Source organism: Stegostoma tigrinum, chromosome 16 (genome assembly GCF_030684315.1).
Source record: "Stegostoma tigrinum isolate sSteTig4 chromosome 16, sSteTig4.hap1, whole genome shotgun sequence".
Taxonomy (NCBI): domain Eukaryota; kingdom Metazoa; phylum Chordata; class Chondrichthyes; order Orectolobiformes; family Stegostomatidae; genus Stegostoma; species Stegostoma tigrinum.
In genome coordinates this window covers 53,508,959-53,797,316 of record NC_081369.1, presented here as the reverse complement: position 1 = coordinate 53,797,316, position 288,358 = coordinate 53,508,959, and the positions used below count along the sequence as shown (strand labels likewise).

At 43.1% G+C, this 288,358-nt stretch overlaps 1 protein-coding gene across 2 annotated transcripts; it reads left to right on the top strand.

The window, feature by feature from the left end:
* The first annotated feature begins 87,679 nt into the window (after positions 1–87,679).
* Positions 87,680–231,926, top strand: LOC125459978 (chromodomain Y-like protein 2). 2 transcript variants are annotated; one of them, XM_048546983.2, is made up of 8 exons: positions 87,680–87,965; positions 165,819–166,413; positions 166,729–166,943; positions 178,912–179,084; positions 202,148–202,358; positions 207,192–207,335; positions 224,975–225,019; positions 229,360–231,926. In XM_048546983.2, exons 1-8 carry the CDS (start codon positions 87,942–87,944, stop codon positions 229,516–229,518), a joined length of 1,566 nt encoding a protein of 521 aa, XP_048402940.1. In that variant the 5' UTR covers positions 87,680–87,941; the 3' UTR covers positions 229,519–231,926. The 2 variants fall into 2 exon arrangements, with proteins under 2 accessions (XP_048402940.1, XP_048402942.1); XM_048546985.2 differs by lacking the exon at positions 224,975–225,019 and having other exon boundaries at positions 87,683–87,965.
* The last annotated feature ends 56,432 nt before the right edge of the window (positions 231,927–288,358 follow it).

Sequence of the window (288,358 nt, the reverse complement as noted above, 5' to 3'; positions counted from 1 at the left end):
TAAGGCCAGTAAGTCTAGGAGGGAGAACAGACAGAGAGAGGTTACTGAACACAGCAAGGCTTATCCTAAGACAATGTGCCACATTCCAGATACCCGAGCCAAGGAAAACCACTTCTTAGTATCTAATCTGACAGGCTCCATCATTATCTGGTATGTTTCAATAGGGTTTATATGAACTCCAGAGAGCATTTACTCCAATTTATTCAGCTTCTTATCTAGAGGAACAGGAAATATGGGAGCAGGAAGTTGTAACAGGACAGAAGCAGTTTAAGGGAGTGGAAAAAGCTATGCAAGCAAATGTGAGGCCATCTGATTTGAATCTACAAAAGATCTAATTCTAATGCTAGAGAATTTTTAATTTGTGAGGAAGTAGGAGCAGCAGAGGAGAGGACAATAATGAGTCTAGGTATGTAAATTATTAAAAACCATAAAATGTAATGGAAGATTTTTTTTGTCTCAAAGGAGTAAAAGTAAAGGGGAGGAAATAGCTCTTCATTTATTGACAGCCTTAGTCAGAGGAGTGCAATACCTCAAAAATCTATTGGCCTTTGTGTAAACACAGCACATGTTTGTTAGCATACTACTGGGATTTAAAGGGGTAAAATTATGAGAACAATTTGTATTGGTTTATCCTGTCATCCCTTGAGAAGGAAAGATTGAGGAGAGATCTGATCAAAATGGTTGAAACTTTCCAAGGATTAGTCAGCTTTAATATAGCAAAACTATTTCCTCTGATGGGGAAATCAGGAAGTAACTTCTAAACCAGAGCAAGGCCATTGAGAAGGGAAATTGGGATGTGTGTGTTTTATTTTCCCATAAAAGATAACATAAAAATCTTAAATTCTCTCCTGAAATCTTTGGGAGAGTTAGAGCCTTCCAGGCTTGATCTGGAATGATATCAAGGGATCAGATGTAGGCCAATGTATTTAAAATTCAGAGACCCAAACGTCAGCTTTCCTGCTCCTCTGATGCTGCTTGGCCTGCTGTGTTCATCCAGCTTCACTCCCTATTAAAAATTCAGACCAGCCATGACCCATGACTATGCCGCTTTTAAATATTCCAACGTTAATCAAAGAACAAAGAACAAGGAAAATTACAGCACAGGAACAGACCCTTTGGCCCTCCAAGCCTGCACTGATCGAGATCCTCTGTCTAAACCTGTCATCTATTTTCTGAGGGTCTGTATCCCTTTGCTCACTGCCCATCCATGTACCTGTCCAGATACATCTTAAAAGACACTATCGTGTCTGCATTTACCACCTCAGCTGGCAATGCATTCCAGGCACCCACCACCCTCTGTGTAAAGAACTCTCCACGCATATCTCCAATAAACTTTCCTCCTCTCACTTTGAACTCATGGCCCCTAGTAATTGAGTCCCCCACTCTGGGAAAAAGTTTCTTACTGTCCACCTTGTCTATACCCCTCAAGATTTTGTAGACCTCAATCAACTCACCCTCAATCTCAGTCTTTCTAATGAAAATAATCCTAACCTAATCAACCTCTCTTCTTAGCTAGTGCCCTCCATACCAGGCAACATCCTGATGAACCTCCTCTGCGCCCTCTCCAAAGCATCCACATCCTTTTGGTAATGTGGTGACGAGAACTGTATACAGTACTCTAAATGTGGCTGAACCAAAGTCTTATACAATTGTAACATGACCTGCCAACCCTTGTACTCAATACCTCGTCCGATGAAGGAAAGCAAACCATATGCCCTCTTGACCACCCTATTGACCTGTGTTGCCACCTTCGGGGAACAATGGACCTGAACACCCAGATCTCTCTGTGCATCAATTTTCCACAGGACTTTTCCATTTACTCTATAGTTTGCTCTTGAATTAGATCTTCCAAAATGCATCACCTCGCATTTGCCTGGATTGAACTCCATCTGCCATTTATCTGCCCAACTCTCCAATCTATCTATATTCGGCTGTAATCTCTGACAGGCCCCTTCACTATCTGCTACTCCACCAACCTTAGTGTCATCAGCAAACTTGCTAATCAGACCACCTATACCTTCCTCCAAATCATTTACATATATTACAAACAACAGTGGTCCCAGCACAGAACCCTGGTCACAGGTCTCTGATTTGAGAAACCCCCTTCCACTACTACTCTCTGTCTCCTGTTGCCCAGCCAGTTTTTAATTCATCCAGCTAGCACACCTTGGACCCCATGAGACTTCACTTTCTCCATCAGCCTGCCATGGGGAACCTTATCACACGCCTTACTGAAGTCCATGTATATGACATCTACAGCCTTTCCTTCTTCGATCAACTTTGTCACATCCTTAAAGAATTCTATTAGGTTGGTAACCTTTCCTGCATAAAACCATGTTGTCTATCACTGATACGCCCATTTTCTTCCAAATGGGAAAAGGTCCTATCCCTCAGTATCGTTTCCAGCAGCTTCCCTACCACTGACATCAGGCTCACCAGTCGATAATTACCTGGATTATCCCTGCTATCCTTCTTAAACAAGGGGACAACATTAGCAATTCTCCAGTCCTCCAGGACCTCATCCGTGTCTAAGGATGCTGCAAAGATATCTGTTAAGGCCCTGGCTATTTCCTCTCTCGCGTCCGTCAATAACCTGGGATAGATCCCAACTGGACCTGGGGACTTGTCCTCCCAATGCCTTTTAGAATACCCATCACTTCCTCCCTTGTTATGCCGACTTGACCTGGAATAAGCAAACATCTACCCCTAACCTCACTCTCTGTCATGTCCGTCTCCTTGGTGAATACCGATGCAAAGTAATCATTAAGAATGTCACCTATTTTTTCTGACTCAATGCATAACTTTCCTTCTTTGTCCTTAAGTAGGCCAATCCTTTCTCTAGTTACCCTCTTGCTCTTTATATATGAATAAAAGGCTGTGGGATTTTCCTTAACAATGTTTGTTAAAGATATCTCATGTCCCCTTTTAGCCCTCTTAATTCCTTGTTTCAGATTCGCCCTACATTCCCGATATTCTCCCAAAGCTTCATCTGTCTTCAGTCACCTAGACCCTATGTATGCTTCCTTTTTTCTCTTAGCTAGTCTCACAATTTCACCTGTCATCCATGGCTCCCTAATCTTGCCTTTTCTATTCCTCATTTTCACAGGAACATGTCTCTCCTACACTCTAATCAACCTCTCCTTAAAAGCCTCCCACATATCAAATGTGGATTTACCTTCAAACAGTTTCTCCAAATCTACATTCCCCAGATCCTGCCGAATTTTGGTATAGTCGACCTTCTCCCAGTTTCAAACTCTTCCTTTAGGACAACTCTCATCTTTGTCCGTGAGTATTGTAAAACTTACGGAATTGTAGAACATAGAACATAGAACATAGAACATAGAACAGTACAGCACAGAACAGGCCCTTCAGCCCACAATGTTGTGCCGTTGCTATTTCCAAAGCAGTCCCTTACTGTAATATCAACCACCTGGCCGGGCTCATTCCCCAACACAAGGTCCAGTATGGCCACTTCCCAAGTTGGACTACATACATACTGCTCTAGAAAACCCTCCTGGATGCTCCTTACGAATTCTGCTCCATCTTGACCATTAACACTAAGTGAATTCCAGTCAATGTTGGGAAATTAAAATCTCCCAAAAACACCACTCTGTTGCTCCTACACCTTTCCATAATCTGTTTAATCATAATCATGTCTATCAAGTTAATAACATATAAGTTCCTCTTCATGAAATAATTTTGACTTTCTGATCTACCTAGGCCCTTCAAAGATCATTGTTTAATTCAAATCTTTAATAATTTTTCTTACTATTTGCCTTTCCTATCTTTTCAGCAGGGTTATAACATGTTTTGTCCTCTGGTCATTTTATACTTTCTTATCCATCATAAATTTTTCAAAGCTTATGGTCTTTTTTATTTCCTCCAGACTGAATATCTTTCAGTAGTGCAGACTATGTTGCATTTATTGTGCACATCTATTTCTAGCATCTTGAGCCCCTTTAGAGCCATTTCCTAATTTAAACACACATCTATTTTTACTCTTCTACGTTTGCATTTGTAAGCCTTCAAAGATTTCCTTCACATTCTTTGTAAATAGCAAACAAGTGTTCTTTAAGCAAAGATCATTTCCTTATCCGACATAATAGCCTCGCAGCACAGTTTTTTCAAGGTTTTGATTTATTCCTTTACGTTGCTCTGAGTTTTTTTTTCATATTCTCATCAGTACTCCTTATCTTCTTTTATTACAATGTGCTGATAATGATATTTCTCGTAGTTCTTGTACCATGCATAGTTTCAGCTTTTCTTAAATTCTATCTTTTGACTTTATTATTAAAAGAATCAGATTATCTGTTGAAAATCCACAATCCCAGATGTAGGATCTTTTTCGCTTTGGCTGACTGTTTCCGTGTGGCACCAAATTGCACTTCAATATCTTCCGTTCTTCTTCCATTATTTTGATAACTATTATTTTCTCAAGTTTACTCAGCCTAAGTCCTCTTCTATTTGTACATACTTTGCATCAATAAACATTATTTTTGATAACAATTTGAGAGCATCTGTTTAAATAATAAAGCTAAACACGTTATGATGATTTATTTTGACTTTAATTTACTTTGACATTCTTTCTGTCCACCATCCTAAATTCTACAAAACCCGGGCCAGCTCATTTCTTTTCTGCTCTCGATATATCTGAAAGAATTTTTGCAAGTTCATTTTCCTTCTTTTATTTAAGTTTACATCTCTCCTGATTTTATTTTCATTCCTCTTGACTCCACACACTGTCATGATCATGCAAAATCGCAAATATTAACTTTATACTTCCATCATGCAATTTAATACCTGGAGCAGCCTCTGATGGAAACAGTTTTAGGAAAGGATCAAAACACTGCCTCAAACTGGCCACAGTCATCACTTGAGCACTCAGGTTGGTCAGGTTTCATGAAACCAGCATAAAATAAACAAAAGACAGTCTAAATAGATCTTAATATTTTGTGCAAAAGCAAGGAAACCAGTCATTCCCTGACAGGGAAGTGTGAAAAGATGCTTATCTCCTATTTTTCTTTACACTTTAAAGAGAATGTTGAGAATAAAAACATCACCTGTAATTATCAACCTGGAGACAATGAAACCTAACACAGAAGTGCACCAAAAACTTGTATTTCTGGAAGCTTGCTTTTGACAGAAGCAGAGGATACAGCACTGAACACAACTTAGGAACTTGCCTTCTCTCTCTGTCTCTCAAGAAGGAAAAGTGACCAATGATAATACAGATTAAAAGAACAAAACACTAAGAGGACAAAGGATAGCTGCAGTATTTGCTATAATTGAAAGTCTGAGATACCAACTAAACAACCATAGTCTTAGGTTAACAACTTGTATGTGTGAAACCTTGTGACTGACACCTTACTATCATAGAAATCAGTTTGCTATAGCTTATTTTGAAAGAGTTATAGCTTTGTGCTAAAAAGAATATTCGTTGTGGTTCACTGGGGAAGTTGAAACGAAGTGAACTGATGCATCCTCCGTCACCTGTTTCTTCACTCAGAGAGGGCCTGAAACTAGAACCCATTGCCACATGGAATGACTGAAGCAAATAGCATGGACGTATTCCAGGTGAAGCTCTGTACGTACATGCGGGAGAAAGGAAAAGAAGGACTTATTAGCACCATGAAAGGAATTAAATGGAATGGGTGACGGATCATGCAGAGCACAAACTCTGGCATAGATCAAGCTGCTTGGCTCTGCTCCAATGTTTCTACATTATTCTATTCTATAACTTTGTAACGTCCCTGTTGGGTGGGGGTTGGGGATTGGGGGTAGGGTGTATGATGGGAGAAGCGGTCAGTTAGATGAGATAATAAAATGTGAGGCTGGATGAACACAGCAGGCCAAGCAGCATCTCAGGAGCACAAAAGTTGGCTGGTTTGCAATACATTATAAGTTCAATTCTTGCACCAGCTGAAGTTTCCATGAAGGGCTTTCCATCCCAACCTCTCCTCACCTGAGGTGTGGTGACCCTCAGGTTAAACCCCCACCAGTCAGCTCTCTCATGCGAGAGCAGCTTTATGGTGCAGCTGCACTACGGTGACATCTTTACCTTTTAATGTCCCTTATTAGACGCGTTATTTCCTCATTGCTGATTCCTTTGATTTGGGATTTTCTTTGAAAGAAAAAGCTATTTAGTCTAACTATGCTTCAGTTATATTAAACATTTCATGTTGAATGTCCTGTAATCACCCCATGCCATTGCAGAACCTTTTTAGCTGTTAGGCTGTTTGATTTAGTTATACCTCTAGTTCTCAGTCACCTCACTGGAAATTTAATTTTCTAATGGAGTAATATTTGTAACCCAGTGGAACAAGGTAAGAGATAGGATGATAAATGGGATGCCTGTCCTTCTAAATTATTTAACAAGAAGGAATGAAAACATTGAAGAATCGTATAAAAAGGATTAATTGAGCCAAAACTTCAGACCAGATTGAACTCATGTTGAAAGTTGCATACCATTCTGAGAAATAAGGATACAATTCCAGAAGTAAAGTCAAATATGCCATTTCTATTGCAGCAAACATCAGAAGGGAAGAAGCAGTTTGTTTCAATCATTCACTACTGTACATTATTAGCAATGGAAATATAACCAAGAAAACAAATCTCTTAATCTCCTAACCCTTCCCCCACAACCCCAAGACAGGTTAAAGACCAAGATAACAAGGTGTGGAGCTGGATGAACACACCAGGCCAGGCAGCATCAGAGGAGAAGGAAAGCTAATGTTCTGAGTCTGGACCCTTCTTCAGAAATAGGGGAGTAGAAGGGGGCTCTGAAGTAAAAAGAGTGAGGTGGAGGTGATGATAGAAGGTGTATCGTGGAGCAGATAGGTGGAGAGAAGAAGACAGGTCAATGAAGCTGTGATGAGGCTAGTAGATAGGAAGTGGAGGTGGTGGTTGGTCAGTGAGTTGGGAGGAGCGGATAGGTGGGAGAAAAGATGGACAGGTCAAGGAGGCGGGGGCAAAAGGGAAGGCAGGTCTTGGGATGGGGACGGGGGTGAGGAGAGTTTGAAGCTTTGTGGAGCACCTACGCTCAGTTCGTGACAAATGACAACACATTCTAGTTGTAAACCACTTCAACTCCCCCTCCCACTCCTTGGACGACAGGTCCATCCTGGGCTTCCTTCAGTGCCACAATGATGCCACCCAGCTTCAAAATCTCCCCACCCCCAGCCTCATCCCAAGACCAACCCCCATCTTGTCCCTGCCTCCTTGGCCAGCCTATCTTCCCCCCCACCTACCCGCCCCTCCCTCCTCACTGACCAACCCCCATCCCAACTCCCTACCTACACTCACCTTTACTGGCTTCGTCCCCACCTCCTTGACCTGTGCATCTTCTCTCCACCTAACTGCTCCATGATACACCTTCTATCATCGCCTCCCCCTCTCTCTATTTATTTCAGAGCCCTCTTCCCCTGCCCTATTTCTGAAGAAGGGTTCAGACCCAAAACGTCAACTTTCCTGCTCCTCTGATGCTGCCTGGCCTGCTGTGTTCATCTAGCTCTACACCTTGTTATCTCAGACTCCAGCATCAGCAGTTCCTCCTATCTCCAGGTTAAAGACTAACTCTGACTGCAGTACAACTTCAAAATGTCAGCAACGCCCCTTTACTTCATGTTGCATCCTATTCATGATTTAATGGTGAAATAAAGGCAACAGGCTGATAATCACAGATGAGGGTCACAGGATACTAGAATGTGGATGGCGCAGGAGAGGTGGGGAGCAGAATCAGAAACATGAACAATGGTTAATAATCTACTCGGCCCCCATACCTGTAGCATCTCCTGGTTTATTCAGGCTAATGCTATTTATTGTGGGTTTAACTTCTCATGTTAACTGATGGAGAGTGAAATTCCTGTTTTCCTTTCAGATGAGTTGAATGAAGGGTCACACCCAGATTATTAACTCATTTTTCTCTTTCTGAGCTTAATCCCGTTGCTCTATTTTTGTTTACATTTAAGATATGCAGTATTTGCATTTGTTATTTGAATCTCCTCTGTGTTTAAATTTGGTTTGTTAGCCAAATGTGCTTTGAGTGAAATTGAACATGTCATGTTGCTCTTTCATTGTGTCCAGAATTTGTAAATTAGAATCCCTGCAGTGTAGCTAGAGGCCATTCAGCCCAAGGATTCTGCACTGATCCTCTGAAGAGCATCCGACATAGACCCACACTGCACACAACCCCTCATATGTAATAACTCATCTACCTAGCCTGCACACCCTTGGATACCATGGGCAATTTAGCATGGCCAATCCACCTGACCCACACATCTTTAGATTGTAGGAGGAAACCCACATAGACACAGAGAGAGAGAGACCATGCAAACTCCACACATACAGCCACCTGAGGTTGGAATTGAACCTGGGACCCCAATGCTGTGAGGCAGCAGTGTTAACTACTTTAGCACCAATTCTTTCAATTTCTATTTTAGGGCAGGAGGGGTTGATGAATAGTCCGACAGGACAAACATTTCACTTTTATTAACCATTTTGACAAATTATTATTTCCAACAACTTAGCACATGTCTAAAGTATTTGACCTTTTTTCAGAAAATGCTTTGTACCACCCTCCCAGACACCCCAGGGTCCATTGGTTTGCTCTTTAATTAACTGTGCATTGTGAAGATAATACAGTCATTTATGGGAGGGCCAATAAGGATGCAGCTGCTGCAGACAGGAGTCACTGCATCTGACATAATTGTAATTCTTATTGTTCTCCCTTTAAAACTGCTTTAGCCTGCATTGAAAACACTATTACACTGCTAAATGGCATTGCTGAGCTCTCTCGCTTGTCAGAGTCTTTTGGTTTTAAAGGCGTATGTTCTCCCACGATAAAGCAGCAAAATTCTACTTTGCATTGGATCCTGAATTTGGACTTGTAGGGGATTCTGCTGATCACCTCAACTTGACATTTGGAGGGTGATGGTGGCACAGTGGTGTCACTGGGCTAACAAACTGAACAGCCAGCTGGGGTTATCATGAATGCCTCGCCTTCTTAACCTCAACTCTTACCTGAGATATAAGTGACCTCCAGGATTAGCTCAGCCCCTGTTGTCTCTCACTAGTTAGAGAGCAGCCCTTTGGTCCTCTGCGACTATGGTAACTGTCCTTCCCCTTAATTTGGAAGCCCAGGCTGAAGCTCAGGGAACGTGGTTCAAAACCTATTGCGGCAGCTTGGAGAGCTTAAAATCATGAACAAGAATTTAGAGCTCACCTCATAATAGCGACCGCCTATTAGCCTAAGATCCGACCTGGTCACCAATGTCTACTTAAACGCAGAAAATCGACTACTTCTACCAGATTTGTTGAACATATAGCTCCAAATCCAGAGTGATATGATTGACGCCAAAATACTTCGGTAAAATAATTGCTGATGAGCAACAAACCTGGCCTTGCCAGAGAAGCCCAAGAAAATAAAAATAATTCCCAACATTGCATGGAGATATCTGATTCACTACGCCCCCAAAATAGACCTCTCCCTCTCCTGAATTTCCTCCGATTTCTGGTAATATTTAAGTATTGGAATGAAATGGTTTTATTTTTCTCTGACTATTCCACAAACTGCCAGGGAGTGCCACCTCCAGTTTGATGTATTCATGCAGGTTTAATTAGATGCTTGTACCTTTCAATCAACCTGCCACCACACTCCCAGCATTGGTCACCCACCATGACCACTCTCAGAATTCAGCACTTCATTATCTGATCATTAATGGGGTGGTTTTCCACAACTGAAGTCAGTCCTTTCTCATGCCTCCAATTAAAGGAAGAGTTGTGAAAAAAAAAGCAGAATCTCACAATTGTTATTAATGTTCTACAATTATTTTGTAATTCCAGGGCAGTCCTAGACGAAAAGTAAGCACTAGTAATCGGCAATTATTCTCTGAATGTCTCCCTACAACTGATGTTAAACTGATTGTATGTACCCTTTCTTCATATATTCATGCAATGAGGGCATCACTGGCTAGACCAGTATTTATCGCCTGTCCCTAATTACCCAAAGGGGAGCTAACAGTCAATCACATTACTATGTCGCGTAAATATGGCAGTTTCCTTCCCAAAAGGACATTAGGGAACCAGATGGGTTTTCCTGATAACCAGCGATGGATTCATTGTCATCATTAGATGCATTTTTTTTATTATTGAATTCAAATTCCACCATCTGCCGTGGTGGGATTTGAACTCAGGGCCCAGAATATTACCTAGATCTCTGGATTAGTAGTCCAGCAATAATACCACTATGGCCGTTGCTTCCCTTGTTAGAGCAGGGGGTAATATTTGTAAACTTCCAATCTCCCGGCACTATTTTATACCCAAGGATGATTGGAAAATCACAACCAGAAATTCTACAACCTCCAGTCCTTATTGTCCTTGAGCAACCAAGAATATTTCCCCATCCAGGCCAGATAAATTTTCTGCTTCTATGCACCAATATATTATTATCCTCTGATCATGGTTTGACATCTGAAAACCCATAAATAATTACCATTTGTGTCAGCCAAAAATTGAGTTTTTGTGTCTGATTTGTTTCAATCAAGTGCACAGTGTTGCTCCTTTTGGAAAATAAAAATGTGCTACTGACAAAAAAAGATTGTCACGAGTGTGCTAGGTTTTAAAACTGAAAGAATTTTCTTTATAAACTTCAAATCATGTTAAGATTAAATTGAAGTATTTATTATTATGATATTATTATGAAAGGGGTATGATCATTTTTTTCCAGCCAAGCCATTAGATTTCAGTTGCTGGTCCATCTGTTATTTCATATTGCCAACATTTCTGGACCTGTACTTTCTCTTGTAAACTTAATGCTCATTTTAAGCTGAGTTTTCCATCAAAAACTGACATATAAAAGTTTATATAAGATAACTTTCATGTAATTTGTTCTCAGGCTGACTGCAATATTGACAAGGTCCTGTTTATTGCTCATCACTTATTGCCTTGGGAAACGGGTGGGAGATGTCTTTTCTTAAACCAGGGCGGTGCATGTGGCACTGATGTTCCCACAATGTAGAGAATCCCTGTGGATTGACCCATTGATGGTAAAGTGACAGAGATGCACACCCAAGTCATGAAGATATGTGGTAAGAAGACGAACCAGGAAGAGTAGACAATCCTTGCAAGAATGCTGCTTTTTTCTACTGTCGACTGGTTGAAGTTAGATGCAAATAAGTTTTGAGGTGAGTAAGCTGCGGTGTTTTAGATAGATCATGTATATTGCAGTCAGTACTTGATGGAGAGAATGTATATTGTGTCCAGAGGTGTCAATCAACTGCAAACAAAAACAGAAATTGCATTAAAAAAAAACTCAACAGGTCTGGCAGCATCTGTGGAGAAAAATTGGAGTTAACGTTTTGGGTTGAGTGACCCTTCTGCAGAACAGATGGTAGCTAGGAAAAAGTTGGTTTTATGCCAATATGGTTTTAATGTTTTTTGGTTGTTATAAAGAAATTGCTAGGAAAAATTCATTTTTTATGTCAATTAATTGGTTTGGCCATGTTTGGAATACTGCATTCAATTCTAGTCACCCTGCTATAGGAATGATGCTGTGAAACTTGAAAGGGTGCAGAAAAGAATTACAAAGATGTTCAGAGATAATGGGAACTGCAGATGCTGGAGAATCCAAGATAACAAAGTGTGGGGCTGGATGAACACAGCAGGCCCAGCAGCACCTTAGGAGCACCAAAGCTGATGTTTCGGGCTTGATGAAGGGTCTAGGCCCAAATCGTCAGCTTTGGTGCTCCTAAGGTGCTGCTTGGTCTGCTGTATTCATCCAGCCCCACACTTTGTTATCTTACATTACAAGGATGTTGCCAGTTTGGAGGGTTTGAGCTATAGGGAGAGACTGAATAGTCTGGCGCTATTTTCCCTGGAGTGTCGGGGGCTGAGGGGTGACCTTATAGAAGTTTATAAAATCATTGATAAGGTGAATCGTAAAATCTTTTTCCCAGAGTAGGACAGTCCAAAACCAGAGAGCATAGGTTTAAGGTGAGACAGGAAAGATTTAAAAGGCTCCTAAGATGCAACCTTACCGCACAGAGGGTGGTGCGTGTATGGAATGAGCTGCCAGAGGAAGTGGTGAAACCTTGTACAATAACAACATTTAAAAGTCATCTGGATGAATAAATGTTTAGAGGAAGAGTTTAGAGGGATGTGGGCAAAAGGGACTAGATTAAGTCAGGATATCGAGTCAGCATGAGCGAGTTAGATGAAAGGGTCTGTTTCTGTGCTGTACAAAGCTGAGACTCTATGACTCTAAATGAATTGCTCCATTTTGGATGGTACTGAGCACTGTGTGTGTTGTGCTGTTGTATCCATTCAGGTGAGTAGCGAATGATCCATCACACTCCTGTGTGGAGCATATAGGTGCTGAAGAAGTTCTGAGGATTCAGCAGTAATTGAGTCTTTGCCCTACTTTAGTTGCTGTAGTGGATTGAACTTCTGGTGTGTAGTGGCCACCATGGATACAAGCTATAATTAGTTTGCATGTAAGTCTATCCCTCACCACCCATATTCAGTTTAATTCCTTTAACGTTATAGGCTGTTGTTTACTTTTCACAGGCCCTGTAAAGGCGAGAGCAGTATCATTTACCTGTACTTCTCACTGGAAGAAAATGTCACGCTAACCTTGTTGTTATAATGATGTAAGCACTTGTGATTGGAAATCATCTCATAGCTTCTCGGTCTCACTGTCACTTTGAGATTGCTAAGTACTCCTGATATCCCTCTGTGTTTTATTCACATATTGATTCATGAATAAAACAATTAAGTTCATGTATTGAGCTACTTCACAAAGAATTCCCTTTGGTTACAATTTCACTTCATTATAAATGTTAGTGTTCTTTTTGTGAAATGTTTGGATTGTCTTTGAATCGTTTAATTGTTTGAAAATTTATAATTCAGGCTTTGACAGAATTTGTGTCCATATTAATCAACATCTATGTGAGTTCTGGAGCTACTGTTCAGAACAAAAATCAATGCTTAATAAAAAATATTTGGTCTCTTGCAGTGTGGCGGTAGTGTCCTTACCCTTGGCCTGGGAGGCCTAGGCTCAAGCCCTACCTGCTCCAGAGGTGTGTAATAACATCTCTGAACAGGCCGATTAGAAAAATAGGTAAAATTGTGCAAACCACAGTACAGTTGTACAATGACCATCACTAAGAGGGGTTTGATAGCACCCACCACCTACTGTATAGGCCTGAAGAACATATCTGCCAGACTGGGCTTGCAGCAAGTGGTGAGAAATACAAGGAAAATTTTAAAAACTATTTATCCTCATCCTCATCATTGTCAATCTAGCTGTTGAGTTAGTATTGATTAATAAAAAGACCACTGTGCAGTGTTTGTGAAGATAAAATCCCACTTTTACACTAAAAACATTGAAAAAACATAGGAACGAAGCGCAGGAGTAAGCTGTTTGGCCTACGAACCCACTCTGCCAGTCAACATGATTGTGGCTGATTCTCTATCTCAATGCCATTTTTTTGTCCCATTTTCCTTCATGCTTCAACATCTAAATAAAATCCCTTGCTTGATATATTGAGAGATTTGGACTCCTCAGCCATCTGTGGTAGAGAATTCCACAGGTTCACTTGCCTTTGAGTGACGAAATCTTTTCCTCGTCTCAGTCTCAAATGACTTCCTCACATGTTGTGCCCCAAAGCTAAATGGATGATTGATTCACTAAAGATCTAGCGATTCAAAACTGGGCATTCAGGAGGCTCTGTGAGCCATCAGCAAAATTCTACTCCATCACAGTCTATAGCCTTCGTAGCCTGGCATATTCCTTAGTACACCATTACTACCAAGCAAAGAAAACAACCCTGGCTCATTGAAGGGCCATAGGTGGGCATTCCATGAGTACCTGACAATAAGGTGTAAACCCAGTGAAACTGAACCATTAACACACACAGGTTTATATACAAGATAACAAGGTGTGAAGCTGGATGAACACAACAGGCCAAGCCAGTGATTGGCAATGACAATTAAACATCTAACAGAGAGAAGAGACTCGGTGAAATCCCCATCCTCAAAGACGACAGAATCCAACATATGTAAAAGCAAAGTCAAAGCAGCTGCAGCCATCTTCTGTCAGAATTGTCAAGTGAATTATTTATTTTGGCCTTCCGCTGGGGCCCTCACCATCACAGAAACAAGTCTTCAGCCAATTCGGTGCAATCCATATCATATCAAGAATCAGTCCGATGCAGTAAAGGCTACAGTTCCCAATAGCACCCTAGCTGTTGTGCTGAAGGTTGGAGTTTCAGGATGAGTTGAACTTCAGCCAGTCTGCTTCCAACAGCAACAAAATTGGCATCTACCCAATACTGACATCTACCCAACATGGCAACAACATAACAAAGTGGAAAGTAGTCCAGGAATATTCCATCCATAAAAAAGGGCTAACACAATTAGATTGTAATGAAAAACCCACTAATCTACTCTCAATCAGCAGGGTGATGGTAGGCCAGGACAGAAGAAAAGCTGAATGAGTGATAATGAGAGCTCAGAGAAGGAACAAATGAGTAGACTGTGCTGGAAGCAACCAATGTCACAGCAAGACTGGGTGTGGGGGATTGGTAAAGCCATGGAAGGATAGAATCAGACTGTAAAGTTACTGAACTCAATGTTGAGTCCTAGAGGCTGGAAAATCCCAAGTGGAAAATGAGATACTGCTCTTTGAGCTTGAATTGAGACTCACTGGAAGACTGCAGCAGGTCTGTGACATAAATGATGATGTGGGAACATGGTGGGGTGTTGAACAACTGGAAGCCGAGAATCATTTTCATAGACGGAATGTGGATGCTCTGGAGAAATTTCTGTCTGTTTTGGATCTCCAGCAACTTGTTTGATTAATAAGTTAATGATAGTTGTCATTGTCAGTGCGGTCAAGAGGCATTTATTCGACAATAGCCTCTTCTCCAATGCTTATTGTGGGTTCTGCTATGTGTAATCAGCTTCTGATCTCATTCTAGCCTTGTTCCAAGCAAGAGCAGAAGAATTGAATTCCAGAGGTGAGTTTCAATCAACTGCTATTGACACCAAGACAGCATTTGACAACATGAGCCGGAATAAAATCAATGTGAATTGAAAACTCTTCACTAGCTGGTGTTAGACCTAACACAGATGAATAAGGCTATGGCTGTTGGAAGAGTATCATCTCAGCTGCTGGATACGCTGAAGGAGTTCTTTAGGTCAAGCCTATTGGGTCTAACTTCAGTTGGTCAATTAATAGCATTTTTCCATTGTAAGGTTGAAACTAAGGATTGCATCATCCTATTCACACCTCCTGAGCTAATGAATGTGTCTGTGCTTACATGCATCAAGATCTGAGCAATATCCAGTCTTGGACTGATAACTGACCAGTAACATTGACATCATACGAATACCATCTCCAACAAGAGACTCCTGGGCATTCGCTGACATTTATCAGCATCAGCATCCCCGATCAGTAAGTGGAAAGGGGACAGAGGATGAGGAGGAGGGCTTCCCACTGAGCAGAAACATCACAGCACCAACCAGATAAAGAGAAACATGAGGTGGATAATAAATACTGACCTTGCCAGAAATACCACAACCTGTGAATTTACATTTTTACTGACAAGCCCTGAAATCCTAAGTAACTAAACATTTTAAGCCAGGCTTTCCATCTGGAAAGATGCTGCACATGACACAAGAAGATTATATTATTTACAAGGGTTTGCTCGGTATCCCAAATGTAAAATAATGAAACAATGGCATCTCAAAAAGTCTCAAATTTCAATCAGATAGCCCCCTGTATCTTTGCTTTTGATGATGCACCATCTGATAAGGAAGCTCGTGGCTTTCTCATACACATTAGACATTTGCAAACAGCTTGAGGCCTACCACTAGTTTCTAGGTCAAATCTCAAAATGTTAGCGTTAACAGCAACTGTCTCCAGACTAGGGAGTCAGAGCTGAAACATTTACATGTCTTTTCTATCTTATAAACACAGGCTGCTAAAGCCGCTGTACGTTTCCCACATTTTCTGCTTTTTATTTCAGATTTCCAGCATTTGCTTTCCTCACTCTAACTTTGCTTTATGTGAATGCAGAAGCTTTGACAATGTCAAACAGCCTTTGTGCCTGCAGTACTAATAATGTCAGTGTTGACATGTTACCTTAAGCCCAGGTGTTGGGATATGATAGTGTTAGAGCTGCAAAACGTTTGATTAATAATCTAAACCCTTGGCCTTAAGCTTTGAATGTTTGCATTCAACATCAGTGGAATTTATTTATGATTTGATAATTGCACATGCTAATGAGGGTGGCTGGCTATCATGTTCCATGGATAAATAACCACAGGCTGATGATGTGAACAATCTTACACTTATAGTTAAGCAAACAGAACTACATCCAACCTCAAAGGTAAACACAATTGAGAAGACAGAGCAAATTTCTTTTTAGAGATTTTTTAGTTGAAGATGTTTTCTGTGTTACTTATGGAAATAATTACCTTAATCAGGGTTAGTTTGGGGGAATCTTACATTTCTTTTTGAATAAGAGTCAGTCACATTGAGTTTGTTGGAGTGAAACATGAGACCGAGCGAGTTTTCTAGCCGAATCTTACCAAACCATGCCATAGGAGTTACCACTGCTGTCCCAATGGTGAGTCTCATGCCCTAACTTTGGCACATCTCACCACATGCCATTCCCGGAACAATGTTCCACACATTGGGCTTCCACCATAAGACCAGCATCCCTTGTGGCTCTTGAAGAGCGTACTGTGCACCTGGAAGAATGCTGGCATCTGCCCTGCTTGTGACTGATGACTGGATGGAGATGGTGCCAAGGGCACGTCGGCATCAAGGACCACCTGGAGGGTCCTGGTTAATGGGCTGATGCACTGAAGGGCCGTTCTCTTCCCAGAGAATGCTGCATCACTGCATGATGACAGCCTGGGGGGATCACTTTTTGTACTCCCCCATTCACCTTTAAGGATGGTGCCAACAAGACCACCCCCTGGGTAATGTGATTGGCCAGCCTTGGCTGACCCCTGCACAGACCCTTGAATACTGATGTAGACCAGCAATCCCACTCCTGACATAAACTCTACAGAGATAAAGGATCGACTGTGGCCCATTCCTGAAACACAAAGGTATAGGCCCCGATGCAAATCCATCCCAAACAGATGCCTGCCCATGGCTGACGACCGGTACTGGTTTGGGAAGCTATGCTGGACCCCCGCTAACTGATGACTGCCCCTATTGAGTTACGTGGGGACCAACCCAACAACTTTCAGAGATTCCATCTGCTTGCTGCAGAGCTACTGTGTCAAACACTGCTGCCACATGGTACAGATGGTAGCCTAACATTGCCCACTAACATAGAAGAAGATATAGGTGCCCTCGACTGACCTTTGCTGCACAGCATGGCCAGTTGTCTGGGTGAGTGCCATGTCAAGGCAGGACAAGGTGAGACTTGCATGCTGCTGGCATGCTGATGGGCACCACATGTATCCATGCTGAGAGCAAGGGGCAGCCCTGGTTGTCAACCTGATCCAGCCTGTTCATGCACAGTGACCCCCTCTCTGCTGCTACAGGATCCAGTGCAAGCAGCTACTGCTGGTTTCCAGTGTGCCCTGCTTCCTAAGTGTGGAAATGGTGGGCACACTGCCAGTGGGGAAGTTACACAAGACCATCTCAATGTCACAATATTCATTTCGCTGTAGCCCACTTTGCTCAGTTAAGATTCCACCCAATAGTTGAAAAGTAACATCGCGTGCTGCTACTAAAAATACCAGAGATTTCTAAAAAACCTGTTTCAGTTCACACGATGAAGCGAGGCCTATACTAACATGGGATGCTCACTACTGAAACTTGCCTTGACCTTTGTGTTAAAATAGGTCCAACAATGCTTCAAAATGTAGAATTGATTCGTGTTCATTATAAGGAATTGTTAAATATAATAAACCATCAACTTGACCTCGGGAAAAAGCATCATGGGATAGTTGGCACATGTGAATAATTGTAAAGCTTGCAAAATACTTGTAAGTTGTAATTAGTATGAGAATGGTAGGGTTACAACAAAAATGTCATGGTAAAGTATTAGGACTAAATAGTCTTGGAAGTATTGGAGACAGACACATCAGTTTGGTAACTTTGATTTCCAGAATGTGATGCGACATACTGGTGAAAGTCGGGAGTAGATAGATGAAGTCTCGTGCTATACTATATTATTCTATGACCAAAGTGGATGTGTTCTAGTAAATGCAAGAAATCTATACAAAAATCATGGAAAATGTGATGAACTACCCAGCAATATATTAGATCTTAGACCTCAATAATTATCCTACTTAATACACACACTACCGTCTGCATGAAAAAGCTCCCCCTCAGTTCCCTTTCAAATCTTTCCCCTCTAACATTAAACCTATGCTGTCTGGTTTTGGACTCCCCTACTCTTTCTCAGACAACATTTTTCCTTATGAGATTATTGAAATCTTTCTTCTTGTAATAATCTCCTAGTCTTCAATAAATCCGTGCAGAAAATGTAGCTCTAGTTTTTTTTTGTGAAGAACAGTATTAGTTTTGGTGTAAGCCACTCTCCCACTTTTGATGAGGTCCCCTCATTTTGCCAAAGCCATTTCATAAATCAGTCCTGAGTATTAACCTCATTGATTTCAGATTTAACAAAAACGTGTTGTGGGAATATTAACAATTTACTGATATAATTGTTTTCAACAAAGAACTGTTTGCAAATTCTCAGACTCAATTTGCAAAATCATTACAGATTGAAAAAATCCTTTAAAAAATTTTAATTTCAAAAAAATCATACTGTTTATTGCTTTTAGGAGACAGGTATGTTTTCATTAAATGCCTACCAATTTTGCGCAAACACAATGAAATATTGTTTGCAATTCATGTCAAGTTGGAACCTTGATTTAAAAATTCTGCATTAGGAAAGCTATGCAAATGAAACTTAAATCATAATCTTAAAGAGGCAAAGGAAATTGATGAATATAAAATAGATTACTTCCAAGGGCGTAACTGTCTTTGATGGCACAATGCTTAATGCATTCAGGTAAAATTCCATTATGTAGAATTTTAAATCAGTCGTTAACTTGTTTAAAATGAAATCATAATTGTATTAGTAAAGATGAGGATGAGCAAAGACCATTTGGCCCATTGAAGCCTATCTTTTTAAAATGCTAAATTTCCTGTTATAGCGTTCAACAGCATTTTGAAAATCCAAGTGTTTTCAACGTCACTGCCTCAACACCTTTAAAACAATTTAAGTAAAGAAATTCTTTTCACATGACTTTGACATTTGCTCCCAGCAATGCAAACGTATAGCCTTTGGTTATGATACTTCATCTTAGTGCGAAACAATAATTGGTTTAACTTTACCGTTAAGCAAATTTTATTTGCTTCTGCTTTCATGGAATTATACCATCTGTAAACATACCTTGGTCATTACAAACAGGCCCCCAGGATGTGAGATAATGAAATGTGAGGCTGGATGAACACAGCAGGCCCAGCAGCATCTCAGGAGCACAAAAGCTGACGTTTCGGGCCTAGACCCTTCATCAGAGAGGGGGATGGGGAGAGGGAACTGGAATAAATAGGGAGAGAGGGGGAGGCGGACCGAAGATGGAGAGTAAAGAAGATAGGTGGAGAGAGTATAGGTGGGGAGGTAGGGAGGGGATAGGTCAGTCCAGGGAAGACGGACAGGTCAAGGAGGTGGGATGAGGTTAGTAGGTAGCTGGGGGTGCAGCTTGGGGTGGGAGGAAGGGATGGGTGAGAGGAAGAACAGGTTAGGGAGGCAGAGACAGGCTGGACTGGTTTTGGGATGCAGTGGGTGGAGGGGAAGAGCTGGGCTGGTTGTGTGGTGCAGTGGGGGGAGGGAACGAACTGGGCTGGTTTTGGGATGCGGTGGGGGAAGGGGAGATTTTGAAGCTGGTGAAGTCCACATTGATACCATTGGGCTGCAGGGTTCCCAAGCGGAATATAAGTTGCTGTTCCTGCAACCTTCGGGTGGCATCATTGTGGCACTGCAGGAAGCCCATGATGGACATGTCATCTAGAGAATGGGAGGGGGAGTGGAAATGGTTTGCGACTGGTAGGTGCAGTTGTTTATTGCGAACCGAGCGGAGGTGTTCTGCAAAGCGGTCCCCAAGCCTCCGCTTGGTTTCCCCAATGTAGAGGAAGCCACACCAGGTACAGTGGATGCAGTATACCACAATGGCAGATGTGCAGGTGAACCTCTGCTTAATATGGAAAGTCATCTTGGGGCCTGGGATAGGGGTGAGGGAGGAGGTGTTGGGGTAAGTGTAGCATTTCCTGCGGTTGCAGGGGAAGGTGCCGGGTGTGGTGGGGTTGGTGGGCAGTGTGGGGCGAACAAGGGAGTCACGGAGAGAGTGGTCTCTCCGGAAAGCAGACAGGGGTGGGGATGGAAAAATGTCTTGGGTGGTGGGGTCGGATTGTAGATGGCGGAAGTGTCAGAGGATGATGCGTTGTATCCGGAGGTTGGTGGGGTGGTGTGTGAGAATGAGGGGAGTCCTCTTTGGGTGGTTGTGGCAGGGGCGGGGTGTGAGGGATGTATTGCGGGAAATGCGGGAGACGCGGTCAAGGGCGTTCTCGACCACTGTGGGGGGAAAGTTGCGGTCCTTGAAGAGCTTGGACATCTGCGATGTGCGGGAGTGGAATTCCTCATCGTGGGAGCAGATGCGGCGGAGGCGGAGGAATTGGGAATAGGGAATGGATTCTGAACAGGTTCTGTTCTGGAGTCCATTCATGAGTTGATTTGAACTCAGGTCTTATCACAATGCTAGACAAATGGAAAGCAGTCAACCATAAGCACAGGACACGTTCCTAATTCTCTGTGTTTGGAATATTACACAGTGCCTGAGTGATGTGAGCAAAGGTGAGATTTGTAACAGAATTGGACAAGACTTTAGTAATTTCTCATTTCAGTTATTATGCTGTTGTTGAGTGGAGGTGAGTGTCTTGCTAGGCAGAGGCACGTTGCAAATTAAGGGGAATTATTGCTCCTTAAGTGCCTCAATTTAACTCATTAATATTCAGCTTCCTATTTTACCAAACTTTTCAAACTAGCTGGATGTCAAGGAGTCTCAACATAAAACATAGAACATAGAACATAGAACAATACAGCACAGAACAGGCCCTTCGGCCCTCAATGTTGCGCCGGCCTGTGAACTAATCTAAGCCCCTCCCCCTACACTATCCCAACAAGCAGCTTCAGCTCACTATTTCTTACAAAGTGCCCCAATGTTGTTCAGCACTGAACAGCACTTGAGGCCAGGATCCATGGGCACCAGACACATGCACCCCTTATTCATAGACATTCACGTTTTACATTTGCCATCCCCCTCATGATCCTCAAGGCCACTTTCCAATGGACTGGCAGGTCATTCACAAAATATCTACACTCGAGTACACACTGGCAGCTACCACAGAAAGGTAGCAGAGACACTACATGCATCAGAAACATGCACCCAGTTAACTGACTGGACCAGACTGTATCTGAAAGCCACTCACTTGCTCCCTTCGTGCTCACCCACTCTGTGCTAATCTGTGCAATTACACCATCCATACCTTGCCATGCTCTGCCATGTCTGTTAGCATTTCAGTGAGAGCCAAAGGCTATCAGTACTGACGTGCTCTTTTGCGTGGGCACACGGACAGACAACTCAACACCACTGTCATAAGGATTGGTACAGTACATACGGAGATGTCAATCTGACACCTACAGCATGTGCCAGCTGCCTGCACGGCAAACAAGCTGCACATTTATTCAACCACTTGGCCACGTCGGAAAATGAGTGTGGGCTGGTCCAGTCAACAGAGTGGGGAGGTGGTCATTGTCAATTTGGGTTTTCCGGGACACTCAATTTGGGATAGACCACTTCTGGGCATGGTCACCATCAGTCATGAGTTTGGGATGATAACACCAAGGGATCTACCTGATTATAGTCCAGGGAGTGGGCAACTGTCCATCATTTGGCACCAGCTGTAGCAGCCAGGGAGGGGAATTGCATATCATTAATCAGGGATTGCAAAGACAGTGACCAGGGATACGGGAGGAGAGGTGTTGGGTTTGGTGTGTCACGTCTAGGGGTTGCCTGACGAAGTTGCTCAGAGATCTTGGCCTCGTTGTGGTAGATGTTTGGGACATTTTTCAAGGAAATTCTGAATGTTTGGCTGCTTTCTTTCTTCCTACATCAGCATGTTGCTTGTGATTTTTAAGGAATGCTCATTTGAAGAGGATATATTTTGAAGAGCAGGTAGCAAAAGTGGTTTCACTGGGGAAATTAGTGGTAATGGGAACTGCAGTTGCTGGAGAATCCAAGATAATAAAATGTGAGGCTGGATGAACACAGCAGGCCCAGCAGCATCTCAGGAGCACAAAAGCTGACGTTTCGGGCCTAGACCCTTCATCAGAGAGGAGGATGGGGTGAGGGTTCTGGAATAAATAGGGAGAGAGGGGGAGGCGGACTGAAGATGGAGAGAAAAGAAGATAAGTGGAGAGGAGAGTATAGGTGGGGAGGTAGGGAGGGGATAGGTCAGTCCAGGGAAGACGGACAGGTCAAGGAGGTGGGATGAGGTTAGTAGGTAGGAGATGGAGGTGCGGCTTGAGGTGGGAGGAAGGGATGGGTGAGAGGAAGAACAGGTTAGGGAGGCAGAGACAGGCTGGGCTGGTTTTGGGATGCAGTGGGTGGAGGGGGAGAGCTGGGCTGGTTGTGTGGTGCAGCGGGGGGAGGGGACGAACTGGGTTGGTTTTGGGATGCAGTGGGGTAAGGGGAGATTTTGAAGCTGGTGAAGTCCACATTGATACCATTGGGCTGCAGGGTTCCCAAACGGAATATGAGTTGCTGTTCCTGCAACCTTCGGGTGGCATCATTGTGGCACGGCAGGAGGCCCATGATGGACATGTCATCTAAAGAATGGGAGGGGGAGTGGAAATGGTTTGCAACTGGGAGGGGCAACTCCCTACCTACGTCCGTGACACCACCCACGCCCTCCACCTCCTCCAGAACTTCCAATTCCCTGGCCCCCAACACCTCATTTTCACCGTGGACGTCCAGTCCCTATACACCTGTATTCTGCATGCAGATGGCCTCAAGGCCCTCTGCTTCTTCCTGTCCCGTAGGCCCGACCAGTCCCCCTCCACCAACACCCTCATCTGCCTAGCCGAACTCGTCCGCACCCTCAACAACTTCCCTTTCGATTCCTCCCACTTCCTACAGACTAAGGGGGTGGCCATGGGCACCCACATGGGCCCCAGCTATGCCTGCCTCTTTGTAGGTTACGTGGAACAGTCCCTCTTCAGCACCTACACAGGCCCCAAACCCCACCTCTTCTTCCGTTACATTGATGACTGTATCGGCGCCGCCTCTTGCTCCCCAGAGGAGCTCGAACAGTTCATCCACTTCACCAACACCTTCCACCCCAACCTTCAGTTCACCTGGGCCATTCCTCACCTTCCTGGGCCTCTCAGTCTCCATCTCAGGCAACCAGCTTGTAATTGATGTCCATTTCAAGCCCACCAACTCCCATAGCTACGGAGAATACACCTCGTCCCAACCACCCTCCTGCAAAAATTTCATTCCCTATTCCAAATTCCTCCGCCTCCGCCGCGTCTGCCCCCAGGATGAAGCATTCCACTCCCGCACATCCCAGATGTCCAAGTTCTTCAACAACCGCAACTTTCCCCCCACAGTGATCGAGAACGCCCTTGACCGCGACTCCCGCGTTTCCCACAACACATCCCTCACATCCCAGCCCCGCCACAACCACCCAAAAAGGATCCCCCTCATTCTCACACACCACCCCACCAACCTCCGGATACAACGCATCATCCTCTGACACTTCCGCCATCTACAATCTGACCCCACCACCCAAGACATTTTTCCACCCCCACCCTTGCCTGCTTTCCGGAGAGACCACTCTCTCCGTGACTCCCTTGTTCGCTCCACACTGCCTACCAACCCCACCACACCCGGCACCTTCCCCTGCAACCGCAGGAAATGCTACACTTGCCCCCACACCTCCTCCCTCACCCCTATCCCATGCCCCAAGATGACCTTCCATATTAAGCAGAGGTTCACCTGCCCATCTGCCATTGTGGTATACTGCATCCACTGTACCCGGTGTGGCTTCCTCTACATTGGGGAAACCAAGCGGAGGCTTGGGGACTGCTTTGCAGAACACCTCCGCTCGGTTCGCAATAAACAACTGCACCTCCCAGTCGCAAACCATTTCCACTCCCCCTCCCATTCTTTAGATGACATGTCCATCATGGGCCTCTTGCAGTGCCACAATGATGCCACCCAAAGGTTGCAGGGACAGCAACTCATATTCCGTTTGGGAACCCTGCAGCCCAATGGTATCAATGTGGACTTCACCAGCTTCAAAATCTCCCCTTCCCCCACCGCATCCCAAAACCAGCCCAGATCGTCCCCTCCCCCCACTGCACCACACAACCAGCCCAGCTCTTCCCCTCCACCCTCTGCATCCCAAAACCAGTCCAACCTGTCTCTGCTTCCCTAACCTGTTCTTCCAGCTCCCCATCCCTTCCTCCACCCCAAGCCGCACCTCCATCTCCTACCTACTAACCTCATCCCACCTCCTTGACCTGTCCATCTTCCCTGGACTGACCTATCCCCTCCCTACCTCCCCACCTATACTCTCCTCTCCACCTGTCTTCTTTTCTCTCCATCTTCGGTCCGCCTCCCCCTCCCTCCCTATTTATTCCAGAACCCTCACCGCATCCCCCTCTCTGATGAAGGGTCTAGGCCCGAAACGTCAGCTTTTGTGCTCCTGAGATGCTGCTGGGCCTGCTGTGTTCATCCAGCCACACATTTTATTATCACTGGGGAAATTATCTTGCTCTAAAAGTGCCATAAAGGATTCTTTTATTAATTTAATGAATTTTTTCAGCCATACCTTGTTACTGAATTTTGTATGTTAGGTTAGAGGCATTCACTTTGAAAGAAAAAGGTCTCAATTCATATTCATCAATAACTCATTAAATAACTCAATGTACTGTCTGTATTCATAATAAGACATTATGGTATTAAAGCTCTGTATTCATAATAAGACTTTATTCCATTAAACCGGGGAGAATATCAGCGCCGCACGCCTCAATCTGTGTACTTCAAACCAGCAGTTCTCATATAGAGTACAAGAGAATGCAGAGAAACTGAAAGATACCTAATGGTAAGGAAGTAAATAAGTTTGCACTCATGCAACGCCTTTCACAACCTGTGGATGTTCCAACCAGCTTTACAAATCATGAAGTACTTTGAAAGTATAGTTATCAATGTAAAGTTGTCATAGGCTTGACAAATCATCATTAAAGAGATTTGACTGGTAGTGGTTTAATCTGAGGTCACCACACCTCAGGATGAGTGGAGAGGGATAGTCCTTCACGGTAATCTTAGCTGATGCAGGAATCAAACCCATGCCATTAGGCACCATTCCACATGGTGGACTAACCCACCCAGTCTAGCTGAGCAATCAACCCCAAGCAGCATGCAAGGTTACACAATTACTGATCTACACATGCCGAGCTCTCACCAACAGCAGTGAGATAAAGTCCAGATGTTTTGTTTACTGATTATGATTAGGAGGCAAATATTGGCTGGACCATAAAGGGGAATTTTACCGCTCATATTTAACAGTGAGATCTTTCACATTGCTATGACCTTCATGGAGGCTATAAATATTGAAAGTGAAATTTGAACGCCCAGGTAACTGAAAAAAATTATGTCACAAAATTATTTCACATTTTTCAACAAAACAAACTTTACCATATATAAAAATACAAACAAAGCAAACACTGCTATGTACAATAAGAACTAGTGTATAAATTCACTTCCTCTTCTACTTCCTAATTCCAGCCAAGAGTTTCCTTATGCATTATAAGATCTTGAGTGGTCATTCAAATTATGGAAACATACCATGTATTCCACAGTTCTCCAGACTGAAATGGACAGAAATGGATGGTCTAAAGCACGTTTTGCCTCTGGATATCACACAACAACTGCGTTAGAATCTCAGAATTATATATTCAAGTATTCAACTGGCTCTAAATTCAGACACATAAAAATGTTTGGCATTTCAGGTGTTGATGGCCCATCCAACTGCACTAATTGAAAGTCCATTGAACTAACAGTACAACTTTACCTCCCCATTAGATTTTTTATTGTGAGGTACTATTAACAAAGATGTTGTGAAACTGGAAAGGGTTCTGAAAAGATTTAGAAAGATGTTGTAAGGGTTGGAGTGTTTGAGCTATAGGGAGAGGCTGAATAATCTGGGGTTATTTCCCCTGGAGCATTGGAGGTTTAGGGATGACCTTATAGAATTTAATAAAATCATGAGAGGCATGGATAGGGTGAATAGCCAAGGTCTTTTCCCCCGTTTAGGGGGGAGTCCAAAGCTAGAGGGCATAGGTTCAGTGTGAGAGGGGAAAAATTTAAAAAGGGGCCTAATGGACAACCTTTTCCACACAGTGGCTAATGCGTGTATGGAATGAACTGCCAGAGGAATTGGTGTTTTACAACATTTAAAAGGCATCTGGACAGATGCATAAATAGGAAACATTTAAAGGGACTTGGGCCATATGCTGGCAAATGGGACTAGATTAATTTGGGATACTTGGTCAGCATATACTGGTTGGACCCAAAGGGCCTGAGCTCATCTGAGTCCATTCTGTGAGCTTCAGCTCATATGCTTATGTAATGAAAGGGTTCAGAAACCTCTGGAAATGCAATCTCATGATCATCATTGGCCATTTTGTCTATCGAATGAGACTATTTTTCACACTCAGATATGTGAACAGGAACAAAAGTAGGCCATTCAGCCTTTCATGCCTGCAGTGCTAGTCAATAAGATCATTGCTGATCTGTTTTTAACATCAATGCTACATTCTTGTATATCCCCCCAATAACCTTTCATCCCCTTGGTAATCAAGAATGCATCAGACTTCTGCTTTAGAAATATGCAAAGATTCTCTGCATGCACTGCCTGAAGGAAGCCTGTGGAGAAATCTTTTCCTCCTCTCTGTTTTCGATGAACAACTTCAGATTTTTAAACTATGACTCTTGGTTCTAGGTTCTCCAACAAATGCAAACATCCTTTCCACATCAACCAAGTCAAGCCCCCTCAAAGGCTTAAATGTTTAAATTAAGTCATCTCTGACTTCTAACCTCCAGATATTACAGGTCTAACATGTCTAGCCTTGCCTTATAAGGCAATCCCTCATTGCAGGCATTAGTCTCATACAGGCTCTCTGATCTGCTTCCTAAACATTAACATCCTTCCGCAAGTATGATGACCATAACTGCATACAGTACTCCACTTGCAATCACATCAATAACCTGTATAATCAAAGTATAACCTTAATAATTTTGTATTCAATCCCCTCACAGTAAAGCATAACATTCCATTAGCCTTTTTGATTACACGGTGTATCATATAGTAACCTCTGCGAGTCATCCACTAAGACACCCAGATTCCTCTGTATCCTCTGCAAAATGTCTCACTATTTAGATAATATACTTATTTTTTATTCTTTCTGCCAAAATAGACAATTTCACATTTTCCCACATTATACTCCATTTGCTAGATTTTTGTCCACTCCCTTAAGAGAAACAAAATTTGAACAAAAAAAACAAGAGAATACAGTCCGCTTTGTGTTTTCTCTTCGTGCTCTTTGCCTGTTGTATGTTGTATTTTTATTAAACCTATTTTCTAATTAACTTGCTCAATGATGTTATTACGCGCTTCTTGAATTCAGGACTCCTGGCTCAATGACACCACTGCACCACAAAAGCCTTTTAGCCATCACATTATTTTTTGTTTTTAACCTATTTTCCTAATCAACCTGTTCACAGATGTTACTACACCTCTGGAGCAGGTAGGACTTGAAACTGGGCCTCCTAGTCTGGGGTAGGAAGCTGCCACTGTGCTGAAAGAGGGTCTTGGCCGTGATAAGTTGCACGAATGTTCAAATTGTTTGTAGATGCAACTAGTTTTCCCATTCTATGTGTTAAAGTGTATCATCAATTCAGTTGTATCAACTATTGTCTCTCTTAGCAAGTTTTATAACAAATGTTTCTTAATTACTGGTTAATGAAAATATGTTTCTTCGAAAGCTTTATCATTAAGAACCTTGGCTTTTCAAACGAATACTTTAAATTTCATTCTTATTTTCTTTCCAAGACATTTTCTTTAATTTCTGTGGACTGGCGTTGAAAATATGTCCATAAGTTTCAAAATTTTGCTCCTTGCTAAACAAAAATGTACTAATTTAACGGTAATTTAAAAAGCTCTAAAATGGAGAATCGAGGAAAATTCTATTAATTAATGCCATTTTCACTTGTGAGCAATTGTCATGCCCTTTCTAACAATATGATCTTTGTGCCTTATTGCTTCTCCCCGGTGATTTTTGCCAGGTTTTTGCTTTACAATATGATACGGAGCTGTAATCATGTCTTTAAGAAAAGTTTCAATTCCACAAAAAAACTTAGTTGGACCCTCAAGCACTGATTTTTAATAAGCTTTTCTCCTATGTTCAATGTTCTCACTCCTGTCCATCAAATTATAATTCATCTTTACCAAATTCCTCAATGGATTTCCACTTTACAAAAATGTTCCACAGCTTTTCCTGACAATTTAAAATGATTTTAACAATGTTCATTTACAAAAGATAGCAATTTAAGCTTCTCAGCCTGGAACTTTTCAGTAAATGTAAAGCTATTTTCTGTTCCTCAAAGTAACTTAACTTGCTTCAGATGTCCGACATCAATCACTGCACCACAAATTTATGAGTTGGGCTTTTCCCCTTGCCGCGTTGGTGAGGCTACATGAAATTCAAAAGCTTTTTCACTATTTTCCATTATTTCCTGTTGTTTTAAGGTACTAGATTCATGCTTACTACTACCAACACAACATTTTTCTTCTTTCTTTTCCTTAGGGCTGTGGCTTTTGTGAAGATGAAGATTTCTAAAGAACAGCTGCTAGCATAATATATGATACAGTGGTGCCTGACTGCTTCTACCATGGTATAATATGCAGCTAAATTAAATTGTCATCTACTGCTTCCACTATTGTACATTTACAGGTAACAGCCAGTTACAATGGTGTAGCTGAGAAGCCTCAGGTAAATTGACTGCTACCAATCCTTCTAATTAGCATATATCCAAGTTACTGATACATTTGGGGAAAACAGCCCAAAAGAAGACTTTGTCAGAAATTTGGCTTATCTTTATAAAGAGTGCTGTTTCATTTTATTGTAAATAATTTACAATACACCTGGGATACTGTCAGCCTTATAAGACACTATCAGGTTCATATTATTGTTAATTGTTTTGTTCTTTACATAAGAACATCTGGAACACTCAAACTCACAATAAACTGATTAGACACTGGTTAACATTTCCAGGAATACAGCTCTGTATCCTGATAGTTGGAAATTATCTTGTGATATCAGTTAACCCTTTCTGTTTTATACAACACAACACTCTGAAGACTGATGGAGATTTTAATTCCAATTCTCCCTTTTGACTGTAGAAACAAGCTGAGTAAAGATTGTGAAATGTGAGGCTGGATGAACACAGCAGGCCCAGCAGCATCTCACGAGCATAAAAGCTGACGTTTCAGGTCTAGGCCCTTCATCAAAGAGGGGGATGGGGTGAGGGTTCTGAAATAAATAGGGAGAGAGGGGGAGGCGGACCGAAGATGGAGAGAAAAGAAGATAGGTGGAGAGGAGAGTATAGGTGGGGAGGTAGGGAGGGGATAGGTCAGTCCAGGGAAGATGGACAGGTCAAGGAGGTGGGATGAGGTTGGTAGGTAGGAGATGGAGATGCGGCTTGGGGTGGGAGGAAGGGATGGGTGAGAGGAAGAACAGGTTAGGGAAGCAGAGACAGGTTGGACTGGTTTTGGGATGCGGTGGGTGGAGGGGAGATTTTGAAGCTGGTGAAGTCCACATTGATACCATTGGGCTGCAGGGTTCCCAAGCGGAATATGAGTTGCTGTTCCTGCAACCTTTGGGTGGCATCATTGTGGCACTGCAAGAGGCCCATGATGGACATGTCATCTAAAGAATGGGAGGGGGAGTGGAAATGGTTTGCGACTGGGAGGTGCAGTTGTTTATTGCGAACCGAGCGGAGGTGTTCTGCAAAGCGGTCCCCAAGCCTCCGCTTGGTTTCCCCAATGTTGAGGAAGCCACACTGGGTACAGTGGATGCAGTATACCACATTGGCAGATGTGCAGGTGAACCTCTGCTTAATGTCGAAAGTCATCTTGGGGCATGGGATAGGGGTGAGGGAGGAGGTGTGGGGGCAATTGTAGCATTTCCTGCGGTTGCAGAGGAAGGTGCCGGGTGTGGTGGGGTTGGTGGGCAGTGTGGAGCGAACAAGGGAGTCACGGAGAGAGTGGTCTCTCCGGAAAGCAGACAAGGGTGGGGATGGAAAAATGTCTTGGGTGGTGGGGTCGGATTGTAGATGGCGGAAGTGTCAGAGGATGATGCGTTGTATCCGGAGGTTGGTGGGGTGGTGTGTGAGAATGAGGGGGATGCTCTTTGGGCAGTTGTGGCGGGGGCGGGGTGTGAGGGATGTGTTGCGGGAAATGCGGGAGACGCGGTCAAGGGCGTTCTCGACCACTGTGGGGGCAAAGTTGCAGTCCTTGAAGAACTTGGACATCTGGGATGTGCGGGAGTGGAATTCCTCATCCTGGGAGCAGATGCGGCAGAGGCGGAGGAATTGGGAATAGAGGATGGAATTTTTGCAGGAGGGTGGGTGAGAGGAGGTGTATTATCCATCCCCTATTCCCAATTCCTCCGCTCCATCCCCTATTCCGAATTCCTCCGCCAATACACCTCCTGCCACCCAAGTTCTTCAAGGACCGCAACTTTCCCCCCACAGTGATCGAGCATGCCCTTGACCGCGTCTCCCGCATTTCCCGCAACACATCCCTCACACCCCGCCCCCGCAACAACCGCCCAAAGAGGATCTCCCTCATTCTCACACACCACCCCACCAACCTCCGGATACAACGCATCATCCTCTGACACTTCCGCCATCTACAATCCGACCCCACCACCCAAGACATTTTTCCATCCCCACCCCTGTCTGCTTTATGGAGAGACCACTCTCTCCGTGACTCCCTTGTTCGCTCCACACTGCCCTCCAACCCCACCACACCTGGCACCTTCCCCTGCAACCACAGGAAATGCTACACTTGCCCCCACACCTCCTCCCTCACCCCTATCCCAGGCCCCAAGATGACTTTCCACATTAAGCAGAGGTTCACCTGCACATCTGCCATTGTGGTATACTGCATCCATTGTACCCGGTGTGGCTTCCTCTACATTGGGGAAACCCAGCAGAGCCTTGGGGACTGCTTTGCAGAACACCTCCGCTCGGTTCGCAATAAACAGCTGCACCTCCCAGTCGCAAACCATTTCCACTCCCCCTCCCATTCTTTAGATGACATGTCCATCATGGGCCTCTTGCAGTGCCACAATGATGCCACCCAAAGGTTGCAGGGACAGCAACTCATATTCCGCTTGGGAACCCTGCAGCCCAATGGTATCAATGTGGACTTCACCAGCTTCAAAATCTCCCTTTCCCCCACCGCATCCCAAAACCAGCCCAGTTCGTCCCCTCCCCCCACTGCACCACGCAACCAGCCCAGCTCTTCCCCTCCACCCACCGCATCCCAAAACCAGTCCAACCTGTCTCTGCTTCCCTAACCTGTTCTTCCTCTCACCCATCCCCTCCTCCCACCCCAAACCGCACCTCCATCTCCTACCTACTAACCTCATCCCACCCCCTTGACCTGTCCGTCTTCCCTGGGCTGACCTATCCCCTCCCTACCTCCCCACCTATACTCTCCTCTCCACCTATCTTCTTTTCTCTCCATCTTCGGTCCGCCTCCCCCTCTCTCCCTATTTATTCCAGGACCCTCACCCCATCCCCCTCTCTGATGAAGGGTCTAGGCCCGAAACGTCAGCTTTTGTGCTCCTGAGAAGCTGCTGGGCCTGCTGTGTTCATCCAGCCTCACATTTCATTTCTTGGATTCTCCAGCATCTGCAGTTCCCATTATCACTGAGTAAAGATTGTTTCCATTTTGCAAGTGTGTATAAAATTCCATGCAAATCAGAATCAAAACACAGGTCATATCTTCAAGGATTGCAAATAATGAAATTTAACGTAAATGTACATTGCTGGGTGGACAAACGCCAAAAGAAAACTTTGCAACAGCCAAGGAAACATTGAGGAAAGTAAAGGCTTGCTATTAGGGGAGAAATCATCTCCCATGGCCCCACATTTAAGAAATATTATGCAACGTGTGAAAGCAGGAGAAAAATATTGAACAGATGAATATGGCATGTGTCACAAATGTGTTAAATACCACCACCGAAAAGAAGACAACTCTGGAGCAGCGTAAGGAGAAAGCTATATTGTTGTGAACTTGGAGACAGATTTGCAACTCTTTCAAGGCAGCTGGAGGTGGGCCAATTTCCTGGGAGAACACAGTATCAACTATGTATACCCTTTTCCACTTGAAATACATGTTACAAAAACAGATGTCTGGACCTAAGGTGAAATCTAAAGGCATAGCTTCAAAAGCAAAGGCAAATCTCTCATCCAATTCAATATCTCATTTTGGTCATTTACTTTTGCACCTTCTGAATTTGCCTACATTTCCATTGGGCAACAGGATAGCATAGAATGCTGTGTACACAAAGACAGGATAATATAGTGTTATGTACGCAAAGAGAAAATACACAGGTACGCAGCAGAGAAAGCAAGAATATTTCACTGCAGCAAAAGAAGGTATAAAACTGAAATGAGACATTTTTAATTTTGGCAAGCAGATTTGTTCTTTGGAAGGCAAGAAAATCAACCTAGCAATCACAGAATCCCTACAGTGTGGAAACAGGCCATTCAGCCCAACAAGTCTGAACTGCCCCTCTGAAAACCCAGACCCATTCCCCCAATTTCCCATGCCTAACCCAAACATCCCTGGGTACTATGGGCAATTTAGCATGGCCAATTCACCTAACCTGCACATCTTTGGACTGTGGGAGGAAACCAGAGCACCTGGAGGAAACCCACATCGACACGGGGAGAACATGCAAACCCCACACAGACAGTCACCTGAAGGTGGGAATTGAACCCGTGTCCCTGGTGCTGTGAGATAGCAGTGTTAACCTCTGAGCCAACATGCCACTCCTAGGGACCAACAGATCATAAATAGAAAGCGGGACTTAACACCAGCGCTTCATCAGAGGCTCACTGATGATGTTACCTGGAATGGTGACGAAACGTCTGAAAACTAACCTTCCAGCTCAGCAAGCAAACTCACATCCACAAACAGATCTGTCTGATCATATATATGATTTAATAAAAGTTGCAATTCAAATTGTTAACGCTACAAAAAGCAAGTAAACAAAATATTGGACTTCATATTTAGAGTCTGAGTCAAATTTAGTTAGCACCTTAGTTAGACCACACTTGTAGCATTGTGGTCTATGTACTACTAAATAGACATTCAAGCACTGAAGGAAAGGGGAAAAGACATGAATGAACTTGCTGCCAAACTGGAGGTGATGCAATCATTAAGAGGGATTAAGTAGTCTAAGACTATTGTCTCTGAACAAGAGGAACCTGGGGAAACCAGACAGAGGCTACCAAATGTTTGAAGGGGTTTGAGAAGGTGGAGAAATTGTTACTTCATGTGGCCAATCTCCAAATGCAGTGAAATCAAAGTAATTTAGCCTTGAAAATGCAGATAAAAATTTTAAGGAGAATTTCTAAGTTGAACAGTGAGAAATTGAAACTTTCTGTCACTAATTTAGAGTCACAGAGCCACAGATCTGTGCAGCATGGAAACAGATGCTCTCATCCTACTCGTCCATGCCAATCAGATATCTTTGATGAATCTAGTCCCATTTGCCAGCATCTGGTCCTTATCCTCTAAACCCTTTCTATTCATGTACCCATCTAGATACCTGTCAAATGGTGTAAGCGTACCAACGGCCATCACATCCTCCTCTGGCAGCTCATTCTGTACACGCACCACCCTCTACGTGACAATGTTGCCCCTTCGGTTCCTTTTAAACCTTTCCACTCTCACCTTTGACCTATGTCGTCTAGTTTTGGACTCCCCTGCTTTGGGGAAAAGACCTTGTCTATTCACCACATCCATGTCCCTCATGATTTCATAAATTTCTATAAGGTCACCCCTCAGCCTCGGATGCTCCAGGGTAAATAGCCCTAGTCTATTCTGTCTCTCGCTATAGTTCAAACTTTACTTGGAGTCTTGATACAGATATCAGGAAGGAAACAGCAAGGAAGTAGGAAGAGACCATTAGAGGGGTAGAAGGCTCACAGAATCATAGAATAGTTACAACACAGTGGAAGAGGAGGCCGGAGATAATGGGAACTGCAGATGCTGGAGAATTCCAAGATAAAATGTGAGGCTGGGTGAACACAGCAGGCCAAGCAGCATCTCAGGAGCACAAAAGCTGACGTTTCGGGCCTAGACCCTTCATCAGAGAGAGGAGGCCGTTTGGTTTATCAAGCCCATGTTGGTTCTCTGGAAGAGCAATTCACTTGGTCTCATTCTCCATCCTTTCTTTACAGTCCTGCAACGATCGACCCTTCAAGTGTTTATCTTCCTTCTCAATGCAACTATTAAATCTACCTCAACCACTGTTTCAGTCAATGCCTTCCAAGTTGCTACCCATTATTATTTTAAAAATTTTCTTCTTGTTACCTTTGATTATATTTTGCCAATGATCTCAATCCTGGGTCTTACTCCGGCCGCTGATGGGAATACTTTCTATTTATCTGTTTTTATCTAGAACCCTCATGGTCTGAGCATGATTTGATCTCTGTGAAATCTCCTCCCAGCTCTCTGCTCAAAGGTGAACAGCCAGCTTTTCCACATTCCTGAAATATTTCATGTAGAATTCCCTGGCACATTCACCCTTCACATTCTTCAGAATGCAGAATTACTTATTAATTGTTTATTAATTCCTGGGGCATTGGCACATGGCCCAGCCATAATTGCCTCGGAGAAGGTGGTGGTGAGCCATCTCCTCAGACCATTGAAGCTTTTGGGATGCGGGGACAACCACAGTGCCGTTAGGAAGAGAGCTCCAGCATTTCAACCCAGCGACAGTAAATAAACAGCAAAATATTTCCAAGTCAGGATGGTGAGTGGCTTGGAGGTGATATTGCAGTTGATGGTGTTCCCATGTATCCACTGTCCATGCCCTTACAGATAGCAGAGGCTGGAAATTTAGTGGCATAGTGTAGGGGGATGGGCTTAGATTAGGTCACAGTTCAGTGCAACATTGAGGGCCGAAGAGCCTGTTCTGCGCTGTAATCTTCTATGTTTGGTCAGTGCGAAAGTGAACGCTTGATAAGTGTCATGGGTGCATCTTGTAGCTGGTGCCCATAGTTGTGACTGTGTGGTGGAAAGGGTCCCAATCAAATGGGCAGCTTTGTCCTGGATACTGTCCTGGTATTTTTCGACAACTTTCACAAAACTGTCCTGCTAGTTTCAAATGATTATTGCAAATATACCCAAAATCTCTCTATCCCTACTCCCTACAAGACTGGGTGATTGATTTTATATTGCCACTTCTATTTAAAACCTGCCAAACTGTATCACTTCATGTTTTTCTAAATGATATGTCATCAGCCATGGAACTGTCCAGACCATCAGTGCCTCTCTATAGTCATAGAAACCCTACAGTGTAGAAACAGGCTCTTCGGCCCACAAAGACTACTCTGACCATCAGAATATCCCACCCAGAGCCATCCCCCTGCTGTCCACCTAATCTACACATTCCTGAACACAATGGACAATTTCCTGCGGCCAATTCACCAAACCTGCACATCTTTGGACTGTGGGGAGAAACTCATACAGGCACAGGGAGAATGTGCAAACTCCACACAGACATTCACCTGAGGGTGGAATTGAACCTGGGTCACTGGCGCTATGAGGCAGCAGTGCTAACCACTGAGCCACCGTGCCACCCCACCCTCTGTCACCATCCTCTTCACTTTTCAATATATTTCAATATTTGTATCACCGGCATATATTGAAATTGCGCAATGCTCGCCAAAGTGTTTGCCATTGTCATTTCTGATGCCGAGGTGGATACCAGGTGTTCCATCTGTTTTCATTTTGGACTGGGGCAATTCCAGAAGATAACTCACCACCACATTCACCAAACCAAACGGAGACATGCAATAAATCCTGGCCCAGGCATTAATGCCCATACTCAATGAGTAATTAAAAGAACAGCAAGGTCCAAGTAGTGCTCCCATGACAGACCCCTGAGTACTTCCCAGTTTACCTTTTTAATAAGAGAATCAAAGTTCATGGGAAAAAAGACAGGGGAAGTGGAGCTGAGGATTATCAAATCACTGTGATCTCATTGAATGGTGGAGCAGGCTCAATGGACTGAATGGCCTACTTGTGTTCTGATGTCTTATGATTTTCAGCCTGAAGAATCAACATTCACCATGACCTATCTCCTGTCCTTTAACCAATTAGTTATCAATACTGCCTCCAATCCAGAGGTTTCACCTTTGCCGACAACGTGGTAGTTTATCGAACATCTTTTGGATGTCGAGGTAAATCTCACTAAGATATTGCCCACATCAACCTTCTTTGTTACCTCACCAAAAAATGATAACCAAGTGAGTAAAATATTACTTACCTTCAACAAACTGGTGCTGGTTTCCCTTAAGAAGCCCAATTAACTGTCGCTTAGACTCAAAATGTTAGCTTGCTTTTCCTCCACGGATACTGCCTGACCCACTGTGATCACTGGCATCCTTTTGTTTTCAGTACGGATTCCAGCATCTGCGGTAATCTGCTCCTACGACAGTTAAATTTGTCCTAGTTAATCAATGCTAAAAGCTTTCCCGTCACTGGGATTAAACTGGTTCGGCTTATAGCTGCTAGAGTTATCTTTTGAACAATAGGATAAAACTTGCAATTTCCAGTCATCTGATACAATCCCTGTATCCAAGGAATGCCTGGAAGATTATGGCGAGATTATACCTTTGTAATTTCCACCTAGATTCGCTTCAGCAACCTAGACCACATTCCATCTGGGCCTGGTGGCTTATTAACTGTGAGTATTGCCAACATTCCTCGTCCTTTTTCTGTAACTTTGGCAGTATTTTCTTTGTCAGAAAAGTCAGATGCAAAGTATTAACTTAGCATCTCAGCTATGATGTTTACATTCACACTTGGATTTCCTTTTTAAGTTCCTTGTTACCACAGTTCTTCCTCTTTCATTCTGTTTGCTATTTATATGCTCACGAAAGACTTTCAGATTTTCATTTATGCTATCTGTCAGTGATGTGACCACACTAGGTGCATCCTCAGAATGGTCCATGAACTGTGCATTTGTATTAGCTTGCTTATAAACCCCTTTTAATTCTCAAGTGATTCAATTTCAAAATAGCCAGCTTTATGCTTCAAACAAGATCAAAGGTTCATTTATTACAGAGCAATGCTAAAAATTATTTGAAGGAAAATTGACGTTATTGGCTAAAATACACCATGGTTTAAAGAATGTAAAGATAATAGCTATGTGTGAAGATAGAAAATGAGGTCAATCTTCGCTTTTGTTGCAGGCTTGTTACTTCCTAAAGTTTCACTTTCTGAATTGAAGGGGTTAAAAGCTGAAGATGTATTCCTTAGCTGCGATGGGGTTTGTGATCGAATAGTCACAGTTTACATTTCTTGATGGACTCAGTAAGTCAAGCAGCTTCAATGAATGAGTGGGCTCTGTTCTGGTCTCACTGAAGTCTGCTGTCCACCAATTGGTTGCTTTCATTCTGCATTGTTGCATGTCATTCTCTACCATCATCTTGAAATTTACAATACAATAATCACTATCTCCTAAATGTCCTCTAACTGACACATGCGTTTATAGAAGGCTAGGAGGATAAGCCGGTTTCAGTTCAGTCTGTTTAATTTCAGTGGTGGGGAAGCTCCTAGAGACTTGTTGGTGGAATGAGTGGATAGGTGGCAGATGAGTTTCACTGTAGAGAAGTGTAAAGTGGTGCATTTTGGCAAGAAGAACATTGAAAGACAATGTAAAAAAGGGGGTACAATTCTACAGGCGCAGAAGCAGAAAGACCTGGGTGTAAATGTGCAGAGATTATGGAAAGTGAAAGAACAGGTAGAGTTTTATTCATAGGGTCATAGAGTACAAGAGCAAACAATCAATGTTGAATTTATATAAGGCACTTGTTAGATCTCAGCTGGGGTGTTGTGTACAATTGTGGGCGCCATATTATAGGAAGGATAGGAATGAAGTTGAGAGTGTGGAAGTGGTTTAAAAGAAAAATTCCAGGGATGAGGAACTTCAGTTGTGAGGACAAATTGAAGAAGTTGGGATTGGTCTCCTTGAAGAGAAGAAAGCTGAGAGGTGATTTGATAGAGGTTTTCAAAATATTATGGCCTGGATAGAGTAAACAGGGAGAGATTGTTTGTAAAAGGAGCCAAAAACAAGTGAGTATAGATTAAAAGTGATCTGCAAAAGGAACAGATGTGAAGTGAAGAAAATATTTAGTTAAGGCATAGAACACACTGCCTTTTATAGGGGTGGAGGCAGGTTCAAATGAGGCATTCAAGTAGGCATGAGATGATTATTTGGATAAAAGTTAATGTGTAAGGGTATGGGGAAAGGGCAGGAGATTGGCATTAAATAATGATGCTCATTTAATGAGTCATGCAGACACAATGAACCAAATGGCCTCTTTCTGCATTGTAACAATTCTGTAATTCTGTAACTTTTGTGTCCTTTCTTTACCAGTTCTGCTAGCACAACACATGAAAACTGCTTTGAATCCATTACAGCAGAACAGAGAGGCTTTCAGGTCACCTATTCTCTGGAATAGCTGGTGTCAGAGAGAAAACCCAACCCTGCCGTTCTCAGTTAGTTCAGATGAATCCGGTAACTGGAGCTGTCTGCACATGGTCCCCTGGGATCTCAGTTCACAAAATGGCTTTTTCCAAATATCTGAGAATCTAAGGATAGTAATTTAAAATAATCAACAAAAGAACCAGAGGTATCATGAGGAGAAACTGTTCATGGGTCTTCGACCTTTATCCTCCGTCACGTCAAACTACCCTTTGAATTTATTGCCAGGTTAAACCTCAAATAAGAGACATTGCATATCAGCAAAGTTGTCTCGGGATGGACAATATTTACAGGGACATATTATAGCAGCAACAACTTCTCTAAGCTAAGAGATACCAAGGTGTTTAGCTGTACGAACACAGCGGGCCAAGCAACATCAGAGGAGCAGGAAGGCTGAGATTTCGGGCCTAGACCCTTCTTCAGAAAATGTTAACCAGTATTCAAACACAGATTCTCACCTTAAGAATTCTAGGATATTGTTATCAGTGAATTATTGAGGAACTACAACTTCATAGTAATTGTTTAACAATTTTGATTATAAGAATCAATTCTGTTTTAGGAATGAGTAGTAATTTGGAGCGGCATGGTGGCTCAGTGATTAGCACTGCAGCCTCACAGCACCAGGGACCCGGGTTCAATTCCAGCCTCGGGTGACTGTCTGTGTGGAGTTTGCACATTCTCCCCGTGTCTGCGTGGGTTTCCTCCGGGTGCTCCGGTTTCCTCCTACAGTCCAAATGTGTGCAGCCTAGGTTGATCGGCCATGTTAAATTGCCCATAGTGTTCAGGGGTGTGTGGGTTATAGGGGCTGGTTCTGGGCGGGATACTTCAAGGAGCAGTGTGGATTTGTTGGGCAGAAGGGTCTGTTTCCACACTGTAGGGAATCTAATCTAAAGGTAAAGCGACCATAGCTCTGCTCTCTCATTAAAGAGAGAGACAACTGGTGGGTCTTTAATTTAAGAACCATCACATCTCAGACAAAAGGAGAGGAACAGAAGAAAATTCTTCATGGTAACATCAGCCAGTGCAGGAACTAAGCCCAGGCTGTTGGCATCACTCTGCATGGCAAACCAGCTATTCAGCCAACAGAGCTAATGCAACTACTGAGCCAGCCCAGCTTAGCACATAAACGGATGTTTTCCTAGCTTCCATTGGTTCTGAGGAAAGGTCACTGGACCTGAAATGTTAACTCTGATTTTTTTTCTTCACAGATGCTGCCAGATCTGCTGAGGTTTTCCAGCAACTTTTGGTTTTGTTCCTGATTTGCAACATCCATTGTTCTTTCAGTTTTTATTGAGTTAGCCCAGCACCTGGTGGAATTCAACATATATTAATTAAATGTGGAATTGAAATTTCGCCCCTATGCTACAACAATGACTGTTGAACTAACAACACAAAGTGTTTCACAAATATCCAGCCTAGGTTCATCCATCTTATCTGGGTGTGTCGCAGCTTGGCATGGCAACTGCTCCGCCCAGGAACACAAAAAATTATGGAGAGTTGTGAATGCAGCCCAGTCCATCACAAAAACCAGCCTTTCTCACACTGACTCCGTCTACACTTCCCACTATCTTGGGAAAGCAGCCAACATAATCAAAGGCACCTCTCACCCCGTTTATAGTCTCTTCCATTGGGCAGAAGATACAAACATTTGGGAACACATACCAACAGATTCAAGAACAGCTTCTTCCTCGCTGTTATCAGACTTGTGAATGGGCTTCTGATACATTAAAGTTGATCTTTCTCTGCACCTTCTCTGTATCTGTAAGACTATATTCTGCATCTGTTCTATAACCCTTATGTACTTATTTAAAGGTCTGATTTGACTGGTTAGCATGCAAAACAATACTTTTCGCTATATCCCAGTACATGTGACAATAATAAATCAAATCAAATCAAACACAGAAGGAAATCTGCCATTCTTACCTTGTCAGACCGATATGTAACTCCAGATCCCCAGAAGTTTGGTTGACTGCCCTCTGACATGGTTTGACGTGCAACTCAGCATGAAGACAAGATAACAAAATGTGGAGCTGGATGAACACAGCAGGCCAAGCAGCATGAAGAGTCTAGGCCCGAAACGTCAGCTTTTGTGCCCCTGAGATGCTGCTTGGCCTGCTGTGTTCATCCAGCTTCACACTTTATTATCTGATTCTCCAGCATCTGCAGTTCCCATTATCTCTGTATTTAACTCTTCTGTGTTAACAGCTCTATGACCGTAAACAGCACACACACAGATTTTCAGGGAAATTTGAGAAAAAAAAAGAAATCATGTTCATTGTTCTTACTAAATAACTGATTTTAAAAACTGGCCCAACTTACCCCCAAAAGGCAGCAATTTCTGTTTTTGTTCTGGACACACCTGGAAGACGGTTATACATTAAATCCTTTAAGAAAGCCTAAAAGTGAGTCAGTTTTGTCCAGGGTCCTGTAGGTTGATGTATCAGATGGTTTCCAACTATGTTTGATCAATATTTTTCTGGATAGACCACAGAGAAAAATCAAAGTCTTTTTAGACAATTTCTGTCTTTTCCTCTGAAATTCATAGCTGAAGATGATAAGTACAATAACAGCTCCAGCATCTGCAGTTCCTACAATCTCATGATAACTACAATATTTGGAACAGGCAGGGTATACACATGCCAAACAGCTGGAGAGAGAGTGGGAGAGAGAGAGATCAGGTGAGAGTAAATCTTTTCTTGCGTTAGCAACTCATGGCCTGTCTGGTTTTGTCTCTGGAAGAACAGTTTTAGCACAAAGGGTTGGCTTGCTATCACGTGACCTCCATTCATAAACATGCCAGGTACTAATTATGCTAAAGAGCCCTCATTCCAGGTCTATTATTTACAGTGATTAGATTAAATGGCTCTCTTCTCAGCCAGGCTCCATTGTCCAAAGTAATTGAGTTTAATGACTCGCACCACACCCATTTAGATAAGCAGGATATGTATGCAAGGAGCTGGTGGGGGGGAACAGACCGTTCGCACTTGTTTACACTAATTGTTCTCATGGACCATGGGAAAATCTGGGTTTTGGGCTGCTTTGTAGCACTGCAGGAGGCCCATGATGGACATGATGTCTAAGGAATGGGAGGGGGAGTTAAAATGGTTCGCAACTGGGAGGTGCAGTTGTTTATTGCGAACCGAAACCGGTGTGCAATGCCACAATGATGCCACCCATAGGTTGCAGCAACAGCAACTCATATGCCACTTGGGAACCCTGCAGCCCAATGGTATCAATGTGGACCTCACAAGCTTCAAAATCTCCCCTTCCCCCACCGCATCCCAACACCAGCCCACCTCGTCCCCTCACCCCACTGCATCCCAAAACCAGCCCAGCCTGTCCCCGCATCCCTAACCTGTTCTTCCTCTCACCTATCCCCTCCTCCCACCTCAAGCCGCACCTCCATTTCCTACCTACTTACCTCATCCTGCCTCCTTCACCTGTCCATGCTCCTTGTACTCACATATCCCCTCCCTACCTCCCCACCTATACTCTCCTCTCCACCTATCTCCTTTTCTCTCCATCTTCGGTCCGCCTCCCCCTCTCCTCCTATTTATTTCAGAACCCTCTCCCCAACTCCCTCTCTGATGAAGGGTCTAGGCCCAAAACGTCAGCTTTTGTGCTCCTGAGATGCTGCTTGGCCTGCTGTGTTCATCCAGCTCCACACTTTGTTAGCTTGGATTCTCCAGCATCTGCAGTTCTCATTATCACCATTCCTCTCTCTGTCGTGAGACAACGTCTATTAGAACTATGGAGGTTATACCTTACCCTAGCATGGTACTTTCAGTCAAGCTCCAGAGAGCTTGGTAGTTTGCAAGGAGAAGTTGTGTAAACATGATCAGCAATGTTAAGCATGATATAGACTTGCATCGTAAGGATGATGCAACCTCATTAATTGATCCTCCAGGGATGTATAGCATAACACATTCAGAAGAAATTTTAAGCAGAGCTAAATGAGATGGAGTAAAATAGTATCCACAAACTGGTGAAGCTCCATCACATTCTTAAAGAAAAATGACAACATAATATTGCATCTAGATACAAGGTACCTCAGCAACTCATTCAAAAGGTATCCACACAAAACATTGGTGCTAGAAGAATGAAATCCTAAACTTTTCAGAGCAGGATTCCTTTTAAAGCTAGACACAAATCCTGGACACTTGTTTACTTAACAGAAAAATGTATGACATTTTCGGAGCCATTCAGGATATTGTTTCTACTGGTTGACTTTGCTTTATTAGTTAGCAAAGGCCCGACACCAGTGGCACGTGGATAGGTTGAATGTAGCTGACTGTGTTTGCATAGCAGATGATATTGCTGTAATGAGTAAGACATGGCTGAGGATCACCACAACCTTCACCTACTAATAGCAGCACCACAATGACACGGATTAATATTTAACAGCATGAAGCGCCAGCTCAGTGTCAACCAAATAAATTCTCCTTGGGTCCATTTACTCCCTCTGTGGAGGTCTGTCCTTAATCCGGGAAGAATGGTAAACAAGTGCTGATCCTGCAGGATAAAGAGGATCTGCAGCATTGCCTCAGATTTTTAAGTTTCCTTTCATTGTACATCTCAAACTTTGCAGATAAGGTGTCTCTGCCAAAAGGAAATTCTGAGGAAGTGTCACTAGACCCAAATTCTGATCTCTCTCCGATGATGCGAATGGACCTGCTGAGTTTTTCCAGCAATTTCTGTTTTCATTTCTGCCGAGAGAATATGTATGTCAGGAGTGAAGGGGACAGGCTGTTCACACTTTTTTAACTAATTGCCCCAGAAGGCTATGGCTCAAGAAGATCATACCCTCCATTTGGCAAGTCGACCACCAATTCAAAACTGATTCTCTTGAACAGGTTCTATCGGAAAAATCTTGTCTGTTACAATCCAGGACATGATTCTGAAAGAAGGTACATTCTGAAAAGGCCCAGGGAAATGTCTTTTGCAAGATGAGAAGCCGAGTGCTTTTCATTCAAATTCCCTGTCATCTACCCAACAATCCCAATATGGAATGAAAGACATTACATCTAGCATTCAGTATTCTACAGTTTCTTCAGCAAAAAATTAACTACTGAAACAGATCATTAGTCACTAGAAATGATGTGCTGCAAACTGCTAACTAGTGCAGCACAAGGTTTGAAAAGTGCAAGGATATGACTTTGAAGTGAGTTATAAGCCAGGAACCAGGACGGTTACATTTGGCATGCTGAGCAGATTATCCAACGCACGCAAAGGCAAAGATGTATCTCTTGATCATTGATGCTCTAAACTATGGTATAGAAGACATTCCCAAGGTGATCTGTAACGCCCTGGCCCGAACATTTGTGATTGTCAACTGCCTGAAGATGAGCAACTACAAGAGTTAGGAAAGATCATTATCCTGGGATGGCTGGATGGATTATAAAGAAATGCCTGAGAAGATTTGCTGATTTGGCTGCACAGTAAAGAACTTTGCACATCAGAATAAGTCATTTTCGAAGGCGAACAAGTTCAGTACTACAGGTGTTAGTCCAAAATATCATGTCTATGTTACATCAGGGACTCATGGGTGTTGAATCCACAGCTATGTAATGGCTAGGGATTAATCAGGATATTCAATGATTCATAAATGCAGGTGAGGTATGACAATATATTAACGCAAACAGTGGAGAGAACCTCCACATCCAGACGCTGTTTCAGCCGCAGCTTGAATGATAATAGCAACAGATCTATTCACAATGCATGAGGAATATTGCATCCTTGTGACAGATTACTTCTCTAAATTTTCCATTGTTCAAAGAATTAACTACACAAACGTCACTGATACAGTGAGTGCTATCTACAGTTTATTCAGTATCCTGCATCATATAATGTCTGATAAAGGACTGTAGCTCACTGGCAAAATATTTCTAGACATCGCACCAACACACCAATAATGCTCAAACGATCTAACAAAATGAATTTTATATACTAAAATGATCATAAGGTGTTAAGCAACAATACAGGACTTATGAACTTCATTACTACATTTTCATGCAACACCAAACATACAAGAGATTACAATCCCAAGTGCAATTTAAGTGAATTCGAATGTGAGCAACTTTACCGATTCTGAGACACAGGAAATTCTGCTTCAAAAAGAGAGGCACATGAAAATAATACATGACAAGTGAGCACATAGAGAATTACCAAAACTGTACCGATCCAGAAGTGCAATTTAGAAAAAAAATGTAAATATTTGACTACCAGCAAAGTTTGTTAAATATGCAATCAACCCAGATCATATTATTGATCACAGTGCTGCGTAGGGTCAGTACAAAAGCCAGCTCAGATCAATATGCAACACACCAATCATGCACTGAGAAGGTATCCACTGAAGATAATGGTTGTACAGTAACGTTGAGGAATGGCACTCAGTGGCAAATCAAACAAGTTGTTAAATGAGCAGGACAGAGAACAACACAGGCTTTCCTGGGCAGAGAACAACACAGGCCTTTCTGGGCAGAGAACAACACAGGCCTTTCTGGGCAGAGAACAACACAGACTTTCTGGGCAGAGAACAACACAGGCTTTCCTAGGCAGAGAACAACACAGGCTTTACTGGGCAGAGAACAACACAGTCCTTTCTGGTCAGAGAACAACACAGGCCTTTCTGGGCAGAGAGCAACAGAGGCCTTTCTGGGCAGAGAACAACACAGACTTTACTGGGCAGAGAACAACACAGGCTTTCCTGAGCAGAGAACAACACAGTCCTTTCTGGGCAGAGAACAACACAGACTTTCCCAGACAGGTAATATGAACACCGTACCAGATGAAGTTGTCAAACTTCCAAGGAGTTACAAAGATGTTTGACATATTAGTCTGGTAAACTCTGTCTTACCTGATGCATCAATATTAAATTGGCAACATTTTCCTGTGTGTACAACATTTATATCTGCTTGGGATAAGATTTATCTTTGGGAAAGGAGCGTGTTTTTTTTTGTCTCATTGCCTTTAAGGGACACGCTATGTCAGTGTGCCTTTAAGAAACAGGCTGATGATATAGTTATTTCATCAAGCATGTGGCCCGAGGATATACAGCTCACATACTCCATCTTCACTCAGATCACTTGAACCAAGGTGGTCTATTGAAAACATGGCACCCTGATGTAATTTATTCACCTAATGTTAGTCCAGACACTGGAGCTACTGTGAATCCAATATTTGTACTTAATAGCTAGCTGTAATAAATACCTTTTGGGTCTTTCAATATGACTATATTCACACCTAGTTTCTCATATAACGTGGGGTAAGATAAGCATTGCTATATTTGTGAAAATACCCTGTTGGAGGCAGAACCCACATTAGTTACAATAACAGACAAATGTAAGCTAGATAGGAGCAAATTACTGCAGATGCTTGAATCTACTGAAAACAAAAAAATGCCGGTATTCACAGTGGGTCAGGTAGCATCTGTGGATAGAAAGATGCCAGACTCTGTATGCAATCGAGAAAGCTAGATGTCGACAGATCAAAGTTCTGCAGCCATGCTACATTCAGTTACTGGAAAATTCCACACATAACAGGAAGAGGTAGTTCCATGAATATTGGTATCCTCGATGGATATGGCCCAGCATGTATGAAAATGCCAAGGCTAAAAGACTTGCAGCCAGGTTCATCCAGATGCACTAAGTGGCTGCTTCTTCTTGACCTCTCCCTGAGGTTTCCAGCATTTCAAAGGTGATATTATCACTGAGTCAATTCACCCTTGATTACATCTCAGGTTACTGGTCCTGACAATGAGCTGTAAGTGCTGAATATTTATGCTCCAAAACTATCATGAGCTCCTGGACACTTTGCCCTGATATAACTGTCATGTTGGCTTCTTCCTGAGAAAGTGTGAAATTGACCAGTAGTGTCTTGCTCAGGGAACATAGGTCAAATCCAATCTGGACAATTAATGCCCCAGCCACCTGCTATCAATACTCAGCAAAGTGATGGAAAGCATTGTTGACAGGAATGTCAAGCAGTACACACTCGATATTTAGTTTGTGTTTTACCAGGAACACTCAATTTCAGATCTCATATCATCCTTGACCCAAACATGACAAAAAAAAATGAAATCTGGAGCTAAGATAAGAATTTTTTTACTTTGACACTAAGGCAACATTTGACAGACTATGTTGAACGGAGGCCCTAACAGAAATCTGTGGGAATTGAGAGGAAAATTTTCTATTGTTTTGAGTCAAAGTAAGATAGTTGAGGTTGTTGAAACTTAATCATCTGAGCTCCAGGATTTGACTGCAGGACCCCTTCAGGACAGTGTTCAAGTCATTATTAGCAGTTTCACCAAAGACCTTCCCTCCATCATAACATCAAAAGTAAGAAGGATCAATGAAATTCTCTGATAGTAAAGCAATGCATACCCAAATGCAATGAGACCAGGACAACATGAGATTTTGGTTGTTAAGTGGCAAGCAACTTTTCATTATACAACCTAACTGGAAACAGTTACCTAATTGAAAACAGCTTTATCAATATGGTCAAAGAATGATCAAGTCAGAAGCTGGGTACTCAGTGATGAGTGGTATACATCTTACCTCCCCAAAGTTTTTACGCTGTCTACAAGGCCTAAATCAGGAATGTCATGGTGTACACTTCACTTGCTCTTTGAGGGCAGCTCCAGCCTCACTCCAAAAGCCTAACAAAAGCACGTAGTTCACTTTATTGGAGTGCTATTCACCACCATAAACACTCAGGCCCTCCACCACCAGCACACAATGAGCCACATACAACATTCATTGCAGCAACTCGTCAAGCCTCCCCTAACAGCATGTTTCAAGCCTAGAAGCTCAGCCATAACAAGGGCAGCAAATGCATAGGAATGTCACCACCTGCCAGTTCTCCTCCAAGTTTCACACGATCCTGCTTTGAAATTGTATTGCTGTGTCTCAATAATCCCTGGGTCAGTATGGAGAGAGAATTGCAGCAGGTGTATCTCCAACTCTTCGAGCGTACTGTTGATATTCTGGACAGGTGAATGAGTTAAAAGTCTTGACTTAGACTAAGATTAAATAATCCCATTACCATATACGATTCCATTGCTATTACATTTGACATTTTACTGTTCAAATAGTACCTAAGGATTTCACATATGCACCCTAATAAGCAGAGTTAGAGTTAGTCGAAAGTTGCATCGAAAATATGGTTCCACCAAAAGTGCAGTACTCTCACAGCGCTGCGCTGACACATCAGTTGAGGTCATGCCCCAGAATATACCATGAACTAATTCAGAGGCAAGTATGCTAGCTCTTGAATACAGCTAACATGGATGTGATCACTCCAAACCATAGATAGCACAATACTTTCTCCAAGCATGCTTGTTTGCTGTTTTTTAAAAAGTATTTTGTTAACATTTCTAAACAGCAAGAGAATGTGAGGAAATACTTAGTCGCCAGTAATGTCTTTATTCTATGCTCACTGATGTTACAACATGAGCACATTTAATAAAATGGTTTTATCCGATAGCTTTCGAAGACATAAATCGATTTGCCATCGGGCAAACTAACAGACAGGATCATGAGGCTATGGTTCTAACGGAATATACAGGATCCTTGGAAGTTGGCAAACACAAAAAATAGGCCAGAGATAGTAGGAACTGCCAATGTTAGAGGATCTGAGATAACAATGTGTAGAGCTGGATGAACATAGCAGACCAAGTATCTTCAGAGGAGCAGGAAGGCTGACGTTTCAGGTCTGGACCCTTCTTCAGAAAATAGGCTACTTGCTTTTTCCCATAAATGAAGGATGATAGCACAGTGGTAAAGATAAGGGTGTCAAAATTTCAGGGGACCATAGGGGTAGTATTACTGGAGTGCTAATCTAGAGGCCCTTATCAATGGCCCAAAGTACATGTTAAAATCCCACCACAACAATAAATAAGAGTGGATTATTTACATGCAGATTGCAAATGTTCTTAAAAGGAGGAAGTTTGCTGGCCAGCATGTGATTGCAAACCCACAACAATGTAGCTGACACTCAAGTGCCAACTGAAATGTATGAACAAACTGCACAAGGACATTGTAAGGTGGCTGATGGGTATTTAGGGAAAGGCAATAAATGCTGGGCTTGCCAGCGATGCTCACGTCCTAAAAATAACACAATGCTTTCCCAATCCAGGAACAGCATCTTTCTTATTCCATGGGATTTCGATGTATCTCAATGTGCAGGCAATCTGTTATTTCCACAAAACTGGAGAAATCCTTTAAAATCCTGGAGAGTTTTGGCTCTTCTATCTCTGTTCTCGGTAAACAGAAAATTGTCCATCATTTTCTATGAGCAAAACTGCAATTACCTTACATATACACTTCAATGAGAGAGAATTTACAATAATGCTGATAGGAAGTTAAAATATGCCAAGCACAGTTGGAGGGTTGTGGAACAGATGTCACTTCCAATGGTATAAACAAGACTGCGCTCACTGAAAATTCTGTTTCTAAAGCAACTTCAACTCCTGACAAGAACTGTTTGCTTTGACAAGCAAAATCTCGAGTAATTCTGTCAACCCAACACAGTTCATACTATGAAGTTAGTTTCTCTTCCACATTCTTGGTGTTTCTCACTTTGGTAACTCCTTAAAGAAAACAAAATGTATTTATCATGTTTCCTCACTGCATCATGCCTGTTTATATTCTTCCTGCAACCCTCTTCAACACAATTAAAATGTAGTATCGGAAGGGAAATTACATGCCTTCTCCCTCTTCTGCTTAAATTTAGCTTCTGACTCAGTTCCATTGTAAAAAGTACAAACAATATTTATTGAACAGTGTGCATTTCAAGCAGCAGGTACAACCTCTAGCAAATTCCTATTCTTGGTGAAAGCAGTAAGCATTGGATCATATTTAATACTTCCCCATGCTGGTATCACCCCATTCTGCTCCACAGAAGGGATAAACCAGAAAACTACAGGCCAGTGAGTCTTACCTCAGTGGTGGGAAGCAATTGAGAGGGACAGAATTAATCTGTACTTGTACAGCAGTGTTAATCAAGAATAGCCAGTAAGGTTTTGTTGAGAAGAATGTCTAAACAACTTGACTAAATTTTTTGAAGAGCTGAATATAAGAGAGCAATGCATTTGACATAGTTTACTTGGACTTTGGCAAAATTTTTGATAAGGTTCCCTTTAGGAGACTGATGGCATGTGAAAGACTTCATGGGATCATGGAAATTTGGCTAATTAGATTCAGAAATGGCTGAGTGGCAGGAAGCAGAGGGCAATGGTTAAGGGATATTTTTGTGATTGGTAGTCTGTGTCCAGTTGCGTTCCATGGGAAGCAGTGTCAGGTGCCTTGCCCTTTGTGGTATGTACATATATGATTTAGGCTTGAGTGTGGGAGGGCCAATCAGTAAATTCACAGAATGAAATGAAAATTACGTGGTAAATAGAGAGAATGATAACCTTAGATATCAAGAGGATGTAGACAGCTGATCACATGGGCTGATCAATGGCAAATGGGATTCAACGTGAATTTGTCTAAGGTGATGCATTTGGACAGGACAAATAAAACAAGGCAATAAATGATAAATGATAGCACTGTGGGAAGCATTGAAGACAAGAGGGACCTTGGTGTGCATGTCCATTAGGTAGTGAGACAAGTAGATAAAGTGGTTAAGAAGGCATTTGGGATACTTGTCTTTATTAATTAAAGCACAGATTTTAAGAGCAGAGAGATTAGGCAGGAACTGTACAAAAAGTTGGTTCGACCACAGCTCAGGTATTGTGTGCATTTTTTGGAGTCCAAATTATCGAAGGGATGTGATTGTACCGGAAAGGGTGCAGAGGAGATTTACCAGGATGATGCCTGGGCACAAGAACTTCAATCATGAACAGAGATTTGATAGACAGGGATTTCTTACCTGTAAGGAGTACTGTACTCAAACCTTTACTCAGGTCTCCTTCCCTTCTGTGACAGACAAAAGACAGAGAGTCGACTCAGACTTCAATTAAACAAAACCCTTCTTTATTTAACTCTTTAAGTACCAATATTCAATTAAAAGCATTCATTCTGTGGAACATTTACTTCTTACTCCATCTAATTTCAACTCACTTCACCTCACCTCAATTAACCTTACTTTCACTGAATTCATAAGTTATTCTAAGTCCAACTTTAGCTTTATAAATTTGGATTGATACAAATACCACCCCAATTTGAGGGAAATGGCCAACTTTGCACTTGGTATAGGTCTTGACTCATGGTTCTTTGTCTCTCTGAAGGTAACTTCAGGGTATGTACTTCTCAAATGCTGATTTCAAAGGTCCACCCCTGCAAAATCCTTTGTGCTTTTATCCCAAAGTGTGTTCATTTTCCAGAAATTTCTCTGGCACTCAGCCAATGAATGTCACCTCCTTTATTTATTCAAGACAGGAAACTGCAGATCAGATCTTACAGGACAGGTCATAGCATGCCCTGGCTCCAGTTTTAATCTAGTTTAAAGTGGTTTGACCAAGGTTCCCAGCATGCTTGATTGTAGCTTTATACAAATTTTGTAGACATGTCTCCTGCTGGCCACTTAACCACGGGTTGCTATCTTTGGAGCAGAGGAGACTGAGAGTATTTAGTGATTGTAACAAGGTCAGCCACATGGAGGTCATAGAATATGAGTTCCCTGACTAGGGCTGTTAATCTGCTCCATTCTGGGAGTCCTGGCTGACAGATATAATAAACAGGAGGGTCAGAGGTTCTGCTCACTCCGACAGCTGGCTCTGAGGGAGCTGTACCAGTTTCAAGGGTTCTCCACATATATATAAAGGGTGAGTTGGTGATGGGATACCGGCTTCTGTGGAGTTACTTCAGGGGCAATATGATTGAGATGCATAAAATGATGAGGGATATAGCTAGAGTAGACGTGAAGAAATCTTTTCCCTTGGTGGAGGGATCCAGGTGCATAGATTTAAGGTAAAGGGCAAATTTAAGGTAAAGGACTCACTGCCTGTGGAGGCAGAAACAATCATAACATTTAGGAAGTCTTTTGATGTGCATTTGCAATGTCAAGGCATTACAAGGCTGTGGGCCAAGTGCTGGAAAATGGGATTAGGATAGTTGGGTGAGAGATAATGGGAACTGCAGATGCTGGAGAATTCCAAGATAATAAAATGTGAGGCTGGATGAACACAGCAGGCCCAGCAGCATCTCAGGAGCACAAAAGCTGACGTTTCGGGCCTAGACCCTTCATCAGAGAGGGGGATGGGGAGAGGGTTCTGGAATAAATAGGGAGAGAGGGGGAGGCAGACCGAAGATGGAGAGAAAAGAAGATAGGTGGAGAGGAGAGTATAGGTGGGGAGGTAGGGAGGGGATAGGTCAGTCCAGGGAAGACGGACAGGTCAAGGACGTGGGATGAGGTTAGTAGGTAGCTGGGGGTGTGGCTTGGGGTGGGAGGAAGAACTGGTTAGGGAGGCAGAGACAGGTTGGACTGGTTTTGGGATGCAGTGGGTGGGGGGGAAGAGCTGGGCTGGTTGTGTGGTGCAGTGGGGGGAGGGGACGAACTGGGCTGGTTTTGGGATGCGGTGGGGGAAAGGGAGATTTTGAAACTGGTGAAGTCCACATTGATACCATATGGCTGCAGGGTTCCCAGGCGGAATATGAGTTGCTGTTCCTGCAACCTTCGGGTGGCATCATTGTGGCAGTGCAGGAGGCCCATGATGGACATGTCATCTAGAGAATGGGAGGGGGAATGGAAATGGTTGGGTAGTTGGGTGTTTGTTTTTGACCAGCACAGATATGATGAATGAAGGGTCTTTCTCTGTACTGTAGACTGCTATGATTCTGACAGCGCCCACACAAGGTGAATTTCACAGGCAGTTCAGGAACATGTCCCCACAAAACTAAACAGCTTCAAAACTGACCAGTTTCCACCTTAAATTAATTATAAGTGAAGTAATATTTATGTTGATGTATTTTTTCACAAGCCAGCCAGAATTCTATTCTTATGAATGATTGAGCAGTTATTTTCTCCTCTTTTTATACAACTCAGCCATCATGCCTGCACGCAGCTGGCTTTAATAGAGAGCAAGGTCATCAGGAAAAGGTAACTGGATCATCAAGGAACACAAAACTACTGCAATGACTCAGATGGTCAGTAACCTCTTTATATTTAGCATAGATTGAAGAAGATAATGAAGCCGTAAAGTAAAAGACTATACAAAGTGTAATTGAAGAAAATTGCAAAAATAGTCAAACAATTTTGTATGGAGTGCCAACAGCAACACTAGCAACTATTTCAAGTTAATGAGTCGAGCTTGTAATGTCACTCATTTACATTTGCAGGAAGTGACACACAATCATTCGCAATTTCCATTCTCTGCAAACGAAAGGAATGTGTTCAAGCCATCTTTGCCCCTTTTTTGAATTGATCCAGGGGTTTAAGGAGCCTACAGTTCCCAATTCCTATCTCCATGGCAACAACCCAACTAATCATAGTTGACTTGTCAATCACTCAGCATGGTCTTCTTCCAGGCTATATAATGTGATAATTTGAAATTTGGCATTCTTTCATTTATCCCGATGAGTTCAGGACGAAAATAGTGTCAGTGAGTCATACAGCACAGAAACAGACCCTTCAGTCCATCTCGTCCATACCGACCATGCTTCCCAAACTAAACTAGTCCCATTTGCCCATTCTTGGTCTGTAGCCCTCTGAACTTTTCCTATTTTTGCATCTGCCTAAATATCTTTTAAAACGTTGCAACAACATCTGCATTCATCACTTTGTCTGACAGTACATTCCACATATGAACCATCCTCCATGTGAAAAGATTGCCCCTCAGACCCCTTATAAATCTTTCTCCTCTCACCTTAAAATTATGCCCTCTAGTTTTGAACTCCATACTGTGGGGAAAAGCCAAGATTTTGACCCAACGACGGTGAATGATCAGTGATATATTTCCAATTTAGGATGGCGAATGGCTTGGAGGGGAATTTGCAGATGGTGATGTTCCCATATGTCTGCTGCTCCTGTCTTTCTAGATGGAAATGGTCATGGGTTTGGAAGGTGCTGACTGAGGATGTATGGTGAATTTCTATAGTGCATCATGCAGATACAAACAGCTGCTACTGACAGTCAGTGGCAGAGGAAGTGAATGTTTGTGGACGTGATGCCAATCAAGCAGACTGCTTTGTCCTGGATGGTACCAAGTTTCTTGAGTATTGTTAGAGTCATATGCATCCAGGCAAGTATTCCATCACACTACTGACTTGTGCCTTATAGATGGTGGCAGGCTTTGGGTGTTGGGTGGTGAGTTACTCGCTGCAGTATTCTTACCCTCTGACCTACTCTTATAGCCACCGTGTTTATGTGGTGAGTCCAGTCGAGCTTCTGTTCAGTGGTAAACTCCAGGATGTTGATAGCGGGAGATTCAGTGATGGTAACACCATTGAATGTTAAAGGCTGGTGATTAGATTGTCTCTTATTGGTGATGGTCATAGCCTGGTATTTGCGGGTGTGAATGCTACTTGTTATTTGTCAGCCCAAGCCTGGTTATTATCCAGACCTTATGATGAAGAGAAGGTCTTTGATAAAGCAGTTGAAGAATTATGCTCCAGTAGATGGTGACAAAAGAGCTTCTGGAGAATGAGTGGATTCAGTGAGCACGATGAGGCAAGCCAAAAACAGCAATGGAGTGAAGTAAACCTAGAACATGACGGTTATGCAGAAGGAACAGGTCAAGACATCTCAACATTTGTTGAGAAAGATCCCAGTGAAGGAGCAGAAAACCATGTTTACGGAAGTGGATGAGGTGGCAACAAGAAGTTGGTTAAATGGACGATACAACTTCTGTAAAAAGCAACAGGGATGGCCTGGGTGGTGGTGAAGAGCTATGCCTGTCCAGAAATCAACCTGCAGCCAAGTAAATCTAAGAAACTATCAGGATACTGAGTGTAGACCTGAAGCTGAGTGAGCTAACAGCTCTGGATGAGGGTGGGTGGGTGGGGGCACAATACAGGGCCCCAGACACAGGAAGGGGTTATCTTCAATTGGAAGTGAATTTTTAAGTGTCAGAATAAAGCCACAGCTGGGGCAGACCTAATGTTAGAGGAGCTGAAAATGACGGGAAAGCAAATGTTACCAACTTATGAAAAGCCCACAGCGCTAACACTGAGCTGAGGTGGGGTCAGTAATAGGCTCTGTGAGAGTTTTAAACTTATCGCTCAAACCAATAGATTTAAGTAAAATGCAGACACAACTGGGGCTAGGGAGTGGGCGGGGGGAGGTATGGGGAGTGAGGGGAAGGGCGGTCCTGACTGAAGTTGTAAACCAGAGAGTGACGAGCTCATTGGAGGGCTTCCAGCCAAGAGCCATCTTTGCCGAGCACTCAGGAAAAGCTAAGATGACCAGAAAGCCATGGAGGAAACGGGACAAGACCTAGTAACATTGCCAGCCTTGGCTCCGGTCGCTACATGATACAGTTGCTTTGCTTTTAGAAGCTGGCCCTGTGCCACGTGGGGAAATTCCTATTCTAGTAAACACGAATGTGAGCTCAGCAATTGCCTCTCGCAAAGCACAGCAATGCTGCCAAGTGAAACAGCAGCATCGAGCAGGATCTGGAACTAGTCCAACAACAGTAGGGAAAACATCAGCAAGTGGAGCACCTGTAACCTCTTGGGAAACTGCCTCAGGGCAGCTATTCAACTACTGTAATTTGTCTAAATCCACAACAAAATACAGAGTGGGAACAAAGCTAACCAGGGGAAGGATGGATTTGCTTCTTTCTTCCATCACCTCAAAAGCTGGGAGTAAAATATATACAGTGCTTTCAATTGGAAGATATTTTGTGAGGATGAATTTTAATTATCATCTAATCAACCTGTTTAGAGATGACATGACACATGCCTCTGGAGCATGTGGGATTTGAATTCAGGCCAGGTTGGTCATAAATGAATGGCAAACCTTCAGGAGAGGAAAAACTTACATTTCTATAGCACCTTCCATGACCTCAGGGTATCTCATTGTGCATTTCAGCAGATGAAATTGGTTCCTTGATGTAATGGTGAGCACTCTGGACTTTGACAGCATGGAGAGAAGTTCAAATGTTGGTGGAAACTGAGTTCTTGCTTCAGATAAAATGGGCTCAGCTCGTCCCACACCTCACCCTTCCACCACCACCCCGCTCAATCCTTGCAATCTTTTTCCCACACAGGTGCTTACTGAATTCTTTTCTCAAAGCTATGATCGAATCTGTCTCCAGCATTGCGTTCCAGATCGCAATCACTCACTGCATTAAAAAATGTTAGTCCCACTCCCCTGCTGCTTTTCCACCGCTCTGCACATTATTTTTCATTAAAGTATTTGTGCAGTCCCATTTTAAAGGCTAATAAATAACTTGCATCCATCACCCCACCAGGCAATACACTCCGAATCCGCACCAGGGTGTAAAAAACCTTGTCATCATGTCACCTCTGGCTCATTTGCCAATCACCCTCAAACTCTACTCTCTGGTACTCAACCCTTCAGTCACTTAAGCAGTTTCCCTTCATTTAGTCTGTTTAAAACCTCTGTGATTTTAAACGCTAGGCATGTAAAACAAAATGGTAGATTTCACATGAAATGTCACTGGTTGTATGTTTGTATCTTCATGTTGAATCGTAAACAAAATGCAATTAGCAATAAATGTGCACGTTGTATCCAGCAGTGTACAACTTACAAGTGATTCTTTGTCAACATCCTGAATAGTAACATTCACTCATAGCTGTGTGACTGATCCTATTTATATCATAAGCATACAATTTAATTTCAAAGTTTATATTTTCTAAAGCACCATAAATGTGATAGTATGAAATATATTTGCATGAACCCCAAGATGGATTTATGTAATTGCATATGCGTCACCTGAAAAAAACTTGTAGAAGCTTATAAACATTGTTTATAATGGCCTTCAGCAGGTCATGAGATTGCCTTGATCCTCTGCTAGTCATTCAAAGGGCCACATTCCAAAGCCAACAGCAATTTTAATATCATTTAAGGTTGAAATTATGACAATAATGCTTCTATGTAAGCCTTGTAAACATTATTCAAAAATTAAAAATAAACAATTTTGAAGAGTTTGGACCTGTGATGAATGGTTTATGCATGATTAGGTTTTATCTAAAACTTTAGTCCCAAAACTGTCTTCTCTAACCCATACATGCTAGTTTTGTGTACTTTCGTTCTCGCTTGTTTTGCAAGTCCTGATTTATTTATCCCCCAGAAAAGAAAACCTTCAGAGTAGGGTTTCACTGGCACATTGTTACTATTTGAACTGGAGGATGGAATAAGAATTATATAGACTGCTCAAAAGAAGTTATATTAGACTTGAATGTTACGTCTATTTCTCTCTCCACAGAAGCTGCCAGACCTGCTATGTTGATCCAGTGCTTTCTGGTTTTATTTCAGATCTCCTGCATCAGCAGTATTTAGCTTTTTTAACAATATCATTGGTTGAGATCTGGCCTAGTTACTGAATTAGTCCAATGGTTGATCATTTGTTCATTTTGTACCGCTGAGTACCAAGAGTTGCAACAGGTATCGATATTTATTGAACCACTGGCGGTGTTGTCGCACTTCTTTTGAATGTAAAGCATCCATGTTTCCTTGGTTATCTTTTGCTATTTTTGCAAATGCTTCCCTTCATTGGAACAGTTCTCAGGTGCTAAGTCATGTACTTTAGAGAACTCTTAAGAAGAACAGTAATTGCTGCCTTTTATATTTTTCCTGTGGGCTGTTGTGCAACGTGTTAACATATTTACAGTTACTTCAACTAGTCATTGTATACCAATTATGGGAAAATTAGTTGATATTTGGTTAACTACAAATAGTGAAAAATATTGTGTTCTATTTTAAACAATCACTGTTAAATAGTTTGACATGGGTGTGACCATCCCAAGCTTGGCTTCTAAGTTTAGACATACTAGATGTTGTTTATTTATCTCCAATAATTTTAGAATTACATTTTCTTCAGTGATTGTGCCCAATCTCCATTGAAATTGCGGTTTAATTGATTAGTTATGTGTACTCAATGTAAATGTTCATCAAGGCACAAATGAAGCTGTTTCCTTAGGATTCTATTACCATTTCTAATGAAGCAAATGCTTTCACGCCTGCATAGTTACACCGAGATGTGCCAGTTTTTGGGCTAGATATATAGAAAGTAATAATACAAGATGCCTTCCAAAATACTGGGAGAAGTTTTCTGACCCTAAAGATTAATGCTGCAGCAAATGCAATTTTTCCACTCAAGTCATGCATTATAAGATGCTGTGATGTAAATTGTACAGGTTGCTTACTCAGCATTGTAACTCTCCTCTGTGGCACAACACTCCGGAAGTTTAATTTAAAGTACATCAGATTATATATTGAAAAATAGATGGTTAGTGGCAAGATGTTGTCCTTGGGAAAAAAAATAGGAACAATAGAGAGGCAGCTCACTTTTCTACCCGTGGTGATGGGAACTGTAGATGCTGGAGAATCCAAGACAATAAAATGTGAGGCTGGATGAACACAGCAGGCCCAGCAGCATCTCAGGAGCACAAAAGCTGACGTTTCGGGCCTAGACCCTTCAGAGAATTCTCTGATGAAGGGTCTAGGCCCGAAACGTCAGCTTTTGTGCTCCTGAGATGCTGCTGGGCCTGCTGTGTTCATCCAGCCTCACATTTTATTATCACTTTTCTACCCTTTCTGATTTAAACATCAAGACCATTCAAGGGAGCACAAATTAAAACATAAAAGAAATATTGATGAGGCAGCAATATTGGCCATTTCTTTTATGTAGTTCCACTCAAGGAAAAGAACATTCAGATCAATTTCTGGGGAGCAGTTTGATAGATGCTGAGCGTAGATTGAACACTGTAAGTTTAAGTTCTTAGCAGGTTGCAGTAGAAGGGGAGAGATATCAAAATGAGTGAAGTCGTTCAAGGATAAGACAGAGAGACCAGATATGGTGTCTGAAGGATCACACAAGTAGTGGAGAGGAAGGTATCATGGAGTATGCAGAAATCAACAGGCAGGTGACTAAAGAATGTAGGCAGGGGAATAGCTCCCACAGCCTGAAAGGAAGTCATGTCAGAATTTGACAATGAGGAGAAAGATGGTGAAGCGAATGACCTGGGGGAAGGAAGATTCAGCGCCGATCATGAGGATAAGATTAAACAGTTGTACTCTTCATTGAAGGCAACAAACATTAGGTTTCTAAACTAACTGTAATTACGGAAGGAGAAGTTGATGAAGAAGACATTTAAATAAACTCAGTCTTCAACTGATTAAAATGTGGGTGAAGATTTTGTGAATACAAGGCGCGGCATAAGTGGACAATCAATTTGAGCTGGAGGAAAGCAGTCTCAACGACAAACTAGACATACTTCTTTTGATTTCTTTGCCACATTGACGTCCCTCCCTTCAAGTTGTCTGGGCTCCTCTCTACTTGCCTACTTCTCTCTCCTTCTTAAAGAAGTTCCACAAAACCTGCCTCTCTGACAAGCCTTTGACCACCTGTCCTAACATTTCCTTGTCACTGGTATTGTCAGAATCTTGACCAGAGGAACTCCATAGCAGATACTAAGATGAAACGTTTAAAAGGTTTGCAAACAGTTCCCCTCAATTGAGTTAAATGGTTAAATATGATAGAGGAAGTGGTCACAAATACTGCGTTTGAGCTTCTGCATACAAGTTTCAGGCAGAGAGGAGGTGTGACGAGACTCACAGCAGGAACAGTGTTGCCTGTCAAATTCCATACAGACTTATTGTCTGACACAAAATGCTGAGGTATAGCTTCAGCAGCTACTGAGCAGTTGGCATAAGTCTGGTTGTGTTTCTCGAACACTGTCAATGCCCATTTCAGACTCATAGCTTGACAGCCAAGTCTCTTCTCTGATATAAAGACAGTCAACAGTCATGGAAAAGTAAATTGAGTCAGTCTGTGTTGTTGTTAGAATTCCTCTGGGTTCAGGAGCTGGACTTAAGTTTAATTAATTCCCTATTAAGAATCATAAATTAGTTTTAGATTTAACCTGCTACTTACTCAATTGTAAAACAACAGATGATAAAGCTCTTTTATTGCTGGGTGTTAAATGAGCAGTGGCACACTGGGGACCCACTTTATGCACATCCCAATGTTCCACCAGAGAAATGAAAATGGAGAGGGGTGCAGAGCGTAAGGCTGATGACCAAAGCCCTTTCTCCACCTGGTGTTAAAAGTGAAAGTCATCCTAATGCTCAGGTCATAAAATGTGAGGCTGGATGAACACAGCAGGCCAAGCAGCATCTCAGGAGCACAAAAGCTGATGTTTCGGGCCTAGACCCTTCATCAGAGACCTCTCTGATGAAGGGTCTAGGCCCGAAACGTCAGCTTTTGTGCTCCTGAGATGCTGCTTGGCCTGCTGTGTTCATCCAGCCTCACATTTTATTATCTTGGAATTCTCCAGCATCTGCAGTTCCCATTATCTCTAATGCTAAGGTCATGTGTTTTGGTGTTGAATTTTGTCTGATAATGGTCCTCTATAATGCCTTGGAAGAATTTTATAGAATCCCTACAGTGTGGAAACGGGCTCTTCAGCCCAACTTGGCTACACTGCCCCATCCCCCTGTAACCCACCTAATGTACACATCCCTGGACACTACGGGCAATTTCCCATGGCCAATCCACCCAGCCTGTACATCTTTGGTCTGTGGGAGGAAACTGGAGCACCCAGAGGAAACCCACATAGGCACAGGGAGAAAGTGTAAACACCACACAGCCACCCGAGGCTGGAATTGAACCCAGGTCCCTGGCACTGAGAGGAAGCAGCACTAACCACTGAGCCGCTGTGCCGCCCAATTTACCACCTATGAATGCTGGATAAATGCAAGTTCTTGTCCGTCTGTTCCTGTGTCACGTAACAGGTTGTGGAGAATACCGAAAGTGTTTAACATAGGCTGGCCAGCTTTGGGTTCCTCACAGTTAAGTATTTTTAGACTTAAAAGTACAACTTGCAACTACGTAGCATCTTTAAATAGTGAAAAATCCCTACGTTTTCCAGCAGCGTTACGAAAGAAAATACAGCTGTAAGCTTCATAAAGACATACTAGGAGAATGACCAATAGCTCGATCAAAGCAGTCAGTTTCAAGGAGATTCTTAAAGGAGAGAGATTTTTAAAGAGGAATCTCCAAAGTTTAGGGCCAAGGCAGTAGAAGGGATGGCCAACAATGATGGAGCCATGAGAATCCAAGATAACAAAGGCCCGAAACGCCAGCTTTTGTGCTCCTGAGATGCTGCTTGGCCTGCTGTGTTCATCCAGCTTCACACTTTGTTATCTCGGATTCTCCAGCATCTGCAGTTCCCATTATCTCTGGAGCCATGAGAATCAGGTTTGCTAAACTGGCTAGAATTTGGACAAAGGCAGGTACATTTGAGCGTTGTAAGGTTGGAGGAGGTTTCAGAGATTTGCAGGGACCTAGATCAGGAAGGGAACTAACTACAAGGATGTGAAGCTGTAGCTCCATAGGTAGCAATTGCACTTTGAGTCAGACATTTACAGGTTCGATGAAAATCGAAAGAACTTAGGATGCTGTAAATCAGGAACAAAAGCAAAGGTTTTTTTAATTCATTCGTGGGATGAGGGCATCTCTGGCCAGACAGCATTTATTCGACCACGTTACTGTGGGTCTGGAGTCACATGGAGGCCAACCAAGGTAAGGATGGCAGTTTCCTTCTCTAAAGGACATTAGTGAACCATATGGGTTTTTGCAACAATCGACAATGGATTCACAGTGATCACTAAACTCTTAATTCCAGATATTTTGTCAAATTCAAATTCACCGTCTATCATGGCAGGATTTGAGCCTGGGTCCCCAGAACATTACATGGTCTCTGGACTAACACCCCAGCAATAACCACGAAGTCATCTCTTATGTTCAGTACCTTCTGTATGTAAGTGTAAATATTGTGTTACAAAGCTGACAGAACTGAAAGAATTGAGGATACTCGAAGATAAGTACAAATTAGTTCTGTTGGGGACTCAGAATTAGCAACCTGTTTCTCAGATCGCCATTGTCCAAGAAAGTGTAGAATGCATGAAGAGACAAGCAGCAGGCACAGTCCAAAGACTGGTCTATAACTGCTCAGGGCATGGTTACTGCAGAGTTGTCTCAAGAGTGCCATTCATTCAGTTCTGCACCGGACATTTAGCTCAGAATTTTAAACTCCCATCTGGAGTGGGACTTGAACTTGCAAAAACAAAGTTTCTGGAAAAGTTCAGCAGGTCTGGCAGCATCTGTCAAGGAAAAAACAGTTAACATTTCAGGTCCGGTGACCCTTCCTCAGAGCTGATGGTGGTTGGCAAAACGTTAGTTTATATGCAAAAAAACTGGGAGGGTGATGGGGGAGGGAGTAACCGATAGGATAGAGCCTAAATAGAGAGAAGAGCAGTTGTACAGACAAAGAGTTGTTAAAGATCAGGCTGGGAGAGTGAATAGTTGTTAGTGGGGACTCATGGTGACATTGTACTTAACCTAGAGCATCCTAGATCCTCTTGCTTTTGTTAGCTTTGTAACACACCCTCAAACAGTCTTTTTCTCCTGTTCCATTACAAGCTCCTCTCTACTAACATCTTTTTGTGCTCCTAGGATGCTGCTTGGCCTGCTGTGTTCATCCAGCTCCACACTTTGTTACCTCGGATTCTCCAGCATCTGCAGTTCTCATTATCTCTCTCTTCACTTACATCATTGTCATTGGTATTGTCATATGCCACTGTACCAGAAGTGGTACACCACAAGAAGTGCTGCCTGCCAAGTGAGACATTAAACCAAAGTGCCAACCGCTCTCCCCAGTGGACACAAACAACCTATACTTCAAAGTAGAGTTGAGGATTTCTCCTGTCCAGGCCTATATTTGTCATTCATTCAATAACACATCATTTTGCCATTTATGTGAACATGTTGTGTGTAAATTGGCTGCCACACTTCCTACAGTACACAGTAACTACACTTTGAAAGCATGCCATTGATTGTGAAGCTCTTTGGGACAACCTAAGTCATGGTATGAGCAGTATAATAGCAAATCCATTTTTGATTAATTTTGAAACTGAGGCATTGCTAGAGACCACGAACTGAAAGTGAGGGCAGAACTAACACTCCATTATAATCAATGAATGATTGATTGCCCATCGGATTGAATATTTTCAGAGGGCTTACCACCTGGCAGTGAACTGTCCTGCCAGGTCAGGTGTTAAGCAGTTTAATTTGGAAAGCAGGTGCTCACGATATACATAGAATCCGAATTGCTACTTTACAACTGGTATATCATTGCCAATGAAACTGAAGAGACCCTTAAACAAGACCTAGATCTTTATTGCTGATTGTTTTGCAGCTATGTCTTCCCTTGCCTAGGTTTAAAGCACTGGCTGAAGTTCTCCAACTCGTTCTCTCCCTTTAACATATTCCTTAAAAGTTGTTATTTTCAGCAAGTTTTTGATAAGTTGTCCAACATCTCCTCAAATGAAAATGGAAAAGTTCTAGAAATACACACAGCAGGGCAGGTCGCTGGTGTGGAGGAGGAAATCAAATTAGAGTTTCAGCTCAATGACTTTTTATCAAAGGGAATAACAAGTCTGAAGCACATATGGGATCAAGGAAAGGGAAGGAAGAGAGGAGGAATAGAATGGCAAGGTCTTGTAACAGTGAGGAAGGCTATTGATACTAAGCACTGAATGTGGGGTGTGATTCTGGAACAAAGAAAAATGAGCCCAGAGGAGCTGTTATTGATAATGGCTGAAATGGTTCTACAGCTACAATTTGAATAAAGTTACACAGTGGCTAAGATAGAACATAGAACATTACAGCACAGTACAGGCCCTTCGACCCTCGATGTTATGAATTGTCGAACTCGATATTCAGACTGAAGGCCTGTTGACTTACCATTCCCTGAGCTGCCATTGAACTGCATGAGGACATTTTCTGACGAGAAGGGCATAGAGATCACAATGGCCGGGGTGGGGGGATTGTTGTCAGACCAGGAATTAAAACAACGAAAAATCTGAAACTCAAGGGTCATGTTTGAAGACCGAAAGGCATTCTTCAAAACCATCACCACATTGGGTCTCCTCAATACATGAGGTACTGCAGCCTGAAAAGGTGAGATTGTGTGCTATCATTTCCAGAAAGGATGTCATAATTTTTGTTGTTTGCTGTTTGTTGTCATAATTCTAGCTTTCACGATGGAGATTTCAGTCAACATTGACTTTTTAAAATTAACTTTAAAAATCAATCAAAATGCTGCCATACACTGCTGCTGAGATTCAGCAGACCTTTCATGATTTCCAGTCAGATTACCTCATGTTGGGACTTGCTTCTGAGAAGTTCTTAAAATGTAAATGATGCTGGGTGGAAATGCCCTCTCTTGCACTGACACTTACTAAGCAAAAACTACTTATGAATTTATACTTCCTGTAGACTGGGTATTTACCCAAAACTCAAGTCCAGAACTCATGCGTCCTTTTGTGATACTCAACAAGACGGACCCATTTAATCGTGAGTAGGCATGAACAACCCATCTTTTTCCCCATTGCGAAGCAATGGCTTCAGCTTTGAACTTCCACACCATTTTGTGTGAACAATGGAAGCATTTACTCAGGGTATGAAACTTGTCTTCAGTGAACAAATTTTACGCTCAAAGCGCCAGGGAAAAACCAGTCAGTCTGAAAGAAAATACCAGGTCTAGTCTTGAGTCCGTTTCAAGAATTCAAGATGTCGCCACAGCATGGCAACATTTTGTGAGCTGTCTGCAGCAGATTTTATTCTTACATATCTTATCATTGTTCTGCTCTCCTAAACCTCAATTCTCACCTCAATCAGAATTACTAACAATGTTCTCTTAAACCTGCTTTCAGGTTTAGTTTCAACAACCAACCAAGTTCAACTTCCATTGCCGCCCCGACATGGAGGAGGCCGAGCTGGCCACAAGAGCCCCAGGAATGCTCAGGGCCACAACTGGTACCCAGGACCCCATTGTGAACACACACCTACTGGACCAGCAGACTTTTCTCACCTACACCAGGGATTGATTAGGAGCAGCCAAAGCCTCAGGAAACATGGGAGGTTCTCTAGATTTCAGGTGAGACTGAAACTTCAGGGGTTCAAGTCCTGCCTCCCAGAATACTCCTGGCAAACATCCAAGCCATTGAGAACAAGATGGATGAACTTAAAGCTGGACTCACCTTCCAAAGGGAATGGAGAGACTGCTGTGTGCTCCCTTTTACAGAGACATGGCTACCCCCTGCTACACCTGCCTGTGCCTTACATACCGAGGGTTTCTCAGCTCAACAAATGGGCCACCTGGCATCCTCGGGCAAGGCATGGGGCACTGGGGTTTTCTTCCTAATCAACACCTCTTGGTGCTCAGACATGGCAACTCTGGAAGTCACCACTTCCTGGATCTAGAATATCTTAAAGTGCTCTCCCTACTCCCTGCCATGCAAGTTCACCTCTGCTATCCTTTAATTTATTCATTCATTTGGGGTATATCAGCATTGCTGGCTGGCCAACATTTATTGCCTGACCCCAGTTGCCCATGAGAAGGTGGTGGTGAGCTGCCTTCTTGAATCACTGCAGTCCAGCTAGTGTGGGTTAATCTGCAATGCCATTAGGGAGGGAATTCCAGAATTTTGAGCCAATTCCTGACAGCAATCTACATCCCACTCCATGCAGAAGTAAAAATGAGCGCCAAGTATACAACACTACAGATAGTCTTGAGACAGAATACCCCGAGGTTTTGTTCATCATGAGACTTTAATCAGGCCAACCTCAAGAATGTGTCACCAAAATGCCATCAACCCTTCTTCTGTCCCACCAGAGACCTGAACATCCTTGACTATTGTTACACAATGATCAAAAATGTCTATCACTCCATCCCCCATCCACATTTTGGAAAATCTGATCTTAAAATGTAAATGATGCTGGGTGGAAATGCCCTCTCTTGCACTGACATTTACTAAGCAAAAACTACTTCTGAATTTACACTTCCTGTAAACTGGGTATTTACCCAAAACTCAAGTCCAGAACTCATGCATCCTTTTGTGATACTTAACATGACGGACCCATTTAATCGTGAGTAGGCATGACCAACCCATCCTCCTCCCGGCTTACAAGCAGTAATTGAAGCATGAGGACCCTATAAAGAAAGTAGTGCAGTGTTGGTATGAGGCAAGAGAAATACTTCTACGAGACTGCTTGGAGTTGGTGGACTGGTCCATATTCAAGAACTCAGCAGCCAACCTAAATGAGTATGCCATGACTGTCACAGACTTCATTAGTAAGTGTGTACAGGACTGTGTGCCAAAGAACTTAATCCAAATATACCCCAACCAGAAACCATGGATGAACTGGGAGATCCACTCCCTACTGAAGTTGTGGTCAGAGACAGTAAAGTTGGGCAACCCTGGTCTCCACAGGATCTTCATAAGTCCATTACAGATGCCAAGAAGCACTACCAAACTAAGATTGAGACGCAGACCAATCATGTGGATGCCCATCATTTGTGGCAAGAGTTGCATGACAAAACGGGCTACAAAGTAAAGTTGAACAGAACTGCAGAAATAGTACATCCCTACTGAACAAGCTCAGTGTATTCTGTGCTTGCTTTGAGCTGAAGGTCAGTGAAACGATGTCACCTATCCCAACAGCCTCAGATGCACCTGTATACCCCTGTCAACACCACAGATGTTCGATCCGTCTTCCTGAGAGTGAACACGTGGAAAGAGACCAACCTGGATGGTCTCCCCAGCCGTACGTTCAGATTGTGTGTGGACCAGCTGGTAGGGGTATTCACAGGCATCTTTAACCCCTTCTTACTACAATCTGAAGTCCTCACTTGCTTCAAGAAGATCACCATCATCCCAGTGCAATAGAAAAAATCACACAGCTTGCCTCAATGACTACCGCCCTGTGGCTCTGACCTCCAGAATTATGAAGTGCTTTGAGAGGTTAGTCATGGCCACATCAACTCCAGCCAACTAAACTGTCTTCATCCTTTGCAATTCGCCTCCCATCATAACAGGTCCACAGTAGACATCATCTGCCTGGCCCTACACTCATCCCTGAAACATCTGGATAACAAGAATACCTATGTCAGGTTTCTACTTATTGACTACAATTCCATCTTCAACACCATAATTCCAAACAAACTGTAAACTCTGAGACTTGGCTCTGAGCTCCCGCTCTGGAAGTGGATGCTTGATCAAGCAGATTCAAGAACAGCTTCTTTCCCACTGTTATCAAGCATTCAAACTGACTCCTAAATATTAATTCTGACCTCTGACTTTCTGCACCTTCTCTGCGGCTATAACACTGTGTTCTGCCCTCTGTTCTACCACCCTGATGCGCTCTGTATAGTGCAACCTGGCTGTATAGCATGCAAAATAACACATTTCACTGTATCTCATTACATGTGGCCGCAATAAATTAATCAATTCATCAATTTCTACAGTCAGGAGAGCAGAACCCAGCCTAACACTTAGACCACGTAGTACAACTTTGATGTGTGTTCATCTTCTAGCTTCATGTTTTTTACTCCAAAATATGTCTTTACATACATCTGTTTGTCTGTATGCATGAGAGAATGAATATTTTTCATTGTGTTTGTGGTTGTGTGAGAGCACATGCCAACTTTTCGTCTGGTTTAAAGTTGCCCAAAAGCAGGCTTCATATCTGTCCTAAAAATCATAATGCTCAAAGGTTAAAATACTCCCTCGAAATGCAATCCTTTTTATAGGAAACTAATAACAATGCTGAATTAAAGTAAGGGCAAATACATGACTATTTCACCCGGAGAGGGTGTCTCTCTGCAAAGTTGGATGGGGGAGAGAAAGGTGAGTGGAGACAGCAAGAACTGTAGATGCTGGAGTCAGGGTCAATACAGCATGGAGCTGGAGGAAAACAGCAGATCAGACAACATCAGAGGAGCAGGAAAGCTGACATTTTGGGTTTACACCTTTCATCAGGACTGGGGAGGGGGAAGGGAGCTGAGAAATAAATAGGTGGAGCTGCGGTAAGGTGGATACAGTGGGTGTTCATCTCCTGGATTTGCTGAATCAATTACAATGGAATGTGGGGAATTTTGGAAGTGGTTGAAGAGTGACTGAGATGGTGTGGAGTGAACACTCCCTTGGAAAGAGAGGTGAGGATCTGTTTGATAGTGACACTGCATTGGAGATCATGGAAGTCGTGGATCAATTGAATGCGAAGGTCACTGGGGTGGAAGGTGATGACAAAGGGAATTCTGTCATGGTTTTGGGAAAGAAGAGAAGAGAGAAGGGTATGAAGATCTGCAAAGAAAAAATAACAGGAATGTGATCAATTGCCTTGTTAAGCATGTGGTGGCAAAACCTTGGTTGAGGAGAAAAGGAAGATATATCAGAAGTGCAGGTATGCTAGATTGTAGTATCTGAACAACTGCAGGTGTAGCCAGGGATTTCAGTTGGGATGGTGATGTTCTCGAAGAACATATGAAGATTAATAAGGAGAAGGTATCAGATGTTTTAGTGGGCGTGAAGGTGCATTAATCTCCAGGGCCTAATGAAATGTATCTGCGCTGTTATGGGAGGCAAGGGAGGAGGCGCAGCGGCCCTGGCAAAGATATTTATTACTTCACTGGTCACAGTTGAAGTGCCAGATGATTGGAGGATAACTAACAGATTTTCTTTGTTCAAGAAGGATAGCAGCTAGCTATTACAGCTCAGTTAGTCCGATGTTAGTGGAAGGAAAATTATTGGATGAAATTCCATGAGACAGAATTAGTCAACTTGGAAAAACAGAGATTGATCAGAGATAGCCAGCATGCATTTGTTTGAGGGAGATCCTGTGCAACTAATTTAATTGAGTTTTTTGCAATGGTGACTAAATGTATTGATGAGGGTAATGCAATTGATGTGCTTTATACAGACTTCAGTCAGGCTTTTGACAAGATCCCACAAAAGGTAACAGCCCATGGCATCCAAGACAATTTGGGAAACTGAATCCAAAATTAGCGTGCAAATAGGAGGCAAAGAGTGATGGTGGGGAATTATTTTTATCATTGGCCCTTTCTGAAGAAGGGTCAGACCTGAAACATCAACTTTCCTGCTCCTCTGTTGCTCCCTCGCCTGCCAAGTTCTTCCAGCTCCACACCTTGTTATCTCTGACTCCAACATCTACAGTTCTTGCTATCCCATCATGAAGACCAGCTTTCTTTCCATTGACTCTGTCTACACTTCCCGCTGCCACTGGAAAGCAGACAGCATGATCAAAGACCCCTCTTATCCTGGTTATACTCTCTTCTACCTTCTTCCATTGGGCAGAGACACAAATATTTTAAAACACATACCAACAGATTCAAGAACAGCTTCTTCCCCACTGTTTTCAGATATTTGAATAGACCTTTCATACATTAGAGTCAATCTTTTTCTGCAACTTCTCTGTAGCTGTAATACTATATTCTACATTCTGTTCTATTACCCCGATGTACATTACATAAGGTATGATTTATTTGGTTAACAAGCAAAAGAATACTTTTCACTGTATCTCAGCACATATGATAATAATAAATTAAATCAAAGCTAAAAGTGCCACGATGAAGATCCAGAAGTCATGTATTTTCTCTATGTCCTCAACCTGCTGTCCTACCATGTATACCTGCTCAAGAAAATACCAACAACTCAACCAAAGAGGCCATCGTATCTGCTGAATTTTACTTCAAGTGTTAACCTCTTTGCAACAAGGAATTCAAACAACAAGCCTGAATGAAAAGATTGATGAGGGCAGAGCAATAGAGATTGTTTATTTGGACCTTAGTAAAGCCTTTGACAAGGTTCTGCATTGTAGACTAATTAGTAAAGTTAGATGACATGGGTTCCAGGGTGAGCTTGCCAATTGGATAATTGGCTGAACAGCAGGAGACTGTTGGTAGAAGGAGACTTCCAAGATAATAAAATGTGAGGCTGGATGAACACAGCAGGCCAAGCAGCATCTCAGGAGCACAAAAGCTGACGTTTCGGGCCTAGACCCTTCATCAGAGAGGGGGATGGGGAGAGGGAACTGGAATAAATAGGGAGAGGCGGACCGAAGATGGAGAGTAAAGAAGATAGGTGGAGAGAGTGTAGGTGGGGAGGTAGGGAGGGGATAGGTCAGCCCAGGGAAGACGGACAGGTCAAGGAGGTGGGATGAGGTTAGTAGGTAGCTGGGGGTGCGGCTTGGGGTGGGAGGAAGGGATGGGTGAGAGGAACAACAGGTTAGGGAGGCAGAGACAGGTTGGACTGGTTTTGGGATGCAGTGGGTGGGGGGGAAGAGCTGGGCTGGTTGTGTGGTGCAGTGGGGGGAGGGGACGAACTGGGCTGGTTTAGGGATGCAGTAGGGGAAGGGGAGATTTTGAAACTGAAGTTTCAAAATCTCCCCTTCCCCTTCCCCTACTGCATGCCTAAACCAGCCCAGTTCGTCCCCTCCCCCCACTGCACCACACAACCAGCCCAGCTCTTCCCCCCCACCCACTGCATCCCAAAACCAGTCCAACCTGTCTCTGCCTCCCTAACCTGTTGTTCCTCTCACCCATCCCTTCCTCCCACCCCAAGCCGCACCCCCAGCTACCTACTAACCTCATCCCACCTCCTTGACCTGTCCGTCTTCCCTGGACTGACCTATCCCCTCCCTACCTCCCCACCTACACTCTCTCCACCTATCTTCTTTACTCTCCATCTTCGGTCCGCCTCTTCCTATTTATTCCAGTTCCCTCTCCCCATCCCCCTCTCTGATGAAGGGTCTAGGCCCGAAACGTCAGCTTTTGTGCTCCTGAGATGCTGCTTGGCCTGCTGTGTTCATCCAGCCTCACATTTTATTATCTTGGAATTCTCCAGCATCTGCAGTTCCCATTATCTCTGGTAGAAGGAGACTGGAGGCCTGTGACCAGTGGAGTTCCGCAGGGATCATTTCTGGGTCCTCTTTTGTTTGTCATTTATGTAAATGATTTGGAGAAGAATAAGGAAGGCATATTTGGTAAGGTTGCAGCTGACACCAAAATTGGTGGGATAGGAGACAGTGAAGAAGGTTTCTACAATTATCTATCCATTTCTACAATGGATCTTGAATCAAGGATCAAGAGGGCTGTAAAATGCAGCTGGTGTTCAATTTGGATGAATGTAAGTTATTGCATTTTGGTACAACAAACAAGGGTAGGGTTTATACAATTAATGGTAAGGACCTTGCCTATTTCTGTAGAACAGAGGGACCTAGGGGTGCAGGTACCTAATTCTTTGAAGTTTGTGACACACATAAACAGGACTTACCATGTTTGCCATCATTGCTCAGTCATTTGAGTATAAGAGTTGGGAAGTCATGTTGAGGTTGTACAGGACGTTGATGAGGGCTCTTCTAGAGTATTGTGTCCAGTTCTGGTTGCCCCGTTATAGGAAGGATATTATTAAGCTATAGAAAGTTCAGAAGGGATTTACCAGGATGGTGTTGGTATGAAAGGTTTGACTTATGAAGAAAGGCTGGATAGGCTGGGACTTATGCCACTGGAGCATAAGAAGCTGAGAGGTGACCTTGTAAAGGTTTACAAAATCATGAGGGCTATATAGGGTTAATGATTGGTGTCTTTTCCCCAGGATGGAAATTTCAAGACTGGGGGCAAATTTTTAAGGTGAGAGGAAAGAGATTTTAACAAAGACATGTGGGGTGAATTTTTTTAATGCAGAAGGTGGTTTGCATATGGGATGAACTTCCTGAGGAAGTGGTGGAAATGAGCACAGTTACAAAGTTTAAAAGACACTTTGATAAGTTCACAGATTAAAAAAAAACTTGGAGGGATATGGGCCAGGAGCAGGCAGGTGGCACTAGTTTAGTTTGGGATTATGTTCAGCTAGGACTGAAGGGTCTGTTTCCATGCTGTACGACTCTATGACTCTACAATATACCATAAAGACTTACTGAGGCTTTATTCTTATTAGCATTCCTTTGTCTTCTGTGTTTGTTTTAATTATTTGTATCTGCAACTTTTTAAATTAATAACATTTATATACTTATTCTTAAGGCATCATCATCAGTAACAACTTAAAATACCTAACCTTTAACCTTTTTAAACAAAAAATCTGACTGCTGGTTTATTTTCCTGTGAATTTCTACAAATTAAGAAGGGAGCTGAAAGATCCTTGTAAATTCAGTTCACTGACCCTGTGATGGGGATATGCCTGGTACTCATGATAACAATGAACAGCCTGGCCACAGAAACAGAGCAGCAAAGTCTAAGTAGGGAAGAGTTGAAGATGGGCCGAAAGAGAGAGAGAGAGGGATGCAAATTTGAATGAAAGGTGTTGAAATTTTCCAGGTCAGGGTAAGAACACCAACCAACATTTGGAACAGACATTAATGTACCAGAGAAAACAAAGGAAGAGGACCTGAGTGGAGATGAAGTGAAGAAGGTTCTATGTAATCCATTAAAAGGAATGCGTTACTAAGACCTATGTAGGTTTCCATAGCAACGGCTTCAATTTGGAGGAATTGAGTCGAGTCAGCGGAGAAGCTGGTCAATGTAACATTATGTTCTGCCAGTCTGATAGTCACAGCTAGGGATTGGTTAAGCCTCTGTTCAAAGATTAAGTGCCTCAGGCCTTAAAACCAATCAATGGTTGCTCCTTACAGACCGCAGCTACCTTCCTAACCTCTGGTGGATGCCATAATTACACTAGACCATAACAGCATGCAACTTAAAAGGCCATAACACCATTAGAAATAGGAACAAGAGGACGCTATTTGGCCCCTCTCTGCTATTCAATAGGACCATGGATGATCCAACTTCCACTTTCCTGCCCATTCCCTGCAACCCTTCTTTCCTCTACGGATCAAGAATCTACCCATCCCAACGTTAAAAATACACAGGGATTCTGTCCCCACTGCTCAGTGGCAAGGGGTTTCAAAGACTCTCAACCCATGGGAGAAGAAATTCCTCCTCATCTCAGTCTTAAATTGGCACCCCTTTATTCTAAAACTGTGCCCTCTGATCCTAGACTCCACCATGAGGGTAAACATCCTCTCAGCATTTACCCTGCCAAGTCCCTTAAGAATCCTATATGCCTGAATGAGATCATCTCCCATTCTTCCAAACACCCATGAGTAGAGCCCCAACTTCTTTAGTCTTTGCTTATAAGATAAACAAAGATACAAGGATCATCCAAGTGAATCTTCTATGAACTGCTTTTAATGAAGTATTGATATATTCTTTAAATAAGGGGACACAACTGTGCGCAATCTTCCAGATGTAGTCCCACCAGCACCTTTTACAGTTGCAGTAAGACACGCCTACTCTTATACTCCAATCCCCATGAAATAAGGGCCAACATTCCATTAGCCTTCACATACCCAAGTGCCCTCAAGTTCCTTTGTGTTGCAGCCTTCTACAATTTCTCACCATTAAAATAAAGTTCTTTTCTTTTGTTCTCCTTTCCAAAATTAAGAACTTCATATTTTCCCACATTATACTCCATTTGCCAACTTGTTCCTCAATTACTTGACCTATCAATATCTTTCTGTAAGCTAGGCACAAGGAAATCCATGCGCCTACAGTATATTATTGTAGAGCTTACTATTGGTGGTTCAAAACAACTTCTCAGCTCTGCTCAAATCAGGGGCTGTCAGAGTCTCCACGATCTTCTCAACTAGATGCTTCACAACTTTGCAAAACAATTTAACCTAACCATGGAGGACGAAGGTGTCAATCTGCATTCAATGTCAGAGCAAGTGATACATTGCATTAAAGTTTGGAATACTTTATAAAATGCTTCCAACTTCTTCAACCCACCATCAATGCCTATTCTTTACTGTGCATTTCACCTATATTGTCAGAAAGAATCTCTGGATAAAATTCAAATACATAGGATCATAGAGGTCTACAGTACAAAGGCTCTGCACCCCATCACATGAACACAGTCAAAAATAACCACTTGATTATTCTAATCCCATTTTCCAGCACTTGGCCCACAGCTTTGCATGCTTTGAATCACAAACATGCATCTAAATACTTATTAAATATAATTAGGGTTTCTGCCTCTACTACTGTTACAGAATGTGAACTCCTCTGGGTGAAAAATGCTTTTCCTTTCATCTCCTCTAAACCTTCCGCTCCTTACCTTAAACCTATGCCCATTAGTCAATGATCCCTCCACAGAGTGGAAAGTTTTCTGAGATAACAAGGCGTAGAGTTGGATGAACGCAGCAGGCCAAGCAGCATCAGAGGAGCAGGAAGGCTGACATTTCGAGTCTAGACCCTTCTTCAGCCCATCTATCTCAGCCTTAAATATACACAAGGGCTCTGCCCCCACAGGTGTCTATAGCAAGGAGTTCCAAAGACATGGAATCCTCCCAGAGAGAAAAAAATAATTGTCTTCATCTCAGTCTTAAATGGGTGACCCTTTATTCTGAGGCTTTTCCTGCTGGACCTAGACTTTCTTATGAGGGGAAACATCCTCTTAGCCTTTACTCTGTCAAGTCCCTTAAGAATCCTTTGTGTCTCAATGAGACCACCGCTCGTTCTTCTAACTACCAGTGAGTAGAATCCCAACCTGTTTAATCTTTGTTTATAAAATAATCCCTCCATACAGGGGATCACCCAAGCAAACCTTCTATGAACTGCTTCCAATGAAGTGATATACATCCCTAAATAAGGGGATTAAAACTGCTCACAGTACTCTTGATGTAGTCTCACCAGCACTTTATACAGTTGCAAGTAAGACGTACACTCCAATCCCCTTGAAATAAAGGACAACATTCCAGTAGCCTTCCTGATTATCTGCTACACCTGTGTACAAGCTTTCTGTGTTTCATGCACAAATACCCTCAAGTCCCTTTGTGTTACAAATTCCTGCAGTTTCTCTCGATTTAAATAATATTCTTTTTATTTTGTTCTCCCTTCCAAAATGAAGAATTTTATATTTTCTTGCATTATACTCTATCTTCCACTTGTTGCCCACTTACCTGATCTATCAATAGCTATCAGTAAGCTCCAGTGAGCAGAATCCCAACTTGTTCAGCCTTTGCTCATAAGACAATGTCTCCATTGTGAGTGTCAATGACATGCCTTTCTGATTTGTGATGTGTATTACATGCGATTTGCGAGTCCTAACTTAGGACTCCAAAGTAGAAGGGATAATGGTGTTCCACAGTTACACAATTCCAGTGGGAAGCTGCATGGGATTAATATATCTCCTCCTACTTGTTCTTGAAATGACTGGGCATTTGATTTAAAAGCATTTGCTTTTGGCATGTCTAGTTCAACTTGATTTCTCGTGCATTTACTGCCATACACAGAAATGAATGAATATTGATGTCTCCTTGAAAAACAGTAGCCTCATGGCTGTCAACACCAACCTGACAGAAAACAGACCTCTTAGGTCATCTCAATGTTCAATCAAAGAAGGAATACTTGCATTTTTACAGCATCTGTCATGACTTCACAATGTCCCAATGCAATCTACAAGTTAAGTACTTTGGAATTATAATCATTGTTCCGATGTAGGAAACAAGATAACTGGTTTAGGCATGGCAAAGTTCTACAAAGTGAAACAAAATAAATGGGCAGATAATATGCTTCAGTGTTGTTGTTTGAGGAATAAGTATTGATCTGCACACCAGGAAAAGTCATCTGTTCTTCACTGAAATGCTGTCATTGATTCTTTCGCACTCACCTGAAACCTCAAATCGGATGTCCGTTTAACATGTGATCCATAAAGACAGCACCTTGACATAAGAGCATAACAAAAGGAACAGGAGTAGGCCAAGATAATAAAGTGTGAAGCTGGATGAACACAGCAGGCCAAGCAGCATCTCAGGAGCACAAAAGCTGACGTTTCGGACCTAGACCCTTCATCAGAGAGGGGGATGGGGTGAGGGTTCTGGAATAAATAGGGAGAGAGGGGGAGGCGGACCGAAGATGGAGAGAAAAGAAGATAGGTGGAGAGAGTATAGGTGGGGAGGTAGGAAGGGGATAGGTCAGTCCAGGGAAGATGGACAGGTCAAGGAGGTGGGATGAGGTTAGTAGGTAGGAGATGGAGGTGCGGCTTGAGGTGGGAGGAAGGGATGGGTGAGAGGAAGAACAGGTTAGGGAGGCAGAGACAGGCTGGGCTGGTTTTGGGATGCAGTGGCGGGGGGAATGAGCTGGGCTGGTTGTGTGATGCAGTGGGGGGAGGGGACGAACTGGGCTGGTTTTGGGATGCGATGGGGGAAGGGGAGATTTTGAAGCTGGTGAAGTCCACATTGATACCATTGGGCTGCAGGGTTCCCAAGTGGAATATAAGTTGCTGTTCCTGCAACCGTCGGGTGGCATCATTGTGGCACTGCAGGAGGCCCATGATGGACATGTCATCTAAAGAATGGGAGGGGGAGTGGAAATGATTGCGACTGGGAGGTGCAGTTGTTTATTGCGAACCGAGCGGAGGTGTTCTGCAAAGCGGTCCCCAAGCCTCCGCTTGGTTTCCCCAATGTAGAGGAAGCCACACCAGGTACAATGGATACAATATACCACATTGGCAGATCTGCCTGTGAATCTCTGCTTAATGTGGAAAGTCATCTTGGAGGCTGGGATGGGGGTGAGGGAGGAGGTGTGGGGGCAAGTGTAGCACTTCCTGCGGTTGCAGGGGAAGGTGCCGGGTGTGGTGGGGTTGGAGGGCAGTGTGGAGTGAACAAGGGAGTCACGGAGAGCGTGGTGGGGATGGAAAAATGTCTTGGGTGGTGGGGTCGGATTATAGATGGTGGAGGTGTCGGAGGATGATGCGTTGTATCCGGAGGTTGGTGGGGTGGTGTGTGAGAACGAGGGGGATCCTCTTTGGGCAGTTGTGGTGGGGGCGGGGTGTGAGGGATGTGTTGCGGGAAATGTGGGAGACGCAGTCAAGGATGTTCTTGACCACTGTAGGGGGAAACTTGCGGTCCTTGAAGAACTTGTGCATCTGGGATGTGCTGGAGTGCAATGCCTCATTGTGGGGCAGATGCGGTGGAGGCGGAGGAATTGGGAATAGGGGATGGAATTTTTGCAGGAGGGTGGGTGGGAGGAGGTGTATTCTAGGTAGCTGTGGGAGTCGGTGGGCTTGAAATGGACATCAGTTTCTAGCTGGTTGCCTGAGATGGAGACTGAGAGGTCCAGGAAGGTGAGGGATGTGTTGGAGATGGCCCAGGTGAACTTAAGGTGAAAGGTGTTGGTGAAGTGGATGAACTGTTCGAACTCCTCTGGGGAGCAAGAGGCGGCGCCGCTACAGTCATCAATGTAACGGAGGAAGAGGTGGGGTTTGGGGCCTGTGTAGGTGCGGAAGAGGGACTGTTCCATGTAACCTACAAAGAGGCAGGCATAGCTGGGGCCCATGCGGGTGCCCATGGCCACCCCTTTAGTCTGTAGGAAGTGGGAGGAATCGAAAGAGAAGTTGTTGAGGGTGAGGACGAGTTCGGCTGAGCGGATGAGGGTGTCGGTGGAGGGGGATTGGTTGGGCCTGCAGGACAGGAAGAAGCGGAGGTCCTTGAGGCCATCTGCATGCGGAATACAGGTGTATAGGGACTGGACGTCCATGGTGAAAATGAGGTGTTGGGGGCCAGGGAATTGGAAGTTCTGGAGGAGGTGGAGGGCGTGGGTGGTGTCACGGACGTAGGTAGGGAGTTCCTGGACCAAAGGGGAGAAAATGGAGTCCAGATAGGTGGAGATGAGTTTGGTGGGGCAGGAACAGGCTGAGACGATGGGTCGACCAGGGCAGGCAGGTTTGTGGATTTTGGGAAGGAGATAGAAACGGGCCGTGCGGGGTTGGGGAAAATAAGGTTGGAGGCTGTGGGTGGGAGGTCCCCTGAGGTGATGAGGTCATGAATGGTGTTGGAGATGATGGTTTGGTGCTCGAGGTTGGGGTCATGATCGAGGTGGCAGTAGGAGGGGGTGTTGAAGAGTTGGCATTTGGCCTCGGCGATGTAGAGGTCAGTGAGCCATACTACCACTGTGCCACCCTTGTCTGCGGGTTTTATGGTGAGGTTGGGGTTGGAGCGGAGGGAGCAGAGGGCTGCCTGTTCTGTGTCGGAGAGGTTGGAGTGAGTGAGAGGGGTGGAGAGGTTGAGGTGGTTAATGTCTCGACGGCAGTTGGAGATGAAGAGGTTGAGGGAGGGTAGGAGGCCTGGAGGTGGTGTCCAGGAGGAGGACTTGTGTTGGAGGCGGGTGAAGGGGTCAGTGGAGGGAGGGTTAGGCTCCCGATTGAAGAAATAAGCATGGAGGCGAATGTGGCGGAAAAACTACTCTATGTCCAAACGTGACTGGTATTCATTGATGTGTGGTTGTCAGGGGACAAAGGTGAGCCCCTTGCTAAGGATTGACCGTTCGTCCTCAGCCAGTGGGAGGTCTGCGGGGATGGTGAAGATTCTGCAGGGCTCAGTGTGCTCTCTTCTCTGGGGTTGCTGGCTGTGGAGGTTGTGGGCGGAGCATCTGGTCCCTTGAGCCTGCTCTACCATTCAATAAGGTCATGGTTCCACTTACCAACCCACTTACTATAACCCTTAGTTCCTTTACTGTTCAAAAATCTACCTTTGCCTTAAAAACATTCAACAAGGTAGTGTCAACTGCTTCACTGGGCAGGGAATTCCACAGATTCACAACCCTTTGGGTGAAGAAATTCTTCCTGAACTCAGTCCTGAAACCTGCTATGCCTTATTTTGAGGCCATGCCTCCTCATTCTGTTTCACCTGCCTGCGGAAACAACCTCTCTACTTCTTATCTATTCCCTTCATACTTTTATTTTTCTATGAGGTAGAAAAACTCTCCCTCAGTACTACACTTAAATATCATTCCAGACAATGTGTTTGCGTTTCTGCAGTGGACTGAGAACCCACAATCCTTTGACTCAGAGCTGAGAGTATTACTGTTGACAGAATCCAGTCACCTAGCACCATGAGGACAGAGAAAGCTGCCTCTTCCATATTGAAGCCCAAAACAATAGAAGTCCGAGCAATTCAGGAGAAGTATTCCAGCCAGAATTGGAACATATGCCACTCAGGATTGTGCCGTAAGTGACCCTGGAACTGTAACATGTTCCAGGGTAGATTTTTGTTCAGAAACCACCGTGCACCACAAATAGATGGCTGATCACAAAGTTATTCTTGACTCTTCACATCTTCTTCATCTTATACTCGGTGTTCATTTAACAGTACCCAGAAAGGTCACATAGACACAGATCAAGTGTTCACATATTTGAAATTTGGTGTTTCCTTGAATGTTTTAAGGAATTTAGTCAATGTTAAATACAAATAGAAATTAAAACTCTATTTTGGAGTGTGTACAAACTGGGTAAAACAATATAATGCAGAAACAGTCAACATATCTCTAACTACATAATCAATTCCTGTCACTATCTGACATATAAGCTAAATCATCAGTATATCTGAAGTATTGCCAGCAGTTTTGGTCCCTTTATTTAAGGAAAGATATCATTTCATTAGAGGCAGTTCCGAGAAGGTTCACTGGCATGATACAAAAACAGAAATTGCTGAAAAGTTCACCAGGTCTGGCAGTACCTGTGGACAGAAATCAGAATTAACGTTTCAGATCCAGTGACCTTTCTTCAGAACTGGGGAAGGGCCACTGAACCCGAAACATTAACTCTGATTTTTCTGCGCAGATGTTGCCTGACCTGCTGAGCTATTCCAGCAATTTCTATTTTCACTTCTAATTTACAGCATCTGCAGCTCTCTTGGATTTTATTCTCTAGGATAATCCCCAGTATGAGGGAATAGTCTCATGAGCAAAGATTAAACAGGTTGAGGCTCTACTCACTGGTGTTTACTGGATCCCTGGATCACTGGATCCCAATGAATTGCGGTGTAGTCTCAAGGGGCCAAACAGTTTACCTCTGTTCTGATATTTTATGGTCTTAAATGATCAATTGCCAAAAGGTCACCACATCCTTCAATAATAATCTGCCCAATAGGTTTTTCTCCAGATTTTTCAAACCGACTGCTGATAAACCATATTCAGCATATATAGGCAATTCCAGCATCACCTGCTGTTTCCAAAAGTCAGAAAGGCTGGCTTAATATGATTTAAGCTTCTCTGATGCCATGGTACTATTAAAATACACTTTATGACTGAAAGATAGATACAGCCTCGTGTCATGATTATTGCATTCAGACTTAGAATAGAACCCCGACTCAATGGCCATTTGGCCCATCGAGTCCACACAGACCCTAAATGGGTTTCCTCCAGGTATTCCGGTTTCCTCCCACAGTCCCAAGATGTGCAGACTAGGTGAATTGGCCATTTTAAATTGCCCATAGGGATGTGTAGATTAGATGGGTTGTCGGGGATGAGTCGGGGTGGGATGCTCTGAGGTTCAGTGCGGACCTGTTCAGCCAAAGGGCCTGTTTCCACACTGTAGGGATTCTATATTTAAAAACATTTACTCGGTTAATCAGCATTTCAGATATTTGGAAGTTGCAGCACAAATAACGGAAGCCTCTAGCCTTAATGGTTATGTATGAGAAAGATAATGTCACTTTTTAATCGTATGTGTGAATGGCAACTGGAAGCCTGGGCCCAGATCTCACGTTGGACAAATTAAGCTTCTTGGACCTATTACTTCAACACATTACATTTTCGTGAACTTGGAGACGGGAACAGAATCCAGTGTTGCCTCAATGATTGTCCTCACCTAGTCCATCATTATCGTGTCAAGAATTCTTTTTCTCCTTTGCTGAATAAATTGGCCAGTATAGAGTTGGCTGGTTCTGAGCTACTCAATGAGAGAAACTTAATAAATTTCAGTAAAGCCATGTGTGAATTATACATGATACAATCTATAAGTGTCAATGTGTTGCTAAAGTGATTAGTCAACTGAACCTTTCTCTCTTATTTCTAAAGTCCAAGCACTCCATCATGCTTGCTGTTGAAAGCAAGGCCTATTGCATTACTTCAATAATGAGAGCGAGAATGGCATAAATAGCTCCAGGCAAGAAGCTGACAATGGAACAAAAAGAGGCTTCATTGTATTATTTATTCATGAGTGTCACCGGCTGAGCCAACAATTATTTCCCATTCTTAATGACACCGGAGAAATTGGTGGTGACTTGGCTTTTTGGGATTTGGGTGTTACACACAATGCTGTTCGGAATTAAAATCCAAGATTTTTATCCAGCAACAGTGAAGCAATGGTGATCTAATTCCAAATCAGGATGGTGTTTGGCTTGAAGGGGAATATTAGGGTGATGGCGTTCACATACACCTGCTGCCCTGGTCCTTTGAGGTGATGGAGGTCCTGGGTTTGGAAGGTATTTTTGAAAGGCTTTGTTGTGTTGCTGCAATGAATCTTGTAGATAGCACAAAGGCCATGTGTGTTGATGGTGGAGGGACTGAATGTCGAGCAAATTGCGAGCTAAATAGTCTCCTTCAGTGCTATAGTTTCTATGTTTTCCTTCTCTGGCTCGTCATTTCCCTACATCTGCAAACTAAAGGCTCTACTGCTCTGTTTGAATAAAAATAGAAGTTCGCTAGTGTAGAGACCTATCTTTATCCTTCAATCAAAATCAACAAAAGAACAGTAACAGGAATGCAAATGCTGCAAGTCTGAAATATAAACAGAAATTGTTGGAAGTACTCAGTAGATCTTTACAGAAAGAGAAACTGTGCCCTTTCATCCTGTTGATGATCATTATTTCCTGTTACTTTTAAGTATCTGTTCTAATCACATTGTTTCTGCAAATTGGCTGCCATGTTTTCTACTAAACAATGGAGATACCATTTCAAAAGTATTTAAATGGCTTTGAAGCATTTTGAGTTTGCCTGAGGTTGTGAAAGGCATCACACAAATGCAAGCTTTTCATTTAAGTCTGCGCAACATAATTTTTAGTGTTGCCAAGCAATCAAGGCTTTTTAAGATACCTAACTTTTCAGTATCCATAAGAAGATAAGATGCATACAGAAACCAGAACCGGAGTTGGCCATTCAGCCGCCATGTTTGCCCCACAATTCTAGAAGATCATGGCCGATTTGCCTCAAGCAGCAACACCAGCTCTCCATAGCGCTCAGCTCTTCAACATTTCAAAATCCCTCTACCTCTTCTTTGAATGTTTTCAGTGATCTAGCATCCACAATTCTCTGGGGCAGAGAATTCTGGATGTTCATTACCCTCTCAGAGAAGAAATTCCTTCATATCTCAGTTTTATGTAAATGTCCCCCCATCTGGAACCATGTTGAGACTCCCCCTTCAATTGAAACATCGTCTCAACAGCTATCCTGTCTAACAGCCACAGAATCTTTCATGTTTCAATCAGCTTTCATTCTTTGAAACTTTTAACAAATAAGAACCTAATCTGTTTACTGGTTCTTGAAAGGTCAGCCCCTTCATCTAGTGAATCTCTTTTGAACTGTCTCCAATACCAGTATATGCTTGCTTAAATAGTGACCAAAACTGTACCTAGTACTTCAAATTTGGTTTCAGCTACACCCTATACAGTTGTAATAAGATATCCAAGTCTGGCAGTAAAGGTCAAAATTTCATTTGCCTTCTTCATTACTTTGGGGGCGGCTTGGTAGCACAATAGTTAGCACTGCCTCACTGTGCCAAGGACCTGAGTTCAATTCCAGCCTTGGGTGACTGTTTATGGAGTTTGCACATTCACCCCATGTCTGTGTGGGTTTCCTCCCACAGTCACAGAGATCTGCAGGTTAGGTGGGTTGGATGACCAGGTGTGTGTAATCTAGCTGAATAAGCCATAATAAATGCAACGTTTCAGTAGGATGCTTTTGTAGATTTGGTGCAGACTAGATAGGCCAAATGGCCCCTTTCTGCGCTGTAGGGATTCTACATTCTACTTGCTGCACCCACACATTAATTTTTTATGTTTCATATACAACAACACACTTTTTTGGATAATATATCCATTTAAATAATAGTATGCATTTGATTTGTCTCCCAAAATGCAAGACCCCACACTTTCCTAAATTAAGCTCCATCTGCTAAATTTGTGTCCTGCTGACTCAACCCACATATATTTCCTTGCAGATTCCTCATATTCTCGTCAAAACACGGCCTCCCATTTTTGTGTTGTCAGCAAATTTAAGTTCGCTACACACTATCTCCTGTCCAAGACATTAATGCAGATGGTAACTAATTGAGGCCCTAGGACTGAACTTTGTTGCACTCCACTAGTTAAGACTTCCTAACCTGAAAAAGATACATTGGTCCCAATTCTTTGTCTTCTGAACATGAGTCAGTTCTCAATCCATATTCGTTCATTACTCCCAATATTGTGATCTCCTATCTTATGCAGACTGTTTATGTGGCACATTATTAAATGCCTTCTGGAAATCCAAATACACTACCATCTACTAATTCCCCTTCACCAAATCTGCTTATTACATCCTCAAACAACTCTAGTAAACATAACTTCCCTTTCACAAACAATATTGACCCTGTTTGATTATGTTACATTTTTTTACAAGTCCTGCCATTTCTTTCTTAATAATGAACTACTGTATTTTCCCAACAATAGATATTGGGCTATCTAGTCTATAGATCCATACCTCCCTCCTTTAATAGGAGCATCACATTAGCAGTTTTCGAATTCATTGGAACCCAGTGAATTCTGTACTATTTCAACCAACACCAACACTATCTTTGCAGCCCCTTTTAAAACGTTTGGATGCAAATCATTAGGTCCTGGTGACTTGTCTGCCTTTAGTCATATTAATTTGTCATAGGGATGATTAAGACACATTTCTTCCCATTAGTACCTTGCTTCTCTGATGTCTTTGGGATGTTTGCAGTGTTCTCCTGCAAAGACTGACGTGTACTTTTGCTTGAGATTCTGTGCCATTTCCATATTCCCCATTTCCAATTCTTCAATCACATAGTCCAAGGGTCCCCCCATTCACTTTAGCTTCTGTCTTTCTTTTTATATACTCTGAAAGCTCTTGCCATTAGCTTTATATCTCTTGGCATTTTATTTTCATATCTCTTGGCATTTTATTTTCATAAGCAATTTTCTCCCTTTTTATTAGCTTTTTAGTAATTTGCATTAGTATCCTAAAAATTTCCCAGTCTTCTGGCTGGCCACCAGTTTTACCACTTTGTGTGCCTTAATTTTTGGCTGGATACTATCCTTGAGAGCTTTGTTAACCAGGGATGGCTCATCCTTCTAATCAAATCCTTCTTTTACCCCAGAATAATTTTTTTGCTGGGCAATATGAAATATCTGCTTAATTATCTGCCACTGCTCATCTGCTGGCTTTCCCCTTAGTCTATTTTCCCAGGTAACTCTAGACAGTCTTCCTTCCTACATCTGTAATTGCCCTTATTTAAGTTGAGGACACAGATTTTGGACCCAAGTTAATTCTCCATCAAACTGAATTTGTGATTGTTAGCCCTTTAAGTATGAGATCGCTTATTAATCCTCCGTCATTACACATTACTAGAGCTAAAACTACGCTAACCAAGACTACAAGGCATTACAGAGAGTTGTTAACATAGGCCAGCCCATCAGCAAACTAGCCTTCCATCCATTGACTCTATCTATACTCCCTGCTGCTTTGGGAAAGCAGTCAACATAATCAAAGCCCCCTTCTATCCCAGCTATACTCTCTTCCACCTTCTTCATTGGGCAGAATATAGGAATGTTTGAAAACACGTACCAACAGATTCAAGAACAACTTCTTCCCAGCTGTTACAAGACTTTTTAATGGACCTTGCAATTTAATTTGATCTTTTTCTGCACCTTCTCTGTAGCTGTAACAATATGTTCTGTGTTCTCTTCTATTACTCTGATACACTTATGAAAGGTATGATTTACCTGGATAGCATACAAAACAATAATTTTCACTGTATGTCTGTAAATATGACAGCAATCAAATCAAATCAATCCAAATCAAATCAAAATAGCTTGTTCCCAGGTAGGTTGTATAACACACTGATCTAGGAAACACATGTTGTCTTCCATGTTACCTTTGCCCATCTGATTTGTCCAGTTAATATGCGCATTAACATCACACATTACAATTGTACATTTTACATACAGCCATTGTTTCCAATTTGTACTTTGTTCTGCAGTGAGGCGGTTCTTCATGGGCCTATAAACAACTCCCACCTATGACTTCTTTCCTGTACCTTGTTTCCAGCCAAACTGATGCATCTATGTCTCTACTCATAGAGCATTGATATCATCCTTCTGTGGATATTTTCTGTCTCTTTCAAACACATTTTGATTATCATTCACCTCTTCTCTAGCCTAAACCTCTGCCATCTTATTGCTTTATAAATTTTTTAAAACTTCCTTCAATTGAAACCTACTCCAATTAATTAGTTCATAACCATATTGACAACCTTAGTTGGACAATTTGTCCGGAAACTCGTTCCCAGAATTGTTCAAATGAAGCCCAAAACAAATCCCCTCTTTTTCTCCAGTACTGGTATCAGTGTCCAATGAATCAGGAACCTTTATCCCATATCAATCTTTGTGCTATATATTTACCTTTATAATCCTTCTTAACCTATGTCAATGTGCAAGTTGCTTAGATAATTATCTTGATATTATTAGCTTTATAGTTCTGCTTCCTAATTTAGCCAATTCTCAGCAGATCCTCTTTCCTAGTCCTATCAATGTCATTGGTATCTATATGAACTGTAATGTTTGGACTCTTCCCTCCTACTCCAAGTTTATCTCCAGCCAAGAGGAGATGTCCTCAACAATGGCATCAGGTAGGTGGTACAGACTTTGAGAGTTTCTGTCTTTGGTACAGAGAACTTTCAACATTTCAATATTTGTGGTGTTTTGCCTTGGTTTTTCCTCTATATTTCTCAATCTATAAAATGTACATTCCAGTCACCAATGTGCCACCTCCCACTATCCATTTCTCACTAGCAAATTAGAATCCAGCATAATCAGCTGTAAGATCCCACAATTTTGTCTGAGTTGTTTTTCAATACATCCCTGTAACTCGTACGCCTTCTCACATAACTACCTGACTTCATTGCCAATTATTCTGTTCATAGTTGTGCACAAAACAGCAGCACTGCAGGTATGAAATTGTAGGTTGAATGCAGATCTATGAAGCTTAATGAGACTGCTAATCACATTGTGAAATTTCACGACTTGGTCACCAGTCAGGCTATGCTCAGGAGTAAAACAAAAGTACCTCAAGGGATCTGAATATCCCTCAGAGGCCACAGGTGTGCTAAGGACTGAGACCTTCAGAAATCCTGGGAGAAAAGCTTGAGTTGTTTACACCCCTAGCTCTTGGTAAAAAGGTGGCACAAAGCGCTGAGACACTTAAGCAGATCAAGCAGCACCCGTGGAGAGAGAAAAAGACTTAATGTTTCATGGTTGATGGCTGTTGATAGTTATTTTTACATTGGTTGACAACTCACCACGGTTCAATAATATTCACATTTTTCATTGCTGTAGATGTGCATTGATCTTTCTCATGTCCGGCAATTACACGGCAGTTTTATGTGTGACATGTTTGACTTATTTGGGTGCAAGTTGCTTATCACATAAGACCTTCTCATCCTCCAGAAGGGATCATAGATTTGAAACTTATTAAACATTACCATTTGCTTGCTAGGTTTCAAGGTGCATAAATTCCAACTCCTGGATCACTCCTCTCCTAATGTTATAGTGTTGAGGCAAACTTTGCACACAGTTTGTTTTTTCTGATCAAATAACCATTTCTTTTGCGAAGACAACTCTCTGTTAAAATGGTTATTTCACAAATACTGCAGTACAAACAGGCATGGTTGTATCACAAATATCCATGCCATCATGTATACATTTGTTGGACAATGCATCCATTCCAGAAAGGGCCAATGATTTTGAATGCACTTTTACATTCAGGTCCATGGTTCAAATTAAAAATAGAAAGAATTTTTTCTACAACATTGTGACACATTGGTATAACCATTAGGAGTATAACTTTTCAAAATACTGATGCAAAGTATGTTTGAATTAAAAATTGTGAATATGTTTGCTTTCCCAACCTTGGGATGTTTTGTAATTTTTTTTTGAAAAAACAAAAGCATATTCTACTAAAGAGTTTGCAATGCTTTATCTGTTTTCCAAAGCAGTAGCAGGTTGATACCATTGAGAGTATGCTCATGCAGAAGCGTATTTCAGTTTTCAAAAAGCATGAATGTTTTTGTTCTCAAAAAACACTGGCATGCTGCATACCATGGAGCATGTGGTTTGGAGGCATATGTATGAATTTTAGCCATTTTGGGGTTTTTTTTGCTCTACAAAGAAGTATTCAGCATTGATGATGTTTGTTTTTGGAAGAGGATTTTTTTTTTCTCCTGATCTCAGGTGTTGAGGAGGAAACACTGGCCAAGTAAGTCATGCCTGGGTAGACAAATAGGAAGCTGGAAGAACACAGCAAGCCAAACAATATCCAAGGAAAGGAGCAGTCAAACGTTTTGGAGATTACCCTTCTTCAGGACTGAATATCCCACAGAGGCCACAGCTGTGTCAACTCAAAGGGCTGAGAACTTCAGAAGTCCTGGGAGAAAATCTTGACTTGTTTACAGTACGAGTTGAAGTCCTGAAGAAGGGTAATACCCGAAACGTCGACTGCTACTTTCCTCCAGAAGCTACCTGGCTTGCTGTGTTCTTCCAGCCTCTTGTTTGGCTACCTTGGATTCCAGCATCTTGCAGTGTTTTATTTTGTCTCCAAGTCATGCCCAGGGATGTGTTAATGTCTCTGTCCTCTTGCTACTTGTCCTGTTCTTTTCCGCACGTGGGGACGGCCGTATTAGTTTGTTAGGCGCCGCGGGATTGGATGGGGCGTTTTGTTACTTCCTCCTGTTACACTGTAGCGAGAGAGAGAGAGAGAGAGAGAGAGACGCTAGCGGCGGATTCTGCGCATTAACTCAGCCCCCTGTATATATGTGTGTGTATGTGAATGTGTGTATGTGTGTGCCTGTATATCAGCCTGCAAAGGAGCACTCAGTACCCGGCCGCCAAAACAACAACAACAACAAGAGCAGCAGCAGGCAGCGATCAGGTCTCAGAGCGGGATGGCTTCAGGAGATCTGTACGAGGTACTGTTCTTCATTTTTCTCTATATCGCTGATCACCTCCCCCTCCCTCCCGCCTCGACCCCGTCTCCAACTAGATACAACACGAGGGGGAAGCGTTAGAAAGTAGCCGAAGCTCTTCCGAGGCTGACTGGCTTGCATTTTTTCCCTCCCTTCTCTCTCTCGCCCTCTCTTGCACACAGGGCGAAACAGAATTGAGAAGCTGTGGGATGGCAGCGCTGTCGCTCTGCTTTCTCTTTAATGCTTAAATGCATTGCTTGATGATAGGCCTTGTGAAGGGGGGGGGTGGAGGAGGAGAGGTGGTGGGGAAAGAGCTGAGTGAGTTAGCGGTTGCATCTGAAGGGGAACCAGATCGGTGCAGCCCTACGACGAGCAGAGGCTGGAAGGGAGAGGAACGGTAGGGGAGGTGGAAGAAGTCCAGGTTGGCGAGCGAGGAGAAGGATCGAGTGCAACAGCAGCAGATCCTGAAGTGTGCACGCACTCATTTATTGACAGGACGGCCGGCGACTTTTCCGTTCGCATCAACGTGCAGGAAGCTCAAGAGTGGATGGGAGTTTCAAATCTCTATCACTCTTTATTCTGCGCTGCTTTCTCGTTTTATTTAAAGCTGGTGTCAGATCTGCATTATTCAGCCGGGAGACTTGGGTTTTAACAACGTTCCGTAAGGTGTCTCGGTGTGGGGTACCAGCTTGCCCTTTTATTGATGCACACATTATTTTTCTCCCCCAGTCGTGTGGCACAATTTAGCAACTCGTACGACGTGTTTATTACTAGGGTCTCTGGAAAGTATGCACCTCAGTTTGACCATTAATAGTCTCGTTTGGATTTACGACTGGCGATTGCATTTTAAGACAGTGAGATACCAAGGTCCTGTGTATTTTTTTTAGTGCTGCCAGGTCAAGTCAGATATCTCCCTCCCCTTGAGAGTGTCACAGTGTTGGGTGATGTGCATTTTTAGAGGGGGGATCAGTTCTTCTCCCATGGACCACATGTGTGTATGAGTTAGTCCATTTTTTAAAAAAAACAAAACACCATTTTTTGGTAGGATTCGAGCTAAGACAGACGTCAGAGAGGCACCGCCTGATGATTACTTCCTGAGGTAATTTTACAAGTGGCTTTTAAAAATAGCCGCTTCTTCTCCAAAAGTGACTGATCGGTCGGGTGGGCTGCCAGTCAGTGTTTCTTTTCGTTCAAATGCAACTCTTTTCCCCAGGGGTCGGGCAGCTAGCTACTTGGGAAGCTTGTGCGTGTGTGTGTGTGTGTGTGAGTTGAAGCGGAAGGGGATGGGGCGGCGTGACCGCCTCTACTGAAAAACGCGGACGAGCGCCCCCCGCACATTGACGGGGCAGCGGTGGGAAGTCGCATGTTTTGTGGGTGAGATGGCGAGAGTGGGGGAAAGGAGGGTTTAAAATAACCCCCCGCCCCTCCACTAACCCCCATGGGCAAAAGAATCAAACCGTGCCTTTCCCAAGAACCGTTATGACTGGGATGGTGAGGCTGGAGATTTGGGAAGCTCTGCATGTGGGGTGTTGGATGCATGTCGTGGGTGAGGACCTCTATTGGTCAAAAGTGACATCCTAAACCCATTAACGGGTGTCGCTGTTGTCCAGGTGATTGTGCCCAGCTCAAGACGGTGATCTCTTCTGACTGTGTCTCCCAATCTTAATGGTACAAACTAATGGGGAAGAAACTGAAACCAAAAAGTTTTTGGGGAGCATCCATCTGAGACTTGCATTAAGTGTTGCAATGGAATTCGACGGCCCTTTTGTGTTTTAGTGTTTGTGAGCATTTGGTGTCTGTTGTCGCTCAGTTTATTTAAGTACAGTTTGTATCGCGTCAGTATTTCGAAATTCAGCCCCCCCCACTCTGTGTGATTTCTGAGAGGGGTGCCTACTCCCTCAGCAGTGTCCTGGTAATTACATGGTTGAGAGCGAAAGGTGCCTCCGTCTAAGCGTTTGCAAGCAACAGAGAATTGACCACGACTGTGGAATGCTACGTTAGGATGCCAGAACAGCATGTTGCGAAAGGTGGTGTTTGGACGATAAGCCCCAGGTAGAATTGACACCTGCCAATACTGCAATTGTATTGTACTGTGCTTCCTTACCGAAAAGAAAATACCAGAAAGCGTTATACACAAGGGTTGGAAAATGACTCCAAGAGAAATTTTGAAAAGGAGGATCTAAACATACCAATTGAAGTGGATGATGAAAAACAAGACCTTCAAGATAACGCCCACAACAAACCCAAAAAACCCAGAACTTTTTTAAACAAAATCATAAAGATGTTCCTGGCAGAAGTCAATGGTGAGATGAACAGAGAAACATACCTTTTGTTGGAAATAATCAAATAGTTGACCATTTCAAACTGGTTTTGACCTTGTTTATCTTTCAGTAATATTGTCCTGACTCAATAATTCAGTCATTTCATTCACTCATGGTGTGTGATCATCACTGGCTCACCAGCATTTATTGCCCAAATATAATTGCCCTTGAGAAAGCAGTGGTGGTGAGCTGCAGTCTACGCACTGTATGTAGATCCACAATGACCTTAGGGAGGGAATTCCAGGACTTTGACAGGGAAGGGCGGTGTATTTCCCAGTCAACTTTGAGGGGAACTTGAAGGTGGTGGTTTGTCTGCTGCTGTTGTCCATTTAGTTAGAAGTAGTCATGGGTTTGTAAGGTACTATCTAAGAACCTTTGGTGAATGATGTCAATGAGTGAATGATGCTCAATGAAACTGAAACAGTTTCGTAATCAACTTTTAGTTGTTTTAAGAATTTGTGAATTGTCGACTTTCAATTCACCCCCTCGTTGTATTGGTACGTTATTGGTCATTTTTGCGCAATGTCTTGTCAACTGTAAACAAGAATGGAACTTTCAGGGAAAATGGTCTGTGTTTCTTATAAACAAAAAGGCGTGGGTGAGAAGTTCAAGTCATTTCAAAAGCAGATTGAATGATCCATAATTCAGTCAGTGACAGTTTGTTCATATTTCGCCTCCGTTTTGAAGTACTTGCACCCAAGTTCTGGACTGAGCTCGTGTTAATTTGAACTGGATGTGTGTATTTTTGTATGGCAATACCAACATATGAAATTGACGAGCAATAAGAGACCAGACGCCTACACACTATGAAAGCTTGAATATCATGACTGAAACCTTTCTTGTCCAGTGTTTGTAATTTCAAAAGAGAATAGAGAAAGAATGCAGGGTCAGTTAGGGAGAAAGCTACTTTTGGAAAGTTCTTCCAGAACCAACAGCCTTCCACACAGGCATTTCTGTATAATCTCAACTTCACCCCAATCATGAACTGATTCAGCAGCCTGTTGGAGACCAACAGACAGTCAAGTGCCACAACAACAGGTACAGAACACTAAGTATGCTGTGTGATGTGACTTAATAAAGTAATCTTGGGTGGAAACTTGGTTTGTGTTGAATAGTTTTTGTGTAACTTGTTTGTGGCAAAATATTAAGTTGTTTTGCCCCATTTACAATATCAAATAAGTTTCAAGTCTGCTATGTATTCATATTGTTAATACTTCTAATGCCATTGAAAATGGAGCTACTTGCAGTTTCTGAAAAATTACAAAGGTGGACTGGTCTGTGGGTTAATTATGGCTCATCTCAGATTTTTGCAAAACAGAAGCCTAGTTGTTAATTGTGATGTCCTTATTTAAAATAGTACAGAATTGGAATTTTCCTTGAGGCTGTGCTTTTATTGTCATTGCATGACCACAGAAGGCAAATGTTTCTTTTACAATGCACATCAGCAAAATGATAGAAGGGATTGTCAACAGCAACATTTGCTTAGCAATAACTAGCTCACTCATGCTTTACGTTCTGCCAGAGCCACTCAGCTCATTACAGCCTTGGCCCAAACACAGACAGAAGCATTGAGGTCACAAGATGATGTCAGAGACACTGCCTACACGCCATGGCAAAATTTGACCGATGTGACATCTAGGACCCCAAACAAAACTGGAATCAATAGGAATTGGAAGGGGCATAGAATACGTGGCACAAAGGAAGATGGCTGTGATTGCTGTAGGTCAGGAGTTCTTCAGGATAGTATCCAAGGGCCACCCATCTTCAGCTGCTTCATCAATGACCTTCCCTCCATCATAAGGTCAGAAGTGGAATACTTAAAGATGAATGCACAGCATTGTCAGTGTTCAGATACTGAGGCAGTCTATGCCCATAAACAGCAAGTCCTGGACAACATTCGGGCTTGGGCTGACAAGTTGCAAATAATGTTCATTTCACCCAAGTGCCAGGCAGTGACCACCCTGACCATCAGAAAATCTATCTTCCCTTGATATTCAATGACACTAAAACCACTGCACTGGCCACTGTCAAAATCTTGGAATTTCCCATTGACCAGAAGCTGAGCTGGACTATTCGTATAAATACTGTGGCTACAAGAAAGGTAACATGCTAAGAATCCTGCAGCGAGTAACTCCTTTTCTGTATTCTTCTCCCTTCCCCAAAAAGCATGACTGCCAAGATATGAGTTGGGATCATGATGGAATTTTCCAACTGCCTGGATGAGTGTAGCTCCAACAACACCCAGGAAGATTAACACCATCCACGATTAGCACTCTGCCCACTACTTAAACATGCATTTCCTCCACTAATAATGCACAGAGGCGGCAGCAGCATGTACCGTCTACAAAATGCGTGGTGCCCAACTTAATAAGGATCTTTCAACAGCACATTCCAAACTCAAAACCTCTACCACCTGGAAGGATAAGGGCATGTGAACACTGGTACCTGAAAGTTCAGTTCAAGGCTATGCACCATCCTGATTTGAAAATATGCCATCATTCCTTTGCACTGTCTTTGTGTCCAAATCCTGGAACTGCATCTCCATCAGCACTGTAGGTGTACCTATGCTCCAAGGACTGCAGAGATTCAAGTTGGGTAATAAATCCTGACCTACTGATCAATGCCCACATCTCATCAACTAATAATGAAAAAAAAATTACACCAGATCATTCTTTGAGATGTTTCGATATCCAAGTTGACTGTTTAAAAAATATACAGACAGAAACATTAGCCCCATCAGTTATATTGGCTGTATTCCTGGTTTCTTAGTTCATTAAATTCTCTACCTTGTGGGAGATGTCATTGTATTTTTGGCAACCACATGTGAGGGGAAGATCAACCAAAAAAAATCGAGAGCCAAACTGAATAATTGATTTCTGTAGTATTGATATTTGATTGGCCTGTGATTTCTGATGTTTATTTCTCCCAGTAGAAACTATAAATACAATAAATTGTTCAGTGTGATTGCCTTGTGTTTTGACCTCAGTGCGCCATTTTATTAAGGAGTAGGCAAATGTCAATAATTCCTTCTGAATGGCTCACTGCTCTGGGAAATGGTTCTGACTTGTACTGAATCTTCTGATTAATTTCCTATGGTGTTAATCAAGTTTGGATACTTATAGCTCCGCCCTTATATTTGATCACACAAAATTTGAGTATTGCTGAAAAACAGTCTTCTGTAAATGCTTTTCATCTGGCATTGATCAAGCTGATTTTTAAAGAGGATCATATTTACACTATGAGAAGAGAATTTTGGCAGGCAAGTGGACCTAGCAGTTCACTGTCAGTCATCATCCACTGCTGCTGTGTTTAGGCACCGTCTGTACCAATCAGAGTTGACTTTCCAAACAATCAACATGTTCTTCTCCAAATAGTATGATCATGTTGTTCCTCTTTATGTTGGCATTTCTTGTGAATTCCCTTGACTGCAACACACAATGCTTCATTAAAATGTCTTTTCCTGCAGCACTACAGTTTACTTGATTTATTAACCTGAATAAAGTGAAAATAATTGAAGCCTGACTGCACCTCACTTGTTTTTGTTTAGTTCATTCTTGAAATTTGTATCAACGAACTCTGAAGTGTTATTGCTAAATTTGGAACATCCTCAAACAATTCAGATCAACTCTGCAGGACACGGCAATTACATTCCCAAATCCAAAAAGCAACAACTGTAATGAAAATAATTTCTTCCAGGAATTGGATTTGTCGATTGTTTGTTTGAACTAAAAGTACAACCGGGAGAATTTGTGCAGCGTGACCTAAAGGTTTTTCTCTGGCTTAGTGAGTTCTTCAGTAGACCTTGTTCAGTAAATGGAGAATAACACTGCTTTTAGATCTTGTGAGGGGAGATAAAGTAAGCCACCCCGCTGCATTATGAAAACAACTCACCACCACCTTATCAAGCCATATGTGTTAAAATAGAATTGCCAATGACACCCACATGCCACGAGTGAAGAAAAACAAAAAGCTGATGTCTCTGCAAAGAATCAGTGCTGTGGCGGTGAGCTGAAATCGTTGATAAAGTACCAGAAGACGTCGTTGACTTCTGTGAGTTGGAAAAGTGCTGTGACTGTTTTGAATTAATGTTGAGGTGCAGCTGCACCTCCCTTTATGTTCTCTGCCTAACTCATGCTTTGGTTGTAATTTTGATGTTTTTCTTGACTTGATTAGAACACATCCTGAATAACTGAAGCAACTTCAGTGGACTATTTACAGGTCGCTTCGTCTTTGGCTCTGGCTCTTCACTGATTTAACAGCAGATGACGACAGGCTGTACCCTGTAGCCATGCAAGCAAGGTAGCAATGGTGAAAGTGTGACAGGATCCTGAAACTTTCCATTGTGACAAGTTTCCTTCCAAACCCTGCCCACCTGTCAGTTACTGCAGCCACCTGTTTCACCTGCTTGCTTGAAAGTAGCTTGGGTATAAACACAGAGCTAAGGATTCTGAAACCAGAAAAGATTTTGATATCATGATAAAAATGGCCTCATAACTAAACTCTTGTTGTGAAAGGTTTGTAATCGCTGTTGCTGAAGGTAACATCCCACTAATTAAAAGAAAAATTAGTGCGGTGCTCAATTCTGGAATGTTTCAGATCTCCTCCACACTCCCACTCTGACCTCTCTGTTCTTGGTCTCCCCACACTGTTGTAATGAAACTCAACAAAATCTCAAAGCAGTGCTCCATCATTTGATTAGGTACTTTTACAGCTTTCGGGACTCGTGGCATTCAATGATTTCAGCTCACTGCCACAGCACTGATTCTTTGCAGAGACATCAGCTTTTTGTTTTTCTTCACTCGTGGCATGTGGGTATCATCGACAATTCCATTTTAACACATATGGCTTGATAAGGTGGTGGTGAGTTGTTTTCTTGATTGGAGCAGGGTGGCTTGCTGATCAAGCCTAGTTATGAATCAACCACATGGCTTTTAGCAGTGTTCTTCTTTGGCAGTCTATTTGGATGGTGAATGACTTGATTCCACTTCAGTTCTGAGGTGTTTGGTATGTCAAGTACGCTACCCTCAGATCTGAGGGACAGGTGTTCACAAGTCTGGGCCCGCTGTCAGACACCTTGACTTTACCTTAGCATATTGCTGGTGAAGTATCTGGAAGATATTCCATTTTGTTCAGTCACAAACCGTGAACTTCCATGAGTTACTGGAAATGTTGGATCATTTCAGAGCCGGTTGACTCCGAAGAGGATGCTGCCTTTAGAATGTCTGTTTTTGCCTCTGGATTTGGAGGATCATGCAAAGGCACCGCTGATTGTATTTGGAGATGGCTACAGTCAAATGTCCAAGGACATCGAGGAGCACAGGACATCTGATGACTTGGCAGACCATGGCACAAAGTGGCTCCCAGTTGAAGATGGGATCGGAGTAGAGCTCCTGTCCCAGAGCTCATCTGTTCTGACTGCTTTTCTTTTTCTTTGCTTCTTTTTTTTTAGTTTTTTAAACTTACTTATCTTTCTGCTGATCTTAGACGGCATCAGCGGTGGGAGAGCCTGGCACGCGGATCTCGAGCCTGGGCCAGGGCACAGACCTCAAACTGAGGAGGGTGGGTCCCTACTTTTCTGGAGCGAGCACAAGACCCAGAATTGGCAGCTTCGATGTTGGCAAAGTAGGCCCAGGTGCAGAAGGTGGCACTGAGAGTCACTGACTTTTTCATAGCTGGGTGGGTCTAGCTGTGACAGCAGTGAAGCAATGAAGGAAGGGCATCGTGGCAGCATTGAGCTGGGCCCTGTGGTGAGAGACCTGACTCATGTTGGTGGGTGCAGCACAGAAGGCAGTGACGCGGTAGCAGAGGAGTATCGGCCCAGCGGCAGAGATGGCGCCTGATGATCAGCAACTTGGTTGGATACAGTGTAGATGGTGGTGAAGTGGTTGTGGAGAGATGGCGGTATAGGTGTCATCAATACTGATAGCCTGGCTCAGGACTGACTGGTGTAAGGCGCTGGATTTCAGTTCCAGTCTCCGAGGAGGCGTGGGTTCGAATCCCACCAACTGTTAGCTCAAAGCTTGGTAGGCATGAGCTGCGTTTAACTTCTCTTTAAGTGGGTGGCACGGTGGCACAGTGGTTAGCACTGCTGCTTCACAGTGCCAGGGACCCACGTCAAATTCCACCCTTGGGTGACTGTCTGTGTGGAGTTTGCACATTCTCGCCCTATCTGCGTGGGTTTCCTCTATGAGCTCCACTTTCCTCAACCAATCCAGAGATGTCCAGGCTAGGTGGACTGGCCGTGTTAAATTGCCTGTTGTGTTCAGGGATGTGGAGATTAGGTGTGTTATAGGGGGATGGGTCACTGTGGACTCACTGGGCCGAAGGGCCTGTTACCACACTATAGAAGATCATAGAATCCTATGTAAAAGGCATTTGGACGAATACGTGGATAGGAAAGGTTTAGAAGGATATGGACCAAGTGTATGGAAATGGGGTTAGTGTGGATGGACATTTTGATTGGAATGGACTAGTTTGGGCTGAAGGCCCTGTCTCCGTGCTGTAGGACTCTGACTGTCTCCATGCTATATCTTTCCCTTTTTTCTCCCCCTTTTATTCTGAAATTATTCAAAATAATGTAGCTTTGTGGTGACAAATGAACGCTTTTCATTGCATTGCATTTTTACTGTAAAGTACATTTGACAATAAAATAAAAAGTCAAAATCATGACCCTGTTCTGTGGTTTGACATCCTAGCCCAGAAACATTCTTCCTCAGTTGGCCAAAAGTTGATTTAGCAGCTTTTAAAGGCAGTGATGAACTTTTTGGTCTCAGTCTCTTTCAGCGAGAGGAACTTCCAAAGAACAGGAAATTTTCCACATCTTTCAGTTTACATTGTTGATCTTAATTAACTGGAGATGTTATACTATGAGAGCTGGCCAGAAGAGGACCTTAGCCTCTAGGTATTTTGCTCTTGGCATCAAACCCCTGGTCTCCCCTTGGCATCAGGAAGTCATTTTTCTGCTTTGGGCTGCAAGGTTTTTGATTGTTGGCCATTTCAAGCAAGAGAAGGAACAATTTAACCTCTTGAATTCGATCTGCCTCCATTCAATGAGACGATGATTGATCTGTGACCTAATCTATAAGCCTGTCTTTCTTTCTCCATATTCCTTTCATGCCTTTTGGTAAAATCTGATCAGTCTCTGATTTAAAATGAGCAGTTGATCGAGGACCATCATCTGCCATCTGCAGATAGCTCCAAAAGTGAAAGCCTCCTTGACTACAACATAGTTTCTTACTTTCACTCCTGAAGATGTTACTCCAGTCTTTGCGCTGTGTCTAGTCCTAGACTCCTAAACTTGTAAAAAAGGTATATCTCGGTTTACCCAATCAATTCCACTTAATCTCTCAAACATACATCAGAAAATTCCTTAACATTATAAATTCCAGAGAACAGAATCCAAGTTTGTGTGATGTCTTCTAATGTAACTAGGTATCGTTTTAATAAACATGTTGCACTCCCTCCTAACTCAGTGTAGTCTTTCTCAGATGTGATGCTCAGATTTGAACACTGTCCAAGACTTTGAATAGCTATAATATAATGCCTACCAGCTTGAACTCTCTTTTTTGTCTGAAAGAACCAACATACCATTGGACTTTTTCATTACTTTTTACCTGTCTTTGTATATGGACCCCTTGACCTTAGCTCTCACTAGTTCTTCCAACTTTTCAGATGTAATCTGAACTTGGATCCAAAGTGGATGACTTCTCTCTTGTCTCTATTGAAATCTATTAGCCAAATATCTTTTGATAGTTTTATGTCTTCATAATACAGTCTGTGCATCAAAGACGGATCCTGGATAAAATGGCTGTCTTTCCCTTCGTGTTGATTTAAAAATGGAAAACAATTGAGGTTCCAACACCGATCTATGCAGTACATGTCATCCTGCCAAATGACAGGTCTTGCCTTATCCCTGCGGTCTGCGGCGCATACCTCTCAACAAAATCTGCCATTGCCACTTTGGAAAGAATTGCATCATTGCCCAAAATGGTGTGAACAGACCCAAGCACCCAGTCTGTGAGATGAAAGAGAAGGTGCGATTTGAAAGATGCTTCCTTCCACTCAGCCAAATTCCCAATTAGTTTAATAAATGCCTTCAATTCCATGGGCATCAACTTCAGTCAACAGTTTCTTGAGGGAAATGATCTGGATGTCTATATCAATAACATCCATAGACATTACTCTGTTCAACAGATTCAGTTAGATTCACCAGGTATCACTTACGGCTTCAAAATCCATGCTGCGTCTCTGATTAGCTGAGTATTTTCAATGTGCTTGTTGCTCTATCCTGAATTATGGACTCTTGTAATTTTGTGACAACAGATTCTGTATAATTGGCTGCCTCACTCATCTTTCTTAATTAACAGAGTTGCATAATTTTCCAGTATAAAGGAACAGTTCCTAAATCCAGAGAAATTTGCCAGCTTATAAATTTAGGTTTGAGGGATAGAATGTCTTAAGTGAATTACTCAACACCCAAGTTCACGTCAAGCTTCAAAGAGTTTATTGTTTTACACCAGTGGGGATAGGGCCGCTGGGCTGTCCAGGGAGCAAATGGAAACATGCAGATTTAAATAAAGTTTCACAGGCCATTTGGCTGACTGTCCCCTTAACCATTACCTGCCAGTCTTATCATGATGTGAACACATGATCAGTGTGTAGTCAGACCTTCCGCTTTTATCCAAAGATGAGCCCTAGACTTTGGAATAGAAAGATATGGAAGCTTCTATCAGCATTCCTCAAGGCTGTACCTTGTGTCGAGACGGACAATCTGCTTCTGTTCCACAGAGCCCATTGTATACCTTTCACAAGACCCTTTGTATGTTACCTTAATTAATTACCTTTATTACACACTTCTATGAAGGCTGCTGATTTCTCCATCTTATAGTTTAACTTCAAACAGCACACTATGGAGGCTGCTGTTTCAGCTAAAAATCTTCCTCTGCTGTGTAATGTCAATTTAATACCATTTTCAGCCAGTTTATACAAGGTTATTGTTTTTTTAAAACCTTGAATGGAAACCATCTGGACCTGGAAATTTGTAACTTTTTAAAATGCTATTATTTTCTACATTACATTACATTAATTTTAGGTGAATCTTGGTACCTGACTGTGAGTTTTCATAAGTCTTCTGCCAGGCTGACCTCTTTCTCCTTTATAAATGCTCATGCAAAGAGATTTATTTTCTCATTTAATTGTTTTCTTATTTTAATTGAAAATATCATATTAGCACTTTTCAAAGGGTCGGCATTGCTCTTGAGTGATCCCACTTGCTGTGTGAATGTGATTTGTCAAAATGTTTTGAGTTGTCTTTTGATGTTTCTTGGAAGTCACTTCCCTTTATTTTGTAGCTCCTAGTACCTATTGTGTTACCACTTATTGTTCTCAGTACCATTTCTCTACAGCAGATAAATGTCTGTGCTAATTTTTTGGGATTTTTATCTGCTTCAATTTCAGAGCTTCTGGGATTCCTCACCTCTTTCGCCATCCTTGTCATTTTTAGTCTTGTGATGCAGTTTTCCTCGCATCATTCGCTACCTTCTTTTGTCTTGCACTAACATGCTTTTCTGCCCCTAACCTCTCCTCCTGCTTTCCACGCAGTCCTAGATCTTTCCTCATACTCTTTCCTCTGCTTCTCCCTGCCACTGCACATTGTTAAGATGTGTCACATCCAGACTTTTTCCACTTCTGATGAACGTTGATCAACCTGAAACGTTTTCTATGTTTTTTTTCCCAGCAAATGCTGCCTGACCTGCTGAGCATTTCATGAAAATAATCTTCAACCATATGGACTAACCTTGCCATGGAGCATGCTTTGAATAGTAACAGCAGCAACAATAACAGTGTAGCAATAACAAGAACCGCAGATGCTGGAGTCAGATAACAAATTGTGGAGCTGGAGGGACATAGCAGGCCAGATAGCATCAGAGGAGCAGGAAAGCTGACGTTTTTGGGTCAACATGAAACATCAACTTTCCTGCTCCTCTGATGCTGCCTAGCCTGCTGTGTTCTTTCAGCTCCACACTGTGATAACACAAAACGTGTGTTGACATTTGAGCACAGGGCAGCATTGATCCTCTTTCCTGAAGTACTTCTTGTGTAAAGTGTTGTGATGCAACAAAGATGTGTCAAGCAAGGTTTGTGTCCTCACAAGGAAATTCAAGACCCAGTTCAACAACTTGACTGCCTGATTGGAATGAAGAGGTTACTTTTTTTTTGAGATTATTTTGAGTATTTTTGTAACTTCAGGCACAATTGATTTGAGAAGCATTTCTTTTAACACTTGTTCCAAAGAATGTATTTCTTTTTTCTCTAACAGCTGAGTGGTACTATGCAGATTTCACCTCTCACTGAACTGTTTTCCAACAGTTTTAACTTAACAGAAATGTTAGTGCACAGTTGTCTGGTAGTTGACCTCTGCCTATCCTCGTGGGTGTATGAAAAGTTGTTTTTCTTTTTCAGTGCTTTCCCATCATGCAGACCGTTGAGAACGTAGCGTGGTTTGAAGTTGTTGCAGTGAGAATGCAGCTTCTGTACTTTCCAGGATGAAGAACTCGATTAGGCTGACTAATTTTGTTCTTCACGATCTTGAATCAACTGATTTGATTTGATTTATTATTGTCAAATGTACCAAGGTACAGTGAAAACCTTTTGCTTTGCATGCAGTACAGGTAGATCATACCGTACAAAGGGTCTAAGGGTGATAGAACAGAGCAAAGAATAGTGTTACGGCTGCAGAGAAGGTGCATAACAGGTGAGGTCAACATTAAGTTTGGAATTTGCAAGGTCCGTTTACAAGACTAGTAACAGCAGTGAAGAAGCAGTTTTTGAATCTGTTTTTCTGTGTGTTTAAGCTTTTGTTTCATCTGCCCAACAGACGAAGTTGCAAGAGATTATAACAGGGTGGAAGGGGTCTCTGATTTATGCAGTAAGAAGTATATATGGAGTCAGTGGATGGAAGGCTAGCTTGCATGATGGACTGGACTTTATTCAAAACTCTCTGTGTAGTTTCTTATGATCCTCGGCAGAGCAGTTGCCATACCAAACCATGATGCATCTGGATAGAATGCTTTTCTATAATATATTTATAAAAATTGGTATAAAAACTGATTTGAGTTCTTGCAGTTTGGTGTACCTCAAACTGCGCTTCAATATTTCAATACTGCTTGTGTGTGCATTTGCACAGTAATAGAACTCCACGTCATTTATCAACTCTTCCTCTGAAACTGGGCCTTCTGCTAAACACTTAGAAAACTAAGGCCCACCTCCAACCAGCTCTCAGAGCAGAACATGCCAATCCTCTGACATCAACAGATTTTGGAAAATTGGGGATTATTTTCCGTATTTTGGGAGCCTCCTCTTGATTAGAGGTAGATGACAAAATTCATCATTGCTTTCAGTGTGCCAGCTGAACTTTCAAGTAGTTGTGGAAAAGACTCTTAGAGAACTTGGATCTAAAGTTGCCTGATCATCAGTGATTCCTGTATGGTTTGGAGATTTGGATGACCTACAGCAGGCATCTTTGCAAGGCCCAGTGCCAAGAAAGCAGCATCCTTGCCCAGATTGACTTGCCCAGCACCACGATGCTCTGCCAGCTCTGCTGGGCATGACGTGTTCAAATGCCTGACGCCAGACTCCCAAAGCCACTCTGCTTGACTCTGAACTCAGTCATAGCTAGAGACTCCAAGAAAAACAGCAGAAGCATTGTTTCTCCAGGCATTCCTGAAGATTTCAAACAACCATGCTGTCTCACGATAGACCCTTGATTTATGATCGTCCAAAGTGGGGAAAGCTTCTTTGGAAAGAATGAAAGCGCATTGAGCAATTCCCAGTAGAGGTAAAATTTTGAAGCTCCGGAAGAAGCACACAAACTTCCAAACAACCCATCTATACCGGTCAAACAGCACCGGTCCCTTCGTTTTTATGGATGCCACCAGACATCATGCATAATACATGCCATCTCAAACCCATTGAAAAGGAGTGGATGCAAGTCAGCCAGAATCCCAAGGGACTGCCTGAAGAAACATCTTCAGTTTCACCTGGTAGTTCAGCAGTGCCTTGACATCTATAAAGAAGTGATCAATGCCTTCATTCCTCTGATAAAAGGAAAAGAAATGATACTTAAATTAGAGATGCATGTTAATGATTTCCCATTAGTCTGACTTCATTGAAATGAAAGCTGACAAGCCTTGTTTGTTTATTGACAGACTTTGTTTAACATATATATTGGTTTTCTTGCTGGATAAGTTGATTGATCGTCTAAATCTACAAAGATATTTTCCTTTTGGTCTACAGTAAAATGTGCCTCATATGCAAACTTGGCAGTGCATGATTGCTTTGATCCGATATTTTGTCTTACAGCTTCTGACATAAACTACCAAGGCATAGCCCAGGAGTAGTTTAGATTTCTTGATAGACATGAAAGTCTGGAGGCATCCTTCAACTTCAGACTGTTCCAGCTTTCTGTATCACAGTGTTAAGTTCACTGAATTGCTTAGATGTAGACTGACTGACTGGGAGCTGGTGTGCTTTCAGGAGAAGTAAATATTTGTTATTATGTAGGCATTTTCTCCAGATGAAGTGTAAACCAGATCAATGCAACCATTGCATGGCACTGTATGCAGTTCCCCCTCCAGTGCTTTTTTTTATTGCTTCCCTCAACACTTGTACTGATGGCAGTTTAAATCTAGAGAATTGTGCAACCCAATTGTAAATGCCCTGGTTGGCATAAAATTTGTCATTCCGTGCTATAACTTTGGTTCACTCCCTTAACTCTGTGTCATTCGACATAGAGCTATGGGTAATGGCACGATTCAGGAAAGTGAAGCTGTGTCTGATGTTTGATCCCAAGCGTTATTTGATTTAATTTATTATTGTTACATGTACCTAGGTAAAGTGAAAAGTGTTTTTTTTGCTTCATATGAGATACAGGCAGATCATCCCGTGCAAAAATCAAAGGGTGATTGAATGGAACGAGGAATTCAAAAGTTATAGCTGCAAAGAACGTACACAAAAAGCAAAGTTTGAAATTTGAGAGGTCCATTCTGCAGTCTAATAACAGTGGGAAAGAAGCTGTTGTTGAATCTGTGTTTGGTACACCTGTTTAAGCTTTTGTATCTGCTGCCATATGGAAGAAATGGGAGGGGTCTTTGATGTTGGCGGCCTTTCTGAGACAGTGAAAAGTGTAGAGGGAGTCAGTGGATGGAAGGTTGGCTTATGTTGTGGACTGGGTTATGTTCACCACTCTCTAGTTTCATAACGGTCCTGGGTAGAGCGGTTGCTGTACCAAGCTATGATGCATCCAGGTAGAATGCTTTCTGTGACGCATCTGTAAAAGTACACCAACCCTTCACATTATGGGGAAGTTTTACACGGCCAATCCACCTAGCCTGCACATCTTTGGACTGTGGGAGGGAACGGGAGCACCTGGCAAAAAACGCATGCAGACATGAGGAGAATGTGCAAACTCCACACAGGCAATCATCCAAGACTGGAATCGAACCCCGGTCCTTAGCACTGTGAGGCACCAGTGCTAACCACTGTGTCGCCCCTATGATAGAAACTCTTGGTTAATCTTACACTCAAGTTATTAAGCTTAAGTTTTCCCTAGTTCTAACATTTGAGTTTTCACTGTGTCAGAACTTTGCAACTGTGTTACAACGTTATAAAACATTGATTAGACCACGGATGGAACATCATATACGTGAAAACTCTGAAATTACCCATAGCAACATGAGCTCCCAAGTTCACCTCACTATTGGAGGGACACGATTGCACTGGAGAGAGTGCAGAGAAGATTCACTGGGATGTTTTCTGGGATGAAATGTCTCAGCTATGAGGAGTGACTGGATAACCTGGGTTTGTCCTCCCTGGAGTGGAGGAGGCTGTTGGGGGGGGGGGGGGGGGGGTGGAAATCGAATTAAGGTGTGCGAAATAGGGTAGCGTAGATAGGGTAGATCATGAGAATCTTTTCCTCCGTTTTAGATGTGTCTAAAGCCTGAATGCGCAAGCTTAAGGTGAGGAGTAAATGATTCAGAGGAGATCTGAAAAAACATCTTTTCACCCAGAGGGTTGTAGACACTTAGAAAATGCTGGCTGAGAGACAGGTGGAGACAGGGTCTCTCAACATTTTAAGAATAATTTGGAAGAGTACTTAAAATGCCAGGGCATAGTAGGCTACAGACAAAGTGCAGGTAAAGGGGATTAGTGTAGTTTCATGTTTGTTGTTTGGCATAAATATGGTGGGCCAAAGGGCCTGTTTGTTTGCTGTATGACTCCATGGTATCTAACCTTGCTGTAAAGTTTGTAGTCACCATTGTAGTGTAAGGTTGTAATGGACCCCGATACTGATTCTTTTTACTGGAGGACGTTCAGAATGTTGTGGTCAGCCGGCATAACTTCACAAACTTTTGGAGTTGATTTAACTTGTACAGATTTAGCTCACTGTGATGTTTGGTGTAGTTTCTAAACTGTGAATAAAACTATCTTTTTTAAAACCATCCTATCCAAATTCATGTAGTGTGGCCACTATTCCAAAATGTTCTTAGCTATTTGATGAAATATTTGTTGTATGATTTTCTTTATGGAAGCTGAGGTTAGGCTGCAGCATGGGATCTTGGAGCTCCTATCCACCAGCACAGGGCAAGCCAACATGCTGTGATGAGTTATCCATACTGCAGCTCATTAACCTATGTAGCTGTTTCAATCCTTGAATTTTTCTGTAATTCTTGGAATCTGCATTTGGCCTCAACACAAGATATTCATTTCAATGGTGTATTTCAATGCCCTATTCTTCCATCATTTCAGTCAATATACCTTCTCGAAAAGAAGACTTCCGGCATTATTTACATGATATCAGAAAATGTTCACTTTGCCTCGCAACAAATGAGACTGAAAAGAAGTGTTTTTTAAGCCGAGATTGATTCCTGAGGGGTTTTTTTTCTTGCAAACAGATCTTAAAGGATAACGTCACAGACCTATTGTTACAAAAAAACTCGATTCTTGATTTGTGGAGCGCAAGATCCTTGAAAGTTACAAATGTCCTTTAGAACTTAGATTTCATGAGTATTAAATATTAAATTCAGAATACATATTTTGGCCAAAGCTGTTATTGAAGGGTTGTTCATTGAAGAGTATTAACTGGGAGGAAAAAGAATCAGTTGCTGTCTGTTACAGTTTGTTATTTTAGCACACAGTGGTGTTTTGCATGGAGCTGGTCACCCTGTTTGTCCCTTTCCTTGACTCGTTTGTGGGCCATGGGCTGGCCAGCATTAAATGCCTGTCTCTGGTTACCCTTGAGAAGCTGGTGAGCTGGCTTCATAGCAGCTTCATGGAATCCCTGCAGGGTGGACACAGGTGATTTCAGCCCATCAAGTCCACACTGACCCTCCAAAGAACTTGGCACCGCGACCCACTCTATCACTGTAATTACACTGGCTAATCCAGCTAGCCTGCACATCCCAGGACACTATGGGGCAATTTCTCATGGTTAATCCCCCTAGCCTGCACATCTTTGGACTGTGGGAGGAAACCAGACCACCCAGAGGAGACCCACACAGACACCAGGAGAGCATGCAAGCTCCACACAGACAGTTGCCTGAGGGTGGCATTGAACCTGGTGGTTTTGAGGCAGCATTGCTAATCACTGAGCCACCATGATGTGGTTGATTCGCTGCGGTTCACGTGCTGTAGAGAGACCCACAATGCCATTAGAGGAAGAGGTTCTGGAATTTTGATCTAGCAGCAGTGGAGGAACAGCAATATATTTTCATCTCTGGATGTAGAGTGGCTGGATGGCAACTTGTAGGTGATAGTATTCTCATGTATCTGCTGCCCTTGTTTTTCTAGATGGAAGAAGCCATGGGTTTGGAAGGTGTTGTCACAGGATTTTGGCAGGAAATGTACAGGAGCACCACCAGCAGCAAGATCCCTCCAATACACTCACGCATCCTTTTAACTTGGAACTGTATCTCCGCTCCTTCACTTTCACTGGGCCGAAATAAAGCAAAAAATGCTTACCCAGTCTGCGACACCCTTATCCCACAAGCAAGTCGGAAAAAGGAATGAAAGTAGTGACCAAATCGTCCCGTTTATGCCCTCATAGTCTACATACCAATATCCCATGAACAAAAAAAAATCCTATTGAAAAATTGCCTGCTTATCATAGAGTAAATGTTACTTTTTGAATCTAAAAGAGTAGTTATGCAAAATGCAGCTCAACCTCTTAATGCTTTTCCAATGCAAGGCATGTATTGAGAATGGCACAGAATCTTCAGAGGGATATTAAACAAGTTTGTATTCTGATGGATGGCACGGTGGCAGCAGTGCTAACCTCTGTGCCTCGCAGCACCAGGAGTCCAGCTCGATTCCACCCTCGGGTGACTGTATGAAGTTTGCACATTCTCCCCGTGTCTGTGTGGGTTTCCTCCAGGTGTTCTCGTTTAGATTCATAGAATCCCTACAGTGTGGAAACAAGCTCTTCAGCTCAACAACTCCACACTGACCCTCAGAGCACCCTACCCAGACCCATCCTCCTATAACCCACCTAACCTACAGCTCCCTGAACACTACGGGCAATTTAGCATGTCCAATCCACCCATCCCGCACGTCTTTGGACTGTGGGAGGAAACTGGAGCACCTGGAGAAAACCCATGCAGACAAGGAGAGAACGTGCAAACTCCACACAGACAGTCACTCAAGGGTGGAACTGAACTCAGGTCCCTGGCACTGTGAGGCAGCAGTGCTAACCACTGAGCCACTGTGCTGCCCAAAGATGTACAGGCTAGGTGGATTGGCCATGCTGAATTACACATTGTGTTCAGGGATGTGTAGATTAGATGGGTTGTAGGGGGATGGATCTGGGTTGTTGTGGACTCCTTGGGCCAAAGGTCCTGTTTCCACACCATCGCGAGTCTTAAGTCTGTTAACTGATTGCGCAAATACCGGCAAATGGCGTATCATGTGGGAAAATGTGACTTTCTCCTTTAGAGAGACGAGCTGAATATTCTTTTAATGGAGAAGGACCACAGAAAGCTGTAGCACACAAGGCTTTGAGCATCCTCGTGTATTCGTCACAGAAAGCTATTGTTCGAGTTTAGCAGGCAATAAGTGAGGCAAGTGGAATGTTGGCCTTTACTTATTTAAAAGGGAACAGAATATAAAGCAGGGATGTTTTCCGAAAACTGTATACAAGGCACTAGTTAGACCATAAGCAGTATTGTGAACGGCTTTAGTCCTCATATCTCATGAAAGGTATATTGGCTTTGGAGGCAGCTCAGAAGGTTCACCATGTTGATCCTGCGTATGGAGGGACTCTTGTTACCAGGAGAGCTTGAGTAAGTTGGGTCTGAGTAGAGTTTAGAAGAATGAGAGGTGATCTTATTGGTTTTTAAAAAAAGAGTTTCTTAAGGGACTTTGCAGGGTAGCTATGAGTGGCTGTTCTACCTTGTGGGAGACTCCAGAACCAGAGGGCATAAGGTCAAAATATGGATCCGCCCATTTAAAGCAGATGGGAGGAATTTTTTCTCTGACTGGGTAGTGAATCGCTGGAGTTCTTTACCACGGGGGCTTTCAAAGCTGAGATCGACAAATTTTTAATCATTAAGGGAATCAAAGGTTTTGCAAAAAGGCAGGAAAGTGGAGTTGAGGCCTTATCAAATCAGCCATGATCTCACGGAATGGCAGAGCAGATTCTGACTGGTCTGCATCTGCGTCTACATATAATGATTTACAAGTTGGGAATTGCATCTTTTACATAGTATACACTGCTGCTATTAAGTGTCAGTGGTGGAATCACTGAATATTTGTAGATGTGGTGTCAATCAAACAGACTGCTTTGTTCTGGACGGGGCTTTTCTCGAGTGTAGAAAGTATAGCTGTTCCAATCCAAAAAGTCAAGTGATGGAGAATGAAACTGGAGCCACCCTTTACACACTTCTAACAGGCTCTAATTACAGTGATATGACTTACAAATACAAACCTTTTTAACCCAACCACCAGTGTTTCTGCCTGTTCCTATCTACAGGGACACAAATGAATCCCCTGTTAATGTCCAACACCTGCTTATAGATTGAATGTACAGATAATTCCACCCAAGATTGTGCTTGTCCAGTTCCAGCAACAGATGCCAGCAGCTGATGCTGTGGTACATGTTGTGATGGACCCGATCGGAAACCACACCCATTATGTGCCCAGAAATATCATTCACAAAGTGTTTTATAGCCTTTGTGGAGATGCTTATGCTACTTGATGAAGTGGCTTTGATGCAGATGTGGATGAAGCAGCTGTCCTTGCTTCACTTTCTCCATTCCCTATCTTTTTCTGTCACGTTTATTCGAGACGATTTTGACTCCTTTCTTGGGGGGCGATTTTCTTTCCCCCAGCTTTTAGTTGATTTCTGTGTCAGTATTCAGTTCCTGTTACCAAACCCCATCATCATAATCTCCCTTACCGAAACAGTGAATATCTTTAAAGTGATTGAAACGTCTGTGATTTATCATCCTCTTTACAATTTGTCTGATTCCTCCCACTGTCTCAGTGATACATTTGTCTCTGGTTAACTCGTTCTGATAAATCGTCAGATAACTTTCGCTGTTGACAGTTTTCTGTTCAAGATCTCGGGTGAGCTAAAGAAATGAAACATTTAGTTTTAAAGATTATTCAGTGAAACTGACATCCTAATTTTCTGGTATATCTCCAGATACTTTCTAGCTTCTGAATAAGTTAAATCACAACTTGAACACAAAATATTATCTCTCTCGTAACCTTCTTTACTTCAGGTGCACCATCCATGTTGGAAAATAGACCTGGTCTCTCAGGACTCAGCAACATCAGAGGTATCCTCTCCCTTCTGAGAGTCACCATCAGAAATGCTGCCATCTTTCTGTCATTTGTTAGGCTCCATTGAACCTAATCATAGTGACAAAAAACAGAAATTGCTGGAAGGGCTCAGAAGTTCTGACATCATCTGCAGAGAGGAATCAGAACTAATATTTCTGGTTCATTGACCCTTCCTCAGAACTGATGGTACCTAGGAGAAAGTGGTTTTTCTATGCAAAATTTAGGGTGGGGGGGAAGAGGGTGATGAGTAAACGACAGGTGGAGATAGAGCCGAAAGAGAGCGAACAGCTGGACAGACAAAGGAATGGGTAACAATCAGCCTGGGAGAATGAATAGCTATCAGTGGACAATTAGTGGCTAACGATGGGTGGTGTATAGTACACCATGTGGTAACCAGATATGTGGGGGTTGTGGTAAGGACATGGGAGAAGGTGCCTCAAGCCCTAAAGTTAGTGAGCTCGATTATTGAGTCCAGAAGGCTGTCGAGTTCCCAAGCGGAAAATGAGATGCAGTTGTTTGAGCTTTCACTGAGCTTCACTGGAGCACTGCCTGAAACACAGATGTTGGCCAGGGAACAGGGTGTGTCAAAGTGGCAGGCGACTAGTTGTACAGTCGTCAGCCAGTCCTTTGTGGGTGTACCAGTAGATTGATGCCAGTTGTGAAGCTTCTATAGGAATCTATCACCTTGAAACAACTGTAATTGAACAAATGTTTTCCCTGACCATCTTCCCAATAAGTTACTTCGTTTTCGGGGGGGTGTCAGCTTTCTCCGAAAGAAAAGAGAAACATGTGCGGCCTATTCCTAGCACCTGGAATCCAGAGATCTGATGCCATGTTTGGAATGTACTCTTTAGCCCTCCTACCTGCCCATGAAAATAGCCTGCATGCCATTTTATGTACTGGTTTCTAAAATTGAAATACATTAGTGTGGAGACTCCTGGATATGAACTGGAGATACTGTCTCTCTGATGATGAGCAAAAAATTGAACATATGCCCAAATGTATGGTCCATTTTCTATTGTTCTTTAGTCTCAGTGGTTTGCTACTTAACATTTTATTTCTGCTCTTTTATCTGCCTCAGAGGAGCAGCATATGCACTCTAGTCTCTTTCCCTCGCAACATTAAGCTTAACCTGTACTCAGTCTGACCTTGTGCTTCGAGATGTTATTCCTGAAGTAACATAGAACATAGAACATTACAGCACAGTACAGGCCCTTCGGCCCTCGATGTTGTGCCGACCTGTCATACCGACCTCAAGCCCATCTAACCTACACTATTCCATGTACGTCCATATGCTTGTCCAATGATGACTTAAATGTACCTAAAGTTGGCAAATCTACTACCGTTGCAGGCAAAGCATTCCATTCCCTTACTACTCTCTGAGTAAAGAAACTACCTCTGTCATCAGTCCTATATCTTTCACCCCTCAATTTAAAGCTATGCCCCCTCGTGCTCGCCGTCACCATCCTAGGAAAAAGGCTCTCCCTATCCACCCGATCTAACCCTCTGATTATTTTATATGTTTCAGTTAAGTCACCTCTCAACCTTCTTCTCTCTAATGAAAACAGCCTCAAGTCCCTCAGCCTTTCCTCATAAGACCTTCCCTCCATACCAGGCAACATCCTAGTAAATCTCCTCTGCACCCTTTCCAAAGCTTCCACATCCTTCTTATAATGCGGTGACCAGAACTGTACGCAATACTCCAAGTGCAGCCGCACCAGAGTTTTGTACAGCTTCATCATAACCTCTTGGTTCTGGAACTCGATCCCTCTATTAATAAAAGCTAAAATACTGTATGCCTTCTTAACAGCCCTGTCAACCTGGGTGGCAACTTTCAAGGATCTGTGTACATGGACACCAAGATCTCTCTGCTCATCTACACTGCTAAGAATCTTACCATTAGCCCTGTACTTTGCCTTCCGGTTGCTCCTACCAAAGTGCATCACCTTACACTTGTCTGCATTAAACTCCATTTGCCACCTCTAAGCCCAGCTCTGCAGCTTATCTATGTCTCTTTGCAATGTACAGCATCCTTCGTCACTATTCACAACTCCACCGGCCTTAGTGTCGTCTGCAAATTTACTAACCCATCCTTCTACGCCCTCATCCAGGTCATTTATAAAAATGACAAACAGCAGTGGACCCAACACCGACCCTTGCGTTACACCACTAGTAACTGGTCTCCAGGATGACCATTTCCCATCAACTACCACCCTCTGTCTTCTTTCAGCAAGCCAATTTCCGATCCAAACTGCTATATCTCCCACAATTCCATTCCTCCGCATTTTGTACAATAGCCTATTGTGGGGAACCTTATCGAACGCCTTGCTGAAATCCATATACACCACATCAACCGGTTTACTCTCATCTACCTGTTTGGTCATCTTCTCAAAGAACTCAATAAGGTTTGTGAGGCACGACCTTCCCTTCACAAAACCGTGCTGACTATCCCTAATCAATTTATTCTTTTCTAGATGATTATAAATCCTATCCCTTATAATCTTTTCCAACACTTTACCAACAACTGAGGTAAGGTTCACTGGTCTATAATTACCAGGGTTGTCTCTACTCCCCTTCTTGAACAGGGGAACCACATTTGCTATCCTCCAGTCATCTGGCACTATTCCTGTAGACAATGACGAGTTAAAACGTTTGATTCAACAGCTCCATACGAAGCAGGGGCAGGAGTAGGCCACTCAGTCCTCTCTGCCATTCATGGCTTGTCTGATAATTCCACATTTCACATCAACCACAATGACCTTTATCGCCCCTTTGCTGCTACACTCCAGTAACCTCCTGCCTTGATGTCAAGGAAAGTGGCTTTCACCTTGCCACTGGAATTCCAGTCTTTTATTCACATTTACACAGAAAGTTCTAATGAAGTTCAAAACCAGATGGGCTTAGCAGAAGCCAAACTGAGCATCAATCAGTCAGTTGTTGCTGAACATGTGTTGCTTGAAAGCGCTGTCACTGACACCTTCCGGGATGTTAATAATCAAAAGCCAACAGATGGGTGATAATTGCTTAGAATGAATCTGACCTTTTTTCCGTCGGGCCATACTTGGGCACATTTTAAACTTTATTGGCATGATGCCAGTGCTGTAGCCATCCTGGAAGAGCTTGACCAGAGAATTCGAACTCTGAAGCATACATTTTCTGTACTCCTGCTCTGATGTTATCCAGGATCCACAGCCTTTGCTTATCCAGTACCTGCAGTCAACTCTTGATGTTATATGGAGTGAGTTGAAGTCGCTCGCCCATCCTTGGGGATGGGGATACCTGTGGAAGCCCATTCCTGTGGCTTGTCATTTTGTTATCAATCATCTTTGGAGACCAGATCTGTCAGGCCTGTGCCTAAAATGTAAAGCTGTTTGATTTTAAATAAATTGGGATCATACTTTGAAGTTATGAGAAAGACACATTGGCTTGATTTGTCCAGTTTTCTCATCCTTTCCTTCTGTAGCTCCATTAGACATGCCTAAACATATTTAATGTGACTGACCTATTTTTGTGCTAATCTTAGCTGACATCTGCTGTATCAGCGTGTCCATTTCTATCTGAGCATGTTGGATTTGCTCCTGCAATTCAGCCGGAATTGTGTGAATCCCCCCCATGATATTGAGTGACCAATGGAAAAGAGAGTGATACTGCATTCTGACTTGATGCTTCTCTCCCACATGATAGCTGGTGTGTGTGTGTGTGTGTCTGCGCCCGTGCCATCACAGTTAGTTGTGTGCCGCTGCCCCAATTCTCCATAGTCTTATTATATTACCAGCTGGGTCAGTTCACCCTTGTCCATACAAAATTAGTTGGGGATCACTGAAGAGAAATTTCGAACACTAATAAGAGCATGTGAATTGGGAGCAAATGCACGCCTGACTGCCCAAGGAGGCTGCCCTGCTCCAACCATTGTGTAAGATCTCTGCTGACTTCCTACCTCTTCTCTATAACCCACAGCCATGCTGGCCTTCATAGCCAGAGGATTTGAGAATACGGGTAAGGATGTCCTGCCGCAGTGGTACTGAGCCTTGGTGAGGCCACACCTTCGGTATTATGTGTGTGGTTTTGGCCTCCTAGTCTGAGGAAAGAGATTGTTGCTATTGAGGGAGTCCTGCGAAGGTTCACCAGACTGATTTCCAGGATGGCAGGACTGACATAAAGAAAGACTGGATTCACTGGGCTTGTACCCACTGGAATTTAGAATGGGGGGTGCAATCTCATAGAAACATATAAAATCCTGTTGGGATTGGACCTGTGAGACGTCAGGAAGGACGTTGTTGGGGAAGTCTAGAACTAAGTGTCACAGTCTGTGAATAAAGGATATACCATTCAGGAGTGAATTGAGGAAGAATCTCTTCAGTCAGAGTTGTGAACCTGTAGAATTCTTTCCATATAAAGCTGATGGACCAGTTTGTTAGGTATATTCAAGAGGGAGCTGGGCGTGGCCCTTGCAGCTAAAGGAATCAAGTGGTATGGAGAGAAAGCAGGAATGAGATACTGAGTTTGCATGATCAGCCATGATCATATTGAATGGTGGTGCAGGCCCAAAGGGCTGAATGGCCTACTCTTGCATGTATTTTCCATATTTAATTTTGTGCTCAGTAATTAGAGGAGCCAATTAGCCTGGTGGTATTGTTGCTCTGCTAATAATACCCTGATGATACTTTGGAGACATGGATCAAATCCCACCATGGCAAATGTTGGAATTTAAATTCAATAAAAATCTGCGATTTTAAAAAGTGAAACCATCATCAACTGTTGTGAAAACTGGTTCAGTAATGATGTCTTTAGGGAAGAAAACTGTGTGTGACTGCATATGTATCTCTAGACTCACCACAGTGCGGTTGAGTCTTCACTGCCTTCTGAAACACCCAAACGATCTAGCCAGTCGTTTCAATCACCAGAACATCTCATAAAAAAAGAGAATGAAACTAGACAGATCACCTGGCACCAAACACAACAATGATAGACATTGCACTGTTGACCCAGCAAAGCCCTCCTTACTAACATCAGGGGGCTAATGGCAAATTTGGGAGAGTTGTCTCAGGTCATGCTAATGGAATCATACCTTAAACAAAATGTCCCAAACACCATTCACCGTCCTGGATGTGTCCTATCCTACCAGCGCAACAGATACAGCAGAGGTGGTGGCTCGGTGGTATGCAGGTGGAGGGGAGTTTGTTCTGGGAATTCTCAATATTTGACTCCAGACCTGGTGAAATCTCGTGGCGTCAGGTCAAACATTGGTAAGGAAACTACCTGCTGATCACCAGTTACCCCCTCCTTTCCCCCTAACACCAGCTCTCCTCAAGCTGATGAATCAGTACTTCTTCATATCGTTCAGGAAACGCTGATTATAAAAGTAAGGATATAATGATGAAACTGTATAAGGCACAACAGGAGAACTGTGTGCAGTTCTGGTCACCAAATTACAGGAAAGACATAATTGCTCTGGAGAGAGTGCAGAGAAGATTTACCAAAATGTTGCCAGGGCTGGAGAATTGTAGCTACGAGGAGAGATTGGGATTGTTTTCCTTGGAACAAGAGGGCTGAGGAGGAGACATCATTGAGGCATACAAAATTCTGTGGGCTGAAGAGACAATTAAAAGAATCCGTTTCAAGCAGATAGTTCAAAAACCAGGAATCATAGATTCAAACTAAGTAGCAGAAGGATTAGAGGGCGCATGAGGAAGAATATTTTTAAGCAATAGGTGTGTGGTGTCTGGAACTTGCTGCCTGTGTTGGTGGTGGAGAGGGAGACCCTACCCTCTCTTCGAAAACTGCCGATCTGGGAGCTTAAGTGCTGTACATGTCAGGATGTTGGGGCGTGTGCAGGAAGATGGGGTTAGAAAGGAGAGATTTGGGTATTCTTGGGTCAGCATGGAGAAGATGAGGTCGAACAGCACAGAGGGGGGGGGCTATATCATTTCTGTGGTTCACTGAGGATGGGGCTGCTGCTGCTGATCTATCCTGATCAAGTCCTAAAGTATCGAGCTGTTTTTTTCTGGGCCTGTACAGATAGGAAGGGAACCGATGAGGGAGATAAACATACTTGATCTCATCCTGACCAATCTGCCTGCTGCAGGTGCGTCTGTCCATGGCAGTATGGCATGGTAAGAGCGACCACTGTCCATACTGTGTGGTGACAAAGCATCACCTTCACATTGAGGACACCCTCCATCATGTTGAGTGACACGATCAACATGCTAAAAGGGACAGAATTCGAACAGATCAAATAACTCCAGTCTGGGCATCTAAGAGGTGCTGTGGGTCATCAACAGCAGCCAAATTGTCGTCCAGTCAACCATCTACAACCTCCTGGCCTGGCATTTCCCACTCACCCATCACCATCGAGCCAGGGGATTAACCCTTGGTCAATGAAAGGGCATTCCAGGAGCAACACTAGCCAAACCTAAAAATTAGCTGTCACTTGTTAGCTACATCCTGGCACTACTTGTGTGCCAAGTACCATAAACACCAAGTGATAGGCAGATGGAGCTAAGCAATCTTGAATTTACTCCTTAGTGTTCATAGCGTCTGAATGTCCATAGGCTTCTGGCATCAAGAATCCCATTGAGCTATGGCATCCCAACTGGAGAAATTTCTCACTGTTTCATTAACCTGTTTCCAAGAACTGAAGTTGGACTTCCTGACCCACCCTTTGACCTAGAAGCTGATGGGGAATTCAAAGGTTTCAGCAGAGTGTTTGTCAGCAGCATTTACCCCAGCCACTCTACTTGCTTAGCGCTTTACATTTTCACAGCACATGAATTAGGAGCAGCAGTTGAGCTATTTGCTTTCATGATCTGGTTCTAGGACTCAGTAAAATCATTGCTGATCTGACTGTGGCCTCAGATCCACTTTTCTGCTTCCCCCTGTGGCCCCACAGTCCTCACTGAGGGGCTGCAACAATTTTCAGGCCCCCAAGTAGGAAAAGATTTGGGAAACATTAGTCAACAACCAAAGGTAATGGAGGAAAATTGTAACCGCTGAGAGTGAGTAGGTATAGTTGCTGGGAGGTTAAAAGAACTGAAAGAGCTGGTACATTGAAAAATAGCTGTGACTCTCTGCAAGTGTTTTCCATTCACCTCATGGACAAAGTCCATTTCTCATTGATTTCTTCCTCCTTGGAAGAAATGAGAGCGCAGAAAACCAGGAAGCGGTAGAGGATCCAAGAAGCCAAGGAGGGTGTGGAATATCGGAGAGGTCTTTCCTGTTATCTCCATTGGGGCAGCCCAAGTAGGAGGCTGTGGAGGTGAGCTCAGTTTCAGGATGCCTAACCTTTGGAGGTGGAGAGATGGGGAGGGGCACCGAGGTACCTAATGACTAAAGATTGCTGGAGTTGGGGTGGGAGAGGGAACACTAACCCACTGGTCCATTACTGCCTTTGAACTTATGACCCCAAAACGTCAGTTTGCAATTTCCCCCCTCTACCCCCACCTCTCCCTAACTTCGGGAAGCCCTGTTCTAGATTCTCTGCCCTGGGGAAGACAGCCTCTCCACATCTAGTGTTGAAAGCTCTCTGAAGATTTCATACATTTCAATAAGGTTACCTCTTCCACCTCAGCGCTGCAGGAATATAGACTGAGTCTGCTCAGTCATGGGGTATCTTCTGAGCCCAGGAGTTGAGCTCATGAATTTTTCTTTTGCATCCCCTCTAAGGCAAGTATATCCTTCCATAAATAACATGGACCAGAACTGCACAGAGTATTCCAGGTGTGGCCTTCTCAAAATCCCTGTGCAATTGCAGTAAGACTTCCTATTTCTGACACTCGAGGTGCCCTTGTTCCTCCTCCTGCTTGCTTGCTGTAGAGACGTATAGTACAATAGCCATGGTACCTGATGATCAACTCTCAAATCCCTGTTTAGTGCTTGAATCACTCATGCCCCACCCTCCACAAAAGAAATTCTGCTTTTTTTAACTTTCCGACCAATAAACAGAACCATTCAACTTGCAGCCTGGAAGTTTGAATTGTTCTATTACTCAGCTGCATTTAATATGTTTCCCTTACAACTCCATGGGGAATAGCAGAACTGGAGAGTTATCATTTCCTGTAATCATATTTTTAAATTTCCATATCTATAACACTTTCCAGCTCATTGGATTTTAATATTCTGCATGTTCTATAAATCGGGGGCTAGATTTTACAAGTGCTAATATTTTCCACAATTCCTTATGAACACCACACTGACATTCAATTCCGTTTTCAAATGTAACCAGAAAATATTTCCAAAAGGTTATAATGCTTTTAACCCAAGTTAGTCTAAGGCTGAAAAACCGGAAGCGTGCCTGAAATACTTTGAGAAAGTGCGCTAATATTCGAATCCTCATCTTCCAATTATTTGTTCCAGATTAAAACATGGTATTTTATTTCAAAAGGATTAACTTCATGCCAGTTAATCATTTTCATATATTATTGACGTGAAGATTGTTCTTTGGAATGCTGTTGTCCAACATGAAACTGTAATATAAGTTTCTGATGACCTACTACATTCGGCAAAGAGTATAGATGCTTAACTTGATTCTTCGGCTGTCTAATCTCAAGCAACAGTCAATCCAGACTCTTGGTGCTAACCACCTGTTGGCCGCTGAATTCACCTTGCTGCAAAACACAGGTATTGATAGTTTCATAAAATAACACACTTGGTAACTATTGAACCTCATGTGTCTTCCCATGTCAAGGCTTCTCCTGTGCTATGTTTGGGGCCAGAGTTGGTGGGAACAGTTTCCAAACAGGAAGCCCTGCGATAGTTAGACAGAGAGGGGAGAATTCCACCCCTTGAAGCTATTATTGGTGTAAAAGTCAGTACCAACTTTTTGCGTAGAAAAGTTTATCTTTAGAAACTGGCCTTTTACTCAACAATACATAGTATTTGGTTGCTTTAGCACCACAAACTAGTGCCCATGTCCCCACCAACAATTTTCTGCCAGCAATTGTAGCTGTGACCAAGTAATTCTATTCTAATGTTGACTGGGGAGTAATATGGCCAAGGTCAACAGGGATAATTCATCTCTTCCTCTTTGACATGATATTAGGGGAATCCTTTACATTCACCTCAACAGGCAAATAGGACCTCCGTTTAACATCTCACCCAAAAGTCAGCATTTCTCACCCTGCAGTGCTCCCTCAGTACCAACTCTTTGACAGTGCGGCCTCTCTAAATACTGACCTTCCAATAGTATAGTGTCCCTCAGCACTGACCCTCCTCCGGTGCGGCGCCCCCTCAGCGCTGACCCTCCTCCGGTGCGGTGTCCCCTCAGCGCTGACCCTCCTCCGGTGCGGCGCCCTCTCAGCGCTGACCCCCCCAGATGTCAGCCTTTGTTATTCCCTCAAGCCCTGGAGTTGGACTCAATTATTGCTACCATAAATACTGATGGATCTACCATGCAATTGCTGAAAGATGTTTCTTTATCTCCTTGTAAGAATGGAACAAATCAGGCGCAGGAGTAGGTCATGTGATTCCTCAAGCTTGCTCTACCATTCCTGAAGATTAACCCAGCTCCTTTTATTCTGCTGTAGCTGCAAACTCCACAAATCTCTTGATTTCACTCCAAAGTATTATTAAAAACTGAGCATCCTCTGGTTTGGAGGGGTTATCCTGTTGACTTAGAAGGGGTAGGTTGTCAACAATAACAAAGATTCCCCCAAGCAGGTTTCTTTTCCTTGTTTTAACTATGACTGGCTAAAGTCCTAATGGCACAGACCCATTATCAATGTAGAGTTCTTGTATCTCTTCCTGCTTGTATCACTCTCTGTTTATCAATCTATCACTATTTACCTATACCGCACTATCTCTAAACCGCTTTACCTTTCTTTTTCTATCCCTCTCTCCCTTTCATCTGTCTCTAAGTCTCATTATTCAACCTGCCAGGCGAAAAACCAATAGGATCAGGTAGAATGTCTGTCTTGCCGAATCTCATCTTATCCCACCACTCTGTGAGCTGGCAAGTTTGTCTACAGTGTAAAGTTTTAACCTTGGCTGAGTTTTTGCACTGCATGTGAAACTAGGGTTCCTCACACTTTCTCACCCGGTGTGTCGGGCCGAGACTACACCGACTGTGCCTGTCTCTCTTTCTCACATCACCAAAATGATACATCCTACATATAATTCCCATCAAGCAAAAATCAGTCTATTTTGCATGTGATGTTTGAAAAGGAATTTAGTGGAATGAAACTGGAAACTTTCCAGGAATAGAGAATACAGCAGCCAGGTGTGAAGATCTGTGTTTTGATCCTTCAAGTCACATATCCTTGAGGGGGAACTTCGGATGCTCCAATGGACTTCTGATTTGCCATTCAAAAATTCTGGGGAAAGCATTTACCTTGTGCCCTGTGGCTGTGCCAAAGCCAATGAAATGATCTATACTTGGGAGATTTACCTTCTTGAGAAGACTGTGTGTTATAGTTCTATTTGCACAGTTCGGTACAAACAGCAAAGGTTAAAATTGTGGAGCTTCCTTCGTTGGTAGCTGTTAAAATCAACTTGATGTGTTTCTGTGCACAGTTTGGGGGTTGGCAAAAGTTGGTGGACTGTGCATTTATTGAGTTCTGCATCAGGAGATAGATTTATCTGTCACTGTGAGCCATTTTGCAAAGGATGATGGTTAGTTTGATCAAGGACAGAAATGTGACACTTTGTTCCATAACCATAATTTACTCGGCATTTAGAGTGAGGGTGCACAAGTTAAAAGCATGGGAGTGGTAATCAATGCATTCTCATAGCTGAGTTTCTACATGGACCTCCAGTATGTGTCATTGTAAAGGTGCTCTTTGCTATGGCCTGTGTATTATTGTTGTTCTCACTTTCGGTCTGGATGGTAATAGTGCTTGTCTGATCTACCAGTTGCTTCATATCTGTAGGGACGGTGATAAGGAGTGGAGTTTAGAGGGGGCACAAAGCGTGGTTTGGGACATAACCTTGTTTCACTCCATTTGATATCCTGAAACTGTTGGAAGTGATGCCCTTAACTTTACAGTGCAATACGTACATCTCATGCAAGGACCATTTGAGACCAAGTAGTTTCTGTACAGTACTAATGTTAAATCTTAAGAGCCCTGCTGTGCTGACTATGTTGAATGCTTCACTGATTTTTTTTTATGAAAGCAAAGAATATCCTATTCTGTACCAGAGAAACAGAAATTGCTGGAGAAACTCAGCAGGTCTGGCAGCACCTCTGGAGAGAGAAACAGAGGTCACATTTCAAGTCCACTGACCCTCCTTCAGAACCATTCTTCAGGTCACTATACTCAAAACGCTACCTCTGTTTCTCTCTGCAGAGATGCTGCCAGACCTGCTGAGTTTCTCCAGCAATTTCTGTTTTCGTTTCTGATTTCCAGCATCCGCAGCTCTTTGTGTTTTTTTTCTTATTCTCTACACCATTTGTAGCTGGTGTATGGAAAAGGTCAGTTCTGTAGATCTGCCAGGGCAGAAACAGCTCAGTTCATTTGGACATAGTCTGATAATTTTGGCATGTCAGCTGCACAGGTTTGATGCCAAGATTGCTTCTAATCAGTGAACCAAATTAACCAACAGATGATCTGATGGAGGCCTGTCATCAGCTCTGCTGGTGCAAGAACTTTGTATTCCAGTGTCTTAGGAAAAGATCAGTTCCACAACCGACTTACTGCATGACCACCTGGACCAAATTTTAGATGGGCAGAGGTTATTCATCCTCACTTAGAGATGTACGATGTTCCGTTTCTTTTCTGCAATCTGTGGGAATACACGATGGAGCTGAGGAACTGTCGTTCCTTGGTAGGCTGTACATCTGATGTTGATACATTGACAACCGTTATATTTTAACAGGAAAATCATCAACGGTTGCGTCCAGATCTGTTGCACACTAGACAGTGATTTGAATTGTTACAGTCGGTGCTATGCCAGCTGCATTTATTCAAAATGGAATTCACATTGGCTGGCAATCACATTTGCCTGTAGTGCCATTGTCCACAACTTGGATGTTGGAACAGTAGGACTATGGCAACCTTACCATTACTTGCTTGGAGGGGAGGTGGTAGCTAGTAGTAATATTGCTAAACTATTAAGCTAGAGATCCTGGTAATGTTCTAGTGACCCAGGTTCGAATCATGTCTAATCTGATGGTGGAATTTGAATTCAGTAAATGGCTGGAATTGTGAATCTAACGATGACTATGAACCCATTGTCATTTGTCATTAAAATCCTATCTGGCTCCCTAATGTTTTTGAGGGAAGGAGACTGCTGTCCTTACCAGGTGTGACTTATGCATGACTGCAGACTGCATATGGTTGACACTTAGCAGCCCTCTGAGCAATAGTCGCTGGTGACACGTCCCATGAACAAATTAAAAGAAATGTTTTCGGGCATTATTCTTTTTCAGGAAATATTTTCACGGTTTATTCTGAGGTGAAAAGCATTAGTTACACCAGCTCATGGTACCTTCTGTCTTTGTTCTTTTATCTTCCTGCGCTGGGCTGTCTTGAGAAAAGTGGATCCTCTGGTCCACACCTACTTCTGGGTTTCCAAGTAGTTGAAATATTTTGACTTGGAAATTCTACTGGAGGTGTCAAGTGCCACATAGAACAAGCTCCTCATGCTCTGGGGTGGAGCGCGGCATAGATAGTCATCACTATTTACTGGTCCAGTTCCAGTTTACATACTATAGAGGAAGCACATTCTGAATGTGTTTTGGAAGTTTGAGCATTAATGTTGCTGCACAGAATGCAGCAAGCTCCATGTCCTGTTGGCGAATGCTCTCTAGACAATTATTGGTGTTCTTCCTCATTATTCATTCTGCTCTCCCAGGAGAGATCACACTCAGTGTCAATGCCCAATTTGTTAAGGGCCGTGTCGATCACTGCTGTCCTGTGGTCCTTTTATATACCACCAAATTGTTGTAGCCCAGCACAAGTGGTCTTCCAGCTTCCCCTTCCAAAAGTTGGATTTTTTCTGTTTGTTTGCCAGGTAAAGTAACTTCTATAAAAATAATAAGACCTATGGATGCTGTAAATTGGGAACAAAAACAGAAGTTTCTGGAAAAGCTCAGCAGGTCTGGCAGCATCTGTGAGGTCAAAGTTAACATTTCGAAACGTTAACGCTGGCGTTTTCTCCACAGATGCTGCCAGACCTGCTGAGCTTTTCCAGAAACTCCTGTCTTTGTTTAGAGTAAATTCTGCCTGCTTGTTGAGCAGACACTGCAGTTCCAGTTACTCATTGAAGCAAGTACACAGTGGTGTGCCCCCGTCTGGCTAGTTGGTGCTACCAGTTTAAGTTGGGTGGTGACTGAACATTGGAATGTGAAAGTCTGCTTGGGACAGCCCAAAGCACTTGTTTTCTATGCTAATTAAGTTGGACTTAATGCAAAAGATAATAGATACAAACAATGTGTTAACTCTCTGCAGTGAAACCAGTGTCCACTCTGAGCTACAAGCCTGGGAAAAACTAATAGAGACCAAGGGCAACCCAGTTATAGCAACATTTCTGGACCTTTCCTTGCAAAGTTTAACATCAGTTTGGTTGCATGAGTTTCCAGGAATATGACATATTAACGCATTAGTGATAATGGGAACTGCAGATGCTGGAGAATCCAAGATAATGAAATGTGAGGCTGGATGAACACAGCAGGCCAAGCAGCATCTCAGGAGCACAAAAGCTGACGTTTCGGGCCTAGACCCTTCATCAGAGAGGGGGATGGGGTGAGGGCTCTGGAATAAATAGGGAGAGAGGGGGAGGCAGACCGAAGATGGAAAGAAGAAGATAGGTGGAGAGGAGAGTATAGGTGGGGAGGTAGGGAGGGGATAGGTCAGTCCAGGGAAGACGGACAGGTCAAGGAGGTGGGATGAGGTTAGTAGGTAGGAGATGGAGGTGCGGCTTGGGGTAGGAGGAAAGGATGGGTGAGAGGAAGAACAGGTTAGGGAGGCAGAGACAGGTTGGACTGGTTTTGGGATGCAGTGGGTGGAGGGGAAGAGCTGGGCTGGTTGTGTGGTGCAGTGGGGGGAGGGGACGAACAGGGCTGGTTTTGGGATGTGGTCGGGGAAGGGGAGATTTTGAAGCTGGTGAAGTCCACATTGCTACCATTGGGCTGCAGGGTTCCCAAGTGGAATATGAGTTGCTGTTCCTGCAACCTTTGGGTGGCATCATTGTGGCAGTGCAGGAGGCCCATGATGGACATGTCATCTAAAGAATGGGAGGGGGAGTGGAAATGGTTTGCGACTGGGAGGTGCAGTTGTTTATTGCGAACCGAGCAGAGGTGTTCTGCAAAGCGGTGGTTTCCCCAATGTAGAGGAAGCCACACCGGGTACAGTGGATGCAGTATACCACATTGGCAGATGTGCAGGTGAACCTCTGCTTAATGTGGAAAGTAATCTTGGAGCCTGGGATAGGGGTGAGGGAGGAGGTGTGGGGGCAATTGTAGCATTTCCTGCAGTTGCAGGGGAAGGTGCCAGGTGTGGTGGGGTTGGAGGGCAGTGTGGAGCGAACAAGGGAGTCACGGAGAGAGTGGTCTCTCCGGAAAGCAGACAGGGGTGGGGATGGAAAAGTGTCTTGGGTGGTGGGGTCGGATTGTAGATGGCGGAAGTGTCGGAGGATGATGCGTTGTATCCGGAGGTTGGTGGGGTGGTGTGTGAGAACGAGGGGGATTAGCCTTTTTAATATCCCCCTTTTTTTGTTTGGTTAAGGCTTTCTGTCATAGCTTTAATCTCTTTGGAGGTTCTACAAGCAGTGAGGCCAATTGACCAAAGTTGGGAGCTTGGTTCATTTGGCACCTCGGTGTTTGCACATGCTGGTTGCTTTGTGCAATGCATGTCTAGAAGCTAAACCACCTCAGAGTTTCTCTGAAGCTTGTACATGGAGCTATGAAGAACTGAATTATTATATGCCACAACATGGAGGTATAGGAAAAGACATCCTAAATGACAGGGAGAGACTTACACATTTGTCTGCCCTTCTGCATGTTGCTGCCAACTAGACAGTCTGGTCCTCTGCCAGGGATCATAATATTCCAGCATTGTGAATGTATTGGATAATCTCTCTACTTGTAATACAACCCAGGTGTGGTTGTCATATCTGGAGAGTACTGTGCAATTTGGTATTTTATCTCCGCTTACTCTGGATTAATCATGTTTGGTGCAAAGCTGTAGAAAATGCTATACTTTGAAGCAGCATCTCACGGAGTACACAAAAGTAGGTAGTGTATAATTGGCTACCTGTTTTTTAGGTAGTAATTTCCAAAGAGATTTATTTCTGCTAGGATGCAGGGGTGATGTTTGAAACAAGAGAACACTTAAGAATATGGAATTTTTCTTGGCAAATTGTGAAGGAATGATAAAGTTCCCATGATACCTGCAGACTCTTAATTCATCTCTGATTAGTGACTGCACAATAGTTGAGTTTTGTAATTTTAAAGAGATGCACAGTCCCCCTCTTTAGCAAAAGAATAAAGCACTGTGTTTTACATGGTTTAATGTTTCTGTTCTTATGCAACAGCGCTTTAACTGACCTGCTGTGAAATTGATCTTATAAAATATTTATGCTAGATATTCTCAGGTGTAACAAAGTAAGACTCCAGTACGTTACCAGGTGTGAATGTGATATCAGTTCAAGAATGCATTATTATTATTTGGGAACTTGGGTTTTACAGTGGTGGAAAATGGATTTTAGTTTTCATTGAGTGTTTAACTTGTTTTGTTTTTAATAAGGCCAAATGATCAGTTTAAACAGTGAATTTAAAAGTACATGGACAAGAAATCATGTGAATTAAGCTAAATGCACAGCAAGCCATGTGGAGAGAGAATTGCTAAGATGTGTTTGCTGACTTGAGCATTATAACCCAGAGAGATTGGGAGAGAAGGGACCAGAATCATATTTATGCAAAGACAAGAGGTTCATAACCAGGGCTGGGGTGAAGTTCTGACAAGCTCAGAAGTTAGCAGGAAGAAAGCTATAGAAGCAGAAGACTAAAAAAGAAAAACAAAATCCTACAAGGCTTTGAAAGCACAAGACTAGGCATCCCAAGATAAACAATAAGTGAGCTGAGTTAGCGGTTTTGAGGTCTATGGGCAATACATGACCTGAAGACAACAGCATCGAATGAATGCACAGAATTTATTGAAACTGGTACCAACTAAGCAAGAAACTTTAGTGTAGAGATATATTGACCGTTCATTGAGGTTGACTGTCAGAACGTTGCTGGGGTAAAAGAAACAAATCCTTCTTTTTGATCCTTGTATGGAAACTGTTTGAGTGGTGCTTGTAGAATGTGATTTCATTTGTGTTTCTCTTTTCTATAAAAAGCACCTTCGCTGTTGTTTTGTTAAAAGTACAATGACAACCTCTGGCAACAATCTTCAGTGACTGACTCTCTGGTAAACTGAAGTAAAAATTATGGTTTTAAAGGTGGGTTTTACTCTGGGATCTGGCTTGGCTAGTATTACCAACAGCTGGGGTCACAGCACTACATGAATGCTTTTAAATCAGTTAATGAATTGAGACAATTTCTGTCAATACTATTTTCAGATGTGAGTGCGGGCAGAATGTTTCAAGTAGCGGATGTGCAGGTGAACCCCTGTCTGATGTGGAAGGTTTTTTTTGGGTCCTTGGATGGAAGTGAGAGGGGAGGTGTAGGGACAGGTGTAACACTTCCTGCGGTTGCCGGAAAAGGTGCCGGCGGGGTGGGGGGGGAGGGTGGGGTGGTGTGGTGGGGCTAGTAGGGAGTGTGGAGCGGAAGAGGGAGTCACGGAGAGAGCAGCCCCTACGGAAGGCAGATGAGAGTTGGGAGGGAAATATATCTTTGATTGTGGGGTCTTTGCAGGTGGCGGAAGTGGTGAAGAATGATACATTAGATCTGGAGGTTAATGGGGTGATACATGAGGACAAGGGGAATTCTGTCTTTGTTTTTGTTGGGGAGAGGGGATGTGAGGGCAGAGGTGCGGGTAATGCAAGAGATGTGCTCGAGAGCATTTTCCCACCAAAGCGGGGATGTAGCAGTCCTTGAAATAAGAGGCGAGAATGGAATGCCCCATCTTGGGAGCAGATGCGGAGGAGGGAGTCGGGGCTCACACTCTTGCAGGAGGGTGGGAGTTGGTGGGCTTGAAATAGACATCAGTTTTGCGGTGGTCACCATGGATGGAGAAGGAGATGTCCAGGAAGGAAAGGGACGTATTGGAGATGGTCCAGGTGAATTTGAGGTTGGGGTGAAAGGTGTCGGTTAAGTTGATCAAGCTCCTCGTGGAAGCACAAGGCAACACTGATACAGTCATCGATGTAACGGAGGAACAGATTGGGGTTGGGGCCAGTGTAGCTGCTTAAGAGGGACTGTTCCACGTATCCTACGAAGAGGTAGGCATAGCTTGGGCCCATGCGGGTACCCATAGCCAACCCCTTTGTCTGTAGGAGGTGGGAGGAGTTGAAGGAGATGTTAAGGGTGAGGACGATTTTGGTCAAGCAGATGAGAGTGTCGATGGAGGGATCTGGTTGAGCCTGCAGGAGAGGAAGAAGCGGAGGGCTTTTAGGCCATCTGCGTGGGGGATACAGGTGTACAGGCATTGGATGTCCATAGTGAAGATGAGGTGTTGGGGGCCAGGGATTTTGAAGTCTTGGAGGAGCTGGAGGGCGTGGGTGGTGTCCTGGACATAGGTGGGGAATTCCTGGACCAGGGTGAGAGTCATGGCAAGCGGAGATGAGTTCAGTAGGGCAGGAGCAGGTGGAGACAATGGGTCATCCGGGGCAGTCGGGTTTGTGGATTTTAGGAAGGAGATAGAAATGAGGGGTGCAGGCTTGGGGAATAATGAGGTTGGAGGCTGTGGGTGGGAGGTCATCTGAAGTGATGAGGATGAGGTCTTAAACTATTCACAACCTCATCACTGGATTGGTAAGGGCAGAAGGCAGGAGAATGTGGGTTGTCAAACATATCAGCAAAAATTCAATAGTGGAGTAAGCTCAATTGGCCGAAAAGCAAAATTTAGCTCCGAGAACACGTGGTCTTACTGAGTTAGAATACCGTCATAATCAGCACATACATGTTGGGCAGAAGGGTCTGTTCCTGTTCTGCACTGCTTTATGTTCTCAAGATTCTGGATATAATAGCAATATGACCAATACAAAATCCGATGAAAGTAGTTTTAAACCCAGTTAGATTAATAAAGGATGCAGTGTAATGAAACAGTAAGCTTTCTGGGAAAAGTATCATCAAATTACACCATAATACAAGTACAGCTCCAAGAAAAGACAGGCATTTATAGAAGAGATAATAGGAACTGCAGATGCTGGAGAATCTGAGATAACAAAATGTGGAGCTGGATGAACGCAGCAGGCCAAGCAGCATCAGAGGAGCAGGAAAGCTGACGTTTCGGGCCTAGACCCTTCTTCAGAAGTGGGGGAGGGGACGGGGGTTCTGAAATAAATAGGGAGGGGGGAGGCAGATAGGTGGAGAGGAGACAGACAGGTCAAAGAGGCGGGGTGGAGCCAGTAAAGGTGAGTGTAGGTAGGGAGTTAGGGAGGGGATAGGTCAGTCCAGGAAGGACGGACAGGTCAAGGAGGCAGGATGAAGCTAGTATGTAGGAGATTGGGGTGGGGCTTCAGGTGGGAGGAGGGGATAGGTGGGAGGGTGGACAGGTTAGGGAAGCGGGGACGAGCTTGGCTGGTTTTGGGATGTGGTAGGGGGTGGGGAGATTTTTGAAGCTTGTGAAGTCCACATTGATACCATTGGACTGCAGGGTTCCCAAGCGGAATATGAGTTGCTGTTCCTGCAACCTTTGGGTGGCATCATTGTGGCACTGCAGGAGGCCCATGTCGTCTAAGAAATGGGAAGGGGAGTTATATAAGATCTTCCACAACCTTAGGATTCAAGCACTTGACATGCAAAGAAGTACTTAGAAGCCAGAAATTACTTTTAAGATGGAGGATCAATCCCTGACTGGCTCACAAGATTATAGCTGAAACTAAGCTAATAGAATTGACAAAGGAGTTAAAGCTGGAATTTCTTGCCAGAGCTAAGAAGGTGAAAATAATTAACATACCAGCAAAGTATTAAAACTTTAGCAGTGTGAAATTTGATAAAAAGTTTTATGTTATTTGATATGGTAGCAAAACAAGTCCAGTGGTCCAACAAAAACTAGATGTGGCTACACAGAGCAGGCTGACAGGTAGAGCACGAGAAATTAAGGCATAATTGTCTAAGAACATTTCAGTGGATTACAACACAGTTTTTAAAAAAGGCTGCTCTGCGTCTGCATGTATGAGTTAGTTTCTGAAACATTCAGCCAAAAGTTTTGAAATTTCAGAAAACAGCCTGGGCAAACCTATGTTGAATTTGAAGGGGAGAAATAGAAACTCATGTTCAAGTTCCCACAAAGACCAAACCTTCCATTCCAGGCATCAGCTTGTAAGACCATAAAAAAAAGGAACAGGAGCAGGCCATTTGGTCCCTCGATCCTGCTGCACCTTTCCAAACGGATCATTGATGATTTGACATTGCCCACGTCCACTTTCCTGCTGTTCATCTGTAACCCTTGATTCCCTTTCTGATCAAGAATCTATCTATCTCAGCCTTATATGTACACAAGGACTCTGCGCCCACAGCTCTCTGTGGCAAGGAGTTCCAAATATTCTCAATGTTTTGAAGGAAGAAGTTCCTCCTCTTCCCAATCTTAAATTAGCACCCCCTTATTCCCCTCTGGTCCTAGACTTCCCCATGAGGGGAAACAGCCTCTCAGCATTTACCTTGTGAAGCCCCTTAAGAATCCACTGTTTTAGTGAGCTCATCTTTTGTTCATCTAAACTCCAATGGGTAGAGTTCCAACCTGGTTAACCTTTGCATAAGACAGTTCCTCCACACTGGGGAACATTCAAGTCAACCTTCACTTGACTGCCTCCAGTGTAATAGTATCTTTCCTTAAAAAAGGGAATCAAACTGCTCACGGTGCTCCAGATGTGATCTCACCAGCACCTTGTACAGTTGCAGCAAGACTTCCCTACGCTTGTACTTCAACCCCTTTTGAAATAAAGGCCAACATTCCATTTCTTTCTGATTACCTGCTGCTCCTCAGTGCGGACTTTCCGATTTTGGGAAAAAGTACCCCAAGTTCCTGTTCATGTTACTTTTCTCTGTTCACATAAGATTAGTCTTCTGCTGTCCCTTCAAAAATGAACAACTGCACAGTTTACCGCATTGTACTGCATTTACCCATTTACTTAACCTATCAGTATCGATGCAAATTGTTCATTTCTCTCCCTAGCGTAACCTGTCGTTCAACCTATATTTGTGTCATCTGCAAATTTGGCCACAGTGCATTCGCTTCCTTCACCCAAGTTATAAATTAATATTGTAAACAGTTGTGGTCCTAGTACTGGCCCATTTTGGATCCCCACTGGTCACAGGTCACCAACCTGGAAAAGAGCCCCTTATCTTCACTGACTGTTTCCTGCCTGTGAGTCAATTCACTATCCAACTCAATTTACTTCCTCCAACACATTGGGCTCTTATGATTTAGCCTTTTGTGAGGTACTTTCTTGGACTCTTTTTGGAAGCCCAAATATTTTATTCATAGTGGTTCCCCTACTTCCATTCTAGTTGAGACTCCCTTGAAAACTTCTAAGCCACACCGACGCCTGTTGATTAGATTATAATTCACCAAATGTGCTGCTATTACTACCTTGATTTCCAACAATAAATGTTAGCCAAACTGGCCCATAATTACCCATCTTTTCCCTCTTTCCCTTTTTGAATAGGGATGTCACTTTAGAAAACTGCAATCTTCCAATATTTCTCCAAAATCTGAGGATTTTTGGAAAATTGCTCCCAATGCACCCGGTAACTCTGTAATGATCTCTTTTAGCGCCCTAGGATGCAAACCGACAGGGCCAGGAGACTCATCTACCTTTATCCCCATTAGTTCCTCTAATACTATGTGTCTAGAGGTGGTGATGGTACTTAGAGTCATAGAGATATACAGCAAGAAACAGACCCTTCAATCCAACTCGTCCATGCTGTCCAGATATCCTAAACTGATCTAGTCCCATTTGCGAGCATTTGGCCCATGTCCCTCTAAACTGTCCTATTCATATACCCATCCAGATGCCTTTTAAATGTAATAATAATACCAGCCTCCACCACTTCCTTTTGGCAGCTCGTTCCATACATCCACCACCCTCTATGTGAAAATGGTTTCCCTTAGATCCTTTTAAATCTTTCCCCTGTTACCTTAAACCTGTGCTGCCTAGTTTTGGACTCCCTCACCCTGGGAAAAGACCTTGTGTGTTTATCCTATCCGTGCCCGCCATGGTATTATAAACCTCTATATGGTCACCCCTCAGCCTCCACTGGAGAGAAAATGGCTCCAGCCTATTCACCTTCTCACTGTAGCTCAAACTCTCCAACCCTGGCAACATTCTTGTAAATCTATTCTGAACCCTTTCGAGTTTCGCAACATCCATCCTCTAGCAGGGAGACCAGAACTGAATGCAGTAATCCAAAAGTAACCTAGCCAATGTTCTGGGGGATGGGGGGAGGGAACTGGAATAAATAGGGAGAGAGGGGGAGGCGGACCGAAGATGGAGAGCAAAGAAGATAGGTGGAGAGGGTGTAGGTGGGGAGGTAGGGAGGGGATAGGTCAGTCCAGGGAAGACGGACAGGTCAAGGAGGTGGGATGAGGTTAGTAGGTAGCTGGGGGTGCGGCTGGGGGTGGGAGGAAGGGATGGGTGAGAGGAAGAACCGGTTAGGGAGGCAGAGACAGGTTGGACTGGTTTTGGGATGCAGTGGGTGGGGGGGAAGAACTGGGCTGGTTTAGGGATGCAGTGGGGGAAGGGGAGATTTTGAAACTGGTGAAGTCCACATTGATACCATATGGCTGCAGGGTTCCCAGGCGGAATATGAGTTGCTGTTCCTGCAACCTTCGGGTGGCATCATTGTGGCAGTGCAGGAGGCCCATGATGGACATGTCATCAAGAGAATGGGAGGGGGAGTGGAAATGGTTTGCGACTGGGAGGTGCAGTTGTTTGTTGCGAACTGAGCGGAGGTGTTCTGCAAAGCGGTCCCCAAGCCTCCGCTTGGTTTCCCCAATGTAGAGAAAGCCGCACCGGGTACAGTGGATGCAGTATACCACATTGGCAGATGTGCAGGTGAACCTCTGCTTAATGTGGAATGTCATCTTGGGGCCTGGGATGGGGGTGAGGGAGGAGGTGTGGGGACAAGTGTAGCATTTCCTGCGGTTGCAGGGGAAGGTGCCGGGTGTGGTGGGGTTGGAGGGCAGTGTGGAGCGAACAAGGGAGTCACGGAGAGAGTGGTCTCTCCGGAAAGCAGACAGGGGTGGGGATGGAAAAATGTCTTGGGTGGTGGGGTCGGATTGTAAATGGCGGAAGTGTCGGAGGATAATGCGTTGTATCCGGAGGTTGGTAGGGTGGTGTGTGAGAACGAGGGGGATCCTCTTGGGGCGGTTGTGGCGGGGGCGGGGTGTGAGGGATGTGTCGCGGGAAATGCGGGAGACGCGGTCAAGGGCGTTCTCAATCACCGTGGGGGGGAAGTTGCGGTCCTTAAAGAACTTGGACATCTGGGATGTGCGGGAGTGGAATGTCTTATCGTGGGAGCAGATGCGGCGGAGGCGGAGGAATTGGGAATAGGGGATGGAGTTTTTGCAGGAGGGTGGGTGGGAGGAGGTGTATTCTAGGTAGCTGTGGGAGTCGGTGGGCTTGAAATGGACATCAGTTACAAGCTGGTTGCCTGAGATGGAGACTGAGAGGTCCAGGAAGGTGAGGGATGTGCTGGAGATGGCCCAGGTGAACTGAAGGTTGGGGTGGAAGGTGTTGGTGAAGTGGATGAACTGTTCGAGCTCCTCTGGGGAGCAAGAGGCGGCGCCGATACAGTCATCAATGTACCGGAGGAAGAGGTGGGGTTTGGGGCCTGTGTAGGTGCGGAAGATGGACTGTTCCACGTAACCTACAAAGAGGCAGGCATAGCTGGGGCCCATGCGGGTGCCCATGGCCACCCCCTTAGTCTGTAGGAAGTGGGAGGAGTCAAAAGAGAAGTTGTTGAGTGTGAGGACGAGTTCCGCTCTCATCCGCCTAGCGGAACTCGTCCTCACACTCAACAACTTCTCTTTTGACTCCTCCCACTTCCTACAGACTAAGGGGGTGGCCATGGGCACCCGCATGGGCCCCAGCTATGCCTGCCTCTTTGTAGGTTACGTGGAACAGTCCATCTTCCGCACCTACACAGGCCCCAAACCCCACCTCTTCCTCCGGTACATTGATGACTGTATCGGCGCCGCCTCTTGCTCCCCAGAGGAGCTCGAACAGTTCATCCACTTCACCAACACCTTCCACCCCAACCTTCAGTTCACCTGGGCCATCTCCAGCACATCCCTCACCTTCCTGGACCTCTCAGTCTCCATCTCAGGCAACCAGCTTGTAACTGATGTCCATTTCAAGCCCACCGACTCCCACAGCTACCTAGAATACACCTCCTCCCACCCACCCTCCTGCAAAAACTCCATCCCCTATTCCCAATTCCTCCGCCTCCGCCGCATCTGCTCCCACGATAAGACATTCCACTCCCGCACATCCCAGATGTCCAAGTTCTTTAAGGACCGCAACTTCCCCCCCACGGTGATTGAGAACGCCCTTGACCGCGTCTCCCGCATTTCCCGCGACACATCCCTCACACCCCGCCCCCGCCACAACCGCCCCAAGAGGATCCCCCTCGTTCTCACACACCACCCTACCAACCTCCGGATACAACGCATTATCCTCCGACACTTCCGCCATTTACAATCCGACCCCACCACCCAAGACATTTTTCCATCCCCACCCCTGTCTGCTTTCCGGAGAGACCACTCTCTCCGTGACTCCCTTGTTCGCTCCACACTGCCCTCCAACCCCACCACACCCGGCACCTTCCCCTGCAACCGCAGGAAATGCTACACTTGTCCCCACACCTCCTCCCTCACCCCCATCCCAGGCCCCAAGATGACATTCCACATTAAGCAGAGGTTCACCTGCACATCTGCCAATGTGGTATACTGCATCCACTGTACCCGGTGCGGCTTTCTCTACATTGGGGAAACCAAGCGGAGGCTTGGGGACCGCTTTGCAGAACACCTCCGCTCAGTTCGCAACAAACAACTGCACCTCCCAGTCGCAAACCATTTCCACTCCCCCTCCCATTCTCTTGATGACATGTCCATCATGGGCCTCCTGCACTGCCACAATGATGCCACCCGAAGGTTGCAGGAACAGCAACTCATATTCCGCCTGGGAACCCTGCAGCCATATGGTATCAATGTGGACTTCACCAGTTTCAAAATCTCCCCTTCCCCCACTGCATCCCTAAACCAGCCCAGTTCATCCCCTCCCCCCACTGCACCACACAACCAGCCCAGCTCTTCCCCCCCACCCACTGCATCCCAAAACCAGTCCAACCTGTCTCTGCCTCCCTAACCGGTTCTTCCTCTCACCCATCCCTTCCTCCCACCCCCAGCCGCACCCCCAGCTACCTACTAACCTCATCCCACCTCCTTGACCTGTCCGTCTTCCCTGGACTGACCTATCCCCTCCCTACCTCCCCACCTACACCCACTCCACCTATCTTCTTTGCTCTCCATCTTCGGTCCGCCTCCCCCTCTCTCCCTATTTATTCCAGTACCCTCCCCCCATCCCCCTCTCTGATGAAGGGTCTAGGCCCGAAACGTCAGCTTTTGTGCTCCTGAGATGCTGCTTGGCCTGCTGTGTTCATCCAGCCTCACATTTTATTATCTTGGAATCTCCAGCATCTGCAGTTCCCATTATCTCTAGCCAATGTTCTGTACAGGCGCAACATGACCTCCCAACTCCTTTACTCGGTGCACTGACCAATAAAGGCAAGCATACCAAATGCCTTCTTCACTATCCTGTCTACCTGCGGCTCCACTTTCAAGGAAGTATGAACCTGCACTTCAAGGTCTCTTTGTTCAACAGTACTCCCTGGGACCTTACCATTAAGTGTATAAGTCCTGCCCTGATTTGCCTTTGCAAAATGTAGCACCTCACATTACTTAACCTCTCCCCTGCATTATTCTGTATGACTGGGATATTTGAAGTATCTTCCACTGTAAAGACAGCCCAATTAGCTTTTGTTGCACTCTGTCTGTGGGAGATATTTATTGTAGCTGTGACTGTTTGTTTGTTTTCTTCCCTTGAAAGAATTCGATGCTTACTCCTAAAATTTGCCATCAGGGTTTTCACATCCCACAAACAGGGGCATCAGTAAGTGATTATTTCTGAGCAGCTGTGCAGCGAATATCTTTATGAACAGTAGCGAAACACTGTGATTGAAAGGATTGTTAATAAAGCTGTCATATTTGGCAGTGATATTTTTTATTCTGTTGGCAGTCAAAGGTTGAAGCCAAAATGGACATTGTGATAAAGAAATTAAATATATTCCCATTGAAAAGTCTGTTTATGAACTACTTTTACAGTCGGTATTTGGCTGATTTTTGTCATAACTTAATAATGCATGTGATTGACAGGCTGTCTTCTCACAATAATTGCTTTATATCGCAGTCAGCAGTTGTGCTACTTGATAATATTTAGTTGCAACTGAAATAGTCTAATGAGGAATTGCTTCGTCTCAGTGAAATTGTGCTCAAAAAAAGAGAAATTCACAGTTGGGGGTTTTGAGGGGATGACAGTTATCTGATTAGTTTTCCAGTATTTGGTTTTCTGACATGGCAAAGCTGTTATAATTTGAGATAAAAATAGAAAAGGCTGAAGAAACTCAGCAGGTAGAAAAACAGTCAATGTTTCAAGTCCATTTTGACTATTTTTCGGAAATTAAGTAAAAAGCTTGAAATCTGTTTCTCTCTCCACAGATGCTGCCAGAGTTGTTTAGTTTTTCCAGCACTTCTTACTTTTTTCAGGTTTTCAGCATTTGTGTGATTATACTTTTATTATAATTTTGAGGTGCATAGTAGTACTTTGTTGACCAGCTTGAGATAATCAATTTGTAACATACTTTTAATATTTATTTTTGTACAACTTTAAAATCTATCCCAAAACATGGTTTAATATGGTGTTCTAATGTAGATAGTTTTAATAAATGGTCAACTTTTGGAGCTAGTTCTTAGGACATAACAAAGCAATGAAGTTGTGAGCCATATGGTGGTTGTTATGAAAATTCATTTTTTTGTATGAAATCACAAGGACTAAAGTAGTTCTAATTGTCACAGCCAATAAAAAGGGAAGGTTGTTAGAATTGGATGTAGTAGAAACATAGAAAATAGGAACAGAATGTGGCAGCAAAGTGGCTCAATGGTTAGCAGTGCTGCCTCATAGCACCAGGGACCTAGGTGTGATTCCACCCTGGATGAGGACGTGTGGAGTTTGCACATTCTCCCTCTGTCTGCGTGGGTTTCTTCCAGGTGCTTCGGTTTCCTTCCACAGTCCACAGAGGTGCGCAGGCTAGGTGGATTGTCCATGCTAAATTGCCTGTAGTGTTCAAAGATGTGTAGATTAGGTGGATTATAGAGGGATGGATCTGGGTGGGATGCTCAGGGTCGGTGTGGACTTGCTGGGCCGAAGGGTCTGTTTCCACACTGTAGGGATTCTGTGATTCTTGAGAAGTAGGCCATATGGCCCTTCAGGCCTGGCCTGCTTTCTGTATGGCTGGTCATCTGACTCATTACCCTGTTCCCACCATCCCATGTGCTTTAATCTTAACAAAACAGGAATGTGTTTGTGTGTGATTATTTTGGCTTATTTATAACTTATAGTGCTTCTGGATTACAAAATGGAGATAGAGGTTTTGAAAAAAGGATATGAAATGGTGTCATGTCTATTAGAGACTGAACAAGCTGACCAGAGGTCATTGTGATTATGAAGGCAATTAATAGTTTGGATATGGATGAACACAGCAGGCCAAGCAGCATCAGAGGAGCAGGAAGGCTGACGTTTCAGGCCTAGACCCTAGAAATGGGGGAGGGGAAGAATGTTCTGCAATAAAGAGAGAGAGAGAGGGGGAGGCGGATAGAAGATGGCTAGAGGAGAAGATAGGTGGAGAGGAGACATAAGCAGAATTGTGGCAGTGACCACAACTAGATTCCTGAAGTATGCGAGACTCTCCCATTAAAATTATTAAAGAATCCAGGAAAAATGCCTTTACCCGAGAATACTTCAGGTGTGGAATGCCATTCCACAAAGAGGAGTTGAGAGAAATAATTGAGATGCATTTAGAATAAAGCAAGTTAAGCGCATGAAGGAAAAGGAGTAGACGTGAAAGAGGGATGGGTGTGGGTGCATTTGGGCAGATATTTCCTTAGAGAAAAGTTTTTCAGGGACATTTTGAGAGAAATATTCAGAATCGTGTTGGTGACCACTTAACCAGTCATGCTAAGCCTCATTATAAGCAAACCGGGGTGTTTTTGAAATTGTTGCAAGTACATCCAAAGAAGACTCTGGGCCTCAAGGAAATACCTCCATGGATTTTAAAGTTAGCAGCTGTTGAACTGGCTGCAGTTGGAACCAGTCTCTTTGAAGTGTTAATCAACACCAGCTACGTAATGCATCAGTAGAGACAAACTAACATCTGTAGACGGAAAAGGGAGTCAGCCGGAAGGCTATAGATTGGCATTTCTCACCACGCGTTTGATAATGGCTTGAACACAACATTCATTCGAAGGAAAGCTGGTGATAATGTCACTGGGCTAGTAATCCAGAACCCCAGGTTAATGTTCTGGGGAAATTCAATAAGAAGCTGACCTAACAGTGAACATGTAAACATTGTTGATTCATTATTTCTAAACAAAAACTTGTCTCGTTCACTAACGCCTTGTTGGGAAGGAAATCTACCATCCTTACTTCGTCTGGCCAACATGTGACTCCAGACACTTAGCAATTCTTAACTGCCCTCTGGCCAATTAGGGAGGTCCATGGTCCCCACATTTAAGAAAATTTTTTAAAGTCCTCATCGTGAAGAATTTTGAAGTCCGAGTTTCCTGGCAGAAGGCATGGTTTTTGATTAATCTGCTGAAATACAGACTGTTGATGGCCCCTATTCAAGAAACAAAAGGGTTTTTTTCACATGACAGTAATGGATTTCTCAAAGTCCTTTGACAAATTCCTCACAAGAAAGTTCCTATCCAAACATTACTCTGGTGGAATGCTGGGGACATTGCTGCATTCAGTCCCACAGCGAATGGAGAGAAGTGAGTGATGGGAAAGCTGGCCTCTCCAGAGAGCGCAAGGAGACAGTATTGCAACTTTTTACTCTTCTTAGCCAACACAAATGATCTTCCCAACAAGTTTTTTAAAAAATGACCAAGTTGTGATGATTTGCAGATAGCTAAGTGGTTTGTGCGTCGGGGAAAACTCAAGATCCTAGGAATTGATCGATCTTCTGGATTTGCAGAAATGGTAGCACCAATGGGAGATGGGATTCAGTACCAAATAAAAGGTTATGTCATGTGCATTCCAAGGATCGATGTGCCAGTAGCTTTATTTTTAGTAAAGAAGTTCTCTACCGGGGAAATACACAGCTATACCTGGAGGTTTCTCTTAAAAAAAACTTCAGGAGAGATTCTGTATTCAGCAGGTAACATCCAAGCAAAAAGGTTTCTCAGATTTCTGGGGGTCAATATTTGGCTTTGCAATAAAAGACATCAGCTAATCCAAACATATGCTTAACCAAGAGAATAATAAAATGTGAGGCTGGATGAACACAGCAGGCCAAGCAGCATCTCAGGAGCACAAAAGCTGACGTTTCGGGCCTAGACCCTTCATCAGAGAGGGGGATGGGGAGAGGGAACTGGAATAAATAGGGAGAGAGGGGGAGGCGGACCGAAGATGGAGAGTAAAGAAGATAGAAGACATGTCCATCATGGGCCTCCTGCACTGCCACAATGATGCCACCCGAAGGTTGCAGGAACAGCAACTCATATTCCGCCTGGGAACCCTGCAGCCATATGGTATCAATGTGGACTTCACCAGTTTCAAAATCTCCCCTTCCCCGACTGCATCCCTAAACCAGCCCAGTTCGTCTCCTCCCCCCACTGCACCACACAACCAGCCCAGCTCTTCCCCCCCACCCACTGCATCCCAAAACCAGTCTAACCTGTCTCTGCCTCCCTAACCTGTTCTTCCTCTCACCCATCCCTTCCTCCCACCCCAAGCCGCACCCCCAGCTACCTACTAACCTCATCCCACCTCCTTGACCTGTCCGTCTTCCCTGGACTGACCTATCCCCTCCCTACCTCCCCACCCACACTCTCTCCACCTATCTTCTTTACTCTCCATCTTCGGTCCGCCTCCCCCTCTCTCCCTATTTATTCCAGTTCCCTCTCCTCATCCCCCTCTCTGATGAAGGGTCTAGGCCCGAAACGTCAGCTTTTGTGCTCCTGAGATGCTGCTGGGCCTGCTGTGTTCATCCAGCCTCACATTTTATTATATGCTTAACCAACCCTGGATTGTGTGTGGTGTGTAATGTGTTGAGAGGTATAGGTCATCTGAAGACGAGCTGTATTCATCGTGCTGCATGGAGCAGTAGGGAAATGCCCCAGGGTCACATCCTTGATGGAAGATTTGGAATGGGAGTCACTAAAGCAAAGGAGGGGCAATAATGGTCTAACCCTGTTCCTTAAACATGCTGCGTATTGCTAGGATCCCGTCTGATTGTGATAATGAATTGGCCAGATCCCAGAGTAAAACCTTGTCTGATAGATTATGAGATAACAAGGTGTAGAGCTGGATGAACACAGCAGGCCAAGCAGCATCAGAGGAACAGGAAGGCTGACGCTTCGGGCCTAGACCCTAGAAATGGGGGAGGGAAGAATGTTCTGCAATAAAGAAGAGGGGGAGGCAGATAGAAGATGGCTAGAGGAGAAGATGGGTGGAGATAAGACAGACGGGTCAAAGAGGTGGGGATGGAGCCAGTAAAGTGAGGCGGGGCAGTTAGGGAGGGGATAGGACAGCCCAGGCAGGACGGACAGGTCAAGGGGGCAGGATGAGGTTAGTAGGGAGGAGATGGGGGTGGGAGGAGGGGATGGGTGAGAGGAAGGACAGGTTAGTGAGGCAGGGACTAGCTGGGCTGGTTTTGGGATGCAGTGGGGGGAGGGGAGGTTTTGAAGTTTGTGAAGTCCACATTGATACCGTTGGTCTGCAGGGTTCCCAAGCAGAATATGAGTTGCTGTTCCTGCAACCTTTGGGTGGCATCGTTGTGGCACTGTAGGAGGCCCAGGATGGGCATGTCGTCTGAGGAATGGGAGGGAGAGTTGAAATGGTTGGCGACTGGGAGGTGCAGTTGTTTAGTGCGAACCGAGCGTAGGACTTCTGCAAAGCAGTCCCCAAGCCTCTGCTTGGTTTCTGAGATGTAGAGGAGGCCACAACAGGAACAGTGGATGCAGTATACCAGATTATAATGTTTATGCTTGTATTTGCTTATGTGATGGTTAGTCACTGAAACATATTCACACCAGGCTGAAATTTTTTGAACAGAACAACACACGTTTATTCCACAAAAAAGCTACTTATGACAGGTTGGAAAGATGTTAACTTAAAGGGCAAAAACAAAGTTCCACCTTCTTATAGCTGCCCCATTCTTTAAAAATGCCATTGCTCTCTGAACTCTTTAATTTCTTAGTTTACTGACTCTGAGCAGGTTTCCTTCTTTTGAGTGCTGAGGCAGTCTGATGCCTTCTTTTCCCAGTTCTGATGACGTAAACTTTGTCAGTTCTGACAACTGGAAGACTTCTATACAAACTCTCACAGCTGGGAACATGACAAATTTAAGCCCTTCTGCTCAGAAGAAACTGTTCTCCAGAACTGAAAGCTAGCTTCTTCTGAACTGCAGTCAAAATTGAAATTAGTGTCCCTTGGTATATTTCTGTTTGCCATTAAACTGAGCGCCTCAAGCATTTCATCATTTAACATCACAGGTATATCCTGCTGTGAACTTAATTGAAGCATATGCTTTCTTGGAAATAATATACTTAGGCCACTGTTTAAGATAATCTTCCAACCTTTTCCTTCTAAAATGGAAGTGACCTTCTCAGAGCTTTAACTAAAATCTGTCTGCCTCTATTTTGGAAAATCTAAATAATGAGAAATCTAAAGATCATGTACATCTTTCTCAGCGTATTGATGAAGTCAAGTACCCACTGCTTCTCACAATGACAAAACACAAGTTAGCCACTTAAGATGCTGCTTGGCCTGCTGTGTTCATCCAGCTCCACATTTTGTGATCTTAGCCACTTATAAAGACCATTTATGTAAAAGCCAATGTTTCAATAATTTCCCTCCCAAAGACAACATCCCAACAGAACAAGTTGCCAAAAGAAATTGGCACACCCCCACCACTTGAATCTTCAAGATCCAGCTTTATTATTATTTACCTTTGTAAGATTTCTTGATCAGGAGTAGCATCTCAGCAATCGACTCCTGATTATCTCATGTTGTCCACGTACATATTGGCAGGCTATAGATGTTAGTCTGCTTTGCCAACACAACTAAAGCAGAAAAAGCCTTAAAAGCGTATATTGACAGAATCTGATCCCATTGGTGGAAGTATTGAGAAAAAGAGAACACCAACTTAAAGTAATTGGCAAAAGGCAACATGAGGAAAAACCTCCTTTTCTGTAGAGACAGGCTAGCGTCTGGAATGTGCTGTCTGAGAGAGTGGAGCAGACAATTCAATTGTACGTTTTTTTAAGAAAAGGAGTTGAATCATAATTTGTAAGGGAAATGTGCAAGGGTACTGTGGAAAGGTAGCAGAGTGACACCAGGAAAGTTGACATCGTGGACTGAATAATTTGCTTCCATGCCACAGTTGTAATATAAATTTGTCAATCTGTTCTGTGTGTTCCATGCAATTCTGTGTAACAACAACTCTTTAATTAGTCAAAGGTGATCAGTTCTCAATTAAACTTTGCAGCAGCACTTTATTGATGCTGTATTACTTATTTTAACAGCGAACGTTTGAATGTTTAACCAAACAGTGATGGAGTTTTGGCCTCATGAACTGTATTTTTAAATTGCTAGAAATATTAGTACCCTGTAATATTAATCCCCTGGAGACACTGTTTCTTCCTCTCATGAAGTGGCAGGAGATTTGGAAATAAGAGGGAATATTTGGGCGAGTTGGTTTGAAAACATGCACACGCCCTTTTGCCATCTCACCAATTAAGTACAAGGCAGGTCAGCCCTTTGGGGACTTGACAGCAGCCAAGGCCCTTAAGTGGCCAATTGACAGCCTTCCTGGTGGATGAAGAAAATGGCTGCCTTTCCACCTCGGATACTAATGTAAACTACCTGCCCTGCCGAGGGGGCATGTGGAGGCATGGATAGGGGCAAGGGCATGGCTTCTGAAAATCACCCACTTGTCCTTCTGTGCAGCCAACCAGGTCACCCAATGTATAGGAGCAGAAGTCATTGTGGGGACTGTGCTACTGACTGATTTATAGTGACTGAGTAATTCAGATTCTGATTTTAAAAAAATATATAATGTCATACTGGTGTTTTTACTGGTGCTTGGGAGATCAAATCCTGGAATTTAAGTATTCTGAAATGAGTAATTTTTACTGGAATGGCAGTGAATACCTGTGCCCCTGTGTTGCTCAGAGGATGTAACACATGACAATACGTATGCGTCATCGGAAGAGAATCCTGCAGAGGTACAGGATTGAACTAAGTGACTTGAGATCATCTGGTCAGAGGCTCATACCTCAGGTTTTCCCATGTATCAGGCCACATGCAGACACTGAAACAGTTTTATCCCGGAAAGTTGCAAATAATAAAAAGACCCCTGTGAGTTGTTTGGCAGCTGACTATATCATTAAAAGGACTGGGAATACTCAGTATATGATCACTGTCTGTGGCCAGAGGAACACAGTTAATGTTTCAAGGGATGACTTTACATCAGAAATCTGAAAAAAAACCCCAACGTTAAACCTTAATTCTTTTCTTCTTTCTCCAGTAGATCCTGCTTGACATCCTCAGAGTTTCTTGTTGATATTTAAGTTTCCATTTTATGTCATTTTCATTTGAATTGCGACATCGTATTGGTCTCTGTGAAGTTCTTATATTCAACCAGAGTTATTTACAGTTGAAAGTGTACAACCTGTTAAACTTGGAATTGTATAAACCATTGATCATGGTTCGTTTATTATCTCTTCCGAGCAGAATCCCTCTGCTGGTACATGGGTGGGTGTAAACTTAAGTAGACAAAATGCACTATGCAATTTTCAATACGATACAGCCTCCATATTGTTAACAAAAGCAGAAGTTGCTGGAAAAGCTCAGCAGCATCTGTGAAGAAAAAATCAGAGTTAATGTTTCGGGACCAGCGACCTTCCTCAGAACATACCATTAAGTCCTTCGTCATTCTCTTCCAAGACTAGTTTCTTGCATTGACGGCAGGAAGGCAAAGGAGCAGTTAATGTGGGTCACTAAATGGCCCAGGTTGTAACTTGGGAATACAGGCTTTCACTAAAGTGCTTAGTTAATCTGCATTTCATCTCCCGGATATAAAGGACCCAGCAGAATAACCATTGAACAGTGAGAGTGTCCACGCCCCTGGAGACTGATGTGAATCCATCCCTGTTAGAGAATTGCCTAGAATGGTCCAAGAATAACAAGCGAATCTTGGCAGCCATTGCTTCTGCACAAGGAGAAGGGGGAAGATGGATTCTCTAGTAGCATTCTTTTGTAAGTGCCACTGATGTCAGAAGATCTGATGAATGCGGAGGCTGTTTGCTTTTGTAGATGAGGACACCAGTTGCATGAGAGAATATGGTAAAAGCAAAGGCACGAGACTTAAGGTGGATGTAGACAGGAGCCCTATAACCCACTGCAAAAGGAAAACATTGGTGCAGAATGAAAGGACACTTGAAATGCTTTGCTTCAGCAAATGTTTGATAATGCTCCTTTGAGGTGCCTTGAGGCATTTTACCATGTTAAAGATATTGTAAAAGTGCAGTTTTTTATTAGAAATGCTAGAGATCTGCAGCTAATGGGTCCTTCCCAAAAATCAGTACCAACGAGGCCAGGAGTACGTTTATAAATGCAACACACTTCTATATCATTTTATGTTTCACCCATTTTGTAAATACTTTAATCTGGAAGCATTGATTCAGGTGCTCAATTCTGAGAACAGTGAAGACGAAACCACGTTCAAACAAAACAAAGAATTGCCTTGAGCATGACAGCAGAACAGGTGGCGTAGTGAACAGTTGAAGAAGATTATCGCCAAGGGACTGTGATCAGACGGGCCAATGAGTCGAGTGACTGATGGAGTTTAATTTAGATCAGTGCAAGGTGCTGTATTTTGGTAAGGCAAACCAGGGCAGGACTTCTACAGTTAATGGTAAACCCCTAGTGAATGTTGCCAAGCAAAGAAACCTCAGGGTGCAGATACATAGTTCCTTGAAAGTGGAGTCGCAGGTAGACAGGATAATGAAGAAGGTGTTTGGCACGTTTGCCTTCATTGGTCAGATTAAATGTAGGAGTATATCAGGTTAAATATAGGAGCCGGATGCCATGTTGTGGCTGTGCAGGACCTTGGTGAGGCCACTTTTTGAATACTGTGTACAATTCTGGTTGCACCTCCATCAGAAGGATGTTATTAAACTTGAAAGGGTGCAGAAAAGATTTTTGAGGAGGTTGCCGGGACTGGAAGGTCTGAGTTATCGGGAGAAGCTGAATAACGTGGACATTTTCCCCTGGAGCGTCCGAGGTTGAGGAGTGGCCTTCTAGAGGTTTATTAAAATGATGGGCATGGATAGGGTGAAGAGCGAAGGTCTTTTTCCCAGAGTAGGGGAGTCCAAAACTAGAGGGCATAAATATAAGGTGAGAGGAGAAAGATTTAAAAGGGACCTGAAGGGTAATTTTCTCATGCAGATGGCAGTGTGTGTATGGATGAACTGCCAGAGGAAGTGGTTAGAGATGGGTGCATTTACAACATTTAATAGGCATCTGGATGGGTACATGAATAGCAAGGGTTTAGAGGGATATGGCCTAAATGCTGGCAAATGGAATTAGGTTAGATTGTAATGTCTGGTTGGTACAGATGCGTTGAACCAAAGAATCTGTTTCTTTGCTGTATGACTGTATAAGAGCTTTAATTTGTTTTTGCTGTGTTAATAGAAATCTTCAAAACATGGGTAACTGATTGTGGAAAAGATATAAGAAGTTGAAAATTAGGAGTTATAGATGTAACATAGTTACTGGTAATGACTCCACACAGAATTCAGGACAAACCCCTTTACCCAGCAAAAAGGATTTATTAGATAGGTAAAAGGGATGGGGGATTTCAGTTGCGCGGCAACACCAGATAAATCACGTTTCCTCAGACCAGAGAAGGTTATGAGAACTCAGGTTTCAAAACCATGAACATTTCACTCTTGGTCTCACCCTTATAAATATTTATTGCGCCTTCTTTAGACTTCCATATTCTTTGGTCTTGAGGAGACCAAGACTTTACGCTGTCACATTTAGACTTTTGTCCCTCTGATCCAGTTTGGAGTACTGAACAGAAGGATTATGCTCAGCGGTTCCTGCCCCCTGCAATCTCTTTGGTTGCAGCCCAGGTGGCGTCGCACTGTTGGATGTCCTATATAAGGAAGCTTCACCAGGTCTTCTGTGATTGGCATCCTCTTTTATCACCTGGCAGTGCCCACTCTACAGTCAGCTAACCTCAATAATCCCTCCGTCACAATATCCTGTAAATGCCGCCACCGCTCCTGTGTCAGAATTCTTCATTGCTGGTGTTCCCTCTCTAAGTGATCCTGCATAGGCAAGACATTGACTGATGTGATACCTTCACTGTTCAAATCTTACTAGCACAGTATTATGGCTGGTACCAGTATGGACATGGAAAGTCACAGCATCATAATGGTGTGGGAGGGCCAGTACTGCTTTGCCAATTCCTGTATGGACCTGGATCTCTACAGCACCCTCCCTGGGAATGTAGTCCCCTCGATGGAAGAAGTGGTCAGCGTCCTCCATATTCTGAGATCGTGGGAACTGCAGATGCAGGACAATCCGAGAACACAAAGTGTGAAGCTAGATGAAGGCAGCAGGCCAAGCAGCATCTAAGGAGCACAAAAGCTGACATTTCGGGCCTCAACCCTTCATCAGAAAAGTGGAAGGGGGAGAGGGTTCTGAAATAAATAGGGAGAGAGGGGGAGGCGGACTGAAGATGGATAGAGGAGAAGATAGGTGGAGAGGAGACAGACAAGTTAAAGAGGCAGGGATGGAGTCAGTGTAGGTGGGGAGATAGGGAGGGGATAGGTCAGTTAGGGGAGGACGGACAGGAGAAGGGGGTGGGATGAGGTTAGTAGATAGGAAATGGAGGTGCAGCTTGGGGTGGGAGGAGGGAATAGGGTGAGAGGAAGAACAGGTTAGGGAGCTGGTTTTGGGATACAGTAGGGGGCCCAAAGGTTAGGGAGGGGTATCTTTTTGTCAATTAATTAGTGTTTGCCTTGGCCTTTCCCACAGCTGATGCAAAGTACACAGTAATCTGTATCAGTGCAATGAGGCAAATAGCCTGTAGACATTTAGGGGAGCTGGTATATGAGGATGAGATGATTAGAATAGTGTGCTGACTGGATTAGATGAAAAAGGGTGGGATGAATCTCATGGGGAGTCTGAACACTGCTTAGGTGTAGACGAATTAAACTGCATGTGCCATTAAATTCAGTGTCAATAGCTCCCTAGGTAGACCAGTGAAAACAGCTACTATAAGAATTTATTTAATAAATTGTCCATCAGTGTGTACTAAATTCAACCACCGCACCTTTTTGTGATCCTGCTGAGTCAACCATCGATTTTGCACAAGCCAACAAAATTATATAACCCTGCAAGTCTCTTCAAGTTTTAATTCAGTAAGGCTATGCCAGAGTGGTCATGTATGTAAAGTTTTTAAAAGATGACAGTCCCTCATCTCTGGCTTATAACACACGCCAATTGGATGGGCTGCCTTCTTCACAGATACAGGTTTTCCTTTGGTGCAACACTTTGCAACCAGTGTAGCAAAAAACAAGAAACAAACTCCGTTCAGCAGAACATTGCCGTCCACCAAACACCCTCAACCTTCAGCCAGTCCAACTTAATAAGATCCGATATTGAACTCTCATAACGTTGCTTGGTAGCACAGAACTCAGGCTTTGCTGGAAAATCATTTATGTTGTCAAAGTTTTTTATCTTGCACTCGTCAGGACAAGTCACAAGAAAACCAACTCAAGGGGAGAAGCTTTGTTTATAACGTATGGCATTGCCATGGAGAAATGTGTCAATTGATGACAATTGACAGTCACCTGCCAGGCTAACATTAAATTCTAAATCAAGCAGATTGACCCTGATGGTCAGTGCAATGAAAAATGAACCAGCAAATGACTGTCGTTTACTTTAAGTTGAAACCAGTGCAGTTTGTACGTATGCTTTTTTTAAACAAAGGTTTGTGCTCTGTGCATTAATACAGTAATTTTTAAATTCTCGTCCTTGTTTTCAAATCCATCCATGGCCATCTATCCCTCCCTATCTCTGTGACTTCTTTATATCCTTGGAGTTCACAATGCTGCTCCATTTATCGGCCTCGTACTTTACTGACTTTCTGCCATTAGCCACTATATCGTCATTTGTGTAAATCCTACCTTTGGAATTCCTTCTGTAACCTCTCTTGCGTCTTACTTCTGTTTGTGTTGCTTAAAATTGACCTCTGTCGAAGTGTTAAATTATCTGCCCTAATACTTCTTTACATGGTTGCCGTCAGATTAAGTTTGATAATACTCTGAAGCACTTTAAGCTGTTTGACTTTGTTAAGGTGATATATAAATGGCAGTTGACCTTATTGCTATCCAACGCCCCCCGACCCCAACCCAGCAAATGTAACAAAGCACGGAAAAGCAGTTTTACCTCATGCTAGTATCCTTCAGGACCCCATGTCAGATGCACGTTGAAAGCCTGGCCGTTATGTGATGGAGTCTGTCTTCTGCTTCACCTCTTGGTTTTTGGTGAAATGGTTCTGTGCCCTGTGGAGGTTATTTGCAGCATCTATTGATTGTGATCTGCTTATGTCAGTCAGTAAATCTTACTTTACTATCTTTGCAGATTTTCCACCTCTACTCACTTCAGTTGCCCAACTCTGTGACAGCCTTACTGGCCTAGAATAACACAGAACAGTACAGCTAAGGAACAGTCCCACTAAGACTGCGGCAACACATGATGCTTTTCTAAACTAAAAACCGTTTGCCCGTACACTGTCCATATCCCACTATTCCCTGCCTATTCATGCATCTGTCAAGATGCCTCTTAAATGCAGCTGTTGTGTTTACCTCTACCACCTCCTCTGGCAATGCTTTCCAGGCACTTACCACCCCTTGTATTTTAAAAAAAAATGCCTCTTACATCTCCTTTAAACTTGTCCCCTTTTTTAATTTAAACCTACATCCCCCACTAAAAGACTTATGACTATCCATTCTACCCATACCTCTCGTAATTTTGTAAACTTCTATCAGGTCGCCCCCTCAGCTGATTGTCTGTCTGCTTAACCTGTTAAGCAGATTCCGGTGCAGCAAACTTTGTCTGTTGCTGAAGAGGCATGCTGTTGCTTTTTGTTGTGCATTCATCAGATGCAGGTACACCGAACCGCAAAGGGAATAACAATTTTACACTGCATGAGAAAATAATTTTGATTGGTTGGCAAGCTTGGTGTTTAACTCTTTCCTAGTGCATTGTGAGGGAGTGCCTCCACCAGTTGGAGTCCATTCATCAACCAATCAGCACTATCTTCTCATGCAGCATATATTGTTACTCCCTTTGAAATTTGTTGTTCTTGTCATCCCGTCCTGATGAGTGCAAAATGAAAAGCTTCAACAGTTTGCCTCTTGCTGTCAGCAATACTGTTAAAAGCAGTATTTTCTTTTATCTTTATATGAAGTATCCATTACTTTCGCCGCAGTCTGAAGTAAATGAGTGTGAAAAAAGTGTGCGTGGTGAGAGAATGCACCTTATTTTTGACAAGTCCAAAGTGTGAACACCAATTTAATGCACCCACTGTGTGCTGAATCTGATAACACTCTCTTCATGTCCACTTTCTAACAGAAAGAGGAACACTGCACAAACCCTGAAACTTCAATTGAGATCCAAGATCATTCTTGCACAATTTATCTTGCATTTACAAAGTTCCCTGAATGCTCAATTAATATTCTAATACAAGAGAAAGGAAAGAGTTGGAGATGACCTGCCGGAGGTCTTTCATATTCAGAGAGGGTATGACCATATAGACGTAGGGAAGGTGTATCCACTTGTAGGGAAGTCAAAAAACAGGGGCTATAAATATTGGATCATCACTAATGAATCCAATAAGGAATTAAGGAGAAATGTCTTTCATTATGAGACTGGTGAAGGTGTGCAACTTGCTCCGACATGGCAGACAAATACAGTAAAGTCTCAATAAATCAAATTGCAGGGGAATCCCTGCAGAATTTGACTCCAGTAAAAACTTTGTTATCTATGAGCTGGCTCTGAGGTGGCAGCCACACTATCTCACAGCAGACAGTAGAGAAAGTGATTGGAGGAATGACAGTTTCATTCTAATAAACAAAATTGGACTAGAAGTATACCTTTCAGTCCCTTGAGGCTGCTTCAACATTCACGTCCGTTTAGAACTTGCATCTCTAACTACACATGAGGATTTTTGATTCCCCTGGCTAACAAGAATCTTATCTATTGCTGCATTAAAAATGTTTTAATGATACCACCTCCTCTGCCTTCTGAAGTAGACAGTTCCAAAGTTGCACAATGCCCTGAGTATTCTCCTCACCTCTGTTCTAAAAGGGCAATGCCTAATTTTAGAATCGTTCCTTATAATTTTGGGCTGATGCACATGAGAAAACGTTGTATGCCTACCTTATCAAAACTGTTCAGGATCTAACTACCTTCAATCAAATCATTCAAAGCTGAAGTGGAACAAGTCCAACCTAACCTAACTAAGACACCGCCTCCGCCGCTCCCCCCCCCCCCCCCCCCCCACACCCACCCCCACACACGCACACGCACACCCAGGTATCAATCTAGTAAGCATTCCCTCAACCCCCTCCAATTTACATTTACATCCTTCCTTAAATCAGGAGATCCAAACAACACACAGTATTCAAGATGTGGTCTCACTGATGCCTGATGTGACCAAAGCATCATCATATCCTTATTTTTATGTTCAAAACCTCTCGTGGTGAAGGATAGCAGCCATTGGCCTCCTTGACTACTTTCTGACCTGGAGATCAGAGGCTTATATGGAAATGCTCTGACTGTTCCTACCTTTTGGACTTAACTCCAAAGGGAAAAAGATTTGAAGCATTTTCCAACAAGATGCTTACACATTCCCCAGTCACTTTACCCACTGGCAGTAGCCAGATGATCATTTGGATAGATTACGCATTTAAAAGAAAGCACCAGCTTGGAAAGTTTTCAGAATCTTTCGACCCTTTTATGTTTCGAAACCTGCCTGAGCTTTTCCTCTTAAGGCACTTTGTGATTGCTTAGTGTTAACACTTAAGTGGCTTAGCAAGGAAGCTGATCCGATGTTGCCCCTTTCCAAGGTTGGCTAATCCAGAGTAACCTCTGCTGAAGTTCACCTTAAAAACAGACATTGCTCAATGGGCTTTGAAATTCCGCCCTCAGGAATGATTGATAATTCAAAATTCTGGTGGTGTTCAAATTGTCTGACTTTGACATCCCACGGTTTCACTGTGGCTCAGATACACTTAATGGGAAGCTAGCTGAGCACGTGAGAGAGAAGGAATAAAAAGGATGTACGGACAGAGTGAAATGAATTAGATTGGTAGAAAACAATACATGACCTGTTACTGTGCTGTAAAATTCCCATGTCATAGTTTTCAAAGCTGAAGACTTTTGTCTATGAACTGTTCCATCTCCTTCAGAACTGAAGCCTGAAAAGTGTTTTGCCCATCACTAGACTCCTGTCAAATTGTGGCAATTAAACAACATCGCACTCAAGATTTGTCACCATCCATAATTTGCACCTAGTAAATGTCTATTATATAATGAGGTGAGCTGCTAGCAATACAGACAGAAATAAATATGTCAGAGAATCTGCATAATTGTGTGTCAAATGTAAAATAAAACCAGTCTGCTTGTGTCAGACTGGCTCTATTCTCTCCTGAGAGGCAATGTTTCAAGTGATCTCAGAGTTGGAGGCCCATTTCTGAAGGGTTTCGGCCCAAAACATCAGCCTTCCTGCTCCTCTGATGCTGCTCGGCCTGCTGTGTTCATCCGGCTTTACACTTTGTTATTTCAGATTCTCCAGCATCAGCAGTTCCTGCTATCTCTGAAACAATTTTAACCCCGCTCCTAAGCCTCTTCTAACAATGCCTACACTGAAGAAGTTACCCTCCCCCTTAAAGGGACTAGACCCGAGACGTCAGCCTTCCGGCTCCTCTGATGCTGCTTGACCTGCTGTGTTCATTCAGCTCTACACCTTGTTACCTCAGATGTTAGTGTTGTATAGTCTTTTAAGCAAGTGCAGGGTCAGGATAAAGCAGGATAGGGAAGGGAGAGAAGGGAACGGTCTGTGATAACGCAGTTAACTCATAAAAGTGATGATGATACAGGTGAGAATGCAACAAGAGTTGAAACCTCAACTAAGCATGTCACAAAGCAGAAGCATGATTTATCAGTGGGAACATTGTGCGTTAATAATGTTTGGCAGGCTGCTACCCCTTGGCAAGATTAAAGTGACAAGCACTCTGATCAGCAGAGCTGGTAATTAGATGGCTGTGTGGGAGACAGAGGCATATTTTATTGTGTTTTGAAAGTATTAATGACTAAATGTATATTAGTGCCATCCTATAGGTGGCAACCGATAACACCTAATAATTTATGTTGATGTGATATCTGATGAAGGGTCTAGGCCCGAAACGTCAGCTTTTGTGCTCCTGAGATGCTGCTGGGCCTGCTGTGTTCATCCAGCCTCACATTTTATTATCTATAATAATTTATGTTGGTACGTTTTAAGCAGACCATTGTAGTGTTCTGGCCCTTGAAATGTGATCACATAATTGAAGCGCAGTTCTCCCTGAGAACAATCTAAATAAAGTTAGGCCATTGTATCAGTTCAAAATTATTGTAAGATAGTGTAAACTTCAAGGACATTGTGCTGTTAATTCATCATAAACCAGTGATTTAGTCATAAACCGAAAGTACTGCACATGCTGGAAATCAGAAACAAAAGCAGAAATTACTGGAAAGGCGCAGCAGGTCTGGCAGCATCTGTGGAGAGTTATCATTTTGGGACCAGTGACCCCTCCTCAGAATGAATGGTAGCCAGAAAAAAGTTGGTTTTTATGGAGAAGAAAGGGTGGGGGTTGGGGGGGGTGGGGAGGAAAGGGGGGAGGAGTAAGTGATAGGTGGAGATTGAGCCCAAAGAGAGAAAAGAACAGGTGGACAGCCAAAAGAGTGGATCACAACAGTCAAACTAGGAGAATTGCTGCTAATGGGGACTATTGGTGTTTAACAATGGGTAGTATGTGATAACAGACCAAGTGAGAACAAGGCTCAGTGTGTGGGATTTGAGTCAGGACATTGCCTCAGGCCCTCAAATTATTGAGCTTGATATTGAGCCTAGAAGGCTGTAGAGTCCCCAAACTCAAAATAAGGTGTTGTTCTTCCAACTTGCACTGAGCTTCATTGGAGCAAACCTGAGACAGAGATGTTGGCTAGGGACCAAAGTGGTGTGTTGAAGTGGCACTTTGAATTGCTCCAAGGTGTTCAGTCATATGTTACAATGACTTTTCCTGTTGTCTGCAGCTGCTCACTGTCTCTTCTTAATGTTTGTGGAGACTATTATGGGAGGCACTTATATGATCATTAACTCACTTTTATCTTGCTGTAATATTTTAATTTTAATATTTGCTTCCCTCATTTACCTTCTGCTTTGTATGGAGCTGTCTGTTTTTATTTTTAATCACTGGATAACTGACAACAGTGAAGTCTGACAATCTGCTGGTGAATTGTGGCAGTCTCTCCTCATCACACAAAAGCTGTAACAATAAGTGGAAGGGATAGTAGGACCTGCAGATGCTGGAGAATCTGAGATAAGAAGGTGTAGAGCTGGATGAACACAGCAGTCAAAGAAGCATCAGAGGAGCAGGAAGGCTGACGTTTCGGGCATAGACCCTTGTTCAGAAAAAGGGTCAAGGCCCAAAACGTCAGCCTTCCTGCTCTTCTGATGCTGCTTGCCCTGCTGTGTTCATCCACCTGCACACCTAGTTATCTCGCAATAAGTAGAAGATTGTGTAGGTGACTCATTCGTGTGTACGGAAGATCTGTAAGACCTTGAGGACAAGAACAAGGCAACAACTAGTGTCTTTTTAGCATTGTAAACCATAAATGATGCTTTGCAGGAGTGTTATTGAATAGAAATTTGCACATTCTTCCTCTGTTGGGACAAACATAAAGTAAAATTTGCAGCATACAGAACGCTGCCATCTGGAATCTGTTATCTCTCCCACACCATGATCACTAGATAAAATACTGATGTCAGTCCAAAGTGAATTTTAAAAGAACTAAAAGGGTGAGGGTTGAGCATATTTTTCCCCCACCCTCACTGTTTACTGCCTCCAGCATTTTGCGTCCATGGATAAATCAGACTGGATCAGAATTCAGGTCGGACAGTCCAACAGGGCTCTCAAGAAGTGTTACCAGACTCGAAACGTTAACTCTGTCACTCTGCACAGATGCTGCCAGACCTGTTGAGTGAAAGGAGAGGCTTTGAGCATCTGCAAGTTGCTATCTATGCCAAGACATGTGTTTGTTTGATTCCCACGATCCCACAAACTGCAATGGGTTAACTGGCACTTCTTTTTCATTTATCAGCAGCACACAATCCCAATGCACATCAGATAAAGCAAATTTTACTTGAGTTCACTGCTGCAGCTTTCATATTAATTTAGGGAAAAAAACACATTTTTGTCCTTTTTTATCTACTTAAGCTTCTCTCTGCTGAATTATGGAGGGTTTGTGCATTCTATAAAAAATTGCCAGCTATTTTTCCATGCCCAGTAGTCATTAGGGCTGGTAATAGCTACCTGGGCAACACAGATCTGTTTCTGATGATGAACTTGGCTTGGATCAGGAGCCAAGTCTCAAAGGTTGAATGGAGTGCAGTAATCTGCTTTTTGTGTCATAATCCTTTTCTGTTAGCATTCTTCTAAATGACTGAAGCAAGGTAAAGAGTCATGGCTTTATGTGGAGCACACCAGCAAGGTTTTACTGAAAGAAAGAGAAGAGAAATTAATCCTGGAAATAGCCAGTTAGGACACATTTTGAAAACCAGAATGTTATAAGAGGGAGATAACAAGAAGGGAATTAAGTAGTCATGAAATTGAGTGCACTTAGGCTCTAGTGGATTAAGGTTAAATAGTGTGGAAGGAGGGTAGATATATTTGGAGGTTAGGAGGGGAAAGAGGGAAAAGTGAAGTGGACTGGCGGTGGTAGGGTTGATGGAATATAGAAAGGTTGAATATTATGATTGAGAATGGAGTCACTGTGTCAGATGACTGTCAGTGTACTGTATCCTAGTTCAGAAATGCAAGTTCAGAAGGGGTGCTCAAGGAACTTTTACAGACATGTAAATCTTGGAGACTTGGACCCTGAAATAATGGCAGTCACCAAGTCACCCTTCAATTGCACCTGAGCAGTACTTAACTGTAGTTAGACACAAGCGTGTCAGTATCTCTGGCACTCACCCTTTCTAATGTCAGCCAGGGCCCCCTGATTAGTGTGTCACTTTGGTCCAATCAGGGAGCTCATACATTCCAAGACGTCCAGTTGGCTAACCTCGTTACAATCACGACAGTCCCCTAGTTCTGTTCCCTTTTCAAATATGCAGAGTTAGGAAAAGTCCCAGCTCTGCGAGCCTGATCCTCAAAAATGGCCTCCAGCATTTTGCATCCATGGATGAATCAGGCTAGATCAGAAGTCAGGTCAGGCAATCCAGTTCTCAAGAAGAGTTACCAGACTTGAAACATTAACTCTGTTTCTCTCCACAGATGTTGCCAGACCTGTTGTGTTTCTCCAGAAATTTCTGTTTTATATAATCCCATGGGGTTGCTGAGTCTTAGGGCAGACTAGATGGAAAACCTGCCTCGGGTTTCAGGTGCTGTTTAGATACTAAAATAAAGGAATAAAATCTAAACCATTCCTCTGGCTGTCACATCTCTCACATACTTCACTCCCACACACATCACACATGTCCCATGAACACTTACACCTGCTATGTTGCCCCATGTGCCTCCATCCATGGTACCATCTATATTTTTGTCCAGTTAATTCTTATTTCCACACATCACCCTTTCTCTCTTCACATATCATGCCAACTCAACCAAATAAAAAAAACTGTATTACAGTCTATATTCAATTGAGAAAAGAACCCTCATTCAAAACACTTTCTGGAAAATTTGCCAGTTTTGACACTTCTTGGCAAGTCTTGACATTTCTTAACAGTTCTTCAGAAGTGTGACACTTCTTGACAGGTCTTGACAAGTTTGTTTTTAAGTTGACATTTAGCGACAGGTTTTGACATATTTGACAGGTCTTGAACAACTCCACACAACTTGACAACTGTTGACAAGTTTAACACTTCTTGACCTACATCTTGATAGCCCATGACAAATTTGACATTTATTGACAGATCATAACAAGTTTGATCATTCTTGTCTGGTTTGTCATTTCTTGACGCACATTGACAGGTCTTGAACAGTTTGATACTGTGTGACTGGTCTTGACAAGTTTGATACTTGACAGATTTGAACGCTTTTTAACAGGTTTCACATCCCTTTCAAAGATTGGCTGTTCCGAGGGGTTTGGGCACTTTGTAGACAAATTTTCACTTATAGTGCTCCCAAAGAGTGCCTGATCCCACAAATGGGTTCTTAACTCCTTTCTGAAGAAAATCTAACATGCTTGCCCCGAAAGGATATCAGATCCTCATCCCAAGGATCTTTTGGACCACAACTACATGGGCACCTCAGCTCTCGTGTGAAAATGTTAACTGTCAGTTTCCAGCGTGGACTTTGGAATTTCTGACATCTTCTCCCATCAGTCTTTCAAATGACGAGTTAGTAATTGCTAAAGGGAACAGAAGTGGAAACTGTGTTTCTTAAAAACAGACGTGAGTGGAGAATGCTGGTGGTATAAAGAAGCAATGCAGATGGAAATAAATGGAACAGACTCAGACTGTGTTGTAAATGGTCATTAGGGCTGCAGATGATAAAAGAAGCTTGTACAGTGTTTTATTTCTCCACTGGTGTTTTATTTTATGGTGACATTTACCTTTACTACCAACTGGAAAAAGTGGAGTATCCTATTCTGTGATGCTGAAATTAACTGGCTGAGTGCTCTAAGGAAAAGCTAAACTGTTTTCAAAGATTATTCTGGGTAATGAAGGTTTCATAATTGGCTGTGACATTTGATTTCACGTCAAGTATCAGCAGTTCTAGGTCAATCACCGGCAATATAGAGTCTAGATCTACAATGTTAATATCTTTTAATATCGATGTAGTTACAGTAGCAGTTGCTGCTGTTTTATTCAGGAAGATTTATAGTTGGCTGGAGCTTAGCAACTGCAGTCATCTTTGGTGTTTTTCCAATTTTATACTGTCAGACGTCTTTTTTATATTATACTTTCTTGGCATTGGAGACTTCAAGCAATTTTAACCCTGTAATCTGGGCATTCGATTTGTTTCTGTTTTATTATAGCCCACAATTTTAAAATACTAATTATATGTTCTCGTTTGATTCATACAGTCTATATGCCTGAACCATGTCTATCTCGTTCATCGTCTTTTTTGGTAGAGAACTGACTACAGAATGGAGTTCCCAATAGTGTAAAATGTCAGAATTCTCATGGACTAAATTTTATGTGGACGGCCTGTTGCTAGCTGTTCGACAGAAGGAACATGCACATATAGGAATATAAAAATTAGGACCAAGAGTAGGCCATTCAGCCCCTCAAGCCTGCTCTGCCGTTCAATCAGGTCATTATGGGTCTGTTTATATATTTCTTTCCTTTATTCATTCATGGGATGAGGGTGTCGTTGGCTAGACAGTAATTAATGTCCATTCCTAATTGCTCAGAGGACAGTTAAGAGTCACATGTAGGCCAGACCAGGCAAGGATGGCAGTTTCCTTCCCTAAAGGACACTAGTGAACCAGATGGGTTTTTCCAGCAATCGACAATGGATTCATGGTCATCATTAGATTGTTAATTCCAGATATTTATTGAATCCAAATTCCACCATCTGCTGTGGCAGTATTCAAACCCAGGTCCCCAGAACATTATCTGGGTCTCTGGATTAACAGTCCAGCAACAATACCACTAGGTCATCACCTCCCCTGTCTTTCAAAGACAGTGTTTCCATAACCCCTTGATTCCTTTGACTAATAAAAATCGATCTATTTCTGTCTTAAAGATATTCCAACACTCTGCCTCCACTGTCTTTCTGGGACAGTCTGTTCCAAAATCATGCACCCCTCTGATAGAAAAGAATGGGCGACCCCTCAGTTTTTAAACAGTTACCCTTAGTGCTGAACTCCTCGCTGAGAGGGAACTCCCTTTCCACATTCACTTTGTCAAAGCCATTCAGGATCTTGTATTGTTCAATCATGTGTGAAGAAATTGTGTTTTTTTTATTTTTCTATGTTTTTGATTATGGACTGAAACAGAGAAAGGGCTGTTTTCCAGCAAGAGACTGAAGTAGGAATTGCTGTACTTTTTAAAAAGCAAACTTCTGAAGCTCATTTTAAGTCGTGTTTACACTGCTGCTTTGTTTAAGCAGTGAAGGATGGTGTTTGTAGGCGGTCCAGCACCAGGGGTGTACAAAGTGAGATTCAGCCGGCAACAGGTTGCAGATTGGTTTGCGGTGTTGTGCCCATTTAGAGATTGGGACACAGAAAACTGAGAGAGGTAAGAGGGTTAGAGTTTTGACTGGCAGCCTTGTATGTCAGCAGTTCATAGTTTATTTGTAAGAAATAGTAGTTTTTGAAAGTACAGAAACCTGAATCAATGTTTCTGTTTAGCCTGGGTCTATTCTACAGATAACGAGGGGGCTTTGTGTACTTTGATAAAATGTTTACTTTCTGTGATGACTCCAGAAATAGAGCCTTGATTTTTACTCAGTGAGGCATGATACAAGTCACCCGTCTGAAGTGAGACAATTGATTAAAACTGAGATTAAAGCATGAGCATAGACAAATGTGACAGTGATGACTTTTTTTCTAAGCATCATGGGAAATGTAGCCAATACGGTAAGTATCATGGAATAGGAAGTGCTTTTTCTGGGAACCTAGCTCAGAATGTACATTTTTAAAACTGAATGACCTTCACAGCTTGAAATTGAATCTCAGGGCGATAAGGGAATTAGTAGGACACATCATTAGGCTCACAGCGATAACAATTGTCCCAGAGCTAATGGCAACATGGAAGTGTTGTCTGCAGAACATGTCTGTCCCTGTTTTATTGATAAGGATATGTGATGTAAGTGCTCAGATAGTTGATGGCAAGTGAATAAAAACATTGTAATGAAAAGTGAGAATTAAGACTATAAATTATGTTTCAGAGAGAAACCTTGATGAACTTAAACCGAGTTTGTCTGCCAGCATACATTTGTAAAATAGAATCTGTAATGATTGTGACAAAGTTTCAAAGAGGCTTTATCAAACTACATAAGGCTTCATTTTTTCGAAACTCTAGTGAAACCAAGCCTATTCCAGTCCATCCTCATCAGACACCTCAGTTGTTCTAAGTATTAATTGAATAAATCTGCTCTGAATCACTTCAAATGCTGATACATCCCTAAACAAGGAGATCAAAACTGCATGGTGTATTCAAGATATGGTCACACTAATGTCCTATATCAATGAAACATAGCATCCTTACCTTTATGTACAATTCCTCTCCTAGTAAGGGATAACATTCCATTAACTTTTATAAACATGCTGTAGCAGCGTCGCAATATTTTCTTGACTTGTGCACTAGAAATCTAGCTCATTTTCCACCTTAGGATTCTGCAGTTGTTCTCCATTTAAGTATTCTTCCTTCCAAAGTGAACTGGGTCATGTTTTCCGGCATTGTACTCCATCTGTCAGATTTTTACTCTCTCATTCAACATACCTTTATACATTTGCTTATATCCTCCTCGTAACATATTTTCCTATCTAACTTTTGAGTCATTAACAAATTTAGCTACCATGCCTTTGTTCCCCTCATCTGAGTCATTGATGTAAATTGTAAAAAGCCGAAATTCTCTCTGCATGATTCCACTTATCACATCCTGTGAATCATGAATCGACTAATTCCTAGGGACTCTATGTTTTCTACGCATATTCTATTTTTAAAAAACAATCTTCTGAAGCTCCTTGTAAGTTATGTTTACGCTGGTGCTTTGTTCAAGAAGTGAAGGAGGGTACTTGTAGACAGGCCGTCACCAGGTGTGTACAAGGTGAGATTCAGCCAGCAACAGATTGGTTTGTGGAGTTACGACTAGTTGTAGATTTGGGGGTGGAGGTGTTTGGGAGTTGAGGGTTCAAGCTTTTTAGCTAGTAAAGTTTATGTGTTAGCAGTATCCAGTTGTTAGAATCTACGTATTTGGAATAAGTAGTAGTTCTTGTAAATACAGAAATTGCCAACCTTCTGTCTGTGCTGCTGTGTTAACCCTTACATTATGAGTGCTACTTGGAGCAATAGCCTTTTCAGCCTTCCAGTTACACTGCATGAAAACAGAGCATCTAATTTGCATATAGCCCAGTTACACAAACCGACCGTAAGGAACAAAAGTAGACCATTCAGCCCATGGAGTCTGCTCTGCCACACATTGTGCCCTAGGTTGGTCTGATAATCCTTAACTCAACTTTCCTGCTTTGCCCCCCCATAACCCTTGATTCCCTTTAATAATTAAAAATCTGTCTGACTAAGCCTTGACTATACTTAATGACTCAGCATCTATTGCTCTCTGAGAGAAGAAATTCCTCCTCAACTCTGTATTAAAGGGGCCATCCCTCATTCTGACATTATGACCTTGGTCCTAGACTCTTCCCATAAGAGGAAACAATCTCTTAGCATCTACTCTATCAAGTCCCCTAAGAATCTTAAACATTCCAATAAGATCACCTTTCATTCTTCAAAACTGGTATAAGTACAGGCCCAACCTGCTAAACCAGACATCAAAAACAGTCCCTCCATACTGGGGACCAACCATATGAGCCTTCTCTGGATAGCCTCCAATGCTAATTCATCTTCCCTTTAATTAGGGGACCAGAATTGTTCACAGTATTCTAGGTATGTTGTATGGTTTTGTTGGCCTTTATTTCAAAAGGGAATGAAGTGTAAAAATAATAAGACTTCCCTATTTTTAAACTCCATTCCCTTTTGAAGTAAAGGCCAACATTCCATTTATCTTCCCTATTACAGGCTGAACTTGGATGCTGGCCTTTTGTGATTTATGCACTAAATCCTTCTGTGATACAGCTTACTTACTCCATGAGCTAGTATTGGCTAGTAGAGTGGCCCTGCCAATTTAGCTTTTGAAGAGATAAATATCCCTAATGGGCCGGTTTGGAAGGTAAAGTAATTTTCAGAGTTACCTATAATATCATAGGTAATATTGCGCTAATATAAGTGTTATTTTTCCAAAATGGTCGCGGTTTCAGTACTGTTGAGGTGAAAGCATCAGGTATTCTGCCATTTTGTTTCATGTCAACCGGCCTTGACATTATAGCTTGGCTGCCTGTTCTGCTATGAATGTTACTGTGGTGATCTGCATTGAAGGCCTCTGCATCCCAAGTGGTGCTGTACAGGGATGGCCAGGCTGCCATTCCTTGAGTATTTTCGTCAGAACTGAGACAGTGGCAGAGATGTTGAATGCGGCATTGGCCTTAGAAATAGGCTTGTACTTGATTAACGCCACTGATGCCGGGCACTGCTTGGGCATGTCCACTAATCTGCATGAGGAACTGTCTTTTTCGGCAGCAATGACACCTCAAGATTCTCTCAATCTGGTCATCCAGCATCTTGTGCATGTGGTAGCACTAGAACCTAAAACCTCTGTTGCAGGGACTTTCAACTTACACAAGAGAGATTTTGACTAGGGGAAATTGCTTTTGGTACCTGGAGTCCTCTCTTGTTCCCTGATAGACTTTCATCTAATGAAACCTTTTCCTGTGACTGCACAGGAAGTGTACTAGCAATTTCCTGTACTCCTAGGCAGATCTTGCAAGGCAGTGATATTTATAAACTATGTTTATCTTGAGTCCTCTTTCTGTGGTTGAGTGCATGCCATTGTTCCAGTGAGCAAGAACAGAATGGTACTAGCTTTGACATGTCAGGCAGTACTCTATCTTTACTTTTCCCTCGATGCCCAGAGTGACCTTTAGAAATGGAACGAGGTCAAAAATCACATGACTCCAGGTTGTATTTGAAAGCACAAGCTTTTGGAGTCTCTCTCTCTCCTTCTTCAGGTGTTGGTGAAAAAGGTTGGCATCAGACCCAGAATTTGTAAACAGAAGATCAAAGGATCATAGAACTGACACAGATGTTTTGAACAAACTTAATATGGCTGTCAAAACTTTGGATACAAGTTTTGATTTGATTTAATATGCAAATCCCAGAACTACATAAGGTCACTGCCCCGAGATAACTAAAGGTTTTATCCGTAGACCAGAGATGACATCTCAGGTCAGACAGTGCATTTTAGGTGTGAGGCCTTGTTTAGAATCTGTCTGTGATGAGAGCAAATATTAACTGGAATGAATTCAGTTCTAATCATACCTTTCTATCCTGTTCCACCTCATCCCATACAGGAAACTTGTTTCATGAAACTGTAATTTGCATATCCATCCTGACGTCTGCTGTGACTTGTCTAATACTTATCATAAATACATTTTTTTCTTATACGTGTTAGTCACTCAACAACAAGGCAGCAAATCGTATCAAGCTTGCGTCAGGAGAAGGAAGAGAGCAATTCCAAGAATTTTTTTTAGCTCAGTGTTTTTAAGGCCTAGATTATCTCAGCAGAAGCAACGGTGTAGCAAAAATGATAGTGTTTGGTAAAAGGAATGTATCAAAGTATATAAAGCAAGTTGACATTTGTTTCATGGTAGTATAAGAACACATAATAGGCATCAGTGCCTTTTTTGACTCCTAACACGATAATGCCATGGTCACGATAAAATTGTAGGAATGTTTGCAGTGGAGAAAGTGGAAGTTGGTTTCAAGTTGTGAGGGAACATGCTTTCTGATCAACATTTATACCAAAACCAAAAACAGATGAGTTAATTTATCTTAGTAGTTTGAGGGCTTACTGTACATAAATTGGCTGTTGACTGTGAACAGTTTTTGACATTGTGAAAGCCACTACGTAAATGTAACGCCTTTTTACCTTGGGTTGGCTGCTTAGCATTTAGAATTGTTTTATGACTTTAGGAAATGGCGCACATGCCTTTGGACTCAGAGCTCATGGTGCATGCTATCTATCTTCCATTCTTAGGATTCAACAGGTTAAATGATAAGTCAAAACAACTTAAATGCAGTTTAACACTTGTGAGGGCCATATAATTCCCATTGGACCAAATGATCTAGTTGGGCTAAGGAGGAAATAGTGTTCATGATGAAATACACTCTTTAAAATTCAGTAACAGTTTATGAATTGCCCTTGTATTGAATCAATTTCAGGGTGTGTTTGGATTTCTATTTGACACATTTGTTTTATTCTACCAACTTTTGAAATAACTACAGCAGTAAATAGATAATTTTAATTAAGTGTTATTGTTGTTCCATGTGCATTTGTGAGGAGAATGCAAAGTAACAGAATCGTATATCTATGCTTGAAACATGCAAAATACTGTACTGAAAAATGCAAGGCTATGGAAAAGGAGGGAGTGTGGCTTCTTAGATAATTCCTCTAGTGAGTTGGCATGACATGATGGGCCAAATAGCCTTCTCCCTGAGCTGTAAGATCTTTTGCTTCCTGCAAGGGGAAAGAGGAGATTAGAGTTTCTGCCTTGAGGAAGCTCGTACAGAATATTACAGTCTCCTTACACAAAGCAGATCATTCACTATATTGTCAAGACCACTGACTAAATAAGTGATAACTTTATATTACATGGCCAGTATTTTAGGAATTGAATTTTGCAATTGTCTATTTTTATCTGAAAACTGCAAATCAGTGGCCTTCGTTATTCTCACATAATCTATGCAAGGTCTTTATTTAATTCATATTTCATACCTCAGCCATAAATTGGTTACAGCATGGGTGACAGAGAAATCATTGGCTTGTTACATCTGTGCAACATCTCTGTAAGGGCAACCTAGCTAGTCCCACTCCACTGCCCTTGTTGCACTGCAGTTTCTTTTCTTCTCAAGGTGTTCATCTAATTTCCGCTTGAAAACCAATATTGAATCTCCCTATTTGCACATGCACAGTTTTATCTTTTAATGCAAGACTTGGAGGTTAGATCACGTTTGTCACTCATAATGTGTGATTTTCAACTGTAGATGACCTTGGGGAGGGGATTGAGGTTCCTTGCAGGAGGCTGGCTAATCAGATATCCTTTGGATATTGGAGAGGGAACCCTTTCTGGAGGGTGGGAGAGGAATGGGCAGTCTGGTGCCCTTTGGGTTTGTTAACTGAAGAAGGTTGTGCATAAGTGGCTCAAATCCTTTGGAATTGTCCAAATTGACAAGCGCTGTCAATAAGTGTCAAGAGCCATCTAGAAGTGGCAAAACCTTCCAAGAAGATAGTGGGGCACTGAGTTTTACTAGAACCTGGAAGCCAATCACAGTATTTGAGTGGCAAGGATATACTATAGCCATGATACAGTCTGTTGTTATCTCGCAGGAGAGAGGAGACAGAACCAAAGTGGATAGCAGCCTCCATGCATGTAGAAGTGGCCACATAGGCAAATGAAAGTCCAAGGACACAACGTGTTACAGGATCTCCCAGATCCCGCAGTGTTGCAGCATGATTTTAAAAAATCTTTAACATCTTTCTGCTATGAACCCCACAGCTATGGCAATACGTAATAGACTGTTAAGGCTCAGTGATTTCAAAAATTGCCATCCAGCTCTGCTCAGCCCTTTAGCAAACTTCTCAAGAGGGATTATGGAGTGTTAATTGGAATGGAATGGATTTGCCATTAGTCTGCCTTCCCCCCCCCCTCAACAGATCAACCCCTTCCCCCCCCCGCTCCACACACACACACACACACACACACACACACACACACACACACAAAATCAGCTTGCGTACTGAAAGTGGTGGCGTTCTGTGTCACCCTCTGGAAATGCAGTTTTCCAATCATACCTGCAGCCACTCCTGCCCCCACCAGCAACTGTACCGACCAAATTGAGTCAGGAATTGAACAGCATAGCCATCACAACATTGATCCCCTGAAGGCAGAGATGAAATAATTTGGCTGCCTTTTGAATTATTTGATGGAATGTCCACTGAACAGACTGGAACGCATGTAGACAGATGGGTGGAAATAAGGGTTTAGATTTGCTGTTTCATTTTCGTTTGTTTATACACATGCCCACCTGAGGTGATGTACAATAGCACTGAGGAATGTAACATTACTCCAGTATTTAGACTTGTCTGGTTGTGTTTGGGTGGATCATTGAGTTCGATTGAAGGTGGTACACATGCTTCTACAGTGACAAAACCCTGCATGGTGTACCGTTGTCTCACCTGCGAAAGTGCATTTTCACTGATTTGCCTTCTGTTGACGGAGCATCTTCTTCAACATTTTGGGGCATCCCTGAGGTCCTGAAAGGCACTACAGAAATGCAAACCTCCTTTCCCCTCTCCTTTTAAACAAGTGTTTACCCAGCTCATGACCTTGCCCCAACCCCACCCTCCTCTGTTTACCTTATCTCAATAACATATTTTCCTGTCTGTTTCCCCAAATGTGGTTATCTCTCTTCTCAACTGCTTGCCTCAACTCCTGCTGCTGTTCTGACCATATTCTCAGTGAGGACGTTACTCCTGAAGCAGAAAGGGCAGAGGTTACTGACGAAACTGTGGTTCACAGCAGGTGGTGTAAGATGTTGCGGAGGGCCATGGAGAGGAGGTAGAGGGCGAATGGGACATGAAGGCTTTTGTCTGAGTTTATGGAGCTCCATCAAAGGGAAAGCCATAGTGCTATGACATTTCTTCAAGCAGTCAGAGTCTATTAAGAATGTAGAACACTATGGCACAGTACAGGCCCTTCAGCCCACGATGTTGTGCTGACCTATTAAAACGAAAGAGAGAGGGTTTGATGGAGAGTGATTAAATAATCCTCCCCAACAGCAAAAGAACATTCCTGGAATTACAGGAAAAGCAATGGATGGCATGGATCTGGGATCTCAAAGCAGTGATAAACCTTGAAATGTTTTAGTACAATTGGAGTTAAAAATTCTTGTCCCATTCATAATTGCTGAGTGTGATATGTGGATGTAGGAAAATTCCTGGCTTTCTGGCCTTCAGAAATGACAACCCATTTGTGGTTTGGGGGAACTATCTGGAGTGGGATTTAGGCCAATTCCAGCCTTCACCCTTCTTACTTGCTTTGTTCACTTTATTCCTCCATCCACACACAGTCCATGCTTCATGCTTATCTCACACAATATGCCCCTCTACCCACCTCCATGGCCACGCATACCCCCTGTGCCAACTAGTACCTGCTTCCATCTACCATCCTTTCTCCCATTACCTATCGTTGACAATTCAGCCAGTATTCACCAGTACCCACCCACACAGGGAGGAAAAAAACTTCCATTACTTAGTTTCCTTCTTGCAAATGACACAAATTGTGAAAAACACTGTTACATAATTTATAAAAAGCTTGACAGGTCTTAACTACCCTAACACTGCTTCAAATGCCTTGGAAAGTATTGATAATTCTGAACGTCTCTCAACACTTCTTGACAGTAAGGACAATCCCAAATTGTTTGCACTCCTTTTCCTCACAGTCAGCTGCACAGTTAACAATCCCAAAGGCTACTTGAGTTATCCTCCAACACCACAAAGAATACCTAACCCACACCCTCCCAAAGAAGTCCTAGCCCCTGTCTTCGAGGTGCCACCAGACCATACTCTTAGGATTACCCACTTTTCCCAAGGAAGTACCTTAACTGTCTAAACTGAATGCATTGAGAGCCTTCCTGCTGTAATCTCCACAGTCCAGGTTTCAGATAGCTGTGATTCTGAAGTCCTATTTGAATGGAAGCAGGTGGCCATCCATATGGCTGGTTCCCCCTGTAAACCACACATGCCTGAACTACAACCCATCCTGGTGAAAATGAGAAGTGCTTTGTTTGGTTCAACACCTCAGATTTTGGACATCTGTTACTTTCAGCAAGATGGAGAGAATCTTCCCTGTAACGAAAATCTAGGCTTAAAGCTCGGTTGTTAAAATGTGCTATTTCTTCCTTAGTATGCATGCAAGTGCATATCCATATATGTGCATGTTGCAGTTAAGAACATGTGTTTACTTGTTAGCATTTTTAGAGAGGCCCCTTCTCTATGGAAATGAGGATAGGAAAGATCTTGTCCTTCAGTCTGTGTGTGAATTATTATCTCTTGTTGATAAAGGCGATTGGTTTCTGCTTAGATAAACTGTATGCAAGGTTACACAATGAAGGTTACACAAAGCTCTTTAGTGTTGATGTGAAATGATTGCAATAACCTATACAGCACCTTTTCTTTCCCAATAGGTAGAGAAGATTGTCGATAAAAGGAAAAATAAAAAAGGGAAATGGGAGTACCTTATACGATGGAAAGGTTATGGAAGTAATGAAGACACTTGGGAACCAGAACATCACCTCCTTCATTGTGAAGAATTTATTGACGAGTTCAATGGACTCAATGCTTCCAAAGAAAAGCGAACTAAATCAGGGAAACGGGGAAATAGCCCAAGGCAGGTCTTACGGGACAATCATGGAACTTCGCCGCTGAGAGCCTATGAATCCGCAAAGGGGAAGGGGGGAGGATTACGCAGAAAGCGGACTAATAATGCACATCAAAAGCAAAAACGGGGTACGATAGGGAGAGATGGAAAGCACACATCTGGAGAGCCCAAGAAAATCATTGCTACTAAAACAGTGCATTACAGAACAACTGCAAGCGGAGTACAGATTATGCCTTACAGAAAGACTGATAACTCATTTCAGAATGGGGATGCACGACACGGCAAAAATGCATTACAGTTTGACAATACCTCAAGGCAACAGGAAGTGAATGTGGATCTAGAAGAGCAGGACTTTGCAGAGGATGGATCAGTTGCTGATTCTCCTTTGGTAAACGGAGTAGGTATGTAATAAGTGTCGGTGTTGCAGTGACAGCAAGTCATTCAGCTTCTCTCCTCCCCCTCCCCCTCTACCCCAGGGCTACACTGGTGTTTATCCTACATTGTTCATTGATGTACTCATATTTGGAGATTGCATTAACATTTTTAATTATTGCAAGCAGCATGATTTGAACTTACAAATGGTTCAGTTAAACATACCTCTGCCTTTGTGATAGTTCTAAAAATAAATTGCTAGGGGTTTGCTAACAGTAGTGTTCATTGACTAAATAGAATTGTTCAGTTGCAGGCTGACACTTCACCACATTCTGTTTCAATAGGGATTTCTAATGGACAAGCTAACTTACCATGCTCTGTGAAAAGAAAGCTTGCGGAAGACAAAGAAGACTACGTATTTGACAAACGGCTCAGATGCAGTGTACGACAAAATGAAAGCAACTATCGATTCAGGGACATTGTTGTTAGGAAGCAAGATGGTTTTACACATATATTACTCTCTAGCCAGACTTCAGACAACAATTCATTAACACCTGAGGTAAGGCCTATAGCTCACGGTGTTCTTTTAATTAGTACAGTTGGTTCTATGTTGATATAAAGCAAAAGTTCTATTCTTGTGTGATCTTGCATTATAAGAAAATCAAGCAACAGTCATTCCATTGAAATTAATAGGGCCAGAATCGTGTTATAGCCAATAAAAGTAAGGAAAGTTTGCATTCTACAAATAGCAGTCTAAATTTTTCAATCGCAAAAAGCCAATTTGTGTTGAAGAAACACAGTTAATGGCAGAACCAACTGTTTATGACCCTACAGATGGATCCTGAAATCTACAGTTCTGAGGGGGTTTCAGTTGCCCTGCCTGCTGTTTAAAAATTAGTATCTTGCTCGAATAATAAGAGCACAGACACAGTTAACATAGACATCATTGATCTCCATCTTTGTGTTAATGAGTAAATTAATGAATAGAGCATGGGGTTGGGTGAAAATACTTTCACCATCAGGCTGAGCCACACTGTGATGGCAGGAGTATCATGACTGAAGATTATTTTCTGTTCTGTACTCCTGCCTCTCTTCCTCCTTCCCCAGACTCTCTCCTCCCTCACTGCAGCCCCCACCAACGCAGCTTTCAGAGATCAGGAAAATATTCAGGAACAATAAAAGGGGTCAATACTGCGGGTCATTCCTCTCCCAGCCCAGCACTAGTGATTGAAACTGGTCCAGCAGATCACATGCATGTTATTTATAAAGACCGTGAACCTTGTTATCTGATGCAGTTACTGTACCAATCTGGAATGAGTCCAGCACTCCTTTGAAGATGTGCAGAGAGCCAGCACCTAACCTAATAAATTAAGTCTTAGAGACTACAGTTTCACTGTGGAGCAGTCTGCAAGAAAAGTTAGCAGCAGTCACACGCTGAAACTTTTCGGGTACTTTATTCCCTCCAGTCATATCCTATGCTCTCTCTTTATTTTGTGAACCCCGGTAGTGGGATATTCACAAGTTTCATTTAGCTGATGATGAGCTTCTCTTCAAGGTGCCTGTCCAGTTTGACCTAAAAGGGATATGAGGAAAAGTCAGGAGATTGGAACTGAGGGATAGAACCGGCGCAGGCGGCATGAGCCGAATGGCATCTTTCCACACTGTAACAAATCTGTGATTCTGAAATCAAATCAACTTGCAATTTTTTCTTGCGCTTTCGAAAAGCTGAAAAGCCTCTCTGTGAGGTAGCATTCTTTTTAACTACTTTTTCAAATCTATCACTTTTCATCCTGACAGGTTTTCATAGAATCCCTACAATGTGGAAACAGGCCCTTTGGCCCAACAAGTCTACAGCGAACCTCAGAACATCCCACCCAGACCCATCCCCCTATAACCCACCTAATCCCTGAACACTATGGGCAATTTAGCATGGCCAATCCACCTAACCTGCGCATCCTTGGACTGAGGGAGGAAACCGGAGCACCTGGAGGAAACCCCGTTCTTTTAACATCTTTTTCATAGGATGTGGGCATCACTGGGGAAGGACAGCAGTTTTTTTCCCCCACTAAAGGGGAAGATAGGCTTTTGTGGAAATGGCTACAATCAGGCCAGCTCTTTGTTCTTAATTTTGTTGAATTCCAGTTGCAGCATCTGCTGCACTGAGATTTGAACCCACATCCCATGAACATCAGCCTGGAATTCTGGATTGCTAATCTACTGACATTAACAATGCATCATTGCCTCTTAAATTTGATGCATTATGTTGAACCAAAACACTTCTGGCCCACTCTTCAACCTGAATCCTGTCAATTGTAATCCCACTCCTCCATCCCGCTTGCCTCCCAAGTAATATTCCAGTTCTGTCTGTCTGTGTTCCATTCTTTAAAATGCTGTTCGTATTGTTAGCAATTCTCTGTGCTCTTCTTGTTCAGCTGCCTGGTATTCTCGAGAGGGCTTGTATGTCAGAACTGGCTGGCCCTAATTCTGCCCTCCCAGAGGGATTACTGGGCATGAACCACAAACAGCAATCCTTTGATGATCTCACTTTTCCTGAGAGATGAGTTGGAGTGCTTTGCCGCTGCTAGAGTTGAGATATGCTAACTCAGCACAGATTGGAGTTGCCGCGGTTAAAGATGGATTCAGTGTAGGTTCCATGGCTGATTTGGCTCTTTTCGGGTTCTGTTTGCAACATCACAGATGAGGGTGAAAAATTAACAAGTTAAAATCTTGAACTCTGCAAATCCCCACAGATTAGAAGTCACATATATTGTACACGAATCAAACAGGAGGTAAAAGCTTTTTATGTAAGAGCAGCACATTGTTCTACCATAAGCTATAGGGGCAGAATTAGGCCATTCAGCCCATCACATCTGCCCCACCATGAGACATGGCGACACACACACATTCTCTCTGTCTCTGTCACATGCGGGCATGCGCGCACACACACATTCAACCAAAGTTAGCAACTATCTCAAAGATGAGTCTGTCGTTGTTAAAGTGATCACTATTTGAAAATTGTGGCCGTAAATTCTTTTCAAACAGGAAGTGCAAGTGAAGCAGTTCAGAAAATGCTTATGAAGCTAATAGCTGGGATGGCCGGGTTATCATATGAGTAAAGGTTGAACAGATGAGGTTTGTATTTCCACTGGAATTTAGAAGAATAATATAAGATGTGATTGAAACATATGAGGTCTTAGGTGGCCTTGGCAGGGTGGATGTGAAAGGTCCCCTTTATTCTGGTCCTGTTAATTGGGAGAATCTAGAACTAATCATCAGCATTTTTCAAAAAGAGACAGAGGGGGAGAATTATTTCTTTGAAGGTTGTGTGGATTGTAATTCTCTTCCTCAAAAGGCAGTGGAAGTGGGTATGTGGAAATGTGGAGTAACCTGATGGGCCATGATCTCACAGAATGTGCAAGCAGATTCAAGGGGCTGATTGGCCTTCTTCTGCACCTAATTTGAATGTTTGCATGTAACAGCCTCCAATAAAATAACATCTTTTAACTTCCAGGGCCTCCCAACGTGCCCCAACAGTGAGAGATAACAATTAAATCTCCCAGTTCTGAGTATGAAATCACACTGAGTGTGAAATCACATTGAGTGGGTGATTATTGCAGTTCCTGCCAAGATATTTAATTGGTTCCCATATGAAAACTAGTCAGAACCAGCAAAGAGTTCCTGACATGGGGCAGGCAGGTAAAAGAAGACACACAATAAAGAAGTTCAAACTCCTGGACCTCCAGTGACGCACCTTTAGCACACCAGTGATCTGTATCTATGCAAAGTCCCATTAAAATGAGAAAGCCTTTGGACCATTGCTTTCAACCTTCCATTGACCTGTGAAATCAGAGTATTTTGTCACAACACCATGGGTCTGCCTTACCTGAAGTGAATTGTTAATACATTATATCTTCATATCTCCTATGTTTTGTTCATCCAAACTCCGTCCTAGGCTGTGCCCCACATGTTTCACCTTCCTAAGTCCTACCACCTTGAAAGTCTGCAGCACATGGCATCCTTTTTGATGATGGATCAGAAAGCAAAGTGAATATCTGTTGGATGTCAGAGTTTGCCTCGGGTGCTGGAGGTCACCCGCAGCACTGAGTTAATCGGTGATCCCTGCAGCTGCAGTTGGCATGAGATTTGTTGGACTTGCTATTGGTCTTATCTGGAGTCCGTTAATTTTGCAGCTGGTTGTTACAACGCCACTCACAGATGCTCGGGAAATTCTTTAGCTTGTCTGGAGCTCTTAGCAGGAGTAAACCATTGGGACTGCAGTGAGCTTGTTCAAATAATTTGCCCCAAGGTTGCCCCAGTCTGATTCTTCATGTTGGGCTAGGCGCTGTCTGTAGGCTGGAGAAAGGCCACATTTGGAGTACTACGTGCAGTTCTGGTCATCTTACCATAGAAAGGATATTACTAAAGTAGAAAGAAGAGTGCAGAAATGTTTTACCAGGATGCTACCTGGACTGGAAAGCTTGAGTTATAAGGAGAAGCTGGATAGGCTAGGACTATTTTCCCTGGTGCGTACGAGACTAAGGGGTGACCTTTAGGGGTCTATAAAATTATGAGAGGCATGGATAAGGTAGATAGCCAACAGGTTTACCCCATGGCAGAGGAGTCTAAAACCAGACGGCATTGGCTTAAGGTGAGCGTAGAGAGATACTAAGGGGTCCAGAAGGGCAATTTATTCACACAGGGAGTGGTGAGTGACTAGACCGGCTGCTCGAGGAAGTAGTGGGGGCTGGTACACTTTTGTCATTTAAGAAACATTTAGACAGATTGATAGCATCAGACGAGCAGGAAAGTTGATGTTTCAGGTCGGAACCCTTCTTCAAAAATGGGGTGGGGGGAAGGGATCTCCAAAATAAAGAGAGAGAGGAGGGTTGGGGCTGGGGAAGGTAGGTGGAATGGTGATAGGTGAGTTCAGGCAGTCCGTGACTACTCCCAAGATGGGGCATTCCACTCCCGAACATCCCAGCCCTCTTATTACAAGGACCGCAACTTCCCCCCTCTTTGGCTGTCGAAAATGCTCTCGAGCACATATGTTGCGTTTCCCGCACCTCTGCCCTCACATCCCCTCCCCCCCACAGAAACAACGACAGAATTCCCCTTGTCCTCACCCCATTAACCTCCGGATCTAACGTATCATTCTCCGCCACTTCCACCACACGCAATCTGACCTCACAATCATGGATCTATTTACCTCCCCACCCCTGTCTGTCTTTCGGTGTCCGCTCTCTTCGCGACTTCCTCTTCCGCTCCACACTCCCCACGAGCCCCACCATCACGGCACCTTCCTACAACCGCAGGCAGTGTTACACCTCCCCGCCTCACCTCCATCCAAGGAGCCAAAAAACCTCCCACATCAGACAGATGTTCACTTGCACATCCGTCATTGTGGTCTGTTGTATCTGCTGTTCCTGATGTGACCTCCTCTACATCGGTGAGACCAAGCAGAGACTGCTTTGTAGAGCACCCATGCTCGGTTCACAACAAACGACAGCACCTTCTGGTCCCGAACAACTTCTGCTCCTCCTCCCACTCCCTGGGTGACATGTCCATTCTCCAGTATGACAATGATGTCATCCAGAAACTGGAGGAGCAGCACCTCATATTCCGCATTGGGAGCCCACAGCCCAATGGTCTCAATGTGGATTGTATCAGTTTCAAAATCTGGCCTGGCCTCACTCCATGACCGACCCTCCCTCTCATCCCTGCCTCCTTGACCTGACACAACCCATTCATCTTTGCTCCCATCTATCTGCCCCTTTCACCTCACTGACCAATCCCCACCACTTCCTACCTGCACTCAACTGTCACCAACCCACCAACCTCACCCAGCCCCACCCCTCCTCTCTCTTTATTTCTGAGCTCCCTTTGCCCTCCCCCATGGCTGCTCGACCCAAAATGTCAGCTTTCCTGTTCCTCTGATGCTGCCCGGCCTCCTGTGTTCCTCCAACTCCACACTGAGTTATCTCTGACTCCAACATCGGCAGTTCTTACTATCTGTCGACAGGAGTGGAGTGATGTGTACCATTTGGGCTGAAGGACCTGTTTCCATGCTGTAAACCTCTTTGGCACAGCTTGACACTGAAAATCCCACAATTCAGTGCTTACAATTGTTCCTCATTCACGGAATAAGTGCAAATTTTGCATTTGAGAAAAGAAAGAGAGTTGTATTTTTATAGCATCCTTCATGATTACAGGACATCAGCTATGGATTGACAACAGGTGTCAGCATTCCCGTAGCCATGTCAAATCTCAGCAATTATTTCCAAAACACACATTTAGGGTGTGTTTACACTCCATTTAGGGTTAGGATTAAGGTGAGCCAATGCACATTGCTGTACAGTTGCAAAAAATGCTGGGTTTTCTTCTGTTTGCTGTGCTTTTACTTTGATGGGACATAAATATTCAACATAGTGTACAAATCAAGTGCGGTGTATTTTCCCATTCATTCCATTTTCCATGAACTATTCATCAGTGTAATTCCCTCCTTTCCCTTTCTGCAGATGGTTTGTTTTGCAGTTTATGTTGGATTGCTTTCTGGCTGCAAGTCATTTTGTTACTTTAAACACCTATGTATACAAATATCAGTTGTAACCATGCAGAATTCGATCTTTAAGGAGATTTCATGCTTCAGAAACCAGTGCATATGCTGAAGTTTCAATCACACAACATACAATGCAATGCAGTATGTGTGTTGAAATAATTTCAGGCATCAGTATAGCATACGTTGTTTCAAACACTGCTCTTCGTGGTTCTTATGTGGTGGATGCCAGGCCATTGAATACATTTAAGAACGAGATAGACAAATTTTTTATTAGAAATGCGTCAAGGGGTTATGGGGAGAAGGCAGGAAAATGGAGTTGAGGCCAAGATGAGATCAGCCACAAAAACAGAAGTTGCTGGAAAAGCTCATCAATTCTGGGAGCATCTGTGAAGAAAAAAAATCAGTTAACGTTTCTGGTCCAGTGACCCTTCCTCAGAACTGATGGTAGTTGGGAAAAGTGGGTTTATTTGCAGAAAATAATGAGAGGGATGGGGGAGGGAGTAAATGGTAGGATAAAGGATAGAGCTCAGAGATAAGAGCAGGTCGATAGACAAGGGAGATGCTGATGATCAGGCTGGGAGGGTGAATAGCTGTTAATTGAGACTGTTGATGGTTAACAATAGGTAGTGTGTAATGGCAGGCTATGTGATAACAAGGACTAGTGTGTGGGGTAGGCGGCTAGGATATGGGAGAGTTTAGGCCCTAAAATTATTGAACTCGACATTGACTCCAGAGAGCTGCAGGTTCCCCGGTGGAAAATGAGATGTTGTTCTTCCAGAATGTGTTGAGCTTTGCTGGAACACTCCTGCAAGCCCGAGACAGAGATGTTGCCCGGAGAACAGGGTGGTGGTTCTGTGAAGTGATCACCCTGTCCACACTTCGTTTCGCCAGTTTAGAGGAGACCATATTGTGAGCAGCGAATGCAAAAGACTAGATTCTGGGAAGTGCAGGTGAAGTGTTGCTTCACCTGGAAACTATGTTTGGGCCGTTGGACACTGGGGAGGAAGGAGCTAAATGGACAGGTGGGAAAACAATGCTATCGTTTACCTCCTGCCCTATCCCCCCTCCCTGTTTTCTGCATGTCGACCTTCATCTTCCCAGCCACCATCAGTTCTGAGGAAGAGTCACTGATTTTTCTTCACAAATGTTGCCAGACCTGCTGAGCTTTTCCAGCAACTTCTGTTTTTGTTCCTGATTTTACAGCTTACGCAATTTTTTCGGTTTTTATGAGATCAGCCACGATTGTAGTAAATGGTGCAGCAGTCTTGAGGGGAATTGCCTTTGCTCCTAGATCTTTCGTAGTTCTATCTTTTGGTCTCTGTATTTCATGCATTCTGCCACTAAAAGGCATAAAAATGACATCAGAATTTGGACACAAAGTCCACAAAATGCACTTAACCTCAGGCTCTTGTAACCATTTTGTTGCTGTCATTTTATTGCCGTCACAAATTCTTCCAACTGTTTTGACTGCTATAAACACCAGTGACCTATTTAATATTTCCAAGACAATTAGCTTCTTGTGTCTGGTTTCCACTCATGTTGAAGCTGATTTTTAAAGTTCGGTTTTTAAAGTTTGAATCAGCTGAGTCTCAGTAGAATGGAGAAGTTTCATGTGAGCTGGATTGTGTTGTGCACTACATGCAAACTACTGCATTATCACTGCCCAGGCATTTTTAAACAAACTTTAGTTTAAGATCCATAGATTTTAAAACCGTCCTTTCAGGTATAGATTCTCGTGATTAAGAATTTAGTAAAATAGCCCATTCAGAATGACTGATCTTTTCAGCTACACCAGAAGTATAATGCTTCAACCATAAAACTTGCTCCTCAACTCCCCAAGGCATTATCTACAACTATAGAGTAGCTTATGGGTTTGTTTATAGCCTGATGATGTTTTATGATAAATTAATCATTTGAAACAGTATAAAGTGCAGTGTGATCATCTTATCCCCATTATAAAAACAGCGCCCTTCCTTAATTTTTTTTAAGATTCCTCAAGTTAATATGACCCAGCTGGAAAGTCAGAAGGTGCAAATGTGGTGCTAAAGGCAGTGGAGGCAGCATCATTCAATATTTTAAAGTAGATGGGATAGGTGGATTTTTCTGAGGAAAGTTATGGGGAATAGATAGGAACGGGAGGTTTGAAACACAAGCAGATTACTCATAGTCTGATTAAATGAGAACACAGGCTGAAGGCCCAAGCCACCTACTTCTGCAGTAAGTTCTAAGTTTGTATATGTGCACTTCTTGATGTTACCTGTCTCATATGTAACCATCTCCATTCGTTCTCAGTGTACAAAGCTTAGGGGAGGTGATGCCTAGCAGTGTTAACACTGGACTGTTAATCCAGTGACTCAAGTAATGTTCCGGGCACCTGGGTTCAAATCTCGCCATGGCAGATGGTGGAATTCAATTTGAATTCAATAGAAAGGGAAAAACTCTAACAAAGAACAAAGAAAATTACAGCACATAATTAAGAAACTAATGTTGACCATAAATCCATTGTTGATTTTTGGGAAAACCTGTTTTGGTTCACTGATCCTCTTTTAGGGAAGGAAACTGCTATCCTTACGTGCTCTGGCCTACATGTGACTTCAGATCCACAACAATGTGCTTGACTCTTAACTGCCCCCTGGGCAATTAGGGATGGGCAATAAATGCTGCTGAACCAGCGATGCCCTTATCCCACTAATGAATAAAAAGAAAGCCTTTGCTCTCTCAGACTGTTATAGCATTTGGCAGGCACCTGCCTATTGGCATGCCTGTGGAAGTAAGATAGATGTAAAATTTCATTGGCTGGTTTTCAGTAGGTCCCGTCTCAGCCAAGATTTGTCATGCATAACCAAATTCTGTTAAACTTTGAATGTCTTTACCATGGAGGACTCTGTATTTGCAGTTGCTGGGCATATTCAGGATTAAAATTGGTAGATTTTGGACTGTATGGGACTTGGGAGTAGTTCAGGAAAATGTCACAGAGGTAGAACATTAGGTATGTTTTATTGAAGATTTTATTGAATGATATTGTGGGTACAAAGGGCTGAATAGCTTACTCCAGCTCCTATTACTTAAGTTCTTGTCAACCTCTGGGTGCTGTGGTTTCCTCCCACAATCCAAAGATGTGCAGGTTAGGTGGATTGGCCATGCTAAATTGCCCATAATGTTCAGGGATGTGTAGGTTAGGTGCATTATAGGGGGGTGGGTCTGGGTGGGATGCTTTGAGAATCAGTGTGGACTTGTTGTGCCAAAGGGCCTGTTTCCACATGGTAGGGATTCTATGATCTGACTAGAGTTGTTGTTTCTTGATGTACCCTTCACTGTCTTGCATTCAGTTGAATCTTGTCGATTTGGGAGTGTGCGTTGACCTTCTCAATGACATCTTGCCATGCCTGCTGCATCTCTTGGAGGAGGTATGGCATCTGTATCTCCCAATCATTCCAACAATTCACGCTTCCTGCAATTTGTCGGTGAAACAAAATTTCCTTTTCCTCCTCGGCTGCATTTTTAGGCGGGGAAATTGCACAGTAAATAGCAGTGTTTGAATTCCATGCTTCTACTTCAGAGTCTGAAACTGTTCGAACTCTTGCAGAGTGTCACCTGTAATAATTCTGTCGTGTGTCCTGCTGTACACTTTGCAGTGTGCTCTTTATAGCTCATGCAGTATTTGGGCAATTTTAGGAGTGAAATCGATGTAATCATGAGCATTCTGTATTACCTTAGTAATATATAAACACTATTCAACTAACATTTCCTCAGCAGATAAACAACTACTTCTGCCTTTTTTGTAGGATACTAATTCTGGCCTTTTGCCCATCCCCAATTTTAATTGCTCCATCTTTGGCTGCCGAGGTCCTAAAGTCTGAAATTACTGCCCGAAAGCTTTCTGCCGTTCTGTCTCTCTTTCACACCTCTTCTCAGGCATCCCCTAAAACGCACCTCCTTGACCAAGCATTTGGCCATGTGACCCTATATCCCTTGTGGCTCCTTTGAAACACCTCAGGGTACGTTGTGACATCAAAGGCGCTATATAAGTGCATGTTACCATTGAATCTTTTACCTTGGTCTCACAGTAAAACAAAATTATCCCATTTTGATGATTTGTGTAGATCCAGTCATTGACCATAAAATGTGGCCCTTTTAATGTGTAGTTGAATTGGTTTTTATACTGCCATCTGTTCTCTGATAATACTTGAATTACCGATTACTATTTGGCTCTTGATTCTGATGAGAAAACAATTGACTAAAAATTAGTTGGTAAGACACCTTTTCTCCATTAAGTGAGAAACCAAAGGGTAAGAGACAAACAAAGATGGAACATGTTGGTGTTTTATTTTCTTTGGAACGTGATTCATTGCGTAGGCAGCTGTCCCAAGAGCAACACAGTTTCTTTCAGATGAAAGCAGACAGCTTGCTTATATTGTTGACATATTGTAAAGCATGGCAAAATTTGTAAGCACCGCTGAAATCTCAGCGTACAGTTTGTAGTGCAGTGCAATGAGTATGAGTTAAAGATCATCCTTCCATTCCTCCTGATGGGTCTGTTATTTTTTGTTGTACCTCTGCACCAATTTCAATCAGTGACAACACATGTGGGACTGTAGTCTAATCAATAAATCACAAGACAGGTAAGCGTTTGGTGGTGTTCTGCCAAGTAAAGGCATAGCTCTAAATGTGGCAAAGATTCCAGTCAGATAGTCAGTTTCACCATGCAGTAACATTACTTCTTTACAAATTAGGCACTGTGCCAGTTGCCAAACCCCAAATCAGTGCCACTCCTCACTGTGTTCTTCAGTATGGCCCTTGAAATCTTCAGAAGATTGTAGTAACGGAGGAACCGATTTCAGCTAAGTCTCGCTTTCCTGCTTTCTGTCAGCAGTGTTTTTACTTGCTGCTTTAGATAATTACCCGCTCCTTTTTTCCCAACGTTGTGACATATGACGGCACTGATCACCACTTGTGACAGGATACTGCACATTCTGATAACTGTGGGTGAAATCCTAACCATTACACTTACTTAGCTACTGGTCAATTAAGAATTGACAGCAATCTGATTGGCTGCTGTGTCCAACTTTGGAGGTGATGTTTTACAAAGTTGCCTTGCTTCTCTGCAGTAACTTGTGGCAGAAATACAGGGGAACCCTGTTCATGTGCACAACAGAGAAAATTTTGTTCAAACGCCTTGACCAGACCATTTTGCACTTGTACTTGAGACTGCTGGGGGTTGGTTAGCTCAATTCGTTGGTTTGTGATGTGCATTTGCGTCAATTCCATGAGTTCAATTCCCACACCAGCTGTGGTTACCATCTCCTTCTTCTGAATCTCTCCCCTTGCCTAAGGCGTGGTGGCCCTGAGGTTAAACCACCACCATTCCTGCCCACTAATGAGAGAGGATCCCCATTCTCAGACTATGGCTACGTTCCCCTTCCCTTTTGAGACTGCTCCATTCATTTCTATCTTACATTTCTGCTGTTTGCCATAGGAAGCATTTTGTCAGCTTCACATCTCAATGAGCTTGAATGCTCTAAATAACTTGATGAATGATCCGCTTTTCTTCCAGGTTTTGCTGTGCAAATTAATATCAGTGGTATCACTGCAGGATGACCCAGGGCTGATAAATATGCTGTTAATATTTCTTATGTTCAAAATAAGTAACATGAAATATGGCTTACAGATAAGGTACAGATTTCCAAAAATGCTGTTGGGTGTTTTGTTTTCCACTCACTTTCTGGGAAAGTCAGCATGGATATAAAATAAGTGCCCCCTGCACACACCTCCCCCCCCCCGCCAAACCTAGGTTTATGCCTGCAACAACTTTCCTTGTCAATATTAATGCTTTAAGGAATGTGTCTGCAAAATGGATTTGGGTGCATTATAAAGCCAGCGACACAAAAGAACAAAAGTTTTCTAAAGCTTTGTTGCCCATTCCCCATCTGTTATTGCTGACAATAGTTGAATGTTACTGTTGTCTTTACAGATTATGAAGGAGGTGCGGAGAGCACTTGGTAATGCTTCAGCTGATGACAGCAAGCTTCTGCTGCTTAGCGCTGTAGGGAGCGTCTTCTGCAGCGGCCTAGACTATTCCTACCTAATTGGCAGGTTGTCCAGTGACAGAAGGAAAGAGAGCACTCGGATTGCAGAATCAATAAGGTATTTTGTCAACGGCGAAAGACTGTGTATTTGAATTGCATGCAAGTTGTAGAAATGGCTTGAAACATACAGCACGCAATATACAGCAATCTTCAAACAAAACATAGAGAAAGCAGGTTCATCCTTCAGCTAGTCACAGAAGGTTGATCACACATTTCAGAAACTTGACAGATCTCCCTTTCTGTTCTAACATTTTCAATTTTATTTCAGTGTTTGCAGTTCTTTTTCCCTTTCTTTCAACATATGAACCAGAGTACGCCATTCAGTCTGTCAAGTCTATTCTGTCATTCAATGGCCAATGTGTGGCCTAACTCCGTATACCTTCCCAAGGCTCCATGTACCCTAACACCCTCGCTTAACAAAAATTTATTGATCTCAAATTTAAAACTAATGACTGATCCAGGATCTACTACTGTTTGTGGAAGAGAGTTCCAAACCCCTACCACCTTTGTGTTGAAGTGCTTCCTAATACCTTTCCTGAATGGTCTGTCCATAATTCTCACACTATTCCCCCAGTTCTAGAATCCCCGACCAACGGAAATAGTTTATCCTTATCCACCTTGTCCTTTCCTTGATCTGAACACCAATTTTTTTTTTCTTCTCTTGGCACTTGGGCGTTGTAGGCAAGGCCAGCATTCGTTGCCTGCCGCTACTTGCCCTTTTACTGAGTGATGTTATAGCCTGTTTCAGAGGGCAGTTAAATGCCAACCCTGTTGCTGTGGGCCTGACGTCACCTGTAGGCCAGACCAGGTAAGGACGGAAGATTTCCAGTGGTTTCGCTGGTGACGAGCTTTAATTCCAAAATAATTAAATACATTTAACTTCCATCAGCTGCAGTGGTGGGGTTTGAACCTATATCCCCAGAGTGTTTGTCTTCAGCCTCTGGATCACTAGTTCAGTGATATTAGTGCTATGCTGCCGCCTCCACGCCTGTTTCAGGTGTCCACACAGATAAATCTACACATCTGTTTTCATCATGGGTTGTGTTGCTTTCTTGGAAGCAGACTCCTGGTGATTTTTTACTAATATTTCCAAATTGGCCGATGAGCAGGCAAGACATTAAGTAGGACCAGTACCAAGGAATAATTATATCGGAACTCAAAATGTTTTTTTTTTCTGAAGCAGGCTCTGGACCCAAAACGTCAGCCTTCCTGCTCCTCTGGTGCTGCTTGGCCTGCTGTGTTCACCCAGCTCTACACCTTGTTATCTCAAAATGTTACCTCTGTTTGTCCCTCCACAAATGTTGCCAGACCTGCTGAGTTTTTCCTGCAGTTTCAGTTTTAAATTCAGATCACCAGCATTCACGGGAATTCGCTTGTACTAAATAGGACTAGCTCAGCAGAAGCTAGAACTCATTTATCAAGTGGGGCAGCACGCTGGCTCAGTGGTTAGCTCTGCTGCCTCACAGCTCCAGGGACTGGGGTTCGATTCTACCCTCAGGTGACTGTCTGACTGGAAGCTGTTCATTCTCCCTGTGTCTGTGTGAGTTTCCCACAGCAGGTTAGGTGAATTGGCCATGCTAAGTTGCCCACAGTCTGTACGGATCTGTAGGTTAGGTGGATTAGCTGTAGGAAATGCAGGAGGAATTGGGGTGGGATGCTTTTCGCAGGCTCAGTGTAAACTTGATGGGCTGAATGGCCTGCTCCCACACTGTAGGGATATGATGAAGTAGCTTTGATTTGCAGAAGCATTTGGGTGTCTTGTGCCCTGTAAGCAAGGTGAACACTAGTGCATCGACAAAGGACAATGGATGGATCCTGGATCCTCATGTACTTCCCTTACCTCGGCTCAAAATACAAACCAAAGGGCCATTTAAAGAGCAACAGCAGCCATCAATGAGTGTTAGTAGATTTGGCACTTAACGCGTCCAATCGTGGTGAGGCACTGCAATGTAAAAATAGAATGCTGAGCAATAAAGCTAATCATATTACAGGCTGGGGGACAATGTGCCAAAACCTAACAGTACTGTACTCTGATCAGACCACACCTTCAGTACTGTTCCAAATTTATCACAGACTGGCACGTTCATCTGGACACAGCATGGAGAAGAGGATCAGGGGACAGAACTGTTGTAAAAGTCTGGAAAAACTGGCGTGGCTTAAGGTTGCAGACGTAAACAATGCAATGTTTGTTATTCTTGAGTCCCTGATGATTAAGAAAAAATACGAGCGAAAATGTTCCCGTCCTAAAGATAATTAAAAACAACAATTCATGACTTCAGAAATATTAGACCACGTTTGAGGAGGTTTTCTTCTCTTACAGTGGTTTGAGAGTCTTTGGAACTCTCTTCCTTAAAAGACAGTGGAAGCTGAACCTGCGAATCTTTTTAAGGCAGAGGTGGATAGATTCTTAATGAGTGAGGGAGTGAAAGGTGGTTACAGATAGACATGAATATGGAGCAATCAGACAAACCATGGTCTTTGAGAATTGCTTAGCAAGGTCAAGGAACTGACTGGCCTACTCCTGCTTCTGAGCCCTGTATTCATTTGTTGTTCATATGACATTGAGATAGTGACGGTAATCCAGGGATCTGAGGGACCCAGGGGACACCAGTTCAATTCCCCGTGATGGCAGCTGGTGGATTTTGAATGCTTTTATCGAATCTAGAATTGAAAGCTAACATCAGCAATGCTGAGCGCAAATTATTGCTTGCTGTCAAAACCCATCTAGTTCAGTGTTGTCCCAGAAAGAAAGAAATTTGTAACTCCAGACCACAGTAATATGGATGTCCCTTAAAGAGCCTCTGAAATGGGCTGAGCAGAATGCTCATTCAAAGGCAGTTAGGGAACAAATGCACCAACACCCCATCTCATGAAAGAATAAAGCAAAAATTAAATAGACGATGTGCATGCTCTCAGATGTTCATTCATCAATTGATTGCATTTAGTTCTTTTAACGCACTACAGTTTGTTCACCCAGTGAGCCAGTTGTGGTAATCTCGAGTTGCTATTTGTATTTTATGAGTATTCGACCCAATTAATTATATCCATTACTTTATGTGGCAGCACATCAGTGTCTTTCAGGCAGGAATATCCCAATGGAACATATCCATTAAGCAGTGTATGTCATAGCTTCAGTTAATTAATACAGGCCTGAGTTTCATAGTGTTGAAAGAATGTTTCTGTGGGTTCGTTAGGAAGAGCCCTTTGATGGAGAAAATCTGATTGTGTTCTACGTTCTAAAATGGGATGTAACCTGGCCAGGATAGATGTATAATTTATTGATTCTTTGCTCTATTAATACTACATCCAAACTCAAACAAGCCTGACTAGGTGGAATCCTGTTGTGTTTTTTCGACGTTCTGTATCATTCATTTCAACTGCTTGTGGATCTCGGTGTGTAGAAAATGGCTGTAGAATTTGTCCAACAAATGGCATTCACTGTAGTCCCTTTAGAGACAAAAGGACCAGCTGCTTTTATTTTACCCTGTAAATTCAAGCCTCTTTAATGAGATTAACTTTGGCTGATTTATAATGAATTTAAGAAAGGTGCTGCTAAAATGATGGATCTTCATGTTTCTCTGATTGTGATCGATATTTCTTTAAAACTCAGCTAGTCTCCAGACAGAGTTACCAGCTAGCTGTCTCATGGTTTTCAAGTAGACCATTGAGTCAGAGAATAATACAGAACAACACATTATATGGCTCTCATGCTGTGCTGTACAATTCTTCAAAAGAGTTTCCAATTAGTCCCATTCAAAAGCTCTTTCCCCTTAGACCTGAGGTTGTTCCTGTTCAAATATATCCAATTCTCTTTTCAAATTGGCTATCGAGTCTGCTTCTGTCATTCTTTCAGACAATGTATTCCCAATTGCAACAACCTGCTGGTTATTAAAAAAAACTCTTCAACTCCCCTTGAACTTGTACCCTGCTTCTGGGACTAACTCATCTCCTGTCTGTATGAAGCTTGCCCCGAAGCACAGTGTGATTCTGTACTCTCCACATACCTGGAAGTGTGCAGCTCCAACAACACCCAATAAGCTCGAGAGCATTGAGAACAAAGCAGCACACTGACTGACATCCCATACACCACCTTCAACATTCACTTCCTTCAACAGTGACGTTCAGTGACAGTCATGCGTACCACCTACAAGATACACTGCAGTAACCAACCAAGCTTGTTGCACACTTTCCAAACCCATGATTTCCACCAACCGGAAGTAAAAGGGCAGGAAATGCATGGAACCGCCACTAGCTGCAGGCTTCCTCCAATTCGCACATCCTCTTGACTTGGAACTAAATCTCTGTTCCCTCACTGTCACTGGACCTAAATCCTGGAACTCCCTTCCTAACAACACTCTGAGTGCCCATACATCTCAAGGGTTGCAGCAGTTCTTGAAGGCAGCTCACCATCACCTTCTCCAGCACAATTTATGGATTTGGGGTAAATGTTTACCTAGCCAGAATGCCCACATCCCACGAACAGATAAAAAAAATCATATCGAAGTATTGACTGCTCATGATAAACTGAATGTTACTTTTTGAATCTGAGAGTGTGGTTATCCAAAATGCAGCTCAATCTCTTAATCCTTTTCCATGATAGATGGGAAGGCAAGTAGTGAGAATGGCACAGAGTCTTCAGAGGGAAATTAAACAGGTTAACTGAGTGCACAAATACTGGCAAATGGCATTTAATGGGGGAAGATGTGACTTTGTTCTTTACTTTGGTAGAGAGAGGAGATAAATATTGTTGGAATGAGGAAAGTCTGCAGGGATTTGAGGGGCCCTCGTGCATAAATCACCAAATCCCTGTCATATGAGTTAATCAGGAAATAAGTGAGGTAAATAGAATGTTGGGCTTGATTTTAAAAGGGAATGGAATATAAAAATGACAGTTTTCTTAAAACTAAATAAGTTACTAGTTAGGCCATGCTTCATACTGTGAACAGTTTTGGTCCTTTGTATGTAATTAAAGGTATACTGGGATTGAAGCCAGACCAGACATGGTTTCCCATGATGACCCTGGGTTTGAAAGGATTTTCTTGTGAAGAGAGGTTGAGTAGGTTGGGTCTGTGTGGAGTTTAGAAGAATGAGAGGTGACCTTAATGAAAAATTTTAAGATTCTTACAGGATTTGATAGGGTAGATATGAGTGGTTGTTTTCTCCCTTGTGGGAGACTTTAGGATCAGAGGGCATAATAATCTCAGAATAAGGGATTGCCCATTTAAGACAGATGGGGAAGATTTTCTTCTGCGTGGCAAGTGATTCTGTGAAATTCTTTACCGCGAGGGCTGTAGAGGCTGGGTCATTAAGTCTGTTGAAGGTTGAATCGACTAACTTTTTAATCATTAAGGAAATAAAAGGTTTTGGCGAAAAGGCAGGAAAGTGGAGTTGAGGATTATTGGATCGGCCATGATCTCTTTGAACAATAGAAGACACTCGATGGGCTGAATGTCCTACTTCTGCTGATTGAGAAGAGATGCTTTTTATTTGTGTTTGGGAGATTGGACATTAAGTTGGAGAACTTCACAAGATGCGACAGCTGTAGAGTTGTGTGAGACCTATGTATTTTGGTTAAATATGAAACACATTGCAAGTATCCTGTTGTCATTATGGGGTATAGAAGGACACCATTCAGCACTTCTTAGAACCATCCAGTCGATGCCATCCTTCTGGTTCTATCTCTGCGAGTTTATTTTCTTCTAGCACCCATTTAATTCCTTTTTAAGTTCCTTCATCTCTGCTTTCGTCAACATCATTGGCAGAGAGCTCCAGGTCATCATTACTTGCTGTGCAAATTATTTCTTCCTCACAATCCCCTGAATCTGATGTTTTGAACCTTGATTCTGTGTACATTAGGACAATTTACAATGAGCTAATGGAAACAGTCTTTTTTTTTCTCAACCCTATCTAAAGCTATAATTTGTCACAGCCTTGATTAGCTGTTAGAATTATGATCACTTATTTTATTAATGCATTAGTTAAAGTATTTCCTACTGTAAATCTGTAATCTATATAACCGTTAAGTTATTCACTCATTCATAATTTAGTAAATGCATTTGATGTTTTAAGCTTTAAACAAGGGTTTAATCAATCGCTTTCAAAGGCTGATGTGGACTTAGAAGGCATCAGAATGTCTAACACCTAAAAGCAATTTCCAATCATGTTTTTCATTTAATTTCCTGAACACAATTCTGAAACTGCTTCAAATCCCAGGACAGGCCCCTGAAAGTTTGAAGATTCAGCACCTATCCATCCAAATAATTGCTACCTGCCATAACTCTATGCTTCAAAACTTGAAAATCAACAAGTGATAGCTCAGTGGTGAACGCTGGTCAATTTCTGACCGCTCCTGTAGTTAGGGAGGGTGTGAGTCTCCACACACACAGACACACACACACACACACACACACACACACACACACACACACACACACACGTGCACACGTAGACACACACACACGTGTGCACACATACACGTACAGCAGGCAGGGTATAAGGCTAAGCTTACGAGGGTTGTATAGCCCATGGAAGTTAAACATTGGAGTATACATTTAGCTGTATCTTGACTGGATGGATGGAATGAGTTCAACATTGTGGCCGTTTAAGTCAGCTGCTCTCCTGGGTGCAATTATGTTATTTCTAGTCTTTAATCATATACTTCTGAGAGTCCCTAACAGCAGTTTCTCACCAGCAAATTAACTGAAAGACTTTGTGAAGTCACACCTGTCGTTTCTTGCTAAACGAACTGATCGCAGGACAGACTGTTCCAGACTGTAGAACACTTTTCCCAGACTGCTTCACCATGATGCTGACTGCTGGACACTCTCTTCCCAGACTGCTTCATCATGACGCCGAATGCAGGACAGTCTCTTCCCAGACTGCTACACCATGATGCTGAATGCAGGACACTCTTCCCAGACTGCTTTTTAAAAATTTGGTTTGATTTATCATTATCACATGTAGTATTGACAGTGAAAGGTTTTGTTTTGCGTGCAGTATAAGCAGATCATACCATACCAAGCACATTAGGGTAATAGGTTGGAATGAAAATACAGTGTTACAGCTGCAGAGAATGTGTAAAATGAGTGAGGTCAACTTTAAATCAGAGCTTTGCAAGGTCCATTCAGAAGTCTAATTACTGCAGGGAAGAAGCTGTTCTTGAATCTTTTGGTATGTGTGTTTAAGCTTTTCTCTCTTTTGCCCAGTGGAAGAGATTGGAAGAGATTATAATCAGGATGGGGGTGGGGAAGATATTTGATTATGTTGGCTGCCTACTCGAGACAGCGAGAATTATGGATGGAGTCAATGGATGGAGCTTGGCTTTCAAGGTGGACTGGGCTGTGTTCACAACTCTTCGTAATGTCTTATGGTTGTGAAATTGCAGTGCTGTACCAAGTGTGATGCATCTGGATAGAATGCTTTCTGTGGTGCATCTATAAAAATTGTTTCACTATATTGCTGACTGCAGGACATCTTCCCAGACCTCTCATGTGATGTGGGGAAATTGTTGGCTAGACAAGCATTTATTGCACACACCTAATTAGCCTTGAAGAGGTGGTGGTGAGCTACCTCCTTGAGGTTCTGCAGTCCAATTGGTGTAGATAGACCTACAAAGCCATTAGGGTGTGAGTTCTAGATTTTGATCCAGCCACGGTGGAGGAACAGCAATGTATTTCCAAGTTTGGTTCCTGAGTAGTTTGGAGGGGGACTTGCAGATGATGGTGTTTCCATGTGTCTGTTGCCCTTGTCCTTTTAGATGGAAGTGGTCATGGGTTTGGAAGATACTGTCAAAGGAGCTTAACTACTATCTGAAATGATGTCACAAGCAGGAGCCGATACAGTGTGGACCTGGAGGAACAGCAGGTCAGGCAGCAGGACCTGACGGAGGGTCCAGGCCCAAAATGTCGACTCTCCTGCTCAGCTGCTGCTGCCTGACCTGCTGTGTTCCTCCAGCTCCACACTGTATCGACTGAACTCCAGCATCTGCAGTTCTCCTGATGTCGCAAGCCACTCAGTTCAAGGTTAGTTAGTAATGGGCAAGAAATGCTGGCCTTCTGAGTGTCAGCCACATTCCATGAGAGAATAATAAAGAATGATTGACTGACTGCACTGAAATTTTGGATGGCTGCCCCTGTTGTTTAGTTTGCAAAACTGACCAGAAATTGAACATTATCGTTGTGGAACATAAAGAGCACATTTTAAAAGTGATGCAACTTTATTTGACCACTAGTTGTAAAAATATACCTGGAAACAAATTTCATCTGATTCCTCCCACACCTCTGCCATCTTCAAAAGACACTCAAAAGATTCTTGTGAAAGAAGATGTTGAGGGATAAATGTCATGATCATGTATTTCACCACTGGCACTGTTAACCTACATTGTCATGTTTATTCTTTTTACAAATGAGAAAAAGCTTTCTCGAGCAAAAGTCGTGCTGTACTGCTTTCAGCTAAGGAAATGGAATCAATTATTCCCGTTGCTTTCTATGGAAATAAAGACTCGCATTTGTATAGTGGCTTATATGACCTCCGGATATCCCTGCATGCTTTACAACCAATGAAGTAGTTACCTGATGTGCAGTTGCTTTTGGATTGTAGGAAATGTGGCAGCTACTTTGCACACAGCGAGCTTCCACAGATGATGCTGTGATTTGAGGAGGAACATCTTCTCCCAAAGGATTGTGAATCTATGGAATTCCCTGCCCAGTGAAGTAGTTGAGGCTACCTTATTGAATGTTTTTAAGGCAAAGATAGATGGATTTTTGGTTTGGGTTCATGCCAAACTGGATTTATACATTGCCATCATAACTCTTTGGATGGTGTTGAGCAAATGAGGCTGATGCGGGGGATCGAAGCTTGTGCTATTGCTGAGTTTCAGTGCCTGACAGCTGCCACTAGCTCAGCCAACACATTTTATCACATTCTTCTCAATGTGAAGTTGGCACTGGAACTGGCGTGGAAACCAGTGTTGAGTTCAGAACGCCCACTTCTCCTGAATCAGTGATCCAGTGCCCTGTCAGGAACTCCAGATATCTGACACGTTTGAACTCATTGTAAACACATGTTTGATTGCCTCCTCAGTTCTTTGGAAAGGTGTGGTCATTTGGGCGTTGATCAAGATTAACTCACACTGTGGGATTTAGAGATTTATCAAACTGCTGCCAGTAAGATGGGAGATGCAGCACATGCAGATGTTGCAAATGAGGTCTCTGAGGCCAGGGCCACAAGTTTCACATTCCTGATTCTTGCCATGATAGGACAGTGGTTTTATCCTGATTTGTTCATTGCTACAAAAAAGCTGGACATTGCAGTTCCCAAACAGCTACTGGGGTCAGGGCAGTGACATCCAGGTAGAGTACGACTGGGGAAGAAACAATGTTGCTTGGCAGATCAACATGTTGACTGAATCCCTTTAGCCTCTTCTTCACAGCTCATCATAGTATTGTATGCATGCAGAGAAAAAGAGGCGCAGTTTTCTCTCCACAGATGCTGTCAGACCCGCGAGGTGAGCGAGACCACTTGTGGAAAGCCCAAATTGTGGAGAGACTGCAGACTACAAAAGTAACATTTATCTTCTAACTTTATTTCGTTATCTTCCTAATTTATACTGTGGAGAACTGTTATGTGGAACTTTTAGCTTTTCTCTTTATTTCTCTATTTTTGCACCTAATCTGTTTTTAGTACCTAACATTTATACCTAGGTACTTTGTATATAAGAGGGTGCCTGGCAGGTGACATTGTACACATTTCATTGTACTCCTGTACTTTATATTTGAGTGCACATGACAATAAACCTAATTCTAATTCGAGGTTTCTCCAGCAATTTCTGTTCTTTTGTTTCAGATGTCTATTTCAATTTAATACATATGCAGTGTCGTGTGTGTGTGGGTGCGCATGCGTATTTGTGTGCTTTTGTGATGTGGGTTCAACTATTTACAATCTGTATCAGTCACCTGAAAGGAGGGGACTGCATGTATAGTTGCTAACGTTGCCAAAGAGGAAAGGATAACAAGGAAAGTAAGATGTGAAGAGAATATGGCGGGGTTTGCAAAGATTTGTAGACAAGTTAGGTGAGTAGGCAACAATTTGGCTGATGAGATTACAGTTTGGGAAATGTCCATTTTGACAGGTAAATAGAAAAATTCCATCTGATTTAAATGGATGGAGTTAACAGAACCCTGGGAGATCTGGGTACCCTGGTGTATGAATCACAAAACAGTTAGTATGCAGGTTAAACAAGTGATGAGGCAATATAGGATGTTTTCATCAAGTCCAAGTAGAATTGAATATAAAAATAGGGGTGCTTTACTACAGGGCACTGGTCAGACCACATCTCGAATGCTATTAACAGTTTTGGTCCCCTTCTTTAAAGAAGGACATAATTACATTTCAGGCAGATCAGGGAAGATTCACTTGGCTGAGAGGGAGAGGTTTATGTTATGAGGAAATGTTTAGCCAGAGGAGTAAATAGTGAACTTATAGAATTATGTAAGGTCCTGAAGGGATATGGGATGCTAACAGGAAGTTTGCCCTTGTCAGAGAAATTAGAATGACGGAGTGCAGTTGAAGAAGAAAGGATTTTTCATTTAATAGGTAGGAGGAACCACCTCCTTTCTGTGGTCAAGAGCCTGTGGAATTACCTTACACAGAGAGCAGTGAAGACAAGGTCATACACTGACATCACTGTGGCTCAGTGGTTAGCACTGACTCCACCCACACCAACACGACTATCCATGTGGAATATCTACATTTCTCCCTGTACAGGTGTGGGTCCCCAAATTCTCCGATTTGCTTCCAGAGATGTGCAGGTTAGCTGGATTAGCCATTCTAAATTGCCCCGGTGCCCAGGGATATGCAGGTTAGGTGAACTAGCCGTGGGAAATGCAGGGTTACAGGGATAGGGTTAGCGGGGTGTTGGGATGCTCGTCAGAGGTTCAGTGTGAACTCAATGGACTGAATGCCCTGCATCCACACTGTAGTGATTCTAGGAAGCCAAGAACAACCCTGTTTATGAAGAAAATTTCTAAGGCAGTGATCGATTCTTGAGTCAGAGGATAAAAGTTTGTCAAGAAAGTGAATTGAGGCTACGAACAGATCAGATCCTTTTATCAAATGGTGAAGCAAACTTACGGGACTGCAGGCATACTCCTGCTGTTGATTTTTTTAAAATTAATTTGTTCATAGTTGTGGACATTGCTGCCAATGCCAGCATTTATTGCCCATTTGCTGTACCCCTGGAGAAGTCACTGGTGAGTTGCTTTCTTAAACTGCTGTAGCCTTTTTTCAGTCCATGCACAATGCTGGTAAGGCATTCCAGGATTTCAGCCCCACGACAGCAGTGGAGTGGTAATATAGTTGGATGGTGTGTGGCTTGGAGGGGAATTTGCAGATGGAAGTGTTCCCAAGTGTCTGCTGCCCTTGTCCTTCTAGATGGTGGAGGTTTGCAACTGAGAACTTGCTCTCAGAGGAGCTTGAGTGAGTTCCTACCAAATATCCAAATCACATTGTTGTCAGTGGTTAAGGGAGTGAATGTTGAAGGTGGTGGATATAGTTCTGCTTTCTTCTGGATAGCGTCAAGCTTCTTGACAGTGTTGTTGGAGCTGTTGCAAAGTTGTGTAGATTACTTGTGAAATGGAAGGCAAGAAGTTAGAATTTGTTTGTAAAAATGATAGGGGCAAGCGTGCTTAGTCCCTTTAAGAGGTGCAGGGCTTTTCTAAGCTTGGAGTTTCAAACAAATATGTGTCTTAGTAGCTGAAGATGTATATACAGTTCTGAAATGGGAACATGTATCAATTGGCTGTGTGATTGGAAACCTTAGGCTGGTTTTTAATGTTCTGACAACTTGCTTGGAGATCAGCCAATTAATTTAAACCAAGCCCTTAGAGATTGAAAACCAATTGAATTTAAATCTGATGGGTTTGAAAGCCTTAGACCAATTCTATTATAAGTAAATTGGCGGTCATCGGTAGTATATAAGATGAAGATCAGTGTGAGACCAAGGTGCCATCTGAACAGTAAATATCTGGCTCTCGCAGAAATCTCTAAGCTCTGTGCGAAAGCACCATCTATTCATAAAGATACTACAACACTACTAGCTGAGATTCCTGACAGAAGATTCACAGAAAGCATTCCTGACAGAAAGATCAACGGAGAAGGCAATGAACATTCCAAAAGACTTAACCAGGCTGTTACTTTTGGGAGTCTAAGTTTTAGTTTATTTTTAATTATTACTTGGGTTTTTATAGGAGGGACTTATATTTATTGGAACAGTATACTATTAGAATTTTGTTCTATTTGAGGATAGTTAGTAGTTAAGGGGGAATTGTTTTATTTGTTTGTAGTTCTGTTAATTTGTTCACTGTTAGGTTTAAATAAATAAATTGCTACATGTTGCTCATAAAGTGAATATTAGGAATTTTGTTTAACCACTCCAATTTAACAGATTAGGTGAGGTGAGGTGAGCTTCTATGGGTGTTTCGGGTTTAATTATTAGAAGTGTACCTGTACTCCTGCCGTAACAGATGGGTCTCGTGTTTCAATTTTAATTATCAGAGGGATTGATCTCCCCTTCCCGACTGAGTTGCACTCATCCAGGCAAGTGGGGAGTATCAACCTTCCCCATACCCCTTAATTTCCTTTGTAGCCAATAATTTATCTATCTCTATCCTAAATATACAGCAGACTTTCTATTTACTGGCACTTAATCAACCAGCAGTCTTGATAAATTAACAAAAATTATACCCCTCAAAACCACGACGTAATGATGTCCAAGAATTTATGCTGTGAATAAAGTATAACAGTGAGACATATAACCCCTGCATTATGTCTCTATTACCTACTGTGTGTTTTTATGGAAACTTTTTGAGGGATATTGATATTTCGCAGTTTTGCTTGCTCAGAAGTCATTGCGTTTATCCGTACCACTTAACTATCTGGAATATTGTCCAGAATATACTCCTGGTCCCTTTAGTGCTTTTAATAAAAAGGTTGCTACACTCAATAACTGAGCATCCACTGCTGTAAGGGGTAGAATGAAGAAATTTCTTGTTAGCCTAATCTTCTTTTGAAACTGTGGGATCATTTTCTAGGCCCCCGAAAAGGGGAAACGTTTTCTCAGCTTCTGTCCAGTCCAGCCTCCTTGGGAATTTTATGTTTCTGTGAGATCACCTCTGATTCATAGAATCCCTACACAATGGAAGCAGGCCGTTCAATCTGTCAAGTCCGCACTGCCCCTCTGAAGACCATCCCACTCCAACCCAACCTCCTACCTGATCCCTGTAACCTTATACTTTACATGGGTAATACGCCTAGTGAGCACATCTTTGGCCTGTGGGAGGAAACCAGAGCCCCCAGAGGAAACCCACACCGACACAAGAATGTGCAAACCCCACTCAGTCAACTGAGGGTGGAATCGAACCCGGGTCCCTGGCACTGTGAGGCAGCAGTGCTAGCCACTGCACTACCCCATGCCAATTCATCTGAAGAATATGGGTCTAGCCAACTCGATCCCTCCTCAGAGAACAATTCACTTGTCCCAAGCGCCACTCGAGTGATTGTCAACTATTTGTTTACTCAGGCAAGCGGGCCACCAATTGTGGTCTCTCCAGTGCCCTGTATAATTTTTTGGTGTATCTTTAGTAAGTTATGTGTATCACTGGCTAGATCAGAATTTATTGCCCACACCTAAATGCCCTTGTGAATGTGGGAGTGAGACACCCTCTTGAACTGTTGTAGTCCGTGTGATGTAGATACATCAGCAGTACTGGTTAGAGTGAGAGCTCCAGGATTTTGGCACAGTGACAGTGAAGGAATGGTGAAATAGCTCCGAGTCAGGATGGTATGTGGCTTGGAAGGGGATGTTGACTTTCTTGATCGCAGAGGTTGAGTATTTGGAAAGTGCCATCAAAGAACCTCTGGTGAGTTGGTGCCATGTATTTTGTAGATGGTGGACACTGATGCTGCTCTGTTTCAGTGATGAAAGGACTGAATGTGAAGATGGTGGATGGGATGACAGTCATGCAGACTGCTTTGCTCTGGCTGGTGCCAAGATTCTTGAGTGTTGTTAGAACTTCACAGCCAGACAAGAGAATATTCTCCATCATGTCCCTGACCTGCGCCTTAGAGGTCATTAACTTGCTTGGGAGAGTCAGGAGGAACTTACTGTGGCACAATATTCTCAGCCTCTGACTTGCTCTTGCATCTGCTGTATTTGTATGGCTAGTCCAATTCAGTTTCTGATCAGTAGTGGTCCCCAGTATAATGTTGATAGTGGTGGATTCCACAATGATAGTGTAATTGAATTCCAAGCAAAATGGTTGGATTTTGTCTTGTTGGAGATCGTCAATGCCTGCTTTTTGTGGGATGCAAATGTTTCTTGCTGCTTTCCAACACAAGCCTGAAAGTTTTCCACAAGGCATTTAGACCCAAACCGTTTAAGTATCTGAGAAATCACAAATAGTGCTGAGCAGTTTGCAGCCAACAGGCCATATTCCCACTTCTAATTTTATGATTGATAGGAGACCATTAATGAGGGAGCTGAAGATATTTGGCCCTACAGTGGCACTCTGAGGAACCCCTGCAAAGATGTTACAGAACTGAGATGATTGGCTTCCAAAAATCACAACCATATTCCTTTGCACTTGGTGTGATTATCTATTTAAGAGGAATAAATGAATGAGGGAAGAGTGAATAAAGGATTACATTGATGGAGATGGGTGAGGAAAGATGGAGGACGTCAAATTGGAACACAGCCGGGTGGACTGAATGGCATCTTGATGTACTGCATGTTCTGCTGCACATACTGTAAGGAAGAAACTTGACCAGAATAAATCATCCTGATTCCAGAGCTGTCTTCACTCTGCTGGAGTTATTTTATTGATCTATATTTCTACTAGTGTCATTCTTCACAATGCAATTGTTCTTGCTTCTATTCATTATGGAGGTGGAGGGCACTGTTTTAATCCTCCTGACAGATAGAACTGCTAGTGCTATCACAATCTTGAGTGGACCTTTTTGAAGAGGTGGTGGAGGGGGAGCATGGTGATTATTCACTCACGCTCTGAATGAACTGTAATGCCTCCACTTGAATGAGTAACACATTATCAATGTAGAATGCATCACAGGAAGGAACTTAGTTAAATTTGCTTTAAGGTTTTAGTGAAGATTTGGACCTCGGGTTGTGGGTGAGGTTGTTGACTTGCTCACCGAGCTGACTTGTTTTCATTCAGATGTTTTGTGACTATGCTAGGTGACGTCACCAGTGGAACCTCCAATGAATCGATGTTATTCTACTCTGCTTTCTGTTAGGGTGAGTAGTGTTATTTCTGGTTTTGATTTGTAAGGGCTTGTATATGGGGTCCAACTCTATATGTTTGTTGATTGCCTTAAGGGCTGAGAACCATGCTTCTAGGAACACCTGTGCAGGTCTGTGTTTGGCTTGGGCTACTATACTTACGTTGTCCCAGTCAGAATAATGGTCTTCTTTGTGCAAGTGCACTGATATTAAGGAAAGTTATCAACATGACAAACTTTCCCCAATATAAGTACACTCGAACAATGAAGGCCATCATTCTAATTGGGACAACATAACTATAGTAGCCCAAGCCAAACATAGATCTGCACAGGAGTTCCTAGAAGCATGGTCCTCAGCCCTTAATGCAATCAACAAATGGATAGGATTGGATCCCATACACAAATTCATACGGATCAAAACCAGAAATGACACAACTCACCGTAACAGACCGGACAGCATAAACTCCAAGTGGAATAGAACAACATCACTTCATCGGAGGCCTCCCTGATAATGTCACCTAGCATGGTGGCAAAATGTCTGAACGAAAACAAGTCAGCTTGGTGAGCACGTCAACAACCTCACAGTTAAATTTGCTCCCTACTTTTATTTGTTTTGAATTGGCAGCTTCAGGAAACCACTGCACTGTTAGAGAACACAGTGTGCGGTTAGTCGAATAACCTGCAAGTGGTGGAATAACTCCTAGTCTTCCACAAGTGCAGTCCCTTCTAACTCCAAAGCACTGCTGTTATCAATACAAACTGGTGGGCGAGGCACTTTATGCAAGGAATAAGCATGACTGAAAAGGAAGAATTTTTTAAAAACTTGTGAGACAAGTTTGTTCTTTTGTAGTTGTAAAGACCAATAAGATTGAAGTCTATACCAAAGAGTTGCTAAATAGTGACAGAAACTTACTTTTGACTTTGTGGTAGCAAGATATTATTATTTAAGGATTATTAATCAACCATACCGCACTTCCTTTTCATAATCTGCACCTAATTTTTAGCTCAAGAGGAGGACAGCATCCCACATGATACCCCAGCAAGGTGATCATGTATCGTTCCCCACAAGGGCCTGAGTTCACTCCCCATTGAAATAAGTGCAGTGTCTGACAGAGCCCTAGTAATTGGTCCCAGGCAGTGACCTTGCACAGTGCAGAAACGAGTCACAAAACTGTTCCTTTGTAAAATGTGACTTTTTTCCTTATTAAAGGAAAACAAATATCAAAGAACATTTTGTTTATTTTTTTTACACAATGGGGAGCAAGTACTTGGAACAAAATGTACTCTCCTTGGGTTTAACTTTCCCTCCAAGGATAATATTAATAATAGTTTCTGTGGGAATTTACTGGCCAATAACAATATTTACTTCACCCACTGCAAGTAAATAAGCATATTCCCAATTTTATAATTTCTTCATGTAACCTCAGTAAGTAGCATATCTTTATGGTCCTCTTTCTCAGGGATATAGGTTTTTATTGGGAAGGTCAAAATACACATGAGGCTCGAGGATTACAATGCTTTATAGTAGTTAATATTGCAGTCGTTTCAACTTCATGCATTTTTGAGGGCAGAACATCTCCAAATTTGAATAATTTTTCAGATTGTCCAGATCACACCTCTGTTCTGTTTTATATGCTGTTTTATATTTCTAGTTATTTTTCAGTCATGGGCAAATAGAAACAAAAGCTTATTTTGACCTTGTAACACCCAGGATATATTACGCTATTCAGAATGCATTCCAATATGTTTCTGCAGATAAGGTTTTATTTTGGTTTATTGTTTTTGCTCTCTCAGCTCAGTGCAGGTGTTTCAGTTTAATTGCTGAGTGTAGTTGCTAGGGTCAGTTGGTAATCTTGCATTAACAGTGTATCTAGTGTGTATTTCCTGTCCATTGTAGTTCAACTGTCACACAAAGCCTTCTGTGTCACTCTTCAAAGAAAGATATTACACAACAACAGACATGGTGTACGACCACTAAGTAAAGGAGTTAAGATCTTTTACTTGGTATCCGTACCATCCCATGCAAAATTTACTTGGGAACAGTTGCTTTTGTAGCCTTAAAAGGGATATAGTCCTCTACTTTCTGTTGCTCAATATAAATTGGAGTTTAGGGTCTTGTAGTGCAATGGTAGCATCCTTATCTCTGAGCCAGATTGTCCGTGTTACAGTCCCATCTGCCCTCCAGAGATGTGTCATACCACTTCTCAACAGGTTGATTAACAAGTTTCCAGCAGGAAAGAAAATAGACTGTTGTGATACAGAGGTTGTGTCCCTATCTCTGGTTCAGGAGGCCTGGGGTTGAAGCCCCTACCTGCCCCAGGGGTGTGTCCTAACATCTCTGAACAGTTTAACTAAATATGTCTCCAAAATAGAGCTGAAGCGTATAACCAAAGCGGGGGAAAGTGTTAGTAACATGCCAAAAAATTTACACATGCGCGTACATGCTGTTCTTCACACGCAGAGAGCAAAAATCTGGGAATGGTGAGGAAAATCCATCAAAGATCGGAAATTGAACCAATCTCTTCCATCAAAATATTTATTAATTTGTTTAGAGCCCTATTTTATTACACCCAATTGAATATTTATCAATGGAAATGTCGAGACTCAAGTTGGTAACAATGATAGGAAAGGCAGACGTTTCATTTAAAACGAAATCATTATTTGTTCTGGTGGAATGCAGAAGTCACAAAGCGAGTTATTGAGATTTCAGTTGCACTTTGGAGAATCTCTCAAGTACATCAACACAATGCTGTTGGCTGGAGCTCCAACTCTTTCAAAGGGTTGGACTGGTCAGCACCTATTTATGCAAATTGCATCCCTGGTTTTGAGGTTGTAGGAAATTATATTTAGCTGTGGTCTGTAAATTATTGTGCATTAATATTCAGAAATATGATCATCAATAAGCTAATAATCCTGAGCAGAAAAGACAAAAAAAACCCTGTGAGTGCAGCAAATCTAAAATACAGTATCTTGGGAATGTGCAGCTTACTAGCCAACAACTGAACATTGAATAATCATTCAGGTAGAATGCTCAGTCACTGCATTTTCTGGCTGTAGTATAATTTGTTAAGGTCACTGTGTCTGAGTAAGCAGCTGGGTTGTGTTTCAGTATCCACCAATTCAGTCGTTGACATTTTGCCAAATGTGTCAGCAGGATCCGGAGCCAGTTACTAGCAGCTTTCCATCACCAGTTCAAAACCTGCAAGGCTTTTCCTACGTCATCGATTTTGTTGATCCTGTTGGTGAATTTTATTGAATTATGCACATTTTAATTATCTGCATTTTTGTATGCGGTCTAAATTAAGCATCCCATCTGTTCCACCTGATGGACTCCAAATGAGGAATTTTATTTCCGCTTATCTTTTATTTAAGTCAAACTATTAAAAAAAATTCTAAATCACAGAAGGTGGCCCTCAGCCCATCATGTCTGTGCTAGCTAGGATAACTCAAAGGAATTCCATCAGCCAACTCTCTGTCTCTCTCTCTTTCTCTCTCTCTGTATCATTATATCTTTTTCAACTTGAAATATCTGTATGATTTCTCTTAACTATGTAATGGTCCTTGCTTCATTCACTTTCAAGGCAGTTTCTTGTGAATCCCTGTTCTTGTCTGCCTAGTCATTGGTCGAGGTGTTACCATGGAGAAAGCAACACAGTACAAGCTCCAAGTTGAATTCCGTTTTTTTTATTAATTTATGTGGGCATTGCTGGTTGGGTCAGCATATTTTGTCCTTCCCTAGCTGCCTGGAGGGCTGTTCAGAGTCAACCACACTGTTGTGGATCTGGAGTCACATATAGGGCAAACAAGGTAATGGCAGTTTCTTAGAGTTCTGATTGGTTGGTAATCCCCTTCAATCCATGCCAGCGTGTTACACCCCACACCAGGAGATTTTATTTTCCGCAATAACCTTTGATATGACACCTTATCAAATGTCTTCTAGAAATCCAGGTATATTGCATTCACTGATTTTTTCTTTTCCTCCTTCCCCTCCCATTATCCATAGTACATGCAGGACCAGCGGACAGGCCCCGTGACAGTACCCACATAGTAGAATGCAATATAAAGGAAGAATTAGTGGAGGTTTGTCAGGAAGGTAAAGTGTTAATCAGTAGACACTGAAAAAGTCAGATTGGCGTAGGTAGCCTCAATAAGGAGCCCATTGCATGTTTTGAGATAGATAGTTTCTTAGAACAGTATATAGTGAAGCGGATTGGAGAGTAGACTGTATCAGAGGATTAATGAACGCACCCTCAGTGGCAGCAATCATTTAATGACTGGATTTGGTATTCAGTCTGAGGGAGAGAAGAGTGAGTCTAATACTTAAGCTTAAAACACAAGTGAGGGCAATTGTAGGGGTATGAAAGCTAGAGTTTCTAAAGTGAATCAGAAAATTAGGCTAATTAGGACCCTGTCTGATGTGGCAGCGTCTGTTGTTCACCCTCCAGCTCACAAACTGTCAACTGAAGCTGCTTAAGCTGTAAACACGAACTCAGCTAGCATTCAGGAGATAATGGCATTGGCTCAAAATTCTTGGCTCAAAGAGAGAACCATTCTGTTAGTTGTATAAGTACCTGTATCTGTGTGTACTGTTCCTTGCTTTGTTTTGAAGGCTTCATCTTTGAAGAATTAATGTCTCTGCTGTCTCCACATTTACTACCTTTACCAGTTCTGTGTTTCCCACTACTCTCTGGTCTTGTTTTAACTAATGAAAATATCTCTTATCTCACATTTTCTATATTCCTTGACCATCACTTGATACAGAACATTCAGATCACTGAGGAAGGAACAGTTGCACATCACCTGTCCTGCTATTCTTAGCTTCATAATGTGTTTAATGAAATGTGCAGCTTGTCACGATAGTCGAGTGGTTTAACATGCCAGGCTCAATGAGTCTTAACCCTTGCCTTGCATCAGGCTAGTGAATTCTGGTCCTGGGTGGCACGGTGGCTCAGTGGTTAGCACAGCTGCCTCACAGCGCCAGGGACCCAGGTTCGATTCCACCCTTAGGTGTCTGTCTCTGTGGAGTTTGCACAATCTCCCCGTGTTTCCTTCGGGTGCTCCGGTTTCCTCCCACAGACAAAGATTTGCAGGTTAGGTGGATTGGCCGTGCTAAATTGCCCATAGTGTTCAAGGGGTGCCTAGATTGGGGGGGCACGGTTAAAGGGGGATGGGGGTGGTTCTGGGTGGGATGCTCTTAGGGTCAGTATGGACTTGTTGAGCTGAAGGGCCTGTTTCCACACTGTAGGAATTCCATGAAGTCCCAGCTCCAGCCTGAAATAGATAATTAGCAGTTAAATGGCTCCAGGACTGATATTCCCTTTGGCAGGGCCAACCCCAGCAGCTCACACCTTCGCCCAAAAAATGGAGGCAAGGATAATCCCAGTGACTATTGACCAGTTATTACAATACGGGCCAAATGGGACTAGTTTAGGTTGGGAAACTTGGCCAGCATGGGCGAGTTGGACCGAAGGGTCTGTTTCCATGCTGGATGATGATGCTAATCAGGACCAAAATGAACTATCACTTGGACAAGTCACTTCAGAAAAGCCCGTGTGGTTTTGTTAAGGGCACATTGTGCTTGTTTAACGGAACTGAGCTTTCTGATGAGATAACAGAGAGAGTGAATAGAAGGTAAAGCAGCTGGTGTGGTGTACGTAGACTTCCAAAAGAGAATTCAGTAAGCTGCCACAACGCAGGTTCGTCAGCAAAGTGAAAGCACAAGGAATGAAAGAGACGGTGGCAGCATGGGTAGGATATTGGTTGACTAGCAGGAAACTGAATCATAGAAAACAGTCATCTTTTGGATTTGTGCTGGTTAACAATGATACATAGAACATAGAACATTACAGCACAGTACAGGCCCTTCGGCCCTCGATGTTGTGCCGACCTGTCATAATGATCTCAAGCCCATCTAACCTACACTATTCCATGTACGTCCATATGCTTATCCAAAGACGACTTAAATGTACTTAAAGTTGGCGAATCTACTACCGTTGCAGGCAAAGCGTTCCATTCCCTTACTACTGTCTGAGTAAAGAAACTACCTCTGACATCTGTCCTATACCTTTCACCCCTCAATTTAAAGCTATGCCCCCTCGTGCTCGCCGTCACCATCCTAGGAAAAAGGCTCTCCCTATCCACCTGATCTAACCCTCTGATTATTTTATATGTTTCAATTAAGTCACCCCTCAACCTTCTCTCTAATGAAAACAGCCTCAAGCCCCTCAGCCTTTCCTCGTAAGACCTTCCCTCCATACCAGGCAACATTCTAGTAAATCTCCTCTGCACCCTTTCCAAAGCTTCCACATCCTTCTTATAATGCGGTGACCAGAACTGTACGCAATACTCCAAGTGCGGCCGCACCAGAGTTTTGTAGCATAACCTCTTGGTTCTGGAACTCGATCCCTCTATTAATAAAAGCTAAAACACTGTATGCCTTCTTAACAGCCCTGTCAACCTGGGTGGCAACTTTCAAGGATCTATGTACATGGACACCGAGATCTCTCTGCTCATCTATGCTACTAAGAATCTTACCATTAGCCCAGTACTTTGCCTTCCGGTTACTCCTACCAAAGTGCATCACCTCACACTTGTCTGCATTAAACTCCATTTGCCAACTCTCAGACCAGCTCTGCAGCTTATCTATGTCTCTCTGCAACCTACAGCATCCTTCATCACTATCCACAGCTCCATCGACCTTAGTGTCGTCTGCAAATTTACCAACCCATCCTTCCACGTCTTCATCCAGGTCATTTATAAAAATGACAAACAACAGTGGACCCAACACCGACCCTTGCGGTACACCACTAGTAACTGGTCTCCAGTTTGAACATTTCTCATCAACTATCACCTTCTGTCTTCTTTCAGCAATATGAATTTGAAGACGACAGAGATGAGCTGGTAAATGAGAGAACGTATGACTGATGAAATTCAGTGCAGAGAAGTATAAAGTGACATATTTTAATAGACAGAACAGGGAGAAATGGTATAAAATTGGGGTGCCATTCTAAAGGAAGCGAGATGATTCAGAAGGCTAATGGTACCCTCGACTTTGTCTCAAGCACATTAGGAAGTTGTGCTGGACATTCATGAGGCTTTAGTTTGGCTAACACTGGGTGCCATAATCTAGAAAGGGGGTGAAGGCACCAGAGGGTGCAGGCAGGTTTCCCAACAATGGCTCCAGAGTTGTAGGACTTTGGCTGTGCAAAGGTTGGAGAGGCTGCAAACTATTGTTCTTAGAGAAGAGGAGGTCGAGAGATTTGGCCAAATTATTCAAAAATCACATGGGATCTGGACATAGGAGATAGGGAGAAATTGTCCTCAGTAGGAGATTGTGTGGACCAGAGGACCCCAATTTAAAATAAATAGCAAAAGAACCCAAATGACTTGTGATAAATCTTTGATTACGCATGAGTGAATAGGATTTGCAAGGCAATGTCACAGTGTGTTGCGGAGACAGATTCAGTGGTGGTTTTCAAAAGATAATTATCTGAAGAGGGGGAATTTGCAATGCCAATGGGAAAGGCAGAGGCCTGGATGAGCTGGGATATTGTGAAGAGCCAGTATAGAGATGATGGACTGAATGGCCTGCTTCAGTGCTTCATCCAGTCTGTGTCTGATGAAGTTTAAAATTGCTTCCCTTTCACTTTACTGCTGATCTGTGATGAGAATGTGGAGACTGCAGTAAAGCTGACTGGAGGCAGCCAGCATGTACAATGTCGGAAATTGTACTCCAGCTCCCAGACTAACCTGAAACAATACTGAGCTCAACAGCAACTATCTGTTATTGCTCACTAATCGATTTTTTTTTGCTGTGTTCTCTTCTTCCAGGGATTTTGTGAATGCCTTCATTCAGTTTAAGAAACCCATTGTCGTAGCAGTCAATGGACCAGCTCTGGGACTAGGAGCTTCTATTCTCCCGCTCTGTGACATTGTATGGGCCAGTGAAAAAGCATGGTTCCAAACTCCGTACGCGACTATACGTCTAACGCCGGCTGGATGTTCATCGTACACGTTTCCCCAGATAATGGGAGTCGCTCTAGTGAGTTTTTGGCTTCAGCAAATAACTTCTCTCGTTAAGTGTAAAAATACGTGTACTTACTCTTCCCCACCTTATACATTAATCAAAGTTCCACCCTTGAAGGGATAATGTTGCCTCTGCGGACACTGCCTTTACCTGCTTAGTGTTCCCACCTAATCTCTGGTCTTGATTTAGCTGATCAAAATGCTTGTGTTATCTCTACTTCATGTCTGTTGGCTTTGACACAGTATAGACCCTGTGAGGTTGGAGGTTGGACCAAACACCAGTTGGAGGTAACTTTCTCTGGACGTTGCACAGCCATGCAGCCTTTCAGAGGGTCCAGGAGCCACTGCCACACATGGACCTCGGAGCGTAGGCTAAAAGCAGCAATGAGTGAAGTTAAAACTGCAACTCCATTGAGTGCTAAGTCAGCAGATACACAATTCCCCTGGCTGCTTTTGATGACTGGACTGTGACAAAGGTCATTGTTGCCAATGGTGGCCCAGTAGGCACATTCTAATGCATGACATTGTTCAGTCTAGAACTGGGCCCAGCAACCATTTCTTTTATGTACCGGAGGGACATACTTTTTCTTTAAGAGTTCCGTAAAATTGATATCTATTCAGGGCAGCACGATGAAAATTCAACAGTTCTGAACAGAAAAGTTTGCCAGCTGTCTCCCATAGCCCGTGTAATTTATGTAGACAAATATAATGTAGGCATTGACTTTAATTATGGGTTTAAAACAAAGTAATGTTAAAGTCAACCTGATTTTGAGTTCTAGAGTTTTGTTGGCTTTGCTTTAGCATCATTTTGTCAGTAAAGTCAGCTTTGAAATAAACTTTTTAACAGGGTGCATAGAGTTAAGATAATCTTTTCACCTGTTGATTAATAAAACGATCCTGGCCATCCATTCAGAACTGTGCATTATCTATAACCATGGTGTGGCCATACCACTTAAACTGGTTCATTTGGAGGACAATGATATTTTTCATTAAAATAATAATTTGAAATGGTAAAGTGCAACATAATAGGTATCTTATGAAGAGAGATTGTGCAGTTTGGGCCTATATGTCTGGTGTTTAGAAGAATGAGAGGAGATCTAATTGAGATACATACGATGCTGAAGGGGATAGACGAAGTAGATGTAAAGCAGATGTTTCCTCATGCGGGACAGCCTAGAGCAAGAGGTCACAGTTGCAGGGTGAGGGGTAATGGATTTAAACAGAGATGAGGAGAAATTACTTCTCTCATGGAGTCACAAATCTGTGGAATTCAGTAGCCCAGTGTGTTTTGAATGCTGAGACTCTGTGTAAATTTAAGGAAGAGATTGACAGATATTTGATTGGTAATAAGTTGAAGAGTTATGAAGAGTGGGCAGGAAAATGGATTAGAGGCTGAGATGAGATCACCCATGATTGTATTGAATGTTGGAGTAGGCTCAAGGGGCTGAATGGCCCGTTTCTGCTCCTAGCTCTTACGTGCTTGTGATAAACATCTGAGTGCCAACATAACAGTTCTTCTTTTAAACCTTTGTCATGTGGCGTATTTGCTGCGGGTTACAAGACTCTTATCTGGACTATTGCAAAGATGAATATTTCCACAAGTGAACCATTTCTTTATTGGAGAGAGTGTGCAGCGAGCAAGCATGACCCAGAGTTTGGTTTGGCATGTGGCTTCCAATTATGTCAACCTCCCCACTGACAAAAAAAACCGTGGTCAGATGCAAGTGTCACGTTTCGAGATGTTTTGACCATTCCTCCACAGATTAGATTTTAGGGAAACTTTGGTTACATTTTAAGTGTTGTGCTTGAAATCATTCTCTATTCTTGCAGGAATCGGATGCTTATTGACAAATGTCTTCGTTGGTTTAATGTAGATGGTGATTAATGAGTAATTCCTAAACCTGTCAAAACAATACTTCGGACTTTTCGTTGGAAAACCTTTTGTCCCTTTCTCGAAATGAATATTGGGAGATGCAGTAGAGAACGAGACGCAAGCTGGAGCTGAGAGCTCTAAAAGCAGAAACCTAGTCAGCCAGTAAAAAATAGCAGTAATAAAGGTTACTTCGTCATCAGGAATTAACCTTTTTAAATTGACAGTTCCTGCTTTAAGAAGGCACAGTACACTTAACATTTTGTATTATTAAGAAAAAGTAAATCATTGATTTAAATAAGTAAAATTCGTCAGCATTGATTCTTTTCATCTTCGTAACCTTGCCAAGCAATGGGTATAAAAGCCATCTCAGACCACTAAGGGATGATATTGTTGTACTGCTAGATCATACTGTTGTATTGTCAGGTATTGTATAATACAGAATGGCCTTGAACTGTAAGACATTGAGATTGTTTATAGGAATCATGAACACAGCTTTGTCCAAGCGTTATGGCAAGACCCTAAATTTATAAAAGCTGCTCTCTCCATGGTGTTGTTACCAGATAAAGTTACACACCACAAAGAAGAGCTTCCACAAAGTTTGTATTTGTTGTCTCAAAACCTTAAGGCTGTGACACCTAAGGAGTGTTCCAGCTACAAAAGAGTTCCTGCTGTGTTAGGCTGCAGACTTGAAGAGAAGAAGCTAGTCTTTGATCTACTTATCTCTATACCTGAAGACAAAAGATTGGCCTGCATTTATTTTAAAAAACACATTTTTTCTTCTACATATTTGTGACTGTGGAATTAGTTGAGAAAAAGATTGTTTCACAACGGAGGAATTACTGGAATTTTGAACAGCAAGTTACTGGAACTGTTTGTGGGTGGCATTGACATTCTTGATTTGCAAGCAGTGGGGGAAGGTGTAGGAGGAGATGGCACTACACTAGGTTGTATATAGAGAGTGGGACTCAGTTGGCAACAGGTTGATGATTGGTTTGTGGAATTGAGACTCATTGTGGATATCAATTGTCATCAGCCTGATGATAATTACCTAATTGGCGCATGGGCAGCTGAAAAGCTTGTGATTGTGACCAATACAGCGAGAAACTCTCAGACCACTGGAACGGGAAGTGATGTGTCTTTTATCTCCAGTAAACTGACCGAAGCTAAAGAAAGCCAATCGTTACTTAATCCCAACCGTTGTTGTAAAATGAGATAACAAGGTGTGGGGCTGGATGAATACAGCAGGCCAGGCAGCGTCAGAGGAGCAGGAAAGCTGAAGGGTCCAGACCCAAAACATCAGCTTTCTTGATCCTCTGAGGCTGCATGGCCTGCTGTGTTCATCCAGCTCTACACCTTATTATCTCAGATTTTCTAGCATCGACAGTTCCTGATCTCTCTCGTTGTAAAGTTTTGTTTTTAATCAGAAAGTCAGAGACTTTATAACTTGTGAACTAGTCACTCTGTGCCTTCTGTGAAAAAGTGAAAGAACTCAAAGAGAAAGCTCAGGGAGCTGGAGAACTCCATTGAACCTTGAAGACTCGTGCTATCAGGGGCGTGATATCACGGAGATCATAAATAGCACAGAAATAGGCCTTTCAGCCAATCGAGTCTGTGCCGGTCAAGAAGGGTCCTGATCTGAAATGCTAACTTTCCTGCTCCTGGTTAGCTGCCTGGCCTGCTGTGTTCCTCCAGCTACACGCTGTGTTAACCTGACTGTTCTAATCCCCTTTTCCAACAATTGGCCCAGAGCCTTGTATACCTGCTTCCCCAGTATTTTCTTTTGCTTCCAGTTATGATACCTTTTTTTTGTCTGCATTTTAGAAGGTGGTTATAGAGTTTTAACTAATAGAGTTATATGAATAGTTTATAGTTGTTTATGTAGCCAGAATCTAATTTTATTTACAAACCCATGTTAAGTACAGAGAGCTGGTCAACATTTTTACCTGTCAGACTCAGGTAAATTGGATATTTCAATAATTCAATAAAATTTAACTGTAATGGTGACTCTGGCGTTAGTGGGACTTGATTTCCAATGCACAACCTCAGTGTGGTGTAATATTATCTAGCATCTTTTACAACCTGAGAGGGCCCTTTAGAACCACCGGCTTGCTTTTGAAGTGCAGTAAGGAAACATGACAACCAGTTTTCACGCTGTATGATGACGAAGTAGTGATGGTGCTTAGGGTGTAAATATTGGCCAAGACACCAGCTCTGCTCTGGAACCATGTCACAGGAATGTTTTATGTCCACATGAGAGTGCAGGCAGCCGTATCGGCAGAATGGATTATCTGCCAGCCAGGAAATCATACTGACTGCCTGCAGTTCACTGCCGTACCTGTTTTTCTTCCCCTGTTGTTGCCTCTGACCTGAGAATGCACCACTTCTCCTGACACAGGCCTCCTCCAGTGATGTGAGACCTTTACGAGGAGGTGGCCAATACACGCGGTTTCCCCACTGCATCCACTGGTTGGTCTGGTGGGTGGTGAAGCCAGTAGGACCTGATTTGCTGTTTTGTCAGCTGATTTGGGGGCATGGGGAAGGAGCAGCAGGACGGAGCTCTTCAGACTCTTGGCATTTATAGGAAATATTCATCTTGTTACCATTCAGCTGTGATGTCTCTGAATCACCTTAAAATAGAAGGCAGACATGCTAAGGCTTGCATGTGATTTGGTCATTTGAATAAAGCATTGAAGGATAAGTGGGGTATCAAAAAATAATACCACGACACAGAGCCAGTACCTTATTTCAAACAGGGACTGACCAGTCGAGCATTTCTTTCTGTTTCTATTTTTAGATTGTGAACATTCACAATCATTTTTAACCTCCAGGCTTGTGTTCTGACTTTGTACTGCGCCTCTTGAGACCATTTGTGTGTCGTTACTGATGTTGTTGCATTTACTTCATGAAAATGCGGGAGAGGACTTTTTTTTACAGGCAAGAAACAAACAATTACAAAACTGTACCTTCCTCTTTCAGGCAAATGAAATGCTGTTTTGTGGAAGAAAGTTAACCGCACAAGAAGCGTGCAGTAGGGGACTGGTGTCTCAAGTCTTCTGGCCAACAACGTTTAGTCAAGAAGTGATGTTACGAGTGAAAGAAATGGCATCGTGCAGTGCAATGGCAAGTTTACTGCTCACTTTAACAACCTGGCTTATGGTTCACATGCTTGCGGGATGGGTGCGTTCAAGCGAATTTGAGTTTACAAATCCCGGTTAGCCCTCGGTAACTCCTTAAAAAATGCAGACCCCACAATTGGAAAGGTTTTTGTTTATTTTAGAAAGATTACTGTAAGTAGCAGGGATCCTCAGTTCTGTGGAAGACCAGAGCTGAACCTTCAATCATAAACAGTGATCCTGAGTAGTGACTGGTTCAATTCTGATTTACCCTTGTGTCCAAAATTTACCCTTGTGTCCAAATATACAAACCTGCTGACGTACAAGAACAAAGCATTTATAGAGGGCTGTTTTGCTGTTGCTACGTTAGGAAACAGAACAGCCAGTTGGCACAGAGAAAGATCCTCTTATGGCTTTGGTGTTATTAGTTGAGGGATAAACATCAGCTGAAACTCTCAGAAAGCTTCCTGCTCGACAGTGGAATATGCTGCAAGATCTCTCCCATTCACCTGACCAGGCAGGCAGGACTTTTCCACTTTTTATTTTATTTTATTTTAAAGATGGCACTGTCGGAACTGCAGCACTCCCCCAATCCTATATTGAAAAGTCAGCTTTAGCAATGTGTTTAAATGCTGCGAGCCTTCTGACTGAAAAAAGTAATGAGAGCATTGACACTGAACAGGGTGATAGCTGTACTGTAAACCCACTCCTTTCCTACTTTTACTGACTCAACCCCACCTTCCCACCCACCATCACCACCAGCAAGCTCAGTACCTCATGAGGCATGCTGCTTCTACTTCATTCGAACAGGACTAGACAGGGTGAACACAGGATGGATGTTTCCGATGACCGGACCATCCAGAACCTGGGATCACAGCATAAGGAAACAGGGTAGGCCATTTTGGATTGAGATAAGGAGAAACTTTCTTCACCCACAGAGTGGTGAGAGTGTGGAATATTCTGCCAGAGAAAGTCATTGTGGTCAAATAATTGAATGTCTCAAGAAAGTTTGAGATATAGCCCTTAAGGTGAAAGGGAACAAAGGATCCGGGGAGAAGACAGGAACGGGGGACTAAGTTGGATGATTGGCCATGACTGTACTGAATGGCAGAACAGGTTTGAAGGGCCAATTGGCCAAATAGATTCTGTGTTGGATTCTGTTTGGCTAATAAGAAATATCACAGCCAAGTCTAATCCTGTCCTCACTCAAAAGTCCATGCAGTAGGGAATCAACAAATAACAATGCAGAAACTCCAAAGAAAATTGCATTTATATAGCACCAAACTGCTTGATGCCTCAAAGGACTTCACAGGAAATAAAATTCTTACACAACAGTGTAAAGTAGGAAACATTGCAGCCAATTTGCACACAGTAAGTTCCCACAGAGACCATTGTGATATTGACTAGGTGATCTGTTTCAGTGATGTCGCTTGAGGGATAAGTAGTTGCCAGGACTTGATGTAAGAGCTCTTCCGCTCTTCCTCGCAATGGTGCAACAGGATCTTTCACTTCCACCCAGACACCTCTTCAGTTTAACGTCCCATATGAAAGACGACAGCTCAGCAGTTCCTCGGTACTGCATTGGAGTGTCAGCCTGGAATTTTGTGGGACTAGAGCACAGGATGTAGAAACAGGGGGACGCCATTTGACCTGTCAAACTTGACCTGTCCTTCAAGACCACCATGGCTGACCAAACACTTCAATGCCATTTACTCGCCACATCCCAATAGCCCTGTAGTCTCTGGTGATGAGAAATCTATCAACTCTCTACCTTAAACATACTCAACAGCTGAGCCTCCACAGCCAATTTCAAAGGTTCACAACTCTTTGAGTAAAATAATATCTCCTGATCGCAGACCTAAGTACCGTCCCCCTTATTTTTAAATAATGCCACCTTGGTTTTAGGTTCCCCAACCAAGAGGAACATCTTACCTGTATCCTTTTAAGACTCCGTCATAATTCAGACTCATCTTTTTGCAAGCCCTGGTGTTATTTCTTGGGTTCAGCTGCTGTTGGTGCCTGCTGTTATTCTTTATCCTCAAGCTTTTGCAAAGACGGAGTGCAGGAAGGAGGTAGACAGCTTAATGGCACGATGCAAAGGCAACAATCTCTCCATGCTCCTGTCTGCTTCAAATGGCCCTGAGGTGGGGATAGTCAAGTTCCTGGGCATAATGATCACCAAAATCCACCCTGGCCCACCCATGTTGACACCATGGTCGAGAAGGTGCAACAACGGCTGTCTTCCTCAGGACGCTAAGGAAATTTGGCACCTCCATAAAGATTTTTGGTAGTTTTTTTATAAAGCATTCTATCTGAACGCATCACAGCTTGGTGTGGCAAGTCCGAAGACCACAAGAAACTACTGTTACATCAGAGATGTTTAAGTGACTCTTGGATAGGCACATGGATGATAGCATAACGAAGGGTATGCAGGGTAATTTGATCTTAGTAGGATAATAGGTTGGCACAATATCTTGGGCCGAAGGGTCTGTACTGTGCTGTAGTGTTCTCTGTTCTAGGTTCTATGTACAGAGAGCAATGAACATAGCCCAATCCATTACGCAAAGCAGCCTTCCATCCATTGACCTCATCTCTAACTCCCCCTGCCTGGGGAAAGCAATCAGCATAATCAAAGACCCTTCTCGCCCCAGTTATACTCTTTTCCACCCTCTTCCTTTGGGCTGAAAATATAAAAGTTTGAATACGCATACGCATAGATTCAAGAACAGCTTCTTCCCCACTGTTATCAGACTGTTTGATTGGTGCTGTTTAATGTTAATATTGATCTTTCTGTCTGCACCTTCTCAGCAGCAGTTAACATTGTCCCCTGCACTCTGTTCTGTTCCCGTGATGCACTTGTATAGTACGATCAGCCTGTAAAGCATGTAAGACAACACTTCTCACTCTGCCTCGGCGCACATGACAGTATTAAATCAAATCAAGTCAAATTTTCCGGCTTTCAGTGAGATCGTCACTCATTCTTTGAAACATCAGACAATTCAGGACAGTTTTGCACAATCAATATCAATGTGGATGAACCTTTATTGAACCATGTGACCCAGATAATTGAATATTACCAACTGAGTCAGGCTAAATAGGAGAGAATGACAATTTGAGTGGCACTCTATTGGGGTTATGAAGGTCTTGTAGATATTTTTAATTCGAGGCTTGTACACTGAAATGAGAAATCTCATAGTCCGCAGATTCTGTGAGCTTACAGATTTTCTGCTGTTCTATGCTGACAGTGCGAGGAAGATGTTAGAAAAAGCTCCACAACCTTGAAGACTGTACACAGGTCTTGCATAGACCTGGAGTTTTACACAGCATTGAGGATTTAAACGAAAAGGAATGTTTGCAACGGAAAAGAATATTGAGCTTCCCGGGTGCAGCTTTAGCAGGAGAGGTGACCCGAGGATAGATTTCATGTTGAATAAGATAAACAGAAGTTTGAGGAGGGTTGATGAAAGGTGAGAGGTGTTAGCTGCTGGATAGTTTTCAGAGAGAAAATGAATTGTCTTCAAATAAATCAGACCTTTATTCCCCCTTCCCCAACAAAGTTCCTGGGCGTGTCGGTCACCAACGATCTGTCCTGGCCCGCCCATGTTAGCCCTGTGGTCAAGAAAGCACAGCAACGCCTCTACTTCCTCAGGAGGTGAAGGAAATTGAGATTGACTGTTGCGGTTCGCCTTTAAGAGAAAAGTGATACATATGGAGAATGTGCAAGTCTTAAAAAATGCCATGGGGAGTCATGGTCAGAGAGTGGATAGGTTTTGATGATCAATGGGCAAGATCGTCAATATGAATGAGAAAGAGATTATCTTTAAGTTGGTCAAAAATAATATCCCATCACCTGTGCTCTAGATTAAAGTGACTAGAAAGAGAGTGATGTATTGGATCACTCTGAGCACTCCTCTACTTCACACACCATTGGGCCTTAGACATATATTGTTATTCCTTCAGCAGCAGGCTGCCAGGGTTCAAAAAGGTAGCTCATGGCCACCTCTTCAAGGGTGGTTAGGATTGGGCAAAAACACTAGAAATACCAACAGTACCCATGTCCTGAGAGTGGATAAATTTTTTAAAAATATAAACACTGAGCTTAATGGAAGAATTTTTACCAGATTCATAGTTTGAACAGTAAAATAAGCCAAAAGAACAGCTCCCCATTCAGAACTGACAAGGTATAAAAACACGCATTCCAGAGCTGGATGAACACAGCAGGCCAAGCAGCATCAGAGGAGCACGAGAGGGTCTCAACCCAAAACGTCAGCCTTCCTGCTCCTCTGATGCTGCTGGGCCTGTTGTGTTCATCCAGCTCTACACCTTGTTAGCTCAGATTCTCCAGCATCGGCAGTTCCTACTATCTGAGTAACGCATTCCAGATGTATCCTTTCAAAGGACTAAGAATGAGAGACTGCTGGACAGACAGGAGGACATTAGTTGCTATTCCTTTGCAACAAAGTTGCATTTAGCTGAGCAAATGAGCGATATAAAATTGGTGCAATGTACTTCCGTCAAACACTGAGAAAGAAAGTCTGAAAAGCAAAACTTGAGGATAAAGTATGACAGCAGCAGGCACATTGAACCAAGAAATAATACCAGGGCTTGCAAAAAGGTGAGTCTGAATTATGAAAACTTTCGAAAAGGCGAAAACAGAATCAGTTCCTCCTTTAGGAGAGATGCAAGTATAAATAAAATCAACAAAGAATTCCCGAAAACTTGTTATTGTTAGTGTCATGGTTGGCTTACAACAGGCTACTGTCGTTACAACTAACTGGTTTACAATGAGATGCTACAGGGAAACCAACACAATATGAGTTGGGATTGAGGTGAGTTGAAAGTCTTTAAATTGGCCAAATGGAGTAGAGTTAGACTTCCTTAATTTGAGTGACAATCATTACACATGAAGTTCAAGGCTGCAGCACCGATTAGATTACTTTAATAAGATAGGCTGGACGCACTTTGATATTTACAGTATGAATTAGTCACATCCCTGCTTTGTGTTACAACCTTATACCTACCACCTAAGCATCCTGTTCCCTTTGAATTCAATTTATCGACTGATGCATAGTAAAGGACATTCTATGTAAAAAAAAATCAACCACAATCAGTGTGCGCTTGAAAAGCAGGATTGTAATAGAAGATTACAACACACGTGAAAATAATAATACATCAGCAATTCAAGTTAATAAAATCAGCATCCATTAATCCATTGAGCCATGAATTATTTGACACCTTGCTGCCTGAATTATGACAAAGGTGATGATGATGACACTCCATGTTTTATGTAAGTAGAATTAACCCCAATTCCCTGCATTAAAGGGAACACATCAATCAAAAATGCACTGGCTTTCCTGAAAATTCTGCACGTCTCCAATAGTCTCTTGTAGCGTATGCTGAATTGTGATGAGCTATTTATAACTGAGCTGCAACGCGATGCTTTATATTTAAAGATTTGCATTCTTGATATCAAATTATGATTGGCACATTCCAAAATCAATTAATTTGAATTTCACATGAGCACTGAAAGTTGTTGAGATGTAAAAGCCAGGTCATTCCAAGCTTCTTATGACCCTTTTCTGCACAGACAAGAAACAGAGACAGGCATTGCACTCCAGCAGTCTGAGGTACATGCTAACAGAGTGATAACAGGGCAGGAGGATCAAGTCACATCATTAGTGTAACTGTTTTCATTCAATTGTCAAGATGGCAAATTGTTTCCCTCTGGTATTACAGTCCACATTACAAGAGACTTTCACCAGGTTTCTTGAATAAATTCAAAAACAAAACCCATAAAACCAGTAATAAAACTACTTAACAACTGAGATATAATCCAAAATAAGAACTATATTTCAAATTAATCCCAACATAAAAAGATAGAACATAGAACAGTTTAGCACAGTACAGGCCCTTTGGCCCACAATGTTGTGCCAACCCATTATCCTACTACCCTGCATACCCTGCATTTTACTGCTATCCATGTGCCTATCCAAGAATCGCTTTAATGTCTCAAATTTAAGAGATGAACAGCACAAAATACAGAAAAGTTCTCCAAAAATGATGTTTTGAAATGAGCCTTTATCGGCCAATGGTCTGAAAATTAAGAATGGAATTTGATGAATTCCCACGGTGAACTGTGTTTCTTGTTAACAAAGTCAAGTTGCTGACAAGCGCAGACCGGTGGAAAGATTTCCAAATAAGCTTTGGTTTGTCTGGAAATCGAGCTGGTTCCCAGTCTTTGGGAGAGTGGTCATGGTTTGCAAAGTAGACAAAATACAGACATATGGAAACTTTGTCAGTTCTGCAGTTACTTCACCATGAGAGACTGAGCAATTCTTAGTTTTTATTGAAAGCCTTGAAAATCTTCCTTCTGACTGCCTTGGTTTTTGAAATAGACATCAAGACCAAAGAGAGTTGGAAGATCAACCTTCAGCGCAAGACCCCATAGTTTCTTCGAAAACTAGGGGTTCCAGCAATTAAAGATTATAAACCCCATTTTTATCTCCCTAAAATTATTTGACGTTCTGTAGTCAGCAGTCCACATTAAACTATTGACTTAATTCCTTGGTTAAAAACCCTATTTAATTGGAAAGTGTCCAATCGGTTCAGCATCTTTCAGTCTTTCTCACAGTATTAAATACAGGTACGTCATCCCAACTACACATAATTTAGAATGTACTGTTACATAGTTAGCATGCACATGCTCTCATTTGGCACATATTTGCAAGAATCTGCATTTGCTTATTCCATCCAGACTTTGAAATAATCCCAACCTGTAGCCAATGAAAATAACTTTGAGAGCATGCATTTTGAAGTTGACCGTTTTCCCCTGAAGTTATGTGGTGTACCAACAATCCTATATTCTGCATCATTGAGAAAAACATTATAACTGCATGAATAGTCAAGTAATAGGTGCACACTCAAAATTTACAAGCACCAATGAGCGGGAAAACAGATGTGACACTTACAGAGCAGACAATGGGGAAGTGTGAACAAAGGGTGATTTCTGTCACCCTGCTCATTTATTCTTGTCACTCAGGAGTAACCTGCCCAAAATAAATTGTAAGTAGACTAATGTGATGTTTCAGGCTTGCTTTAAGAATTTATTCAATCAAAGGAGTAGAACTTCCTCAGCAAGATCAGATTTTTCTGATAGTGGCTCTTGAATTGATTGCACAGCTTCAGTTTTCAAATCTTATGATGCAGTGCACTCGCAACGCCAGACTAAGAAATATAATGCATTGTACAGGATGCATTTACTGCTCTAATGTCAAATTACATCAAAGTGTATACTGACACATGTACATTTTCAGTCCTGTTGGTGTACTATGCGAGAATTTGTTCAGACGTTGATGGAAATGTATCTTTGAATCTCTATCAAATTCAGCGCTGGAAAGAATCTCAAGATTGTAATCTCTTGGGAAATGTCAAAACGTGTTATTCTTTTAGGCAAGAATAAGAACATAAAATGGTAGTTAGAAATACAACACAAAAGATGGATCGACTTGGTAATTAGAGTGCATTGATCACTAAATGTTTGTTTCAGTGCCACAAACAAGATATTTTTCTTTGGGAATTTTAGATACAAAGCATCCAGTATTCTCAACTTGCCTGAAATTGAATCTGTGAGCATTGGACAAATTCTGAGTGGCCTTTCTACAAAGCCAGTATCTCAGGAAGCCCTTCTTGGTCTGTGAAGCTGTTGGAAAGCCACAGTGAGCATATGCATATTTTTTCCAACCAGTTGCGCATGGTCTCTCTCTTTGCCTGAACTTGATGGGAGGCAACACACCAGCTCTAGGCATCTGACCCACATGACCATTGCCACCTACACAGTGAGAGTTTGTGCCACGGAGATTAAGCAGAATTAATCCTGACGTTGTAATTGCCTTGCCCCAGTTAGCGCTCAGAAGCAGGACCCTGAGCCAGTCTTCACTTCCTCAAGTGTAACCTGAATATATAGCTCGGATTGGGTAGGAGCTGTGGAGCAGAGCAGGGATGGCCAGCAGGTTGGAGGTTCAGAGCAGAGCAGGGACAGTCAGTGGCCTGGAGGATTGGAGCAGAGCAGGGACGGTCAGTGAGCTAATAAAATGTGAGGCCGGATGAACACAGCAGGCCAAGCAGCATCTCAGGAGCACAAAAGCTGACGTTTCGGGCCTAGACCCTTCATCAGAGAGGGGGATGGGGGGAGGGAACTGGAATAAATAGGGAGAGAGGGGGAGGCGGACCGAAGATGGAGAGTAAAGAAGATAGGTGGAGAGGGTGTAGGTGGGGAGGTAGGGAGGGGATAGGTCAGTCCATGGAAGACGGACAGGTCAAGGAGGTGGGATGAGGTTAGTAGGTAGCTGGGGGTGCGGCTTGGGGTGGGAGGAAGGGATGGGTGAGAGGAAGAGCCGGTTAGGGAGGCAGAGACAGGTTGGACTGGCTTTGGGATGCAGTGGGTGGGGGGGAAGAGCTGGGCTGGTTGTGTGGTGCAGTGGGGGGAGGGGATGAACTGGGCTGGTTTAGGGATGCAGTAGGGGAAGGGGAGATTTTGAAACTGGTGAAGTCCACATTGATACCATATGGCTGCAGGGTTCCCAGGCGGAATATGAGTTGCTGTTCCTGCAACCTTCGGGTGGCATCATTGTGGCAGTGCAGGAGGCCCATGATGGACATGTCATCAAGAGAATGGGAGGGGGAGTGGAAATGGTTTGCGACTGGGAGGTGCAGTTGTTTGTTGCGAACTGAGCGGAGGTGTTCTGCAAAGCCCTTTTCCTACAGACTAAGGGGGTGGCCATGGGCACCCGCATGGGCCCCAGCTATGCCTGCCTCTTTGTAGGTTACGTGGAACAGTCCCTCTTCCGCACCTACACAGGCCCCAAACCCCACCTCTTCCTCCGGTACATTGATGACTGTATCGGCGCCGCCTCTTGCTCCCCAGAGGAGCTCGAACAGTTCATCCACTTCACCAACACCTTCCACCCCAACCTTCAGTTCACCTGGGCCATCTCCAGCACATCCCTCACCTTCCTGGACCTCTCAGTCTCCATCTCAGGCAACCAGCTTGTAACTGATGTCCATTTCAAGCCCACCGACTCCCACAGCTACCTAGAATACACCTCCTCCCACCCACCCTCCTGCAAAAATTCCATCCCCTATTCCCAATTCCTCCGCCTCCGCCGCATCTGCTCCCACGATAAGACATTCCACTCCCGCACATCCCAGATGTCCAAGTTCTTTAAGGACCGCAACTTTCCCCCCACGGTGATTGAGAACGCCCTTGACCGCGTCTCCCGCATTTCCCGCGACACATCCCTCACACCCCGCCCCCGCCACAACCGCCCCAAGAGCATCCCCCTCGTTCTCACACACCACCCCACCAACCTCCGGATACAACGCATTATCCTCCGACACTTCCGCCATTTACAATCCGACCCCACCACCCCAGACATTTTTCCATCCCCTCCCCTGTCTGCTTTCCGGAGAGACCACTCTCTCCGTGACTCCCTTGTTCGCTCCACACTGCCCTCCAACCCCACCACACCCGGCACCTTCCCCTGCAACCGCAGGAAATGCTACACTTGTCCCCACACCTCCTCCCTCACCCCCATCCCAGGCCCCAAGATGACATTCCACATTAAGCAGAGGTCACCTGCACATCTGCCAATGTGGTATACTGCATCCACTGTACCCGGTGCGGCTTCCTCTACATTGGGGAAACCAAGCGGAGGCTTGGGGACCGCTTTGCAGAACACCTCCGCTCAGTTCGCAACAAACAACTGCACCTCCCAGTCGCAAACCATTTCCACTCCCCCTCCCGTTCTCTTGATGACATGTCCATCATGGGCCTCCTGCACTGCCACAATGATGCCACCCGAAGGTTGCAGGAACAGCAACTCATATTCCGCCTGGGAACCCTGCAGCCATATGGTATCAATGTGGACTTCACCAGTTTCAAAATCTCCCCTTCCCCTACTGCATCCCTAAACCAGCCCAGTTCATCCCCTCCCCCCACTGCACCACACAACCAGCACAGCTCTTCCCCCCCACCCACTGCATCCCAAAACCAGTCCAACCTGTCTCTGCCTCCCTAACCGGCTCTTCCTCTCACCCATCCCTTCCTCCCACCCCAAGCCGCACCCCCAGCTACCTACTAACCTCATCCCACCTCCTTGACCTGTCCGTCTTCCCTGGACTGACCTATCCCCTCCCTACCTCCCCACCTACACCCTCTCCACCTATCTTCTTTACTCTCCATCTTCGGTCCGCCTCCCCCTCTCTCCCTATTTATTCCAGTTCCCTCCCCCCATCCCCCTCTCTGATGAAGGGTCTAGGCCCGAAACGTCAGCTTTTGTGCTCCTGAGATGCTGCTTGGCCTGCTGTGTTCATCCAGCCTCACATTTTATTATCTTGGAGTCTCCAGCATCTGCAGTTCCCATTATCTCTCACAGTCACTGAGCTGGAGGATTGGAGCAGAGCAGGGACGGTCAGTGGGCGGGAGCATTGGAGCAGGTCAGGGACGGTCAGTGGGCTGGAGGATTGGAGCAGATCAGGGACGGTCAGTGGGCGGGAGCATTGGAGCAGAGCAGGGACGATCAGTGGGCTGGAGGATTGGAGCAGAGCAGGGACGGTCAGTGGGCTGGAGGATTGGAGCAGATCAGGGACGGTCAGTGGGCTGGAGGATTGGAGCAGAGCGGGTGATGCACTGGGGCCTGGTGCGGGTGGTCAGCAGCTTACAAGCCCCGTCAGACCATGTGTGGAAGCCCCCTACACTGATCTGCTGCAGGTCTTTTATAGAAAGACCTTCAAATTTATTCCTCAGTTTTTCTCATCTGTTAGTAATAGCAGATTTTTTTCCGTTCTTTCCCCTTTATTTCTCTATTTTGAATCTAAGTTCTGTACCTAGACACTTTATACCTAAAATGGCGTTGCGTTGGGCAATGTCGTAAATGTTTCACTGAACTCCTGTACTTCTGTACTTGAGTAGATGTAACAATAAAGGATATTCTAATTCTGAAAACAAAATTGGAATTCTAGAGTATGATGCCTGAGACAAATTTTAATGTTCCTAACTACAGCTTAGTCAAGATCATCCATTTCAACACAAACTGGTAATCCAGTCAGGGGCCAGTTGGTTAATATGGTTGAATAATTATCTGTTTTTTGTTTCGTGCATTGATTTTAAGACATTAGGACCATTTGAAATAGTTGCTAAAAAGACCTCTAATTAAGAAACTCGAGTGAAGTAGCAACAAAATCATGCATTTCTCCAATAAATATCCCAAGACATTTCAAGGAATGCAATTAAACAAAACTTGAGCCGCTTGAGGACACTTTAGGATGAATGAGGGAAAACTTGCTCAGAGAGGTAGGTTTTAAGGAACATCTCCAAGGAAGAGGGAAGTTAACGTGGTTGAGAGGATTGGGGAAGGAAATCTAGGACATCAGGCCAAGATAGCCAAGGGCATGCCGTTTAATGGTGGGGTGCTTAAAATCAGTGATGGGCAAGAGGCCAGAATAAGCAAAGCAGAAATCTTTTAGAGTTGTAGGGCTAGAAGACATCACAGAAAGAGGATAAGGCTCTGGAGGGACTTGCAAATAAGAGCAAGAATGATAAAAGTGAGGCAATGTTAGTGCACACCAGCTTATAAAGGGTAATGAGTGAGCTTATCTTGTAACTAACCAAATTCAAAAATGAGTAATGGAATATAGTGAATTATACAGTTCCAAAGTTACGTCATGAAACAAGAATCCAACAAGTAGTATCAAATCTCTTAAGGCTGTGGAAATGTATTTGATAAAAGATCTTCTTTTATGGATTTCTTAAAATCTTATTAAAATGGATTTCACTTTACCACTGGGGACTGCTCCTTTTGGAGAGGTCATTCAAATGTTGGCTTTCTGGTTTTCCTAGAGCTTGAAGCTTTAAAAGATTTTCCTGTTCTGGCTTTCCTCCCGACCCAGTGCTGAGGAAATTTTCCTCAAGGGAGCATCTCAGCCTTTTTCCAACAGTATGTTACCATGGGGACCAGGAGAATAAGGCACACTGTGCACCCCCAATTTCAGGAATATCTCAGTAAGGCATCTGCGCAGAAGCTTTCTGCTGTTTTCTTACGCTTAAGGAGATACTTCAGATATCACTGAGCAATCCGTCATGGGTTTCGGGATAATCACCAGTTTCACACCTAAAGCTGACTCTGGTTGAAGATGGGAGATTGGTCTCGAAGCTAGCCCTTGTCCATTTGCACTTTGGTCATGATGTACCCTGGCCTATCTGTGGGCTTCAAAGTCTGAACACATTACTGAATCATTTAGACCAGCATGTTTTAAAAGCATGTCATCCGCAGTAGATTGACTTAGCTTTGATGGAAACTGATGACACGACATGCAAAGCTAATTCATGGGAAGGATGAATGTGTTGAAACGCAGCTGGTGCAGTCACAGTCCATAGCTATTTCCAGTTCTCGCTAGTGCACATGTCCTATAGAGACTTAGTGCCTTCAGAGTATAATGTGATAATGTGTGATCTGTTGACCTGCCATTTACAGAACGTACTCAATCTTCAAGAAGGATGTGCTTGTGTATGTATTGAGTACGTCTGTTTGTTCAAATATATAACAATGAAAAATTGTGATGATCGGTGAATAATGTAGTGTCTTGCCTCAGGCAAATTGCAATGAGTTGCATTCTTCATCTAATTGAATGGATCTTGGAAATGGCACACGACAGCAACATGTATGTTGATTTAAATTTTAGAAACATTAAGATATAAGATATTGACCAGTAAATTAAATGCTTGACTTTTTTGTGCTATTTTTCCCAATGTCTGCTCCTGGTAGTTTATGGTATTTGCTGCCTCTAGTAGTTGAGATAGTCTACTGCCATCAATCTTCATTATTCTTTGCTTTGTCTTGGACCTGTCTGGTAATTAGTGAGAGGGCATACACCACCACAGAGTACCTACAGAAGAGGCTCTGTCCTCAGATACCAAGAAGAGTTATTGCATGAGAGCAATAACTACAATTACAATTGGCCAGGCAGAATTACTAGGACTTTAGGAAGTTGGTATAGACTCATCTGCTCCATTTGCAAACTGGAGTAGAACCCAATTTTCCTTTGCAGGTCTGGTAGTAGAGGTGAGAGACCTCCAGCTTCCATGAACCCCAACTTGTAAAACAGTTGTCCACATTCCGCCATCAACCCTGTACCTAAGCAGGCACGTGCACTGTGCCTTACTGACTACTGCCCAGTGGCTCTGACTTCAATAACCATGAAGTGCTTTGAAAGGCTAGGTATGGCCCACATCAGCTGCAGCCTCCCAGCCTACCTCGATCCCTTACAGTTTGACTACTGGTCTAACACGTACATAGAGGATGCCATATCCCTAGTGCCTCACCCGTCCCTGGAGCATCTGGACAACAAGGCTTTCTGACCCACAGCCCGCAATCAGTGAGGATAGGTAACTGCACCTCCTCCACAATATCCCTTAACACTGGAGCCCCCCCAACGCTGTGTCCTCAGCCCCCTGCTGTACGCCCTGCACACTCAGGACTGTGTTGCCAAATTCTGAATGAATGCCACCTACAAGGTCACTGACACCCCCACCACACTAACGATGAGTCAAAATACAGGAGGGAGATTAAGTGCTTAGTGATATGGTGCAATGAAAACAACCTCTCTCTCACCGTCAGCAAATCTAAAGAACTGATCCTTGGCTTCAGAAAGAAGGAAAGAGAACATGCCCCCATCTGCACCAATGGTGATGAGATTGAGAGAGTGAAGAGCATCAAGTTCCTCAGAGTGACAATAACTAACAACCTGTCCTGGACTTCCCATCTAGATGCAACAGTCAAGAAGGCACAACAATGCCTCTTCTTCCTCAGGTGGCTCAGGAAATTTGGCATGTCCATAAGGAACCTCACCAACTGCTGCAGATGCACCATTGAAAGCATTCTGTCTGGGTGTGGCAACTGCTCTGCCCAGGACTGTAAGAAATTACAGAAGGTGGTGTGTAGAACTCAAACCAGCACAGAAGCCAATGGACTGTCTTTACTAAGCTCACTGCTGCAGAAAGGCTGCCAACATCATCAAACCATTACACCCTGATAATGATCGCCTACAACCTCTTCCATCAGGCAAAAGATACAGAAGCCTGAACACAGGCACCAGCAGGTTCAGGAACAGCTTCTTCCTGGCTGTTATTATTTTGATGAATGGACTCTAACCTCAAATAACGCTGATCTGGCCAATGTTGATCTTGCCTAGCGCCCACCCTGTGAGATGTAACCTGTATGCCTCTGTCTCAGTCTTTTTGATCTGTACATCCTTGCTTACAATGATCTGCCTGTACCATTTTGTAAACAAAGCTTTTCACACGTTACAATAAATCAATTAATCAACCATTTTCATCCTGGGAAGAGTGGGGCTAGTTAGAAGTTAGGCTGGATGCTGAAGGAGGAGCCTGAGAAGCTGCCTGCTCTCTGAGGCAGGCTACCCAGGGACTCCAGCTTTGAACAATGTTCAAAGTTTTAAAATAAAAGATTAAATCAGAAAATATCCCTCCTGCTGTCATGCACTCACTCCCTGTGCCCCATTCATGCCAACCTATCCACTCGTACCAACCACCTTTGGCCTCTTATACCCTTAGTGAATGTACAACTCTGTAACCACCAAAATGGCCCTTGATACTTCCTGTGCCAATCTACTAACTTCTCATGACTCTTATACTCCCTACGTCAATGACCAATCTCCCCAGATTCCCTCATCCACCCTATACCAATCTACCCATCTTCCATGGCCTTTCAAACACATGGATCTTTGTAGCCTCAAGGACAACTTAATGCAAAGTAATATCAACCCACCTACCACCCTTTGCCATTTCCTTCCCCACGCCAACTCAACTGTTGTCCAGCATGTTCATTGATCAGGAGCCACCTGACAGAAAATAAAGTTGCCAGAGTATTGTCGATATCACTGTCGGGAAAAAAGGACCACTCTCATTGATGTAAAAGATGCACAGTACGTTGAAGTTGTTTCAGCAAGTCCTTTATATGAGCGGACATTTCACTCAAATGCATAATACCTCATCATCAAATATTGAATTAACCGTTCAGGTTGGGCATTACCTCGTGAGAATGAAACTTAGGGAAATCAGCCATGCAATATAAATCCAATGCTGGTTTCTATAGGTTACCTGACCTCCATCAAAGGTGTTCCAGGACAAGATACAAAACGATATGTTACACTTCAAAGTGGAGAAAAATAAAACATTTTTCAAGCCCTTCCTGCTTAAATTCCCCTCAGACCCCATCCCACACTCCCATGCAATGTAATGTTTAATCCCCCCCTTCCGATGGCTTTTCATAACTCGACACCAATGTAGAGCTGACTTCCTCCCACCACTCTTTCTCCTTTTGCCCACTGCCCCAATTCATTGAACACCCTGGATGATGTAGCTCCAAAAACACTTGAGAAGTTCAACTCCGTCCAAGACAATGCACCTCACTTGATTTGACTTCCCAACTGCCATCTTCAATACTCAGTCCTTCCTCCACCAGTGCACAGTGACAGCAGTGTCTACCATCTACAAAATACATTCACCAAGGCACCTTAGACTGTACTTTCCAAAGCTGCACTTCCTACCATCTAGAGGGGCAAGGGCAGGAGATAAATGGAAAAGTAACCAACTGAATGTTCTGCTGAAAGCCAGTCACCATCCTGACTTGGAACTATCCCTCTGTTCCTTCTCAGTCACTGGGTCAAAATTCTGGAGCTGTCTTCGAGATGGCATTGTGGATGTAACTACACTAAATGGATTCTAGCTGTTCAATAAAGCAGATCACGAACAGTTTCTCAGGGGCAATAAATTCTTGCTTCCCATGAATGAACAAAAAAATCTGCAGTGTACACATGGGAAGAAGAATATATTGCTCACAGCCTTTTTATATACAGACTATAGCTTTTTGGAAATGTAAGTAATTCATAAACACACATTTTGAGACCTCGATAGATTGACGCTTGAATTGAATAGAATTAGCTTTATTATCACATACTCAAGTGATTGCAGTGAAAAGTATATAAGTCACCATTTACATCATCTTACACCATCTTAGGTACAAACGTACCGAGATACAGTTCTTGACAGGTTGACACTTCTTGACAAGTTGGACAATTCTGGGGATTTATGCACCGTTTACACACAACCTTCTCTTTAGTTAAGCATAAACAAAGTTGCTGCAAAAGCTCAGCAGTTCTGGCAGCATCTGTGGAGGCGAAAACAGAGTTAATGTGGACTGTTAGTGACTAACAACAGGGGGTGTGTAGTGGCAGGCTATGTGGTAACAAGGCCTGGTGTGTGGTGTGGGGGGCTGGGACGTGGGAGAGTTTAGGCCCTTAAATTATTGAACTCTATATTGAGTGCGGAGGGCTGTAGGGTTGCCAAGCGGAAAATGAGGTGTTGTTCCTCCAGCTTGCGTTGGGCTTCAATGGAACATTGTAGCAAGCCAGAGGCAGAGATGTTGGCCAGGGAGCAAGGTGGTGAATTGAAGTGGCAGGCATCAGGTAGTTCAGGGTCTTTTTTGCAATCAGAACATAGATGTTCTGCGAAGCAGTCGCCAAGTCTACGCTTCATTTCCCCAATGTAACGGAGACCACATTGTGAGCAGCGAATGCAGTAGGCTAGATTCTTGGAAATGCAGGTGAAGTGTTGCTTCACTTGGAACGTATGGATACTGGGGAGGGAGGAGGTAAATGGGCAGGTGTTGCACCTTCGCCAGTTACAGGGGAAGTGCTGTAGGGCCCCTTCCTGGTGAAAATGGGAGCCCTTGTCCTCCACCCACAAACTGTGTTTGACATCAGTTGAATGGTTGCAGCAACGTAAATGAATATCATACCCCTTCATAACCATAATCTTACAAGGCATTCACCAGGTGACATTGCCAACATCAGTGCTGACTGTGCACTGGCTAAAACATGATACCATCACCCCCAACCATCAAGCAGAATCAAAGATTTTCATTTTCAAAATACGTTGTTGGGTGCCTCACAGTTAAGCGGTAGCTAATCAGATTTTATCTTGTTCCTTCAGTGATTTAATCCTTAACAATTGCTGTTGCTAAATGGGTGAAGCTCTTGTATTCGGAAATTGACTGTCTTTATTTGGCTTCCCAGGGTATAAACTGAAGCTTCATTTTCACAAAAGTACATCACCTAGAAACTAAATGCAAGGTTTGAAAGATATGACACGTGCACATGACCTGTGTCATTGCAGCATCTTGTGTCTACAGGCACAGCTTTCCAATTCAGCAATTTGTTTTTAAAGATTGCTGTTTTATTCATTGTAAAATGTTGCATGCAGCAAATAAGGCAAGTGGCTGTTTCCAGTCATGCTGGATAAGTCAGGATTTTTTAAAAAATTCATTCATGAGGTGCAGTCACTGCATCTGTATATCTACGCCCTTGAGAAGATGATGGTGAGCCACACCACCTTGAACCACTGGCGTCGCTTTAGTACAACCACAGTGCTGTACAGGTGGCGTTTGCAGGTTTACATCCTGGGAATAGTGAATGGACAACAATATAATTGCAAATCAGGATGGTGAGTGGCTTGGAAGGGAACTTGCAGGTGGTGGTGTTCTCATGCATCTGCTGTCCTTGTCCTTCCAGGTGGTAGAGGTCGCGAGTTTGGATGGTGCTGTCGAAGGACCCTTGGTGAGTGCATCTTGTAGCACTACTGCCACTATGTGCCAGTAATAGAGGCAATGCTTGCTTAAAGTGGTGGATGGGGTATCAAGTCAAGTGTGTTGCTTTGTTCTGTATGGTGTTATGTTTCTTGGATCTTTTTAGAGCTACGTTCCTCCAGGGAATTCCATCACGTTCCTGACTTCTGCATAAAGATGGTGGAAGAGGCATTTGGGGAGTCAAGAGATGAGTTCCTTACCATAATACATCCAGCTTCCGACCTGCTGATATAGCCGCAGTATTTATATGGCTAGTCCAGTTCAGTTTCTGATCAATGGTGAGCCCCAAGCCATTCATGTTGGGGCATTCAGTGATGGTAACATCATTGTACATCATTGCACAAAAACAGAAGTTGCTGGAAAAGCTCAGCAGGTCTGACAGCTTCTGTGAAGAGAAATCAGAGTTAACATCTCAGGTCTGGTGACATAGCTATGAGGAAGGGTCACCGGACCAGAAATGCTCCTTTGTTTTCTCTTCATAATTGCTGCCAGACCTGCTGTGCTTTTCCAGAAACTTCTTTGTTTCTGATTTACAGCATCTGCAGTTCTTTTGATTTTTATTTAGCACACCATGGCATGTTGGTTAGATTACCTCATATTGAAGGTGGTTATTTCCAGGCACCTATGTTATTTGCCACAAACAAACCCGAGCCTGCATGTTGTCCTGGTCGTTCTGTCTATGGACTCATACTGCCTCAGTTTCTGAGGAGTTGTGAATGCCACTGAGTACGATGCAATTCTCTGTGGATGTCTGCACATCTGACTTTGTTATGAAGGAGAAGTCATTGATGAACCAGCTGAAGATGGTTGGGTCTAAGATGCTACTCTGGAAAGTGAACCACTCCAGCAATGTCCTAGGATTGAGATGTTTTGCCTCCAACAGCCACAAGCATCTTCCCTTGTGCTAGTTACCATTCTAACCCGTGGAGGATTAACCCCTGATTCTCATTGACTTCGTCTTTACTAAGGCTCCTAGCTGCCATACTTGCTGCTTTGACGTCAACGGTAATAACTCCCCTCACTTACAGAATCTTCTGGCCATGTATGATGCAAGGTTGTAATGAGATCAGGAGCCAAATGTCCTCCTGGAACCTAAACTGAGCATCAGTGAGCAACATTTTGCTGCACAGATGTTATAAGTAACACTGATTGATGACACCTGCCTCCACTTTGCTGATCGTTAAGAGTGGAGCGATGGAGCAGATTGGATTTTTGCATTATTTTGAGTACAGGACATCTAAGGCAATGTTCCGAAGTGCTGTGTAGATGTAGGTGTTGTAGCTGTATTGGAACAGATTGGGTAGGGGCACTACTAGTTCTGGAGAACTAGCTTTTAGGACAGCAACCAGAATGTGGAAAGGACTCATAGTCATTTTTTTCTCTCTGAATCTGTTTGTGGGATGTGGGCGTCACTGGCCAGGCCCAGCATTTATTGCCTATCACAATCGATTGCCTAAAGGGCAGTTAAGAGTCAGCCAAATTGCTGTGACCTGGAGTCACTTGTTGACCAAGCTGGGTGAGTACAGTAGGATTCCAAACCTAAAGAACATTAGTGAACCAGATGGGCTTTACGACAATTGACCGTGGTTAGAGAGCTCCCATGGTTCCGTCTAATAAATCATGCTTTTGCAATATTCAAGACAACAAGAATTATAGAGGAAGTGTCCCTATTTGAAGAATAGTGCCATGGGAATGGGTGCATCTGTTTATAATAAGTTAACCTTGATTTAACTTACCACTTGAAAGATAATTCTTCCAATAAAGACTCCGTTGGTACTGCACAGCAGAATCAGCCTCAACAATAAAAACAGAAGTTGCTGGAAAAGCTCGGCAGGTCTGGCAACATACGTGAAGAGAAAAAACGAGTTAATATTTGGGTCCGGTGAGGAAGGGTCACCAGACCTGAAACGTTAACTCTGATATTTTTCTTTTCAGATGCTGCTGAGCTTTTCCAGCAACTTCTGTTTGTGTTCCAGATTTACAGCATCCGCAGTTCTTTCGGTTTTTATTTAGAATCAGCCTCAAGACCTGGAGACAGACTTGAAACCACAAATTTCTGATTTACTGCAAGAGTGTTACCACTTGAGCTCTGCAGCTGTTTGCCCTGAAAATATTTTCTCCTAAGTGTGTGTTCTGTTTAAAACCTATGATTGAATCTACCTCTAACTGCACTCGTAATGCAACTCAGATCATAACTAGTTGCTGCGTAAAAAAACAAATTCTTTATGTTGTTGTTGAATTCAGAGTCTTTTCATTCAAGACCCTTATCCAATGGGAACGATTTCCCTCTGTCTGCTGTGTCCAGAATCCTCATGGTTTTGAACACCTTTAACAAGGCTCCTCTCAACCTTCTCTAACCTAGCCAGCTGACCAGACAGAAATGAATTGGAAATGGTTTCACACACAAATACATGAAGAACTGAAGAAGAATTGCTAAATTGAACTTTTTCTTTGAAGCCTAACTGAGCATCTGCCAATACTTTGAAAGAAAACCTAATTTCTCAAGAGATTTACAACCTTTGGACAAAACTTACATGTATTCAATGCCCTTCCCATTCTCAGCCTTTCTAAAACACTTCCCAGCCAGTAGCCCATAAGCAATGTAAAAATGCATGCCCAGCGTAATGATTAGTACCACATATACTTGTTGACTAATAGACCCTTAATTCAGGTTGTTAACCTGGACTAATCAGGAAGCCTTGGCTGACAGATAAAGACAGGGGATTTAGTATCTCCTCTGTTCAGGGGACTGACTCCGAGCTGGCCGGCCACAGTCATTGTACTCTGCACAAGTAAATAAAGCATGATGTGGTGACGGGATAACCGCAGTTATTTCACCCACTTCACCCGTTCCAGAGCAATTAGTTAGTTGATGCATGTTGGCCAAGATATCGGGGAATACTCTCTCAGAAGAGTGGACTGGTGGAGCAGATTGGATTTCTGCCTTATTTTGTGTGCAGGACATCAACGGCAGAGGAACCTTTTACTTCCACCTGAAATAGTTTTAATTTCTGAACTGAAGCACCGCAAGTCAGCCAATGCAGCACTTCCTCATTACTGCAGTGGAATGTCAGACTACATTCATGGGCTCAAGTCCTAGCACAGGTAGAAACACACGGCTTTCTAACTCTTTGAGGTTACACTGTAATAACTGAGCCCTGCCTCTGTAATTAGTTGAAGAAATATGTTGCCGTTGTTAAAGACAAAAAGATGAATTTTGACTGATTGAATTTGGCACTGGTACAGCTGAAACTAGGACCAGTGGTCAGCCATTTGGCCCTCCGAGCCAGTTTCACCCATTTAATATGATTATGGGTGGTCCTTTACCTCATTGCCATAATATTGATTTCTCCCCATTTGCCTTTAATGTCCAAACAATAATCAATATCTTTCTTGAATGCACTGTCCTGGCCTTCATCGACTTCTGAGGTAGTAAATGCCATAGGTCAACTTCCCTACGAGTGAAGAAGTGTATCATCATCTCAGTCCTCATTGGCTTACCCTGTGTCTTGACACTGTGACTCCTGGTTCTAGACATTACAGACACGGGAAACATCCTTCCTTCATCTATTCTGCCCAGTCACGTTACAATTTGATACACTTTAATCAGGCACTTACTCATTCACTGTGGTGAATATAGGCCCATCTAAGCTGAGCTCTCCTGATACAACAGTCCTGCCGTCCCCATCATCAGCCTTTGCCGCAGTCTTTCAAGAGCAAATATATTCTTTTGCAATTACGGAGACCAGAACCACTTGTAATACTGCAGGTACTTTTTCACAAAAGCTCTTGTACTACTCTAGGTGGGCGTACCTACTTCTGAACTCAAATTCTCATGCAGTGAAGGTCGGCATGAACTATAAGTTGGGCCGCCTAGTGAGTAAGTAGAGCGACCTTTAAATGCAGCCATTCAGCATTGCTGGCTTTTTGGAAGTCGCAGATTGGTGGAAGTTGCATGTGTGCCAGGAACATTGTGCAGCAAGGATGAGCTTGCTGGCTCAAGATCCTCAACTTCTAATTTGGCCTGGATTCGAACCAAGCCTCAGAGCTGATGAAATGGCTGCCATTTCGAAAAGGGTTTGGGGTAGATAATTAAATTTGAGCCCAGGGTAAAACCAGCCGTGTAGATCAGCTATTTGATTAGAAGCAGGAGATCTGCCACATCAGTTTTACACCCGCCTAGTCAACAATCTATCTCGTTTGGTATTTATTTATTTCACAAGCCGTTTTTATTTGGGCTTTGGTTTTAAATGCTGAGGAATGGTATATTGTTTACCTTCATTTATCCAGTGTTGTTCTTTTCACCTTCAGGTCCTCGAAGAATCGAAATGTCTGGTACGTAGCTTCCTGAAAACTGCCCTGGAGCAAGTGAACGATAGGGAATGCCAGATGTTAAAGCAGCTGTGGAGTTCCTCAAAAGGACTAGATTCCCTGTTTAGCTACCTGCAGGAAAAAATCTATGAGGTCTGAAGCCACTGTTAAGACTTGAACCTACTGTCCATTATCCCAGTGTCAGCGAAGGGAGTTGATGGACCTAATAACTGATTTTAAGACGGCTAATGCATCAGCAGTTGGAGTTAGTGCTACGAGCAGTACAAATTGGCCAGCAATGTCTTTATAAGCACTGACATGTTCAGTCAAACGTATCCGAGTGGGTATATATTGGATGCAACATCACTGCATGCATTTTCAAATATTTTGATGCTCATATTCAAATTATGCCATGTGATTTTGTTTTTTACTGTTGGAGTTAACATTCCTAATATTGTCTCACCTCCAACTGACTAGACCTATTTACTTAATTTATGTAGAATGTTGTGCTTGTGAAAACACTTTAAGGAATGAGTCGTAGATAATCCTTTCACTCCTGACCCACAACAAAAGTAAGGAAGAGTCATGTCATGGTGGTATGTTTGGACTCAATTTGTTGTCAATTTAATTAGCAGGGAAGGAGCCGGGGTGGGTAGTGCGTGGGAAAATTGACAATTCTTTCACTGGAGCTTCTAAGTAGCTTCAAGAGACAGAAGCCTTTCATTGATGTAGATTTTCATTACAATTGTTACTGAGGATACACAGGAAAAAGAATTAAATTGTGAGCTTTCATTTAGTAGCTTTTTAAATAATTATTTTCCAAAAGAAAACTCAAACTCTAGATACATGACAAAAGATTTTATGTATTTATTATGTCTTACAGCTACATGAACAATAAGGTTTAATGGATCACGACATTTTTTCTTGTGGACTTTTGGGATTCTGGGTGAGAATCTTATTGGGAACGTTTATTTCTACATTTTAGCTTTGAATTGATCCCAACTACCTAAGTCAGCCATGCAGGAGCTAATTGTGAGTGCAGTCTTGAAGCTATCACGTATGGCTCAATTTTGAAGCATAAATTATTCAAGCAGGGTTTGTACACCAAATACAATACGTGTACAGAAGGAATATTCCGATTGTGAAAAGCATTCTTTTTCGATGCGAAATACCACAAAAACCTACCTTCTGGTGTTGACCGCTGTCATAGACCAGTTTACGGTCCAAAGTCAATTAGTCATATTCCATGTTCTAAAATAGTAGTGATTTTTTGTCATTGCTTATTTATTTAAAGAAAATGCACTAATCAGACAGTGTATGTGCTGTTCTTAAGTGACTCAGAGGAGTACGTTACAAAGAAGATATGGTTTTTAATGTCACTAAGTTGAGAAAAGTTCACTAAATAGTTGTTGGTTTAAATTTAGTTGTGCAAAAATACATGGGTGTCTCTTCGCTAGGAAGGCCTATGTGTGGGTACTGGCACAAGTACAGTATTTACTAACATAAAATGGGAAGCCATGTCGAAGGGAGCCGAACACCCTGAAGCGTGTTCATTATTAACTGCTGTGTTTTGTTTCTAAATATTCACTGGTATCTACACCTTGTAAGTATGGAGTCGACTATACGATGGTTTCATGGAGACGTACATACACTTGATTATCACCTTTGCTGAAGTTGCTTCTGTGACTATGTAGATGAGTTTGGTACGCCATATTACAGAAATATGGTAGATCTGCAAGGCAATATATATTTTTTCAAACAATGAACTTTCTTTTATACATGTTTACCCAAAACCTGATGGTATGCTTCTTTGGAGAGTCCATTGTCCCAAAAGAGCGGTTTTGGGTGTTTCGTTGATTACTTCTGCCACCTCAATGCTTTGTGCCAATATATATTGTTTTCGATGTTTATGAAATACAGTTTGCTCCTTTTTCATTTAAAACATAACTGTGCAGTGTTTGAATCTTCAAGCACTTTCATTTTAAAAAAGGCTGTTCATTTTGTGAATTTTTTTTTGCCAAGCTGTGATTTTGTTCAAATTACAAAGCATTTGACGTGTGAAAATCATTGTACATCTACCGCTGGGGAACCTGAAGATTAGTTTTTGGATAATCCGTGTCACTTGTGAAGAAAACGGGACACTTCAGATGACAGTGTCCTTCACCAAAAGGACCTGTAATGCATTCGAAACCTGTAGGGGCTGTGTGTTTGTCAGAAACTTGTTCATTGTATTTATCCCACAGCAGAACACAATGGGGTTTTAAAAAGACTTTTTGTAAGTAAATGGGGGCTGTGTTTATTTAAAAAATGTTAGCAATCTGTTTTTGGTGTGGGCACCCTTTTTCTTACTGAAGAATATTATCTAAATGTTCTATAAACTACCAGGTAATTCTGTTCTGTGTGATGACTAACTCGTGCAAGACAGAAACCCCTCACAAACTGTCTACTGCTTTTGTAATTAGTGTATGAACACTTTTTCTGGGTGCCTTAGAAGTTGTATTTTTCATGTGTGTTAATATATTTATATATTGTGGAAAAGCTGCTCCCAATAAAATGATTTAAATTCATCTCAGTTGAAAAGTGTTGCCTGCTGTTCACCCTGATGTTGGATATGTTATTCTGAGTCACTTGAACAGTTTTAACATTTCATTTTGTCCAGTTATTTCCTCACATCCCAAGTGCATGTAGAAATGTAAGAACAAGGGGCAGGAGTAAGCCATTCAGTCTCAAGTCTGCTCTGCTGTATTATATGAGCAAGATGATTATAACCTCAAATCCACAATCCTGTTTGAAATAACTCTGCAAAGGCCAGTATCCCATCACCAAGTCACTCTTTACTTACACATGCATAGTTCATGACACTGACCCAGCTAGCTCAGAACCAGGTCCTAGAGTGAACAGGTCCTGTTTCTGTATGTCAGCCCAGGCTCCCTGAGTGGACCAGATTAACAGCCTCAATCAGGGAACTCAAGATCTGTGAGGTCGACCTGACTGATATTGTTACAATCAGCACACCGTCCAACCACGATAAGTTTTTAGCCCCTTGCCTATCAGGAATCCATTCATCTCAGCCTTAAGACTATTCACGGACTCTGCTTCCCCTATCTTTTCAGGAAGAAAAATCCAGAGTGTGGGTTGTCCGCGCTTTGAACACTTTGACCAGTTTATGTATTAAAAACACTTTACCCAAGTGATCTTATCACTGAGACAGACAAAGGAGGACAGAATTCAGTTTGCAGTTCAATTTGATTTTATTAACAAAATATTCCTTACTGAAAATTACAGGGAGGATGTGGAGGCTTTGGAGAGGTGTTGAAGAGGTTCATCAGGATGCTGCCTGGATTAGAGGGTATGAGCTATAAGGAGAGGCTAGAAAAACTTGGGTTGCTTTCTCTTGATTGACTGAGGCTAAGGGGAGGCTTGACAGAAATCTATAAAATCATGAGATGCATAGGTAGTATTGATGGTCAGAATCTTTTTCCCAGAGTTGACATAATACTAGGTGCATGCATTTAAGGTTAGAGGGGGAAAGTTCAAAGGAGATGCTAGGGGCAAGTTTTTTTTTACCCAGAGAGTTGCACAAGTCTGGAAAGCCCAGCCAGGGGTGGTGGTAGAGGCAGATACAATAGGGCCATTTAAGGAACTTCTGGAGAGACACACAAAAATGCAAGGAATGGACGGATAGGGACCAAGATCAGGCAGATGGGCTTCATTTGGCGACATGTTTGGCACATCATGGGCCGAAGGGCCCGTTCCTGAGTTGTGTTGTTGTATGTTCTATGAAAACTCCACGTGAGCATTACCCAAATTCCCACAATATTTACTCTCCATCTGGCTCTATCCAACTGAGAAAGGATATTAACCACAACGATCCACGTGTTTGAGCTGGGCTGTTAGAATCTCGTTCCCCTCCGACTGGGCTGTCTGTCTTCCATGAAGGGGGTCTTGCTCGTCAGGGCTGATCTTCTCCTGGGTATTTTTGAATTACCATGTGGTCTTCTGCCACGAGCCAGGCTGTGAATCTTTGCTGAGGGGATGGTTTCCAGGTGTGTGTTTTTAATTCCATTACCCCAGACCTTCCTGAATGTGGTCTGTGGCCTTTGGCCAATGGGGTTACAAACAGGGTTTAAAACATCCAGTGGGGTTGCACCAAAACCTTTTACCATTGCCAGGGAGGTATAAAGCGCATGTCCTCAAGCACTGGCTGGAAATCAAGAGGCTGGAAAGTCTGATTGAAACTTTACCGATACACAACCTCAGGCTGGTTGTAACTAATTTCCCTTCAAATTTTGTGACCTCTTTGATCTTGGTTTCCACCATTCTCTAGAGCTTCTGGCTGCTGTTTGATTTAACTTGGCCAATTTTCTGTTTGGCCCAATTTGTCCAGTTGTGGGTCAATTTAGAATGTCCAATTTTGGTTGCTTGACAACAAAAGACTCACAAGCCAAAAATCACCTCATATATGTCTTAAAGGGTGATCTCCGATTTTTAAACCATGACCCCTAATTCTGAACTCTCTTACAGGAGGTGCCTTCCACTGCACACCTACCATGTCAAGGTTTGTCAGAATCATATATCTTTCAATCAATTTACCATTTACTCTTTTAAACTCCAGTGGATACAAGCCTAGCCTTTTTAATACTTCCTCATAAGACAACCTAACCATTCCAGCTATTATCTGGTAAACCTCTGAACTGCTTCCGATGAATTTATAGCTTTCCTGCAATAAGATGATCAATTACATTTCAAAGTACTCCAGATGATGTCTCACCACTGCCCCATATAACTGAAGCGAAGCGTGCCATTTTTGTACTCAGTTCCCCTCATAATAAATGATAACATTCTACTAGTTATCCTACCTACTTGCTGGACCAGTATACTAGCATATCCAGATTCTTCCGCATCTTAGAGCCCTACACTCTCTCTCTGCTTAAATAATATGTTTCTTTTTTATTCTTCATGCCAAAATGCATTTCACATTTCCCATGTTGTTCTCCATTTACCAGATCTTTGCTCACTCACTAAGCTATCATTTTGTAGCCTCCTTATGTTCTCTTCACATCTCATACTCCTACCTATGTTTGTGTCATCAGTACATGTGCCAACAATATCTTTGGCCCCTTCAAATCATTCATGTAAATTGCAAAGAGTTGAGGACCCAGCCCTGATCCCTGTGGCACCCCATTCATTATATCTTGCAAACCAGAAAATGACCCATTAATGCCTAGTCATGTTTCCTGTTATCCAGTCAATCTTCTGACCATGCCAATATGTTATCCCCTAGACTATGAACTTTTATTTTCTACAACAACTCCTAAGAAGAGCACCAGTTCCTATTTATCCATCGCTCATGTTGCTTGCCCCAAGGACTCCAATAGATTGTTTAAGCACAATTTCCCACTACTGGAGAACAGGAGTTCCCATTTGGACAATCTTTCAATATAACAAAGGTAAGATTTGGCACAGTGCTGTTCTTGAAGTACATGTCAGTGCAAATATAACTATGCACTGGATTTCCAAATTAGCAATTTGGCACAAACGCTCACCTTTGACCTCAAAGGATAATATGCTGAATGGTCCTGGTCATTTCTGTGGCATGGTCTTGCCTTTTCCAAGAACAGATTAAATCTAGTGTCAAGTCAAGAGAAGCTGTGATGGTAGCAAGCAGATTTAAGTTAACAAGGTATTTCTGAAGAAGACTCTAGGCCTGAAACATCAGCCTTCCTGCTCCTCTGATTCTGCTTGTCCTGCTGTGTTCATTCAGCTCCACACCTTGTTATCTCAGATTCTCCAGCATCAGCAGTTCCTACTATCTCTGAAGCAGATTTAAGTGTCCTCATAATCAGCAAACTAGGGAGTTAAAAGACATTTTTAAGCTGAGAGGAGATTTTAAAAGGACATCTCTTATAAAGAGTGGTTCATGTATGAAATGAACCACTAGAGAAAGTGGTAGATGCAGACACAGTGACAATGTTTAAAAGACATTTGGACAAGTTCATGAATAGGTAAGGTTGGGAGGGATATGGGCCAAGAGCAGGCAAGTGGGACTAGTTTTGTTTGGAAACTTCGATAGCATGGACTAGTTGGACCAAAGGGTCTGTTTCCATGCTGTATAACTCCATGACTCTCCATTCAAATCCAACATTATGTCTTTAATGTGCCGTTAGCATGATGAACACACAATTACATGAAGCTAGAAGTGAAAATGAAAAATGATTTTAAAAAAGATTTTATTTTCTCATTTATCACTTGTGGAAAATTCTGACAATCCACGAATTGAAAATTAGATTTTCAGTGCCAGTGAAGGTGTTCAGCTGTAATTTTTAAAAATTCATTCATGGAAGCTGAGCATCAGTGACTGTTCCAGCATTCATTTCCTATCCCTAGTTGTCCTAGAGAAGGTTTGGTTGAGCTGCTGTTAGGGAGAGTCCCAGGATCATCATAATGAAACTGCTAATCAATTAAAATCCAGTTATACTTCATTAAACAAGGAGTTAACTTTCCTCATGTTAGTGTGTTAACAATATTGCAATGGAAGCTCTTAAATGATAGAGATTGACATCTGTGGCAACTTATGCAGCAGCCTCAGTAAAGTGTAATATATTGTGCACTAGCTAACTGCAGTTTTAGGGACCTAAACAACAAGGACTACGTTGAGAAATGTGCCAGCTCATTAGGGAAGTACAGCAAGAACTATCTCAGCATCAGGTGTAATTCAAGGCATCTTTTAAATTTTGAGCAGTGGTGATTTGCCTATTAAGGGGGATTATTACTTGTTAACAACCTTCTTAACAGTATGCTCTGCCTCATTAATATGCATCTTCATATCCTACCACCTGCCATGTGTAAACTAGATGTCAGGAGTTCTCTACCTGGAGATCAGAGCAGGTACTTGGAGAGTTCAGCTCACCACTGGCCCACCATGCACCAGCTACATTCACCTCGCGCCTTTGGACATTGGCAGCTGATAATTGCCATCACTTCAGGATCCTTATGGCACCTCTCCCATCCATTTGCAAGGCACTTTGGAAGTTGAGACCCACATTTCAGATTGCACTGATTCAAAGACAGCTGCAGGGACAGGCACCAGCTCACAGACTGGACCAGGCTGTTCACTTGGTCTCTTAGCGCTCACTCACTTAGCGTCTATCTGCATGCTCACAATGTTCGTGCATCTATTCCATGCCAACCAGCAGAGTCACATTACCAAGATAATAAAATGTGAGGCTGGATGAACACAGCAGGCCAAGCAGCATCTCAGGAGCACAAAAGCTGACGTTTCGGGCCTAGACCCTTCATCAGAGAGGGGGATGGGGGGAGGGAACCGGAATAAATAGGGAGAGAGGGGGAGGCGGACCGAAGATGGAGAGTAAAGAAGATAGGTGGAGAGGGTGTAGGTGGGGAGGTAGGGAGGGGATAGGTCAGTCCAGGGAAGACGGACAGGTCAAGGAGGTGGGATGAGGTTAGTAGGTAGCTGGGGGTGCGGCTTGGGGTGGGAGGAAGGGATGGGTGAGAGGAAGAACCGGTTAGGGAGGCAGAGACAGGTTGGACTGGTTTTGGGATGCAGTGGGTGGGGGGGAAGAGCTGGGCTGGTTGTGTGGTGCAGTGGGGGGAGGGGATGAACTGGGCTGGTTTAGGGATGCAGTGGGGGAAGGGGAGATTTTGAAACTGGTGAAGTCCACATTGATACCATATGGCTGCAGGGTTCCCAGGCAGAATATGAGTTGCTGTTCCTGCAACCTTCGGGTGGCATCATTGTGGCAGTGCAGGAGGCCCATGATGGACATGTCATCAAGAGAATGGGAGGGGGAGTGGAAATGGTTTGCGACTGGGAACCAGCTTGTAACTGATGTCCATTTCAAGCCCACCGACTCCCACAGCTACCTAGAATACACCTCCTCCCACCCACCCTCCTGCAAAAATTCCATCCCCTATTCCCAATTCCTCTGCCTCCGCCGCATCTGCTCCCACGATAAGACATTCCACTCCCGCACATCCCAGATGTCCAAGTTCTTTAAGGACCGCAACTTCCCCCCCACGGTGATTGAGAACGCCCTTGACCGCGTCTCCCGCATTTCCCGCGACACATCCCTCACACCCCGCCCCCGCCACAACCGCCCCAAGAGGATCCCCCTCGTTCTCACACACCACCCCACCAACCTCCGGATACAACGCATTATCCTCCGACACTTCCGCCATTTACAATCCGACCCCACCACCCAAGACATTTTTCCATCCCCACCCCTGTCTGCTTTCCGGAGAGACCACTCTCTCCGTGACTCCCTTGTTCGCTCCACACTGCCCTCCAACCCCACCACACCCGGCACCTTCCCCTGCAACCGCAGGAAATGCTACACTTGTCCCCACACCTCCTCCCTCACCCCCATCCCAGGCCCCAAGATGACATTCCACATTAAGCAGAGGTTCACCTGCACATCTGCCAATGTGGTATACTGCATCCACTGTACCCGGTGCGGCTTTCTCTACATTGGGGAAACCAAGCGGAGGCTTGGGGACCGCTTTGCAGAACACCTCCGCTCAGTTCGCAACAAACAACTGCACCTCCCAGTCGCAAACCATTTCCACTCCCCCTCCCATTCTCTTGATGACATGTCCATCATGGGCCTCCTGCACTGCCACAATGATGCCACCCGAAGGTTGCAGGAACAGCAACTCATATTCCGCCTGGGAACCCTGCAGCCATATGGTATCAATGTGGACTTCACCAGTTTCAAAATCTCCCCTTCCCCCACTGCATCCCTAAACCAGCCCAGTTCATCCCCTCCCCCCACTGCACCACACAACCAGCCCAGCTCTTCCCCCCCACCCACTGCATCCCAAAACCAGTCCAACCTGTCTCTGCCTCCCTAACCGGTTCTTCCTCTCACCCATCCCTTCCTCCCACCCCAAGCCGCACCCCCAGCTACCTACTAACCTCATCCCACCTCCTTGACCTGTCCGTCTTCCCTGGACTGACCTATCCCCTCCCTACCTCCCCACCTACACCCTCTCCACCTATCTTCTTTACTCTCCATCTTCGGTCCGCCTCCCCCTCTCTCCCTATTTATTCCGGTTCCCTCCCCCCATCCCCCTCTCTGATGAAGGGTCTAGGCCCGAAACGTCAGCTTTTGTGCTCCTGAGATGCTGCTTGGCCTGCTGTGTTCATCCAGCCTCACATTTTATTATCTTGGAATCTCCAGCATCTGCAGTTCCCATTATCTCTGAGTCACATTACCAGGCAGCTTTCCCTGCTGCTCAAATGTACTCACCTGTACAGTGGCCTGCTATGTCAATCCTCACACTGTACCATGTGCCAGGAGCCTATACAGCAAACACATTGCATGGGCAGCAAGCAGGTACCCATCTCTCAAAGTCCAATGGGAGCAGTCCTTACTAGAGGCACCCATCAGCCACGGCCCCTGGGACAGTCCAGGAAATCTCCTGTACCAGCCCAGGGGATTGGCTATGGGCAAGCATCCATCGATGTCTTGGTCAGTGGGTCCTTGCCTCTGCAGTCCAGGGAAAGGGTAATGATCAATCTCATGGGTCTTTAGCAGCCAGTTCCAGGGATAAGGAGAACATAGTTAGCAAGATAGGCAGACATCAGCCACAGCCCTGAGCACTCCTTGTCCAAGTGTCCAGTTAGGTTGCTCAAGATATGGGAAGGTGCACCGTCAGTCCATCAGGCCAATCCAGATGGAAGGTGGGGGTGTGGCAGTTTGAGAGGGGAGCACTGCCATTGGATGAAAACTTGGGAATATGTTGTGGAGATTGGGACTACAGACTTGGGGGGGACAAGGTGAAATATCTTTAAGCATGGATGGGAATAGGGTAATGCAGGAGGGGGAGGAGTGCGTTTACGGTCAGGAGTGCCCTGGCTTCAAGTGGGCAGCACAGTGCATGGTCATAGCTGCATGTTCACCTCGTGTGCCAGGGGGCTTGGAGTGGGAATAACAGTTGGACAGCTGTAAATGCACATATAGTCACAGAGGTATACAGCACAGTAACAAACCCTTTGGTCCAACTTAGCCATGCTGACAAGATATATATTCGTCTATTTGCCAGCATTTAGCCCATATCCCTCTAAATCCTTCTTATGCATCCAAATGCCTTTTAAATGTTGAATCGTACCAGCCTCCACCACTTCCTCTGCCAGCTCATTCCATACACACACCACCCACTGCTTCAAAAGTTGTCCCTTAGGTCCCTTTTAAATCTTTCCCTTTTCACGGTAAACCTATGCCCTCTAGTTCTGGACCCCTCCGCCCCAGGGAAAAGACCTTACCTATTTATCCTATCCATGCTCCTCATGATTTTATAACCCTCTACAAGGTCACCCCTCAGCCTCTGATGCTCCAGGGAAAATAGCTGCAATCTCTTCAGCCTCCCCCCAGAGCTCAAAGCATCCAACCCTGGCAATGTCCTTGTAAATATTTCCTGAATCTTTTCTAGTTTCACAACATCCTTCCTACAGGAGGAAGACCAGAGTTGCACATAGACAGGCAGGCTGGCACCTGGGGAGAAGTGAAGCCCATGGGCTTTTCTGGGGTGGGTTTCTCAGAAGGGGATCTGGATGTGGAGGTGGAGACTGGAATTTCACTGACCAATGAACACTTAATGTCATGTTCCATCATGCTGGAAATTGAAACAATGGGTTGGGGGAGAAAATGGTTGTGACCACACCCAGACTGGATGGGCTAAGTATATTTGACCTATGAAAGAAGGGGCTGAATGACCCAACAATGTGTGTTCTTTCAGAGGGGCAACAACATTACACACAGACTGTGTGTGTGTGCTGTACACTTTCATTCCGCATACATTGCACTTTCCATTTCATTCAGCACCAACATGCAAAAGATAGGAATGTTTCACCACAAAGGGCAATGGTGCCAACTGAACCCATTGTCCTAGTTTATACATAAGTCAGTCATCTTGCTGCAGTAGGTTTTCAACAGCCTGCCCACCACCCACTCCAACACCTGGCACTTCAAGCTTAGGAGGGCACACATGCTCCTTGTAAGAATACCCTTAATATGTCTGGGCCATACATCATTCATGGTACATCCTGTATGGACATGAAGTTAGGCATGCTGGCACTGTTACATTCAGGGTTACACAGAGGGTCCAACAAACAAATGTATTGCAAAAACACGCTCATTTATACAAACATGAGACTTTAAGTACAGTACGTTGTTACCCATGCCACGTAAAAGCCATCTAAAGGTTTTTGTTTCTTTCCCTCCCACAATGAATTCCCAGTTTCTGCAGCTGGGTGGAAGAGGGATCTGCTTGACAGTGCTGCCTATTTCTCTGGAGATTTCATTTGGCTAACGGGAGGGATCTATGTGCCTGTATGGCTCAGATATACTGAGGCTCTTCTTACCACGGGCATGTATGCCCTCCTCGGCTTGAACTGCCAGGTGTTGGAGTGGATGGCAGGCATGGTGGAGCTGTAGGGCCTGGCCTATGTGTGATTTCTCCTGCAGCACTGAGACCTTCTGAAATTGCCCTGTCACATTGTGAAGAAGAGACACCTAGAGAGAATGCCAGGTTCACTGGCCACATGTCGCCATTTCTTTATTCCCAGGACCATTGTCGGGGAAACGGAATGTAGTTGTGTGCACCTCACCAACAGCCTGAGGATGCTGGGCCTGGGTCTCCATGGCAATCACCAACATCTCTGAGGAAGCAGCGGAATTCACACGTTTCACTTGTGCAGGTTCGAGGCTATAAGGGTCATTATGTCCCACATACTTGACTATCACTCCCAATCCTCCATATGAGTGAAATCTCTGATTTGCTGACATTACAGGCCCCCCTCCTTCTTGGGGCTGAGAGTGTTTCTCATCTGCAAAAGTCATCCGAGTGCCTATGGCCTGGCATGGCTTCTTCCTCAGCCAGCTGCTGAGCTGTTGCCATGAGGTACTTGCCAGATTGTACTTCCACTCTTTCTAAGCCTAACCTTCCCACTGAGTCGTCAGTATCTGCGCAGGTGAGGTTTGCAGGAGGCAGTCTTACCAAGCCTTCCTCTGAGATCAAGGAGATGTCTTCTGGCAGAGCAGCCCATTTCACAATCAAGGTGGTGGACATCCTGTTGAGATCTACAAGACACAAGAGAGAGGGGGGGTGATGGCCTAGTGGTATTATCGCTGGACTATTGATCAAGAGATCCAGATAATGTTCTGGGGCCTTAGGTTCAAATCTCAGAGATTACAAGACAGCGGATGCTGGAGTCAGAGATAACACAGCGTGGAGCTGAAGGAACATAGCAGGCCAGGCATCATCAGAGGAACAGGAAAGTGCATGTTTCAGGTCGGATCCTGACCCAAAATGTCAACTTTCCTGCTCCTCTAGGTTCAAATCTCGCCATGGCAGATTTGAAATGAAGGAAAAAAAGATCTGGCATTAAGAATCTAATGATGACCATGAATCCATTGTTCATTGTTGGAAAACCCTGTCTGGTTCAGTAATGTCCTTTAGGGAACGAAACTGCCATCCTTACCTGGTCTGGCCTATTTGTGACTCCAGACCCACAGCAATGTAATTGATGCTTAACTTCCCTAAAGAGAAATCAGGGGTGGGCATTAAATGCTGGCCTAGCCAACAATGCCCTTAACCCAGGAATTTTTTTTTTAAATGAGACAGTTAGTGGTTAGAAGTGATGTGTAATGAATGACACAGACACAGGATAACAAAGTGTGAAGCTGGATGAACACAGCAGGCCAAGCAGCATCTCAGGAGCACAAAAGCTGACGTTTCGGGCCTAGACCCTTCATCAGAGAGCTCTCTGATGAAGGGTCTAGGCCCGAAACATCAGCTTTTGTGCTCCTCAGATGCTGCATCACTCCTTGTCATCAGGCAGGGTAGCCAGGGCACATCGATGTAGGCCTTTTTAAAATGGCCCTGTTATAAAGACTGTATCATTTTATATTTTTAATTTTGGACTGAAATAGGAATACGATTGCTTTAAAATGAAAATTTAAGGAGAAATTTCTCCACTTTTAAAAAAGCAAGTTACTGAAACCCATTGTAAGTCATGTTTACACCATTGATTTGCTCAAGTAGTAGGTGTCGGAGTCCAAAACTAGAAGGCATTAGGTTCAAGACGAGCGGGGAAAGATATAAAAGTGATCTAAGGGGCAACTTTTTGATGCAGAGGGTGGGGTGTGTATGGAATGAGTCACCAGAGGAAGTGGTGGAGGCTGGTACAATTACAACATTTAAAAGTCATCTAGATGGGCATATGAATAGGAAGGGCTTAGAGGGAAATGGGCCAAATGCTGGCGAATGGGACTAGATTTATATCGGATTTCTGGCTGGCACAGATCAAAGGGTCTGTTTCTGAGTGGTACATGTCTAAGACTCTACAACTCTAATTGCTGACTGCAATAAATAAGCAAATGTTGGAAATGCTACTCAGCAGGTTTGGCAGCATGTTGGAAATGTCCCATCTCTGAGTACACCCAATTCTTTTCACAGTTTAAAAGCAAACAGACTTCCATGATATTTAGTTGAAGTTGATTGAATAAGGAAAGGATTTGGGCTCGGTTAATGATAGACTTGCTTGAATGTAATAGGGAGGATCAATGAATATGACCTTGAGTTACATAACCATCAAACTTGGTTAGATGTCAGGTGGTAACTGTCCTCACAGGGGCTTGGATCCCTGTGGAATGACAAGCTTCTGAGGTCAGCTGAGTATTCAGCTGCAAGGATTTGTAAGCAGCAGTGATCGTTCGCTAAAGAGTGTCATCATCCACCCAAGAAATTCACTGTCACTGGCACCGAATTCTGGGCATTCTTGTGTAGCTGGTGAGCCTGACCCCAGAGCTGCATCTTCACTAACATGTTTGGTAGATGTTGACGAAATGAAAGCGTTTGTAAAATAACTAAATGAGCCTCGGTACTCCATCAATATATCTACATGCTGAACATGAGTAAGTATTGAGGGATGTGCCTCCACTGAGACAACCTGTTTCAGTGCTTTCATGAATCAGAGAGAAACTTCCCACAGTATATTTTTCTTCTTGACTTGACCTCAGTTTATTTTTTCCTTCCCTTTGATTCTTTCAGGCGATAGCATTCCTGGTCGACAGGGTCAAGGTGTGTGTGAAGTTGCACCCCGGCATTATGAGATGACTAAAATGATTTCACTGGGCTTTCTGCATCTTCCACAGCGGATTGGTTAGCTCAGTTGGCCGGATGGCTGGTTTGCAATCCAGACCGATGCCAACAGCATGGCATCAATTCCTATACCATGAAGGTCCTGCCTCCTCAGCTTTACCCCTCATCTGAGATATGGTGACCCTCAGGTTAAGCTCCACACCGGTCGTTTCTTTCCGAATAGAGAGCAGCCCTCTGAGAAAATAGCTATGTCACCTTCAAATATTTGTAAAAGTGCTGAAGATGTTTTGGGATGGGATGTTCCAGATGCATTGCAGGGCCAAATGAATGTGAGAACACATACTTATACCACATTTACAAAGAAAGGAAAAATAACTATAGTTACTATTGCAATGTAGGAAACACAGCAGTTTGCAAGGAATAAGCTCCCACAAACAGCAACAGCCTGCTAGTCCGTGTTCTTGATATGGCTAAAGAATAAATATTGGCCAGGAAACCCTGCTCTTCTTCAAAATAATGCTATGGCAAATTTAAATTTAACAGGAAGGGTAGACAGAGCATAAGACTCATGTCTCATCTGAAAGATGGCATACCCACTCATATGTCTGCCTGGGTTATGTGCTCAGATCTTTTGAGCGAGAATAGGAGACCTCCTAAATGAGGTACAACAGATACAATATTTGCAATGTGTGCCCAGTGCAGTTGCAACTGTGGAGCAGATGTGGTTCCAAGAAAATTCTGGACCAAAAACTCCTTTATTTTTGACAAAGTGGACGTGTAGGAAATTTGATGTGGATGTCTACAGAGGAAGCAGATTCTCAGAATTCTGGAGGTAATTATCAACTTATTCTATATAAAAGTGTTCCCATTTTCAGGCAGTATATAGGACCAGCCCTTCTTCAGCAAATAGGGAGCCCATATAGATACAAAACAAGTGGAAAGGTTACTGATTTACAGCAATGATAACTTTATCCCTTTCCTGCGCAATGTTTTCTCTGCCTGCTGTGATGATTCATTAGTCCCATTATTCTTCTGTAAATTAGATTACACAATGATGGGGTGGGGGTGCAGATTGTAATCAAAAGGTCATACATTTAACCCCACTGGCTTTGTATGATACAAAGCAACTTGAGAAATTTGCACTGCCACACACAGTACCCATGGCCTCATGCTTGCCTCAGCTACACTATTTTCGGTTAGTGATTGGTTAAATTCTGAATTCAGCTGCTACACTACAGTATACTCATAGTTATACGCGGAATGTCATTAGCACCCACACATAGCAATTTGAAAGATAATTTATTTTGTTTTCCCTAATTGCCACCTTACAAAGCCTTCAGCTCACCTTTAAAAGGTAGAAAGTATTCTTTTCTTGCAGGAATAGCTGTTGGGATTAATTGATTCACACTCTATTTATTGGAATTGATTTTTGAACACAGGATGTGTAAGTGTTGTCTAGAGTATGTTTTCATTATTTAAGAAACAGCAGTTATGATCACTTTACTTACTCTATTCCAGCAATGGTCATGAAGAAGAGCCTTTATTTACATGTGGTTTTCACAATCTCAAGGCATTCCAAAGCACCTTATTGCCAAGAAAATGACAATTGTGCACAACAAGCTCCCAAACATACCTATGTGATAATAATCAGATAATCTTTGAGTGATGGTGGCTAACTGTTAAATATTCAGCTGGCCACCAGCCCAGTCTACTCTTAAGTAATGCCATTGGACCTTATAACCAACTGAGAAGGCGAATAGTTTAATGTCTTATTTGAAAGCACATCATTCCCTCTGTATGGTATATCCTCAATATGTTAGCCTTGACGATATGATCCTGTCCCAGAAATACAACTTGAACCCCACAACCTTCTAACTCACAATTAAGTTTTTCTTTAAATTTATTCAAGGCCAGCATTTATTACCCATCACTTATCCAGAGTGGCCTCCTACACCATTTCAGTGGACCTGGAGTCACATGTAAGCCAGATGGTAGGTTCCTTCCCTGAAGGGAATTTGTGAACCACTTTGGTTTTTAACAAGAACAGTTGTTGTTAAATCTCCATTAGGATATATAATCAACATAATGTTATTGTATTCAAATTTTACCAGTTGCCACGGTGGGGCTTGAGCTCATGTTCCCACACATTATTAGAACACCCTTGATAGCCTCCTGACATTATCACTGGGCCACAGCTTCCCCACACAAGTTATAGGTGGCACATTGACAGGTGTCCTGTTGTTTGTATAATGTATGTGCTTTATTGTGGTTCTACTATTAGCCAGCCAATCACATATTATAACATCATGAGTTAGTTCAATCACCGAGGACAGCGAATTACAGAAAAGAAAGATAACCAAGAGTTATAAATGCTGTGTAGCTCTATGAGTTCAATGCTGATTAATTTGAATAAATTGTATTTTGTCTTTGCAATTTTTCTTTATATTGTCATTTTAATTTCACCAGTCAATTTGAAGTGCTGAATTAATTAAAACCAGATTGTAGTAAACAGATCTTTGAATTATCAAGAGTGGACAATTTGTCTAATTCCTGTATCTAAATGCTATTAGAGTTTCAACAATAGAGTACGTAAAATGATTGCAACTAGGTGACTGAATGTTGTACGGCCTGCAGGATGAAACTGTTCTGTTGCCATGGAATGAAAGACTATTGGGAGTTGCAGTAAAAACAACTTCTATTTAAAGAACCCGCCTCACTTAGGAAACAACTCTGATTGCTTAAGTGGATGGAAATAGGCACCGAGTAGCAAGGGAGGGCATTTAGCTGGAGAATGGAAAAACCAAAGGACAAGTCGAAAAGGCTGCTTATTCGCAGTCTTGTGAAGGCAGGAAGGAAGGAGAAATACTTTATGTGGAGAATTTTAGAGGGTAGTGTGGTAACAGTCACAAGATCAGTTTACAGTGATCACTACTGAATACGGGGAACAAACAGATGATCACATGCTTAATGAAAGATCCTCAAATAAGAGGGCACAATGCCAGGGAGTGGTTTAAAGTAAACATATAAAATTGATTTTTCTTGGAGAGGTGCAGAGCCTGTGAGACTGAACAAGGGAAAGGTTAATGATTTCTGGGATTCGTTGGACATGAGCTAAAAAGGATATCTTTTAAACAAACTAATCTTTGAGCAGATCTAGTTGTGCATCAGGGTTTGTTAACCAGTAGTGGGAGAGGTAGGCAATATTCTGGAGATGGAAGAAGATAATCCTTGACAAACTGCATGTGGGCTTGAAAGTTGAGCTCCAGATTGGACAAAGCATCCCCTTCAGTGATTGAGTAAGTCAGAGCCAGAGGTACTTGGCTGTTGGTTTGTTTTTCCCAGTATTGAGTTCAACTCATCAGGGGCTTGACATCAGGGGAAAAAGTACAGTATTATTAAAGAACTCTAATTGGTTATTTGTGTTGTGCACTTCTGTGTAAGAAATTTGACTAATGATTGTCTTCGAGAAGGCATTTGTGTGCTGTATTAAAATCAACTGATTATTTCTTATGTGAGAGGCTTGTTTTCATTATTCTTGCGATATCTTCTCCTCGGACAGGCTTCTGTTTTATTCGAGGAGATTCTGAGCAAGCAGCTTGTCCCAGTGATCAATGTTCAGGTTAACTGGGAATAACCTTATTCCCATCTTTTCTGATATTGATTTCTTCCATTTTGTCCTGGCAGATTTAAGATGGGAATTGGGCACTCACAAAAGGAAGCATTTGTAAAGTCACAGAGATAGTGCAGGAAAATGGGACAAATGGGATAGCTCTTTCAAAGAGCCAGCAGAGTTAAATGGGCCAAATGGTTTTCTTGGTAGGTACTCTATCAGTAGATTATTGAATTAAAGTTGGGTTTTTAATGAAGCTAATAATTACTTAATACCTGGATATAAATAACTCAGGCAAAAAATCTAAATCGGTCCATTCATAACTGAGAGAATTCTGTACCATCTTTTGGTGAGACTTTAAACCATTCATCCTTTCAACTAAATGCATTGATTGATTGACTGAGTTTTGTCACACGTACCAAGATACAGGGTAAAGCACTGTTTCGCATGTTTTACAGGCAGGTTGTACTATTTCAGGGTAGCAGAACAAGAGCAGAATAAAATGTTACAGCTGCAGAAAAGGTGTGGAGAGAGAGAGAGAGAGAGAGAGAGAGAGAGAGAGAGAGATCAGAATGACTAATTGAGAAGTCCATCAAAAGTCTGATAACAGTCAGGGAAGAAGCTGTTCTTGAATCTGTTCCTACTTGTATTCAAACTTTTATATCTTCTGTTGGATGGAAGAGGGTGGTATAAAGCATAACCGAAGTAGGAAGGGCCTTTCAATATGTATGTTACTGTCCCAAGTCAGCTGGAATTATAGATGGAGTTAATGGATGGTTTGTGTGATGGACTCGGCTGTGTTCGTGACTCTCTGTAGTTTCTTGCTGTCTTGGGAAGAGCAGCGCCAAACCATGTTGTGTCGCACCCACATGTAAAAGAACATGCAGCACAATTTCACAGAAGAATTGGGAGTTTATCCTGAAGTCTCATGCAGTGTTTGTCCCTCAATCAACATGACCATTGTACTCAGTGTCCCCAGCCGATATGTGGAAACACCACTCACCACCCTGACTAGGAAATATATCACTGTTCCTTCAGTGTATCTGGATCAAAATGCTGGAATTCCCTCCCAAGTGGAATTGTGGGTCTAGCTACAGCACCTGGCATGAAAGCAAAGGGCCCTGGTATCCTCAGAACTTTGCTGACGACTCCCTGTTTCAAGGCCTGAATTGTAGCTTTAGTTCAGTAAGACCAACATTGGTGAAGTGAAGACTCCCTAAACCTAGCTCCTTAATGATGTTGAAACTGGTGAAGACCCCTCTACAGATATAGCCTCCTGCACAGACCCTTCTAAACCCAGCACCACCACTTCACCCAGGTGTCTCTCCTCTTGTTTCGTTGGCTAATTTCCTTCATCCTCCATCCCAAAACTTTTAAAATTTCTTTATTTTTCTAGTTACATATTAAGAAGGATTGTTGCCTTTTTTTAATTTTTCTGTTTATACTTAGATGGTCTGCAATGCTTAACGTTTTAACTTTGTTCTCTCTTTTACTACTTTGTACCTAAGATTTTTTTGTGCTGAAGATGGCACCAAATGTGGCAACATTATATACTTTTCACAGTACTTCTGTACTTAAGTACACATAACAGTAAAATGTAAATCTAAATCTCAAAGGCAGATCTGCCAGATGTCCCATATGTGTCATGTAACAGTAGTGAAGTGGAGCCTAACCACACAGAAACCATCAGAGCAGAAATCGTGGCCAGTTCTCCAACAGCTTAAAATATGCAAACTGTCCACAAATTCATATTTGAATTCATCAATGCTATTATTTAAGTTATTTTTCCCTTTGCCAAATAGCCCTCACTCATTATTGGGGCCATGAGTTGTCGAGTGAGTTTATCATACAGAGATTCAGACACTAAGACAAACCAATTCCACAAGAACAAAATGGAGCTTCGGGCCTTAATTAAAGATGCTAATGAAGCTTATCACTAAGTCAGGAATTCAGGTTGGACTAATGTGAAGGAACCCAATCAAATACAGTGGTTAAGAGATTGCCCATGGTGTACGGGAGTATACATGCTGTTTGCCATGTTGGACGCTTAGACACCTGGTTCATGCCTGTAAAATGGACATTGCCTGATCAAATTTCTAGGACAACATATCCAACCACTGCAGAGCAGCAGTCAACATAGTCAGTGACAAACATTTTCACCACAGCAATAGAATGCAAGTTTAAAAAAATCACAATCAAACAGTGTAGTGTCCTGGCCTGATTGAGTACTGTGTTCTATTTCTTGGCATTCAGTCATAAAGCAGTTGGTCCAATGTTGTCTTTGCTGCAGAGGAGACCTCAAAGAGAAAGTCAGGAACTTGCTAAACTGTGAAGTGAACACATCATAACAAGAAAATAAGCTTTTAACCAAATGAATGATTGGACTTCTGTTCCTTGTTTTCGCACATTCAGATCCAAGAGGAAACATCGATGATCCTTCTGCTTTGGAGCATTAAAATTAGATATCTTGGCAGCACTGAGGACCTGGGTTCGATTCCAGCCTTGGGTGACTGTCTGTGTGGAGTTTGCACATTCTCCCTGTGTCCGTGTGAGTTTCTGCCGTGTGCTCCGGTTTCCTCCCACAGTCCAAAGATGTGCAGGCTAGGTGGATTTGCCATGCTAAATTGCCCATAGTATCCAGGGTTGTGTAGATTCAGTGTGTTAACCATGGGAAATGCAGGGTTACAGGGATAGGGTAGGGGGAATGATCTTTGGAGGGCTATGCTCGACTTGTTGGGCCAAATGGCCTGTTTCCACACTGTGGGGATTCTATTCTAAACATGCATATGGGTAAAACGACCTGAACATTAATCACATGATTTCGACAAACGTACCAAGCTAAGAGCAGTTTAAGACTCATGTTGGAGCTTTCTAAACACAAGACGACCAAGGGGTGGAATCAGAGTGTTGGAACCGTGACTTGATTTAAACAGGAAACCAAATGGAAAGGATGAACAAAGATTCATTAAATAGTTTCCCTCTTCCATGGTTTCAGCTTTCACTTGTGCAAAAAATAGCAGGAGTGATTCTAATGCAGTCCTGAGGGAGTGCTACAACATCAGAATCATCATCTTTCAGAGAGACATTAAACAAGTATCCCCCTATGACTGTTTGAGTGGATGGAAAAGAGCCCTTGGCACTATCCTATTGATTATCAGAAAAACATGGAGGCAATGGTCTTATGGTGTTATTACTAGATTATTAATCCAGGCACCCAGATAATGTTCTACGGATTAGTTTTGAATCCTGCCACAGCGAATAGTTGAATTTGAAATCAATAGAAATCATGAATTAAGAACCTAGTGGTGGCCATGAAACCATTGTTGAATGTCAGGAAAAGCCTATCTGATTCACCCCCCATTCTGACTTACATGTGACTCCATCCCACAGCAATGTGGTTGCCTTTTAAGCCCCCAGTGGCCAACCAAACTGCTACAAAGGATTGTAACAAGCTGGGCCATCTGGCATTGACCCCAGAGAGGACAATAGCAAACACAACATTGCTAACCTTGCAAAGTCCTCCTTAGTAATATTGAAGGTTTGTGTCAAAATGGGAGGGCTGTCCAATCGACTAATCAACCAACAAGCTGAGTCATGCTCACAGAATCATATCTTACAGATAATTTCCCAGACATTACCATCACCATGCCTGGATAGGTCCTATCCCACCAGCAGAAGAACCAAGCAGAGGTGACTGCACTAAAGTGTACAATCAGGAGTTGGTCACCTTGCAAGCCCCTTGACACTGAATCCATATCTAATGAAATCTCATGGCATCATGTCAAACATGAGCAAGGAAATCTCCTGTCAATTACCATCAACCATCCCTAGCACCTTGCCTGATGAATCAGAAGTCCTCCATGTTGAACAGCACTTGGAGGAAGGACTGAGGGCAGCAGGGGCACAGAATGGATACATGTCTTCAGTGACTATCACCAAGTGTGTCTCGGTACCAGCACCAATGACTCACCAAGCCCTAGAGGATATAGCTGTTAAATGAGATCTGCAGAAAGGTTGAGAGAACCATCAGGATGGAAAAACCTACACAGCCTCATCATCACCAATCTACAATTCTCACACAATCTATAACCTCATGACCCATCATATCTCCCACTCTACCATTGCTGTCAAACAGGATATCAATGCTGGCTCAAGAAAAATGCAGAGGGCAGACCAGGTCCAGCACCAAGCGTGCATAAAAATGAGGGGTCAACACAGGACTATTTGTATGCCAAACAGCTGAAGCGGCACTTAATAGAGAACAATCCTAAACCAATCGATCCAATCTTAGCTCTGCAGTCCTGCCACATCAAGTCATGCATGGTGGTGGGCCAGTAAATAATTCACAAGAGGAGGATAGGCCACAAATATCCCCTTCTCTGATAATGAGGAAGCCCAGCACATCAGTGCAAAAGAAGAAGGTAGAAGTATTTAAATCCACTTTTGGCCGGAATGCCGAGGGGATGATCCAACTTGGCCTCCTCCAAAGGCCCCTAGCAGTACAGAATCCAGGCTGCAGCCAAATCAATTCACTCCTTGCAACAGCAAGAAATGGCCTGAGACACTGGACATGGTGGGCTCTTGGGCTTGAATAATATGACCAAGTGTAAGAATTGTGGCTAATTTAGTCTATTTGTCTGAATGTGCAAGAAGCAGGAACTGGGCTCTGACAATGGAACGTATTGAAACTATAATAGGATTAGGGCTAAGGTTAGTGTTAGGAAAATTAGGGTGAGTTTAGCATGAGGAAATCATAGAACAATGGAAACAGGAACTAGTCTTGGAAACATCTGGATGTGATGACAACAGAAGCATGTGGAAATTTGTCAGCTGAATACGAATGGGCATTGGGGGTGGATTTTAGAAATAAAATTTAACCCCAGCCAAAACATCAATCGGTGGTGAGACCCAGGACCAACATTCGTGGAAGTATCCCAGGGACAGGAGCCCAGTGGCAGAACAGGAAAACTGATGCTCAGACTGAACACCTTGTGTCTTAATGTGATAACCTCATGTCTTACAAACAAAAGGCTGGAAGAATACAGCAACCCAGCCAGCATCTGGAGGAAAGGAGCAATCAATGTTTCGGGCATTACCCTTCTTCAGGACAGCAGAAGGCTAAGAAGGTTTCTGTTTTAGTTGAGGAGGTTCTGAGCAAGAGCTTGTCCCAGTGATCAATGTTCAGGTTAACTGGGAATAGCCTTATTCCCATCTTTTCTGATATTGATTTCTTCCATTTTGTCCTGGCAGATTTAAGATGGGAATTGGGCACTCACAAAAGGAAGCATTTGTAAAGCCACAGAGATAGTGCAGGAAAATGGGACAAATGGGATAGCTCTTTCAAAGAGCCAGCAGAGCTAAATGGGCCAAATGGTTTTCTCGGTAGGTACTCTATCAGTAGATTATTGAATTAAAGTTGGATTTTTAATGAAGCTAATGATTACTTAATACCTGGATATAAATAACTCAGGCACAAAATCTAAATCGGTCCATTCATAACTGAGAGAATTCTGTACCATCTTTTGGTGAGACTTTAAACCATTCATCCTTTCAACTAAATGTATTGATTGATTGACTGATTTTTGTCACAAGTACCAAGATACAGGGTAAAGCACTGTTTCGCATGTTTTACAGGCAGGTTGTACTATTTCAGGGTAGCAGAACAGGAGCAGAATAAAATGTTACAGCTGCAGAAAAGGTGTGGAGAGACAGAGAGAGAGAGAGAGAGAGAGAGAGATCAGAATGACTAATTGAGAAGTCCATCAAAAGCCTGATAACAGTCAGGGAAGAAGCTGTTCTTGAATCTGTTGGTACTTGTTTTCAAACTTTTATATCTTCTACTGGATGAAAGAGGGTGGTAGAGAGTATAACCAAAGTGGGAAGGGTGACACTTCTTCAGGACATCAGAAGGCTAATATCCGAAACGTTGACTGTTCCTTTCGTCCAGATACTGCCTGGGTTGCTGTGTCCTTCCAGCCTCCAGACTGTCTACCTTGGGTTCTAGCATCTGCAGTTTTTTTTTGTCTCTAACTTCATGTTTTAACATGATAGTATTCTATACAAGTCGTAAGTGAATAAACTGCAACTTCATCTTGTATCAGTGTCATTTGGAAAGACACAACACTACTAACAAGAGCTACAGCCTTGATAACATTCCAGCAATGGCAGTGAAGGCTTGGGCTCCAGAATTAACTGCACCTCTATGCTAGCTGTTGAATACAAGTACAATGCTAGCATGTGGCTTACAATGGGTAAAATTGTCCATTTCTTCTCCTAAGCACAAAAAGCAAGACAAATCCAATCTGGTCAATTATTGCCCCATTAATCTAGCCTCAATCATCAAGAAAGTAAAGGAAATGGTCATCGACCATGCACATGCAGAGGAATGACCTGCTTACTGAAGTTCTATTTGGTCTCCCCCAGGGTCATTTAACTCTCAATCTCATTACAGCCTTGGCCCAAACATGGACAGCATAGGTGACCTCCAGAAGTGAGGTGAGGTTTGCGGTCCTTGACATAAATGTAGTATTTGAATGAGTGTTACATCAAGGAGCTGCAGCTAAACTGGACTAAGTGGAAATTGGGGGAGAACTCTCCAGGGATGGGGTCATACCCAGCACAAAGGAAATTTGTTGAGGAACTGGAAGTCAGTCATGAAAGTTCCACAATATCAATACAGGAGTTCCTCAGAGCAGTATCGTAGGTCCAACTGTCTTCACCTGCTTCAGCAATTGCCTTTCCTCCATGGGAATATATAACCATTGATCGATCTACACTATCAACATACTGGGTTATTATTGACCACACACCGAAACAAACCGATCGTATAAATACAGTGGCTATACAAGCCAGCAAGAGGCTAGAAGTTCTGTGACAAGTAACTTACATCCTGCCTCCCCAAAGATTGACCACAAGGCACATGTCTGAGGCTGAGGGGATACTTACCTGGACGAGTGAAGCTTCAGTAAGCTTGACACCATCCAGAACTAAGCAGCCTACTTGATTGGCACCCCATCCAGTCTATTCAACATCCATTCCCTTCACCATTGACACACAGTAGCAGCAGTGTACCATTCACAGGATGCACTGCAGTAACTCACCAAGGCTCTTCCACCAACATTTCCCAAACTCACAGCCACTACCATCTAGAAGGATAAAGGTCAGCAGATGCATGGTAGCACCACCATCTGCAAATTTCCTCCAAAGTGACACACTATCCTAACACTGTTCCTTCACAGCCACTGGATACAAATCCTTGGGTTGGTGATATTCTGCTGTGATCAATGTGCACAAGGTGTTGATCATGCTTACATGTCAACATTGTAAGTAAGAAATGGTACCTTTTGCAATCATGATAGATTTCCCCATTTCAAATGACAGACAAACAGAGAAACTGTGATAAATCAGATGATTTATGCATGCCTAGATTTCTAATCCTAACTCAAAGTAACAGATCAGAGACTGGCATTACTCACCTTCCATCCCCTCAAAGCCTGCACACCATCTACAAGACACAAGTCAGAAGTGTGATAGAATACACCCTACTTGCCTGGATAGGTGCAGCTCCAACAACAAAAGAAGCTTGATGCCATCCAGGACAAAGCAACCCATTTGATTGGCAGAGATAATGGGAACTGCAGATGCTGAAGAATCCAAGATAACAAAGTGTGAAGCTGGATGAACACAGCAGGCCAAGCAGCATCTCAGGAGCACAAAAGCTGACGTTTTGGGCCTAAACCCTTCATCAGAGAGGGGGATGGGGAGAGGGTTCTGGAATAAATAGGGAGAGAGGGGGAGGCGGACCGAAGATGGAGAAAAAAGAAGATAGGTGGAGAGGAGAGTATAGGTGAGGAGGTAGGGAGAGGATAGGTCAGTCCAGGGAAGATGGACAGATCAAGGAGGTGGGATGAGGTTGGTAGGTAGGAAATGGAGGTGCGGCTTGGGGTGGGAGGAAGGGATGGGTGAGAGGAAGAACAGGTTAGGGAGGCAGAGACAGGCTGGGCTGGTTTTGGGATGCAGTTGGGGGAGGGGATGAGCTGGGCTGGTTATGTGGTGCAGTGGGGGGAGGGGACGAACTGGGCTGGTTTTAGGATGCGGTGGGGGAAGGGGAGATTTTGAAGCTGGTGAAGTCCACATTGATACCATTGGGCTGCAGGGTTCCCAAGCAGAATATGAGTTGCTGTTCCTGCAACCTTCGGGCGGCATCATTGTGGCACTGCAGGAGGCCCGTGATGGGCATGTCATCTAAAGAATGGGAGGGGGAGTGGAAATGGTTTGCGACTAGGAGGTGCAGTTGTTTATTGTGAACCGAGCAGAGGTGTTCTGCAAAGCAGCCCCCAAACCTCCGCTTGGTTTGATTGGCATCCTATCCACACCTTCTCACTCATTCTTCCACCAGTAAGGCGTATTATCAGCAGTACGTATCATTCACGAGAAGCACTACAGCAATTCATCAATCCTCCTGCAACAGCATCCGCCAAAGCTCTACCACCCAGAAGGACAAGGGGAGCAAATGCATGGGGACACTACCACCTTCAAGTTCTCCTCCAATCCACAAATCATCCTGATGTTGAATTGTACTACAATTCCTTTGCCATTACTGCATCAAAATCCTGAAATTCCCTCCTTAGCAGTATTGTGGATGTATCTAAAGCACATTGACTGCAGTGGTTCAAGAAGGCAACTCCCCACCACCTTCTCCAGGGCAGCTAGAGATGGGAAATCAAAGCTGGCCCAGCCAGTGATGCCCACATCCCTTGAATGAATAAACACAGAGCCCCTTTCATTTATCATTCCCGGACATGTTGACGCACATTTAGTCCCTGGACTGGCACCACCTGAACTTTACAATTCTCATCCTTGTTTTCAAATCCTTCCATGAATGTTGCTGCTCATTTCTGTAATCTCCTCCATGCCACTTGATCTTCAAATTTTTCACATTTTAATCTGGCTTCTTCCACATTCCTGATGTCTCCACTCCACCATTGGCGACCGTGCCCTCAACTGTCATGGGCTTAACATTTTCGGTTCCATCCCTCAACCTTGCTGACTCTTCATGACTGTTTCCTTTAAGATGTCCCTTGAGGCAACCTATTTAACTAAGCCTTTGCTCATTGTTCCAATGTCTCCTTACATGTCCCCATGCCCCAATACACATGACATAGATACATGCGTTCAAATATATCAATTTGGATTGGAAGCGTTTTAAGCGTGTTCCACTGTTCAATAAGATCATGACTAACCTGACTTTAACCTCATCTTCCCATCCATTCGTACCTCTGAGAACCTTTCACCCCTTCACTTATCAACAGTCTATCCATTTCTGCCTTAAAAATTTCTAAAAATTGACCTACAAAAGGAATGAACCCTTAGGGGATATCAGTACCTTAAAGGTTATAAGTAGATGAAAGCTAACTTGTTTTTAGTCTGGGACCAGGAGTCAAAGATATTACTAATGTGATCACTGGAAATAAATTATTTGTACTTGAGCTGCTGTTCAGATATTAATTCATTACCCTTTTTCAATATACCAATAACAGTCTCATTTTACTGTAAATTAATGTTCATGATTTTTAAAAAATCTCTTTTGTTGGATGTGGATATTATTGGCAAGGTCATCACTTACTACCCAACCCAAATTGTCCTTGAACTGAATGGCTTGCTTAGCCATTGCAGAGGCAGTTAAGAGTCTAAAACATTATTGTGGGCCTGGAGTCACATCGAACAAAGAACAGTACAGCACAGTACTGGCCTTACGGCCCACGATGTTGTGCCGAAATTTTACCCTAATCCTAAGGTCTATCTAACCTCCACCCCTACCTTATACATCCATGTGCCTATCTAATAGCCGCTTAAATGCCCCTAATGAGGCCGACTCCACTACCCTCTGCAGCAATGCATTCCATGCCGCATGACCCACCTCAGACGTCTCCCCTATATCTAACTCCACTCTCTTTAAAGCTATTCCCCCTCATAATAGCTACCTCCACCCTTGGAAAATGTCTCTGGCTGTCCACACTATCTATAGGCTAGATCAGATAAGGACAGCAGAACCCTGTCCCTAAAGGACATGAGTGAACCAAATGGGTTACTATGATAATCACCAATGGTTACATATAGAGATAATGGGAACTGCAGATGCTGGAGATTCCAAGATAATAAAATGTGAGGCTGGATGAACACAGCAGGCCAAGCAGCATCTCAGGAGCACAAAAGCTGACGTTTCGGGCCTAGACCCTTCATCAGAGAGGGGGATGGGGGGAGGGAACTGGAATAAATAGGGAGAGAGGGGGAGGCGGACCGAAGATGGAGAGTAAAGAAGATAGGTGGAGAGGGTGTAGGTGGGGAGGTAGGGAGGGGATAGGTCAGTCCAGGGAAGACGGACAGGTCAAGGAGGTGGGATGAGGTTAGTAGGTAGCTGGGGGTGCGGCTTGGGGTGGGAGGAAGGGATGGGTGAGAGGAAGAACCGGTTAGGGAGGCAGAGACAGGTTGGACTGGTTTTGGGATGCAGTGGGTGGGGGGGAAGAGCTGGGCTGGTTGTGTGGTGCAGTGGGGGGAGGGGATGAACTGGGCTGGTTTAGGGATGCAGTGGGGGAAGGGGAGATTTTGAAACTGGTGAAGTCCACATTGATACCATATGGCTGCAGGGTTCCCAGGCGGAATATGAGTTGCTGTTCCTGCAACCTTCGGGTGGCATCATTGTGGCAGTGCAGGAGGCCCATGATGGACATGTCATCAAGGGAATGGGAGGGGGAGTGGAAATGGTTACATATAGTTGCCATTATAGTCGCATTTCTTAAAATTCCAGATTTTCACTGAATTCTAATTTCACTTTCTGCCGTCATGGCATTCAAACCCGCAACAGCTGTCATGGTCACCATTCCTGAGATAAGCTTTCAAATCCAGATTTCATAATTGAATTTGCATTCTATCATTGCTGCCACTCTACCATCTCCCCAGCATAGGTGCATAAATCTGTTCAGTAAGCCTACAAAACATGATATAGAAAACATTTCATAAACGAGGTAATAAATTATTATCAGAATACCCCAGAAAAATGAATAAACACTTGAAGGGAAATAAATGACTGCTAGGGTGTAGAAAAGGACAAATAGGAGACTGTATCCTTGATAGGTCTGTGTCCACCTCACTGCATTTCAAGTAGCTTTACAACCACTTTTGACATGTGGTCACTTTGTAACATCGATAATGTAGCAGCTAATTCATATACAGCAAGCCTTCACATACATCAATACTCCGTCATTGGGATGCACTGGTGTGTCAACCTAGATTTCTGTGCTCAAACTTCTAAAGTGGGACTTAAAGCTACAACCTCTTGACTCAGGACTAAGCACGTTAACAACAGAACCTAGCCTGAGAGAGCAGGCTGAACAAGAAAGGCCTTCCAAATAGCTGGCTTGAGAATCATGAGTTAAATGGCTAGCTTTTCTGCGCTATCGCTCTCTATGTTTCTTTGGTATTTTACATCCCTCGCACGTCAAAGAGGCTCACTTTGTTACAGACTCATAACAATATTTAATAATGAGGTCATTGACCTATAATCTAAAAGTTTGCCTGGAATTAAAGCTGTGTCTGGTGTCACTTAACAGCCATTAAGTAGCAACAATCACCTACATTTGACTTATTAGAGCAGAGGTTTTGGCAGCAACAAAGGGGCTTGGTGACCTGAATTTATCAGTGGGCCTGAATTTAAATATATGGCCTGCATTTAACAGTGGCTTCAGGAGCCCAGCATCAGGACAGAAAGCAGACCCTGAACATGTACTTACTGGCAGCAAGAATGTCTCTGATGCAGTGTCGCTTCTGATGACCGCCTAAGTGGTAGCCAGTGGGGGCTGTAATCTGTTGCGATCTCCATTGTGTTGAAACCTTAGCAATGCCACCAGGGGAGCTGGCCACTGTGAAGCACCCAGGGTGCATCCTGGTAAATAAATGAAATAAAATCCCGGGGATTGATGGGGGAAGGGAAAACAATCCCAGCATTCCTAGGCCACAGCTTCTTGTTTGGGCCATTGAACTTCTGGCTCCAGTGCCTCCTTACTTCCATAAAGCTGGTGCCTCCCCCATTCTGTTAGCTGCCAGCCATAGTGCTGGAAAAATGCCTTCAGCCCCTGTGATAAACCTCTTCATAGGCACTATCCAGATGTTAAATGGTTGTTAATCACATTGGAGCAAAAATGTCCCAGCAAAGGGGCCTCTACAGGGAGCCGTCCTAACCCACTGTTTTGCTGTCATCCACCTTGGCCTTCCAGACCGGGCTCCAGTAGGAATCTGCCCTATCCACCTCATCTGTCCTTCAGGATATTTTCGGGCAAGACCAAGGGAAAACCTGTTCGCCATCTTAAATATACTGGGGAGGTTTTGAAAGCCCAATCTGCCTGATCAACTTACTGCTGAATTATGCAATACAAGCCAATATGGGTCCAAACTATGTCTTTTCTTTTTTATCTGCCGTGCTCAAAGATACCACTACACAACCGTGCCCAATGTCAGAGAATCATACAGAACAGATAGAGGCCATTTGAATCAGTTCCCCACTCCTGTGAAAGAGCCATCCAATTAGTTCCAGTACCCAGAACTTGATTTGTTTTCAGGCAGTGCATTCGTTACAACCAAAGTGAAAATAAAATTCCCCATCCACCCTTCGGTTCTGTTACTATTTCCTTAAACCTAGACAGGGCAAACACAGGAAGGATGTTCCCGAACCAGGTCCTCCAGAACACAAACTAACAATACAGGGTGAGCCATTGAAGAGTGAGATGAGGGGAAACTTCCTAACTCAGACGGTGGTGAGCCTGTGGAATACATTGCCACAGAAAGTGTTGAGGTTGGAACATTGAATGCTTTCAAAAAGGAGTTAAATATAGTCCTTAGGGTTAATGGGATCAAAAAGTTATAGGAAGAAAATCGAAAGAGGGTACTGAGTTGGATGATCATATTTATTGGCAGAGCAGGCTTGAAGGGCAAAATGGCCTACTCCTGTTCTCATTTTCTATGCCTTCACTTTTTTCTCTGGTTACTGGGCCTCCTGCCAGTGAAGCCAGTCTCTCTTTCATTACTTTATCTCAACCTCTCATAATTTTTGAAACTATGAATTCCAAAAACAAGTGAGTGCACAATTTGCAGTTTGTCCCAAGCTCGTAACTTGTTGAACGGTTTATCTGTCTCCACCTCTGAGTTGCTTTAAATCCTTAGAAAATACTTACATTGTGCGATCCTCTAGAATTTAACATGACTTACCGTTTGTTTTTTTTTGGAAAGGGCCACGTGGGAAAGAAAGATTGAACTGTGTGACCAGAACAGATGAACTACTGTGTCGTTAAATCTCAACAGCAAATGATATTGAGATTTATTTCTCTCAACATTGCATGAGATATCACAGCTCATGTTTATTGCATAGTAGTATTGCGTTGAGTATTATTCTGTGTTCTCCCCAGTTTGCAGGACATCAATGAGATGATTAAGAGTGTTAAAGGGACGCCCAGTTACTCTATTAATATTATTTAAATGTAACTTTATTACATCTATACTTATCATACTAAATTAAAATGAGACAAAATCAATTTAATTGAGTTGAAATGAGGTCTCATTGTGTAAGCTTTCTCTGTGGCTAGACTGAGACCTCGATCTGTGTACAATCAGTAACTATATCTCCATTAACCTACATCTGTAATCACACCTCTCTCCACTCAACTGAGAAATGCTGCTGCAGTACATTTAATGTAGAATATTGTGAAGGGCAAAATAATTATTCCTCACCGGCACTCTCTCTTAAAATGAATTATGTTAAATCTAAAATTATTTAAAATGACTCTAGGAGTCATCAACAGTTCATACGTATGAAAATATGTGCATCTAATCAACATTGTCAGGGCAGCTGCTGAAACGAAATGTTGCCTGCAGAGCCGGCATTCAGAACGGAACCATTGAGTAAAAATACTCCAGGGAATGCTTCTGAAAAAAAACCTTTGTGCCAATTCAAACCTGTTTACTAAATGTTCTTTACGTAAATGACACAAAGCTGGGTGGAGCAGTGAGCTGTGTGGAGGATGCAGAGATTTAGCAGTGTGGTTCGGACAGGCGGATGCATTGTGGGCAAATGCATGGCAGATGGAGCATAATGTCAATAAATGTGAGGTTATCCACTATGGAGATAAAAATAGGAAGGTGGATTATTATTTGAACAGCTATAAACTGAGACAGGGGAATGTTCACCAAGACCTGGGTGACCTCATGCACCAAGTGCTGAACATGAGTGTGGAGGTGCAGCAGGCAGTGAAGAAGGCAAACTCTATGCTGGCCTTCATAGCAAGAAGATTTGGGTACTAAAGCAAAGCTATTGTACTGCAATAATACTGGGTTACTACCGGATTATGCAATACAAAACAATATGGGCTCAAGCTATGTCTTTTCTATTTATCTGCCGTGCTCAAAGATACCACTACACAATTGTCTCTAATGTCAGAGAATCATACAGAACAGATAGAGGCCATTTGAATCAGTTCCCAAATGATTCCACTCACACCATTAAAATGAAACTAAACTCAAGCTGTTAACTTTGACAGTGAGCACATTCTGTAAAATGGAAACCTGTCAATTGTCAGGGCGCTGGTGAGGCCACACCTGAGTTATTATGCGCAGTTCCGACCTGATCAGAGGAAAGATGTTCCGGCCATAGAGGGAGAGCAGCGAAGATTTACCAAATTGATTCCTGGGATGGTAGGACTGACGTATGAGGACAGATTGAGTCGGCTAGGTTTTATTCCCATGAGTTTAGAAGAATGGCAGGGTGGGTCCCGTAGAAACCTATAAAATTCTACCAGGACTAGACAGGCTATTCACAGAAAGGATGTTCCTGATGGTGGGGGAATACAGAACCATGGATCATTGTTTAAGGATAAGCGGTAAACTTTTAAGACTGAGATGAGAAATTTCTTCACCCAGAGAAAGCGAAGGCTAGAGAATTCAGTACCACAGATGTAGGAGTGGAAGGGTGGATTAGTAAGCTCACGGACAACAAGAAGGTGAATTGAGTTGTGGATAGTGCGGAAGGCTGTTCTAGGTTACAAAGGGACATTAATAGGATGCAGAGCTGGGCTGAGAAGTGTCAGATGGAGTTTAACCCTGAAAAGTGTGAGGCAATTTATTTTGGAAGGACAAAATTTGAAAGCAGAATACAGGGCTAATGGAAAGATTCTTGGCAGTGTGGAGAAGCAGAGAGATCTTGTAGTTCACGTCCACAGTTCCCTGAAAGCTGCCACCCATGTGGATAGTGTTATTAAGAAGGCATATGGTGTGTTAGCTTTCATTAATAGAGGGATTGAGTTCAAATGCCGTGAAGATATGCTCCAGCTTTCCAAAAGCCTAGTTCGGCCACATCTGGAATATGGTGTCCAGCTCTAGTCGCCTCATTACGGGAAAGATGTGGAAGCGTTGGAAAAGGTACAGAGGAGATTTAGCAGGAAGTTGCCTGGAATGGAGGGAAGGTCTTATGAGGAAAGGTTGAGAGAGCAAGGGCTTTTCTCTTTAGAATGCCGAAGGATGACAGGTGACTTGATAGAGGTGTACAAAATGATCAGAGGTATAGATAGAGTGGACAGCCAGAGATTTTTTTCCTAGGGTGGAGGTAGATATTAGAGGGGGTATAGTTTTACAGTGAGTGGAGGTAGATATGGGGAGATGTCAGAGGTAGGTTCTTTATTCAGAGAGTGGTAGGGGCGTGGAATGCATTGCTGAAGAGGGTGGTGGAGTCAGCCTCATTAGGGGCATTTAAGTGGCAATTAGATAGGCACATGGATGATAGTATAAGGTAACGGTGGAGATTAGAAGGCCTTCGGTTTAGTGTAAAAGTTTGGCACAACATCGTGGGCTGAAGGGCCTGTACTGTCCTATGTTCTATGTTCTTTGAAAGTAGTTAAGGCTGAAACATCACGTGTTTTCAAGAAGGAGGTATACGTGTATATATATATATATGTGTGCGTGTGTGTGTGTGTATGTAGCTAAAGGGGTGAAGGGATATGGAGGAAGGCGGGTTTAGGACATGAGTTCAATAATTGGCCAGGATCATAATGAATGGGGAAGCACACTCAAGGGCTTAATTGGCCTACACCTGCTCTGTGTTTCTATGAATGCATAAGTTTAAACTTAGCAAGTAATGCTGGTCAAATGTGGGTGTGGAATAAGAATGTGAAGGAAAAAGATAAATAACATTTAAGCTGAAAAATTCCTGAAGGGCCCCTGTCCTGAAACTCAAGCCTATTTTTCTCTCTAACAGACTGACTGACATGCTAAGCATTTCCAGCATTTTTGTTATTTTCATTTCAACTCACAGTTTGTCTTTTTAGGTCTCATCCCATGCCTGCCTGACCGAGCATCAGGAGCGAACAATCCCTGAGGTGCAGTGAAGAGGGAAAATGGACTCAGTTAATTGGCCTCGAGCCACTGCGTCAATTTGAACCTGAGAGATGGGTCGAGTTAGGGATCAGGATACAGAGTTTCTGCAACGGACCGAAGACTTGCCTTTCTGCTGTTCTTCTGCAGGATATTACCACCAATGGCTATCAATCAAGCAGTCTAGCGGAAGAGATGTGGGGACAAGATCAAAGAAAGGTGGGCTTTAGCCAACATATCCTCTCCATTATGAAACCCAGCAACTTCCCCATGGCCCCTTTGTATACAGTGACTGCCCGCACCACCTCCCCGCCCCCACCCAAGATCACAATGATGCTTGCTCACAGTAGGAACCTTGATGTGAAACCTTCCAACATGGGGGTGGCTGTTGTACTCGAGCTACCACACAGTTTTGGCTGAAGAGGAAACTTTCCCATACTTTTTACCTGTAATAAGTGTATCAAAAAAGCTTACTGATTGATAATCAACATGTTTGCCCATGTTTTGAAGCACTGTCTATGACCATCAAGACCTGAGGTAGGACTTGAACCTGGATCTTCTGGCCCAGCGGCAGGGATGTAACTCACTGCACTATGAGATCTTCTCAACTCCATACAAAAGACCATTCCTTGCCATGGCCACAACATGATTTGCCTCTTAGCTCATCTGATGCACAAACCCCCTGAATCAGGTGTAGACGAGAGGTGTAGATTTCAGTTTTAGCGTCAGGACCCCAATAGCAGCTACATTTCCAGATTATGACCCTGCGTCACAAGATACCTGTGCAATTTCTGACAAGTGGTCAAGATGTGCACTTGGTATCAGCTCAGGATGTTGGGTGATCTCCCAGGACAGGACGGCCAACAGCTCTGGTAATTATATATTAGAGAGGCCATTAAACTTGCCTGCTTTCCACTATACAACAATAAACCATAGTCCTCGCATTGCAATATCCAATTGGTTTTTAAATGAAACGAGGAATGTCTCCCAAACTGTTTCATCTATCTATACATTAACCATTCCTTGTTCGTAAAGAATTTGCTTTCGCCAGTCTTAGATTGGTCCTTTAGCTAAATTAAACCTGTGTTTCATAACATTGGTTTCAAAAAGGTAATTTTTGTTGTTTTGCTATTACTGTTAACCATCATATCTGGTTCTCTTGTCTGAGCAGTACTAAAGACCCCTGTGAATACGATAGTAACAACAAATACAAAATCGTCTCCATCTGTGGATGTGGTTTCTCATTCAATGCGAAATGTAACAGTTCCAGAAACAGTCCTTTAATAAACATAAAAATAAACCTTTTTGTCATTCCCGCAGGCTAATCCTATCAGCATTTGCAACTTCTGCTTTTTAACCTGTGTGCTTTTAATTTGCTGAAGCAAATCTGGTTTGTTAAATTTTACACTTGAATTTACAAATAGCCACATGTTAAGAGAAATGAACATATCTATGCAACAAAGACATGGAAACAATATGTCACTTTGGGAGTGCTTAATCTATGAGTAGACACCCAAGGGAGTGAATGGAAGAAGTTAGTATTGATTCAGTCAAATGAAAGTTGGTAAAATTTCCTTCAGTAAGTAACATTTTGTGATGCTCCATGTGTGTAATTTGAGACATGAAATGGAATGGGAAAAAAAAATGACTTTGTACCGACAGATGCCAAAGCTCTCTATCACTAGAGCTTTCTCATGTCATTTTTAATTATGTTGTAGACTGATAGCGTTTGATTGCAATGTTTGTTCAGCAACTCCATTATTGTAGTGTCATGCGATTATCAGGATTGTGGAATGCGACATGGGCATCATAAGGAGGGAAATACTTGCATTAAAGACAACTACAAAGGGCTCACGATCAGCTGATTCCTGAGAAAAAGAAATTTTCTTACGGGGAAAGGTTGACTGGGTTAGTCTGTACATATTGCAGTATGAAAGACTGAGCTTCCTGATTTATGCTAATATTATGTTACTATCGCCATGGATTATGCTGCTTCCATGAACTCAGCCCTGTGTTGTTCCACCTTTATGTTCTGCTTATCACTGGTGTTGGTTACCTGTGATACACTCGTGCTTTCATTAGTCTAACTGCTCCTTACCTGAATCTGCTGTATGTTTTTTACCTGTACCTTAGAATGAACGGTGACTCAATGGTTTGCACTGCTACTTCACAGCGTTAGGGACCCAGGTTTGATTTCAGCCTCAGGTGACGGTCTGTGTGGGTTTTGCACATTCTCCCTGTGCCTATGTGGGTTTGCTCCCACAGCCCAAAGTTATGGAGGTTAGGGAGATTAGCCCTGTTAAATTGTCCACTTTGTGCAGGCTAGTTGGTTCAGCCATGGGAAATGCAGGGTTACAGGAATAGGATAGTAGGGCGGGTCTAGGTGGGATACTCTTCAGAGGGTTGGTGTGGACTCGATGGGGCTGAATGTCCTGTTTCCAAACTGTAGGGATTCTATGATCATCTAAGAGAAACTATTGTCAGACACACGATAAGTTCTGTAAAGATTTTCCTTACACTCTCATAAAAGAGTGTTGTTGACAGCACTATAGTACAGTCCTTCTGCTCTGATTCCTGAGAGAATTGCATCATCATTTATATCATCAGTAGTAACATAGTGCTATTATACTACACTTGCCTTTAAAGCCACGTGTCCCGGCCATTCCCAGAAATTTCAATTGCAGAGCTAAAGCTCGGGGGATATCTAGACTGTTAAAACATGTAGATTATGTACTATAATATTATAGCACGTACTTCTTACTTTGCAACAGTGGCTATCCTTCAAAACCTACTGAAATGGCTGTGTCCAATTCTCATTACAAGGGCCATGTAAGTGCCCATTTCTTTTTCTTTTTTGCCATCAATCTCTCCCTTCATCTTTCTCATTCTTTCTCTCTTTCATTTTCTTGTTTTTCTCTCTTTTTCTCTTGCTTCCTTTCTTTCGGATTTCCCCCAATTTTTTGGCCATCACCCCATCCTGTTTCCTGCTCAGTCCCGATCTGTGGGCCAGATGTGCTCGACACCTCTCCCATGTATCTGCCCTTAATTTGAACCTTGACAGTGAATGCCTATAGGCCATGCAGCTGTGAGCAAGATCATTGCTGGGATTAATCCTCTCACTGTCTACTATCCACAGAAGCGTGTTTGGCCGCAGACATCAATGGAAAAGGACCGCTGACCAATCTTGTCCTGGTCAACCTAAAGATGTAGATTGTAATCCTTTTCCCTAGCGAGGTCAACTAACTCCAGCAGAGGATGTAGATCAAACACAGGACCTTCGTGGTCTCCAACTCCACAACATGAACAGGTTTGTGAATAGGATCACTAGGGAGCACTCACATGCCCACGGGCTCAACAGAAAAAAAACATGGGCTTTGGCTTTGCATCTCATCTCCAACAGTGCACACCTCAAATGCTGCACTACAGAGTCCATCTAGGTTATTCACTTAAAGCTTTTAAGAACATAGGACAGTACACCACAGGAACAGCCCCTGTCTGTGCAGACCATGATTCTATTCTAAACTAATCCCATCTGCCTGCACATGGTCTGTATCCTACTATTCCCTGCCTGTTCATGTGTCTGTCTAAATGTTGCTGTCATATCTGCTTCCATCACTTCCCAGAGGCACGTTCCAGGCACATACAATCCTCTGTGTGAAAAACTTTCCTCACACATCTCCTTTAAACTTTTCCTCTGTCACCCTAAATCTGTGCCCTCTACTGTATTTGGCATTTCCACTCTGGGAAAGAAATTTCAATGATCCATCCTATCCATTCCTCTCATAATTTTATGTATTGGTATTGTGAAGATCCCATGACCCCCTTACCTGACAGAAATTTATCAGTAATGTGTTGCGTACCCTCTCTAATACCAAAATATCTTGCTTGAGATTCAGTGCCTAGCATTTCAAATGCTGTTTGGCCAAGGAGCTATAAATCTGAGACATCACTTCTTTACTTTTCAATCAAACCTCTTTGAGAAAAGGCCAACATTTGTCAATAATCATGAAAAGACAGCTGTTGAGCTCCCAAGACCAGGAATTGAAAGGAATGGCTAAGTCAAATTTACAGATGTGACAGCAAAAAGAACTCTCTGATATTTGAGGACTATGAAGTGATGATGTTGGGAATTGATGGGAATTTGTTTTGACATCTTTCAAATTGTGTTATATGTAAGTAGCTTGGTTTGTCCTACTTTATCTTCATTTCTTTTGTGAATTAGACTTCTGTTTTACTGTTAAAATCAAATCTGCAGGCAGCCATGAATATGTTTCAGTGAGAGACTGCCAAGTTAAACAAATAAATTTGACGTAAAGAGATAGTTTTCAGCCTGGAATCCTACTTGTCTAGTAGTAACATCAACAGGAACTATAACAAGTTATTAATATGGGCCAGGACACCCAGGATAACTCGGTTGTTCATCTCTGAAATAATACAATGGGATCTTTTCTATCCCCCAGACAAATAGATAGGTCTTCACTTTAACTTTACATATAAAAGCCAGCACTTCAGCCGGTGCTCCCTCAGTGATGTCAGCATGGAGTTTTGTGCTCAAGCCCTGGATCAGGAATTGAATCTAGAACCTTGTGTCTTAGAAAGAAGTGTACTACCACAGCCCACTGACATAAATGTGCACAGCAGGCAAATTATTGAGTGCCAGGGATTGTAGGCTTTCGGATGTCTGTGGAATAAACAAAAATTTGCGGTACCCCATGGCTGTTGTATTGTTTTGTATTGACTAAGCCTTACTGTGTTAACACTTATCCCAATGGCAGACCAACCAGGGATCAGGTGATTAGACGTCACCGTCCTTTGTTTAAAAATGAAAAAGCACTAAAAACACAGTGCCTTTCAAGATATCACTTCTAAAGAGTCATACATGTAGGGGCTATCTGTTTGCTTTTATTTTGTATTCTTAAAAGGTGTTTCTTTGAATTGTACATTCTGAAAACTGTGTTAGCGTGTGTTTATACTACAATTGATCAAGCCTTGTAGTTGAAGGATTTCTAAATATTTGAAATACTTTTGAATGAATGAATCACTTTTAATTGCTGTTGAAGTGCTTTTAAATGATAATCACTGTTGTAACGTAGGAAATAAGCAGTGAAGTCATGCATAGCAAGCTCCAACAAACAACAATGTGTTATTGATGAAATCATCTGTTTTTTTTATGCTGTCTGAGGGATAGATGATGAGCGACACACTGAGGAGAAATCCCTTGCTTTTCATCAAATAATTCCATGGAATATTTTACTCCCAACAGGGAGGACAGACTTGACTTAACGTCTCTAGCAGTCCCAGAGCACTGCACTGGAATGTCCATCTAGATCATGTGCTTAAAGCTTTTCAATCCACAACTCTCAGACTCCAAAGCAACATGATAAAAAGGTCACTTCTGGGAGAAATAGATGCCTGCAATCAGGTGACATTTCTCAAATGAAATGTCACTGTAAGAGCAGCTCCATCTTCAGAGGCTGGAAATATGCCTATGGAAGCAGGAAGCTAAACCTCACAAGATACTTCCATTTCCTGCCACTGGGGAACAAACACCAGAAATCTCAACTGGTTCCCACCAATGATGCCTGACATGGGAACCTGGTTGAAACAGAGATGAGGCCTCCCATATGCCAGCAGTTGGATTTTCCTAGCAATGGCCTGTCCAACAGTCCAGAGAGAGATGTTGATATAGTAGTGGTATCACTGGCCTAGTAATCCCAATGTCCAGGTTAATGAATGGAGGACAAAAACAAAGTCACTGGAAAAACTCAGCAGGTCTGGCAGCATCTGTGACGGAAAAAACGGAGTTAACGTTTCGGGTCCAGTGGCCCTTCCTCAGAACTCATGTCTTCCAGTTCTGAGGAAGGGTCACTGGGCCTAAAATGTTAACTCTGTTTTTTCCCTTCACAGATGCTGCCAGACCTGCTGAGCTTTTCCAGCAACATCTGTTTTTGCTCCTGATTCACAGCATCCTCAGTTCTTTCGGTTTTTAATGCACGGGGGACATGGGCTCAAATCCCAGCACGGCTGCTGCTGGGACTTAATTCAATGAATTCACAAACCTGGAACTGGCAGCCTTGAAGGTTGTCGATTGTTGTAAAAACCCATCTGGTTCACTAATGCCTTCTAGGGAATGAAATCTGATGGCCATGTGACTCCACACCAATAGCACGAGTGGTCTTCTACACTAACAGGACGCTGCCATCAAGCCTTTGCGGAGGCAGGATTAATTGAGCCATTCGAAAGGGAATTGCCTGAAGAGAAAATAACTGCAGAGGGCTGTGGGGAATTGTTGCTCACTCAGTTGTTCTTGCAGAGAGAGCTGAAATGGACATGACTTGCCGATTGACACCCTTCTGTGCTGTAGCACTGTTGTTTAATTCTGATGCTGTGGATTATAAGTGATGGAAGGACACATCACTCCCGACAGCTAGTTATGAGACAGCATCACAAGCTCAGCATAAATTTTGGGAGCACTGTTTGATTGTTCACTGCTTTCTTAATTAGTCTAAAAGACCAATTCTAATAAGCCACTCAGTTTAAGGGCAGTTAGATATGGAAAAAAAGTGCTGACTTTGCTGGTAACACCTACACACCATCAAAAAATAAAGAGTAAAGCTGTGCAGGTCATCGGTGTGACGTGAGGGGCATGCAGTCTCGCTGTGAATCTGCTGAAAATAAGATATGAGATATGTGCAAACAAATGGGTTTTCTTTACTTAATCTTGGGATAAGAAAGTACAACTGACAAACTGACTGTAGCAGAGTGGATTACAGGGCCAAAAGTATTCAGAAAAAAGCCAAACTGTGGGGCTGTTGTAGATGAACCAGCTATACATATCTACTCACACCTTGCTCTCTTTGCAAGATGATTTTATGCAAGGACTTGAAATCTGCAGAACTTCAATATTACAGCCTTATTAACATTCCATGAACATGAATGGTTTCAATATACATCAATAAACAAATAAGGACCTGATTTCTTTTAAAAACATAATTTATGCCTGTATGAATTATTCACAAATCTTTAATGGAGATGCTTGTGGTTATTACTGAGCTTACTAGACAATATTTCTGCGATGATGCTTAATTCATTTGGGGATGTGTTTCCTCCTATTTTATGTGAAGGTGTGAGAAGAAATTTGCTCACAATGTGACCAGTGTTGAAGAGGTTCAGTTATGAAGAGAAGTTGGAAAAGTTATGATTGTTTTGCTACCTCCAGTTTTGGTTCAGCAGATTGAACACCTACCTTGCTCAGGACACTCTTGTAAGCAGGACTTTGAGCTTGTGAAGTCCCCACTTTATACTCACATTGCCATCCTTGTCTTTGGCCGATAGAGCCCTGACGAACACAGCACAAACCCAAAGAACGGCACCTCAGCTTTCAGATGAGCACTTTACAGTATTCCGATTCTCAAAATCGAAAGCAACAATTTCAGTCCATAATCATTTGTGTAGTCTGAGGAGGCGAATCAAAATGTTGAATGACAGGTGTCTCAATCTACAACTATGCAATACCCCCACAAGTGGTTTTCTCCACTGACTGGTTATTGCCATCAAGCCAAAAAGATTTTGCGGAGGCAGATTTAATTGAGACATTCAAGACAGAATTGTTGGGAGAGAAAATGATTGAAGAGGACCAAGGGAACTGTTACTAGCTGAGTTGCTCTCGCAGAGAGAGTTGGCACAAACACAAATTGTTGAATGACACTTTTCAATGCTGTAACACTTTATTTAATTCTGATGCATTTTTTATTCATTTTGTGGGATGTGGGTATCGCTGGCTGACCAGCATTTATTGCCCGTCCCTGGTTGCCCTTGAGAAGGTGGTGGTGAGCTGCCTTCTTGAACCGCTGCAGCCCGTGTGCTGTGGATTGACTCACAATGGCCATCAGGATGGAATTCCAGGATTTTGACTGGGTGATATATTTCCAAGTCAGGATGATGAGTGGCTTAGAGGTGAACTTGGAGGTGGTGATGTTCCCATGTATCTGCCGCCCCTATCGTTCTAGATGGAAGTGGTTGTGGGTTTAGAAGGTGCTGTCTGAGGATCTTCGGTGAATTTCAGCTGTCCATCTGTGGTAGTACACACTGCTGTGACTAAGCACTGGTGGTAGAGGGAGTAGATGCTTGTGGATGTAGTGCCAATCAAGTGGGCTGCTTTGTCCTAGACAGTGTCAAGCTTTTTGAGTGTTGTTGGAGCTACACTTATCCAGATACACTCCTGGCTTGTGCCTTGTAGATAATAAACAGGCTTTGGGAGGTCAGGATATGAGTTATTCATCACAGTATTCCTAGCCTCTGACCTGCCCTTGTAGCCACTGCATTTATGTGGTGAGTCCAGTTGAGTTTCTGGTCAATGATAATCCCCAGGATGTTGATAGTGATGGTCAGTGGTTAGATTGTCTCTTATTGGTGGTAGCGATAGCCTGGCATTTGTGTGCATATTGCTTGCCACTAGTCAGCCCAAGCCTGGATATTGGCCAGATCTTGTTGCAATACTGAGGATTAAAAATGATGGAGGGAACATAACTCCTCAGATCTGCTATGACACAATATCACAGGTTCAGCATAAATGTTGGGAGCATTGGTTTTGGATGAGCAATGGACTGTATTATTGTAACACTCACCCTGGGAGATTAGGCTGAGGTCGAGTTGACATTGGCCCTGTGGGCAGCAAGCTAAAATTCCAACCAGACTGGCTTACAATTCTGTTCTGAGTGGCGAGGTGGGGTCGCAGAATGAGAGTGGAGGATCATTGTGAGGGGATGGTGAGATATCTAGGGAGGTAGGAGAAAAAGATGGAGAGACAGAAGCTAGAAGGAGAGGGGAAGCTGAGGAAAGGACAGAAGACAGTAGGTAAAGAGGGGAAGGTGTATATAAAACCAGGCTAATTATTCAACCTTCTGAGCATTTTGCAAGTGAGATAACCATTGAGTCTTTCAAGGAACAAAATTAGATCATGAAGAATTAGAACAGCTGGGTGGGATATGATGCTCAAGAGCTGCCTTGTTGATGATCAATTTCTAATAAATCTTTCAATTGACAATTTTATTAGAATTGTTTGACGAGCTAAGATGCATGCTAGATAAAGGGGAACTAGTAGATATAACGTATTTTGATTTCCAAAAGGTGTTTAATAAGATGTTACACATTAAGCTACTTAATAGGATAACAGGCCATGATTTTGAGGCAGTATATTAGCATGGAGAGAAGACTAGCCAATACAAGACAGGGAATTGGGATTAGGGGCATTTTCAGGGTTTGAACCTAAAACTAGTGGAGTACCAAAGGGGGCAGTGCTGGCTCCACAATTATTTACAATATATATGAATGACTTGGGTGAGAAAAGTCAATGTACTAAAGCCATGTTTGTGGGTGACTCAAAAATAAGTGGGAAATCATGCCATGAGCATGAAAGAGTCTACTGAGGGACATCGACTGGTTAAGTGAGAGAATATATGGCAGAGAATATATAATGTTGGAAAATGTGAGTTTATGCATGTCAGCAGGAAGAATAGAGAAGCTGAATATTACTTCAAGGGAGAAAGATTTCTGAAAGCTGCAACACAGAAGGATTTAGAATCATCGCATCAAATGGTACAGAAAATGAGCATTTGGTTTGACTCATCCGTGCCAATCATACATCCCAATCTGACCTAGCCCCAGATGCCAGCATTTGGTCTGTATCCCTTTAAACTCTTCCTATTCATATACCTATCCAAATGCCTTTTAAATGCTGTAATTGTACCAGTCTCCACCACTCCTTCTGGCAGCTCGTTCCTTACACGCACCTCCCATTGTGTGAAAAAGTTTCTCCTCAGGTCCTTTGTAAATCTTTCCCCTCTCACCTTAAACCTGTGCGCTTTATTTTTAGATTCCCCTACCCCAGGAAAAAGACTTTGGCTACTCACCCTGCCCATGCCCCTTAAGCGCCAGCCTATTCAGCCCCTCCCTACAACTCAAACACTCCATTCCTGGCAGCATATTTGTAAATCTTTTCTGCACCCTTTTAAGTTTGACAAAATCCTTCCTATAGAAGGGTGACCAGAGCTGTATTCCAGAAGTGGTCTTGCTAATGTCCTTTACAGCCACACTTTGAGGGATAATTGCACATAAATCACAAAAAACAGCATCCAAGATCATTAGGTAACAGGGAAGGCAAATGAAATGGTGGCCTTTATTTCAGAGAGAATAGATTATCAAAATATAGAAATCTTGCTGAAAGTATACAAGGCAGAGGCAGACCACACATGCAATAACATAACAGTTTTGGTCTTCGAATCTCCGGAACAATATGCTGGCCTTGGACGGAGCCCAGAAAAGATTCACTGGGTCGATCCTCAATTTAAAGGAGATTCCTCATGAGGAGAGGTTGAGCAGTTTGAGCTTTTACTTATTGGAGTTTAGAAGAATGAAAGTTGGCCTTATTGAACAAATAAGATTTTTATAGGATTTGACAGGATAGATACAGAAAGGTTTATTCCCTAATAAAAACCGAAAGAACTGTGGATGATGTAAATCAGGAACAAAAACAAAGTTGCTGGAAAAGCTCAGCGGGTCTGGCAGCATCTTTGATGGAGGAAACAGAGTTACCGTTTCACGTCCAGTGACCCTTCCTCAGAACTGTTGATTCCCTTGTGGGAGAGTCAAAACCCAGAGGGCATAAACTCAGAGTACAGGTTGCACATTTAAGACAGAGATGAGGAGGAAATTCATCTCTCAGACAGTAGTTAATCTGTGAAATTCTTTACAACAGAGGGCTGTCAAGGTTGTCTTCAGAATATTTACTCAAGGCTGAGATAGACAGATTTTTATTGAGTAAAGGGAAGCAATGCGTTTAGAGATAAGGCAGGAAAGTGGAGTTGAAGGTTGTCAAATCAGCCATCATCTTATTAAATGGTGGAGCAGACTCAGCGGAGCAAATGGCCTAATTCTACTCCTGTATCTCATGGTTTTATGATCTCAATGATATTAGGTTCACCCCAGTGCTAATTGTCTCTCTCAAAACAATGCCCAGCTCATCTGAAATTAACAGCCATCCAAGTTGAATTGAATTGAATTGAAACATTTATTTTACCACCATCCCAGGAATCAGTCTGGTTAACCCTTGTTGCACTCACTTTTTGGCAAGTTAATCCTTCCCTAGACAAGGGGAGCAGAACAGTGCAAATCAGCACAAATGCAATCCCATCAGAGTTCTTTACAATTGAAGCAAGATTTTTTTGAACCTGTATTCAATATAAAATACAATGAAAATTGTGTACTGGCACCTCACATAGGCACCTTTCACATTAAGAATAAAACTAAAACGTAAAGAAAGCTAACTTTGGGAGTGTGAAGCTGGATGAACACAGCAGGCCAAGCAGCATCTCAGGAGCACAAAAGCTGACATTTCGGGCCTAGACCCTTCATCAGAGAGGGGGGTGGTGAGAGGGAACTGGAATAAATAGGGAGAGAGGGGGAGGCGGACCGAAGATGGGGAGAAAAGAAGATAGGTGGAGAGAAGAGTATAGGTGGGGAGGTAGGGAGGGGATAGTTCAGCCCGGGGAAGACGGACAGGTCAAGGAGGTGGCATGAGGAACGGCAACTCATATTCCGCTGGGGGCAGGAACAGCAACTCATATTCTGCTTGGGGCAGGAACAGCAACTCATATTCCGCTTGGGGCAGGAACAGCAACTCATATTCTGCTGGTCCACCCGAAGGTTGCAGGAACAGCAACTCATATTCCGCTTGGACCACCCGAAGGTTGCAGGAACAGCAACTCATATTCCGCTTGGGGCCTCCTGCAGTGCCAAAATGATGCCACCTGAAGGTTGCAGGAACAGCAACTCATATTCCGCTTGGGAACCCTGCAGCCCAATGGTATCAACGTGGACTTCACCAGCTTCAAAATCTCCCCTTCCCCCACCGCATCCCAAAACCAGCCCAGTTCGTTCCCTCCCCTCACTGCATCACACAACCAGCCCAGCTCTTCCCCTCCACCCACTGCATCCCAAAACCAGCCCAGCCTGTCTCTGCTTCCCTAACCTGTTCTTCCTCTCACCCATCCCTTCCTCCCAGCCTAAGCCACACCTCCATCTCCTACCTACTAACCTCACCCCACCCCCTTGACCTGTCCGTCTTCCCCGGGCTGACCTATCCCTTCCCTACCTCCCCACCTATGCTCTCCTCTCCACCTGTTTTCTTTTCTCTCCATCTTCGGTCCGCCTCCCCCCTCTCCCTATTTATTCCAGAACCCTCACCCCATCCCCCTCTCTGATGAAGGGTCTAGGCCCGAAACGTCAGCTTTTGTGCTCCTGAGATGCTGCTTGGCCTGCTGTGTTCATCCAGCTTCACACTTTATTATCTTGGATTCTCCAGCATCTGCAGTTCCCATTATCTCTAACTTTGGGAGTGTCCGACTTCTCCTTCTCCACACTGCAGTGTCACTCCAGGCTTCCCAGCCCAGGCCCCTTGTCACGCAGAATCGAGAGTCCTGCTGCAGGTTTCATAGGCTGGCTGGTTCTGTACCCACACTGTCTCTGCTCCGGAACCCAACTTAGCAACTGGTGCACCTCTGGAGGAAGTTGGATTCCTCTCTCTAACCTCCAAATTTTCAGCCAGAAAATAGACCAAGTGGGTTTGAATTTCTCTGCCTATATGCGTCCCGATCATGACGGCGTGGTCAGTATTATATTATAAATGGGTTCACTTGTAATTAAACACCTGATAGTTGAGGCTAATTGCTCATTCTGTCTTAGCTTTTGGTGCTTTGACTTCACAGTTGGATAAGGAACAGAGGATTAAGAGGAGCCATTCGACCTCTCAAATCTGTTCTATCTAGGTCATGGATAATCATCTGTCTCAAAGCCATATTCCTGTTATCACTGTCTCTCTTGATGTCATTAGTATCTAGAAATCTATCAATCCTGCCTGGGACATGGTCAATTATTGAGTTCCCACAGGCCTCTGGGGTAGAGAATTCTAAACATTCACAACCCTCTGAGTGGAAAGGTTCTTCTTCATCTCAGTACTAACTGGCTTGCCTTTTATTTTGAGACTGTCTCCCTTTACTTTAGACATCACAAGGGGAAACATCCTTTCTTCATCAACGCAGACTATACCTTTCACAATTTTTTTAGTGGCTCAGTGGTTAGCACTGCTGTCTCAAAGTGCCCTGGACCTGAGTTCGATTCCAGCCTTGAGCAACTGTCTGTGTGGAATTTGCACATTCTCCCCGTGTCTGCATGGGTTTCCCCCGGGTGCTCCAGTTCCCTCCCACAGTCCAAAGTTGGGCCGGCTAGGTGGATTGGACATGGGAAATGCAACGTTACAGGGATATAGTAAGGGGATAGACTGGGTGGGATGTTCTTTGGACGGTCACTGTAGACTCAATGGGCCAAATGACCTGCTTCCACACTATAGGGATTCTATGATTCTAAGTTTCTTTGAGATCATGGGAGCAGGAAAGCTGACGTTTTGGGCCTAGACCCTTCATCAGTTCCTATTATCTATGAGATCATATCTCATTTTCTAAACTCTACAGCATACAAGCCTGGTCTCCTCACGACTCCTCATGGGAAGTCCCACTATCCCAGGAATCAGTCTGGTGAACCTTTGTTGCACTTGCGTTTTGGCAAGTTAATCCTTCCCTAGACAAGAGGATCAGAACAGAGGAAATCACTGCAGCTGCTGTCCCACCGGTGTTCTTTACAATTGAAGCAAGATTTTTTGATCCATACACAAAACCTTTTGCAATAAATCAAGCATACCATTTGCCTTCTAAATTGCTTTGTTGTACTTGCATGCTAACTCTCAGTGTTTTATAAACCAATGCAACCAGGTCCCTTTGGACACCAACATTTTCAATCTCTGACCATTTAATAAATTTTCAACACCATCAATCTTCCTCCAACTAAATTGGATAATCTCACATTTAACAAGATTATATTCTACCTGCCACACTCACGCCCACGCACTCAGCCTGCCTAAATCCTCTTAAAGTGTCTTTGCATCCTCCTCACATCCCCACTGAATTTATACAATCTGCAAACTTGGAATTACTCCAATTAGCTTCCATATCCAAAACATCGATGTAGATTGTGAACAGCTGGGGCCCAGGCACTGATCCTTGTGAAAGACCATCTCATCACAACCTGTCATTCTGAGAATGATCCATTTATTCCTACTCTCGATTTTCTGATAGTTAACCAATCCTCAATTCATACTAATTTATCAGCCCCAACCGAGGTCGCTGGCAGTGTGATGCAGCACTGCTAACCACTGAGTCACTAAAACGTTCTGCAAGGCATGTTCAGGGCCAATGAAGAAAGGGTGTTTCCCCTTGTAATGTCTGAAACAAAGGGATACAGTCTCAGGATAAAAGCCAAGCCAGTTAAGACTGAGATGAGGAGGAACCTTTCCACTCAGAGAGTGGTGAATCTTTAGAATTCTTTACCCCAGAGGCCTGTGGGAGCTCAATAATTGAGCAACATCCCAGACAGAGATTGATAGATTTCTAGTCACCAATAAAGTCAAGAGAAACTGTGATAGCATAGGAATATAGCGTTGAGATAAATGATCATCCATGATTTAGACAGAGCAGGCTTGAGGGGCATTTATGCACCAACCTTTTGCAATGAACTTTACCAAAAGCCTTCCAGCAATCCAAATATGCCACATCACCTGACTACCCCTGTTGATATCTTCAAAAACCCCTACGAATTAGTAAATATGATTTCACCTTCCTAAATCCACGTTGACTCTGTTCTATCCAACAATTATTTCTAGATATCTATTGATCGTATTCTTCACAATAGATACCAATATTTTTCCTACTACCGATGTCAGGCTAACAGCTTTGTAGTTTCCTGTTTTCACTCTTCCTCTGTTTTTAAACAGTCGGGTTGCACTTGCAACTTGCGGAATTAATAACATTTTGAAAGATGATCACTAATGCATTCATCATCTCTGCATCCACATCCTTCAGTACTCTCACAATTTCTTAATATCAATTCTCCTGCCTCTGCCTTTAATGTGCCTATATTTGTCTTTGGTCACCTTTTTGTTTTTATCTCTCTATAGAAGCTTTTATAACCTGTTTTTCTCATTTTTTTTCTATTTTACATTCATATTTTGCTTTCTCTTTCTTTATCAATTTCTTGGACTACCTTTTCAAGACTCTAAAATTCTCCCAATTCTTAGGCTTACAATTTGTGGATGAACTTTATACCTTTCCTCCTTTTAGCTAATATAATCTTCTTGCTGACCATCGTGCTATCACTTTCTCGCTATTAAATATTTTTGCCTTCAAAAAACTTCATTTTTTGAAAAGCAAACATTGCTTATTTAAATATTACCTATTGCCTATCTATCATCAAACCTTTCACTGTATTTTTCCAATCTTCTATAGCCAACCTTTCCTTCATACCTTGATAATTGCCCTTGTTTAGAATTAGTACTCAATTTCAAATTTAACTCCATATTTTTCAAACTTAATGGAAAATTCTACCATATCATGGTCACTACTCCCTTTGATTTATTTTGCAGGATTATTGATGAACCATTTCTCACTGCATAATATCAGATCTAAAACAGCCTATTTGGTACCTGAACATATTGCTCCAAAAATGATCTGAAATACATTCCAGGAATTCTTCTTCCACTGCATTGGTTCTCATTAGATTTACTCAGTCTATATGAAAATTGAAGTTGCCAATGACTACTGTATTGTCATGGCTACAAACACCTCTAATTTCCTGATTTGTAACATGCCCTTCATTACCATTACCGAAAATAACTCCTACCAATGTATGTTGCCTCTTGCTGTTTCACAGCTCCATCCAAACAGATTCTACAACTTGTTCTTTCACTTAAAGATCCTCTCTTGCTAATTACGGATCCCATCCCACATTGTCAGCACCACTCCACTTCCTTTTCCTTATTGCTTATCCCTCTTAAATATCCAATATTCTTTAATATTCAATTCCTAATTTTGTTCATCTTGTAGTAGCATCTTCAAAATCGAAACTAAAGGTTTTTTTGTTAAACTTTTACTGGTGCCATCAATTCATCTATTTTGTGTGAATACTGCATGCATTCATACAGAGTGCTTTTAATTTTTTGCTTTTATTCTATAATTTGACATTGGTTGATTCTAGGATTTGTTTCTTCTGTTTTCCACTTTCACTTAACAGCATTTGTGCTTTCCATAACTAAATTTATTTTTATTTTATCCAAATTCATTCTAAGGTTTCCATCCACTTGAAAAGCTACTCTAAAACTTCCCCAACAGCACGAGCAAATCTCCGTGTGAGGATGTTAGTCCCAGTCCTGCTGAAGTGTAATCTGTCGTCCTTCTACAGGTCCCTGGATCCCAGATATTTAAGGCCCTCCCTCCTTCACCCTTTCTCCAGCAACATGTTCGTTCACATAATTTTCTTATTTCTATACTCTCGACTATGTGGTACCAGGAACAATTCTGAGACTACAAGATAACAAAGTGTGGAGCTTAGGAGCACTGCTTGGCCTGCTGTGTTCATCCAGCTCCACACTTTGTTTTCTCGGATTCTCCAGCATCTGCAGTTCCCATTATCTCTGATTGCAATTCTGAGACTACCAGCTTACAGGCCTTACCTTCCTGTCTCTTGCCTAGTTCCCTAAAACTTTTAAGCCCTCATCTATCCTTTTACCAATGTTATTGATGCCAATGTGGACTGCCAATTCTGGGTCTTGATCCTCCATCAGAAAAATGTCCTGCATCCCCTCTGTGACATCCTTTACCCTGTCACCAGGGAGAAAATATACCATCCTGGAGTCATATTCAGAGTCACACACACAAGACTGTCTGTTCCCTAACTATTGACTCATCTACTACTATCTCCTCTGTAGTCTTCTTTCCCCTACTCCGACTATGCAGGTAAGCCACTTCTGTGCCATGAGCATAGCTATCTCTACAATCCTCTGATGAGCCATTGCCCTCTCTGGTATTCAAAGCAGAGCTTAGTGAATGAGACGGTTTCAGGTGACTCCTGCAATATCTGCTTGTCTAGATTAACTAAGTCACCCATTGCCATTCTGCCTGCCAGGTTTTAAGAATGGACATTTCATGCTGCTGAGCTGTCCTACCATGCATTATGATCACTTCCACACTGTTTACTTTGAGCAGGAGATCAGAAAGCAGAAAGTAAAATTATTCACCAAACAGTTCCTACAGATCTAACTCTATCTCTGACTGCCTATGGTAATATTAACTAGTACAATGTTATTTGGTAATATCATATGAGAATGAAAACTATTGGTGCTCAAATGAAGCAGACAATAATGGGAATAGGAGAAAGTAAGTCATTGACTTAGGGTCCCATCCAACCTGCTGATGTGGCCTCTTTTGACTATGGGTCACATACCTTAAACCTGAACTCTGTTCATCTCGTCACAGTTGCTGCATGACCTATAGAGTCCATCCAGAGTGTTTTGCTTTTATCAATGTTGTCCGTTGTCATTTACCAACTAAGTTGTGCACTCCCAGCATTTTCTACATTATATTTGGAAATTTAAGTATTTCAACATCGCACCAAGCCATTTGGAATTCACTCAATAACATGCTATTTGATGTCTGACCTCTATTTGCCCCAACATAAATTCGGAAATCAATAGGCTGAACAATATTCAATAATCAATGTACAAAATGAGTCAAACTTAAGCCAAAAGGAGGAGTAGACAGCATTTGCTATGGTGTCATTCTGTGCCTAGCTGTGCTGTGATATTCAAGTGACTCCTTTAGCTTTTACACTGCACAAGTGCAGGTGATGCAGGAAGTTTCAGTCGCATGGTGTAAGCATACTAAGCTACCTGATGCAGACAGCATTTTGTGAGCAAAATGGGATGAGGAGAATCCAATCTTTACTCACTCCCCTAATGGTGTGGTGGAGATTAGGATATGGGACAGCAAAGGTGTGCTGCAATGGATCACACATATGAAATATTACAGCACAGAATGAGGCCATTCAGCCCATCTCCCCTGTACTTAGTTTTGGTAATGCGATTAATCTCACTCCTCATGTTTTCCCCCTATAAATCTTTATTTCCCTTTGACTATTTACCTAATTCTCTGTGAACGGTACTTCTGAACCTGCTGCCACTACCCTTTCAGGCTGATCATCCACAACAAATTGTGGTGTAGTTCAGTTCGATTGTCAATTACCTGATACGTGTATTCTATGGTTACTGACGTTTCCATCAATTTCGGCTTACTTACTCTACTCTTATCAAAAGCACTCAGAACATCACTAAAAAGTGTCCCCTCAGCCCTCTGTGCTTTAAGGAGAATAATTCAGATCCTCGGTGCCATTATGATAAACCTCCTCTGCACCCACTCTGAAGCCTCACACCCTTTGTATTCTGCTCAGAATTGAACACAAAATTCCATTTGCGGTCTAACCAGAAAAATTGGCATTGTAACTTGTGCATCAGTGCATAGGCTAGATTCCCCCCACGACATCGGCCCATTTCAAAACAGGGTTCATATCTCAAACAATAACAATGACAATAGGCCAACTTATTTTTTTCAACACTAAACTCTTCCCAAGTTGTATTTAACAAGAAAAAATCTTCAGCATATTTTGGATGTGAGCCAGATTACAGTGTAATGAGAGAATTTTACAAGAGTCCTAGGAATCTGTGACAATTGTGATTGAGCTGTACTGTGTAACCCGACATACAATTACCTGTTCTGGAACACAAAAAGGATTTATTTTCTTAATCTATGCACCGTGCAAAGTTTTATAAGTCAAATGTGCCAGCCAGGACACAATCTTCACAAGATCTAACTTGTGATGCCAAGGAGAATGAGTCCTGGAATGAAAAATATTTGGAAACTTGACATAAACATCAGGAAAGTAGAATTTCGGAGGACTAATGGCCGAGATAACAGGGAGGATAGAACTGGGATAACAAAGTGTGGGGCTGGATGAACACAGTAGGCCAAGCAGCATCTTAGGAGCACAAAAGCTGACATTTCGGGAGCTGGCTAAAAAGAGAGCAAAAATTCTGGCTAAGGGATACCCAAAAGATCTGGCCAAAATCTTAAAGATTCAAATACCTGGAGATTTCAGGAAAGCAAAAATAGAAACCTAGAAAATAGGAACAGGGCAGCCTATTTCACCCTTTGAGCTTGCATCCCCATTCATAATGATCATGGTTGATCCTCTAACTCAAAGCCTTACACCTTCTCTCTCCACAGGACCCTTAACTGTAATATATAATAAAGTCCCTATAGTTCTACTGGACCATCGTGCTGCTCTCTCATTAGAGAAGAATGACTGATGGCGTTTTAACCTGAGGGTCACCAACACCTCAGGTGACGAAAGAGGTTAAGAAGGTGAGGCTGTGGTTCATCCCTCAGCCGGTGCGGGAATTGAACACACACAGTTGGCCTTATTTTATATTACAAACTAGCAGCCCCACCAAGAGCTAATTGACCCTCCCCATATTCTAATGCAGTAATATATAATTACAGAATAGTCTACAATTGACTCAAATAAAGCATTACTGAGCTAAAAGAGCATAGAACTGCCAAAAGACTGACGGAGAGATTCCTTGGAGGTCTGAACTACCAATGCAATGACTTAGGAGCATCAGGAACCATGCAGTAATAACCAGGCAGCAGTAATGCTATCCACCAGGCTACATTGGCTGTGCTTCTTCTTGTATTCTTTCCATTCAAGTTGGTTCCAAAATTGTTTGAAATTTCTTTGTCCTTTGAAAAAAGTATTATACATTCAGAAAAAGAATGTGCATTTTCTAACTCATGGGATGTGGATGTCACTGGCTAGGCCAGCATTTATTGTCTGTCTGTAATTTCCCAGCAGGTGGTTAAGAATCAACCATGTCGCTGTGGGACTAGATTCACATATAGGCCAGCAGATCTCCTTCCTGAAGCTTATTAGTGAACGAGATGGGTTTTTGCAATGATTGACAGCAGGTACATGGTTGTCATTACTCTAGCTTTTTAGACTAGATTTTTATGGAATTCAGATTTCAGCTTCTGCCATGATGATATCCAAACTCACTGCCCCAGGGCATTAGTTTGGAGTTCTGGATTATTAAACCAGTGACCTTACCACCGTGGCAATGCCTCCACCTGTTTTCATTCGTATAAAGTTTGTAGGACATTAAATTACATCAGCGTAAATATAAACAGCTTTGCGTCGCAGCGAAAATGATCCAGTTTAGTTACTAACTCTCCTACTCATAGAAATAGCCTTTCATAACTTTTTAATCAAAATTCATCATAATCTTGAACAACCCTGTCAGATTCATTTAAATCTTAATCTGGGTAATGAAAAGAGCCTCAGTGGATCAAGTCCACCTTCCAAACGAAAAGCCCCCTTGTTCCTGGCTTCCTCTCTGCGCTGTTCCATGACGTTCTCAAGTAAGTTGCCCAAAGTTTGAGAGGGATGGTAGGAACTGCCGATGCTGGAGAATCTAAGATAACAAGGTGTAGAGCTGGATGAACACAGCAGGCCAAGCAGCATCAGAGGAGCGGGAATGCTGACGTTCTGGGCATTTCTGAAGTAGGGCCTAGATCCGAAACATCAGCTTTATTCTGGTGCTGCTTGGCCTGCTGTGTTCATCCACTTCTAATCCTTGTTATATTGCCCAAAATTTGAAATTGCTTCCTGGAGTTTCTGCCTGGTTGAGGAGGATTTTTCACTAAAATTTGACTGGAAACTATAAACGATACAAAACAAAATGCAGAATTTTAAGCGCAAATTAGACTCAATGCATATTGAGCTTCTGTAGCATTTTGCAGTTGTTAAATAAAAATGTCAAACTAAAATCTAGATCGGTACTCAAAACTGGCCCAACCCTCAGGCTGAATTAATCTGCATTGAATGTTTCCACTAATTTTAGTTCTTTACAGAATCAAAAAATTAAACTGGATTATTTTGCAAGAACACAACTATATCCTGGGGAGGAAGGGTTAACTTGGCTCCCCTTTTTTCAATCTCCTCTAAGCCATACACAACCAATATTTTACTTATTCTTAGCATGTAGCTAAATGACGTCAATTAAAAAATCATAACAGTCAAAATCAAGAAACCAATCACAAGGTTTTCTTGAATGAAAGGACAAGGATCTTTTATTCACGAACTCTGAGAAGAAAAGTAGTTACAGCACAACTAACAGCCGTTTGCCTCCAGTAGGTTATTTGAGCTTGTCAGGCAATGCTGTTGCTATTCCACATAACCTAAGAAATTGGGTTTGCATATTACATTGTTGAAAAACCAAACAGATGTTTATTACAGTTATTATGCACACAAAATAGAGCATTCAGATCCTGAATTTTGTTTGTATCAAACTATTAATTAAAACAAGGAGAAGCATGCTTCAAGTAGAGTGAGAATGGGAACTGCAGATGCTGGAGAATCCAAGATAACAAAGTGTGAAACTTGATGAACACAGCAGGCCAAGCAGCATCTCAGGAGCACAAAAGCTGACATTTCGGGCCTAGACCCTTCATCAGAGAGGGGGATGCGGAGAGGGAACTGATATACATTGGGAGGGGGGGGAGGCAGAACGAAGAAGAAGAGAAAATAAGATAGGTAGAGAGGAGAGTATAGGTGGGGAGGTAGGGAGGAGATAGGTCAGTCCAGGGAAGACGGAGAGGTCAAGGAGGCGGGATGAGGTGGTAGGTAGGAAATGGAGGTGCGGCTTGAAATGAGAGGAAGGGATGGGTGAGAGGAAGAACAGATCAGGGAAGCAGAGACAGGCTGGGCTGGTTTTGGGATACAGTGGGGGGAGGGGAAGAACTGGGCTGGTTTTGGGATGCAGTGGGGGAAGGGGAGATTTTGAAGCTTGTGAAGTCCACATTGATACCATTGGGCTGCAGGGTTCCCAAGTGGAATATGAGTTGCTGTTCTTGCAACCTTTGGGTGGCATCTTTGTGGCACCGCAGGAGGCCCATGATGGACATGTCGTTTGAGGAATGGGAGGGGAAGTTGAAATGGTCCGTGACTGGGAGGTGCAGTTGTTTGTTGCGAACCGAGCGGAGGTGTTCTGCAAAGCGGATCTCAAGCCTCACCTTGGTTTCCCCAATGTAGAGGAAGCCACACCAGGTGCAATGGATACAATATACCACATTGGCAGATGTGCAGGTGAACATCTACATGATATGCAAGGTAATCTTGGGGCCTGGGATGGGGGTGAGGAAGGAGGTGTGGGGGCAAGTGTAGCACTTCCTGTGGTTGCAGGGGAAGGTGCCGGGTGTGGTGGGGCTGAAGGGGAGTGCGGAGCAAACAAGGGAGTCGTGGAGAGAGTGGTCTCTCCGGAAGGCAGACAACGGTGGGGATGGAAAAATGTCTTGGATGGTCGGGTCGGATTGTAGATGGCGGAAGTGTCGGAGGATGATACGTTGTATCCAGAGGTTGGTGGGGTCGTATGTGAGAACGAGGGGGATCCTCTTTGGGCGGTTGTGGCGGGGGCAGGGTGTGAGGGATGTGTTGTCGGAAATGCAGGAGATGCGGTCAAGGGCGTTCTCGACCACTGCAGGGGGAACGTTGCAGTCCTTGAAGAATGTGGACATCTGGGATGTGCGGGAGTGGAATGCCTCATCCTGGGAGCAGATGTGGCGGAGGCGGAGGAATTGGGAATAGGGGATGGAATTTTTGCAGGAGGGTGGGTGGGAGGAGGTGTATTTTAGGTAGCTGTGGGAGTCAGTGGGCTTGAAATGGACATCAGTTTCTAGCTGGTGACCTGAGATGGAGACTGAGAGGTCCGGGAAGGTGAGAGATGTGTTGGAGTTGGCCCAGGTGAACTTGAGGTTGGTATGGAAGGTGTTGGTGAAGTGGATGAACTGTTCGAGCTCCTCTGGGGAGCAAGAGGCGGCGCCAATACAGTCATCAATGTAACGGAGGAAGAGGTGGTGTTTGGGGCCTGTGTAGGTGCAGAAGAGGGACTGTTCCACGTAACCTACAAAGAGGCAGGCATAGCGTGGGCCCATGCGGGTGCCCATGGCCACCCGCTTTGTCTGCAGGAAGTGGGAGGAATCGAAAGAGAAGCTGTTGAGTGTGAGGATGAGTTCGACTAGGCGGATGAGGGTGTCGGTGGAGGGAGACTGGCCGGGCCTGCGGGACAGGAAGAATCGGAGGGCCTTGAGGCCATCTGCATCTGCTGCCTTCGCCTCCACGCTTACTTCTTTAACCAGGAGCCCAACCCTCCCTCCACTGACCCCTTCACCTGCCTCCAACACAAGTCCTCTTCCTGGATAACACCCCCAGGCCTCCTACCCTCCCTCGACCTCTTCATCTCCAACTGCTGTCGAGACATCAACCACCTCAACCTCTCCACCCCTCACAGCCACTCCAACCTCTCCCCTGCAGAACGGGCAGCCCTCCGCTCCCTCCGCTCTAACCCCAACATCACCATCAAACCCGCAGACAAGGGTGGCGCAGTGGTAGTATGGCGTACTGACCTCTACATCGCTGAGGCCAAACGCCAACTCTTCGACACCACCTCCTACCAGCCCCTCGATCATGACCCCACCCCGGAGCCCCAAACCATCATCTCCAACACCATACATGACCTCATCACCTCAGGGGACCTCCCACCCACAGCCTCCAACCTCATTGTTCCCCAACACAGCACGGCCCATTTCTATCTCCTTCCCAAAATCCACAAACCTGCCTGCCCTGGCCGACCTATTGTCTCCACCTGTTCCTGCCCCACCGAACTCATCTCCACCTATCTGGACTCCATTTTCTCCCCTTTGGTCCAGGAACTCCCTACCTACGTCCATGACACCACCCAAGCCGTCCACCTCCTCCAGGACTTCCAATTCCCCGGCCCCCAACACCTCATTTTCACCATGGACGTCCAGTCCCTATACACCTGTATTCCTCATGCAGATGGCCTCAAGGCCCTCCGCTTCTTCCTGTCCCGCAGGCCTGACCAATCTCCCTCCGCCGACACCCTCACCCGCCGAGCTGAACACCACCTCGCCCTCAACAACTTCTCTTTTGATTCCTCCCACTTCCTACAGACAAAGCGGGTGGCCATGGGTACCCGCATGGCCCAAGCTATGCCTGCCTCTTTGTAGGTTATGTGGAACAGTCCCTCTTCCGCACCTACACAGGCCCCAAACCCCACCTCTTCCTCCGTTACATTGATGACTGTATTGGCGCCGCCTCTTGCTCCCCAGAGGAGCTTGAACAGTTCACCCACTTCACCAACACCTTCCATACCAACCTCAAATTCACCTGGGCCAATCCCACACATCTCTCACCTTCCCGGATCTCTCAGTCTCCATCTCAGGTAACCAGCTAGAAACTGATGTCCATTTCAAGCCCACCGACTCTCACAGCTACCTAGAATACACCTCCTCCCACCCACCCTCCTGCAAAAATTCCATCCCCTATTCCTAATTCCTCTGCCTCCACCGCATCTGCTCCCAGGATGAGGCATTCCACTCCCGCACATCCTAGATGTCCACATTCTTCAAGGACCGCAAATTTCCCCCCACAGTGGTCGAGAATGTCCTTGACCGCGTCTCCCGCATTTCCCACAACACACCGCTCACACCCCGCCCCTGCCACAACCGCCCCCAAGGATCTCCCTCGTTCTCACATACCACCCCACCAACCTCCGGATACAACGTATCATCCTCTGACACTTCCGCCGTCTACAATCCGACCCGACCACCCAAGACATTTTTCCATCCCCACCCATGTCTGCCTTCCGGAGAGACCACTCTCTCCACGACTCCCTTGTCTGCTCCACACTCCCCTCCAACCCCACCACACCCGGCACCTTCCCCTGCAACCACAGGAAGTGCTACACTTGCCCCCACACCTCCTTCCTCACCCCCATCCCAGGCC

What these genes read in the sequence shown, in the direction of transcription:
- LOC125459978 (XM_048546983.2), top strand. Translation starts at nt 87,942, where the DNA reads ATGGCTTCAGGAGATCTGTACGAG. An exon ending in TGGCATCGTGCAGTGCAATG is followed by an intron (nt 207,336 to 224,974) that starts GCAAGTTTACTG and finishes TTGTCCTTCCAG; the next exon opens with GTGGTAGAGGTCGCGAGTTT. An exon ending in GTGCTGTCGAAGGACCCTTG is followed by an intron (nt 225,020 to 229,359) that starts GTGAGTGCATCT and finishes TTTCACCTTCAG; the next exon opens with GTCCTCGAAGAATCGAAATG.